Raw genomic sequence first — 288,358 nt, 5'->3', positions numbered from 1 at the left:
AAGGTAAGCTGTTACTACGTTCTAGGGTAGGTAGTAGAGGTATATAGTAATGTAAGGTGGTACTACGAACTAGGGTAGGTAGTAAGGTAAGCTGGGTACTACGTAGTAAGGTAGGGTAGGTACTGGTTGCGTTTTTATATGTTACTCGGGTATGTTAGGAAAGGCTCTGCGTTTTTTGCCCATATGGAAGGCACGCCTCTGTATGTAGGTATACGTATTTTCAGTGCGTCCAAATATTTGGTCACAAATCTGGGTTTTGTCCACATAGGAGTATATTTTTTATTGAAATCTCAACATTAAATCTTGAAATAATGGTAAGAATAAATTTGTATATTTTATACATCCCATTAACGTAAAATACTACCTCAAGGGCGTTTTACTGTGATTGAATTGGGGAAAGGGAGAAAATGGAAATTACGAAGCAAACAAATGCGTTTCAAGTTTTTTTTAAGATCAACTGAGCAAAGGCACGCTTGCCAAATATAGTTGCGACTCGGTAAGATCACTTTACCCATAGCAGGTGTTATAGCCAATCGATGCGTGAGACGTCTATCAACCAATTCGTCTGGAATACACAGCTTTTAAAGAATATCTGGAGCCATATTATGTATTAATATTTATACATGAGTAGACAGAGTCCGCCTCCGTAGTGTAATGGTCAGCAAGCTCAACTACCGTTCTGGAGGTCCCGGGTTCGATTCCCAGGGGGGGTCAAATAAATAAAAGTGTTTCATTTTCACTGTAATATTTATTCAATCTTATCCTGGACTGGTAACTGAAGCGCAGGGCTGATCACCTTTCCTTCATGTGTAAACGATCAAGATAACTCTGCGTTTATATGACGCAGTGCCCTATGCACCATTGGGGTGCGGATAAGGGTTTTATTATTTATTATTATTATTAGACAGAGTTTATGCGCAACCCTTTCGGGAAAGCGTACTACACTAGTTACATATGCGATATACACCATACTCGTATACTTATAGTATTTACAATTTAAATTTGAAATCTCGTCCTCAATTGTGTAAAAAAAAACATTCTCCTAACATCATTTTAAAGGTGGGATTGTATCCCACTTTTAAAATAATATCACAACATATTTAAACGTATCACACACTAGTGTGTGATATGTTTATATATGTTGTGACTTTCATATTCTTGTCCTGACAACTTATGTACAATAATCCCATTAAAAATGTGATAGAACTAATTAACTAACTAACCATCACGCCGCTTCTCCGCAGGGGTAGGCAGAGAGAATCAAACGCCACACCACTCTGTCTTTGCAAATATTCTTCGCCTCTTCTACATTCATGCATCTCCTCATACACACCCGACGATTATTACGACTTCTGACCCGGCCGCTTTCAAATATTTAACATACCTGATTATGCCAAACTGTAATATTAAGTAATTGAACTTAATTAAATGAAATGAAGTATTGTAGTATATATTTTAACAATGCGTCGGCTTTTATAATTTTTGTATGAAGTCTATGCAAATCAATTGCACCCGGTATTCCTGCTATATGTCCTCGCTTTAAATTTACGGATGACATCATTGCTAACGTAATGGCCGATATCTTACTAGTGCTCATATATCATAAGGCCAATCCTCAAAACAAGCTTATCTACTGATTTTTTCAAAATAACGAATTTCGATCTATCTTTCGATGTATCGAGATAATTACCCAAGTGTTTATCTACGTTGAATTTATCTACGTTTATTGAGAATAACAATATTCAATAAACGTAGATAATAATAAACAATATTCATGAGCGAATAGTGAAATAAGGAAGGAATGCAAAGCTGAGATAAGCATAATCGATAAAATTAAGAAAGGTGTGTTGAGATGGTTTGGACATGTAGAACGAATGAGTGAGGAAAGAACGGTAAAACAAATTTATGAGGCGAATGTTAGTGGGAAAAGAAGCAGAGGAAGACCGAGAAAAACATGGCACGATCAGGTGTGCCAAATACTTGAAAGTGGTCAGGTTAGGAGTCGTAACAATCGGCGGGTATGTATGAGGAGATGCATGAACGTGGAAGAGGCGAAGAATGTTTGCAAGGACAGAGTGGTGTGGCGCTCTATTCTCTCTGCCTACCCCTGCGGGGAAGCGGCGTGATGGTTAGTTAGTTAGTAAGTTAGTTATATTCATGTGTTCCAAATCAGCTCTGTCGTGGAGTTACACCACGTCTCTTGTGAATTACTAAGGCTCCATTTAGGAGAGACTACCCTTTTATAGCTGCTGACAAGCAAAACGAGTATGTTCATGGGACCAATGTCTGGAATTTGGCCACGACCGAACTTGATAAAGTATTGTGAAAAGCAGATGGCAGGGTCATTGCAGTTTTTTGTATGGGGTTTTAAGTCAAACTTTAAAGGCAATTGCCAATGCGTGCATATTGGTCTCGAAATCAGCCATTTGATGCAATACATCGTTGTTCTGTGGTACGTTTCGAAATTCTAAAGTTGCAATATTAGAAACTGGATCAGTTGCTTTAAGAAAATCTTTAAAAATTCTGTCAAACAAAAATGTAGAAGATATGTACTCTTATTGAGTAGATATATCCAATATATTTTATTATCGGTATAGAAGAAATAAAAAAAAAGGATCGGCAGGTACGAGATATTTCATCATTATCGCGACGCCATAGCGCTGCGAGGAACTCGCTTAAATATTAAAAAACACAATAACATTCTTGTTCCCACTTTATTTGAGCTAGGTCGATGACTCCTCCTTATATAGAATCGGCGGAGACCATGATTAATTTTAACATAAACCAAGTGTTTTAATTTTAATTTCACGCTTATGAAAAACTAATATGCCTAGCATCAAAACATACCAAGTATTTTTAAACATAAATATTGTACGAAATAATCAGTCGATTATATTATATAACAAGTGTTCTTACTGTATACGAATAATATACAATACATTTTTTTCCGGAATGACCAATTGCGTTAAGTCGATAGGTTTTGATTTCTTAGTAAACATGCTTTATAGATTTCCATATTTTACACGTCGTACAATTTCGCGGTAACTTGAACAACTTGTGTGGGTTTGCAACATTGTTGATATTCTCCTTTTCATCTTTCCTATTTTCTTATGATTTCCTTTCCCTTGTAGAAGCACTGTCCCTCATCCTGAATCTTGTGGACCCCATATAAATATTACGCATTTTCCTTTCTAGCTGACCCCTTGCAAGTCGAAATCGACCCTAGGGGTCCATAAAGACCACTTTGGGGAACTATGACTTACGTTATCTGCATCCCGTCGAACATACGTTATTTCACTCCTTAAATCATGTATATTGATGGCAATGCAATACACATAAATTGTAAGCTTTCTTCAAAAGCACCCGAGAATTTAGAAGAGTAATGACGTCACAATTTGTTTGTATTTGTGCCATTTGAAATGTAGACAGTTTAATCCTTGATTTTTTGGAGACATCCGGATATAGTTGATTTGTGATATTTTAAACTGTTTTTTTTTTAAATAATAGTTTTAAAAAACCTGATAGTACCCCATTGAAGCGTTCAGTAAAAATTCCAGATTTATATTGAAATATTTGCACTTTTTCACCTACCACAAGGGATATAAAATAAATTATTACTATGAGAGTATTGTGTTTTTTCATAATTCATTTGCCAATTGAACCATATTCCTGACTATTTAAACTAAAAGTGTCTTTGTCGTGATTATATAACGAGATTTCTCTGCATGTAAGGCATGTCATTATACCGCGAGAAGTTCCTGCATATTTTAAAATTGGAGTAAAATATTCATACGCGTATGTGCGGATTTTTGTATGGCGGGCACACGGCGTCGCGGGCACGGAAGCATAAGACGTGTTAATACGTTTATGGCAGTTAAAAATTAAAAGAGATGATACGTATAAATATAATAAGGTCAGATGCATTCATATTTTTCGCTAGTCAGAGTGTAAATCCAACTGCTACCTTTTATTTTAAGGAACTTATTAACGATGCCATTTTGCTGAGTAAGCTATCAAAATACGCAATAATCTTATATCATGAACTCTTTTTCTTCTTCTACTAACCCTTATCCACACCTAATGGTGCATGGGGCACTGCATCGTATTGGCGCAGTGTCTTGATCGTTACTTCCGTGAAGGCAAGGTACTCCTGCGCTTCAGGTAATATTAAATAAATATTAGAATGTAAAATCACTAATATTTATTTTCACCCCCTCCCCCTGGGAATCGAACCCGAGACCTCCAGCACGGTAGCTAAACACGCCAACTATTACACCACGGAGCCGGTGAAATAATGAATAAGCACCTTTAATTACTATAGTAGGTTTTATTGCTCATGATATGCAAGGTATGCAAGGCATAAGTAATATCAGTAATCAATCAGCTATAATTTTGTCAGGAGTTCAGCGCATGCCATGCGTAGGATAGGTCGAGTGGGAGCGTAACCTCGAAAGGCCTGAAAACAGGTTGATTATTATTATTATTTATAGGAAACAATGGCATACCAAGAATAATGCAAAAACAAGAATAATGTAAAAAAGGCCCCTAAAAAACCTTAAAAATTTCATGAATATATTTTAAAACGAATAATGTAAAATGTAGAAAAGAAATATATGTTTTTTGACGTGTCAACATAATTGAAGAAGAATATGGAAGTCTGAGAATTTACACGGAGTACCAGCTACTCAATTGGGTTTTATATAGAAATATGGGGAAAAATTACAATATTTTTAGTGTTTATACGAGTGTTTTTATATGAGGAAAAATTACGATATTTTTAGTGTTTATAGTAACTTTAAACATAAAGAGTAAATCCACTCACGAGTAGGCATAGGCTATGAAACTTATAAAGTTGAAGCCTGAGTAGGGTCATGATAACCGGTTTAGATAATTTGAAAAAAAAATGATAATTTTAGAAAATTAGGAATACATATATTTTTGGTAAGGCAGTATGTAAAATGTTGTAGTATGTTATTTATTGTTTCGACATTCACTTTGTGGTAAGACACGATTAAATTATAAATTAAACACTTGTTTTTTTTTACCACTAATACTCAAGTGGTAGAAAAGTGTATTAATCACAATTAAACGTTGTAGTTATGTCAATATATTTATATTAATTGAAATATAAGATTTTGATGGAAAAAATATTTGCATATTTTACACTAACTAACTAAACTGCCATCAAGCCGCTTCTATAAGTCTGACCCCTGATGTAGTGGAAGCAGGTGATCTACTCCGAGGATTTATTTACGTCTCACCCACTGTCAAATTGTAATAATTTTCAAATGGCTCAATGATTTTTGGTTGCTATTTTTTTTTAATATATTTTTTTACAATGTATGAGGTAATAGAACATATCGAAGTCATACAGGAGAAAGTTACCAAGTGTATATTTTACAAAATCGTGATTATTGACTATTTTATATCTTACTAGCTAAATCCCAAAAAGATTTTAAACTTGAAAGTATATATATAATATATTGTTAAAAATGACTAACTGCATTGATGTTTATCTTCTTGCCAAGCAAAAGTGACTTAAATGGCCCTCCTGAACATTTTACGTTTTGTTAGTTGGTCACTTTCTCCTGTACGACTATGATATTTCCATCCCCCCAAAACAAAGTCTACGCCAACATTTCAGCGATTATCTTGATGAATGTATCCTTATTGTTTATATCGCCGCTGCGACCTCATCGGAGTTGTTAGACAGTTTTCCATGTAGCCGTGACGACTACGGAGTACAAAAGGTTAACATTAGATTTGATTTAAAAAATTAATTAAAATTTTGAGTATTAATGCGCGTGCGTTCAAAACATTTTTTTGACGACATTTTTATTAAAATCATTCCCACTGTATTGCGTGCATGAATATCATCTAATGTTTAAAAACAGTATGTTGCATGACTTGTCAAGGACGAGGATTTTTTTGCATACATCTTTGTTATTTATTTACTATATAGTTAAACATGTTACTAAACCTCAAGGATAAAGTTTAAAAAAAACCAAAACGTAGTAAGGCCCAAAATTCGTTAAGTCGCATCCATTTCACCGGAGACCACCGGAGAGGTCATTTGACTGCTCATGCCCGATTTTTTTTAAATAATGTATGTTGGACATTTTTGGTTGAATTTATATCCAAAAAATATTTTTCTTAACTCCTTACACTTTAATAAATCTTTTCTTCTCAAAACCATATAATTATTTCCAAGAAAAACTTATTTTTTCAATGCAATAACGGTATTGTAAGCAAAAATTCAATTATATCGAAAGCCAGGTAGGGTTTAAAGAAAATTTAGTTAGATTTATCGTAAGGTGGAGACTGACCGGAGCATTTCGTCGTAACGTAACACGTTACGATGCGAGCATTCGGGCAGTCAGTCCACCGAATTGAGCGCTCCATCCATAGTTTTGGATGCTCGGTGATGCTCGGCGCGAGCGATGTTACGACGAAATGCTCCGGTCAGTCTCCACCTGTATATTGGGCTTTAACAAGCAAGAAACTTATAAATAACTTGCATTCTGAAACCCGATTCAGAAAAATATACCCCATACATTATTTCTATTAAGCAATTCATTGAATTATGACAGTGTAAGCATCCATTACATTGTATAATCAAAATTTATCCACAAAAAACAAATAGTTTAATTCCAGAAAGTCTGGTTTCAATATAAAATGCAAGGATGGGGAAACACACGTGTGAGTAGATAGACGGCGTTATTGATTCGGTTGTAATATAATTTTCTGCATGTACATGTGCGGATGTGTCACGCATGTACGTGACGTATACTAAGTGCGAAAATAAAGCATTTTGGCTAAAGGAGGTAAGAAATGTTTGGTAAAAATATGCGCCCTCTTAAATTCCTCATTTGCACAATTATTGGTGTAATAAAATATAATTTGAAAATAATTATTCTTCACATAAATACAATTTTGTTTAATATAATTTAATACTAAATTTCATACTTGAATGATTTTTTCTCGTTAGTTTTTGTGATCACCTGTCGATGAAAACATCTGTAGTATTATAAACTAGTCGTGTGAAATGAAATAAAACTTAATTATTGGTGTAATACAAGTGTTTAATTTTTTTATTATCAATATGTCCATCAATAAGATCTCTTTTCGAGGTAGCCCGTTTTTACTTTTTTCTTCTTCTTCTACGTATATCATATCACGTCCCCATATATAAATAAAACTTTTTTACCACTTGAGTATTAGTGGCAAAAAAAACAAGTATTTAATTTATAATTTAATCATATCTTAACACAAAGTGAATGCCGAAACAATAAATAAAATACTACAACATTTTATATACTGCCTTACCAAAAATATATTTTTTCCAAATTTTCTAAAAATATCGTAATTTTTCCACATATTTTTACATAAAAGCCCATTGAGTAGCTGGCATTCCGTGTAAAAAAATAGTGTACAAAGGATTAAAATAAATACATCCATTACAGCTGTAGTAAAACAAATGACCGGCATTTAAATTTATTGTAAGCGGACAACATTAAAGCTTAATTTTCATCGTTTTGTGTTAATTTCCTTATTTGTTGAATAAATTTCAACTGTAGATTATAAAAAAAATCGCGAATATTTGAAAGATCTCCCTCATGTTAGCTCGTTAGACGTTGTCAGGAGTACGCCGCTTGCCAGCTGTTATGCGCTATTTTCATGTTATTTTTTTAACATCTCAACAAATATGAAGAATAATATGGAAGTCTGACCATTTACGGGGCTTAGACTAGTTTAAGTAATCACTTAACACACGTGTAACATTCACCAAATCTACCCATGATTGACAACCACACTGCTCAAATTCTCGGAATTTCTATATATATGTATATATGATCAAATTTTGAAACATAGTACTTGAATCACTAGAATTTCACTAGAGACATCTATTGGTGAGATGAAATGAAAAATAACTCTTATAAGTGGAGATAATCCATATTTGTGATCACCAAATCTACCCATGATTGAAAACCACACTACTCAAATTCTTGGAAGTTCTATATATGTATATGATCCGATTTCGATACGTTGTTCTTGAATCACTAGAATTTCACTAGAGACATCTATTGGTGAGATGAAAAGAAGCTTTTCATTGAGCAGAGACTCTTTCATTTGTATATCAGGTACAAATCCTGGATTGTAATCACATACATGAGAAACGCCAAATAATATAATTTTGATTTTTTTTCTATATTTCGAAATTTTGTCCGCAGATACCCTGTGCCCATGGCCAGCAGTGGCCGCCAACAGCGTGGCCCGGCTGTCCGCAGAGCCTCCGACGCCCGGCAGCACCGTATCCTACACGTGCGATCAGGGCTACGAGCTATTCGGGCCCACCAATCTCACTTGCACCCCGAGAGGCACGTGGAGCGGTGAACCCCCATTCTGTGGTGAGCAAGTACAATCATTACCATGCCAATGATTATTATTAATTATTAAACACTTATGTGCATAAGAGTATGGCGTTCCATCCTCTCTGCCTACCTCTGAGGAAACGGCGAGATGGTAGTAGAAGTTATCAGGAATTCTAGCTTGTAAAATTGTTACATTTTGGTCACGTTTTGTGGCAAACTTTAATTAAGATTTCGATAGAACACAGTAAACAGAACAGATTTGCATTCAAAGGATTTTTTGTGTCATTACTTTTTTGTTTAGTTTTTTTGATTACCTGTAGACGAAAACATCTGTAGTTTTCAAAACTAGTCGTAAAATTAAATAAAACTCAATAAATGATCTAATATAAGTGTTTAATTTTTAATTATCGAGATGTCATTCCACCAAGTTAGTCCCAAATCGATAAATAAGATACATTTTCTTTTTGAGGAAGCCCGTTTTTACTATTTTTTCTTCTTCTGTGTGTATCATATCACGCCCCCTGACGTCGACCATCACTTGAGAGTAGTTGCCTCTATGGTGCTGATCCCCGTCCAATCCCGTATACTCCGGAGCCAGAAGATCTGTCTTCTGTCCACACCCCGTCGACCCTCTATTTTGCCTTTTTATGGTTCAAGTAAAACAAATTTTAGTAGTTGAATATATCATAGTCGTACAGGAGAAAGTGACCAACTGACAAAACGTAAAATGTTCATTAGGACCATTTAAGTCACTTTTGCTTGGCAATAAAATAAACATCAATGCCGTTAGTCATTTTTAACAAGTCAATATATTATACTTTCAAGTTCAAAATCCTTTGGGATTTTTTCAGGGCAATATTAAGCTAGTAAGATATCAAATGGTCAACGATCACGTTTTTGTAAAAAATGCACTTGGTCACTTTCTCCTGTATGACTACGATATTATGCTTAGTTGTCAAATTTATTCGTTTCGAATAAGTTATTTGTCAACTAATCATTAGATTATTAAAATCATTCGATCAACCTTATCATTGGTTATAATAATACAGACCTCGTATTATGCGTATCGAATTACGAAACGGTTTTTTATTATTATTAAGATCTACTAAAAGAATATGTATGCGTACATATTTGAGCGTATAACTTAAAAAGTTTTTAAAAATGTAATTCAAATAAAAATATCCGCTGACAATGAATCAAGAATAATTTGAATGATTAACGATTACACTAATTCTCATACGGAACTAGAATATCATTCGTTAGTTAAACCTCGCCTGTCCAGGTATAATATAAATAATAAATTAGTAACTTATAAAGAAGGCGCTATCCATTATCGATGGAAGTATATTATCATTTAATGAGCAACCATGACACGCAATCAAAAGTAATATATTTAAAATGTTATTTTTATTACGATATATAATAAGCTTCCGTTTTCATAATGACTACGTTTTTGGATTCAGTACACAATACAGGCATCTAATCTGATCAATTAGAAACGGTATCAAGTTTGGTGAGTAAAAAATACAGTTGCATCGAAAAGTATTTAAGAAATATATTCGCTTGTACATATTGCCAACGCATTTATAATATTTTAATCGGAAATAACACATTCTCAGTTATCCAATTTGAGACGGAACGGGCGCGCCCTCGGCTTATCCCTATAAATACATATATAAATTAGCTCTTCGTGGTCTGAACCAAGGAGTGTAGGTTATTTCATAGATCCTTGAATTTTAACGAAAATGTGCATACTCATAATTCAAATTTGTAGTAATATTTTTACGTTCTATGGATATCAGAGAAATATAAAATATTACGGATATCAGTTCTATGCATATAGTAAGATTTGATGACGTACAGCGGTGTCCGTTTTTCGTTTGATTAAAATATGTAAAGTTTAAACTTTCATATCTCCCTTACTCCTCGACATATTTCAATAAGAATGTTACCGATATTCTTGTGATTTTTAATAATAATTTTTACGGCCAATAATAACACATGATGAGAATGATCCATCGACGCACGCTGTTTCAGGGACGAACGTGGCGTTCATGAAGCTTACCGATAGTCTTGTGATTTTTTCATATTAATTTATTAGCCAATAATAACACATGATGAGAATGATCCATCGATGCACGCTATTTCAGGGACGAACGTGGCGTTCATGAAGCTTACCGATAGTCTTGTGATTTTTTCATATTAATTTATTAGCCAATAATGAGAATGATCCATCGATGCACGCTGTTTCAGGGACGAACGTGGCGTTCATGAAGCCAGCCAACCAGTCGACGACGGTGCGCGGCGGCGGCGCCTCCAACGGGAACGACGGCGCGCGCTCCGGCGGCGGCGCCGAGGACGGCCCGCGCTGCACGGAGACGCAACGCGAGGCCTCGCCCTGGTGGCAGGTCAACCTGCTGCGCCACTACCCCGTCAGGGTGGTGAGGATCACCACCAGGGGCTGCTGCGGTGAGTGGAAAACCGACTGATGACCATTCACTTTATTTTTTTTTATTTTTTTTTTATTTTTATTTATTTATTGGCAAAGCACCCAAAATTAGGTGATACATGCCATACTAGTGATTTTACTTATACAATTTTTTAATGATTTTACTTGGGGTTACACGTTTTTGCCATACTTTTTTGACCATTCACTTGGTGGCATCGCAAGTTTCAAATTCATTATTTTTACAATTTACTTTTTTTTCTTCTATATTTTAAATTCTTTTGCATTACATGACATGAATTCAAATACAAAAAATATTAATAAAATATAAATATAAATACAAAAAAAGATCCCTCAAAGGCATGGCCTGTGTGTGGGTATACAATATAATTTAGTCATAGTAAAGGGTATAAGGGTATAGGTATTATAAGTAGAACTAGAATAATAGTGTTGATATAAAATACAAAAAAATATTGACCATCAGAAAACATTTTTTTTTTGTTTTTAAATAAAATTAAAAACATAAAAAAGGTGAAAAAGTAAAAACCAAAAAGTAGCAAACGTGTACTACAAGAAAAAGGAGCTTAAATCTGTCTCTTCAATAAATGATCTGAGTAAATTTTTAAATTTACCCAAACATAGGGAATTAACATCTAACAAATAGTATTTGTGGAATAAGTTGAACAGTTTTGGAGCTATGAAAAATGAGTGTCTTGGCGCAAGTCTGGATTTACAAAAAGGGATTTCTAATAAATTATTCATTCTTTGGCGAGATCTATTATTAAATAAAGTGAATGAATTGGATTGTTAAATTAAAACAAATACAGTGGAGCCTCTTATAATAAAAAGCATAATTCGTTACAGTACATATCTTACTCGTTATGCGAAACATTTTTTCCCATAGAAATCAATGTAAAATACGACAATGGTGCCTATGCCTATGCCTAAAGAATATTCATTAAAAAAAAAAACATACTTATAAATGTTTATTCAAATTAAATTACTTTTAAATTTATCTTATTGTGCTAGAAGATTGTTGCTCTGCTACTTCCTCCTCTTCCATTAACAAACTCTCCTCCATAATTTCTTGCTGTGAAACACGATGCAACTCCATAAACTCTTCCGTGGTCAGCTCTTGGCTGAGCTTTTTCACGAGCTCTTCAATACCCAATGACACAATTTCGTTGACCGTAGACTCCACAGATACTATTTCAAAATCACATTAGACAACACTCTCCAGCCAAAGTTTTTTCCAAGCAGAAGTGAGGGTCATCTTGGTAACTCCTTCCCATGCCGCGGAAGTTTCGGGACTTAAGTGAATGTCGTGAAAAAGGGACTTGCCCATTCTTTGTAACTCGTTATGCGAAATATCGCTTGTTAAAGGAGCAACTTTTTCATTTTTTTCTCGCTCGTTATGCGAATTACTCGTTATGGGAGGTTCAACTGTACCTTTTCAGCGAAGCCTGTTTTTTTTCAAGAATAACTGTTATGTTACTATGAGCTAGAACACCCTTTTTTTAAGTACTTTGATTGCTGCTTATTAATTAATTTACAAAATTAAAAAGTTGATTTTAGTACATGTTTTTATATTATAGTTAATAAATGGATGACTGGTGCCCGAATTCAAACAAAAATAATATAAATGAATTAAGAAAGACAAAATCTGATTTCAGGACATCAACCCCTTCAAGATTTGGAAATACGGGTGGGAAACAGCAGTTCGGATCTTCAAAGGGATCCTCTATGTGCATGGTTTCCTGGTACAATTGGTATGTAATCACACAATTATTAGCCTATTTTGATGTCCACTTATTTTTCCCTTTTAATATCTTATACTTAAAAATATTTATATGGAATTGAAACCTTTTGCATTCTTTTTAATTAAGGTTTTATATTACTTTTAATGTTAAATGTAGATATTAAAATAAATAAATATAACATATCACTTGGTGTTTATTTTGATCATCTGTTATATTTAAATTTAAATTGTACTTTTTATAAACATTAACATGAGGAATAATTATATTACAAGAAATTAATATATATATATATATATATATATATATATATATATATATATATATATATATATATATATATATATATATATATATATATATATATATATATATATATGACGTTACACTGCTGCAGTATTGATTTGAAATATAGAAAGATTTTCCTATTATATTCTCCCATTATATATCGATTTTCTTTTGTTAATAAATTATTCTGTGAAGAAAGTGACATAAGACATCTTCCCGACAAATGAATGAAATTAAGAACGAATTGATACATTTAAAAATTATTAATGAAAAAAATTGTTTTGAATTTACAGATGAAGGAGTCACCAAAACCTTTACATGTGCTAGACCCTTAGTAGGTCAACATGTATTTTTGCAATTAGTTGGTGTGGAAGGCTCACTTTCTTTATGCGAGGTTGAAGTCTTTACAACAGAAGGTATTTTAAATTCTAAAATTCAAAAAATATTTGTGTTTTAACATTTTTTTAAATAAAAACATGTAACTAAGGGAATATAGAATATAGAATCCATTTATAAAAAAAAAACCGCAGTTTTTCAAATACTAAAGGGTGACAACTATTTAAATTTAACAAAAAATTTATCATCGAGATTCTCAAACGATTTTTCTACTCCAAAATGCAACACCAAGCAATTTCAGCAAAACTTCAAATATTTGGCAATCAAACATTTCAATAAACTCCCTAAAGAAATAAAAAAAATTGATGATATAAAAATCCTGAAGAAAAAAATTAAAGCTCAATACATTTAAATCTTTAAAAAATATATAAAAAACTATTATATCTTTTATTATATAACATTAAACCACGAGTGTAAGTCCCTTTCCAAGCACAAGAGCACAGACTCTTTTATGGAGAGGCACAGCGAATCGAAATATAAAAGTTCTCCATATGTATAAATGATTAAAATGTTATTATGTTATAAATAAAAATGTAAATATATTAAATGAATAAAAAAAAAGGCAATTTATAAAATAATAAGTTAAAATGAACATAATTAGGAATGTTAAATAATTTTAAAGATCATTATTTGAGATGTAGGGCATTTCAATGCATGCCCGAATTTCTCTAAAATATAATACAATAATAAATGTCACACACATGATATTCATAATTGTATTATACATGAACCTCCGAGGGGTGGAGTTTTGAGTGACGGGTCCTGAAGAACACTTATGCCAAAAATGAAATCTATTAATTTTGTTCTGATATTTGACCTGTAGTATGCTTAATTGACTTGGATTAAAATAAATTAAAATAAATAAATAAAATAAACAAATTCATTATACTATTACAATTACGGACAGGCCATAAAATTACAATTTCTAAGTAATTTACACATATTGTAAATTGAACATTTTAGAGTTCTCAAATGACCGCTGCGCTCCTCCGAGTGCTTCTGATGACATCCAACTGGCAGCCTATGACCGAACTTGCTACGAGTTTGGAGTAAATAAGGGAGGTTCATTTGACGAAGCGCGGAAGTACTGCATCAAGCAAGGGGGTGATTTAGCCCATGGTTTCCAGGTAAAGTGCATAAATTCTAAACTCTCCATAGGATAAGTTTCTCCTTCTTATGCTTCTAACCCTTATCCGCATCCAATGGTGCATAGGGCACTGCATCGTATTGACGCATTGTTATCTTGATTGTTACTTACATGAAGGCAAGGTGATCACTCCTGCGCTGCAGGGACCAGTCCGGGGTACTATTAAATTAATATTATGGTATAAAATCACTAAAAATTATTTTCACCCCTCTGGGATTCGAACCCCGGATAGTAGCTAAACACACTAACCATAACACTACGGAGGCGGAGAAATATCAGATTTAAAATACTGTACTAAAAAATTTTAATTTTTAAACTCTTTGTTTCTATATGAAAACCCAAAAATCAGTAATTATTGGTGTATTGGAAAGTTTCGCAATGCTATTAATATAAATGCGAAATAGATTTCATTCCTTTCAGTTCCTACTCAAAATACTACACAGTTGGATCAGGAATTACCATACAAGATCCGCAATAACATATAGTACAGTGTATATAAATTCTAAGGAAGTTTAAGAAAGGAGCAATTTTTTTTTTTAATATACCCTCTCAGTCATTGAATATTTTAATTTCAGGGTGCTACGTCGAGTTTTCTTCTTCAAGGCCTGGAAAGGCGGAGGCCATCTCTGAAAACTCAGTTAGTTTGGGTTGGTGCTCAGAAAGAACCAGGTCTTACATCTAGAACTTGGAAGTGGGTAGATGGTAAGAAAATTACATTATGATCATCAAACTACTTATTGGAAAATGCATATTAACTTTATTTTGACAAACACATATTTTCAATATTGTGTCTACACTGTGAATTACCATGCCAATTACACATTTTACAGTAAATAAATCAATATTATTTTGAGAAATAAAAAGACTTTGTTTTTTGATCCACTCACATTTAAATTAACCAACTAGTTTCGGCAACAACCTGTTGCCCTCTTCAGGGTTTAATTTATGACTAATTAGTCATAAATTGACAAATTAGTCATAAATTAAACCCTGAAGAGGGCAACAGGTTGTTGCCGAAACTAGTTGGTTAATTAAAATGTAAGTCTTTTTATTTCTCAAAATAATATATCAATATGATCCACAAAGTTAATGCTTTCAATATTCAAAACAGTGAATAAATCGTTTACATATACCATTTAAATTTTAGGCAGTGTTGTTCAGAAGCCGTCCTGGGGTAAGGATCAGCCGAATAATTACAATGGTGAACAGAACTGTGCAGTGCTTGACGGAGGAAGGTTATGGCTTTGGAACGATGTTGGCTGCAACCTAGATTACTTGCATTGGATATGCCAATATAGTGAGTTTATTGGAATTCTCTATTATTAATAAAAGGCATTTACATAATGTTACTAAATGTTTATTAAAATTAATGTATGTAGCGCATATCGCTCATTCCTTTCCAGAACGTCATATATCAAAAATTGTCAATTTTCAGTTGCGCATGTTTTCGGAATGCCCAGAAAATATGCCCAGAGGTAGTGTTTAATTTTTTTTTTTAAATATGCTAAATATTGTTCAAATGGAGAAAAAACCTTCAGGTTTTACCTAAAAAGATCTGTTGCACAGTAAAAAGTTCAGTAAGTGGCTTGATATTTATTTTCAATACAGTATTATATTTTTAAACTTTAAAAACGTTCTCCTGGAAAATCGAGTTTTTTGATTTATGACGTTCTTGAAAGGAGTGAGCGATATATTATTTCAAATATGAAACCATGCATTATGTTGCGTTTTTTTGATGATTTCATTGGCAAATTGCAAACCACAAGTCAGTATTTTTTTGTCATCGTTACATTTGAATGTATACATGTAGTTTCTGATCCCTTTAATATAAGCGTAAATTTAGATTATTTTAAAACTGCAAATCAATACTTAGAATCATTGAATTACATTACGGAGATTACAATCAATACCAAATCCTCAAAAATAACTGTATGGTAAATGTTTTGCGGTAGGAGAGTAGTTGGGAGTAGGGGAGCAGAAGCAGGATTTAATATTGTTTTGATCAATCCTAGTAATTGTCCTAAGCACACATTGTCAGACAATACAGTTGGAGACTCTGAGCTCTATAGCGCCTGATCTTACATCCTGATTAGAACCACGCATTTATAATAATGATAAAAAAGACTGTTTTCATATCATATCACCTCAAAACATAATAAGTTATTATTTTGAAATTTATAGTGTTTTACGTAATTTAAAGTTATTTGCTATGCGATGTATTGATTTTACATTTGCAAACATAACAATGTTATTGAATGTAAAATCTGCGAATATTTAACACTACCCGAATGCGAAATGAATAGCGATCATTTAATTGTTTTCCAACATGGAGCATACAAGAGACTGAATGCACGGATTGGGTGTTAAGGTAATAAATTTAATATTTCAGCTCCCGCTAGTTGTGGAAGTCCCGACAAACAGCTAAATACGACACTCGAAGGCAAAAATCATTCTATAGGATCACATATTTCATATTCATGTCCATTGGGCAGTATGCTCATTGGTGAAAAAACTAGGACCTGCGAAAGTCACGCCTTCTGGAGTGGAAGAGCTCCGTCTTGCAAGTGTAAGTTCAAAATAAATTATTACCACTGATTATTATACTATTTTATGACACGTCTTTGGATGCACTCAGTATCAAACATCGCAATGTGAGATTTATGAATTTAACCCTTACTGGCCCAATGTCGAATCTCATGCAACATCGATTTTTTCCTCTTAGGTCCCATGTCGGATGTTATTCGACATTTTTTTCATCATTAGTATTATTTATTTCAATTCCAAGCTTACATTTTTGTCACTCGTATCTATTACAACAGTATGTGGAGCAGAGAACAAAAGATTTTTTTCCAATAGATTTATATTATCCACTGACACTTCGTGATGGAATTGCATTTTAAATTTATTATTAGATTAAAACCAATATTTTTAGCTTTTCCACTTTTTTATTTGACCAGCGACCGGGTTTCGTCGTTACCGACATCATCAGACTGGACATCACCAGTTAACACAAAACACGTTAAACACACATAATAGTGTAGAACAATTTCATAATCAAATATTTCTTTCAGATGTTAATTGCGGAGAATTATCATCCTTGGATCACGGATCAGTGACACTGATTGAAGGCCGCACGACTCACGGAGCGGTGGCATCATACAGCTGTGAACAGAACTATACCCTCATCGGGGAGGCAGAAAGACAATGCGGGGACAACGGGAAGTGGACTAAAGAGGTTCCCAAATGCCTGTTTGACTGGTGTCCTGACCCGCCCCCAGTCTCTGGAGCTACAGTTAACGTAAATGGGCACAAAGCGGGTTCTGTCGCCACCTACGAATGTTACTCTGGATTCATTCTCTTTGGACAACCAGTAAGAAATTTATTTTTTTTAAACTCTTTTTTTGCTTTTTGGCTGGGAAGCTCACAATTTTTTTTTAAATATTACAAGATAAGTATTATTAGAAGATAACTGTCATGGAGTTTAAAACACGTGTATGACTGGACAGGGATTGGAAGACTTCAAGAACTATTCCAAACAGCATTTCTCATAGTGTTTGTACCCTGTTATGAATGATTTATCCATGTTGATAATCTAAGTCATTAAAATTACCTTTTGAACTTTTACTCAAGGATATAAGGATTCAAGGTTTTGTAGACCTGGTTTTCGATCAGTATTGTCAAGGAAACATTACCAAAAATACCATAAATAATATAAGTATTTTATTATTCCTCACTAGAAATAAGGTCAAATTAATCAACACTACCATTTCTTCGAGAAATTACTTTTGATACAAATATTTAAAAATGAGTTATTTTATTTTAGAATGTGGTGTGCAATCTTGGTGGTAACTGGTCTAACACTCCCCCATCATGCAAGTATGTTGACTGTGGAACTCCAGCCCAGATAGACCACGGATCGTTTCGCCTTGTTAACGGTACCACAACTTACGGAAGTCTGGCTCAGTACACCTGTGACCTGGACCATTGGCTGGACGGGATGGAGACACTCACATGCACCAGAGAAGGAAAGTGGTCTCACGATACGCCGTCCTGTGATTGTGAGTAAATGCATTTAAAATCTTATCTTATTTGGAGGTATTACAAGCTCAGCTACAAATATCTTAATAAGCTAAAATATCCACTGTTGCTTAAAATCAAGAACTTTTCCTCAAGCAGATCACCAAAGGAAACATTTGAATCAAATAATAATAACTCTCTTTATATTATTTTTTGACATCATAGATGAAGAAGAATTTGGAATTCTGAAGAATATGGTACTTACGACTGTTATAGGCTGGTTTAAGTGAGCTGTAGCTTGATTTCAGAGCCACTTGACGTTAAGTAATTCAAAAAGACTTAGCTTATTTGAACTAATAGTGTGTACCTACCATTAGCATTCATAATACAACCCCTAAATACATAAAGTCATAGGAGTGAATGGTGCACTAAAATCAGTTTTAGCAAATAAAAATCTATCAAAGCTAAACTGGCAGTACACAACAGAGTTCTGGTTCCAACCCTTATGTATGGAAGCGAAGCATAGAGTTGGCAAAAGAAGGATGAAAGCAGACTGAATGCAGTTGAAATGCGATCTCTCAGACGAATGTTTGGCAAAACAATGTTTGATAGATGTTCGAATGATGAAATAAGGAAAGAATGCAAGGCTGAAAAAAGTATTATCGATAAAATTAAGAAAGGTGTGTTGAGATGGTTTGGACATGTGGAACGTATGAGTGAGGAAAGAACGGTTAAACAAATTAATGAGGCGAATGTAGTTGGAAAAAGAAGCAGAGGAAGACCGAGGAAAACCTGGCACAATCAGGTATGTCAAATACTTAAAACCGGCCGGGTCAGGAGTCGTAATAATCGTCGGGTATGTATGAGGAGATGCATGAATGTAGAAGAGGCGAATAATGTTTGCAAAGACAGAGTGGTGTGGCGTTCGATTCTCTCTGCCTACCCCTGAGGGGAAGCGGCGAGATGGTTAGTTAGTTACCCCTGCGTCCCAGTCCAAAATTAATGGTATGACGATGACAATGTAATTAAAACATTTGAAACAATTTCAGTGATCACCTGCAACGAGCCAGATGCACCTCAGGGAGGTTTTGTGGTTGGTTACGACTTGAATGTGCATTCTTCCATAGAATATCACTGCGAAATTGGTCACAAACTTGTTGGAGAAAACACTTTTACATGTAATAGTAACGGAGAATGGTCTGGAGAAGCTCCTATCTGTGAATGTAAGTATTCAACTTTAGTAGAACCATAATCTGTCCGCCTTCGTAATGGTCAGCACACTCGGCTACCGTTCTGGAGATCCGGGGTTTGATTCCCAAGGGGGAAAAATAAATATAAGTGATTTTTTCACTGTAATATTTATTCAATATTAACATGGACTGGTACCTGAAGCGGATGGCTTATCACCTTTCCTTCATGTGTAAACGATCAAGATAACACTGCGTTTATATGACACAGTGCCCTATGCACCATTGGGGTGCGAATAAGGGTTTTATTATTTAGAACCATAATCTTTTGTATATTACTGTGCTAATGAATAAGTGCATCACATACACGGAAACTTATTCGACAGAAGATAAAATAAATTAGGTCAACGTAACAAGATCTACAAATGAAACGCCAAATCAATAAATAAGTAACCTAATGGATACTTTTATATGCTATATTTTTTAAGGCTTTGTCAAACTGCAAACAAAACGCTGTAGTACAATGAAATCTTGGTTTTCTATTTAAACAAACAGAATTTAAGGTTACAAAAATATTGTACATATTGAGAACTCGCCACAGAAGAACTATAAGCTAGTTTCACCAACCGCAAAAAAAAATATATTACTGTTATAAATCTTTATAAAACTAAAACGTAATGTCTTAGTTCCGCGTCATAATAAAATCTGGAAACACAATTCATCTCATTAGACAGTGAGACAAAAATGTAAGACATAAGGAATTTAAAAAATGTTTTAATTTTTAAAATTAAACAGAAATACCTTTTTTCAGATGTTGATTGTGGTAAAATCCCTCCCATGTTGTATGGAGTAGCTGAATACGTAAATGGAACAACCCATCTTGGAAGTCTTATCCGATATTCATGCACACATAACTACAGACTTGTCGGTCCACCAGTAAGAGAATGTTTAGACAATCATCAATGGAGTGATAATTCCCCCAAGTGTGAAGGTAAAATTATCAATGTTTATAACAACAATATATTTGGTGAAGACAAGATGTAGTAGTAAAGAGAAGACATGAAAAGTGAACTAGTGTAAGGTACCAAAATCTTTTAGTCTAGCAAACCGGAATACTCCTCTGATTCGTGGGATTCTAGTATTATACTTCCAATTTGTGAGATCCTCACAAATTTAACTCTGGGTATTTGAGACATCTCCGTCCACCCAAGACTGTAGAAAACTGAACAGGTATTGGTCTCTTGGCAGTACGGGAAGGGCAAGTCCTAATGGTATTGATGTGGCTTGATTCGGCGAAGGTCGAGATCGAAGCGTAGAACAGGTGTAGAGAAGTAAATTAAACTCTCAGTTTATTTGGTTATGCTCGCCACCAGAAACTAGTATTTGGCATTAATGTTCTCTGGATTTACTCCTCAGAGACCGGTACTATGCTAGTTCCTTAGTGCTTACTTACTTGCTTTATTATGAACACTGTTCCCATATGTAATCGGTCCTTCAAGAGAGACCCGTGTACCTCTGTCTGAGAGCCGTTCCCCTTCCATACCCCTTCTCTACTACCTGCTGCCACGTTAATACAAAAGGCAACGGTAGCAGTCAGTCGGGGAACATCTCTCATGTTGGAGCATACTTCTCGGTGACGCTCTAGGCGGACATTTCATCTTCTTCTTCTGTACGAATCATGTCAGTTCTCCTCACGTCGACTTTCTTTTTAGAGTAATCGTCCTTATCTTGAGTAGCTATAAACAGTGCCTGACAGTCCTGATCCCCATCCAATCTGGTATATTCAGGACATTTCATAACATTATTAATTACATTATTTTATCTTATTATCTTTGGTAGTTACCTTTGGAAGTGTTTTTTATTATTGGGGCAGCATACCGTTCCAAATTACATCATAAATTTAATCCAAAAGGTCTTTTTGAGACCCACATTTTAAAAAAAACATAAGAACATAATGACCCCTCTTTATTAAGATGGTATCTGACAACATGTTACCCTATTTTCTTACAGAAATCCGGTGCCCCGAACCAATTGTCGCTGAACACAGTATTCTGTCAGTCACTGGAAATGACAGAATGTATGGTCGTACGTTGATACGAACAGTAGAGTCAAGTAACAGTGGATCGACAACCTATAAAATTGGTGCGCTCGTTAAGTATCGCTGTGAAAGAGGCTACAAAGTCATGGGCGAGAGTATATCTACCTGTGAGGATACTGGACTATGGAGTGGTGACACACCGCATTGTCAATGTATGTACACATTTACATTATTTAGGCTTTTACTATAGTTCGCAAAACGGTAACAAGTTTCTGAGATATTTATTATAATCAATCAATATATTTTTTAACCCATCAAACTGTAATGATTATACCCAGTAATGGGTTAGCATATAATGTACTGTAAGTGAAAAATAAGTATAAAAGCTTAAAAAGCATAATTAAGAGAGAGATATCTGTAGCAATTAGAAACTCATAAGATTTTATTTCTCGAAATAATATAGATAAAATTAGAATCGATTATTTAATGTAAAAATAAATATTAAACCCAGTGCAGGTTAAACAACAAGACAAACATCTTCACTGGGTTTTTCTATACCAAAGGTACATTTTACTATACTTGTTTACTTAATTATTTGTCCACCATGAGTTATGCATTCATGGATGGCATGGTCAGAGGGACACAATCGTAGCTTTTATAAATAGTTACTTATTTAATGATTTTAGGAGTACATAGATGCAAAACATTCAATGTTCCTTTGACCAAATGTGGTATATGTTTGATTTTGTTGCATGTTGATATGTTTCTTTGTTCTTGATCTTGTGGTTCTATTAACGTTTTCATGCATTTATGTCAGTTTTAAGTAGTAAATAGGTAATATAACATATTAAATTAACAAATATGGTCAATTTGTTTTGTGAAAAATCATCTTAAGGGCGCTTAACTATTTATGTATTTTAAAAGTTTCATAATTTGATAAATGATTTTATGATTGCTTGTACTGCCTACCAAAAGCCCAAAAAATATAAAAAAAAATATTATTACATTCATTTGATATCAACAATGATTATTATTACATTTTTGTTTACGTCATGTGTTCTTTAAGTTAATAACAATAGTAGCTTGTACAAAATAATGTACAGTAGAGTCTCGATTATCCGTCGGATAAGCGAATAGGTCGGATAACACGGAAAGTGATAAAAATGACATTGAAAAAGTGTTATTTTATTTGAGCATTACAACTTGACAATTATGTACATGTTACATAACTGCACTGAGCACTAAAGACTGAGGACTGTCGCTTATGCAGTCGGGTAAAGGAAAGGGGTCCCTGTTATCCGAGTTATCCGACGTAGGTCGGATAACTCGGAAGGTCGGATAACCGAAGGTCCGATAACTGAGACCTACTGTATCTTGTAAAAAATACATGAACAAATTTTAATAACCCTTTGTTCAAATAATGAAAAAAATACTGATATTCCTGTCAAATAATTTACAGTTTTGTTTTGTTAAAACATATGGTTTCTAGATGTTGACTGTGGAAATGCTGGGGACATTGTCCATGGAAAAGTTACTCTAGCAACAAACGCCACATATTATGGTGCTGCCGTGCTCTATGAATGTGATAAGCACTACCAACTGGATGGTGTGTCAAGAAGGTTGTGTCAAGACAATGGAACATGGAGTTCTGAAGAACCAAAATGCATAGGTAAGTTAAAATTCCCATTATCAATCCGGGTAAAATTAACCTGTATAGCCTGATTTCCCAATTTTTGTTAGACTCCCCATATTTTGAGCTATAATAGATTAATAAATGTATAGAACCGCACTTTAGAGATATTTTTTAAATTGAGTATTTGCCTATGAATTACGGGAATAATATTGTTTAATTTGTTACATTGATATGTAAATAATTTTTAAAATTGTTGTTTTTTATTTTATTTTTAGAAATAACATGTAAACATCCTTCGGAAAATCAACAGCTAGGACCTGGACTAAATGTCGCAATCAATTCGTTTAGTGTGGGAGGAAAAGCACACTATTCGTGCGAAAAGGGCTTTTCTATCAGTGGAAATACTACTAGAACCTGTTCAACCAAGGGGACGTGGAATGGTGTACCACCATCCTGCATTCGTAAGTATAAAGCATCTTAGTTGTTGCATCTTGCAGCTTACATTATGGTAAACACAAAGCATTTATGTATGTGAATGTCATTTATTTTTAGCCATAAACTGCAAGCATCCAGGAACAATTGAAAATGGGCGAGTGATCATAGCAAATGGGTCGACACTCTACGGAAGCGGTGTAGAGTATCATTGTATCCCGCACTTCCAACGCGTAGGCCAATACCTCAGGAAATGCATGGACGACGGAACTTGGTCGGGGGAAGAACCAACTTGCCAACTTATATCAAACGAAACTCAAGATTCCAGTAATTTGGCATTAAGTATTGGAATTGGCTGTGGCTTAGTTTTATTCTTGTTAATTTTATTGGGAATCATCTACTTGAGATTGTAAGTAACAAAAGACACATTTGATCACCTTGCCTGTATATGTAATGAACATGTAAATGAGAATTAAATTAACTCACCATCTATCCGATATGATGCCTTATGCATCACTCAGTATAAAATTTAAAATGAAAGGTTGTAAAAATTTGTTTTTACTCATTCAAATCTTTAGAGGCCTGATTTAAAATATTTGTATTTTTTTTAACTAATGGTATCGAAATTAACATTGTAACATTTCATAATCACTTATCATAAATTTAATTAACCTGTTAAAAAGTATTGGTAAATTTTGATTTTACATGGGAGGACTGCTCTCCCAAAACACTAGTTTTGGTAGAGCATTCCTCCCATTAACAGTTTCAAATTACCAAATTTAATGATACTTGTTTAATATAATAAGCTATTTTGATTTTATTTTAATTGTTTTTTTTTACCTTTTAGACGAAAAGCCACACCTGTCAAAAATACTGAAAATATTGAAGGCGCTGAACGAAAAGAAGATCAAAATGCAGCTGTTATGAGTTATGCATCTCTTCATGATGGAATAAATGGATTCCGAGGAAATCACCTGTATGATCATGTGCAAGACAATGTGTACGACGCGCCGTACGGAGACCATCTGACTGACAACAACGCATATAACCACAGCCAGAGTGGAGATTCAGACACAACTTACGAGCCCGAACCAGGAGTACACGCGGCTGGAGCCATGGTTACTATCAATGGAGTCGCTGTGCGTTGAAGAACACACTATTTAAAGTTCCAAAGTTAATGTATTTATGTTGATAGAAAGATTTGTGCTTTAAAATAAAATTCTTTTCTCACTGAAGCATGTTAATATTATGAAATATTAGTGATATTTAGTGGTCAGATTACAAATCCACTAATGGTATTTATTTCAAACAAGCAAATAGCAAACATTTAAATTTTTAAGAACTTGAAAAATATCAAAACATTATTACTGATTACTTCTTTGTACCAAAAAAGTAGGTCTATATATTTTCACAATCTTGACTTCACAATCCCAACCATTTCCGCTTGCACGTAAAAAATTAAATAAAAATCTTTCACTAAGAATATTTTCATAGAGATTAGCTTTATATAAATAAATACTATACTGAGTTACCCAGGTGTAGAAATTATACCATACCGCTTGCCAATCATGGAACAAAGTATAGTGTTGTATGCTAATTCTAACAAGTATTGCAAGCGCCAAATATACTATAAATGTGTCGCCAACCTTCAAAATCCGCCAGATTCAATTTTATAACATTTTAAAATAAATACAACATCGGAATGCCAATTGTGGGTTTTATTGTTTAAAATATTTATGTACTAGAAAATCCTGCTAAAAAATACTTAAAAACAGCATTGTATTTCAAATTCCGCTATATTCATGAAACTTGCGTTCTGACCCATATCGGAATCAGAGAGCGGGAATAGGTAAAAAATTAATAAGACATCATTAGAATATTGGTTTTAATCTAATAATAAATTAAAAAAAAAAAAAAAAAAAAAAAAAAACATCATTATCGGTTTGTGTCTAGTGTTTTATTTTAAATACTGAAAAAATTTCCCAAAAAAATGGGAAAATTCTCTATTTCATAATATTTTATCTAAAGATATACAAATCTTTGAAACATAAATGTTACCCGGAGAATTTTGCATTTTTTGTAAAATCGACTTACATGGATCTGGCGGATTTTGAAAGTAGGCAACACAAATAATAAATTGGTTTGCAGTCCCGGCGGCTAGCAGTCAGAGTCATAGGTTCTGGGTTGCTACCACAACTTGGTTTCTATAATAGTGTTGAATTTAAGTATTTGATTATCACAAATAACAACACCAATATTTATTCCTAAATTAATATCCAACACCATGTTACGAACATACCTACAAAATTAATATTATTATTCAAATAATTGTATGTGTTATTTTATGGGTTCGAGACTTAAATTACTGGGAATAATGAATTAAAGTTTAAATACACATTTTATTCATCTTTAACATGGAGAAAGCAAATTAAAATACATCTGTGTACGGTGTAATGAATTGCAAAAATAAAATACCAAAATTTTCATTTGAATGAAAGACCATTTTAGAATATAGTATTTTTATAGTGATAAGTATATTATATTCCTCTTTATTTTCATAAAATATAATTAGAAATCATATATTTTATACTGACTATTTTTTTTAATTAATTTGAAAACAATTTTTTCAAATATTTTTCTATTGCAAATACTTTTTACTTTTTTGTTTCTGATATACAAAAAACTAAATTTTGTAAATATATCATTTCATATTATTTTTTATTTTATAAATAAAAGAAAGTCTGTACATCGAGGTTTTTAGTAATATTTTTAAGGCATTTTATTGTTTCAACTCTGATAGACCAAAGTGTGTTAAATGCGTTTTTATAACATTGTGAAAAGATTTATATTTGTCACTGTACAAAATTAATGAAAGTTACCAATATTTTTCGGAACTATATATCTCTCAGGCACTTTTAAGTCTGAGTGAGACATTGGGTTGCAGCAAAAGTTCATCTTATTCAATGTTTTCAACTTGTGAAAAAAATTACAGAGTAGCCTTTTTTTCATTTATAAATATTATGAAAAACTATTGACTTATAAAAGTGGAAGTGAAACAAATAAAGTGATTACCTACCTATAAGATTTCGTCTGATTTACAAATTTAAACTTTATTTTTCAATTAAATTATGAATAAAATTGTAATAATTTCTCCGCACATTTTTATATATCCAGTGATACTTTGCTGTTTATAGGAAAAAAATCAATAAATGTTTTTATATGTATTATTTTTTATATTTAATTATTTAAACACGTAGGTATATATAAAGTAAGTTTATAAACTCATGTTTTAAATTTTACGATGAGAGCTGAATAGTAAGATTTTGTGCCTATTTAATTAAGGAATACTCACATTTATTAAAGAAAAATACATTTTTAATTAACTGTAAGCTTAAATTTGATTTGCATGGTGTTTAGAATATCGAAAAGAAATGTTTTTGTATTTAAATAACTCAAGAAATTCAAGAACAATGAGATAATTTATACAAATGTAAACAGTGTTCAGAACTCTTAATGCTTTCTTCTTAACTGAAATTTATTTAATTATTCAAGGTACAAACCAAAGCACGTGGAAATGTCCATAAATATTATTATATCATATACTTCTTACATTTATAACCTAATAAAGATTTGTAAATATATTTGTTGTAAAAACTGTGCAGAAAATAAATTTATAAAAATAAAAATTGATTTTATTTATTTGAATTGTAAAAAAAAACAATCCGTCTTGAACAATACTGAAAAACATCAGGGGCATAAAATGAATTTACAGAATTAATCGGACTCTTTGTCAACATCTTTAGTGTATGATTTTTAAAATACTTGCCAATAATAGATCTTCAGTCATCTAAAATTTAGTAATCAATTGAATATCACCCATAATTCGAATACAGGGTAATCATACATTCATTAATAGATTTGACATTCACTTTGTGGTAATATCTATGATTTTTAATTTAAGTTTTACTTGGTAAATATCACTATCTCTTAAAATATGTTGAAACTCATGTTTCAATGTATTCTTCATCATTTTACGGTGTTTGAAAATGATGCAGAATGGATCGAAACACGTATCATAATAGATTTTAAGAAATAGTGGTGTTTACCAAGTAAAACTTAAATTATTATATTTTCCCGAGAACTTGTCGGAAAATGTTGCTATATGTGACTTTTTACAAAGCATTTATTTATTACATAAAACCCAAGATTTCATCCATGGAAATCCAATTCGAGAATCACTGACTTAAAGAAATAGTGTGTGGGTAACATCAATATTGGATAGACTAAAACAAAATGGTGAATTTAATACATTTATTGGTGATAAACATACATCAAGATTATAATGGTTCACAAACACTAATACATGTAGATTACTTACTCACATATTTTTTTTTTAAATGTTATTAAGAAAGTTACAATATTTCAAGAATGAACAAAAATGCTTTCATGTTTTCATACAATTACAAAGGAATGGATATTTCATATAAAATATAAATAGAAAAAAAATATTTTGACAGTATTTGAAAAAAAAAGACAAATATTAAAGCTAAAATGTGTGAGGGACTTAAATATTGGTTAATATAATAAAAAATATACTATTTGAGCACATAAGACAAGCAAAAACCATAATGATTGTAACCTCTTAAAAAGTAATACACAAACGCTTCCTTTTAGGTGAAATTATTGTAACTATAGTAATAATTTACTGGCTTTATGCAAAAGGCACCAGTCCACATTCCCAACTAGAACTGATATGAGCCTAGCCAGGAATACAATGTTAACTTATTCAATTAACTGGTTCAATTAACTGGTACTTAACTGGTTTTTTGCTTGTGGACTGGTTACTTTCCGCATAACGTGCCAGACAGTTAAAGGGTCTAAATGATAGCCAAGTAATAATCATTTAGTCAAATATTCTTGCTCTCAAAATAACCAATTTCATATAGACTAGTGAGTCTATATATTGTGAAGTGTCATAGGAGAGTAAAAATGTAAACATTTAACCATCAAGCGGAATACACCAATTCCAAATACAAAATATGCTTTATTTTGGTATTATGCACTTACATATGAATTGCAACAAAGTGGAATTTGGAATTGGTAAATTGCGCTTGATGGGTAGGAAAAACCCAGGTGGAATGGATTAAGCCGACAATGTGTATTAAATTATTGTCTATAATTGATTGCGAGCCCCATGTAGTAATGAATTCAATTTACATACTATATAATATTGAATCGATTACTAACATTACAAGGCAATTAACAAGTTATATGCACAGGTGGTATGGCCAATATCATCAAACCTTTCACGTAATGGACACTAGCAATTTATTTCAGGGAGCTCTTCTGAATTGTGTAACTGCACAAATTGTTTCTATCGTCCAGTCAAAAGTCTCACTACACATAATGTGAACTAAGTTTACTTAAAAATAATTTGATCTAGAACAGTCTTTAAAATAATTTACATTAGATATGTATATTGTAACAAAAATTAGATGATTTCTTTTTTAATATTTAAAGATTAAATTTGTACTACTTAAAAAAAACAACAATGGAAAAACATCATAAGAAAAACTTCTACATCAGCAAAAAATAGCAGTTTTTAAAGAGATACATTTCATTTGGTACAAATGTAGAATTTTATATGTTTATATTTTATTTAAATACTGGCTTATTTCAGAAGTCAATATTCTTGTATGTATTACGATTACCAATTTTAAGGTTTAAAATAGCATAATTTGTTTATGATCAACATCATCATTATTGAACTTTGTAAATAACTGTAGGATGTATGTATAGAACACATTATAATCATATTAATTTAAAATATTCTATTTTTATGTAAAACCATATTATAAAATCCCTTGTTTTAATGATAAAGATTTATTGTTATTATATTTCCAAACACTTTTTTTGCCAATAAAATAGGTATGCATTCTGACACTGCAGTTTCATAATTTTAAACAACATAACGTACTAAAAGTAATTCATAAATGAAAAATAAAATATTGAACTGAATTTGTACAAAAAAATATCACTTCAATTTTAGTTAAATAAGGTAGACTTTGGAATAGGTTATCATCAAATACCTGAATATGTTAAATACACTCCCTTAACTGCTTTTGAAAGAAGCGACAGCCTAGTATACTGGCATCTGTCAGAAAGGTATTATAATATTTTAGTATAAAATTGATGGTAAAAAAAGTGTTTTAACTGACAAGATTAAGCTCAAAAATATTAAATGAATGTGAAAAAACATTAAAAGTATGTCATGCTAACAACACAATGGCTTGACATGACGCAAGGTCAAGAAACACGGTTGTAATGAGTGTGTATTCACAGAAGTACCGATAAAGTTGTTACCCCTGCATTGTGGCAAAATTTTGAGTATTAACATATTGATGTATTTGGTATTATAACTAATTAGAAATATTGTATGTAACATACTCCTTAATTTAAAAAGAGTTTTTCAAAGATTATCTGTATTTACATAATTTAAAAAGTATCTCGAAGTTTTTGGTCTTAATTTATTTGCTAATAAGGATGGTAGTTGAGCTTCATTTGAAACACATATAAATATAAAATATATATGATATCCGTAAATTGAAAATAATAATATAACAGATGTATAGTTAGACTACTTCACGTAGGATATGTCTATATGCGGCATATAAACTATTAGAATAACAATCAATATAAATGCAAAATATACAGGATTACATATTTTAAATTGAAATTAATGCAATAACAGATCTATAGTAAGACTACTTCCCATAGGACATGTCTTATATATTTATGCAGCATGTATATAATATACCATTACAATAACAATCAATATAAATGCAACAGAAAATAAAGTTTTATTTTCCAGACTAATTATTTCAATGTTGATTTTTTTAAAGTGTATAATGGTCACAATTAAATCATAATATACAAAAAAAATCATGTTGAATTAATGTTTCATTGAAAAAAAACATGATAAACACCAATTTTAAAATATCGAGAGCTATACCAATTTTTCTAAACAAAGGATAAAAATAGAAAAATATAAAGAAAAGAAAACTATAAGCACTACAAGAAAAGTATAAATTCCTATTTATAAGAAAAACTTTTTCAAACATAAAAAGTGTGATATATGTAAACAACAGGTAGTTAAATTACCATATTGTAAATATATCGACTGTTATCAGCCGAAAGGGCATAGCGACAAATGGCTACTTATTCAGGAGTCATATAGTGCTGCAACTGCATTGGTATCATTTACATTAACATATTGCCAATACTTAAGCATCTAATTATTATAAAATGGTGTAACAACATGACTAAGGTATGCTGTATGTTCAATACGTCTCCTGCAAAATAGACTGAATAATGTGATATAATCAAAGTATCGAATTAAAAAGCTTTCCACAAAATGTGCTGTAATAAAAGCTTTTTAATTCAATGGAAATGACAAATCCAATATACATTTATTGCATATCCATACTAATTATAAAGTTTCTTAAATATATTACATACGTCTATAATTTATATTTAAGTAAAATGGATAATGGTAACAAACCAGTGACGAACCATTAATATAAATCAATTATTCAAATATCACCTCTTTTTTTGATTTGCAAAAATAAATCTTATTCAAATAATAAATTCGAGTCAAACCAGTTCTAAATTTTCAGTAAAATAATCAGATTATAGTATTCAAATTTACTTTCTAGTCAATATATAATTGATAAAAAAAAAAACTAGTCTAGTAACACAGCACATAAAAAAATACACTAATTTAATCTGTCTATTATTTCAATCCGTTTTAGTCATGTCAAAAGGAATATGTAGTTTTAATATACATATTCAACGTAAAAGAGCTTACATCAAGATGGTCAAACTTACTATTGAGATGTCAGTCCTGGGTAACATGTTGATTCAAATATGTCATTTTCTATGTTTGTTACCAAAATACCTCAATTAATATAGCTTAAAAATTGCCCAAAAAAAGAAAAACAAAAAAGTAGTATAACAAATAATATTAGGAAAAAATTATGAAGAATAGTCATAAAATTATTTCATAATTTAGCACTTCAATGTAAAACATACATTTCATAAAAAATATAAAATATTTCTCTCATTTTCTAAATGAAGAAATGCTTAAATTTTTCTTGTATATATTGTGTGTGCTCGAATTATATGCATATTTAAATATATTTGTAGACTTTAAGATATAAAATATAAATTTGTGTCTGTGGATGCTTTATATGTATCATTTAAAAATATATTTTTATTCTTTTAGATAAAAATATTATGTTATTTTGACAAAATAGAATTCCATATAAGTAACAGTATATAAAGGTATGAAAATATTTATGTTTCTTGTATGGAGGAATTGAAATATAAAATATCTTAATGGTTATCATTATATTATTATTATATTAAAATGTAAAGTACTTAGAGATATACGTATATATGTGTGTGTGTGTGTGTTATAAATGTATATATAAATATTTGTATACTTTTAGATAGAAAATATAATATATTCTTTTAAAAAAATGGGAGAATGCATTAATTCATGCGGTTTTCTAAGAGAGGGTGTTATTAGTATTATTTCATGTCGTGTTCATCTGTGACTATATTCATTTGAAAGCTACTGTCATTGCGCGTCTTTTTCAATATATGTCATTTGGTTGAAGCGTAAACAACAATTTTTTCTATTTGTACGAAAATGTCGAACTTTGTGCCAGATAAAGTGTTTTTGCGGGGAGTTCTTCATCATTACTTTAACATGAAGAAAAGTTCTACCGAAAGTCATCGTATTTTAGTGGAGGTTAATGGTGACCATGCTCTAGCTGATCGAACGTGCCAGAAGTGGTTTGCACCATTTGGTAGCAATTTTGACTTGGAAGACGAAGAACGACCCGGAAAGCTAAAAAAGTTTGAAGATGAAGAATTAGAGGCATTGCGCAATTGCGATAAGATCTTGCAATATCATTAGGAGTGGATCAAGCAACCATTACCAGAAGTTTAAAAGCATTGGGATTCATCAAAAAGCTTGGAAATTGGGTGCCGTATGAATTGAAGCCAATAATCCATAATTCTCCATCATGACAACGCTCGGCCACATTGCAAGACCAGTTAAAAACTATTTGGAAAACAGTGGGTGGGAAGTTTTACCTCATCTGCCTTATAGCCCAGAGATGGCCCCTTCTGATTACTTGTGCAGATCAATGCCGAATGCCCTCACCGGAATACACTTCACTTCAGAACAGGTTATCAAAAATCAGCTCGATTCATTCAATCCACAAACTGCCAGAAAGATGGGCAAATGTCGTAGCTTCCCATGGACAATACTTTGAACATTGAATGTATAACCAGTTTTTCAAAATAAAGCCTTAATTTTCGAAATAAAAACCGGACAAATTAATGCATACTCCCTATACAGTTCTAATTCTAAGCATCAGTATATACAGAACATATTTATGCTTCTTGTGTGGAGAAATTTTTATAAAAAATATTTAATGGTTTAAAATGTTTCAATATTATGATACATTAATTTATAAAAATATTGCACTCTTTTTTTACAAAAAAAAATAAGGTTATAGTGAAATAAACCATCATTATCTATCTCCGGTAATGCATCATGGAAACATATTTTTTCAATTTTATTTGAAAAAACTTGGGCATTTAATTCAATTTGGAATGTGCCAAAAAGCATAACGTTGGATATGAGCAAATGGAACCTCATTTGACAGTTAATTCTCTATTAATTACATTTTCTCATTTTAATACAGGCTCTACTTCAAAACAAAAATAGCTGGATTAGTATCACCACATACCTCACCCAACCACACCCCAACTTAGATCGATTCTCAAAGCCGATAAATGTTCCACAATACAACATCATCATTGTATGTAAAAGTGGAGTTTTTAAAAGAGGCAAAGGGTTTTTTCTTTATATCTGGACCGCTTCACATAGTTAATATTCGAAAATTACTTGAACAAGAGTTCTGAAAATATTTCTGAACTATGTCAAGAACTCTCCCGCAAACATTGTAACTATCAGCAGACGGATGATCCCGTCAGAATGTTTGAACTCTGTCGGTACTGCGACAATATCATTAAAAACCTTGGAATTATGGCAAATTATCAACAGGTATCAAAACCATTAGATTATAGGAAGAAAAATATTTAAAAGCAAATAAATAGCATACTGGTACAGGCATACAGGTAAAAATCCATGAGAAATTTAAAGTGTTTCAGAAAAGAAAAAGTGGGGTGCGGTATTTGGGAACTCTACTTTATAGTGTAACCAGAAAAAAAATGGAAAGATTTATATATTTATAAAAATAGACAATAAGTTTTGTTTTCATAAAATATTTTTATAAAGTTTATATAAAACAATGCTTTAATATTCAATACATTCTGTTTTTTTTAATATTTCCCATAAAATATTTAACTTCCCGTAGGTATATAAATGTGCATTAAAGAATAGGTAAATATAATTTACTTAATATTACATATAGTGCTTATTTAAGCACTACAAAAAAGATCTTTTCAAAAATTGAGACAAAATCGGTTATACTTAAGCTTATGGTCTAAAATATAGGTATAGTAGGTCTAGATGGTAAAATCTCATAATCTTAATGGTTAATTACATTTCAACAAACCACAGAGTAAATAATATAACACAAAATGCCATGAGCAGAAAAAAATTACGAGATATTTTAATTGATCAGATCTGAGAGGAATATTTCAAGAGCCTCAACTCACAATCACAAAGATAATATGTGTAGCATATAGCCACTTAGAAATGAGAGGTTCTCAAAGGTAGAGGGTTTTCTATATTATAGCAAAAAAGTGAAGTATCTTATATTATTAATATTATATTTATGTATATTGACATGGAACTACAAACAAGATTGTTGAACTTTCCAACATGAGTGGCTAACTCTAGAAGTATATCCTAATACATAAATAATTTTGGTAAGCATATTTTTACTACATATATATTTTTTTCTAACATCAAATATTCTATTTTTTTAAATAGCATAGGTATATTTTAAACATTTAAGATATTGTATTTTAAAGACATTCAAGAATAAAAAGGATTCAACTATTTACTTCACAATAGTCTCCAGAGATGGCGCTCCAACTCACATGTAAATATATAGTTGCTTCCATACTACAATTTTGAGAATCAAGGTGAAATGGAAGTTCATTCATGGGCAGATGGTAAATACTAGTGATAAAGTGATCACTAAAACCAGTCGCTAATATATCGTAAGACCCATAAATGCCCAGATCTCTACATATATTTATAATAAAAATTACTTTAAAATATGATTAATATAAATCAGAGTACAATTATCTGGAATTTTTCTAACGGAAAAAATACAAGTGCGTGAATTATAACATTTTCAAAATAGAGCTCTGAAATTATATTGGTAAAAAAAAATTATAAATGAAAAAAATATTGCACCTAATCCATATATGGCATTCATATGCGACTTTACTCTATGGTTTTCATAATAAACACATAAACTGAAGGTATCAATGGTATAGTATGGTTATAATATAAGAATAATAAAAAAAAACAAAATCATCAGTAATGCTTTAACTAATTATCCAGTATTTTTAGTTATACTGATGTGAACCAAAAGGGTTGATAGTTTCAATTCTTCAGAAAATGTGTTAGCGAGATGTACGCTTCTGTATCCAGTGCGAAGACATTTGATCGGATAAGTTACTTGAGCAATGAAATTGTTGTCGCCAAACATGTCTTCATCTTGTGCAATAAACCTCAGCAGTGCAAAATCAGGGTTCAATACCTCAAACTCGCACGTATCATTCCAAATTGGGTTTAATCCGTTGTCGGCTGCGTTTTGGAAAAAAGAAAAATACCCATTATGTAATAGTTATTTTATATATTTTTATAAAAAATACAGGTGTACACTTCAAAACTTCTATAGGGGGGCAATATATCGCTCACTCCTTTCAAGAACGTCATAAATCAAAATACTTGATTTTTCAGGAGAACGTTTTTAAAGTTCAAAAATATAATACAATGTATTAGAAAAAAATAACAAGCCACTTATTGAACTTTTTACTGCGCAACGGATCTTTTTAGGTAAAACCTGAAGGTTTTTTCTCCATTTGAAAAATATTTAGTATATTTAAAAAAATAATTAAACAATACCTTTTCTTTTAATTGCAAAAATAACACTTTCTGCCCTGTAGCTGGTAAATATTGAGTTTATTATTTTATTAGTTTATTAGTTTATTATTTTATACCCACTTTTGATGGGATATAGTACATTTTCTGGGCATTCTGAAAACATGCACAACTGAAAATCGTCGATTTTTTATTGATGACGTTCTTGAAAGGAGTGAGCGATATATTCAATTCCTGCCAGTTAAAATAAATTTTAAAGAGATTTTCAATATGCAAAAATTTTTTTTTTAAAGATAACGGATCAATGGATACGATATCTATGCTATAAATTTGTCCAGCTTAACTGTGTATTTTTATTCGCGGCCTCAATTCCCTAATGTGCAAAAATAGATTATCCTGACTCGGATGACTTTTTTTATATCACAATAATCTTGATGGAGAAGGGAATGGGAGTAAATAATAAATACATACATTGTGTACTTACATACGGTTTTGGTGACTAGTTTTGTGCCGGAATCGTAATCTGCTCCGATAATTTCCACTTCCACAAAAGGACTGGCTGTCCCACGACCAGCTTTGAGAATATTTCTGCCTCCGATCATTCTCAGGAGAATAGTCCAGCTCGGCACTCCCACCAGAGTTGTCTTGTCGTAGGGATTGAACCCGTCCACGAACATGGACTCGGGACGCAGAACATACCCGCATCCTCCGTTCTCCCTGAACTTTGCAGTATTAATCTGCATCGGTTTGTCCGCTGTTTGATAATTGAGCGCGACCATTTGCGAGCCACAATTCCACATGGGAATGGGATTATAATTAGAGGAATCGATTCTTTGGCCTTTGGGGTATATCCTGCTGAACTGAACTTGATGGTATTTCAAGAAGAAGGAGTTTTCTTGTTGGCAGATGAGTTTTTCAGCTTTAGTTTCGGGGAAGGAAGACATTTCGTAGAAGGTGAATCCTTTGGTCTTGATGCGGTCAATGTTGAAGGCGACGGAGCGACAGTAGATGATGAGGTCGGACATTTCCTTGGCGATGCGCCAGGTGCGCTCCATCTCGCGGTGGTGCTGCGAGCGCGCGCTGGCCGAGTGGGCGGCGTCCTTCAGGGCGGAGAGCCACTCGAGCGCCACCTGGCTCGTGGGCGCAGCCATCTCGAAGGGCACATACATGGCCGGGTTCTGGATGCGCACCACCCACTGCGCCGTGGCCCCGCCCTCGCCGCCCACCACCAGCTCCACCGTGGCGTTGCTCACGTCCACGCTGCCCTTCTGCAGAGGACCCAGCGGCATGCTGTCTCGGTCCCCTTCCTGAAACGTAATTCCGCCTGTATTTTTCATATTACTGCACATATTACTGCGCACAAATCATTATTACAACAATCACTTCTCAACTCAACACTGTGATGAAATCGCAATACCAAAATCATGTCGCATAAACGCTAAGCCAAATATTAACTAATAATAAAATAACATAAAACAGAAATATACAGTGCCCCGCAGTCTGCTGCATTAAGTAAAAAGCATTTATTGCGAAAATGGTTTTAAAAAAATACATATTTTACTTATTATTGTTTACTATTACTGCGCGTAGTGATAATTTACAGAAATAGAAAAAAGTGCATATATTTATATTTTTATATATATTTTTAAATTAATTCAAAACAAATGACCAGGTCATAATAAGGTCTTTCCAAAAATTGAGGATAACATTTTAAATGAACTGAATATTTCAAATGAATTTTACAACATACTATACTAACTCATTCATTCATATTCAGATTTAGTGGATAAAAATATCAATTGTACTGGGTCTTTTTTCAATATAAAAGATGAAGAAAAAAAAAATCCTCGTAATTTTTTTGAGTTCCACGTATACATGTATAAATATGCAGTCTAAAACAATAACTCAAGCAATAAAATATATTAACATTTTATTTGCATTGTCCTTAATACAAAACGTAATATCAAGTTACTAACTTCAATTAGTAACTAAAACTAACATTTTTTATTTGTGTATCTTTTGCATTTTTTATGATAAAATTGTCATACAATTTTTCTTTTAAAATGGAAAATAATGAATTTTGAATTTTTCAACTATTCAACTAAATATGGCAGAAAGAAAAGAAAAACAAATAAAGGTTACGTACACTAGCATCACCGTCTGTAGACTCAATTTCTTGGACATAATTGGCGGGAAACCACTGGTGACGCTTTCCACCGTAATCGCCTCTCCACCATCCAGCATCCGGTTTGTGCACATTTGTAATAATGGCATGTTTGCAGAAAGACAATTCGTCGTCTTGTCGAGCCTTGTAATCGTACAATGCTTTTACCATAATCTTTTAAAACAAAAATAAAATAAAATAATTAAAGAAAACAAACAAAACAAAACAAAATAAAAACATAAGTGTAAAAAAATGTGTCCACTTCGTTAGTCATATTGACCCTTTGGTTACCAGGACTTTTGGGGTTAGTATACTAGAAATACCGCAATTTAAACATAAATAATTCAAAAGTAAAATATGTTTGATAATTTATAAACACTGTGTGCCATTTTCTCATGACAAAGTCAACTAAATGCAGGGTTTTTTTAAAAACAAAAATGGTCCAGCAACTTACTTCATGTCAAACTTTTTACTAAAAAAATTCATATTTAATGCCATATTTTATCATCTTGACAATTTATATAAATATAGATTGTAATTACGTAAGCGCAAACATTGTTTTGTCTAATTATTTATGAAACTTGAAAAAATATATACCCGTTAAAAAAGGTGCCGGAACACCGTTCCACTGTGTTATGTTAAGTAAAAAGCCGTGACTAAATGTATGCAACATTGTAAAAAATTTACAATTTAGTAAATGCTGCTCGCTTAATGTCCACCTTCTTCTTACGCCGTGCGCATAACACTGTGAATCAAACGACTCCTGACCTAATTGACAACATCCGGTGTTAAAATAAATAGAGTAGGGATGCGGTAATCAACTAAAAATTCTTTTTTTTTTAGGTATGCAATAATGTATTCTATTTTTGCATCAATTTATTGCATATTGTTTACACATAAAAATGTATCTTTTTGAAAAACAAAACAGTGTTACACAACTTACTTTTCACGGGGACAAAATTGGTGATATGAACTTTGTTTTTCTCTTTTCTCTTTAAGTATTTTTGTAATTTCAAGTATTATAATATTACAACTAATTGTAAGATATAAATGATCATTTAATCCTAAATACCAATGTAAAAATTATTATAAAAAAAAAACAATGTGAATTTTTAAAAATGCACAACCCTGAAGCAATCCTCACATACTGTCCAAAACGTATCTAATGCTTTTATTAATCATGGTGTCAGATCCTACGGATTCTGTATTTCTTGCTAGAACACCGAAAGCCGATATATCGGATTTTGGTAACCAAAGGGTTCATGTATGTGATCTTCCAACTTAGTTTTATGTGTCATGTGTCAAACAAAAATAAAATATTAATAAAATGATAAAATTATTTTCCCAACCAAAATTTATGTGTAGATTTAATACTTATTTACAAATACTGTTTGCATTTGATCTAGTAACAAAAACTCATTTTAAAATTGAGATAGAGAAAAAGAAATTAGGCCCGTCCTCATTCCCCATGTCCTCTCCTCAACCAGTTAAAATCATTTTAGTCTATAGTAAAGTACCATCGCTCTAGACCAGTGGTAGGGAATGTTGTAAAACAGCACTATTTGTGTTTTTTTTTTAAGTAGGGAGAGTTATTGAATTTTGAGGTATGGTTTTATATGTTTCATAAACTTTGCCTCAATCAGTTGTCAAATCAAAGACCGAGCATCCTTATTGAAAGACGTATGGAAATCTAAATAATATAGCTTCTGTGATCCACTACGAGGTTACCTTTGAAGTAAATGAACTGGGATCCATGTATCCAGCTGCTCCGTGCACAGAATTGTCATCAGGCTCCTATAGATTTTAAAGAATATTTATAAATAACATTTAACAAATACATATGCATATATATAAAGAATAATCTATTTTAAGAGTTACAGGTAGCATGAATATATTCCAAATTAATTTTTGACCAATACACCAAGTTACAGTAATCTGATAATACATATCTAAAAAGTTGAAGAAAATTTAATAAGATAGTACTTACCACTCCGATGCGTTTTATTATATCCTCATTCACAGGATACCACAGCTTTATTTTACGATACAGGGGATGTTTTTCATAATAAGCAACAAGTTCGACAAGGCTTTCAAATTTCACTGTTCCAATTGTATACAGCCGTCCATCAAGTTTAATCCGACAATGCTTTATTTCTTTGTCGGCCCTAAAAAATAAAAGAATTAGTATAAAATATACTCCATTTACATAACAGGGGCTTCAAATAATTTCAAAGTCACATATCACACGTCATTTCTTTGAAAATGTAAAAAAGGGGTGTTGCTGTACCATCAGGTATTTAAACAAACAAATAAATATATAAAAATATAAGTAACCTATTTATGCACATTAATTTGAAGGAAAAGGAAAAACAGAAAATAATAACCTACCGAAAAGAGATGGCAAATGACCCAATGTCCTTCTCACTAGGTCTGACGAGAAAAGCTCCATCTGAAGGTACACGTTTCAGTAACTCTTCAGCTTGTGTACGAGTTGCATGAGGAAGGTACCACACCTTGCCTTCATGTTTTTTAGGCTGAGGCACCGGTTCTTGTAGTGTTATGAAAAATTCCTATGAACAAGATATAATATAAAAAACAATAATATACTATAAATATCGTGTGAAGTTGAACACAATATGTACAATAAACAAAATTAATAACATGAAAAAAGTACCTGGCTTCGTAATGGGTTTTGTTTGTAATACATAATCAAGGCGTAGAGGTTATCAAAGCAGATGGAATCAATCAAATAATATTTCGTAACACCTCTTTCTTGTTTCAACTTTATGCGGCAGTGATTAGCTCTATCTTGGCGCCAAAACGACAGGCAGTAATCACCTACGAAGGTGACGCTTTCTCTCACAAGGAATGTACCTTCCCCTAAGTAGGAGTATTTCCGTAGCAGCTCTTCAGCTTCCTGGCGGTTTCCGGTCAGTTTGCCGTGGAACCAGCTCTCACTGAAGTGCAACTCATCTTGAGAGATATCTATCTCTCCGTCAGGAAATTCCATTTCTCCTTCCCCATCACTGTCGGGCTCAGTTTCTGCTTGAGTGCAGTAGTTGTCAGTGTAGAAAAGTTTGTTTTTGGTCAGAACAAACAGGTGTGGATTCCACTCTTTATCAACCGGATCTTCCAAGAACAATATACCATTTTTAACGGAAGTTCTAAGATCCAAGTCCCTTCCCTCTTCTGCATACATTGAAAATGAATTCTCATCAGCACCTTCCGGAAGTTTCTTATGCTTGAGGATGATTTTACGTTTCATTTGTTCCGGCGATGGAAGGCAAACTTCATTCTTCTCATACGGTTGGAATAACAGAAGATCTCCAAATACTTCCTTCAAAGTGGCTGCCATTTTACGTTGCTGAAGCAGTGAACAGTTATCTTCTATGGAAAGGATGAGAGGATATTCCGAGGTAACAAACGCGTAGTCCTTGATTGTACGCAAAACATCCATCAGCTTTATTTTTGTAGTTAGTGTATGTCCGTGGTATATGAAAGGTGTACCGTCTGGACCATCCCAGCAATCCAGTTCGATACAACGACAACCTGCACGAAGGCAGCGGATATAAGCTTCTATAGATGATTCACTCGAAAATTGATCACCAGTAAGATACCTATACAAGTCAAACAGAAAAAATCATTATATACACAGTGTCGTGATTTCTAATTTATAACAAATACATAATTGGATAGAAAATGAAAAAAAAACAAGATTATTGAAATATTTCATCATAAAAAATAACAATACATAATGCAATATGATCAGAATACAAACAATTGAGTCGTTGAATATTTAATATTGAATACATTCTTCTTTTTTCACCTACTATATATCGTGGGTATACTGGCAAAATATGTTAACTCGAAAATATTAAATTTTGACTTAATTACGCATATTATAAAGTATCTATTCACAACTTACGTATTATGGCTTGAAGCGATCCAATAATGGCTTAGTGGTTTTGTCATGTCTTGAGTGACATTGTTATGCTTATCATCCCAAATGCTGTTTTGCTTGGAAAACAACATTTGTACAAACTGAAAAAAAAAACATCATGCTTTATCGTTTTGTTATAATTACAAAATATATTTAAAATGAACAGCGTTAAACTCACTTCAGCCAAAGTAAAATATGGATTCGGAACGTCTCTTTGGGGATCACGCAGATAATTCCTAATGTAAGAGGCAACATCTGCATCTGTGTTCCCGATCGATTCATTTTGCTCGAAAAACAAGAACTTTTGAAACTCTTGCAAAGTGACTATCTTCCCATCGGAACAATACTGAGCGTGCTTGTCAAATACGTCGTAAACATTCTAAAATTATAATAATATTAAGCAAAATTACAATAATATTAACAAAACAATAATTTTAACAAAACAATAATTTATTATATTATTTCACCACTCTACTTACTTTTTCATCAAATATTAATTTTTGATAAAAAGTAGCGAAATCGTCAAATCCAATTTCTCCTCTCTTAGCAATGTCTACTTCTTGAAACAAGTCCCTCAATTTACTTGTAGAAATTTTGCAGTTGATTTTTGGCAAAAAGCTTTTTAGATCCTTCAGAGTAATCCTAGAATTAAACAAGTGTTGATTGAAATATTTTTACAAATATATTTTTATAATAATAATTTTTAACATATTAGAAATGCACATATCACCTCCAAGCAACAAAAATTAAATAACAAGAAAAATGTTTTTCATACTAGGTTTGTATTATATATTTATTCTGAAAATACAACATTATTTCCCTATTAATATAGTTGGTATTTAATTAAAGTTAAAAAGGCGATGATATGGAGAAATAAGTTATTTATTATCTTGTTTCTTACGCTTCTCGAACATTTTCCATGGTATAAAATTCACGTCTCAGCCATCTTTCTATTCGTAGAGGATAGGGTGTGGACGCAGTACTTTGTACTAGATGTCTCAACCCTCGAATCCAGATATCGCATTCTTTTTCTGACAAGGCTTGAAATAAAATAAACAATTCTAAATTATCCTGAATTTTGCACAAAATTAATATAAGTGTTTGAAGTTCGTAAGAATCATGAACGTTTGAAAATTATCACTTAAAATATTCTCAACATAGCCCATTTATCATATGCTTTAATAACACCTCCATTACTTTTAACTCCTTTGCCAAACAGTTTATCACTAACAAATCAAAGGCAAGGTCCATACAACTAATGTTATTAACCCTTCCCTTACGGTGCTAAAAACTTCCGCGTGCAACGGTGATATATATTTTGTACACTATATGAAAATGTGATTTAAAAACGGGAAAAATGTAAATATTCCTTAATGTAGCTTTTATTGAGCATAATTGAAGTTGAAATGCATCAATTTTGTAATGTTAGCTCTGGTAAATACCTAAATAAGAGAAAAAAATACATGGCAATTGCCACCGAAGCTGGCGCAGCGACATGACCAACCCGAACGACGAGGAGAAATGTTTGTGTATTGGTGATTTTATCCCCGATTTATTACAATTTATTTATTTCTGTCGCTGGCAATAAATAACTTTATATTAAAATACTTTTATGTAAGACGTAAAAGTATTACTGAGGAATACAAAAATTCTGAGCCCGTATCCATTATAATTTATATTGATATTCTCATTTTTAAAGTCAAGTTGTAGTAAATACATATCACCGGGAGGGGAAGGTTAAAATCTATTTCTGCATTTTTACTGGCATTTTTTTAATATTTAAAATAGAGCCTTGTACAAATACAGGGTGCAGCAGGTAACTTTGCTGATTTGTATTTGGAGCCAAGCGTTGAGGGGGGGGAGGGTCATAGAAGGGTGAAATTAGTTTTATTTGAAAAAGGAGGTCTTAAAAATTTTGTTTGCAACCTCGTCAGTAACTGCCATGCAGTGGCCTGGTGGGCAGAGTGCATTTGCCGTCAAAGGTTTTTTTCGAACAGCCGCTCCATTATCGAGACTTATGTGCCATCCGCAATCAGTTCAATATTAGACCTGTTGGACGGGGTCCCTAAATCTGTCCACCCATGAAACGATCGATTGTTGACCACTTCAATATTCAACCCGGCTACTAGGTCGAATATTGAGTAGGGTGCGAAGGCACGTTGAGTGGTGCGGTCATTTGAAAAAAGAACGCTTCGAAGGCAAACGCGTGCTGCCCACTGATCCACTGCATGGCAATTACTGACAGGGTGGCAAACAAAAATTTAAGACCTCCGAATAAGATCTAAGACTTTCGAATGAGACCAAAACCACCCCTCTATGACACCCTTTCAACGCTTGGCGCCAAATATAAATCAGCAAAGTTAGCTGCCGTACCCTGTATTACAAATTTGTCACATTGTGGTTACAAAACATCTAAACAAAACTTCCCTGATGTCAGCAAATCAATAAAAGTTAAGAATATTTTTTATTTAGAGACATTAGAATGTAAATTCCATAAAAAAAGTGAAATGTAATAATTTTTTTAAAAAGAAAATGTAGGTTTATTTCAGTAGTTACTTTTATTGCGACGAGTTAAAACTATTTTACTATTATTAATTAAATTATATGGTTATGAATCAAATGGAATACTTACCAGCAATCGACAGAGTGCGTAACTTAAATTCAGTTCCATAAAAAATCACAAAACAGCGGGCATTCTCTATTTTTTTGGCTTCCTCCGGCCATCGATCAAAGTCCTTTGAATACTTCCCAAATCTTACTTCCTTAACGTCTCCGAGATCGAGGTTTCCTTCTCGGAACTGCCTCTGCGACGTACAGTTTCTGGACCACAATAATTGATGTGTTTCTCGCCGGAGCGTCAATGTCTTTCTCTCGGGCCGTTTCCTCGAAAAGAACTTGGTCACCAAAGTGCCCCCTTCCAGCTGGGAAATAATCTGCTCCATCTCATTGATCAACCCCACGCACATTGCACTCGCTGCGTCCATGATGGTATCACCTGCCCACCTACAACAACCGATATTATCTCATTGAATATTGCGCATTACAACTCAGCAGTGGCGGTACTTCCGTAGAACCCCATAAGCCTGGCGTGCCCAACATAAATAAATAAATGTGCCGAAAAAAAATTCCAAATCTGGACCAAATGATTGAAAATACATAATTGATGAATGGTAGTTTTAAATTATCGTGCGCTTGTTCGCAGTATTGGAAGCATCTAGCCGACATGAGCAGAGGATGGCCGACAAGATCTGAACCTTTTGCAGTATCTGTTAGGTGCGAGCAATACAAATGTAGCCATCTCGCTCACTCATGTTGGCTTCAGTAGAGGTTTCTGGTTCCAGCAAAATGTACTTTAAACCATAAAGTGTCTAGGGCTCGCATTTCGAGGAAACCCTAGGCACGCCACTACAACTCAACATCTCAATTTTTTTTGTTAGATAGTAACTATGGGCCAATGAATATACACTTAATACATTGTAACTAAATTATCAAAACGTTATCGCATATTCTATACTCGTTTTACACTCATTTACATACAGGTATGTATATGTATATGTGTGTGTGTGTGTGTGTGTGTGTGTGTGTGTGTGTGTGTGTGTTTGTGTGATATCTTCACCTGACTGACCTGAACGAGTAATAATCAATTTATATCAGAGAAGTTCATAATAAGACAAATTGACAAAATTAATCAAAGTAATAAAATAAGAAAAAAAACATAATTGTAAAAATTAATATAATCGCTGTTAAATTTCACCAATGTCCTTATCAAATAACAGAATTATCATTAAAAAATATATTTCAATGATAATTCTGTTATTCCAATTGCAATGTCCACAATAAATTAAATTAATTACCTAGGTATGATAATATTATCAGTAAAAAAAAAACGGCTGTGGTCATTAAGTATATATCAATTTTATACAAGACCCCTTTTCCGACCCACGTACACATATCTACATTTACATAATGCAAGAGAGAAATGAAAATGGGGCCCAGTAAAACAAGACAAAATAGTTTATGTATCAATTTAAAATCAAACACAGATTTTTTGAGTCTACTAAAAAAATTAATATTGTTAGTAAAATACAACTTAGTAGACTTAAAAATCTGTGATTGATTTTAAACTAATACATAAATTAAAATGGAGTTCTAAAAATTGAACGCCAAATCAATAAATAAGACAATATTTATGAATAGAAAATATTGTGCTATGTTGTGTTCCATTTCCACCACTTTTGATTGCTGATTTACAAAATACATTGAATTGCGACATACAAAAAAAAACATATGAACGGAGACTATAATTTTCCTAATCTGCAAGGTACAAACTGTGGCAGTGATTTCACAGTAAGTAGTTGAGAGAGTTTGCATGAAGTTTTTGAACCTTTCAGATAAATTTTACACAAATAAAATAAAAAATTTAATTCCCTTATTTACCATTAGGTAAATATTGTTGTTTTTTTCATGTAACTCTCATACTAAATAAATAAAAAAAATTAAATTGTATTTAAAAACTGTTCTATCAACTGCGAAAACCAACGTCGCTGGTTCGACTACCGCCACTTATTTATTTTTCATTCTATCCTACCTGCTGAAAAGCCTATGAACAAAGAGGTTAAACATTTCTAGTATTTAGAGTAAAAAATATTTTAGGGAACGGTTTTTGTAGCAATAGCTTATTGGCATCTGAAGTTTATTTTTATATAGCAACTGTTTTTTTATGAAAAAATATATTGAACAAATCTAATAATCTTTTAAGTCCGCCTCCGTAGTGTAATGGTCAGCACGCTCGGCTACCGTTCTGGAGGTCCCGGGTTCGATTCCAAGGGGGGTAAAATAAAATATAAATAAAACAAGGGGGGTAAGTGATTTTTTCACTGTCATATTTATTCAATATTACCCTGGACTGGTACCTGAAGCGGAGGGCTGATCACCTTTCCTTCAAGTGTAAACCATCAAGATAACACTGCGTTTATATGATGCAGTGCCCTATGCACCATTGGGGTGCGGATAAGGGTTTTATATATATAATAATCTTTGAAATTATACTAACAAAATTAATATAATTGCCAATCATCTAAAGGATGCATGGAATGAGAAGAACAAAATTAGTACCTAGGAGTTTATAGCCCTTGGATGAATTACTTCCAGACATACTTTTTATTTGAATTTCACAAATAATTAATCAATTTTTTTTTAGAATAAATGATTTTCTAATTTCCTTCAAATTATTTAAGTATTTATTTGGGGAATTTAATTTATTATATTCTTACTCCAATAATAAAAATATATATATATAAAAAAAATAACAATTACCTTTTATTTCTTCGATGGTTTATTTCACACTGAAACTAAATCACTGTATCTATTCATTATATATTACCAAAAGGAGAGACATAAAGATATGTTTATATAACGCTTTTTAAAGATTACTGTTAGTAGCAGAATTAAAATGCATAAAAAAAACAGATAAGAATAATGACCATAAGATAAGAAATGATGTCTTAATTATCATACATTCAAATGTATTATCCTATACACACAAAATGTTGGTACTTAGTTCTGATAACTTCATACAATCTCGGTAATAAAAATGTAACATGATATATTATACTGCCCATTGCTACTTTATTTTTTGTGTTGTTTACATTACAAAGTAATGTTTAGGCATCCGCCTCTGTAGTGTAATGGTGAGCACGCTCAGCTACCGTACTGGAGATTTTGGGTTCAATTCCCAGGAGGGGGGCAAATAAATATAAGGGAATGATGCAGTGCCCTGTACTTCGGGTGCGTATGAGGGTTTGAAGAAATGAATGAAGAATGTTTCGACATGGTATTAATTATGACTCCATCAAATCTTTAATTAAAAATAAGAAAATAAAATCTGTAAATAGAAAAAATATATAGATTTTTTTTTGTTAATTTAAGGTATATTATCAGATTTGAATGCTTTTGTTTAGAGGTGCACTGGTAATTTAACTATAGAACTTTTTTATGTTGTCTTTTAAAAAAGGCTCTTGTATGAAATAAGAAATATTTACATAGCAAAAAGAAATGGCCTTCTACCAGTCGAGTGTCAAGCCGACTGACTGACTGCTAACTAGTCAACATTGATAGCAAAGAGGCTGATCAGCCGACAAATATTACTACCTGGAATGTGGTTGTGAATCTAGGCAAAAAGCAAAGGCAATTAGTTAAGCAAAAAGCATGAAAATCTGACCATTTGTGCATTCTTCTAATGCATAAATATATGTATCTGTCTCTTCAGCGACCCATTTGGGAATAACGACAAAAGGCAATAACGACAACCTCCTCAAAGGAATGTATCGAATCACCAATAAGGTCGGTATATTATATTTGTAATATTCAATATGTTAATGTACTTAAATAAATAAAATATTAGAAACTAGTGTTACACAGAAAAACATTAAAAAATGTAATGAATGGGCATGTTCCGATAAATTGTAACGTGAAATATGCAGGAATGATGAATGGGCCCATTCATCATCCATACATATTTTACGTCTCAATTTATCAGAACACGCATACATTTATAACAAAGCCCAAATGTCAATGAATGAGCCCATTTATAAGCAATGTTTTGCAAATTTGACATACGCTTTTTTTTTATTAACAGGATGTATTTACAAATGTGATAATCATTTAATACTAAATTCCGCACGATTCTAATAAGCAAAATAAAAATCACCAAATGTTTCAGTTACATACGATGGTAATAGAATTATTATTTCGTGCGTTTGTACATAAAATTGTATATAAAATCTAGTCTGCATAATACACGGTCGATCTTGAATGTGGATGTTTACCAAATGTATGAAAAGATGCGATGTTGAAGTTATGGCAAGCATATTTCTATCTTACAGCGGAAATGCTGGCATCGATTTTCGCCGCGAGTAGTGAATAATAAATTAACTTAACTTACGAATATCCGATTTCACACGTTTTTCGTAACAATTAGAATGCAAGAAATACTACATGAAAATAGATGATTCAATGCAACAGGTCTTCGTATCCCGGTAGTAATTGTTTCGTATTAGTTTCATTTCAGTTGACGGTTAATGCAGGTGAAACCACAAGACTCGGCGAGAACGCTCAATAAGGAGTACAGAAGGTTCGAAAGATAAGATAAATAATTATTATTATCCCATAGAAGTTATCAAATGTCGGTAACATATGCTCGCCGGTTACAACATGGCATTGATGCGCTGGATGGGTGAATCGATTCGGCGACAGTTGTAACGCGAAATAGGTCAGCATTTACATTAGCAGTGATAAAAGGCAATCAAATAAATGAGAAAATGGGGATAGGAGTTTTTAAACCTTGTAACGAAAGCATATATACATACGTACCTAGTTTTATGAATGAATTCTCTGCGGCGAGATTTTTTTCCGAAAGATTGACTAACAATCACTCATAATTTGATAATGCATCAATTATTAATTACATTTCGACCACCGGAAAAATATTTTTACATTAACATATTTCCGCGCACATTCCCGATGCCCGACGACCGCTGATACTCGACAAGGTTTCCCCCTCCACTGCACCTAGCCGCGCCTACCCCGCATGCCCGGGACAAGACAATAATGCGGCCGGCCACGGCCATCCCACGATACTCGGTATGGTTGTGAGCAGTGTTGCAATCCTCAAAGTCACATTTTCCTCGAACTTCCAAACATTTTAGAAACCTGAGCGATTCGTAATTACGAACTTGTCCCAATAGTTATCTGACAATTTAAAATGCAAGATGCCCATTTAAATAGCGAAAATGCAATGCTTGGCGATTGCAACTAATAAATACGTCGAAGCGCTCCGATCTTGCAACTGTTCGCATTCCGTCTTCCGAATTTAAACATTTGACGTAAAAATATGCGCGTGTTCAAAGCAAGCGTAACGTTTTATTGAAGATGCTTTAGTTACGTGGGGATGGTTTATGCCCCCTATTCCCTCAGATTTACTGGTATACTGATAATAGATATGCATTGACTTTCACGAATGAGCGCACAATCAATATACGAAATGAGAATATAACTGTGAAGTAAAAGAAGAACAAAATTAACTACCAATATCAAAAAATACTAAAAACATTGTATAAATTTTACTTTCACGAAAAATCATTCATATTTCAGCATCATGTTCAATGTAATTATGAATTTTAAAAATGATAGCATATAAGAAAGAAGTTAATGAAAGTGTATGCAATTTCTTGCAGAATAACTAATTAAACTTGTGAGACTAGTAAAATGATAAATATTTCTACTTCACGCGTTTTGCGTTAGGTACTCTTGGTGAATTTAGAGATTCTATTAATAAGTGTTTGAGAGAACAGAAAATTGATGGCTGAAAATAGATTGATTTAAACCCGTTCAAAACAGCTCGATTCTTGGTAGCCACACCAAATGACAGAATTTAATTAACGATACGACACTACCTGATACGAGTACTTTACCAACTGTCAAATAAATTGGCGTATTATTATATTTCGATCCCTTTTTTAGGCTTAAATTAGCAAAACAAAGACATGTTTTTATTAGCTATGTGAAATTAAGAACATTCGTAAGAAGTTATAAGTTGATGCTCATCAATTGATAAATGCATAACTCGACTTTAATCAGTATTGAACGTTACCATACTGGTTTTAAAATTCAGTAACATCAATGCATTACTTCACTAACTGCTTGCACTGGTTACGCTTTCTTAAAAGGACAGATTGTAAACTACATCTGCTTATGTTTATATCAATGTATAACATCAGGGGGCTCGGAGGGGCTCACGCGAGCTGCGAGCCCCTTGTTAAATTAAGAGAAATCAATATTATACACTATTTTTGTTTGCAATGAAATAAATTAATGTTTATTAAGAAATACCTTCTTTTTAATATTGATGTTATAATCATGTAAATATGTGATGCGACAAATTTCAATATTAATACCATTTGACCTGAAAGATTAATGAAAATAATTTCAGCGGGTGGATTCGACTTCCGGATAATAAAAAATAACCACCATGACCATAAAAAAATAAGTCATCTTTATTTTGTCGTTTGATTTGTATATTAAGTTTTTTTTATTATTTTTAATTATTATGTATTTCGGATAGTTTAAACAAAATCATACACTCCCCCTTCACCCAGCACCCCCGAGTCCCTTGTCAAAAAAATTGTCTGTTAAAATTTTTTCGAAAACTGCTGTGCATTCCAGATAATGGCGTTTCTTTTTTCACAGAAATATTTTTTAAATATTCAAAATCAATTAGACGAAACAATGTTTGCGCTTACGTAATTACAACCTACATTTATATAATTCGTTAAAATGATAGAAAAAGTTACTTTAAATGATATTTAATATTTGAATTTAATTTATTTTAGTATATATATATATATATATATATATATATATATATATATATATATATATATATATATTTATATATATATATGTATATATATATATATATATATATATATATATATATGTATATATATATATATATATATATATATATATATATATATATATATATATATATATATATATATCTATCTATATATAAATATATATATATATATATATATATATATATATATATATATATATATATATATATATATATATATATATATATATATATATATATATATATATATATATAATATATATATATATATATATATATATATATATATATATATATATATATATATATATATATATATATATATATTATATAAATATATATACGTTCGTATAGTCAGTACAGCAAGCCGATCTGCTCGCCGCTCGTTCCGAGTACTCCATCCGATTCGGATGCTCGCCGCGAATGTTACGTTGCGACGAAATGCTCCGGTCAGTCCCCACCTATAAATTCCTCAGTGTTCTTCGGCTTCTTCAGCTAAGCTGATGGCTATTTAGAAACCACAGCTTCACAAAGTAAAATTTTTGAAACTGGCATCAACTACTCTTTTATGAAATTAAATAAGGTTTCTTTTTACAGTTTATTATTTTCAAAAATAATTTGGCCGTACAAATTTAAATCCTCAACGAAATAATGATAGACAGATAGTGATTTTTGCCTAAATACCGGGAATTGCCTTGAAATATTGCAACATTATTTGTGATTTTAAACTGAATATTGTGGCATTTGTTTTTTTTTTTTTTTTAAATTATATTTTTGCATATTATTTTTTTAATACATAAATAATTCTTACAGCTATTTGTTTTCTGTCTAGATATATAATTTTGCGTATTTCATTCTAAAATTACGAACAATCTAAAAATGTGCCGAAATTGAAATATGCGACATCGCTTCCAGGGATTCGTCAAAAAAGTTTGTCGATGTGAACTCCTATACTATTTTAAACCAGTATTAAAGGAGGGCCTACTATCGATATCCAAAAGCTGAAGGCATAATAAGTTATACATACTTTGTGAGAAAAAAAAAACATTCGGGCAACTTTTGTTTTATACCAACATAAATTAGTTAGTCTGTGATACCAACCATGGATTTTTCCTACAAGTATGATCAATCAGCCAGGTTTGTTACAAAATAAGTAAAATAAAGAAATTTATTTTAAGCGGTCTGTGTTTTTATTTTATTAACCTTTTTATTGTTTTACTTAACCTTGTAGTACACACACAATAAAACTACATAACCTCACAAAAATAGACTCATTATGAAGAATAATGAGTAGAGATACTGCGGAACTTCTCATAACGAGCAAAAAACTGTGGAAAAGTTGAAATATCGCTTGTAAGGTATTACAAGCGATATTTCGCATGAGTTACAGAGAAAGGGCGAGTCGCTGATTCACGACATTCACTTCTGGGCCAGGACTTCCGCGGCTTGGGAAGTAGTTACCAAGGGTTTCACTTCTGCTTGTAAAAACTTTGGCCAGAGAGTGTTGTCAAATGTGATTTTGAAAGATCACAGCCAAGAGCTAACCACCAAAGAGCTTATGGAGTTGCATCGAGTTTCACGGCAATAATCTATGGAGGAGGAGGAACTAGAAGAGCAACAATCTCCTAGCACAATAAGAGAAATACATCACCCTAAGGTGATGCATTTCAAATCACGAATAGCCGTTCGTGATTTATTCAAATTTATAAAAAAAAAATTGTGACACATTTTTGCCAAATTTTGAAGCATCGGCAAAAACAAATGTCTTTAGAAAGTTCTCTAGTTAAATAGGATTAATTATTCCTCGTAAATTCATATTTTTATTCAAGTTTTTTTTTCAAATATAAATTGTATTCTAAGTTGTTACAAACCTCAACAATTTACAAGTAATTTTTATTTATCATTTTTAAATAATCTTTAAATTTTTTTTATTTTGTATACTTTCGGCATGGAATGCATTGTCATATTTTAAATTGATTTCTATGGGAAAGAATGTTTCACTTAATGAGTAAGATGCTGGAACGAATTACGGTCGTTATAAGAGGTTCCACTGTATTAATATTATGTTAATAAAGAAATTACCAAAGCAAAAGACTACCATGTAACATTTGTAACCGTAATTTAATAAAGTACTAAAATTAAAATAAAGGTTTACAAGAGCTGCAAACAGATTTACTCTAAATATTTTTTAAAATCATAATGTGCATATTTCGCCAATAAGTTTGTCGACCACTGCCTTAGTGCGACGACAAAGTCGGGTCATATATCGGCCAAAAACTATAATGTATTTCCATCTCGTTATTTATTATTCTACTTTTAGAGCACAATAGCTCGTATGCAAATATCTTTATGCCACCTAGATTTGTATTTTTACTATTACTATACTCATACATAGTAAAATAGAATATTGTAGTTTCTCACTATTCGCAGATGTTTGATGATTCACATTGTGGATAGTACGATTTTTTAACACAGGTTTATACGTCACCTGAATTTGTATTCTTACTATTACAATAGTAAAATAGAGTATCGGTTATTACGTATATCCTAGCACTCATCTGGTGTCATGATTACCGCCGATGGTAGATGATGTTTAACTTCATATGAAATTTGTTATCACAGGTAACATACTCTCATATTGGTATTTATTAAAATGAGAGTGGCTACTGAAGAGAGGCAGTAAGATCCCCATCCCTAGAAAAGTTAGTAGGCTTGCCCCATTTTTAAGTAAAAATGGGTGTAAATTAATAAAAGGATATATATATGATCCGCCTTTCTAGGGATAGTGATGCGTTTAAGAAAAAGACAAGTAATTATGAATGTACATTTATTAAACATTTTCTTGCTACGACACAAATTTTCAAGATGTACAAAACCAATTACAAAGTAACATTGAGCCTTCCATAGTATAGGAGTACACAGCTATTTCCAAATGAATAAAGACTACTTTCCCTTCTAAGTGTAATTTAATGTCCATTTGTTCATATCTCGTACACATTAGATTACTCATTGGAGCTAGTACAATGTCCCACGGCTTACGATACTTTTAGTTTTTTACACAAATTTGAGTCAATAATTTTGAAAAGACTAGAGCCTTGAACATAAAAAGCTATAATGGCAGAGTACATATTTATCATTATAATAGATGGATAAAAAATTAAAAGTAAATAATGAAAGATAAAATATGCTTAACTTATTGCACATATGTAGTTTGCTTTGTGCAATACAACAATAAATAAAATAAGTATACAGTATGTATAAATTAGAATATTTGTAGGATAAATTATATCGATGAGAAGGTCCGGACATAAATAAGTTATGCAAGTTCCAAATGAGTACACCTATATTCAGTAAAAATCACCAAGTAAGTGGACTCATCCACTTTTTCCTGCAACTCTCCCATAGTACAATAAGTAATTATAAATATTAAATATCTGGTGATTATATTAATATATTGTTATTCGTATCCAAAAATGTGCTGCATTCATTTCCCTAAAGTTACAAAACTAAAAATAACGGTTCTAAATATTATATAATGAAGCTCATCCAATATTCATAGGCCGATTACATATATCAAATTCTTAGAGTGTGCATCTCAAGTTAACTTGCACGATTTAAAAAAATAGCCAATTGCCCAGAGAATCCTTTCACAGAGAAGATAAAAACTTGGTTCTTGAATCTTTTAGGACCACTAATGAACAGAGCCAAAAGTTGTAAAAGGGGAATGTTAAAAACAACTCGGTTTTTGCAATATAAATATAGCTCACATTTGAGTTACAGTTTTGCTTTATGCTGACAAAAAATTTAAAATAATAAATGCTTATTTAGAATTTAGAGAACCAGTAACCCATCGAATGCTTCACATAAGCTCCCAGATCTTATACATAACTAATCAATAAAATAACTAAATTAAATGACAAAGTAAAATAAAACATCTTTTTAAAAAATTTACATATCACGAAATTAATTTTAATACTTAATTTTAAAGTATAGTTCGTTAATTGTCCTATCGCTATGAATAAAAATATTTGTAATACTTAAGTAAGAATATATAAAATGCAGGGAACAGGGAAAACAGGCCATTCGTATATTGCGTAGGGTTTGAGCTAATACGTAATACATTTTTGATGAAAGCAACTGTGCGAAAAAAGTACTCCAGCGTCAATTATTGTGCGATGAAGGGTTGAAAAGAAACATAATCTTGGCTGCTTGTATTTGCACAACCTCTAATAACCTGTTTCCATAAATGCAAAACTTAAAGGATCATACCACTATTTCAGATTGTTTATCACCTACTAATATATTATATGTATATTGAAATCTTAGCTTAATTATTGTATCCATTATACAAACTTAGAGCATAGAGAAGAATGTATAACACACACTACAGTAAAGAAATCTTAAAACATTACCATTTTAAACACGAATCATTGCCATTCCAGTGCAGAATGAATGGTAAGTTACTCGTTTTGAGCAATATCATGCATTTTCCTTTTAAAGTCCAGTAAAGTGTACCCTGGTGTCGAGAGAACACCAGGCTTACGGCGCAAGAGCATGCATTGAAGCGCATAAATTTGTGTGATATTTGTGTAATATAAAAATATTGCTTAAAATAAAAGCTTCTTTTTATACTGACGAACTAGAGAAGTAATGTTTATAATAAAATACATTAGGTAAATTTAGTGTTCCCATAACTATTGTATATTTTAAACTTGATATGAAATGTTTATATTCAAATAAATCTTTGAGCAGTATATCAAACTAGAGAACATTATTTGACAAACAGAATTTATTTTTGAATTTTTAACAATAACAAAACTTTTCATTATATTGAAATGCGGAAAACTTGTGTACATGAATACTTGTGCAAATGAATAATAACTACGCAGGACAGTCTTTTTTTTATAAAACTGAGCACTGACTAAATGATTTGAAAAGGTTTTCCATTAAATCGTTAAATTAACACCCTATGATCGGTTTAGCCCTGGCATGGAAATTTAATCCAGTCCTTAAGGGTGGGTCCTGCGATAGCTATGACATAAACCCTTTTAAGTGGGATGCATTTATTTCAAATAAATAAATGTTTTGCTTTACACAATAGATGCTTTAAAAACTTGTTAATCTGTGATACAAGGGACTACACCGACCTTAAGGTGTTAGCTTGGAAGATTATTTAAAGAAATAAAACAGGTCTGATTAAATGGTGTAATAACCCGTTTCATTATGATTATCCTAGTGCAATTACATAAAATATATCGCCATTAAAAAAACCAGTATCTTTAAATTACACAATGATAAACAATTTTTAAGAAATTCAGCTTGTCGGTCCAGATCCTATCTGAAAGAAAAACAACAAAAAAACAAATTATCATAAACATATTTCAGTAAGAACAGAATGAATTATTGAACTAATGGATTTGAGGTCATAAAATTGACTGCTTTGAGTCATTGAAATGTGGTTTATATGAATTTAAACCCATTAATCTGTGAACAAATTAAACTGACAGTTATGTAGGGCATTATTTTTTGTACAAGGCAATAACACTCACTTTACATAGTTTGTTTGAGATGGATGGACTGAGGATTACTCAAGTGATGTAATGAATGTAAATAAACGATCCACTAAAATTTTATTGCACCACAACTACCTAGTACTATATAGTGGGTAACATGAGAACAAAGTATTATTTAAAAGCAAACATTATCATTTTAGAATGGTTATAAAAAAAAAAGAATTGTGATGAAAATTTAGGGAGCACTCATTTTAGTATAATGAATATTTAAAAAAAAAAGGTCAAAAGAGGAAAATAAACAACATACGCATGATTTTGGATGCACAGTACTTGTATTTATATGTAATCTGAGATTCTCACATCTTTTTAGTACTTTTCACAAGCTTTTATGTGTATGGATATGCAACCCGAGTGCCTAGTCATTGCTGCTATTATCTTTTTCATCTCATAAATATTCCTCAGCTTTTTTGTTTCCAATTGATTAATATATATTTTTTCTTATTTCTAATTTTACAAAATTAGAATTGTCAATGTTAATATGAAAGAGCTTTCATTGTTAATATGTATATTTAGCAGATAAAGATAGATAGGTGAAAAGACCACCCACCTTGTTCACATATTGTAAGCAATGTAAATAGCATCTATCTGATCTGAGAGGAAGCCATCGCGCAGGTGCATCCGCTGCTTTTCTCCCCTGGAGTTGATAGGAACCACTCCGGGGTCCACCACCACCACCACTCCGACTATCAAGTGGTGCTCCTCTAGAATGGCGTTAGTCACCAGCGGCACCAGGTTCAAGGCTTCACTGTCCACACCGTCCAGTTCCGCCACTACCACCAGCAGATTCGTCCAAGTGAAAACAGCGCTGAAAATAAAATGCAACGTGGAATTACAAGCATGTCCCACTGCCTGTAGCTGATTGAGACAACAAATCTAATGCCCCTTACCATTCTGCAATCTTCTTATGACAGCGCATCACCGAGTTCTCAAAGTCGATGGGGTGGTATCTCATGCCACGCATTATGACTGTTTCATCGAGTGCTCCTACAACAAATACTGCGTCGTGTTGATCCCCACTGTCCCCCTCCACATCGCTGCCGCCTTCTTCCCCTCCTCTCGGAGCCCCTTCAGTTCGACGCAGGAAGCCTAGATACCCTGTTCTGGCATACACTTCCCCTGTATTTCCCGTTACTAGTTTGGCATTAAAATGATCAGCATAATCGCTTTCATCTCCGTATATTGTAAAGTACCCGCTCGCATTGTGCGGCGACTGGACCCAAATTTCTCCTAAATGCGAATCTCCACACTGTCCTTTGGTCTCAGGATTAGCTATGATGACTTTGACTCCTGGCAATAGCTTTCCGGATTCCATCAAGCATAGAGAATGTGGACTTCCTCTTTCGACCAAAGATACTCTGTCGTTCCTGAGAGCACGCAGATCAACATATACAGTTGACGGCTCGGGGCTCGATGCTCCTTGTAAACATACAGCTATATTTACTCTGCATCCGAAAGAGGTAGACACGGCTCTAGGACTTAAACCGAGGGCAGAGAAAAGTTTAGAAAAGGAAGCTGTTAAATTAATTCTTGGTCTCTCTTCGGCGACAACAACGCATGTTCTGACACAGCCCAAGTTTACATTCCTGGCTTTGAGTTGATCTACTGAGCTTCCTAATCCTTTGGTGCACAATTCCATCACCCCGTAAGAGCAGAAAGTATCTCTCACTCTATATTGGGATACGGCACTCAGCCATAATGCCGGGTTGACTTCTACTTCCGAAGGAGGGATGAGAATAGAGTGATGACCAGAATAGATGCTGCTCAAGCACCACAAAGCAAAGCCGAGTCCACAATAGGGATCCAAACAGAGGGCTATATGCCGAGAAGGATACAATTCGCAGGCTAACTTCATGGAACGGCATAGGGATGTGACAGCAGCGTGAGACATTTTAATGCCAGCCAACATGCCAGTAGTTGAAACGCTAAAATCTAGATAGGCTAACATTTCTGCGGTAGGGGCACGGTATGAAATGGGCAATTTTTTCTTTGGCATATCATCCGTATCTAGAATCATCGGCCACGATTTGATGTCCACGACATTACTGGCTTCCTTGGACTTAAGCAATTTGATAACATTCTGGTTGGACAAAACGAGCGCAGATTTACTGACATCCACTATCATTCTCACAGTAGGTAATGTAGTTTGAAGGTTTTGGGGATGTGGTGGTCGAATAGTGACCGGAACAGCCCCTACATAAAGGCATCCGTAGAATGCACAAATCAACTCGAGCCCAGGAGGGAAGATTAAAGCGACATGTTCGCCAGTATTGACACGACCTTTTTCCGACAAAAGATTGCCAATACGTTCAGCCTTTTTGTGGAGTTCTGAGCAGGAGAGTACTTTTGCTACTGTACCCTTGGAATTGAGCAGTGTGAAGATGATGTGGTCAGAAGCGTACTGGGCGCGCCATCTTAGGATTTCTGATATAAATTGGAACTGAAAATAAGATAAAAATATTAATCAAACGTACCGGATTACAGGCTCATCACACTAAAAGTTCAATAAAGAAGACAGTAAAATACTACAAAGGTCGGGAGGAGTTAAAAAAGAAAAATAGCATTTGCATTAAAACATTAAAACATCCTTTTATATGATGTGTAAACGGGTAGTTATTACAACAAATTAATTATGGTTCTCACTATTAGTAGCACTCACCGTTCGAGTGGCGTCGGAGTCATCTGTGTGTCCCATGTCGCGGCCCTGCGCAGAGGCCAGTCGGTTGCCCTGCACCAGGTTGCCCACGATAACCGACGCCGGCCCCACGTCTGCAACACATTCTCCTGTTGTCGGTGTCACACCACACAACACACAGGTAAACATTGCCACAACAGAGGTAACTGAAAATCTCCACCCACCGAGCTAATTGCCTACTCGACCCTATTTCCAAACATCTTCACAATCCAATGTCAACTGGATAATACATTATTTTTAGTCATCTTTATTCTAAAAGCATCACTTTCATTAGTATACAATTACTATATTGCAAATTCTGCGCGACAGTACATTTTTGATCATCATTGATTCATTGAGTACAATTTTACTTGATTATTTTACATTAGGCCTTTACTCATTGATGTGTATCTTAAAAATATCAACGAAAAGGTTAGATACCTTAGAGTATGTCAACAATTAATTTGATTTAAACAACAATTTAAAAAATCTGCAGTATTTACATTTGCTCATTAACTGTACTATTAGTTAATAAAACCAGTAGTAAGTTCAGTGTACATCTATCAAATGTATTAAAAAGGTATATATTTGGTTCTATAATACGACTCCAGTAAGTACCAGTGATTATTCATTCTACTTTTGATTAAACATCACCCAGGACTGGTACCTGAAGCACAATACTGATCGCCCTGCCTCCATGTAATAAATCATCAAGATAACACTACTTCAATATGATGAAGTGTTGCGGTTAAAGGAGGATAGCGGTTGATCTTGTACTTATCTTTTTAAAAATACACATTTCCTTTGATGCTATGGGAAAAAAAATATTTTTCATGTTTATTTGAAATAACTTGCATAATAATATCTGTATACTGTATGCGTTTGGTCAGAACGAATGGAAAATGAAGTGACAAAAAAATATAAATAATAAGATATGTCTTGAATGGGACAAAAATAGGCCAGAAGGCATGTAATTTTGAGTATTTTGTATTAGTTTAATGTTTGTATGAATAAACAAATCCAAAATTTAGTTTAATATAAAAATATAATAATTTTATATGCTATTCAGTTACCTCTTTAATTACTGTTGTGGCGCAATGTTGATATGGAAAAGGAAATTCATAGAAACTAAAAGACGAACTTCAAACTGCACAAGATCATGACTGCATGTTTCTTATAGTTGTATAAGTATGTATTTCGAAAACCAGAGTACCGAACATAAATTTGTAAATACAGATAGTTTTCTAATTTACGAGTATATCTCCAAACGGACAGTTTTGTAGGGCCCAAGTATGTACTAATAATAATTATTAGTAGTAATATATGAGATTTGTAAGCGACATGGATTTTTTGTTTTGTAATTCCTTATTAAATTAGAAATTAAGTAAATGAAATGGATTCGGATTCAGCTACCTTAAGAAACAGGCATCATTAAAATAAATATGCATGTTAGCATGAAGTGTATGAAATAATACAAACGATAAGTTTTTATAATCATTTGTCACTTTGAAATTCCCATGGAAGGTAAAAAATTTCCATAATGAATAAGTTAGTCGAATACGCGGACTCAAAATGTGTCTTTTATGACTCATAAGTTTTTTACAATTTTCATAAACACGAACACCAAAATTCATTAACATCTTTCGAGAAAACTAGATCCAAAGTGATCTTGTGCAGAATGTTGATCATCTGACTAATGAATGATACAATGACGTTATTAAAATGATGAAAATAAAACTATGCATTTACATTTCATTTTATGAAAGAAAGCAAAGTACATACATATTCAAAGTGTATGTAAAGACAAATAGAAAAAAATAAAGATAGTTCATAACTTTAAACGGTTTATTCAAGGTTTGAATAAATAAGTGCATCTTTTCAAGTTTAAAGTGTTTTTTATATGAACTAATTAAAATAGCGTATTTCATGCACTTTCTATAATAATTCAAAATAAAACAAAAACTAAGGTACCTAATCATCAGCCACATAGTAAAATGAGAAGTAACAGTTGTGAAGGAAATTATGTAGTAGACAAATAATAAAAGGTACAATTTGTACTGTGATTAGAGATGGAATAAAAAAATGTTTATGGATATATTAAATAAAGTATTAAGTGAAGAAATGTGTTTACAAAACTAGCGAGAGAAAAATAAAAACCATCTATAACATAAGGATGAAAAAATAATATTACCATAAAATTAGATTTTCGTTTTGAAGGAATGAAGAAAGATGCAAGCAAAATTATAAATACCCTTAATAAAATAATGTATATTTATTTATATTGGTTATGATCCAGGACTACTTAAGGGGGTTTCCTCAATCAGAATGTAATAAAACAGCACTTTTTTAAAAGGGAAAGGAAGAAATGTAGTTGAATTATTAGGTATGGTTTTATATTTAATGAATTAAAAAAAAAAAAAAATATATATATATATATACATTTATACATTTATATATATATATATATATATATATATATATATATATATATATATATATATATATATATATATATATATATATATATATATATACATATATATATACATATATATATATACATATATATATATATATATATATATATATATATATATATATATATATATATATATATATATATATATATATATATATATATATATATATATATATATATATATATATATATATATATATATATATATATATATATATATATATATATATATATATATATATATATATATATATATATATATATATATATATATATATATACATATAACAGATTTCTAAGCCTACTTCACGGGCGTCTTGTCACTGTAGTCTTCAAATCCCCCTAATAATTTTTGACAGAAAAAAAAAACAAAAAACTTTATAGTGCTATAACAATTATTTAAACAAACTTTTTGTCATTTTTTTTTAGTTCAATTTAATACTGGAGTAAAAACTTAATATCTTGCAGATACTTTGAGGCACATTTAAACTTATAAAATAAAACAACATTGTTTTTAACCACTTTTTTACTGATACATTTTTTCTCCAACTGGTTTTGACAAGAACCTTGTCATCATCAGGGTGAAACATGTACTAATTCTAAAACATTGAAATATTCATAGTTAGGTGAATGGACGTGCAAAGTTTGTTCAGCATTCTATTAACTTTAATATTAGAATAAAATAACACATGAGATGCCTAAATAATAAAAAAAAAATTCACTGAACATGTATTAAATACTAATCAATCTTTGAATTACGAAAATGGCATTGAAATATTACATTCCAATAAAAAAGTAAATTCATTTCATAATATAGAGATTTTAGAAATTGAAAAAGTGATAAAACAAAATTTAAATGTTATAAATAATCAATTGAATTTACTTAATAGCCCTATTTTTAATATTTCTATTCCTATTCCTAGAAATAACAGTAATAAAAACTCCACACCCCTATCCCTCTCACTCTAAACCTAACTAATTTCCCATTCCTTAAACCCGCCCACTCACCTAACTTTGCACATTTCAACATTTTAGAATTCATATATCGTTGTCATACAGGAGAAAGTGACCAAGTGCATTGTTTTACAAAAACATGATCATTCACTTTTTATATCTTACTAGCTTAAAATTGCCTTGAAAAAATCCCAAAGGATTTTAAACTTGGAAGTATAATATATTGGCTAGTTAAAAATGACTAACTGCATTGACGTTTATTTTCTTGCCAAGCAAAAGTGACTTAAATGGCCCTCCTGAACATTTTACGTATTGGTAGTTGGTCACTTTCTCCTGTACGACTACGCTATGATTAACCCTGATGATGACAAAGTTCTTGTCGAAACCGACTGGAGAAAAAATGAACCGATAAAAAGTGGTTAAAAACGATGTTGTTTTACTTTTTAAAGTTTAAAAAATAAAATTAGAAAAATTGTCAAAATAAAAACTGTAGAAAATGCGTTTCAAAGTTTTCAGTGACAAAGTGAGCGTTCATATCTGGCTCGACGCTCCTCTGCTTTTGGATTTATATTTATAATCGGCCTCAGGCACATTGTATACATATTAGATACTTTATGTATTGATTCAAGCAATAATAAACAAAAAGGTTTTTTTCTGACATACTGATTCGGGGCACCCCCTTAGGTCTTATTTTTAGATAACTTCAATAATAACAGTAAAATAAAATTACGGGAAAGATGTGATATTTTAGGATTCTAAAGAAAGATAACTATAAAAAACTATATAAATTTTCATTTATTTTATAACCCTTTCATAGCATAACATAACATTAGGAAGAGAAAAATAAAATAAAAAGTGATCTCAATACTCTGCAAGAATTTTTTTTGTATCTTATCATGCCAAATTTGAATATGAAAAATTGTGATCTATAATATATAAATACATAATGTAATGACAAATAATATATAACATATATTAGGTTAGAAACTAAGTCATTACGGATTTTTTAAGGAAAAAAAAAACTCATTCCCATTCATAGAAAAACTTTAATCTCGTATATAATGTGCATTATTTATTATCTATTATAACCTTTTGTTGTTTTTCTGGTAGTAAGTATAATTATCATTTTTTTTCATTAAACTCTTGTTTTTACAAGCAAAAAACTGTTCTAACTAAATTTTTACTTTATTGCCATAATACGATCAGAATAAATGGTTAGCTGCTAGTGCTATGTTGAGCTATAGGATTGACGAGGTAACACATCTTAAAAAAGCTCTAGCAATTTTGCCAAATGACCAAAGATATGTGGGGCCTGGCGTTGTCAAGGTTAAAGATGAAAAAACCATTGGTCACTATTGTCCAGCTACGGTCGCTTTGATTGCATCGTTTTATTTAGTCAGCCGTTCAATATAAACCTCTGAATTAATTGTCTGGTTACAAGTTAACAGCTCCAAATCCCACCAAATGGATGGCATGATTTTTTTCTGATAAATGTATCGGCTTTGGAAGTTATTTGTGCAAGTTTCTATTGCTTAGTCCAGGATCTTTTTTGGACAATATTATCATATATAGCCCATTTTTTATCTCGAGTCATCATTTGTTTAAAAAAACGTGTCATTTGCATTTAAGAATCATATCACGAGGCTAATGTGCCTCGTCAAGTCTTGTTTTTTTAGTTTACAAGGTAATCATATATCCAGCATTATTTGGTTATTGAGATGTTTTAGGTGGTTCTGAATGCAAGTATGTATGCGATAAATACAGATTCTCTGCTATCTCCAGTGTTGAACTATGGCATTGGTATCACTTATGTCCTTTGTTTGGTCATCATCAACTTCAACTGGAAGTCTGGAGTGCTCCACGTTTTTTAATGAAAAATCATCCTTATAAAATTTGGTGAACAATTCACGACACTGCCGTTCTTTTGAGGCTTCGTCACTATACACAGCACATAACTTTTTGTAAGCTTGTGATGCATGACCTTTACGTAAAAAAAAAACAAAATGTGACGAAAAGAGTCGCTTTGGTTCTCCATCTTTTAGCTTATTACACACACTATTTAGCAGATCAATGCAAATGAATGATTCATAAAGGACCAAGTAATTACATATAAACATACATTAAAATACAAGTGAACACCTGTTAGTGAAAATCCGCAATAACTCAGTTACCAACTCAATATTTAAAAGATGTATTAATATACCTCGCAACAGCTATAATTTTATATGTTATACATACTTTGAGTAAATTGGACACTTCAATATTACAATAACTCCGTGAGGAAAATTATTGAAAAAAAAACTACCCAACAAGATGTGCAAATGATAGATACATAAGTATGGAGCAAAGAAATAATCTAATATGAAATTTCATATTTGAGACTATTTTTTTAAGGAGAGATTTAAGTTATAAATTTTATTTTTATTTTAGAACCAATATTAAACAATCTGCTTATTAAACAGAATAAAGACTATATCAAAAAGAAACAAAGAAATATATTTACTAAAATATGATAACTTAAAAAAGGAATCAATCTCTGTGAAGTGAGATTTTTTACAGATAATTTGAAAGAATTCAAAATATAAGCCACTGCGTGGTCCTGGCAGAAGGGAAACATCTTGGCTGAACAATATAAGGGATTGGACTGGGATGAGACATGTGGGAGAGCTGTTCCGGTTCGCGTAAGACAGAGAAGCCTTCGCCAGAGTGCCAACGTCGGGAGGACCTGACACGGCACAGGAAGAAGAAGTTGCTGCCGGTTGTAGCAAGGCCTTTTTTAGCATTATTTCTTGCTCCAAGATGGAACGGAGTAAACATTGGCAGATTAAGGATTTGGCAATGTTCAGTTGCGCAATGAAAGGGTTATATTTAGGAAGGCAAGAACATGAGCGCATGATACTGCGTTGAAGAAAGTAGACAAACCTGAATGTATCTCTCTGGGCTTGGGCAGGTTAGTGACGCAAGTATGCGGGCAGAGCAGGACGTTGGCGGGGTGAAGGGTCCCCTCCAGGAAGCGCCTCTTGGTCTCTGACAGGTGGATGCCCCCCAGCGGGGTCTTGGGCAGGTAGTTGGGCAGCACCAGCACGATGCAGTAGGTGCCCACTTGGTGGATGGACTCTATGGCTAGGATCACCTGAGATATCCACTTGAACGACTGCAATAAAGGGTTCAACATATACTTTAGGTTAATGAAATCCACCGAGGAGCCAGCATCGCTGCAATTAATTATCGCTAGTTACATTCATAAATTTGTATTCAAGTTTAAAACGCAAATAAGTAATCAATCTAAATATAAAGATATAAAATAGACAATCATATCCTTCCATTTATCCCATGAGAAAATAAGTTTCTTGGATTACCCGATTGAAGGTTACCCATCTATGCATTGTATTTATTTATCATGTCAAGAGGTTTTCTTTAAAAAATATGAATTAATTACAAATCATTTACAGTAGAAAGTACATACTATCAACATGGTAAGTTTCATAGGTTGAACACCACTGTGCCCCCCAAAGGAGAGACTCTTAAAGCTCTTGTGATTAAAGTTTTTATAGTGTAACTTGTATCAATTATATTATATTTTGATTACATATTGCACGCTTAATAGGAAACTGACTGAATTCCAAATCCATCAGTTAACTATATATATTACTTAAGTATCTTGTTGTTGTCATTGCTGCAAGCAATATTGTCAGTTTGTTATTCTTTCATCATAGATATGCATGTACATGGAAGGCTACATGACATGTTGCAGGATTAATACAAAATCAATCATTAAATTTAAAAGAAGGCCGCACTAGACATTTTGCAATTATTTCAAATATATATATGCCTACCAGTTAACAAAGTATAATTTGTCAATAAAATAGGCAAATTCGCATTGTTTTATAAAATCAATACGCTTAAAATACATATTAAAAGGGTATCGAAGTATCACGCTTGGTTAAAAAGGCAACATTTAAAGTGATAAATTTAAGAAAACTCTCCTAAGATATGTTTGCTATTGATTAACAGAGTTTACAAAAATAGAAATATCTTAAATTATATTAATTACTTAAGAATGTTATTTTATAAATTAAAAAAAACAACAAATTTATAGAAATCATAAAACATTAAAAATGACAAAGAGATTAGATCAGAAATAAGATAAGGAGTAGACATATCTTAGGAGAGAGAAGCCATGGAACATATATTTCACCTCTTCCTCGCTGCAATCGGGTCTCTGTTCCGCAATGACACAAATCCGCTCATCTCGGAGAACCTTGATGCTGAACACAGCAATGCGACCACGGTAGATGAACTTCATGGGTTCCACGGCAAGGACTGTCGCAATTATATCATCCATGTTGTGCTTGCGGCCCGTGACTGTCATGAGCCCATCGCGTGATCCGCATATGAATACAAGACCTGTGAAAACATAATAAAAATTATTGGCTAACGATATCAGACAAGCCTATACTGTGTTTTTCTTACCATTATCGGTAACAAAAACTCAGTAAAATATACAGTACAAACACATCTGAACAAAACCAACAATTTATATTGTACACATAAAAAATGGCAATTTGAGATAAAGATGAAGAAGTATTATCGGTAGATGCCTGTTATATAAATCGAACAATGAATTTTTTCCCTGATTTGAAAAATAATACAAAACTCTGTTCGATTCAGTAATTTTTCTGCACAAAATGTTTATATATTGGGATTGTAATTTTGCTTGAATTTGAAAGAAATCTAACTAACCATCATGCCGCTTATCCGCAGGGGTAGGCAGAGAGGATAGAAAGCCACACCAATCTGTCCTTGCAAACAATCTTCGCCTTTTCCACATATAAGCATCTCTCTATACGTACCCACCAATTATTCCGACTCCTGACGTGACCACTTTAAAGTATTTGAAATACTTGATCATGCCAAGTTTTCCTCAGTCTTCCTCTGCTTTTATTTCCAACAACATTTACCTCATAAATTTGTTCTAGTGTTCTTTCTTAACTCATTTGATTCAATGCCCAAACCATTTCAACACACCTTAATTTTATGGATAATACTTATCTTAGCCTTGCATTCTTCCTTATATTGTAATTCGAACATCTATCATACATCGTTTCGCCGGACATTTGTCTGAGAGATCACATTTCGACTGCACTCAGTGACACGACATTCGATTTGTTAAATATCTTTGATAGATCAAAATTACCAATTTGATAAACTGGTTTTGTTATTTCGTCTAGAGTTCTTACTTACTTATTACTTATAACCCTTATCCACACCTAATGGTGCATAGGGCACTGCGTCAAATTGACGCAGAGTTATCTTGATCATTACTAACATGAAGGCAAGGTGATCACTCTTGCGCTTCAGGAACCAGTCCAGGGTAATATTAAATAAATATTACAGTGTTAAATCACTAATATTTATTTTCACCCCCCCCCTAGGAATCGAACCCGGGACCTCCAGCACGGTAGCTAAACACGCTGACCATTACACCACGGAGGCGGACAAAAGAGTTCTATTGAAGAGTTCTAGAGTTCTATTGCCCTCATAAATGCATGTTTGGAGTTAGCAGGATGCACTATAGAAATTAAAAATATTCAAATGAGCACAGCTTACCTCCAGGTCCCAGGAAGCCCAGTAATCCTGATCTAGTGTAGGTCTGATCTCCGATGGGGTTGCCCTCGGGAGTGAGGGGTTTGAGTTGGAAGACGTTGGCGGTGAGGCCGGGCAGCCCCCAGTACCCGGTTCCCGTGCTTCCAGTCAGGACACAAATCTCACCCACTTCGTCGGTACGGCACAGCTGCGGAGGACCATCCATGCGGACAACGGTAATGGCAGCTGAAAAGTTCATCAATTAGAAAATGGTCCAACTCGCATATTTTGTACCATTTGCAATAATAATAATAATAATAATTTGGATAATTTGTATAGTGCCATTTTCTTAAAATACTACCTCAAGGGCGCTTTAAAAGACATGGATAATAATAATAATAGGATGATGATGATAATGATACACATTTTTATTGCAGTCATTTATTCCCGAGAAGTTAAGGGTTTCGGATGAGTACACTATGATCGTAACGTACCCTTAAGGGACGAACACAAAGCACTTTTTAACGTCCGAATGCCACATGAGTTTATTCGGCACAGATTCTTAGAAATACACTACACCGTTTAGAACCCGCATTGCTACATTGAACGACACTATGATATTCTTGATGCACTTTCATCAGTTAAACGCTAACCTTTGTAAAATTATAACTTTTAACCATTTCAAGTTAACACCAATCACAATATTTATAGATGAGCAAAAAATTGTATACTTGAAATGTAAATGTCCGGAGAAAATTAAATAAATGATGGAGCGTGGTTCACTCAGCAGCCGCATGGGGCGCTCGAGGAACCACACGCAATATCGGAAAGTATGAGGAAAATAAAAATTAATTCAAAACGTCAAATGTTCAGGAGAGATTTGTGCATTTCTTTTTTATTCCTTTCAATGCCGGAAGGTATTAATATGGCCGTACCCAGGAGGCTGTGATTTTTTTCAATAAAAATGTGAAGCTTTTAGAAAGATGACTGTAACTTTGATAATATCAGTTAATGTAATATTTTAGTATTTCTTGATCGCCCTAATAGATATCTTTATATATTTTAATAATTTTTTTTTATTGCAATTGGATTTGATATTGACATAGAATCTAATTGTCCATCAAACCTCCTCCTTTAGTTATTCCCTCTACCTTCTTTCCTAAACTCCCTTTTTCCTTTGTCTTCTTTATTATCATCAATTTGTAATTTATGTTTTTTTAAATGTTCCAAGTACTATCTACCCTCTGATTGCAAACAGTTATATATATCGCTCACTCCTTTCAAGAACGTCATTAATAAAAAAATTGACAATTTTCAGTTGTGCATTTTCGAAATGCCCAGAAAATGTACTATATCCCAGCAAAAGCAGCATATTTTAAACTTAATATTTACCCGCTTTAGTGTTGTTTTTGCATTTTGAAGAAAGGGTATTGTTTAATTATTCTTTTGAATTTACTAAATATTTTTTAAATGGAGAAAAAACCTTCAGGTTTCACCTAAAAAGATCTGTTGCACAGTAAAAAGTTGGCTTGATATTTATTTTTAATACATTGTACTATATTTTTAAACTTTAAAAACGTTCTCCTGAAAAATCAAGTTTTTTGATTTATGACGTTCTTGAAAGGAGTGAGCGATATACGGTATCAAACATTGTGATCACTAGTCTGTTTTTGGTTGGTTGGCCGATATTGTTTTTAGCAATAATCCTGCCAATGCACTTATTTGTTTTCTGTACATGAAGTTAAAATAAATAAAATATAATCATTGGTTGGAAGTGCGGTCTCAACAATGGCGGTCTCCATTACATTGAAAGAGTAAACAACTCACATCCTGGCATGACCTGCCCGCAGTCCTGCAGCGTGAGCGAGGTGAGGGAGTTCTCTTGGTCCACGCGCACCACGCCGTGAGAGAGGCCTGCCATGGACAGCACCCCGCGCCCCGTGGAGCCACCCGGTCTGCCTGCGCGCCTCACACACACCGTCAGGGCCTCGCTAGAGCACGCGCATGGACACACCACCTCCGGCTTCAGACCTGAATATCAACCAACATCCGCTACAGTTAGTAATATCTTCAGAATATTTCCTTTCTTTTTTAAAATGTCTATATATTTATCCAAAAAACAAACAAAATGTCAGTTCCAAATGTCATCTGTTAGAATTTTTGTAAAATAGCAGTGCTAAAACTATTACTAATATAGCCGAGAATTCTCTCTGAATGATTTCGGCTTCAAGAAAATCTCAGTTTATGTACAAACCCTAGTATACAGTGCAATGCCAACTTTATTAATTTAATCAAATTTCAACCCTCATATGTAATACAGTATTAGGATTGTTATTTACTAGAGTAAATTCACAAAGGAGATTGGGAATCACATTTGACAGATGGTAAAACATTTTCTGGACAATCCCATCTTAACATTCTCTATATCTGACTTCATGATACTGTGTGATGTGACACAAGGAGTGGCAGAATGCATAATGAGCCTTGTTAGTTTAGCATGTATATAACAAAGACATTATTAGATGGGGGTAGGATTGAGTGCGAAAGTAAGACTGACCTTTGGATTGGAATACCGATAGGAACTGATCACAAGACGACAATGACCACGGGTTTGCACCATCAGCTACCAACAACAACCGCAGGGACACCAGGGAGATATCTTTATGATCTTTTGTGGCTAGCAGGCCCCAATGAAGATCACGTGATTTGACAACTGCTATACTCGCTCTGAAACAAATCAAAATAAAATCAAAACTATTGTATCAATATATTTTATTTATTTCAAGAAACAAGTATAGCCAATTCATTTTTTAAAATATATTCTTAAATGCTTTGTTTAAATAAAAATTGATGTCGACCAGACTTTTAGTTAACCTTTCAGCAGTACTAGTAAAAAGAAGTTGAAGTTATACCTATATTTGGTGATCATGTGCATCCACGACGCAGGATTGACTTTCATGAGAGCATACGGGATGAAAATGACGTGCATCCCGTTGAGAACACTGGTCAGTACCCCGTGCCACAGGCCAACCTCCCGCTTGAAGTCCAGCACGCACACCATGACCTCCCCCTCTGTGTATGCACATGCGGCCGTGAGCGCACGGCAGTGTGCCAGCATCGCAACTCGAGACACTGTCACTCCCATCACTAAAAAGAGGTTAAAAAAAATTATCATGAAAATTTAACTTCTTGCAACAGATTCAGTTAACCTTCCCCTCCTGGTGATATGTATTTACTACAACTCGACTTTTCAAATGAGAATACAATATAAAATATAGTATATACAGCCTCACAATTTTTCTATTTCTTCGCAATATTATGTATTATAAGAAAGCATTTTAATATAAATTTATTCATTTGTAGCGACGGAAATAAATAATTTGTGAAAAAATTGAGAAAAAAATCACCAATACACAAACGTTTATGTGTGTGCGCGTGTAGCATGCTTTGAAAGTATACGCGTGTGTTGTAACGTGTTTACTCTGCCAGTAGTGTGCAGACCGTCTTATGCGGCGGTCGTGTTGCTGCGCCAGCTATTGCGGCTACTTACGTATGTCTTTTTTTCTCGTTTTCAGATTGACATCAGGGCTGACATCACAAAATTTTTATATTTCAACTTCAACTATGGTCAATAAAAGCAACATTTAGGAATATTCACATTTTTCCCGTTTTTACCACATTTTCATATGGTGTACAAAATACATATCACCGGTGCACGTGGAAGTTTTTAGCATCATAAGGGAAGGGTTAAAGTAATGAAAGCCTTGAGCCATATTCACAAAGAAACTCTAGAATTGTAAAATGTTTTATTTGGAATTATTGAGAATTGCTAACAATATAGACAAAGAGGGTTCCACCTACCTGACCCATCACCATCAGACGTGTACTCGATGTAGGCGGGGGTGTCATCAGACAGGAGGGTAGGTGGCAGCCAGTCGCGGGGGGCCCTCGCCAGGTGCTCTGTCACTGTCCAAGTCAACTTGGGCCACCCCTTGAAGCCCACCACGTCCCCGGTTGAGGACTTGGGCAAACCTAAAATGGACCAAACAGAAGTGGTAAGCATCACTTTGTGCCGACCAGTGTGGATACACAAGTCATGGAGAGTAAAACATAAGAGAACGCCATCTAAGTACAATTAGATTTGTACCTTTGTAACACGCTTCAGATGTGAGTGCAACGTGTATTCCGGTGGAGCCCAGCAGGAAGCCAATCTGCTGCGAACCCGCGTCCCTCCTCGTGAGGGGCACCTCCACGGCCACGGGCACCACGCCGGCCTGCAGGCACCCGTACCAGGCACACATGAAGTTGATGGGGTCGTTGTTGGGGTAGACGAGTGCGATGCGCTCTCCGGCCTTCAGAGGGCACTCATTGCCCTTCCAGAATGTTTTGTTCAGCAGGGCGTAAGCTATTTTCTGGGAACGGCTCAGTAATTTACCTGGAAAAATAAAATATCTCTATACCTTACGCACTTCATGACCACTACTGGAAAAAGGTGTATGTAGATGTGGAAGCAAGAACTTTAGACTTCATGTATCACCAGGTTAAACCATAAAGCTTTGTTTAAATTTGTGGTGTTGGACTTGTTTGGAATGGTTGTAGAAATGGGTACGTTTTAAAGAAATTTTACTTCATATTATGAACAGTGTATTATTATGTAATATGATATAAAAAAATATTAACAATTGCAAATTTAAACACAGTAAGACCCTGCTTAACGCTGGGGATTCGTTTTAATAACTTCCAGTGCTAAACAAAAAGTAAAGTACGGAGTATATTTTTCCCAAAATATTTCCACTCGCAATTAAATACTATGTCCATCTCTCTCATACAGCTCTCATCGTCACTACTCTCAAACTTATCTGTTTATGATTTCTTTCAAATGTGTTTAAAAAAAGTCGAGTAAAAGTATTCATATTTGTAAATTGTCTGCAAAAAGACATATTTCACCATGCTGAGTGCCACTCAACTTCAGGCGTAGTGGAACTAAATAAATATCGAGTTACATTTGGCTTGGATCGGAAAGGCTGAAGGTATTTTGTACATTATTTATTGACAAGACAATGAATGGAAAGTTACCATAAGTCAAGGAGTTGCTCATTTTCCCGTTAGGGTCCAGAACGGTAGCGACGGGTGCTTTGAACGAAGCGGATCCGTATCTCTGTATGGCGGCCTCCAAGTTGCGAGGGAGCCCCGAAGGGACCACCAGCTGCTCTCCAATGGCCGGAGTCATGATGCCGCCCTCTGGCTTGGGCGCATTCGGGTCCTTGGGATTAGCAGCGATCTCCAACTCTATATCGTCATCTTCGTAGAACTCGGGCAGCGGACGTCTCTTGGGTCTCTTGAGAGTGTTGAGGAGTTGCTGTATTTTGGCGGAGACCTTCCAGCGGGCTGTTCCGTTGTCGTTTTCCGAACCCGATCGAGAGCACCGGTTCACACGGTCGGTGTGTGTATGTGTGTGGGTCACGTCTGGCCCTTGACCCCCTGTAACAAGTTTAACTCATTCAAATTTAATAAGACCGAATTCACATGATTCACAATTTCACTACATTATTCTATCAAGCCGAGGACTAAAATTCTAGTAAATTTTGCAAAACAATTTATAACAGCATTTTTTAAATAATTGCTAACAAAAAATGGTCCCCACAGTACGTATTTGTTTTAATCTTACGTTAGAATATTTGTCTCTTTCTAAAATAATATTTATACAAAAAAAATGTAATTTAGACATCAATGTTGTGAAATAAGTACACCAAGAGTCTTCCACTTAAAAAATAAGGTCATATGATACACTAATAACTGTCCGAGGTTAGTAAAACACCTAGAGAAGAATCTAGACACAAGTAAACCATCAATATCAATTCCTCGAAACGCAAGGCAACCAACAACAGAACATTTATTATAAATGTCCCAAAAGTTTTATTATTTTAACATGTTAATAAAAATACCTAAGGCGGTTATTTTATATTTTGACATTAACAAAGGATATGTGGAAGATATCCCGTATAAAACGTAAAATCCGCATTCATATGACATGATTAGTTAAAAGAAATTGGTATATAATATTTATATGAAAATATTGGAGAATTGCTTCTCTTCTGTCTTTGAAACCCGCGCAGAATATAAAAATACCTTTCCCATCCTTAAGCATTAATAGACTGAACGGGTAGCAACGTAAGCAACCTTTCCCATCTGAAATGTCTTAACACCTAGAGTTAAATTCCAAATTTTGGTATTTCCTGTGACAATTTTTCCTCAATCTATTTAGTGACTATGTAATAGAAACACGTCAGTGTGGAATATAATTTTTGTATACTTACACGGTCGCATACTGTTCATGACGTCTGCTAGGTCCGAGATTTCCCGGTGCTTGGAGCGGGGCGGCGGGGGGCGGCGGGGTGCAGGGGCCGGGATGGGAAGGGCGAGGGGCGGGGGAGGAGAGCCCGACGAGTCCGAGGGAGGGGGCAGAGGCCCCCGGCCGGCACATTCCGCTACCACACTGTCGTCATCAGAACTGGAAGCTGCAATAATCCAACAAGCGCAAATTCTTAAAAGTGACTTGCAGTTTACTATAAAGAGGTTGGGACAATGTTTTTAATTCCATTAATTTATTTTTAATTAATGCTTTACTTAGTAAATACCACTATTTCTTAAAATCTACTGTGACACGTGTTTCGATGCATTCTGCATCATTTTCAAACACCGTATAAATGATGTGGAATGCATCGAAACACGTGTCCCAGTAGATTTTAAGAAATAGTGGTAAGTAAAGCATTAATTAAAAATGGATAGATTTTACCACAAAGTGACTACCGAATCAATTAATGAAATCCATTAATTTATTTGACAGTCACTTTGTGGTAAAATCTATCCATTTTAATCAAAGTTTTCGAATTAGCTTCACATATATTGTTTGAAAATGGTGCGGGGAATGCATTGAAACACATTTTAAAATAGATTTAAAGAAATAGCGGTATTTAGTAAGCAAAACTTAAATGATTTTTTCTTATTTTGTCAAGCTACAACTGAAACTGTTGTATAAAATTGGTTGTTTACTTATATATAAAAAATTAGATAATAAGAAATACATGAAATAAAAAAAATTAACCAATTCCAATATTATGTAAATGTGTGAATTGCGTCATTCAGATCAAATTTAGCAAAGAAAAGATTACAAAACTCAAGTTCCTATATTCAATGATGTATTTAACTTATGCGATTGATTTTGCGAATGCTTTGAACAATGCCTCCATTAGAAGCATTTTTCAAACAAAGGCATGACAACGATGTATAATAATTAATTATATGAACTACATTTAAACATTCTTTCAATGAAGCTAACTTTTTTCACTTAATTTATCGTTAGAATTAATCATAATTGATGACATTGAGAGCATTGAAAAAACATAAAAATATTGAATTTTTTTAAATGTTTTTTACTACGATAATATCCCATAAGTCATTAATGGTTGATTTGGTTATTTTTTATTGTTATCGATGTGTTATTTTTGTTTCATTACTGTAATAACATAGGCCCCATGACAGGAATTGATCAATTTACTTTTTATATTGATTTTAATCCAACTTTGTAATATATTTTAATGTAATTAATGTATATTGATTGAGGCTAAAGTTTGTAGAACTTTATGCTGGATTTAATTAAGTAAACAGTAAAGGATAAAAGCATTCATTCCTAAAAACAGATTTAAAAAAAGTTACAATATTTTGAATGTGTCCAAATACTTGTTCACAAAATCTGGATTATCTCCAATTACAGGAGTTATTTTCATATTATTTTTTGACATCTCATCATGAATCAAAGTTTGTTACCCAGACTTCCATATTCTTCTTCATCTTTGGTGAGATATCAAAAAATAATATAAAAAAAAGTTGTTACAAATAAAACTCCAAAACTGAAGTCGTCTATACTATGTAGTCAATACATTACCTTTCTTTCCTTTAGAGAATGCACAGGCAAGTTGTTTTGAATCTTCCCACTACTAGGGAAATAATTTGAATAAACTAAAAACCTCAGTCAGCCTCCGTAGTGTAATGGTCAGCACGCTGGGCTAACGTACTGGAGGTCCCGGGTTCGATTCCCAGGGGGAATAAATAAATATAAGTGTAATATATATATATATATATATATATATATATATATATATATATATATATATATATATATATATATATATACACATATATATATATATATAAATATATAAAATAAATAAAAGTGATTTTTTCACTCTAGTATTTATTAAATATTACCCTGGACTGCTTCCTGAAGCGGAGGGCTGATCACCTTTCCTATGTGTGTTCGATCAAGATAACACTGGGTTTATATGATGCAGTGCCTTATGCACCTATGTCCTATGGATAAGGGTTTGAAGAAGAAGAAAAACCACAAGCAAAGTACGATACCTGTGTCATGACGTGGGCTGTCTGCCATCACAGAAGTTCTCTTGGAAGGCATCGGAAGGGAGGGTTTAGGTCTGCTCTGCATGGCTGCCAGTGCCTGCTGAACAGCTTCTTGGCGGACCTCTGTAATATATGCGCAGTCAAAATTATACATGGATTCACCACAAACTAATCAAGTACTCATCTAGAAAACTGTTAATACTTTAATATCCTTAAACTCTGTGACGACAGTCTGTGACCTGCCACGTGTTGGAAACAACTACAGCACCTGTGAGATCATAATGTTCCGATGATGCGCTTCGTTATTCATAATATTTGTCATAACGAAACTGTTAAGATACTGTAACCGTCGTAGATACTCTGAGCAAATTCTATCACGCTAAGGCTGTGAAAAAAGGTTTAAATTCTTCATGGGAATCTGGCAGTCTGTTAAAAAATGATGCAAGCAAGTGGTTTGCAACACTGTAACATCAGTAACCACATGATACAATTACAGTTTTCTAGAAGAGTATAATACGAACATCTTAAGAAATAAATAAATAAAAATAAATAAAAAATACAAAAAAAAATAAAATGCATAAAACACAAATTTTAAAAATTAACCACTTTTATGAAATAAATAGCTTTCAAAACCGTTGTTCTTTAAAAATGACACCATTTTATTGACGTAAAATTAACTAACTTCACACGCATTTTATATATATATGTGTATATATATATATATATATATATATATATATATATATATATATATATGTATATACATATATATATATATATATATATATATATATTTATATATATATATAAATATATATATATATATATATATATATATATATATATATATATATATATATATATATATATATATATATATATACATATATATATATATATATATATATATATATATATATATATATATATATATATATATATTTATATATATAAATATATAAATATATATATATACACATATATAATTTGTGAATTTACAAATAAAACATTGCATCCCTAAGGAGAGATTTACATTGAAAAGGAAATATTAGTTCCACGTGTTTAGAATTCATATATAGAATAGAAAATTCGAGTATATTTATCGACAGGTATTAATTTTACATAAAAAAAATCCTAAACTATATAGGATGGTACACGAAAAAGAGAAAAAAAAACCTTTTTAATTTTACAAAAAAAGTAAGCACGATCCTTTGACGTTCACACAATGCATGACAGAGGACGGCAGGCAACGTTTGACGTGTTTACTAAGAAAAATTGCAGAAAGAGGAAGAGAAAAAAAAAACACAAGAGTTGCCAGGTAAGGTAATTTTTTTTCCGAAAATAGAAAAACATATATAAATTAGGCGAGTTCGTAAAATCGTAAAATTTGTGTCAATTTAAAGGACATTGGATGAGAAAGTGAAATTAAAGAAATATGGTTATTTAATAAATAAATAAAAAAACAAAAAATATAAGATGAATAAACTATATAAACATTAATTATATAATTATGTCATGATAGTAAATATTGTAACTTTACCTTATTCCATGTTTATTATAAGGGCTTTTCATTTTTAACAATGCAATTCGTTTTACATTTATTCATTGCAGATTAAAATTAATAATAAATAAAATGTGTGTGTGTTTATTTCAAGTGTGAAAAATACTTACATCAAGTGTGTCCAAAAAACTGTTTGTGTTCATTATTGAGTAAGTAAGAATAAATACTGGCTAAATTAGCGTAAAAAGGCGTTGTGGTCGTTATCATTTTAATTTTAAATATGTTACATAAACAGGTACCCTGTTATAATATCCAAGATCCGGTTTGGGCGCGCATCGCGCGTGCCGCCATCTTGCAAAAACCCAACCGAAACACGGGAAAATCTAGTTTTTCAAACGCAAATTAAACGTAACAATTTTTTTAGAGCATAAAATTTCTTACAACTAAAGAAAAAAGTTATATTTTAGGTCTACAAAAAAAATTCAAGCAACTTCTCGTCTCCAATGAAATTTATGAAGCGAGATATTTGGTAAAAATGGATTAAGATTTTGGGCCCCTTTTACGGGTGGTTTTTTCAAGGTGGCTGTGTACGCACATGCGCGGCAAAGTCGCGAATTCACATTTTACAACGAGGGACCGGTCAAAAAAATACGATCACAGATCACTAATTACTCTGATTGCACATGTATTTATTTTGTTTATATTTATTAAGTCAGTTAAAATATGCAAATTACTATGGTCAAAATAAATATAAATGTAATAAACAAACAATATACAGTATAAATTTTAAAAAAAGAGAAGAAAAAAAAACAGGCACGAGTAATTGGATATAGTTTTAAAGTTTGCCCCGATTAACATGCACATAGTACAACTATTAGAAAGAAAAATAAGAAGACAAGCATGCTGGAATAATGTCGAGCATAATATAAAGAACCTCTAATGAACCCAATATTATTTATTAGAATATCCTAAAATAAAGGAAAAAGCCTTACCTGTGTTGCTAGTTTTACGAGTGCCATAATTCCCATTACATTGGAACACATAATAACAATTGTCTTTAATTATACTCCGACCTAGCCGGGAATGTCTATCTCACCGCAAAGGAAAGTGAATCTGCGAGCTTATTACATTCGGCGTACTCGAATGTCGAGTAGCCGCAGAAAGAAGGCACTTTACTTCGGAGGGTTCGCCCCATCAGCCCCTGTTTCTCAAGGTGCGCATCAGCTGCGGCTGAGGAGTGAAATAGAGTACCTCTAATTTGGAGATATAGCGCCTGGACTGCACGAATTCAAATCGCTCGTCGAATTCCGAATGGGTGACATAAGTAACAAAAAGGTATAGGTCACTATTTTCACAAGTAAAAACCGATTCGGAAAATGTCACTTGTACAAACGTTTTCCCCCCGGATCGGTAAAAAATCGACATTTTTGCGCAATCTGAACGAATTCTTATTATCAAATAATGCGAGAACGCAACAAGCGGTGCGCAATCGAGAAATACTCTGGCGTCTAAGGCGACCCGACTACGAAGACTGACCGTTCTGAAATGAATTCTCCTTCGAGAGACCGCTACGTAAATACTAAAGTGGATGAAAAAAAGAGCATTTGTTTATAAACATGATACAGCCAGGTCTGAATACAAAGTAGATACCGAATCTGGGATCAAGCTTAAATATTCTAAAACATCGAAAGTATATCCTTGTTTACCAGGGACGTGCGATATATATTTTTTCATTGTCAAAGGGATAGTGGCAAACATTAAAGGACATAAGACATTTGAACGACATAAATGCGTACCTTCTGTATTGCTTACGGTGTTACAATATGTATTTAATGTATGTACAGTCGCAGTACAACACCATTACCTTTTGTAAACTTACGAGGGTTCAATTTGAATCCCGTTTCATCAATACGATTATTATAGCACCTGACGAAGGAATACAAGAGTTATTAACGGAATAAATGACCTTACATTTATTCTTTGTTTCATCTAAAGTTCGATTCGACTTTCTTCGAAAAACCCACAGTGACACGGTCGCAAATGTCTTTCAACATTAAGAAATTTGCAGACTTCTCACAGCTCACATACATAAATCCTTTAAAAAATCATTGATATTTCTAAGGTAACTAAATACAATCGACGTGTGATATTTTTGAGATATACCTGTTGGTATGTCGACATTTACAGAAACATATTTACAATGTCGTATTTCGAGCGAATTTCTACTAAAGTTATATTGGATATTTGAGTCATTCGTAATGAGGTTCGATGTTTTTTTTTTTTTTTATTCATTTAATATATTTACATTTTTATTTATAACATAATAACATTTGAATCATTTATACATATGTAGAACTTTTATATTTCGATTCGCTGTGCCTCTCCATAAAAGAGTCTGTGTGTGTGTCCATAAAAGAGTGTGCTCTTGTGCTTGGAAAGGGACTTACACTCGTGGTTTAATGTTATATAATAAAAGATATAATAGTTTTTTTAATATATTTTTTTAAAGATTTAAATGTATAGAGCTTTAATTTTTTTCTTGAGGATTTTTATATCATCTATTTTTTTATTTCTTTAGGGAGTTTATTGAAATGTTTGATTGCCAAATATTTGAAGTTTTGCTGAAATTGCTTGGTGTTGCATTTTGGAATAGAAAAATCGTTTGAGAATCTCGATGATAAATTCTTTGTTAAATTTAAATAGTTGTCACCCTTTAGTATTTGAAAAACTGCGGTTTTTTTATAAATGGATTCTATATTTGGGACTTGAAATTTTTTAAATAATAATTTTGTTGATGTGTTTATCATTTTTCCATAAATGTTTTCAAAGCTCGTCTAAATTACTACTATTTTTTTCTATTACTTTCTCAATATTCTTTAAAAGAAAGCTCTCATTAAAAAAAAATAACGTCAATTATTTTTGATAAAATATATCAAATAGCTTTATTTAACACTTTTGTCATAATGGTAAATAATGGTTTTATACTAAGCGCAAAAATGGTTTTCTGCACGATTTTGTTTCGATGAGTCGATATGATTTTGGAAGCTTCACGTGATTCGGATGAAGAAAAATTATTTAGTAATAACATCCATTTTTATTGAAAATACTGTTTTCACTCACATTACAAATAATAAAAATGGCCAACAAAATAATTTGAATATCGAGTATTAGTACATGCGCGACTATTTTCGACAATCTCTGTACAAGACGGATTACTTTTTATCATTTTTAAGACTTTATACGAAAAACAACATTAAAAAATAACGGTCTTAGGAACAAAGTGACCGAACATAACTACAAATATGTGTTTGATAAAAGATGATTAGCTATTTTGGGCTTCAAGAAAAGCGTTATTATGGTTATTTTTACAATGCGTTTTCGAGAGTCGAGTCTGTATGCCTTCTAGATGTCAAATTATTACGACTATACCCCCAGTTACAATGGTAACGGATACGAGGGGTTCTTTTAAGCATCTATGCACGGTACCCCGTTGTTGTTTACCTATTAAAAACTAATATAAACTTAACTTTGTACCGGAGTAATATATCACTCAACACTACCCTAAAAACATCTTTGATGTAAGCCGTAAAGTGCGTAGATGATTTGACGGTGGTATATGTGGTGTCCCATTATTCACATTCATAAATCCTGTCAACATTTACCTCTTTACGTAAAGTCCATACTACAAAACCTACCCTCATTAAACTATATCTGCTTTCGCTATCGTTTATTGACACATGGGTCCAAGAGCGTCAGTAATTTAGTATAAGATGATTTGAAAAAAGACGAGGGAAGTATACAAGGGTAGGGATCGGCCTATACATTTTTTCAGTATGGAGTTTTCCCTATGATTCAGTTTCCAAAATAAGCAGTCGCTTGCGATGCATTCCTTAAATTGTATGCAACACAATGCTGTATAAAACGCAAACTTATAACGGATAGCCGAGGGGTGTATCCTACTGCTTGACATCAGTACGCCCTGGACTCATTTTGGAGAGGCACCCAGTACTTACTCGAATATAGAATATAGGAATACTCGACTTTTATACGCCCATGATTTTCGGCAGACAGGGGGGTAATTTTGCCGCCCAATTAAAATTTTATTTTGGAAGTCAATGCACGTCTTCAGAATAACACTGCGCAATTCGCGGATACAAAGACAAAAACAATTATTGCGAATTCCAAACACGATACGCGCATGAAATCAGAATAACCCGCCATTTGTCTACATCCTTTAAGTGGTTTCCGAGTATAATATATTCTTGGGCCAATTAATAAAATAACAACATGTCACCTCTTCAGGATCGCTATGTGATATCAGTATATTTCGTTAAACGTGACTGGAGTGATAGAAATGAAAATAAAGGATGATCTCTCAGCCAATTTTTTAGTCTTCTACCTGTGATGAATTCTCAATTTATAATTTAATATTATTTTTCGGATGCTTTGATTTAACATATTAAATACAGGTAACTCGCGAGAGTGAAACTGCAACCTACCCGGAGGTAGCATCCCCTAGAGCGAAGGGCGCCTTTTTTGCGCTGGGAGTTACTTTTCAATCTCGTTTTCTCACAGGTGATTGCCTAAATCATATTTTTTACGATAGTTATCGGAATATATTAAATTTTGCGGATTGAACGATCGGGCATTTTGGGTCCATTATGTATGGACGCGTAAAATGTATGGAACCCAATGCGATCTGCGCGATGTAGCGCAGCCTGGTGAGATGCTGTACAGGTATGTCAGGAGATCGGATCCTGGCTAATATGCCTTTACGATGTTTGTACAATAACAGAGGTACCCGACTGCGCGTGTGTTCATTTAGATGAAACTAGAATATTAATAGTTCATCAATAAGTAAGTTAAATCTAAACACGATCTGACCTTGCATAGCTAGTAAAGCAACTTTGAGATAGGTTAATAATCTCTATATGTTAATAATGTGACCAGTCTCGACTCCCGACGCTAGTCAAGGTTATAAATGAAACTTTTGTTTACAATAAAACATAAAAAATACTCGTTTTAAATGTTCAGCACGGTTAAAAGAATTTGTTATTCTACGACTTGTTTTTTTGTTGCTTTTCGGCCCCCGAAAGCAGTGAGAAATATTTGTATTCGCCCCTCAAGTGACATTGTGATATAATTAATAATTAGTAATATTTAATTTCATCGATTGATTCGGCAGTCACTTTGTGCTAATGTCTATTGTGACACATGTTTCGATGTATTCCGCATCATTTCCAAACACCGTATGTGTAGACTTGTATCCTTGGGGCTTTAGTTATTGTCATATTGTTAATTATGGGTTTATCATTATTTTTATATGAATTTCTACGTTATTGTCGTAAATGTGTGATTGTTATCTATTGAATGATTAGCAAACTCTTTTTTATTTCTTCGTGTTTCCTGATTCTTGTTTAGACACAACTCTAAAATTGAGACTTAGCTTCACATACAGCGTTTGAAAATGACGCAGAAAGCGTCGAAATACGTGTCACAATGGATTTTATGAAGTAGTGGAAAAAATGGATATATCGCTCACTCCTTTCAAGAACGTCATAAATCAAAAATCGTCAATTTTCAGATGTGCATGTTTTCGGAATGTCCAGAAAATGTACTATATCCCAACAAAAAAGGCATATTTTTAACATAATATTCACCCGCTACAGGTCAGAAAGTGTTGTTTTTGCATTTTGAAGAAAAGGTTTTGTTTAATGAATTTTTTTAAATATACTAAATATTTTCAAATGGAGAAAAAACCTTCAGGTTTAACCTAAAAAGATCTGTTGCACAGTAAAAAGTTTAATAAGTGGCTTGATATTTATTTTTAATACATTGTATTATATTTTTAAACTTCAAAAATGTTCTCCTGAAAAATCAAGTATTATGATTTATGACGTTCTTGAAAGGAGTGAGCGATATGTTACCACAAAGTGACTGCTGAAACAATCAAAGAACTATAATAGTTTGAATTCGTTTAGCATTTTGCAACGCGGCTGTGGTATATGTTACGTGCGTGAACCACGCCAAAGTATGATATTATATTTAAAATTAATACATATTCAGTGGACATCTCCAATGAAAATGATCAAATGTAGATTGTTCCAAAGGTAAAACAAAGCAAACAAAGACAAGTCACTGATGGACGAAGAAGGGTCTTTATTTCGAGATGTAATAAAATTGATAGAGATAATCTCTAGGATCAGAAGATGGCGGTGGTGATAAAGGGAGTGAAGAGGAGGGGAGTGGACCGGTCGCAGGCTCCCAAGCGGATAGACCGGTTCCTTTACAGAGGCAGGGCAATTTCAGACTTCCATATGCCCAGTGATGGCCCAGTGGACAAATAACAGACTAACAACAATAAAATAAAAACTAACTAACCATCACGCCGCTTCCCCGCAGAGGTAGGCAGAGAGAATCGAATGCCACACCACTCTGTCTTTGCAAACATTCTTCGCCTCTACTACATGCATCTCCTCGTACATACCTGACGATTATTACGACTCCTGACCCGGCCGCTTTCAAGTATTTGACATACCTGATTGTGCCAAGTTTTCCTCGGTCTTCCTCTGCTTCATAAATTTGTTTAACCGTTCTTTCTTCACTCATACGTTTCACATGTCCAAACCATCTCAACACACCAATATAATTTTTATAACACACATGATAGTATTTATAGATAGTTTTTATAGTTACTGGATTAAGAAAAAGTTTTTAAATAAAAAATAAGTCTCCGATTATTTATAAAGTAAGAAACTGACTAACCGTCATGCTGCTTCCCCGCCGGGGTAGGCAGAGAGAATATAACGACTTTCCGATCTATCTTTGAACAAAATCTTCGCCTCTTCCACATTCGTACATCTTATCATACATACAAGCCGATTATTCCGACTCCTGACCTGACCAAGCCCAAGTACTTGAAATACTTGATCACGATCAAGTTTTCCTCGGACGACTGGAAAAAACTTGATAGAATTAACAACCACGTTCGCCTTATAAAAATTTTACTATCCTTTCTTCATTCATTCGATTCACATACGCAAATCATCTCAACACACCTTTCTAAATTTTATCTCAGCCTTGCATTCTTTGCAACTCCATGCTTCACTTCCATTCTGCCTTTATTAATTATTCGATAGTAATTTTATTAATTTAGAAAGCCAATTAGTTTTATTGAATATGTAGTCCGCCTTCGTGGTGTAATGGTCAGCGTGTTTAGCTACCGAGCTGGAGGTCCCGGGTTCGATTCCCAGGGGGGTGAAAATACATATTAGTAATTTTTACACTGTAATATTTTTTTAATATTACCCTGGACTGGTTCAGAAGCGCAAGAGTGATCACCTTGCTTTCATGTAAGTAATGATCAAGAAAACACTGCGTCAATTCGATGCAGTGCCCTGTGCACCATTGGGTGCGGATAAGGGTTATAAGTAAGTAAAGTAAATATGTAGTTGAAAATTTTAATTGTGTTATATCAACCAGTCCGACATTATAAGTCGAACGCGAAGAACTAACCAAAAAGGATCTTGTAAATCCTTGTAAATAAAAAAAAATACAGAGACACATATCCTTGAAAAATAAAGTATATTTAAGTATGGTAACAATATACGAGTATAACACTGTCAGAAAAAAACAGTTATCAGTCTTATGTTTTATCTCATAAGTCTTGGAATAAAATAAAGCATAAAAATAATCTTCCTTTAACGAAACAAAAGCAATATATCAAGCGTCTTCAAGTTCAAGACAAACACCTGATAATATGCATTACACAAACATTTGTATCGTGGATAATTGTAATTTAATAAGTTTTCGACATTGCCAATGTCATATTTTTCATACTATCTTTTCAATAGTTCAAAAGGCCATTTTAAATAATATTAATTGCGTATTGTTTTAAACGATTTGATATTATAATAACAATTTAAATATAACTAACTAACTAACCATGACGCCGCTTCCCCGCAGGGTTAGGCAGAGAGAATAGAGCGCCACACCACTCTGTCCTTGCAAACATTCTTCGCCTCTTCCACGTTCATGCATCTCCTCATACATACCCGCCGATTGTTACGACTCCTAACCTGACTTTCAAGTATTTGGCATACCTGATCGTGCCATGTTTTTCTCGGTCTTCGTCTGCTTCTTTTCCCGCTAACATTCGCCTCATAAATTTGTTTTACCGTTCTTTCCTCACTCATTCGTTCTACATGTCCAAACCATCTCAACACACCTTTCTTAATTTTATCGATAATGCTTATCTCAGCTTAAATATGTAGCACTGAAATACATTAGATTGATAACTTTATTTTTTGACATATCATCAAAGATGTCAAAAAATAATATGAAAATAACTCCTGTAATTGGAGATAATCCAGATTTTGTGAACAAGTATTTAGACATACTCAAAATGTTGTTGATAACTTTCGTTCAATAGTTAAGTTAGCTATTCCATTTTTTGTGTTTACGAGTTATTAGTCCACTGGGTTATTGTCAAACGCCGCGCCCGCAATATTTTTCTCAAATAATTGTGGTTTGGAATTCTAGCCACATTTCACGTCCGTACTTCTTCCAAAGCCCATTAATTGTTCGGAACATCGTTAGAAGGACCTATTCATCAGCTACATTTTCCTTACAGCGGTTACGCAACGTTTAAGTACCTTTTTGCGATGAGCGCTCGCATCTCTCGACTCCCAAATTGGAATACACAGCCCCAGGACGGGAAATTTTGTTACCTAACTTCAAAATTGTAAGATGTTCGAATGATTGATATACGGCACTATTTCGTGCAGGTAATAGTAATCATAATGTAGGCATCAGTCGCTTAATATATTTATGTATCTCAAATAAACTTAATTTATAGGCTGTATTGGCGAAATCATTAGTGGTAATCAGCATTAAGGGAAGACCGAAAGCGGTACAAGCAAACGTTTCTAGGCGATATTACAAGCCAACATATAACTATGTAACTATGTAATTATAATTAGTAACACAGAATGTCAATATGATATGATTGATAAATTAGAAAAATATTGTAACGGCGCAATATTTCTCTCAACTTCAACTATGACCCTAAACGCTGTTATAGGGCAGAGTAGGGGTGTACGCGGGAACCCAACCCTTTTGAGATTGATACAAAGGAGACTGAATACACTTGTTCTTGTACTGTCATAGCGACTTGAAACTGACTGATTTTTAATTGAGTTATAATTACCGATCCATAAGCTGTAATAATACTATAAACGTATTGATTTTTGAACTAAAGGTTAGTTTAAACAGACACCTTAGCGCTTCCCACGAGTAGAACAAACTCTAAACAAAGTTTCTATATTCATCGTTCATCAAAATTGGTCAACGATGAATATGGGAATTTTCTACTCGACATGCCAGCACTAAGATCGCTTACATAGTAAGTCGATATAAGTCGATATTCATATCGTGGTGTGTCCCTATTTTCACATAATTTGTCTTTGACTTGAGTATTTGATCTTTCCCTTTTCCCCTTTTCCCCTTTTCCCCTTTTACTCCCGTCCCTCTTCCAGGTATTTATTTTAAATAACAAATGTGAAATTTTGTAACTGGAATGGTGCAAATACCTGTTTCGTGTTACTCGTTAATGTAAGTGGATTTATGTAACAGTTCTGTTGGATTTCCAAATAAAATAAAATAAAATTAAAATTAAAATTAGTGGGGAATGTTTGGTGACTTCATATGGAGGCGAAACTAACTACAACATTCATGAACAGTTTTAACATTCAATACATAAAACTAAAACAGTGAACAATTATTATATTTAGAATTTCCAAATTAAGTTTGTAATCAAAAGCCCGTTAGTGTAATTAATCAGCAAACAACAAAAGCGTGTTTTATTGAGTGAACTGAACACTTTTTAGCCAACAATTTTTTTAAAGAATTTCAATTTTAAGAGTTCATAAAAACATCTCTTTTGAAAACATCAAGTTATGAAATGAGTTCTGTACCATAAGAACCGCTTTTAAATTTCATAATTTACAAGAAAAATACAAAAATTCATACTCGCTACATTCTTGGAGAAATAACCCGAGTACAAAAAAGGGAAAACAACAAACTTTTCCTCAGGAATTATTAGTTAACAGCTTTTTTCAAAATATGAAGATTAATAGCGATTTAACTAACCAACTAACTAACTAACTAACCATCACGCCGCTTCCCCCTGAAGGGTAGGCAGAGATAATAAAACGCCACGCCAGTCTGTCTAGGCAAACTTTCTTCGCCTCTTCCATATTCATGCATCTCCTCATACATACCCGCCGCTTATTTCGACTCCTGACCTGACCACTTTCAGGTATTAGACATACATGACCATGTCAAGTTTTTCTCGGTCATCGTCTGCTCCTTTTTCCAACTACATTTGCTTCATAAATTCGTATTACCGTTCTTTCCTCACTCATTCATTCCACACGTCTAAACCATCTCAACAAACCTTTCTCAATTTTATCCATAATCTCAGCCATGAACTGTTTCCTTATTTCACCATTCTAACATCTGTCATACATTTGCCGCACATTATAACGATTTAATACATTTATTCCTTTAATCGCCGCTAGTGGATTCTTCATCTCAAGAGGCTGTCACATCATCCGATGTATGTATCTACAATAGTTTAATTGGACACGCGATTACTTAATAATTCGCTCACTCCTTTCAAGAACGTCATAAATCAAAAATCGTCAATTTTAAGTTGTGCATGTTTTCGGAATGTCCAGAAAATGTACTATATCCCAGCAAAAGAGGCATATTTTAAACTTAATATTTACCCGCTACAGGTCAGAAAGTGTTGTTTTTGCATTTTGAAGAAAAGGTATAGTTTAATTATTTTTTTGAATAAACTAAATATTTTTCAAATGGAGAAAAAACCTTCAGGTTTTACCTAAAAAGATCTGTTGCACAGTAAAAAGTTCAATAATTGGCTTGATATTTATTTTTAATACTTTGTATTATATTTTTAAACATAAAAAAAGTTCTCCTGAAAAATCAAGTTTTTTTTATTTATGACGTTCTTGAAAGGAGTGAGCGAATTGTTGTGTTGTGGATAAGACAAAGCCGGAGAAAAAAAATTGTAGTAAAAAAATGTAACAAATGTAAAATATCCAGTAACACAGCTAGTTACCTCCGAACGAGATAAAATATTTCGTATCTGTATTAAACTGATTTGACCCTGAGAAGAAAGAACGATAATGCCACCATGGGCATGAGGTCGTAGGCCAATTGTTCCAAGTAGCCTTGGCCAATCTAGACACTATTTCGTGTAATGTGTGTCTATGTGTAAAATAATATACATTGTATGGTGTCAAATTTTATCCTTTATTACCTACATTATTTTTGACATCTCAACATAGACGAAGAAGAATATGGAAGTCTGGGCATTTGCAGGGATTACGACCGTCATAGGCTGGTTTCATGCTTGACAACCACACTACTAAAAAAATTGTAACTTCAAGATTTATTGATCAAACCAGAAAAACAGTATGCGAAAGTTCATTAGAGATATCTATGGCGGATTTTTTAAGGAAAGCTTCTATAAAGCAAAAACTTTTTCATTTGTATGCGAGTTCCGAATTTCGGATTATATTCACATATTTGAGAAACATCATTTTCAGTTTTTACTTACGCTTACCATATAATATGACCACTTAATTTAATTAAAGTCTTGTAAATGCCCAGACTTCCATATTCTTCTTTATCTATGTTGAGATGTTAAAAATAACTCCTAATTGGAGATGATACAATTTTTTTTATTAAGATTAAACCTAATTGTTGATAAATTCTAGTATATTGTATACGTGTGGCATAAAAAAGAATATATATTTATATATATATATATATATATACATATATATATATATATATATATATATATATATATATATATATACATATATATATATATATATATATATATATATATATATATATATATATATATATATATATATACATATATATATATATTTTATATATATATATATATATATATATATATATATATATATATATATATATATATATATATATATATATATATATATATATATATATACAGTGAAACCTCTATCTATCGTTTTTAAAGGGACCTATTAAAATAAACTATGAATGCGGGAAAACAATGAATGCGGGATTAAGAGGTCAATACGCAAATAGATACGACCGAGTAAAGATACCGTCCTCCCAATCTGCATAACCTTTCGTAGGCTGAAATTGTAAGAAGAATACATGTTTCAGATGCAAATGTATTTATTTAAAAAAAATACAAACCTGAATAGAATTTTGAAAAATACTTTAGTTTTTTAAATGTTTTATTTTCGTAAGTCAATAGTATATTTTCGGCTTCTGGTATCGGTTACACAAGCTTTCGATAGTTTCTATCCCATACGTTGCCGTTGAATGTAAGAAAATAGGAAATAATGTAAAAAAAACAGACAAAATGTATCAAATATACAGCTTAATTCGAACGATAAATGCGGTAAATGGTGATAGAGAAACGATCGATGCCGATTAGTTTAGTATGAAATTAAGTCGGTATAGAAGAAATAAACGACACATCCGGGAAAACGATTATTCGAGGAACGATAGATAGAGGTTTGACTGTATATATATTTATATTCTTCTCAACACCATATGTTTTTTTTGGATTTTTTTTTGCATTACAAAAACGGTACTTTCAGCAAAAAATCAATTACCTCAAATGTTACCTGAATTTAAAGAAAATTAAGTTGTGAGCATCATTATCGACACATTGTACAATTCTTCATTGAACGATCTCATAATTGCAAAGTATAATATCTATACTTTGGGGTTTCTCGTGTCTCAGCCCCCTCTAAGAAAATTTACCCGATAAATCGTCGCGTATTCATTACACAAAGTGATGAATATAATAAATGAACAATACTTAAAAAAAATACACTAAGAGCAGTGAGAAACTTTGTAGATAGGCGGTGTTATTTATTGTAGGTAATATATACAACCATGACAAGTGCTCCGCAGACGGAATGAGAGTCTGTGTGATGTAGCCGAGCTAGAACTCCAAACTAAATACTTTTAAAAAAGTTGCCTAATTTAGATTTACAGGAATTATTCAAACAGAGACAGGGGTCAGACACGATCAGAGATTAAAAATATATTAAAGATATGTAAAAGTAATGATTTTTTCACTCTAATATTTATTTAATATTACCCTGGACTGGTACCTGAAGTGGATGGCTGATCACCTTTCCTTCATGTGTTAACGATCAAGATAACACTGCGTTCATATGATGCAGTGCCCTATGTACCATTGGGGTGCGAATAAGGGTTTTGAAGAAACTTAATGAAATTGCTATTGTTTGCAGTAAAATGAATGCTTGTAACTAGTTGAATGGTAACTCGATAACCGACACCTAATAATAGCACGGGTATCTCATTTAACAGCTGTAGACACATAAATTGAATAATTTGTTCATTATTATATGGATTTTTAAACTCGACCAATTTAACGTCAATTATATCAGTTTTAAGAATAATGAATAAAAATAAACGAATATATTTTAATAAAATAAGCACCATTAGTTGGCGAGAAATCACTACGTGTATAATAATATAATGACTTTTACCTAAAGTGGACCACACATTCATACATTTTCTTAGTACACACAATACCCAGAGGCGTGCATTCTATATAGACAAAAAAGCAGTGCCTACCTTAGATTACTCACGTTCCATATAGAAACACGACCAGTGCCTACTATGCCTTATCCTTACCCAACCCCTGATTAAAAACTCTGCACGCCACTGACAATACCCATCCACTTAGTCTGAGGAACAAACATTTCGCTAACCGTCACGCCGCTTTTTGCAGGAGTAGGCAGAGAGAATAGAACGCGACACCAATCTGTTTTTGCACATAATCTTTGCCTCGTCCACATTTATATATCTTCTCATACATACACGCCGATTATTCCAACTCCTGGCTTGACCACATCAGAGTATTCGAAATACTTGACCACGCCAGGCTTTCCTCGATCTTCCTGTTTCTATTACCAACCACATTCGCCTAATAGATTTGTTTATCTATTCATTCTTCACTAATTACATTTACATGCCCAAACCATCTAAACACACCTTTCTTAATTTGATCGATAATGCTTATCTCAGCCTTGCATTCTTTCCTTATATCACCATTCGAACGTCTATCATATAACGTTTTGCCGCATACGTGGTTCTCTTGACTAACTGTCGTAACTGACATATTTTCGAAATTAAAAAATAATGTTTTCTTTTCAATAATTAAGACGACCCTAAAACCGTAATTATAGGTATTACGTGTTACAAATAAAGTGTATTATGGGAAATTACGAGTAGGCGCCTGAAAAACGAATTTATGGAATCCCTTATTACTCTGTACGTACGCAGTTTGTGCAGTATTGTATAAAAAAATGAGCATTAAGGATTGTTTAGGGATTTTTTAAATTTAAGTATTGCGCGCAAAGCAGCGACTGAAACAAAGAACCTACGAAAGCCAATTGCCGCGAGTAAATCTGATGTTTAACTGCCATCAATCATTCAAACGTGAAAATAAAGTTCAATAAACATGACGCGGTAAGCGCGTACTTAAGCTGATGTTTGAGTTATTACAACGCAATACAGAGATACGTAGCTTGACAATTCACATTACGTGTGTGTATGTATGTACGTACTCGTAATTTATTGCATGTTTGTCGTCTGACCAGAAAACGAGTGGAAATTCCGCATATTTTGAATGACCGAGTTGTCGGTTCAAATACAAACTATATCGACATTTATCGCCTTCCCCAGTTGTCCCCAACTCTCGGTCTGTGGATCAAATGATACCGGACTGTCTGAGGCCCAGCTAGGTGCACGATCTTTGCTTTTAAAAGAGTTCGAGCGGTAATCCCAACCACAAAAGACCCACAAACTGGTAAGAAATGGACCTGCTGTCCATTTATCAACAAACCAGACGAAACTAGCATGTCTGTGCAAGAAGATGATCAAATGCTGGAGATTTTAAATGACGGCAGCCTTTAAACTACGTTCGCGACAATAATTCTGCCGGTGTTCTGGATTATAGTCATGGCGGTTTACCTTGAGATTGCCACCACAGCACTCAAATCTTTATTGCTATTTCCGACATCTTATCAATAAGAAGCAAACTCTATGCAGTGATAGCGACCAAAACAAAATATCGGAATAAACTGGACATAAGCAATAAACTTCGAGTCTCATTGTCTACTATTATCCCCCAGATGAAACCGTCTCGTTGCAAAGAAACGAGCTCGGGGTTCTTATTCATTAAGCGTTTTAGTGTTCAAATGTTAAATCACTTTATATTAATTTATGGTGAAACCAAATGAAATTTTTAAGGCATCTTTAAATCAAACATTTTTTTAATTATTCGATCAAAAGAATATGAACTATGAACAACCAACGCCCCCTTTAGCGGGCCGCGGTAAAATTATCAAACGTTGGTAAAAATGTTAGGGACCTCTGGCCAACGCAACGGCGCGGCGGAGCGGGGAAAGAAAAGCGGAGAATTCCACGGCACCATGGCGGCATCGCCACCCTGGGCGGGTGAGAGTGCACCGGGTAGCTTTTACGGGCCGGTGGAGTTGTCATTTACAGTCGACGTCGCAGTCTGTACCTTACAGTAATTTTAACCATGCACAACACGGTTGTCCAAACTTAAAACACAGCAAGGGATATTTTTTTGCAGTACGTTTTTTTGCATTTTTGGACTAAATAGAATCTACTTCGTCCAAAAAAGCTAAAAAACGTACTACAAAAAAATGTCCCTTACTGTGTTTTGAGTTTCGACAGCCGATACACCCCGAGTAACAAAACACAAAATGTAAATAAGATTACGTAGAAGTGTTAGATGAAAATATTATTCATTATTTCGCATACTTTAAATATACCACCACCACCACAAACGTTATGAAATAAATAACATCTAATGTTTAAAAATAGCTACGAAGAAATAAGAACAAGATGGAAGTATTCGTCAACGATTGACTCGTTACAATTTGAATACTGATAATAAAACACGGAAAAATAGTAAACAACGTTAACTAGTTAAGAGGTCCGTATTGTACATAAAGGGATATTTGAAAGAGAAGTGCCAACTTTCACGAGAAGAATGAGAATAAATGGGTGGCGTTTGGGAGAAGCCATGAAGGGGCAGATGTTGCGTGAGTTGCTGCAAAGCGAGAAGAGTCTAGGAGAAGTATAGCGGAGTATATGTATATAGGGAGTCGGGCTCCCGGGGGTGAGACTAGGTGAGGAGGTAGACTAGAGACCGAAGCCGCCACCATGCTCTCGTCCGCAGGGCGTGATAGCGTACCTGAGTGGTAGCGCGTCTCGTTCCTCGTCAGGCGCCTGTTCCCGCGGCTGCGCAGCGCGGAGCCTGCTCCGCCGGGACTCGCCGCGCCGCCCTTGCCGGACCGCGAACCTGCTCCCGACACGTGCAACACAAACATACACAACTCAACACACGACTCGACCGCTGGCCGCCTACCCCGCGCAAACACGCGCGCCGCGTCAACTCGTCGTCACAAACAATAATACAATACAACTGAAAGACAAAAACAAGTACATCTGGCAAATCAAAGATACAACACAAAAAATACTGCATATTTACTCATTGCGTTGGGAGGTAGGTAAGTACCAAAATGTGATAATTACTGTCAAAGGGATTTATCGCCACTCCAAAACCGAGAGGTGAAAATTGTTTCAAGTATACGAAGGGTGGAGTGCATCCACTTCACGACATTTGGTACGCGTTAAATAATAGTCTTAAAATAAGAGATGTGACGTATTCACACGATCGAGCACCAGAGCTTAGTATAATTGTACTATTAATTTATTCGTGAACATGTCAAGCATCGAGGTAAGTATTGGACTAATATGAATATAATTTGAATATAATCCCATGATATATCAAAATGAAAATCCCATTAAAATGTACTCGTAGGTATATACGGCAATTAAGAAAGTAATGAATAAAGACGGTACTTAATTCGTCAGAGTAAGATATTTTACGTGTGTTATAATACTACCGAGATGTGTGAAATGTTACACGTATCTATCAATCTACCACACATTGCTCGTTACTTTTAAAGGTTTGTTTGATTTACGTAACATATTTACTACAAATATTTCAAGCGTCAAAAATACTGGACTGATGAATATTTTTTAAAGTATGTTCGGTGAATAGAAATAATTGAAAGGATTATAATTTATGTTAGCTGTATTATAATTCAGCTTTATAAGACAGTGACGAACTTCGCAATGAGGTTCGGATGACTTGTTTTTTTTCTACTTCCTGTGTAAATTAAAATAAAAAACAAGATAAATAAATAATTTAAAAAAAATCAGCACAAAATAAAACTAAAATTTCAAGTTAATAATATTTTTTATGTGTGGTATAACAGTTTTCCAATTTATCTAAATGTAATGTAGATGGTAAATTATATTATTCTTATTAATTATTAAGACAAATAAAATAATGAATTGATAAGGACGAATAAAATGTGAAACCAACGTTGGATTATAACGGTCATGAAAACCAAATACAATTCACTACATGGAAATATACGATGAATAAACTTTTTATTGCATATTTCACTAGAGAAACATGAAAAATATTCAAAGGTATATTTGATTACTCGTTTTACGGAGTAAAAATACGTCTAACAATGAGAAAATAATAATACAAGAGAAGCCGACGAAGTTTAAAGGTATATGCAATTTCGATTTCAGTGTATATACACATGATTTTTTGATTAGGTTAAAATTTTAATCAATCATTACCCTTAATTAAGGGTGATGGTTGACGACGAAAATTTTAGCATATACGGCATATTATTAGTAAATTTATTACAATTAATACATTATTAAAGCAACAAGAGGGGAAAAATATTCTGAAATATAACTATCCGAAACTGTAAACATTGTCTCAGTGGGATTATATTTATTAGTTGACGCAATGCTTATTTAAAAAAAAGACTCACGTATGGGGTTTGTCCATAGCGCTGATTTACAAGAGCCCACACTTGACAAAATTATGTGTTCAATAAAGCTTACGGATTTAAAACAAATTTGGATAGTAAAATATGAACAAACTCACGAATATTTATGAAACAAAAATAGGATGAACTCTCAAGTGCTTCCAGACGTGGATTCCCTATTATATCAAGTAGTTAACTCGAAGAGAATCGCGTCTCTAGCAGTAAGGCAACTAGTGTTCTGCAGCAAGTAACGTGTGAGGCGGTACTTACTACACGTTAGCCAGGTGCCAACAGCATTACCCTAAGGTACAGTAATTAGTGAGTCGCGAGAAGCTTTTTGAAGACACGCTAATGTCGACAACGCCAGCGTACACTTTCGTCGATAGTAAGGAACCGAATTTACTTAAGAGTAATGAAAAACCTTAGATGCGAATGACGATTTAGTATGATTTCAATCTACTTATAACGAAGAACAAGAACAAGACTAGGAGAATTACGAGTATGCAACTATCTAGCGTGTTGGCTAACACAGCAGTAAATGACAAAATACTCGATACAGGTACGTGTGTTGAAAGGATTGTACGGGTTATGATACATCATATGAATTAGCATACATCTGAATTGATTAACGATTAAAAGCCACGGCGAAATGGGTGCGGAATATTAGGTAACCATGTTGATTTGCTTTGCATGAAAGGTCCGCATTCGGTATTCAGTTCCGTTTTATAATAATTGTTGCGTTTTAATGGCAAGCCGAGTAAAACAAATTTTACCCTGGGACTGTTCATCGTGTTCGTTTATTGAATACATATTTATACAAGATTCTTTAGTGTGCATGGTACCACGAATCATCGCGGAACAGGACACAAAACGTGTCGTATCTACTACTTGAGTATGAATAATGATGTGACAAAAAGCGTTTGTTGGAATGGAATAATAACAAATGATAAAAACGTGATGTAGAAGGTTTTGAGCGACAAAAAAGCTTTTAGGATAACGAGCAGTTTATTTATTATGTGTGGAAAGAACTTGTAGTGTCGTAATAATGTTTGCTTTGTGGATGATACTAACAAATATAATATCACAGTATGTATTTTAGAAATGGTGATAGGCTCATTGGATTCCTCCAAATACATTTTTTGCGATATCGCGGATCCGTTACCTATTTGTGGGAATGTCAAAACATCTCCTTTGAACGGCAACAAATATTTCCATCCAACTCACTGACACATCTCTAGGAATCACATTACTAGCATGATCCTAAGCGTGCACTATGATTGAATACATTTCAATTAATGCCTTCGCTATTGTGCGCATTGATTACTTTGTTTTGTGAGCGGAAAAGTAGAGAGTGGGTTCGTTAATACTGCAAACTGGTGACCTCACTCTACGTCTCTAAATACAAACGAGACAAAATCCGGTACCTACACGAAGTACTATAGGTATATGTTTAGCCGCGCTATACACAGCTGGAGACCCGCTGATAAAATAAAGTATTTGTTTAAGAAAAGATTTAACGAAAAAATAGCAAGGATTACACGATGAGAAGCGTGCAAATGTGTCAAGAAAGCATGCGCAGGTATGTGTCGCGCACTAAGGAATACTCACCACACTAGTCGCATCTATCAACATTGGGTGTTACTAGTTATTACCTACACGTGCTTTAAAATGGTCTTAAATAATAAAATCATAAGTAATAACTTCAATCAGGGACTTGTAGTCTACTGGCATGCGTACAAAGAAGGACACGATGCTTTGCAAAACGTCGATAATTTTACTAAGGTACAAACATGATATTGAGACGGCTAGTGTTCTCGTGCTTCATCAGTTGCACAAACGATGTTCAGATTGAGCGGGTCGAATAGTCGACCCTGTCAAGTGGCTCGAGCTGCGTCCACTGATGATTGCATCAGAAGAGTGCATCGAGGAAGAAGCTCGTTTCTAATAATTTGCCCACCGCGTGAGATTTAGAATCGAATTGATTGGAAGCATCGCGGGCGTAGGAATATTCTGAATATCGTTTGAGTGCAGCTGACGCTGAGTGCAAGATCGCCGCGACGCCGGGTACCTGAGTGGTATCTCTTCTCGTTGTGCGTGACGCGGTGCTGAGCGCGACGCGCGCGCGCCTGCAGGCGGGCCCCGGCCGCGCCGCCGGTCGCCTCGCCGCCCGCGCCGCCCGACGCGCCGCCGCCCGCTGCAGACAGGACACGACACGACACTTATCGACACTGTGCAGGGCCTCGTTATCCGCGCGGTACTCTACCGCCACTGAGGGATGTACTCTACGCCCTTTGTTTGTGTCGACGCCGGCTAATCCTCAAAACCTTCGCTCTTTCTTCTTTATTTTTTAAAATGTCGTTTGAAACTTTACAAATGCAAAGCGAAAATTTACCGGATATACAAAACATTTGTAAAAACCTCGTGAAGTCGAATCCCCCGAATCACATGCAGCTTTATTATCACATACTTGAACTTTCCATGCGGCGCAATAGAATTAGTACCTAAAGTTTACTATCTACCGACATAGTTATAACAATAATTATAAACCTCAAATATTATATACAATAGTATTTAGTGTGTTAAAAGTCTCTAAAAACATAATAATTCAGACTAATTAATTAGTTATCATCAGCGTTCGCCTCAAAATACAATGCGAAAACGTGTTTTCGTTTAATCTCTTATCAAATCTTATCTTTAAATAAATGCGCGGTAATAGACTCGAATGCAGATACATAATTGGTAATAAATATGTATTTGCAGAAACTCCTGATTCGTATCGATACATGAGCGAAGATGATTCGACACAGATTAGGAACATAACTTCGGTTTTAAATAATCACACATTTAATACAGGGTTTTAAATATGATATCTATGCGTGTAGATACAACAATTCATTTGGGTACCATTTTTATGTAAAATCATAGCATATTATTTAATATTAAATCATCAAATACTCGTTATAAGTAAAAAAAATATCATGGACATTGTAAATGGTAGGTTACAATAAACACTTCCGAATAAATTAATAACAGCTGAGAAAGTTCTGCGGGTTTGTTTTTAAATTAGTTTCTGCGAAACCTAGTCCAAATATCGTATTACGAAATAAAGCTCAGCAATGTTACCTTTAAATAAGCCTTACCACGAACCAGTCGGATGAATTTCCGTTATTTTGTGCATGTAGTGGGGGTAAAAGCTCATGTAGTCAATTATTTTCCAGTGGTAATATAAATATTTCAATGGGAGATGATTGGTGATGTTAGGTGAATTTTGCTAATAGCAACGACTAAACCCTCTCGGACAGGTCATATGTGAGATAAATCAATAAAAAACTAAGCGTATATATATATATATATATATATATATATATATATATATATATATATATATATATATATATATATATATATATATATATATATATATATATATATATATATATATATATATATATAGTGTTTAAATATTCATGTTCGACAGAACAGATACAGACAATAGTTGAAAGAGTGAAATTGCCCAATTACTGAGTAATAACAATTCATTTAGAGGGCAATTATCAACCAATTGTTTCATAATTAGCTTGACGCATTACTTTGAGCGGCGCGGTATTCATCTCTTTAGCTTGCAACAGACTATAAATTTAGACCAGCGATGCGTCAAATTATTAAAGCATAATTCAAAGATTTTATAGAAAAAACGTTACACTGGAACATGTAATAAAGCATTTGACTTTATATCTGATTTGGCCGGTAACTCACTAACTGTAACGAACGGTAACTGTCGATTAAGACAGCTGAAACGCCAGTGTCCGCAGAAAAAGACATTTTGTATCGAAACTGCTGAATGCCCTACTACGGCGGCTTGAAACAGTGGACCTAGACTGCTTGTTTCTAGCTTTAAAGGAGAATCTCTTTTTTTTCTAAGCATGATAAAAATGTTCTTGTTTTGTGCAACAATTTACACTATACCGCAGCGGAAACTGAATCCGCGGTTCCATGGGCAGAATTTGACAACATTAAATTTTCAGCTGTCGGCCGACGCCATTGATTTTTCTTCCTGCGCGGAGGACAGCGAATGCAAATAATGTCTGTTATTTTTTGACATTTCATCAAAGATGAAGAAGAATATGGAAGTCTGGGCATTTACGGGGCTTACGACCGTCATAGGCTGGTTTAAGTGATCACTTTACACACGTGTAACATTCACCAATTCTACCCATTATTGACAGCCACACTACTCGAATTCTCGGAAGATCTATATATATGAACCAATTTAGAAACTTTGTTCTTGAATCACTAGAACTTCACTAGAGACATCTATTGGTGAGATGTAAAGAAGCTTTTTTATTAAGCAGAAACTCTTATATTAGTATGTGAGATCCGAATCCCGGATTATAATCACACACATGAGAAACGCCAGAAAATACCATTTTCATTTTTATTATTAAGCTTATAATTTGACCAGATAATTTATTTACAACATTTTGAGTGTGTCCAAATACTTGTTCACAAAATCTGGATTATCTCCAATTACAGGAGATAATCATATTATTATATTGTTATTTTCATATTATTAATTTTCAATTAATAATATGAAAATAACTCCTGTAATTGGAGATAATCCAGATTTTGTGAACAAGTATTTGGACACACTCAAAATGTTGCAAATAATGTCTGTTGTGACCGAAGTCAGCTTTACGCTGACATTGTCACATTGTGCAAAAGATTTTAAAAATTTAGATTGTATCTAATGGTTAAGAAATTATAATATATTGTATACGTGAGGCATAAAAATTAATATATAAATATAAGAATAATATTTTAACAAGGAAGCCTCAGCCTCCGTTGTGTAATGGTCAGCACGCTTGGCTACCGTTCTGGAGGTCCCGGGTTCGATTCCCAGGGAGGGTCAAATAAATATTAGTGATTTTTTCACTCTAATATTTTTTCAATATTACCATGGACTGGTACCTGAAGCGGAGGGCTGATCACCTTTCCTTCGTGTGTTAACGATCAAGATAACACTGTGTTTGTATAATGCAGTGCCCTATGCACCATTGGGGTGCGGATAAGGGTTTGAATTAAAAAAATATATTTTCCTTCATAAAAAAAATATTTTATAATAGCTTTTGCTATTTTTACATTATTTTGAATTTCTAATGACGGGCACATATGAAAATGTATTAACACATATTTGATAATTTTCTACAGTTAAATGATAAAGGGGGGTGGGGGTGAAATGTGGACTGTTTTCAAGACACCCTATATATAATAAACCGAACATGTTAGTATTTGGATTGGATAATACAAACTAACAAATAATTATTTTACATTTTTACAAAAATTCAGGTTAGATGTCGAATTTTATTTCGATATCTGAAACTCAAAAAAGGTATGCTTCCTTAAAATAAATCACTTAAGAGTAAGAGCGAACTTCAGACGCTCATATCTTAATAACTGAAGACTTTATTGAAGTGTAATTTGTAAATAGATAGCTATTCAAAAATAAGTAAATATGAGTTTTCCAAATTCATCTTTTTGTGATTAAATTAAAGATAAAGGGCGCGTATAGCTTTTTTGTTAATACAATGTGACAATTCATTGAAATATTTCAATTACCAGAAAAATTGTAAAAATGGACTAATTAAAAAAAAAGATCGCCCGGCACTTATTTTTTGTCGGGAAAGTAAAATCCATTTTTAATTATTAATATTTCCTGTTATGCGATTCAAGGATTTAGAGAGTTATCTCTTTATTATGTATATGTACAAAAACAATATTGACACGTTAATGCAATACGATTAGCACACGTATTTTACGTCATAGTTTTCATTGATTTGCCAGGGATAAGAAGGCTAAAGCAGGATTGGGAGGATGAACCGAGAATATACCTGGATGTTGGTGTTTCGGAACATAAGGGCTGAGCAGTCTCGTCCTTTTCTTTTCATAACCCTTCTGTGTGATGTCACCTAAAACAAAACAAAAATGTACCATTAATACACATGTACATTAACAAAATATATCAAGGAATAGAAAAGAAAATTTGTAATGGTAACAAGTACGAATCATAAGTAAACGACGTAAGAGTAAAAATAGATTATCTAGAGCAGAGGTGTCAAACTCAAAGGCACCAAGGGCCTCATAAGGTATTTTGGGTACGCCGGCAGGCCGCATCAAAGTTTCATTTTCATTTTTATCTAGGTTGAATTGAATTATTTATTATCAAAGGTAGTCACACGAGGTACAGTCAACTTAATGATTTTGTAAAAGAATATCATATGTTCCCATACAAAAAATTATTTCAATGAAGAATTAAAATAAATGAAAAATATAACCGCGGGTATCCGCGGGCCGCAAAAAAATTCTCGCGGGCCACATGCGGCCCGCAGGCCGCGAGTTGACATGCTTGATCTGGAGCATAAAATTTGTATACTTGTATGGCTTTAAATGATAAACTATAGGCGAACTTAATTTAATAGCGTTCACTGTTAAAAAATATTTATAAATATACCGCTAAATATCAACAAGTATACATATATAAGTATGTACGTATATATTCGTACCAATAGCGTATTAGAATCAAGTGAAACCATTTACAAAACCTACGACCTATTATTATCCGGTTTAAGTGATCATAATGTGTAACATTCCCTAACTGAAAACCAAATTACTCAAATTCCTTATGTTATAATCTTCAAGTATCTATGAGGAAATGTATATATATATTATATAAATATATATATATATATATATATATATATATATATATATATATATATATATATATATATATATATATATATATATATATATATATATATATATATATATATATATATATATATATATATATATATATATATATATATATATATATATATATATATATATATATATATATATATATATATATATATATATATATATATATATATATATATATATATATATATATATATATATATATATATATATATATATTTACTAATGCATATGTTTTGTAGTTATTATCAGACTCGGTAGATGAAATAAACAACACGATATGACAGATTTAATACCGGGGAATAATCTCGGCTCAAGAGACATGTGGTTTGTGACATTTTTTTTAAATTTAAGGTTTGCTTGGTGAATACAACTGTTTCTTGAAATGTGACACGAACCGCATCATTTTCAAGCACTGTAGGTTCTAATAAATAGTTGTATTTACCTAGTAAAACTTATTTAATAAAGATAGATATTATACCACAGTGACTGCCGAATAAATAAATGATATATTTTCAATACCAATTTCAGTGCCACCATCGTTTGTAATATTTCAAGTTGAGTAATTAGAGTTGTAAACTTTATTCGATATATTTGACATTCCTTTCATATTTGTTTCATGTAAAATGTCTAGATATCAGTAAAATATTAATAAAATAATAATTTTGGATTGTTAACAAAGCGACATTTTCGTAAAATAGTACCAGAAGGGCGCTCGATAAACAACTCCTTCCTGGGTTTATCGAAACTGGATTTTTGTACAAAATTTGGAAACATTTAAAACATGGTTGATAAAATTACACTTATGAAAATTACACAATATTTATAATAATTAGTAACTTTACTTTACAAATATTGAGGACAAGATATGTATATGATTTATTTGTGCTGATGTTCATCAGATCGTAATCGCGATCCGCTTTCGTAGATCACATTAATCGTATGTTTATTTTTAAAGATTTTTTAATTATACATTTAGATGTTTTCCACAAATGGCAAGAAGCACACATGTGGTTGCGGAGTCAGCTTATTTATCGATAGTTAAATCTAAATGAGATCCCGATTAGCTTTTAATTCTAGTTAACTACATATAATACGTTACAGCAAACATGTGACAGTGTTGATTTATTTGTAAATAAAATGCACCGATAATAATGTAACTAAGGTAACAATGTAACTTACTATTTGTAAGGTAAAATTTGTTTTAATTTGCTAACGCAAAATCATACTCGGTACCAGTTTTATTGTATATCTAGTTAGACAAGTCGGTACTGCATACACGACTGTTTCTGTTTGCCCACGGATGATGAATGATACCCAAAATCATACGATTCTTATGAACGAAATGGTGTAAGAGAAATGATGTACCCCCGTAAACGGATAGATACCGTGACTCCGTTTTGTGCGAGAACTCACTCTAAGGCAGGGGTCGGCAACCTTTTGGACCAAAATAGCCAAAATGAGTGGCAAGACGGCTTGAAAACTTTTGGGGAGCCAATTTTTAATTTAAAATAATTTAATTGATTTTATTATAGTATTTTTGTAAGTAACAATTTTTTATAAGTGATATTTATGCGGAGATTTTATACATCTATCATAAATGTATAAATCAGCCAAAAAACCTTTTGATAACGCCCTTCACTATTGAAATAAACAATTTTGGTATGTATATTAACTTTCTGAGAAATGGTTGTCTGTAGTATAAATAGGTATGTTTGCTATCAAACGAGCTTTTTATTGGCATATTGAACATGAAAGTGGTTTGAAACTAATGTGGTTTTTCAAAGATTGTTTTCTTTTCAATGTTTATATTTTTAACAAGAGAAAGGTTTTATGAGGGCTCTATGTGCTTAAACGGCACCATCCCTACTTACCAATCCGAACTTAAAATGAATATGAACAGAATAATCAAAAAATAATAATAATCACAAATTGTTTACAGAGCCACATGTGGCTCGTAAGCCTCACGTTGCCGACTCCTGCTCTAAGGTATACTACACAAATTGTGCCGAATAGGCTTATGTGGATGTATTGTTACTCTACAAGGAACGAGGTAATGTTATTTTTTCATTTATTTTGGGGAAATATCTATACATATTTAATTAAAATTTTACATGGTAAATACAACTGTTTCTTATACGATGAATCTATTATAAGTAAAATCTTTCATAATTTAAATGTATCTATCACATTGTGATACGTGTTTCGACACATTCTGCATCATCTTCAAACACCGTATATATAAACACGTGTCATAATATATTTTATGAAATAATGGCATGTCACGAGTAAAAAAAATTCGCAAGCAACACCTGAAAAAATCGTTTAAAAATGGTTGTTTATTTATATAAAAAAAATAGATACTCGTAGATAAACATGAGCTAAAAACGACCCCGTTACGAAAGTCTAGTTACGTATATGTATGTAATTTAAAAAAAAATAATGTAAAAGATTAGTAAGTTCATGAATAATTTTGGAATACGCCGAGAGATTTTACATAATTGTACAACGTTTTCCTTGCGTTCGTGGTGACATCTTTGTTGCGTCGATATATTTCCACAGCGTGCAATATAAATATTATTTACATATCTGATGTATGGTAGTAAAAATATATTCAACGTTTGATTAGTGTTTCACGCGTTATAAAATTTATATTTCCAAATTCTTAGCATACATATGTGAAAAACGTTGTGCCTTTATAATTCGTGCGGTATAAGAGTTTACATATGTATGAAAATGTGTACCTACATATGTATGATATATTATATCATATAAGAATGGCATGTAACATAATACATGAGATATTCACATTACATTCTTTATTTGACAAAATAAACACATTTTCATACATTTTGACATCTCAACATAGATGAAGAAGAATATGAAATATTGGGTATTTACAGGGCTTATAATCTGTCATAGGCTGGTAAAGTGATAACTTTATACACGTGTAACATTCATCATTCTACCCATGATTGACAATTACAGTATAATAATTTTTGTAACTAGTATCATAAATCTCATGTCGATTTATGTTTGAGTTCACGGCAGTATCTATGGTTGGATTGAGAATGCTTTTATTTAGCAGATTACATTTTATTTAGGTGTATGCAAGATCGTAACTGGATTATTTTACATACTGGGAGACGCCTGAAAACATGATTTTCAATTTGAATGCATCTCATAATCTGACAAGTTATGATTTAATTTATGACATTTTATAGAGTGGATAACTTTGGTGACTAGCATATAACATCTGTTACATATATGTAAGTCTCTATTCTGTAATCCGTTCGTGAATACAATCCCCCGCAGTGTACAGTAAAATTTTCACAGCAATTATTTTTAACTTGCACACATTGTGAAAACGTCACAACACCCTGCTGGTAAATTTCTGCGACAGCACATGACGTGAAAGAATAATAATATGGGATATTTTATTATATAATTTGCGGGTTTTATGTATTCGTGTAAAATAATACTTTATAAAAAAAATATTACTTACTTGATGTAATAGAACTTACACGATAATTACTCCAGCCAACAAAAGAGACAACATTTTATCCTCCCCTTACGAATATTGTAAGTTCTGACATAAAACGGGTAAAGAAATTCGAATTTTACCAGTATTAAAATAAAAACACATTGTTTCTGTAATGATTTTGTTGTAATATAAGAGTGTATACTTGGTGCTGGCGACCTAAATATTGAACTTTTTTAAATGACCATTTTACACTATTTCATATCTGTTTTTAAATCTGTTTTTAAAAACAAAAAATGAGAGCTAGCTAAATTTCAAGACGTCATATTTGATTAATTTAAATCAAAATAATAGGAAATTACTATTTTTATGGCGGACACATGTTAGCTATTTACCAGTCTTACTAGGCATAATTAGTAAAGCAGTAGGTATAACATAATGTATACAAGAAACTGAAAATATCTTAACTTCTTTAGGGCTCTCGTTTACCTCTTATTTAAATTAAAACATATAGTAGATTTAGGGTTGTCACTTATTTTAATTACGAATTAAGGTACGAACTCTATCCAATCGGATTATTGATGCCATAACACATTGAAATGTGTTATACTGGGGTTGCTATTACACCTGCTAAATAGTCGACACAAAATCATGTACAAAGGAGATACCAATACAATATGTACAAGAATCATATTGAGGATAATATTGGCTTAGCCATACATCCATTGTTCATTGTTCTGAAACAGTTACGATTTATTATTTAACCTCGAGGTCCAAAAGAATACACCTTAAACCGACTAAATCCTTAAGCAATGACATCCTTGTATTTAACATGATTTTTTAAAGGGAAAAATAAGAGCTACGTTTTATTAGAAAACAAGCTAATTATTTTAGAAATGCCAGTTTATTCTGATTTTTTTTCAAAAGGGAAAATGAAATAGCAGAGAGTAAACTTTAATATTTTATTTATTGTTTCGGCATTAACTTTGTGGTAAGACATGTTACAATGATTAAAGAAAACACTTGTTTTTTACCACTTGAGTTTTGGAAAATGGAAAGCATAGTTTTTTTTGGATTTCTAAATTTTCAAGATAATTCATAAAAATTCATAAATTCTAATAATAATTTATTAAATAATATATTGTTTCAAAATTCTTCACCTTTGCTTTCCATTTTTCCTTTGTTTTCAAACTCCGCCCCTTGACTAACCCCTTCCCCTTACTTTCCCCTCTCCTTATTTATAGAACAATTTTATATTTTATATTTTAGTTACTATACAGACCTGAATTATGGAAGTTTAACTTCTGAAACATGTAGTCAATAATAAAACTCAAGTGGTAAAAAACAAGTGTTTTCTTTAATCATAGTAAACTTTAACATTTAACGACACCAATGGAAACAAACTTTTACTTGCTAGGAAAGAAAAGTAGAAAATGAACAGTAATATTAAAGGCGAACAATAACTAATTATTACATAAAATATATGCCGTGTTATGATCAATCCAATACTAACAAGTCATTTTAAATTTACATAAGCATATTTCAATCTAAAGATAAGGAAAAACTTTTTAATCATTATTCAACATTCCATTGAGAATCCTGCATGCGCAAAGGTAAGCAATAATCACAAATACAAAGCTACCCCACATTCAACATAAAACTCTTTTGTATTCCAGATCTATTCGGTTTACAAATCATTCGAGGTAACGTTGTCAATAAAAAAATATGTAACAGCTACAGGAACACGGGCATATAGCACTCGAAATACGAAGAAAGAAAATGAACATCGTTTTGAAGCGAGACGATTTCCACAAACTCGAAAATGTTATGTTTCACGAATAAGTTCGACGAGTAATTTTTGCAGTACATGCTAACCTCTTTTTAGCAATATCTCTTTATTATATTTTACATGTACTGCTTCGTGAAACATTCCCCCGTGATTAATGCAAAAACAATATAATTAAATCTTATTACAGCACACAAGACAGGATATCGTAATTACCAATGTAAGATTTTTTTTGTGTTTCGTGTTGCCTTATCAACACTTGATGTGGGACATTCTTAATGGAACGATGATACCATGGATGATATTGGTTAATTCTACAAGGTAATGAAACAAAAATATAAACTTTAGATATAATCAGGTAAATAAGGATACAATATCTAACCGAACAACTTGAAATAATAAATTTATTACATTATAAAAACTAACATTACCTTAATAACTATTATATTAGCTAAAAAAAACACCTGACCGCAGAAATAATAGTGATGAAGCCCGACAGCCAACAACGTGTCGGTAGCGTGTCAATTTTAAAATTGACGACATGAAAAGATTTTCCGGTTGACACGCGATTACAAATTTACAATGACTAAATTGAAGGGGGACATCGGATCACTGAACATTTTTTTGTCTACCCATCCGATATTTATCATATTACAAACGGAGTGTTGAAAACTTTTGGAAATCTACGAATAACAAAGTATAAATATTATTTATAATTTCTTGAATGTTTTTCGCAAATACTTTGTGGCACATTTTATAAACTTTATAAAATAAAATATAAAAAAAACTTTGTTTTTAACCACATTTTTTTATCAATCAAACAACTATCATGTTCCTGGTATGTTCAAAATATTAAGTGCGTAGTTATGCCAGTATCAATTTCTCCATTGAACAGTCGAATAGCATTATCCCATCGAAGTTATAAGGCTTTAATATTATTTACTTGTTTATGCTTACTTACTTTTTTACATTCCATCGTCTGTAAATCACTAATTTATAATGAGAACATTGAATATACATTTCTTTAATATTATAAGATAAACAGTGAAGAAACACGTATTTTATAGTACTATAAAAAATCGGACTTAGGACCGCTTTAAAAGAGGTAGCTATGTAAATTTATCGACATCGTTAATATAATCAACGCAACATAAATGGTGTTTCACAAGAACCGATGGAAATTTTAATTTAACGAAATATTCGCCGTGTGAAAATGGCGTTAGATAACGTAATGCAATAGGGAAGATAAGTCTGAACAAACTAAAATGACAATAGAATGTATGTATGTAGAGAACATGTACAATGGAAGTATTCTGCTTGTTTTTTAATATGCTTTTAAAACATCTACTAAGACATGCGAATCACTTGAAAACTTGTATGTAAACCTAATGACTTCATACTCTTATGTAACATACGCGTATACACAACATAAAATAAGATTAACAACGATCCTCCATTATCAATGTAGTTCTACTTATTTATTTTTAAAATGAATTATCAATCGTTGGTTATAATAGTTTTTATCGTCTGGGAAGCGAAAGTGGCAATATGAATGACCAAATTACCTTCTCCGTAACGTTATACATAATGCATATTTTAAAATCCGCCAAGATACTGAACACTTGCATTAATTACTAGGAAGATCTTTCCTGAGCGAAGTTATCAAAATGGAGCCTCATGCCACTACATTTGTCAGTAATAAAATGATATTTTTTATACAAGTATTTAATAATAATAAATAAACACTTCAGAGACGTTCACCTTTATTAATAACTTTGTAATTTTAATAAAAATATATTCAAGTCTCTAAAGATAAAATCACAGAAAATAATAGAACAATACGATTACATACATTTTATTATATAACAAAATTTCACTTAACTCACTTATAAAATAAATACACAAAAAGAGTCATGGAAAATTTAATGAATTCTCACACAATGAAAATAATAAATACGGTAGAATTGCTCAACTTTGATAAAGTAAAGAAAAAAATAGACAAGCACGACCCAAGAAGAAGGGTTAACTCAATCACTAGAAGCGTTTCCCTCAGCGTGGGCGTTCCAAAAATAACTGATTTGAATAACGACTTCTTTAGAAGGAATTGTTACTTAATTCGGTTTTTGGATTCGATCATTTAGAGCCAATCGCGTCAATCAAAACACAAATTTGGTTCAACATCTATAACTTAAGCTGGTGATATATATATATATTTATGTGTGTGTGTGTGTGTGTGTGTGTGTGTGTGTGTGTGTGTGTGTGTGTGTGTGTGTGTGTGTGTTTATAGTGTCGCGGACTCTTAAGCCAGAGTTTCTTGCTTCAAACCCACTCTACCACAATTTGATACCTATTTCTAATTATGAGCCCCTTAGACTTACAGAAATAGTATGAAATTGAAGTATTTTTGTAAGTTATAAATATTTCTCTTAAAAAAAAATATAATAAAAAATGCTCATAAAATTTCGAGAAACATTTTTCTATTGACTATCGCGTATCTAAGAACTAAATGGTAGCGAAAGGGTTATGCAAAACTGGATTGCGCTCAAGTTTTTATTAATTTATAATACGATGAAAATGTAAAACCACTTCTGATTATGGAGTTGATGGGAGCTAGAAGTTCCCATCAATGGCCTGTGCGGCTGTTACATGTGACAGCACGAATCCACAGCCTTACGTAATATTTAAGGAAATAACACTCTTCTGCGCATTTGCGAGCACAAAGAAAAGTTGTGTTCAAATGGCGCAAAAAAAATATTTTCGGCAAAAGCGATTTGCATTTTAACATAAGATTTAATGATTATTCTATTTTGTTTATTAAAAACATTGATAACTTTGTGGAATAGTAATATAACACTCTCTTTATTATTCATCGTTCACTTTGTGTAATACCACTTTAAAAAACACTACTTCATAACTATCGGTTTCGGAATAATCATTCCATCGTCAGGTCAGATTATCCCGTAACCGGTAGTCACGAAGTTGTCTTCTTTGAAGTGGTATTACACAAAGTAAACTATGAATGATAAGGAGAGTGTAAAATAGCACTTTTGTACCTTGAACCTTCTAGAATTATAACTTATTCGACAAGAGATTTCTATACATATTTTCAAAAAGCGTTCAATGAAATCAACTAGTCTTTTTTATAAGTTAGAGTTGAATAAATAGGTATGTAAACCATGAATGATAAGGAGAGAGTAAAATAGAACTTCTGTACCTTAAACCTTCTAGAAATTTTTATAACTTATTCGACAAGAGATTTCTATACATATTTTCAAAAAGCGTTCAATGAAATCAACTAGTCTTTTTTATAAGTTAGAGTTGAATAAATAGATATACACGCGATACATTATGTTAGTTAAATCGTATGTACGAGCTACTGCACCTAATCATAAAAGACAAAATAGTAGGTCGACGAGGTGTGGGCAGAAGGTAGATCTCCTGGCTCCGGAATATACGAGATTGGACGGGGATCAGCACCGTCGACGGGCTGTTTAGAGCTGCCCACTATAAGGACAATTACTCTCAAGTGATAGTCGACGTCAGGGGCACGTGACATGACACGCGCAGAAGAAGAAGAAGTTAAAATAATATCGGGATAACATAATTATTAATTTCATTAATAGAACATAGCCAGTAATACGCACAAGCTATCTCATATTATTGTATTTCATTAATAGAACAGTAATACGCACAAGCTATCTCATATTATTGTATCTTCGGAGTTCCACAAATATCATATTTTGGTCGTTTCTAATGTTTATTAGCGAATTCGGCTAAAAATTAAGTAGTTACTAAGTTTTTTCCCATGGTCTTAAAAGTTTTTGTAAAATAAGATCTAATTCATACCATTTCAAAAGGGTAGATAAGCTTTATATATTTTTATAGATACACTACAGTTAATGGATACATACTTTTAAAACGGTATGTTTATAAATAAATTATTCATCTCAAAAAAAAAAATCTCAAAAATACGTTTCATATTTTACAGAAAATTTAAAATTCAAACGCTGCCAAATTTAAAAGCTTTAAAAACTAGTAAAGAAATGTTTACATAAAGAGTTTGCGTTAAGATGTCGTAAGAATAATAGAGAACAACAAAAATGGTGTATTGTATGCAAAACCATAAAAATGATTTTTGAATTTAAGGTAAACGTAAACACGTCGCGGTTAGGTAGCTCTCGTCAGGCCTAGGTAAAGGCTGAACGATGATTTGACGCCGTTAGCGAATAATCTGATGGGTTGTGGATGGTAATCAATATACAGCAAGCGGTTATTCTACCGTAAAACACGCAAGTAGGTATATTGTTCTGAGCGGTGGGGTGCCGTGAAGTACAAACGCGTTTTAACGAAAGTCATGTATTGCGTAAACGTCTCAATAAAACACGAACTTATACTTAGAAACTTACCACTTTTGGATGATTTGCGACGGGCCAAGCGCGAAGGGCGGCGGCGGGCGGGTCGACGCGCGGGCACCGGGGACACTCCGGCGGGCACGTAGGGAAGCCGCTCCTCGGAGCGGGAAGAGTCCGACGCGTCGGCAGCCCGGTCGCCTCGGCGAACTTTCTTGCTGAAAGCCTTGTCCCTGGCGACCGTCTCTCGCGGAGTGCTACCTTCCTCGGAACTGCTGAATCGCAAGGTATCCGTCGTGATATCCGTCATTATGTATTCGTACAAATCTTCGTCAGTTTCCACTTCCGTTTCGTAATAGGACGCGGAAGGGTCAGGAATGGGTCGAATTCTGATTTCTTCGCTGTACTTGCGCGACTTATTTCTGCGAATGGACGCGCTTCTCTTCTCGGGAGGAACGAATATCAACGGGTCGAACAGTTTGGAAGAAGTCGTAGCGCGGGGAGGACGCCGTATGACTACTGTGTAGATATTGTTCTTGGATTTTTTCCCCTTTTTTCTTTTCGAAGAATTCCGGAAACCTTTTTTGCACTTAAAGCTGATCCTCCGATAAGAACCGCGACCCTTCTCTACCGATACATCCGGTTCCACGGCGTTCGACTTTTTGCTTCTGAAAAACCCTCCGGCGAAATTCGGTCGATCATATTCGGGAGATAATTCCGTCAGCTTGTGCGAGGACAGCGAAAGAGAAAAACCGGAATCCTTACTAGAAAACATATCGGGAATTCCGGTTTTGGTCGCTTTGGTTTTATGGAGTCCTCCGACGACTACCTCTTCTTTGTTCGCCTTCAGGGCGCTGTCCAGAGAGTTGTGCGCCCCGGCGGCGGTGGGGGCGCCGGCCGGCGCGGGCGGCGCGCCCACCGCCGCCGCCACGGGCGCGTCCATCCACACGCGGCCCAGGCTGACGGACAGAGAGCGCATCTCCTCGTTCCGACAGTCGTACGGCGTCTCCGGGATCAGCGAACACGGAGGAGAACTCAAGTGGAAGTTTTGTCGAGGCGAAAATACGGGAGACCGGTCAAATTTCAGAATTTCCACACAATTTTTAGCGGAAAATACTTCAACTGCCGAATCGTCACTATCGTCGGGTTTTGACAATTCATCTTTTTCGGGTATTATTAAAAATGAGTGCGTCTCATCATCAGATACAAATGTAGACAGATTTTTGTTCTTGGGAATTTCGGCGATTGACGATATTCTTTTACTGGATGTACATTTCGGAACATCTTCCGATGCCGGCACGTGGATGATAATTTTTTCGGGTGTTTTATTTGACTTAAAATTGAAATACTTTTTATAAGATATAAAATTATCACAGGATCCATTTTTGCCGGACACAGACTTTGTCGAAATCGCAGTTTGACTTTTACCGACAGATTCGTCGAGATCTATCAGTCTACCTACATGTAAATCGTCGATGTTATTATTTGTACGCGATGATGAAACATTTGGATTTTCATCTTCTACGAGTTTAACGACCTCGGAGGGTATATCGTCTGTCTGGGTGCATACTTCCCGCGACCGAGTATTTTTAGCCAGAGAACTTCGCTCGGAAAACTCTTCCTTCAACTTCTCGTAATCATTAACAGGCCTTAACATAAATTGGGGGGCCTTCATGTAAATATTCTCCACCTTCGGCTCTTTATTAGACTTCTTCTTGCTGGAGTTCGAAGGAGTGATGTTGTATTCCTCCAGCTTGCTTTCCTCGTTGAATAACTGAGCGTTGGCGAGTTCATTTTTTTGTTTTTTCTTCGCTCCGCGATCAAGGTAGTTTTTGCGAATAGAGATCCGTTTAAAGGAATCACTTCTCTTGAATGATGTTTCCTTTTCTGCATTCTTGCGTCCACCGCCCATAAGCCTCCTAATGTTCTCGAACGATAGTGGCTTCATCTTACTAAGGCCACAGATTCACTTTGTTGGACCACTCCATTGCACGTAATTCAATCGTCAAAACTTTCCAATAATAAATAAATACATAAACTTATTAAGTACATTTTTGATCAATTTGTTTCGGCTGATAAAACACACATTTTGTACTAATTGCCAGTCTTTACAAAAAACGGTAAGCATAAATAGAAAACGATGGAAGTCTGAAGTTGAACAGAATGTGAAACTGAGTCGATTGTCAATAATTCGTAAGGTTTAAAACACCAACAACATTGCGCAACGCGATCTGTGGATCCGGCGAGTAAAATGCAGACCTATGTTTGACAAACTGTTGAGATGAGATAAAAATACCATTTTGGTATGTTTCATTTTCCTTTTACATTTCGATATTATGTCTCAAAAACTTATTTAGGACATTGAAATATGCTATCGATCCATTAACAACACATATTTTATTTAAAAAAAACTTATGTTCAATGTACATAAAAGCATATTAAGTCGTTAATATAAATATTGAAAATTTATAGAAAATCCAATAACATAGTGAAAATTCTATTGGATTTAAGTGTATGATTTGAAAAGAAAGCTGTTGTTTGACGTTATAAACCTATTTGTGGCCGTACGAACGATACAGTTTATCTGTTTTACAATAATAATAAAAAACTATTTAAACATTATTTTTGGCGTAGACTTTAAAAAAATAAGCCATCATGCATAAAAATGGTTGAGAGTTTCTGTTCTACGACGAACTGCGAAGAGTCTATAGGCTGGAGGCAATAATCAGATGATGCAGTGAAATTTCTTCCGCTCGGCGATTCCGCCGGGTATAATAGAAAGCCAATAACGGTTCACAAACAAGTCGGGGCTCGGGGCACAAAAATACGGGCCGGCCCATGCGGCCGAAAGAGACCGGCGACGGATCGTTCTTCTTGCCGGAACGCCGATCTCCGAATATCACGCAGGTACAGGGTGGTACCTACTGCACACTGTACACGTACAGGTGACCACAGAGACCCGGAACACGCGCGACGGACGAGGGTTTTCTGCACACAATCGTATGGACGTGACGAAAAGTAAGAAAAACTACAGTCATTCAAAATGTATATTTGTATTTCAGTAACTTTTCTACGACTTTCACTTATTTAAATGCCAAATTTACTAAGAAATTAAGGCCTAGAATAGTAAACTTTCACAATAAAAGCATATTTTGTCATAATCACTTTTGAAACGTGTGATTATATGTGTCAATTGAGTCGTATACCAAAATCATTTTACTACGCTTACACGTAGTATTTATATCACGATTTTATTGTATCCTCAACAATGATACAGAAGTTTTTTTTTATTGAGATGAGAGACCTAAACCGGATCGAAAAAATCCTATCTGAATAATTCGAGTTCTACGGTCGAATAAAGGTCTTTCAATGTTCGTAAAACATTTCTTGCCGAAAACGAATCATTTCCATCTCCGTTTGAAAGAAAATCAATACATCTTAAATGTATCTAACGTTAAACTGATATATCGTATGTCACGGCTTTAGAAAATACAATATGCCAACGACAAAAGAACACAACCACCATCGACACCATGGTGAGAACCACCATCGCCACCACCGATGAAAATCGGACATGAACTAATGCAATCATCATGTTGCTATTTCTGGAACGAAGACAATAATAACATGCGCTGTATAACATACGTACCTGTTTTTATAAAGTACCATAGTAATTTTGTAATATCCATTACGATTGATTGAAAATTGCGGTGTGTATTCCGATCAAGCTTGCGGTCTGTATGCGGTAACGTGTTAAAAACAAAACCCATGCAATATGAAATACACGTACTATAACTAATTTCTGTTATTTGCGTATCACAAAATTATTCACACGAGGGGAATTTTAAGCTACCTAGCATTAAAGTAAGTTTATACAAATACATAATTTAATAAAAATGCAAATCAAGACAGACAGGCGCTGTGGCAAGTCGGGTAGACGCTCGACTGCGAATCTGGCGTCGCAGGTTCGATTTCCGCCAATTGTAAAATGAATTCAAGAAAGATTTATTTTCAATTGGTCTGGGTGTTTGTGATGTATTTTTCACATTTACCTTCCCTATCCTACCTGCAGACAAGCATCTAAAATAGACGCTTTGCGGGTTATTCCTTTAAAAATAAACTCGGGACTAGACTGTATGTGAGAAAAGTGTCACTCTTGATCTCAACCCTTACAACACAACTAGGGGTGTTTCTTCTTTTGAAATAAACCTACCTACTTGCATAGAAATAATGCTTGGATATCATGAATACAGAAGGAAAAAATCTTGCAAGAATTTATAGAAAATTACTCAATTTTAAATTTATGACGTGACAATAATTGTCATGGTGTTAATACTAGACAATACAATTTTAAAAATCAAAATGCGTATACATATCGCTCACTCCTTTCAAGAACGTCATAAATCAAAAAACTTGATTTTTCAGGAGAACGTTTTTAAAGTTTGAAAATATAATACAATGTATTGAAAACAAATATCAAGCCACTTACTGAACTTTTTACTGTGCAACAGATCTTTTTAGGTAAAACCTGAAGGTTTTTTCTCCATTTGAAAAATATTTAGTTTATTTAAAAAAATAATTAAACAATACCTTTTGTTCAAAATGCAAAAACAACACTTTCTGCCCTGTAGCGGGTAAATATTAAGTTAAAAATATGCCTCTTTTGCTGGGATATAGTACATTTTTTGGGCATTCCGAAAACATGCACAACTGAAAATTGACGATTTTTGTTTTATGACGTTCTTGAAAGGAGTGAGCGATATATCAATTTGTAGATATTTTTCTGGTAGTATTTTTCATATGGGATTGTACTCGAATATATCGCAAGGTTTTTTTTCGATAAACATGACCCAGGACCAATAAAAAACGAATGACGGGGAACGAACCCGCGTTTCAAGTTTTAAAGTCAGCTTATTGTTTTGTTTTATTTTTCCAGCCATTCGAGTGTGTAATTGCTTTTTGAAGGAATTTGTACTTTCAGCATTTTTTCTAACCGATCAATCTGAATCACATGTAATATGTAAATAGTAAGGAAATCGATTAAATTCATAGATGGTAAAATAATACATGTTAATCTTATCTCGTAAAACTCGGATTTACACAAAACTAGAAATAAGTTAAAACTAACAGGTAACAAATACTCTAATTATGGAGTATTTTTTTAATTATTGGAGTAATTTTTCATCATTAAACTTGATTTACAAAAGGACTGAATTCGGGAAAAGGCTGTTTATGTATGTACAATATCTATATCGGAACCAACATGGTATGGTAACGTCAGTTTAGAGAGAAACTTAATAATAATTAAAATATCGTTTTTTTGTTATTTGCAAAGCAACACAAGTTCATATATTGAATTTAATATTAATATTACATAAGTATTTTCATTATTTTTAACTTATAATAGTAACTTGAGCATAAAAGTATATATTATAAATGTGTGACTAAGTTAATGAACATGAAGTTTACAAAGAGATATTTCTACTTCCAATTCACAACTATTCCCTGTGAATATGTTTTTTTAAAAAATAATTAAGTAAATTGATGTGAATCGTAAATAATGAATTCTTATAACTTATTAATACGAGTGAATATCTAGTAAACAAGTAACTATTACTATTATTAACTATTTCAGGGGATCATTTTTTTGATACCTGAACATAGATGAAGAAGAATATGGAAGTCTAAGGATTTACTGGGCTTACAACCGTCATAGGCTGGTTTAAGTGATCACTTTACACACGTGTAACATTCACCAATTCTACCCACGGTTGACAACCACACTACTTAAATTCTCGGAAGTTCTATATATATGAACAAATTTTGAAACATCGTACTAGAATCACTAGAATTTCACTAGGGACATCTATTGGTGAGATGAAAAAAAAATAATAAGAAAAATAACTCCTATAGTTGGAGATAATCTAGATTTGTGAACAAGTATTTGGACACATTCAAAATGATGTTATTTCAAATTTTCAGTCTCTAAGAGTTAAAAAATAGAAGCCACGACCCGTCTACTATGATTAATTAATATTAAAAGATCAAGTATTACGTATGTGCCTGGCGACCAGTTCTATACTACTACTGGATGCCTATTACCTACTCGCACACACGCTAGTAATAGTGAGGAGGTGAAACCAGTTTTACCTGTGCCCAACTACATTATATTATATCATCAACTAGGGGTGTGACCTTGGAAAGAAATATTTAAAGAAACAAAAAAAAAGAGTTCGACATCGGCATCCATACACGCGGTCATCCGGATAGCCAATGAGGTATTTCTAATAGAAGAATTATAAATTAATACAAAATTTATTTTCAAATATACAATAATAAAACACTCTTTCAATACAAATTAGTATTAATATGATAAATATATGAAATTCGTACAAAAATACTTTGTTAAAAAAAGTGACAGCTATTCCGCGTGAAATTAATCTCGAAAGACAAAGAAAACCAATGCTAACACCATACGTCGAGTTTTTTTTTATACTTTTACTTCTTTCGATTAGAAAATTCTCTTAAATTATAGATTTATTAGAAAAAAAAACATACTTTAATTCAAGTATAAATATTTCATTTCATCAATAAGGTTATGACTCATTTTAACGTACTATATTCTTAGTACTGTGTACTATTTACGTAAATAGAGAACACTATTCATAACAAGCCCACATAGTATAATACATAAATACTGGTACACAAAATATACAACGTTTATTTATATACATCGCCAAGTTATCAAGATATTTAAAAAAAATGTTTTCGGTTTCCCTAAGTTCGGGTAACTTTTATTTAGTCGAAAGTTAATTGAATGAAATTTAGCAAGGTTTTTAGAAAGAAAAAACGATGCCAGATCTATACAGATTTTTGGCACGATTACGTCTCACTCCCAGGATTGCCCCTCAGTTACGTAAATTTGTTCGAATTTTTAATTTAGGTTCCGCAGGAATTATTCCTTAAACATAAAGAGTACGGGAAATGCAAACATATGAAATACATAGGACGATTCTTAAGCTTTAAATGCCATTTATTTGCAATAACGTTATCATCGCATCATTCCTCTAATGACCATAGACGTAGTCACGCTATAACATCTATGGCCGTATAGACTACAACCCACCAAGTTTTTATTTAATTTTTAATCAGATAAATCATCTTTAAATCAGTGGTAACATAACATGGGATTTCATTAATTTTATTTTCTGACATCTCATAAAATATGAAGAATATAATAAGTTTCTTTACATCTCACCAATAGATATCTCTAGTGAAGTTCTAGTGATTCATGAAGAAAGTTTCTAAATTGGATTTTATTAAGATTATTTTCCCATGTAAAAAAGAAAATTAGGCCATACCTTTCGGGCCGCTAAAAACATACGCTCTTACTAGTATGCAAAAAAAGACTTTATAGCTAAACATATGAGTTTTAATTTGTTTCAGATTAATTTTCTTTCTGCCCTGAATATCGTTGAAAATGACAGATGGTCTGTTCTGCCACGTATATATCAAAATAATCATTCCTGATCGGAAATTCGTGTATTCGTATTGATAATCGATTGTAAACATTATTTATTTGCAAGTACACATAGTTTATTTTACTGTGCAAAGATTCGTTATTTTTAATGGTGTTGCTTATCGTGGAACAGTTTTCCTAAAAAGGGATTAGATAAATACCTCGTCTTTAAACGAAACATGTCAATCTCGGTATTTGAATTCATATTAATTTGCTCAGATAAGCAAGCTATAGAATATTTGCTCAGCGTAGATATGATTTTGGTGAGTTGTCAGGCAATGTTGTGCCCATTGAACTAAAACGCGAGAGAAAACTTATTATAAAAACCAAATTATATCTGAAGAATAACAAGAATTCTTTAGCATAACAAAAAAAAGGAATAAAAAACAGAATATATTAATACGATTATACACAAACAAGGACTATTGAGATACGCAAAGGTATTAAAATAATTACACAAAAATATATCGATCCGAGATGATATTTTTGATAGTTAAAAATCTTGATGGAGATGAATAACTTTTCAAAAAATTTTTTTTTAATATTGCATGTATTATGAACCGTTTGGCAAAAAAATAATAAAAAAAGTGATCGCTTATGGAATGGTAAGCATATTCGCGATACTTACGATGCGATAATAATTAAACTCAATTAAAATAGACTCGTATTCACGACAACGAACAATAGATTACCATACATTTTACCTTACAATACGACAAGGACATAAGTGGGTAGCGTGATACGGTCGTGCGTGCAAGTTGCGAACCTTCGAGTGGAGTACTGGACATCTGTTCGTATAGATGAAATAAGTTACCAAGCAAATTACAAACATGTTCGTTGCACCATAAGAGCGTTTGTGCACTACACGGAATATTACCGTCCGGTGTTTAAAAACTTATTATAAAAGCAACTACGATAGTTTAGCGTGATCGAATTTACGCGCACCGTGATCACGCACCGATCTGAAGAAAGACGGCCAAATGCACAAGCCAATCCAAGCCAATCCTCCGTTTAATCATACTAACCGGACTGCCGGACAGTAAAATTCCATTTAGTGCACAAGCGCCCCAAGGGCGCTTGCAAAATTCACCTGGAATTCCGTGTAATTTTACCGTCCGGCACGTCAGTTAGCGTTTTAAAACGACGATTGGTTACGATTGGCTCGTGCTTTTGTCCATCTTTCTTCAGATCGGAGCTCTTGACGGTGCGTGAACACGTTGCGCGTAAATTCGATCACGCTAAACAGTCGTAGTCGTTTTCATTTTTCAAAACCGGACTACCGGACGGTGAAACCCGTGTAGTGGACAAGTGTCCTAAGAGTAGCCCTCAGAGTAGGTAATGAAATTCGGCATTGGTAATACACGTTTATTTGCGCACTCTCGCAATTGAGGAAGAGAGACACTTTCCTCCTGGGTCGGCTACGCGCTGTTAGCATTCACGAAACCCGTATTGGTGAACCGAGATGGCCGACAATCGTGTCGGACATAATACGCCCTCCAATTTCCCTGCCATTGTACTCCCGACGAAAGATTTTCTTGCGGAATATCTGCCAATAAATAAGGATAACGATGTAAACATTTCAATTTTACGTCGACACATCATTGTGTACCGATTAACCGGCTACGTAGATTCGTAACATGAAGATATTAGACTTATACTTGCGTCCCGGCCATAGTTGATCGCTGTTTGAGTTGATCATTTTGCCAGAAATATCTCCCAATTTAATGGTGCTACGTTTATCAAACGTTGTTTGGTGATTTTCATGAATATTACTATTTTTTATCAATAGCTAGAAGTACATGTAACATGTAACAAATATTATTTAATGTAAATTAAAAGAATTGATTTGCTCTTCTTTCTCTGTGTCAAAATTTAATTTTTTTATAAATGTCAGACCGCAATAAATTTATTGAAATGACCTAATGATGGAATGATTATTCCGAAACCGGTAGTCACGAATTCGTGTTTATTAAAGTGGTAAGTGAACAATAAATGATAAGGGGATTGTTGAATATTATTTGATTAAATTATATTTCGTTGTCATACAGGAGAACGTGACCAAGTGCATTGTTTTACAAAAACGTGATCATTGACAATTTTATATCTTACTAGCTTAATATTGCCATAAAAAAACCAAAGGATTTTAAACTTGGAAGTATAATAAGTAAATATTGACTTGTTAAAAATGACTAACTGCATTATTGTTTATTTTCTTGCCAATCAAAAGTGACTTAAATGGCCCTCCTGAACATTTTACGTTTTTGTAGTTGGTCACTTTCTCGTGTACGACTACGATTAATATAAATTTTTCACTTATAAACTTTTATACAATCTCACTATTAACTATTTTCCATTATTTTTTTGAAGAATAAATATGAAAATATTCATTGTGTGATTCCCGGGGTAGGGAAATAGCTTGCCAGATACAGATCACTCGCAGGCTCCTGCTGCGCAAAATGATAGCATTCTGCGAGATTACATCGGCAAGAACATAACGGCTCATGCAACCCCAGGGTGTGCGCTTTTGATAATATTATTATAGTATGTGGTAAATATTCCTATTGCGTATGGATATATCCCACGATCCTTTCATTTAATTTAAAATAAAATCAACACATCTCTACAATTATCATATCGATGGCCCCTACGTAAAGTACTCTATCTGCAAATCTGTTACTTTACAGGAGAGAGCTTAGAAGATTTTTTACAACGAATTATCTTTTATTAATTAACGGTTTTATCTGAAATTCTAAACTAGTATTATTCATTTAAAAACACGATAAAATAATGTATTAAGTAGTTTTAAAACTTTATGCTTTGTCAAAATTAAGTAGTTAGCGTTTTAGGAAGGAGTTCAGTTCTTTTCGAAAATTCCATGTAGATAGCGTCTTATACGCCTGAAAACCAGGCGTAATTTATTTTATATTTTTTGTTTGTTTGTTTGTTTGTTTGTTTGTTTATATTTGTAGATAACGGTCAGTTGATATTATATTACTTCCAATTATTACTTTAATTTTGGTTATCTCTAAAAATTTTAAAAATTAATAAATGAGTGTTTGTATATTTGTCTGTTTATCCTCTATAGACTGCTATACTATTCAACCGATTGCGATGAAACTTGCAAGAGTTATTGTGTACATGCTCGCGGTGGTTTATGTAAACGGGAGCAAAAACGTGAACGGGAACTGAAATATGCGTACAACTATTTTCACATCATGAGAGATTTCTTTTATTATTTATTGATTCGGCATTAACTTCGTGAAATGACATGATTTAAAAAAAATTGAACACTTGTATAATACCTACTACTTAATGAGTTTTATTTCACAACACACGACTAGTTTGGAAAACTAACATATGTTGTCATCTACAGGTGAAAAGTGAAAACTGTTTGCTTTTAACCTGTAGATGAAAACATCTGTTAGTTTTCGAAACTAGTCGTGTGTAATGAAATAAAACTCATTAAGTGGTATTATACAAGTGTTTAATTTTTTTTGGAGTTTTCGTTTTGACATTTGGTAACACAGAAGAATTAACGTTTAACTTCATTAAACGTTTATTTCTCAGGTTTTTAGTTCCAAATTCAATTTTTTTTAAATGTGTCCCGTTCGATACATTTGATTATGCATACCTATAACGTTTAACCTAGGTAGGCATAATTTATTAATACGTTTAACTAGTAGACCGTTTTTTTTAATTGAATTTGGAACCAAATATATCTAAAGCAAACGAAGCGAGATTCTTCTGTTAATCAACAGTCAAAATACCTTAAGTAAGGTGAGAAGGTTCTAGGGCAAACAAATAATAATGTGTGCAAAATACTTCTAGGAAAAGGTGAGTGATTCTTCGGTAACTGAGAAATATAATTTTTTTGTTTTATATATTTTTCTTTTCCACATAACCAGACTGAGCCGCAGCAACGCGTGCCCGCGTACAGCTAGTATTAAAATAAAAGAATGGCATTACTAAACACGAGCGCTTTACGTGAACATTTACTTCCAGTAGTGATTTTATTAAAGCTTTCGTTAGATGTCCACACGCATTTCATCCAACATTTTGACGCATATTCATATAAATATGTATTAATGTGTAATTGAGATACGCATATTCTTTAGATATATTTAAATTAATAATTACGATATTACAAATACTTAATAGGGATACGATAATAAATTAAAGTTATCCTGAATCCTGAAGTATATAATTAGTCCGGTACTGAATAGGCACTCGTAGGTACGCTGGGAATACTTAATGAAACCGTTAAGAAATATCTTCGTAAAAAAATATCAAGTCATTATGAATGGAGAGATTGGATATCATAATTAAAACTTTATATGTCATGGCTAAATAAATTTTTAAAATACTTCATTGAATCGTTTAATAAAACGAAAATGTCTTAGGAGTGCAAATGAATAACGATTATATTTATTTTATTTTTTGGGACCACATACAAGTGCTTGTGTACTTCAGCCGGTGATGGAAGCTCGTTAGTTTACATCATAATTGCAGTAAAAAATAAGCCCCAACAAGAAACTCGTAATCATAAGAAACTATTAGGATGTTTGATTGGACCGCCAACTAAACATAATCTCTGAATATCTCTCTAAACAAAGTTAAGTACACTAATATGTTTGTAAATATGCGAGTATATCTAATATTTTCGAAAGACTCGTACGGTTCATAATATTACTTTGTGTGACATCACATCCATTAATCTCTTGTCACATTAGAAAACGTTCTGTACTGTTGACATAGAGCTTTACACTATCAATGTTGAGTATGTTTTATGTGTTTACACTTGTTAGTGCGGTAAGGATTAAGATGCCCATATTTCCATATATCAGGTTGTTGCACCTCATATGCCGGGTTGTGTATAAGTTGAATCTTTTTGATTACTTATTCTACAAAGCGGTCGCTATTTGCGTTAACAACACTCTGACGGCTTCAAATTATTGTTTTTTTTTTTAATCCATATTTTTATCCATATTTTTTTTGTTGACTTGATGTCAAGAAATAATACGTTATATCTTTGATCGACGGAGTTTATTGGAATCGTTTAATTTGTATAGTACCCATGTATATATTTTTTTTCAGCTCACCGATTTCAGCCGGGTCAGTATTTATAGTGACAGGGTTTACACGAAACTTGTATGCATCATACACCCGTATATCCTACCGCTGCTGTCGAGGTACGCTCAACTTCCACTGGTGCAAGGCGTTTGTCCACGTGGTTTATATCGCTCATTCATTTCAACAACGTCATAAATCAAAAATCGTCAATATTCAATTGTGCATGTTTTCGGAATGCCCAGAAAATGTATTATATCCCAGCAAAAGCGGCATATTTTTAACTTAATATTTACCCTTTACAGGGCAGAAAGTTTTGTTTTTGCATTTTAAAGAAAAGGTATTGTTTTTTTAATATACTAAATATTTTTCATATGGAGAAAAAACATTCAGGTTTTACATAAAAATATAAGTTTCATAGTAAAAAGTTCAATTAGTGGCATGATATTTATTTTTAATACATTTTATTATATATTTAAACTTTAAAAACGATCTCCTGAAAAATCAACGATTTTGATTTATGACGCTGTTGAAAGGAGTGAGCGATATGTGGAAATCGAAATTCCTCTGCACTTGCCGTTCGTCCGATGTCCCGTTAATTTCTCGGGTAGCTACTGCTGAATTCGTATCTTTTAATTGAAATGAGGTGACCCGAGTATCCCTTGTCGAAAGGGTTTCTGCGAAAGACAGAGGCATAGATATATTGACCTTCCAGGAAATAAGACAGGAACTTATCCAATCTTTCAAATACAAAGTCATTAGGGCGACATGTAAACGTGTTTTTCACAAATAACTAACTTTTAACGACTGACCGAAAATACGGCATTTGATGTGCAGCACTTGGATTTTAACCGCAGATGCAGGCACAGTTATCTGCCGAAACACGGATACTGTACATGTGTATACATATCGCTCACTCCTTTCAAGAACGTCATAAATAAAAAAACCTGATTTTTTCAGAAAAACGTTTTTAAAGTTTAAAAATATAATACAATTTTTTAAAAGTAAATATCAAGCCACTTATTGAAGTTTTTACTGTGCAACAGATCTTTTTAGGTTAAACCTGAAGGTTTTTTCTACATTTGAAAAATAACTTGTTTATTTAAAAAAAAATTAAACAATACCTTTTCTTGAAAATGCAAAAACAACACTTTTTGCCCTGTAGCGGGTAAATATTATGTTAAAAATATGCTTCTTTCACTGGGATATAGTACATTTTCAGAGCATTCCGAAAACATGCACAACTGAAAATTGACGATTTTTGATTTATGACGTTCTTGAAAGGAGTGAGCGATATAATGCCTATAAACCTATAAACAAAGGATTAATAATAAATTGTTGCCCCAGATTACTTAATTACAACTAAATGTTAACCTAGTGATTAATTGGCTCATTATAACGGCTCTCACTCACCAACCAACCGAAAAAACTTAAACTTAAAGATTATCGTACGAATTTAAAATTGTACGAGTTGATATTTATTGAATCGCAAGGTTCGGCAAACCGGTGTTATAAAGTTTATAGCGAGACCGAGTTTATTTACTCTCGATGTAAGTCCTGACGACAAGAAATCAGTGAGATATAAAATGTTGCAATAAAGGCTATGGTTGACTTGCCGTGTCCGGTATCGTGATTTACTTTAAATTTCAACTATTGTGAATTCAACTCTCGCAATACTTTAGAGCGGCGATTGTTTTTGCGACTGAAGAAAACGTCAATTCTTCAATCATTATCAACGCGTTACTGGTAACAAAACATAGTACCATATTCAATAAATATTATTATTGTTACCATGAAGCATATAAATATCGCGAGATATCGGTGATCATACGGTATGGAAAAAGGTAAAACTTTACCATATACACGTGTATTAATGCTGGACGCACATTTTCATGATGTTGTCGACATTAAAATCAGGATAATTCGAATGCGAATGTAAACAAATATATAGATTTGAATAAATAAAGAAAATAATATGACGCTATCCATACAAGACACATATAATACCCTTTACCCGTTTACACAATATAAACTATTGTTAGTTTTAGCAGAAAGTTAATTGCCATATACTAAATTTCATAGTGAAAATGCAAGGGTTGAACATGTGTAGTACGTATATATAAAGTGGTTAGTTGCAATGTTTAACGTAATTGTAAAAAAAACTCCATCCCAATGAAAGAAAACCGTTTTTTTTTAAAATCGTGAATCTATTATAGAATGGAAAGGGGATGAATGGTGTAGGAGTCTATAAAATATGGTAACACGTTAAATGAAGTGGTAAAAATGTGTAAGAATGAAGATGCTAACTGAAAAAACAATGTTCGAATTGTCAAAATTAAAATGTGGGTGTAACCCTGAAATGAATATACGAAGTAAGATGAACTCGTGAGGCAACAGTTGAAGAGCCCTGGTACAGTTACCGAGCGCGAACCAACTGGTCTGGCGCAATGTCTTTAGTCAAATGTCAACAGAACAATTCGGCAAGGAAGCGCAGTAAACTGGAGTCGGTAACTCTCTCATCGATCGACCCTCTACCTGTCACGACGGTTTAACTTCAGACTTGCATACAGCGAGTGAAATGGGCGAGAAATAGTCACAAGATGCGAGGGGCGGGCCTTAGGGGCAACTGATCACTCGCGGTCCCGCCGTATCGCGGCCGGGAATCACTGGACCCGGGCTCATTGTCCATGCACACGTAGCAGTTCCGCATCGGAACCGATCATCCCGCGGTATTGTGGTTTGGACGCGGAATCCCGGCAAAGGTGTTCTGATAGGTGTGCGCAGAGCGCTGTGCGCAGGCCGACTGCCAGACCGGTCCTCGGGAAGTCGGCATCTCGGACCATTTCGTTTTCCCATACCTCGGTACCTACTACTACTGCCTACCTCTCCGTTACCGAGCATCCCACCTGATCTGGCTTTATACGGCGCGAGATTGGAAAAGTACTTTAGAAGAGAAGTGGACGCCATTCCACGCCAGGTACGAGCGGATGAAAGCGACAGTTGAGCCTTCAATCGGAATATTGCAGCAGAATTTATCGTTTACAAGCTAAATAAACAGATGCGCCAACCCCACGTGACTTCTAAACTGCGCTTAGTAGATAACAAATTTGAAAAATCGCGCAAAAATCAAATGTTGATTCCCGACACATTGCGAATTTTCTGGTAAAACCAAAGGTCAGTTTACGTGAAAAGAAAAAAAACTAACCGACCATCACGCCGCTTCATCACAGGGGCAGAGAGAATAGAACGCCACATCAATCTGTATTTGCAGACAATCTTCGCCTTTTCCACATTCATGTATCTCTTCATACGTACCCGACGATTTTTCCAACTCCTGACCTGACTACGCCTAAGTACATATTTGAAATACTAAGCCTTCCCATGACGATGCTGCGCTTCTTGCCGATAGTAGAGAAGATCCACAGGAGCTGGTGTCAAATGAGTATATAATGTGTTTAAGGAAAGCGATTTGTAGGTGAATGTTGCCGAATCCAAAGCCTTTTGGATTTGTCAAAATTCATCAACAAATTTTCAAATGACTTTTGACAGAGATGAATGTAGAACGAATGAAAAACAGAAGTAAATAAAGAAATTTTGAAAAACATATGATTTCATGAATTTGGAAAATATGTTTTCTAGGGATGGAAAGATTGATAATGATATAGAAAGGATAGTGAATCTGGAAACACGATTTAATGGTGTACTGAATTCAGTTATAGCAAATAAAATCCCCATCAACAAAAGCTAAACTAGCAGTGCACAATGGAGTTGGTAAAAGAAGGAGTAAAGTAAACGAATGCAGTCGGAATGCGTTCTCTCAAACGAATGTGTGGTAAAACGTTGTATGATTGATGTTCGGATTGTGATATAAGGAAAGAATGCATGGCTGAGATAAGCATTATCGATAAAATTAATAAAGGTATGTTGAGATGGTTTAGGCATGTGATTCGAATAAGTGAATAAAGAAAAGTAAAACAAATTTATGAGGCGGACGTGGTTGGTAATAAAAGCAGTGGACGACCGAAGAAAACGTGGCATACATTCATCAAAATTATTAATAGACTTAGGTGCACAAAAAATATCGAAATAATACAAAATTAATGATATAAAGACGAATTATAATGACAAAGACGAAACGAAATAAGGGAGGGGGTTAAAAATGGCAGTGTACATGGTTAAATGAATATTGGAACAATTCGTTTTGTTTAAATGAAGATTTTTTATTGATTTATTTCATAGACACATACATTTTTTTAACTATTTGTATTACGGCTCTTTAGGCATGGCCCGTGTTGAGTTGAAATACTTATGCTAATACAATTTTTTTATTTATTATTATTTGTTTTTTTTCCTTATTAGATACAAAATAGATTTATATTATCCACTGACACTTCGTGATGGAATTGCATTTTTAATATATTATTAGATTAAAACCAATATTTTTAGCTTTTCCACTTTATTTTTATTTGACCAGCGACCGGGTTTCGTCGTTACGACGTCGTTATGTCGGTAACGACGAAACCCGGTCGCTGGTCAAATAAAAATAAAGTGGAAAAGCTAAAAATATTGGTTTTAATCTAATAATATATTACATACAAAAGGTACAATAAAAATTCACAGTATGAAGGTTTTACAATAAAATAATTACACTTGGACTTTAATTAATTCACTTTCTGCCTTGTCCCTTCCAACGAGAAGCAACCATCGACAGACACTCTTTTCTTAAAGACATGATCACTACTGGAATTATTAATTCTCAATTTTTACTTAAGGTATTGAGTTTTTATTTTATAACACGTTTTAACATCGCTTTATTATATTTGGCGTGCTAAATAAGTATTATGTATGAAATATTTCAATCCGTTAGATGGAAATTGTATTACAAGATAGTCTTCTGAAAGGTTTCTTTCAAAAACGGCTTAAACCAAACAGTTGGATGTTTAACACGACTTGTTTACAAAATGTATTTTTCGTCTAAAGTCAAGAGTAGATAAATATGATTGACGTTGTGTACAGAAATTGTAATCTACAAATGGTATAGACAGTAATTAAGCGAGAAAAATAACATAAATACGACTCGCGGGGAGCTTTTAACCATGGACATATACAGTTCAAAGGAAATATTTTTCTTTATAAAATAAAAACAACTTTATTTTAACCACTTTTTATTGGTACACTTTTTCCAACCGGTTTCGACAAGAACCTTGTCATCATAAACCAGACTTCCATATTCTTCTTCATATTTGATGTGATGTCAAAAAATAATATTTATGTACTAATTCTAAAACATTGAAATACTCATAGTTAGGTAGTAGTTAATTATTGAAGGGTAATTAACTATAACCTAACTATGAGTATTTTAATGTTTTTGAATTAGTACATAAACGCTGATGATGAGAAGGTTCTTGTCGAAACCGGTCGGATAAAGTGTACCAATAAAAAGTGGTTAAAACAAAGTTGTTTTATTTTATAAAGTTTATAAAATGTGCCACAGAGTATCTGCGAAAAACATTCAAGAAATAATTTTCGATTAACTAGACCACACATACCATCCTCGCGCCATTTCTGAATATTATTATAGATTATAATCATGATAATTCCAGCAGACTCGTTACAAACGAAGTTATAAAAGAAAACTGGATATGTTGTGTAAAAAAGGAGTCACATTTCAGATAACCGAAGTATAACTAATATGCAATTTTATTATCATTTTAAGGTAAGTAATAAATTGTGCTGAATATACATTAAAGGGTACAATTATATAACTACTCACTAATCCACGGAAATAAGATGAAAATACAATTAAAGAAAAGGTCGCGATAATTATTGTTAGTAAAAATAGAACAAACGCACCACGAATTCAACAAGATATTCCGTATTGCTTTGCAGTAGAATTATTCGTATTAATAAAGCGACAGAATGTTAAAAAGTAATTATCAATTGTGAACACGTATTCAGAATGTACGTGATACCCTTTTTCATAAACTTTTGCAAAAACGCTTCACGAATGTGGTAATTTTATCGATCGCGGTATGAACGAGAAACTCATCCTGACGGTATTATATTTGTCCCGTATAACAATGTGTGTAGATAACATTGTCAGTTCGATAAGATTCAAAGGAATAATGTAGTCTAAAGATTGACCTATGCGACCTTGAATTACCACGAAACGTAGTATTTTTTTTTATAGATATTTATTATTGGGGCACGAGATCCCAAAATTAGAAGTTCGCAGCGTTGCTCCCACTGACTGAACGTACGCAATGCCGAAACGAGAACACGTCTATGTCATCCATATGTTATCACTTCAACAACAAGTATATAGTAATAATAAAAATTCAAACATAGATATAAAAATAATTACATGTATCTTTGAAATTTTCAACAAAGAATCCATTCTTATTGAAACCAGCTGTTTCTCTGTAACATAATTTTCAAAAGGGATTACCAGATTTACAGCATGTTACGTTCAAAATCGCTAATTGATACTTTACGGTAGTAATGGTATTTTAAAATATATTGTAATTTATATACCAACTTGCAGATAAATAATAAAAATATACACATGTAGGTACATATTATGTACGACTTTGGCAAAAAAGGTAAGTAAATATTTGCATATGATATAACGATATGTACTTAATAACGATAGTAAAGTTATTTCCACATTATTAGAGAACGCGCCCTTTTGTAAGATTCAAGTAGATAGCAGTTTTAACAAAATAAATATTGGATAGTAAAATGTATACTAGTTAAGGTATAAAAACGCAAAGCTAACATGGATCGTAGGTGTTCGATAGATTGTCTACCTTCCTAAAAAGGTGACTAATCCAAAAAAGTCGTAGTTGTCCGTTTTTCCTACCTACCATTTATTTTCTATTTCCTTTTCCATATTTATGTAATGTCCTTCACATTCGTCATCAGCGCAGAACTTGCCTTCATATATTCAATTACCAAGTTAACACCGCGTCGATTGAAAACGATGACCTATGCACCAACTTGGTGGGAATAGGAAATGAAGAAGACCACTTATTGATGTGCCGTTCCCGGAAATACTTTCTTCAAGTTCCTGGAAACATTTCCGATTCGACGGTAGACACATTATTATGACGATCTGTGGATACCGAGAATACAGAAATGGGCGATCGTAGTACTTAATAGACGGTCAATTTTTATCCCGCCCGGTACTAATTTCACTAAAAGTGTTACGCAACATAATCGTGCCTTCAACTGAGTTATGTCTAACTTGCACTATGTCCAAATTGACAGTACATCGATGTGATGTGCCCAGTGTCCGTTACTAACAAGGAAATCGGAAGAAATAACGAGCGATCAGCACTTCGGGCTTGTATGGATAAATTAATTCACTAGCGGTAGACCCGATCGGAATTATTTAACCTCAACAATAAGTATGTAGTCGGACGCACCTACTGCTTTTCAACAATGACGAGTGGGCGAAAATTGAAAACCCTCCGGCGAGTTCGCCCACCGAGAGATTCAAAAATCTGACGCTAAAATGTTCGCGCCCAGAGCGAAATCACTTGACCGAACTGAAAAATTCAACCTTGTTAACATTATCAAGAAAGACATAATCTTACTGGTTGCCGTGTCCAAATTATTCGAGTCGAGTGTTTGCTTGTGCGTAAAAAAATAATGATTCCAGTCTATTTTCAGGCAATCATTCAATTTAAATACTCAATACGTTATATTTTATATAACGATAAATATTTTAAAAGATTATTTGTATTAGACAAAGGCACGCAGATAAAATATACCACGATACACTTATTTGTACGAACAAAACATGCGCTGAACGCTAAAAAAATCAAAATGTTGAAATTCTGAAAGGCGATTGGGTGTCGGCGATGCGGAAGTCTCAATGAATGCTGCAGGAAAGCTGCGAAAACAAAAGATTTTTTACATAATGCAAAATGATTGTCAGATTGAATAATATTTTAATTAATTTCGAGCAAATTCATTACTCAATAATGTGGCAGATATAAAAGAGATTAAAACAATTTACTTTTAAATGGGTCTTGTTAGTTAGCGATATATATGATATGAAGCAGTTTATGTTTTTTTTAAAACCCGTAAAGGAAATTTAACAATTTTGATTACGTGAGACAGTATATAATAGTACCCAAAGTTAAAACGTTAATAATAATAAGCCAATAATATTTTTGAACGAAATTGAGCCCCAAAGCGGACGAAGCAGTAATTTAAATTTAGCAAAACCAAAACACAACCATTTCCTTGATCAATAGTACCTATATAAAATTCGAGTGAATAAATTTTGAAGTGTGTTTAGATTTAAAAATATTTTGAATATTGAAAGCATTAACTTTGTGGATCATATTGATATATCATTTTGAGAAATAAAATGTGAGTGGATCAAAAAGCAAAGTATTTTTATTTTTCAAAATAAGATTTAAAAATGTTTATACTTAGTGGTTATTTTCCAGACGAATTGGTTGATAGTCTTATGCTTTGATCGGCTACAACTGTTAGTGATCTTGCCGGCTCGCAACCAGCGCACTAAATTTTGCGAGCGTGCCTTTGCTGTTGCGGACCGATGGCGTGAAATGCTCTTCCAACAGTAATTGGAAACAGCGAGAGTGCGATGATGAAAACGCATTTATTTGCTAAAATTATTTAAACAATCTCCTATAACCCTATTAAATTACAGTGAAGCGCCCTTGAGGTAGTATTTTAAGGAAATAAATAAAATAAAAAAATTAAATTATTATTATTAAAGATAATTACAATCAATCTTTTTTTATATACTAGAATTTCATTCATTCAATGATTGGTCATTTCAAATGTCTGAAAAACACAAATCACAAACAGGATACAGAAAAAAACATGTCTTTGATTTGTCAGGTCTTTTATTCTGTAATAGAAAAAGTCTACTCGATTATTTCGTTTCGTTGGTCAACTAACATAATAGCCGGAAACTGTAGGCTATACCGACGTGAGTAATATGATCGTCATTCAAATATTCCAAGTTTATAGCTACGATTGCCAAATCCACACTATTTACTTTACAAATACGACTTTTAACATTGAAAAGTAAAAATAATATGCACCTAGAAATTATACTCATTCCCTAAACCTACATTATATACTCGTATAAACTTAGAAATTTATGTATATTACAATAAAGTTTTTTTTTTCTTGAAAATATAATAAACATCTAAGTATATTTAGAAACGATTTTTGAGTTTTGATCGAGAGAAGTTATTCCCTAATAATCGAAACTATGAATTTTCACGTTAATACAAAGAAACAAGTTTTACTAAATAAATATAACGTGAAATATTCTATCCAAATGTATTATTATTATTATAACTAATTCGATTTACGGACAGTTTCATGGAGCGAAATAAGTTCGTAATACGAAGTCATACTCTAATGGATAATAAAGCGGACGACAGGAAAGAAATAATTATTTTTTTATTGAAATTCGGTGCGCAAATTGTGTTTGAAGGTTATCAAATGAGATGACACAAAATGCAGATATCATGTAGTCCGTGTCTGTGCCGTATCAACATTTGAGGTGTTGTTGATGCAACGTATTGTATTAATAATATATTTATCTACGAAGGCCAAGATGAAAGTTTATCATACCACTTTTAAAAACAACAAAGAATATTCGAATATATACGTATTATATATTTGGTATATACAAATATATATATATATATATATATATATATATATATATATATATATATATATATATATATATATATATATATATATATATATATATATATATATATATATATATATATATATATATATATATAGGTAAAATGTGTCTATCTATCTATCTATCTAGAGGATGTTCCATATTCCTTTTAAGGGGTGTTAGGTCACCTCATGACTCACAAAAAATGAAAATATGACCTCAGTAAAAGTGCCTTAGTTTTCGAGATATTTCCACATTTATACATTTTCCGAAAATCCACCCCTTAGATCAGTTTTTTTTATTTCACAATTCGAACATCATCGTCTAGCCGCCCGCACATTCAGTCTATTACTATAACTAGTAATATTAAAAATACGTTATATATAAAGACCACAAAACTGGCACTTTTAACAATGCATTGTTTCCATTAAAAAAACACGTTGGACGGATCTTCAGAACCAAATAGGAGAAAAACGTTTTTGGCCAAATATGTAACATAATACCCCGTAAAAAATAGCATAATCAATTGTGAAATGTGTTTCAAACCTAAATCAGTCGGCGTGTATCTAAAATACAAAAGATATAAGTACATAAGAGAAGAGGTGGCCGGTGACTGAAATTGCCAGCAGTAAATTTCGTGTGTGTGTGTGTGTGTGTGTGTGTGTGTATATATATATATATATACATATATATATACATATATATATATATATATATATATATATATATATATATATATATATATATATATATATATATATATATATATATATATATATATATATATATATATATATATATATATATATTGTAGTTATTATCAGACTCGGTTGATGGAATGAAAAACACGATATGACAGATTTAATACCGGGGAATAATCTCGGCTCAAGAGACATTTACGTTTGAAAGGAAACCGCAGCGCCATCTGCCGATGCCGAATGATACTTGACGGGCTAAACGAGAAAGAGCTTGATGCTGCATTTTTTTGAAATGAGGTTTGAGTACGCGCTTAAAAGAAGTCTGTCTGGCTGAGATTGGAAAAAGCCCAATAACGGTGTTTTATTTATTTAAAAATTAACAAACAGCGATACAAACCAGGAAAAATGCATTGGCATTGATAGTGCAAGGTCAGATACTGTGATAATACACGAAGCATTACATTTATGTGGTTTGTTGATGTAATCATTTATAATTTATTCACGGAAAGCAAAATAATGTTAGAATTGCTGTAAAAATGTTAAACATGTAGTAAATAATAACATATTAAATTTCATAACAATTTAATGTTGATATTACATTTATGAATTAAATTATAGACATAGGACTCTTTTCATTATGAGAGCACGGAATTTCCGTATTATCTTTTATGTGGTGCTGAATTGCAATCTCAATTAAATTAAAAAATTAATCCATAGTATTCCTCTTTGAAAAAACAATTATTCATTTGTCTTTTCTTAGTGTGATACTGCTTAATTTTTTTTCAGATTTCATGAATCTTGAACCTTGAATGAACGAATTTGAATACTTATTTTTGCATTCATAGTGCGGTGGTAAGCTTGGACGACTACCGTGCTATGATAGTCATTCAAAGCTAACCTCCGCATATATATACGGTTGTTATTATATTCATACAAATATATAAACAAACCAAGATAACACGGCGCCACTCAAACGCACTATCTTATAGATAATTGCGTGTAAGTGAGGGTTATAAAAATGTTCAAAAATATTTAAAATCGGAAACATTGAATTTATATTTTGAGTGTGTCAAAATACTAGTTCACAAATCTGGATTTTCTCCACATGGGAGTTATTTTTGCATTTTGACATCTCAACATAGATGAAGAAGAATATGGAAGTCTGGGTATTTACGGGGCATATGACTGGTTATGCTGGTTAAGTGATTACTTTACACAGGTGAAATATTCACCAATTCTACCCATAATTGACAAGCACACTACTAAAATTTTTGGAACTACATATATTGATCAATCTCGTGACACAGTACATAGTATGATTTCGCAACAGCCATAGATGCCATCTTGGTTCAACTATGTTGAGATGTCAAAATGATTCAATTTATAAATTACATACATCGATAAAAAATTAATTAATTTTTTGTTCAGGAGATGAGTACTTATTATGCGCTTTTCAGGTTTTCAGGCGATCAGCAAATGTCAAGTGTTTTGTCAACACAAGATATAGGTTACACTCTCTTTGCACAACAAAAATATGCGTAACGTAAATAGAAGTTTTCCACCGTTTTACGAGATTATACAAACGCGTCTGAGAGCTGCAATATATTCAGAACATATTATCACGTTGGCAGTCCGTTCGCTGCACTTGCCTAACTTATTTATAAATCGCGGAAACTTTTGAAACTATCATAAATACGTCTGTTAACCTATAAACTTAAGCGAGAGGTACAAACTCAACGAGGCATCTGAAAATATGTACTAACTTTCGTGACATCGTTTTGGAGGTGTCAATAAATTATAAAGGTTTAAAACAGTGGTTCTTAACAGTGTTGAAGGTACCGAACCCCACCAGTTTCAAATTCGCGTTCACCGAACCCTTAATCTTGATATATTCCTTTCAAATAATAAACTAGATCTTTTGGTTAAAGTATACATCGTTCTTCTTATACTTTTTCATAATATTTTATATATTCGATTCAAATAATATACTAGATCTATTGGATAAATTATTACATCGTTCTTCGTATAATTTTTAATAATATTTTATAAATTCCTTTCAAATAATATAATATAAAGGATGAAAGTAGACTGAATGCAGTCGAAATGCGATCTCTCAGAAGAATGTTCGACAAAACGATGTATGATAGGTGTGCGAATAGTGAAATACGGAAGGAATACAAAGCTGAGATAAGCATTATCGATAAAATTAAGAAAGGTGTGTTGAGATGGTTTCAACATGTAGAACGAATGAGTCAGGAAAGAACGGTAAAACAAATTTATGAGGCGAATGTAATTGGGAAAAGAAGCAGAGGAAGACCGAGAAAAACATGGAACGATCAGGTATGCCAAATACTTGAAAGTGGTCAAGTTAGGAGTCGTAACAATCGGCGGGTATGTATGAGGAGATGCATGAACGTGGAAGAGGCGAATAATGTTTGCAAGGACAGAGTGGTGTAGCGTTCTATTCTCTCTGCCTACCCCTACGGGGAAGCGGCGTGATGGTTAGTTAGTTAAATAATATACTAGAACTATTGGATAAATGAATACATCTTCGTATAATTTTCATAATATTGTATGCTTATATTCCTTTCAAATAATATACTAGATCTATTGGATAAATGAATAAATCTTCTTCGTATAATTTTTCATAATATTTTATACATTCCTATTAAATAATCAAACATCTTTCATCCTTTAATCCTTTCAAACATCTATTGGATAAATGAATGTATTATACGTCGTATCTTTTTTCATAATATCGTACAATAAGTCGGGTGCTTGTTTTGACCTCCGCCGAAACCGGGAGACTGACTCACCGAACCACTGAGGTTCGATCGAACCCAGGTTAGGAACCACTGGTTTAAAAGTTATAAAATAAATTTATTGAGAGGGTTGCCATTTGCACCGATACTTAGGTGCATCGACGGTATTGATGATAGTGCCCGGGCGAACTACGACTCACAAAATGTTTTGATATTTAGTAGGAAAAATAATAAATTTTTTTTTAAATGAGCCGTAAATATTTGAAGTTTCGATCCTAAAGAGATCCCGGGAAAATATGGTAACTTATCCATAGTCGTAATTACTAAACATGTATTTTTCATGCAAATTTTTGAGAGCTCTTCTCGGCTTTATTAATAAAGAAACTCCCACAGAGATTTATTTGAGACACACATAAGTTCACACTCAGAGCATTGTAATAATGTGGGATACAACATATTTTACAGCATTTTTGCTATTTCTATAATCTCACTAGCATAATTCTATGCGCACAAGTTTAATAACCAACACAATTCATAAGACATTCGAATAAAATTGTCAAAGTATACTCTATGAGGATTTATTTACTAGAAAAGACAGTTACTAATTTATTTATCCACTTAAGTAAATGATAAGTTGCGGTGAATATTAGGAAGACTACAGAATATAGTCGCGAAAGAATACCGCCAGAAATTGTGGAAACAATTTTTTTTAATATCGTGTAGCTACTGCCTGTAATTTAGATTATTATTAAAACAAAATAAAACGTTACAATTTGTGCATTTTTTGTAAAAAATTTTATTTATTTATTTAACATTTTATACATTTTGAATGAACATTAACGAGCTTATAGATATGGAAAAAATATTTTCCAATGAACCACAGACTAGTAAAAGTGGTCAAAGTTTGTGGTGTACCGTATACAAAAAGCATTCAGTACACGCCACGTATATAAATATAAGTTAAAACTAAAATAGCATGGTTTATGGGGAACGCCACGTCTTCTTCGTTGTTCTTTATTAGTGCCCAAATGGTGCATAGGGCACCGCATCGGATCGCCACAGTATTACCTCGATAATTAAATACGCCAAGGCAGTTAGTTCAGCGCTTCAGATTTGTGTATAAAAGAGTGGAATTTATTTCGTGAAATGACGAGAAGAAATAGTAGGTATGAAAAGGAGAACAGGAGTGAAGGTTAAGCTCCCCGGAGTTACATGCTCGCACTAGTATTAGCTTGTCTGACTTGGGCAGTGCCAATTTGTATTTGTCCCTTGAAGAAGAATAAAACTTGGTATTATCATACAACATGACAGGCGCCGTAGTTTGATGGACGGTCGACTTCGAAACTGGCGTCGCACGTTCGATTCTCACCGATATAAATTCATAAAACATTTATTTTCAGGGTGTTTGTGATGTGTTTTCCGCATTTACCTTCCCTATCCTTACTATCCTACCGGCAGACGGTATTTAATATATCATCCGTAAGCCAAAGAGTTTATGGTTAAAGAAATGTATTATGCATGAAAATACTTCGTTGCGATATGCTTAACCTGGCAGGTACATAAGATAATGGGATTCTAAACAGTTTGAACAAAAAACGGAATCATGTTATATTCAGTGACTCATCTTCTGAGAGATATGTGAGATAAAAACGTAATTTTAGTTTTTAAACCTATTTACAAAGAATGTACTACACAAATAAATCATCGAGTGTATACACAGATGTTGCAAAAGAGAAATTCCTCAATGAAATCAACTATGTAGTAAATCATGTCAACTTACATTGAATTTTGAAACGCTAAACTGGTCGAATTCGTTTAACATAAACCTTTAAAAAATGCATCAGAATGCAATTCCAACACACGAGTATATACAAGAGCATTGAGCATAATTGTGTATAAAATTCAGAAGTGAGACGCAACTTAAAGACTTGTTTAAAAAATTAGGTGTTCATTTCAGTATACAATACATTCGTAATTTTACTCATCGACACATGTGATATCTATTAAATAAGAGCTAACTTAAAGAACATGCTGATTTTTTTTATATATAGAATTATTTAATTGAAATTCGGTGTATGCACTATGGATCAGTTTTTTAATTGTAGCGAAAATGGTAAAGTGAATCGCGATGTTCGATATATGTTGAGTAAAATACGATTTTTTGATGATTCTGAAATATGGGGGCGAAAAATGAACCTCGTTTTAATATTAAAATCTTCCATAACAGTAGACTTATTCTGTAATACAGTGCGATAGGAGTATTCTATTAAGTAACAATATTTATGTGGTCGAGGAACTCAGTCCGCGTACAATTGAACGCAATTTTGTCCCTAATCTAATCGAGCCGTTTGGTTATTCTCAGTACAACCCACACATTATTTATAACGCGAGTGGAGAATCAGTCACCAAGGTGTGTTATGAGTCGATACAGTTGTTCACAAAAAAAACACACGCACACAATGAAGATATTAATTGTACATTAACGAATACAAATACAGTATAGCGTTAAATAATTATTAACATTTTTGTAAAAAAATAAATAAGTAAAAATGGCTAGCCACAAAGTAATGCTTTAAATATTAATAATATTGAGAAAATTATACTCGTATATTTTATGTTTATATCGTAATGACTGAATCTGTGTGATGTTTTATTGGGAACTGTGATGGATTTTGCCCGTCCAAGAACCAATGAAGTAGAGACGCGAGAATAATAAAAGGTTAAGATACAAAACCATACGTTTGATTGAAGAGTTGTAAATTTTTCTTGAAATGACTTCCCAAGATTCTCCGAGATATCGCCTCTGACTTATATGCGAATGGGTGTGACTTTTGTCATTTAATCCACAACCAAAGACGAATCGTCAGATCAGTAAATGCCCAGGCTGGCATATTCTGTCCTCAGTTCTATAATTTTCGTGCGAAATGTTGTTCTGGTGCGAAATTGATTGAAATCTTTAATTTAAAATGTACATACTAAATTCTAAAAAAAAATTAGGTGTGAACCTTTCTCCCAGGTGCATAACATCTAGTCCACGTTAAGAAATAATTGTATTATGAAAAAAAATTATAGTGTGTTTCAACGTGAGGTGAAACATCCATTGTTTTTAAACGAAAGAAAAATGGAAGTGTGAGCATACCTGGCATTTGGCCAGCTTTAATGATAACTTTATACACTTGTGTAACGTTCACCACTCTTAAACATCTATATTGCACTTTTGAAAATTGTATGTAAGCAATGATCTTGGATTCCTTATGTGTGCGAATAGTTATTTAATAGATTTGGAAGAATTGCTGATGGTGAATCCATCAGTTGAGAAATTTGTGTAGCACAACATATACAGCTTACTTTAATTGGAGTAAGCTCTATTCACACCCACCCAGCTATAAGTATAGGTCACCCTCTTACTTCTCGAGTGATTCCTATCCCGGGCGGTTGGTATCCATTCCAACCCAATTAAAATACATTGAAAATAAATTTAATGGTACTTCACTGTAATAGGGTTGTTTAAAATAGGGGATAACGTTTTAAATGTATTGGATATTTAAAACATTTTTTATAAATTTAATGCCGTTTCTATTTATTTATTTATTGAACGGCTGAAGCCTTTAAGATAATACATATAATAATGTAAATATTATATACATACATTCTATGAATGTATGTATATAATATGTTACATAAAAAACTTTTATAATTGTGTTTTGAAGATGAGAAAAAAATAAATGCAGCGTCTCGTTGGTAAAAAGTAAAATGGCGTCTTAACTTATTGATCAACTGCATTTCATTTTCAACCACTATTATAAATATCCCAAAACCCAGGATTGTTCTCGCGAATCGCAAATAATTTTGATAGATAATATGACGTTAGCGTATAGGAATCTGTTTCGTGTGATTGCCAAAACGCGTTATTTGAAATTGAAATCATGAATTTTTTATACTTGTGTACATAGTTACCCTAAGTGTGAATGTTGCATCGAAGACGTCGGCAATGTTGTATATTTTAGTAACCTCACGCACGAATTTCTTACAAACGAAAGCATTCTTTAACGCCATTCGGATACATGTAATGAATATACAAAGCTGTAGGCGATGTTTGTAGTTGCAAATAAAGAGCAATTTAACACGTTATTTCAGTGATGTGTTCAAAGCAGAGGCTGGTTAGAGAAACCCATATTTGTACACAATTTTATCCTCTCATTTATCTAATGTCTCGTTAAAGGTACACGTGGAAGTTGGAGTCTAAGTAGGAAAATAATAAGCGGAGTTTCATAGGCCGTAACTCTAGAATTCGGTACAATAAAATACCTAGGTACCTACCTATACATTTTATTAAGTACTTACAAATAGTACCTACATAAAACGGTTCTACCACCAGATGTCGCATGCGTCGCACAGAATAAAACAAAAGACATCCGATAGAAAAAATATAATATTCTGAACTGTCAGAATCAGATAGATAGATAGAAAAAAATATTATAAAGATAAATTAAGAATAAACTTTAATTATAAACTTTAATTACAAAGCAACACATTGTTTATTTTATTATTATACACCCACTTTACATATTATTTACAAACAATTTACAAAGAAAAATATTACCACGTTTTATATATATATATATATATATATATATATATATATATATATATATATATATATATATATATATATATATATATATATATATATATATATATATATATATATATATATATATATATATATATATATATATATTTATACATGGTTTTTATGGTAAATTCTTTTAAATGCTTGATAATATTGATGTATAAAAAACTGAATACCTGTAGGAAGTGATCTTATAAAAAAAAGCAATTTATTTGGAGAGGCTCAGCGCAACTATAATTATAAGATTGTATTAAGTACAAATGTATAGAAATTGTATAAAAAATTCAACTATATTAAATAAAATACTAAAAATATTATAAAAAAATAGTTCGCGATACATTGCAACATTACGGGCATGCATGATTTTAGAAAATTGCTACCACTGCATCTGAAACTGGCGTACATAGTGTTGACTTCACCCATGTCGGATCCCGATCTGAGTGGAAAATACTCGGAACTAGGACCCCAAATTCTGCGAAGAATGGTTGCAAAGACAGGTTGGTGTTGCGTTCTATAATCTCTGCCTACCCCTGCGGTGAAGCGGCGTGATGGTTGGTTAGCTAACTTTAAATTCGTAAAACATTTGATAATACCCTATTGATGGTCGCCTAAAACATCTACTGGGAAGCCAAGGGAAAGGATATTCAATTCGTGTACAAACAAAAATATTTATAGTGAAATTTTAATAATATTGGAAAAAATTTTCAGTTCGTGGGTCATAGGTTAAGCGTATACCTAATGGGAGTTTTGTAAGTATGTTTAGTAGCTTTTTGCATGCGAACAGTCATAGGTACTGTGCGCAACTATGTGTGCTAAAATCGCAAAGCGTAAAAAACATCTTTGCTAGTTACTGTTTCGAAATGAGTAAGGAGAAACCGAATAAAATGCCTACATCAATAATCGTTCTCACTGATTTTAAAACTTGCTTAGTTTACTAACCAACCCATCACGATTTACAATCTGATTCACGAACAAAACGAAAAGGGGATACGTCGAGATTTTCATTTTTTTCAAATTTAATATTAACATTTTGAGAGTGTCTAAATACTTATTAGCTTATCACTTTACACACGAGTAAGATTTTCCATAGATGTCTCTAGTGAATTCAAGCACTTTGTTTCGAATTTGAACAATACATTTAGAAGTTCCGTTCCAAAAATTTGATTAATGTGGTTGTCAATCACGGTAGAATTGGTAAATATCGCAGTGTGTAAAGTGATCACTTAATCAGCAGGTATATGACAGGTCATAAGCCCTGTAAATACCCAAATTTCCATAATTTTCTTCATCTATGTCGAGATGTCAAAATGTAAGACCAGACTTAAATCATAAGCTCATTTGTCTCGATTCAACATTTTCTTAACTTTTACAAACTTTCTTTGTTGTTTGTTGTGAAACTTCTTTCTAACTGAATGAATTACTTACTGGAGACAAAAAATATGTAGATACCATTATTTACTTCTTTCAGGCCAAGAAATATATGAAACGTTAAAGGATTACCAATCAATGGCACGAAAATGATATCAGCGGAAATTACTTACATACAGTTATAAAATTAATGTATGAATGTAACTAAGCGCCATATAACATTTGCTTTGAAAACTGTTCATGGCCGAATAATAAATCATAAAAGGATAGAAGCCTTACACACATTTAAAGAAAAAAGAACACTTTAAGAAACATCCTTCCAGATAATTAATTGTCTCAACAAAATTGACTATTTAACACATTTTTATGACGGCTATTAAGGAAATATTTTTTCATATATGAACTATCATTCTAGATATTTTCCGAGTCGTTCGACTGAATATTGAAATATTGAGCCAGTTCAAGGTATAAAATTCTCAATAGTGATTAATGTTACCGAAATCCACACTGAAATAACGTATGAAAGTAATATTTTTTACTTAACTAATTAATTATTACATTTTCAAATGATTATTTATCATACAATATATATATATATATATATATATATATATATATATATATATATATATATATATATATATATATATATATATATATATATATATATATATATATATATATATATATATATATATATATATATATATATATATATATATATATATATATATATATATATATATATATATATATATATATATATATATATATATATATATATTAGTATCTACTCAATGAATTAGGGCCACCCATTATTTTTTTGAATACTCTGAAATCTTTTGGATTATTATATTTATTTTACATAAATACTTTAAGTTTTCTATTGACATCTAATATCATGTATATTACCTTCAATAATATGTAAAATATACCTGGATTATTTAACCCTTTACAAAATTTCAAACCCTTTTTCTGAGAAAGGTCCCTAATTAGCACAGGTAGACAGATAGTTGAAAGTTCAAAAAATAGTCCTATCTCATTTATTAGTGAAGTTTCTTGAGTTCTGGTTGTTGTTTTGTTCAGAGAGGTTATATAGGTATCGTGTCTTGTGAAAAAAACTTAATTTATAATTTTAGTTCATAGAGTATATTTTTTTTTTTGTAAACACAAGTGTTTTTTTTGAAAAGGACGAAATGGGAAAAAGTAAAGACATTTCTGAGGAAAAAAAGTCTAGTGTTATAGTGCTACTGAAATTAGGAATACTATCTAATAGAGAAATTTCAAAAAAAGAAAACGTTTCTCGTCAAACAGTGGACAGAATTTCAAAATCAATAAAAAATCAGTCACCCGCCACCAGCAATCGGCGAAAGAACTGTCGTAGGATTAGAAAAACAACACCGAGGACTGATCGAAAAATCGTTCAAAGTGCCTTAGAAAACCGTAGTGCATCAGCAAAAACATTAAAAATAAAATTGGAAGAAGAGGGTATAAATATATCGGTATCAACACTGAGGCGACGTTTTTACGAAGTAAATCTGAAATGCAGGCGCCCTGTAAAAGTACCAAAATTGACACCACGAATGAAAGCAGATCGATTAAAATGGGCCAGGCTACATCGAAATTACTCGGTAGATGATTGGAAAAAGGTATTTATTTAAACTGAATTTTCAACATATCATTTTAGTAAATAAACTTATATATTTGAATTAAACTTAAATTTTCATTATTTTTCAGGTCATCTTTAGTGATGAGTGCCGGTTAGAAGCCGTGACAGAGAGCCGTCGATTCATCAGGAGAACACCAATGGAACGTTACAATGAGGCCTGTGTGGTAAAAGTTATCAAACACCCCCCTGCAACAATGATTTGGTCATGTATTATTAACAATTTACCTGGGCCGTTGTTTTTCGTGGAAGGAACAATGAACCAAAATTCCTATAAGCAGGTCCTCGAACGAATTTTATTGCCCTTCTACCACACTCGACCCAACAGAAGGTCCATACACCTTCATGCAGGATGGGGCACCTTGCCACCGGGCTAAATCAATAATAAAATTTTTGTCTAACAAAAATCTGCCTTTGCTCCCCTGGCCTGGAAATTCTCCGGACCTTAATCCTATAGAAAACGTATGGATCATGTTAAAAAATAAGGTATACTCATTTCCAAATCCGACAGTAGACTGTCTAAAAAAAAATATTCAAAAAATTTGGTCAGAAGACGAAGAAATAAAAAACATGATAAAACAGTGCATTTTAAGTATGCCAAAAAGAATTGAGGCAGTTATTTCTGCCAAAGGTGGAAATACTAAATACCAACTATATTTATATGAAAATATATGCATAATTTAAGCGTAATAAAGTGTTCATGTGTAAATAAAATTCAATGTTGTTTTATTCAAGGTTTTCTCTGAGTTATTCCTGTTTGAATTGAGAAATTGCGCGAAATTCTGCGTGGCCCTAATTCATTGAGTAGATACTGTATATATATATATATATATATATATATATATATATATATATATATATATATATATATATATATATATATATATATATATATATATATATATATATATATATATATATATATATATATATATATATATATATATATATATATATATATATATATATATATTGGGTTGATGCAAAAGTAATGACCGTTTTTTATGATCCCAGGTAATTTTTTTTTTTTTCATAAATTATGAATAGTATCTTCTTTTTTTATGATTTCATTGTATAAAGGATGCTTTCCCTCTACTTTTTATTCAGTTTTGGCCTGGCCAGAGTACAGTAATAACCCCTTGTATTTTTTCAAAATGTCGTTCGATAAAGTGCATTTACGTCATTGTTTACTTTATGAATTCCGTAAAGACAATACCGCGAGTGTGGCAACCAAAAACATTTGTGAAGTGTACGGAGCAGATGTCATCAAAGTTCGACAGGTACGAAGATGGTTTGCAAAATTCCGATCTGGAGATTTTTCACTCATTGATAAACCACGTACCGGGCGGCCATTGAAGTCTGATGAAGACGAATTAAAAGTCATAATTGACACCAATCCACGTCTAACAATCAGAGAGATTGTGTCAATGATGGGAGTCAACCAAACAATCGCATTAAGACATTTGAAGCGTATGGAAATGGTTTCGCGGTGCGACGTTTGGATACCTCATCAATTGTCGGCTGCCAATTTATTGGATCGTGTTTCAACGCGCGTTGCTTTGAGTGCGAGACAAAAACATGAACCTTTTTTGCATCGTTTGGTGACGGGAGATGAGAAATGGGTCGTGTACAACAACGTGACAAGAAAAAGACATTGGACTATACCTGGACAAGCCCCATAAACAACTTCGAAGGCCGAAATCCATAAAAAAAGTTATACTTTGTGTTTGGTGGAATAATAAGGGTATTATGTAATTTGAACTCTTGGAACACGATAAGACAAGTACAGCAGAACGATATTGTCAGCATTTATCCAAATTGAACATGGTCCTTCAAAAGGATAGACCAGAATTGGTAAACAGAAAAGGGGCAGTGTTTCATCACGACAACGCGCGACCACATGTGGCTATGATGACCCAACACAAGCTAAATGAGTTAAATTGGGATGTTATCAAGCATCCACTGTATTTTCCAGATCTTGCTCTTTCTGAATTTTATTTATTCCGATCACTGCAAAAAAATTTAAATGATGAAAAAAATTATTCAATAGAGCAGGTAAAAACATCCCTTACTTCATTTTTCGCATCAAAATCCACGGAATTTTATACTACTGTTATTAATAAGCTGATAGAAAGATGGGAGAATGTTATAAGAACTGATGGAAATTATATAATTTATTAAATAAATAATACACAAGAAAAAAAAAATTAAAAAAATATATGTAAAAAACGGTCAAAACTTTTGCATCAACCCAATATATATATATATATATATATATATATATATATATATATATATATATATATATATATATATATATATATATATATATATTCGTATAATTTTTTAAAAATTATTAAGTTATATATCCACATGTCACACAAACAAAAATGGCTTCATTTTAATGTACATACTTCATAGAATAAGCCGTAAAACCTGTTCAAAGAAGTGACATCATTCAATTAGAGAATTCGCTGTCTTTAGGTATTGTCATCGTGTAGCCTCATCAACTCCCAACTAGAGTTCAATTAATGCTCCGAGCGAAATCAAAATTACGCATCCAACACGCACTATGCATATAATGTACTCACTATATACTACTCGTTTGGCCCGATATGGCACAGAACGAATAGCAAATTGTACAAGCGTCGATGCTCCATCAAACGGAAAATGTAAACATTGGTCGTTAAGAAAATCCCGCGGGAATATCGACCAGAGTGGAAGTAGTAACTGGATAATTGGGCCAAGGAACTAATATAGAATTCTACTATACCGTCAGTAGTAGTAGTACCTCTCCATTGATCACCATATACCCCATGTCTAAGAATACTCTCTGTAATTCGGTTTCGTTAGCGAGGCGCGGACCAACGCGAATCCGCTAAGCGGACAAAATAAACCCATCTGACTTCTGCAATCGCCACTGAAAACCTACAAGAACTCGATCTGTTAGATAAAAATGTAGAAATAAAAAAAAAACTAAAAATGGCGTGTTAAAAACGGAAAGAAAACAACGAAAATAGTGTATTTTACACGAAACTCGGCTAAGAGAAATATCGACGACAGAGTTAGCACTGCGAGAATTATTTGTACAAACAAATTATTTTAAAATATAAATGCAAATAACATCAGGTGAGCAATATTATTCTGACACTAAAACTGAGTACAAATCTGTATGTAAACTGTGTGTAAATATGAATTGAAACATGTTCTTAGCTAGAAAAAACAAAAGACCACTTTATGATGTATAAACCTTATACATAATTATCAAGGTAAAAAATTTATGCAACTTCCATCTAAAATAATAAAAAAACTCACCGATATTTTAGTCTACCGGCTTCGAGACATACTAGTCTTTTCGTCATGACAATCGCTATACCAGCATCCAATCAATACTACACTACCATATCACTATTCACGCACTTACAACTTTACACAAAATATAAATAGAATAATTGTCAGTTCTCTGATTGACAATAAAAAAGAAAACCTTTTTTCATAAATATTCGAAGCTTCAATTATATGCCTTTGACAAAATATTAAAAATTCAACTTTTTATTTGCAAATGTGTATAAAGTATTTAAATGAGAAATCGTGGACGTAATGATCTGGCTAACAAAGCGAGGTTACAACGCGTTCGAGGCATACAATACTGCAGTTGTGGCTGAAATAAAAGGATCGTATTAAATAATGCACCATATTATACGTATACATGACCCGGTCTCGTGGAAATGTATAATATGTTGCTGAAAGCACGAAGACTAACCTGTCAAGCGAGTATTGAAGGGGCAAAGAAGCCCACAGAAGGACACATCCGGAATTACAAAACCGATATTGCTCTTGTTAATATTCGGACGACGACTGCCGTTAAACAATATGTACTTTAGTCAATACGCTTTTAGTGTGCGTGCGATTTATACTTCGTTAATATAACGCTAGTATACCGTTAAATATTCGACTGATCGAACAAAGTTCTGGTTTGTAATTACATTTAAAAAAAAACAATGCATTTCATGAACAAAAAAAGGACTTGTATCAAAAATACTTAGTATTCCATATATTTCGTATTATAAACAGATAGAAAGTAACATTTTAATGTCTTCTTGTTTTCATTATCCCGTTCTCTACTTGCGCCTTGCTTTGCACAATAAAGCGGTACACGAGACATAAAAAAAAGACAATTAACTTGCAGCCGTCGACCTTCGATAGAAATGAATGCAATCTAGTCAATAGCCAAACACTGTCAATGTATCACATCACTGTTGTAGGTACACACTTTACAGTGTAGCCGTTTCAGTTTTCAATGGCCTAATGTGATTGGTCGTACTAATGCGACGGTATACTTCATGTAAGATCTCGCTAGCTGGGTGTTTGTGATCAGTGAACTGCGCTATCCACCGGCGTCCGTGACGTCATTGACCCGGTGCAATGTCCTTTACAATGTGCCTGGATTGTCTGGATTCAATCCGAGACGTTTTCACAAATTAGTTTATCTTGATAAGTGAAACAATCATTATTATTATAAATTAATCACAACAGGCCACATCTCAATAAAATCGGATTTCCGAGGTTCCAATGTGAATGTTCCATGTTCGCCTCCGTAGTGTAATGGTCAGCACGCTCGGCTACCGTCTTGGAGGTCCTGGGTTCGATTCCCAGGGGGGGTCAAATAAATATAACTGATTTTTCACTCTGTTGTTTATTCAATATTACCCTGGACTGGTACCCGAAGCGGAGGGCTGATCACCTTTCCTTCGTGTGTTAACGATCATGATAACACTGCATTTATAAGATGCAGTGCCCTATGCACCATTGGGTGCAGATAAGGGTTGAAGAAGTCCACTGTGAACAACGTGCCGATTAAAGGACATAAGGTCGATTAAAGGTCGATGCAAGTTCCGAAATTTGAGTGCTTAAAAATATTAATGTTACTCGTGTACAAAGTGATCAATTAAACCAGCCTATGACAGGTAGTAGATCCTGCGAATCCGTGGACTTCTATACTCTTCTTCATCTGTGTCGAGATGTAAACAAAATAAGAACAAAAAATAGGAAGTTATCGCGTATCCCACGCGAAAAATGGCAGTTACGCCGTTCCGCTTAAGGGTTATTATCTAGTTCATCGTTATATTGAATCACTTAGGTCCCGCTTGCACCATCGTGATTTGATGGAACATGTGGTAGGTTACTAGCCCGGCTGGTCTATTTAAAAAACGATGTTTTTCTTTCTTTACTTTAAATTAAATTGAATTATACAACATAATATTTTTTATTTGTTCGGGAATTGTACAGCTTTAAATTTAAAAAAGTATACAATAAACGAAAGTTACATTAACAACAATAAACATTACATTACATGAACAAAAATACATAGTTACATTAATAAAAACAAAGTCAATTAAACAACTTATATACTAATAATAATGATACCACATTTATGTACTAATAATAATAATAATAAAACCCTTATCCGCACCCCAATGGTGCATAGGGCACTGTGTCATATAAACGCAGTGTTATCTTGATCGTTTACACATAAAGGAAAGGTGATCAGCCCTCCGCTTCAGGTACCAGTCCAGGGTAATAATGAATTAATATTACAGCGAAAAAATCACTTATATTTACTTTACCCCACCCCTGGGAATCGAACCCGGGACCTCCAGAACGGTAGCCGAGCGTGCTGACCATTACACTACGGAGGCGGACAATTTACGCTATGGATTATGCTATAATATGCTATGCCTGGATTATGTTATAATAACTATTAAAAACATTCAGAGACAAAAAAAAGGTATGGTATAAAAAAAAATTGATTTTGCATGAAGAAGGAAAGGAGAGGAATTAATGAGGGTGGTTTAAGGATTTTTTTTCTAGGTAAGAAGATTACAAATAAGAATATATTTATTAATATAAAATACAAATAAAAAAAATATATATCTACATAATTTTGATGCTTCATCATCGGTGTTTGAAAATGATGCGGAATGCATCGAAACGTTTAAGAAATAGTGGTATTTACTAAGTAAAGTTTTAATTAAAAAACAAAATTTAAAAAGTGCTTCAAAGTTTATAAAAACGATATCCATAATACAATATAATAAATAAACACATATAAGTATATCATACGATTACCAGCATATGAATTATACATTGTACTAACCATCACGCCAAAATTATATATTGTACTAACTAACATCACGCCGCTTTCTCGCAGGGGTAGGCAGCGAACAAAGAAAAGAGAGAGAGAGAAGGAAATAAGCACGATATGAGTTTACCAATGCTGTTTCAATTGCCGCGAAAAAGTAAATTAGTTGACTTTATGTATTGTATGTTACGCGTAATGTTTAATAATGTACTCTGGTATATATATTTATATATACTACTACTACTACTACCATCACGCCGTTTCCCCGCAGGGGTAGGCAGAGAGGATGGAACGCCACACTCTTCTGTCCTGACATACACTTTATATATATATATATATATATATATATATATATATTTACATATATATATATATATATATAACGTGGTAATATTTTTCATTATAAATTGGGTGTAAATAATATGTAAAGTGGGTGTATAATAGTAAAATAAACAATGTGTTGCTTTGTAATTAAAGAAACGACAGTAAAAGTTTATTCTTAATTAATCTTTACAATATTTTTCTATCTATCTGATTCTGACAGTTAACAATATTATATTTTTTCTATCTGATGTCTTTTGTTTTATTCAGTGCGACGCATGCGACATCTGGTGGTAGATCTGTTTTATATGTAGGTACTATATGTAAGTACTTAATAAAATGTATAGGTAGGTACCTAGGTATTTTATTACATATATACATACACATTTATATAATCTGTACAGAATTCTCACATTTTTCTAAAATTTTAGCATTTCAAACGAATAGTAATAAATCATATTGAATATACGTTTGACTATTGTATATTTCGGTGTTAGATTTTACCTTGAATTAATTTGAATATTAAGTGTACTCATTTTTAACGATTATAATTTATGCGAACGTATTGATTATTTGTATTGCCATAGTTGCCAAAATTACGTTCAAAGAAATTTCTCACTGCGTTCATTCATGTCATTAATCTTGTTTACATTATTAATTGTTTTATCAATTGCATTTCCAACATCTCGTCACGGGGTTCGTTTATTAAGGCGTTCACTAAAAGAGCAGTCTAATAATAACATAACAAACTAACCATAACGCCGAATATGGAAGTCTGGGCATTTACGGGGCTTACGACCGTCATAGGCTGGTATAAGTGATCACTTTACACACGTGAAACATTCACCTATTCTACCCATGATTGAATACCACACTACTCAAATTCTTGGAACTTCTATATATATATATATTGTTCACACTCGAAACGTAGTGCTTGAACCACACGAATTTCACTAGAGACATCTATGGTAAGATAAGATCAAAAAAGCTATTTATTGAGCAGACATTCTTTCATTTGCATGTAAGGTCCGAAACCTGGATTATAACCTGGATGAGAAACGTTAGAAAATATTCAGTTCATTTTATTGTTTTATATTATAGTATGACCGGTTAATTTATTTACAACATGTTGAGTGTGAACAAGTACTTGGACACACTCAAAATGTGTAAATTATTAAATGCATTTTTAGTATCTAGAGTCAATAATTGTAACAGTTTATATACGGGTCTACCAAACAAAAAAAATACTCGAATAGAATTATGTAGTGTTAAACGCTGAAGAGAGACTAATTTTTAGCATTTCCAATTGCAGTAACATCACCCTACTACTTCACGGACTGCACTGATTACTCTTTTTCGAAAGGGAAGAGCATAAAATCTGTATTAATCATTACAAAATATGGGTCCAGAGGTATCTAAATGAGCTGTGCATTCTAGACGAATTGGTTGCTAGACGTCTCACGCTTCTATTGGTTACAGCAACTGCTATGGGTAAAGTGATATTATCAGTTCGCAACCAACTCAATAAATTTCGCGAGCATGCCTTCACTGTTGCGAGACCGATGGAATGGAATGCTATTCCACCAACAGTTAGATCCAGTGAAGGTAAGATGATCTTTAGAAAAAAAACGTTTTTTTTTGCTTAATCATATCCACAATCTTTTTTTCCCCTAATTTAATCACAGTGAAGCACCCTTGAGGTTGCATTAAAAAAAACGGCTCTGTATAAATTATCAAAAAAATAATATTATAAAAATTATTAATTATCCATGATAAGGGCACATGGAGATAATCATACAGTATTCAAGGTAATTCGGATATAAAGTAATGATATTATGCAATCGGTGTTGCATTACACAATTCATACATTATATTCTTTTCCAATACGAAACTAATGAAGGTATAAGTTTACAAGGAATACTACCGTGACCCAACTGGTTCTACTAGGCATATCTCATGGGGGCTATTCACGAACGTATCGAGCCACCAATTGCTCTCGCACATCTATCTAACTTACAATATCGCGTGTTTCTTATTTCATACGGCATATTCATATTCCTAACACTGTTTTTATTTTATTTTAAATAAGTGGCCTACGTCCAGCAGTGGAGGGACGACTGACAAAGCACCGCACCATACATATTCCAGTGCTGCGACGTATGACTGATCACTTTGCCTTCATTAGTTAAAGATCGAATTATCATGGCATTGTTTCCACTTAAGTGCGGATCGAGGATATATATATATATATATATATATATATATATATATATATATATATATATATATATATATATATATATATATATATATATAACACACACACACACACACGAGTGTGTGTGTGTGTGTGTGTGTGTGTGTGTGTGTGTGTGTGTGTGTGGCGTGTGTGTGTGCGCGCGCGCGTGTTAATGTTTATTATGACGTAAGAACGTTTAGAATGCTAAAATACTTCATTTATAATAAAAATACGTCAAAAAATCGAGAAGTGAAGGATTGCCCCCGCGAGGAGTAGGTAGGCAGTCCGATGTTTAGAGTAGGTACGTTATATTGTTTGTTGAGCGTGCGGGCAAACCATTCTAAGCCTAACGCATTCAACATCCTGTCCGTAATAAATTATTTAAATAAAATATATACTTTGCCTAAATAAAAATATAACTGTACATTCCATTGCAACAAAATACAGAGTGCTGCAGGAAAAATGTCATGCGTTCAGTGTGTCACCTTCGAGATATTTTATTGGTAGTGATGTTTTGTAGTATTGGAGTGGTGAAAGAAAATGATTGCTACCCTTCCCCTTGTAATTTGAGTACTATTAACATACTATTGACCGACGACAGGGAGAGTTTGATATTGATGTTGATACTACTGAAAACAAAAGTTAGATCCTCCATATTCGACCAAGAGGCCAGAGGTTTGGACTCGGTCTACATGTTGTCATTTGTGGATACGTAGGAGCACCGGGTTTATCGATCAGACAAATTGAAAGAAAGATGTGCAAATGAAATTTAAAATCAATCACTAGCGGACGCCTAACATGAAAATGAACGCGAGGGTGTTTTACTAATAATAATATATTAAGAATCTTTTTGCGCACACGCTAGATTTAGCCTTCAAGGTATTGTTGTCTCTTTGCTAATACGTCTATAGTGTAGTATTGAATAAAGACTTTGTTTAAGAAACTGAAACTTGTGTTAAATTAGTTAGATCTTAAGGTTGTTCTCTCAAATACACAAAATCAGTTCACCGCGCGAGAAGCCACACGTGTTGTCCGCGCATAATTCTTGTACAATATATATTAAATTGGCGAATAAATATTTATTATAATTTTTTTACTACTTACCTTTAAATAACTGTTTTCTTTTCAAAACTGTATATTGATTTGAACGAAAGACTTATTTTTTCAATCCAAAAACCTTGTTTTAATCAACAGTGAAAAATGCAATTACAATCAATGTTACGTAGGATTAAAGAAAATCAAGTTGTAGGCTATTTTTTTTAAAGAGAAATACATATAACATAGAAATATTTGTGTTTTTATTATTTACACAAATATTTCCATTTCATACAATTTCTGTGAGACTAAGCGGCTTATTATGAGAAATAGGTGTCAAATTGTGGTAGTGGGTTAGAACCGAGAAACTCTGACAAAAGAGTCCGCGACACTAACCACGGGACCACAACCCGGCACTTGATTTTCCACACCCGACACATGATTTGATTATCCCGTTTTAACATTATTTTTGAGGTACAACTCACAAAGCTTGTATGTATTTTTCTTGTTTGCAGATAAGAGAGGGAGAGAGCGGATGGGGAAGGCTAAGCCTCAGATAAAAACTGTTGCATTTTTTACGCGGGGGAGTCAAAACTCTATCATCCAGAATTTAAAAAATAAAACATGTAAAATACCTTTTTCCACAATGGCTATTTTCTGTATAAGACAGTAAATACCATTATCATTATCATCGCATCCCAATAGTAAGAATGTTTTCTATCTCCCCACCCAGCACTAATGTTATTTCCCAAATACATAAATAAATGATGCCGAATAGTTACCGTAAATCTTATTACCACCAAAAAATGTTTTTAAATAAAAATGTTATTTAAGAAATAATTCAAATGCCGTTTTTATAATATTTTTTATAATATTGTACGATTTACTTACAATACAATGTGGGTCAATAGAATGTCACGATTTTTGCTACACCGAGTACAAAATAATGAACACACACTTACATGACAATGTTAACAGTAAATTAAATAAGAATTGAAAACTACTTCATAATTAGTAGATTGTTAACGTCTGAAATTGTTTCAACATCCTATAAAACACAATCTGTATTTTAGTGATATGATGTTTCCTAACCTTCAGTCTTTAGCCTGGAGTCAAAAATTATAATATATAATTGTAATTGTAGAGTATAACAAATTTTAAGAAAAATATTTTGTTAAATGACTTTGAACAAAGTAGTGAATAGTAATATTTTTGACGACAAAATATTTGTGTTGGTGTTTTAACTTACACAATAATTGCCATTCCACTCATCAAAAGCAGAAAAATATGCGATAAACAAGAAAAAATAAAGTGAAATAGTGAATCAAGCATCGTCATAATGAAAAGGTTTACAAAAAATTACGACAACGTATTGGCTTAACGTAAACATGAGAATATTGAGAACCTTTGTACCATACACAGCATGTAAAAGCACACACGTGTATATATTAAATACATACAAGATGTAGAAAATAATACATTAAAAAATACATCTTAACTGCGTATTACGCCTTTGGAAAATTACAAACGTTTAACTTATTTAGTTTATTGCAATTTGTTAGAAAATTATTTGTTTTTTTTTGTTTGTTAAGTATTTGTCGCGAAGATCGTACGGTGCCGCGAGTCTAGAAGTCTAGACTCTCGGCATTTAGCTAAGGTAAAGATATGGAAACATAATAATAAGGGGGGTTAAGCAGAAACGACAAGTAATGCATTCCTTATCTCATAAAACTTTACTCATTTAAGCGTACCTCAAATACATAGGAGAAAAAAACATGCGCGAGACTCTCCGGCGTTACAAGTGAAACTTTATAGGTTCTATATAGATACACATGATTTTACACACTGCTCTCTTTGCATTTGTCGGCGATTTTATTATTTCAAGATTAGAAAATGTTTACGTGGAATATTATTCAAGAAAATCTCTCCCAATTTTTTTTAATTCATAAAATTACAATAATTCATATGCTATTTTTTTGTCTGATAAAAAATATGATATAAAAAAAGTTTATGGCAGCCAATGTATGATACAAAAAAATTATATCGCAAATTTTGTAAATAACGGGAGAATACTGCTTCGATGATAGTGCCTGGTCTGGTTGTAGACTGACCCTTTCGTCAGTTTCGATTTTTTCATACAAAAATCTTAACAATGGTTGAGCTTCGTCTACATAAACCGAAGTTGGAATGACCACTCTAATGATTGGGATTTTTTCCAGTTCTTTTCTCACTACTGCTGCACCTTCAATAGTGTAGGCCAATAAGATTTCATGAATCAGATCAATGATGTCATTAACTCTTGTATTGTTTGATATGTAGATGGTCGCCATCATCACAATTATATGACCATTTTCAAATTGACATTTCGCTGCTCAAACGTCACCAATTTCCGTACTCAAAAGCCAGGTGCATTGGCTTGATGTACATTTATATTCATATTAATTGATGACCTAATTTTTTTGTTCGCATTTTGCACCTTCGTTTATAAATACATCATTCAAATTCAAATGTGTTTCAAACTACTTCAAATAGTGTACATTTTTTGTTTTCTTTGAAAAAATGGATTAAAAATAATGAACTCATTTCAATAACAGTTGATTTATTAAAGAAATATATTAGTGACATCTGATAAGATTTACAGAAAACATGTTAATGTGAAATAAGTTATCACTGTTTTAAATTTGAATATTACAAGCGTACATTTAAGCGTTTCCCTTTTTCATCTGATTCAGGCTAATTCGCCCTACCGCGCCTAAAAAAAATCGATTCAAAACAAAGGAAAAAAGCGATATTAATAAAAGTTTTTAAGACCTCACCCGTATTATGGTCAATTATAGTTTATTTTCTCAGGAACATAATTTAAAAATATTTTATATTTCGTGTCTATAAAGGTATGTCGTGCCTATGTAGAAACGTTGGTCATGTTATAGGCTTGAACCAATGAGCGGAGTATTCTGACCGCAAACTTCGAAGGAAGCGTGAATCATCGCACGAGTCAAGTATGACTCGAAGTTTTCAGTTTTAGACCGGTCTGCGCACCTCTCGCTATCTCGCGATACCCCATGCGCCGGGTAAAAAGATGCACACTATAAAGCAGAGAAGAAAAGTGGAATCATTGCTGTAGTGATGTTTTGTTTATAAAGTGCCTTGTCAGCAAACAACTCCCCATTCCATCACAAATCACTGGATAGTGGATAATGGCTGACAAAAAAACGATCAGTGTCGATGGGTCCCGCAAGTGCGTGGATATCCATCTGGCCTGGCAGGTGGGTAATTCAAGGCTCAGGTTGATGTGGAGAGATGGCGCACGGTACACGGGCGGGGAATGATATCATTGTACGTACATCATTATCACCACATCAGAGGTACCCATCATTATTGTTAGTGTTAGAAAATATTAACGGTCGAATGCGCTTACACGGGAGTATATGTCACGGTTGCAAAACACATTTTTTACCTCAAATTTGTCCACCTTAATAAGAGTTTTTAATTAGAGTTTCGAGTATTTAAAAAGTCAAGTTGATATATGATATATATATATATATATATATATACATATATATATATATATATATATATATATATATATATATATATATATATATATATATATATATATATATATATATATATGTATATATATATATATATATATATATATATATATATATATATATATATATATATATATATATATATATATATATATATATATATATATAAACTTCAAATATCTCGATTACAAAAGTAGATTATTACATGGCATATTAAATAACTTGGAAATTTTGCGTTCTTTGTCATTCATATTATGAATACCTACTTTCAAAATAAACTAAAGTAATTATGAGCATTTAAATAAGTACGACATTTACTGGGAAACTACTAAACACATGTTACATTATGATTACTGGAAAATTTGCACAAAATTGTCATTCCAATTTAAAATAGCAAGGTATACGCTACATGTTCCAAAAAATAGTCCGAGATAACTAAAAATCAAAATTAAATTATTCGTCTACTTTCAACCCTTATCCGCACACAATGGTGCTTAGGGCACTACACCTTATCAGCGCAGTACTATCTTGATCGTTTGTTGCTTGAAGACTAGGTGATCAGCCCTGCGCTTCTTGTCTAGGGTAATTTTGGATAAAATTTTATCTTCAAAAAAATAATCACAATACACAATCATAAATATTACACAACGCGTGGTACCTCAGCTCTGACATATTAAGAGCACTGTTTTCATATTAAGGTGATATTCGCAAACACAGAATTCAATTCACTGGAGACCACCGGAGAGGACACATATTTGTTCAAGCACGATTTTTTTTAAAGAATGTTTATTGGGTTTTTTGTTTTTTAGAATATATAATACATAGATTTTTTTTAAATTTCTTTTAACTTTTAACCTTACCTTTCAATTTTTTATTAGTTTTTTGGAATACCCAGAAAAAAAATGTTATATATTTTTTAAACTCCTTACCTTTCAATAACTCTTTTATTTTCAAAACCATTTAATTATTACGAAGAAAACTTATTTTTTAATGCAAAAACGGCGTTTAAAGAAAAAAAATCCTTAAAATGTTACCTGGATTTAGAGAAAATTTAAATTAATTTGCGACTTAACGAATACTGGGCCTTAATACTCATGATTAGGTATGTTACTGTGGTGTAAAATTTCGAAAATGGGTCTTAGAGCCTTTTCGCTAACAAACTTTTAAATTATATATAACGAAACACAAATACGGATTTAATGTACCTATTATCATGTGACGAGCATTTTAGTCGTCAAAAACGTAAGGTCGAACATAATGTAGTGTGTCAGTCATTTTAACATGGAGTGCGGCATCGTTGCAAAGCACGAATCTGAAACAGATTTAGTGGTTTTTCACACATGTTATTCAACGGTTACCCTGGAATGGTATCCGAAGCGTAAGGCTGGTTCACTGTGGCTTCGTGTAATTTACGATCAAGATAATGGCAATGAATCATCCAGAAAAAGTAACGACGTTTTAGCGCTGCGTTCGCGCTTCATGATATCCCGAAGTAGTCATTTTTTGTTCAGTTTTATAGACCATAAACAAAATAATCTACTCGGCTGTCCAAACTCACAGTAAGGGACATTTTTTGAAGTACGTTTTTTTTGCATTTTTGGACTAAGTAGATTCTACTTAGTCCAAAAATGTACTACATAAAATGTTCCTTACTGTGTTTTAAGTTTGGACAGCCGTACTACTACTACCATCACGCCGTTTCCCTGCAGGGGTAGGCAGAGAGGATGGAACGCCAAACTCTTCTGTCCTGACATACACTCCTCGCATCATTCACATCCATACATGTAGTCATGCATGCTCTCCAATTACGCAGATTTTTGACACAACCAGATTTCAGGTTCAGGTTGGTCTGATCGTGCCAAGTCTTTTTCGGCCGTCCTCGTTCTGATCTTCCACTCTCATTCGTCACATATAATTTCTTAGTCATCTTCTCATTATCCATTCGCTCCACATGTCCATACCACTTATGTAATACCCACGTGAAATGACTGAAGTTGGTTTAGATTTTATCGTTTCTTAACCACGCCACGCCCCAATCACTATAATGGAATTTGGTTATATTTACAAACCTTCATCATCATAATATTTGCCAATCTTTTAACGTGCATTCTTTTCCTTTTTGCTCTACAAACGCGCCGTGTTCTTCATATATACGGCCGTAGGAGTATGATTAATATCAGAGAAGGTTCCTGACCATTAGCGAATTGGATGGAGGGGTGAAAACCAAAAGCGAATAACAAAATGAGCAGATAATTATTTTTTTAAACAAATAACTGCATTTACAACATTTTGAGTGTGTCCAAATACTTGTTCACAAAATATGGATTATCTCCAATTACATGAGTTATTTTCATATTATATTTTGACATCTCATCAATGATGAAGAATAATATGGAAGTCTGGGCATTTACGGGGCTGACGACCGACATAGGCTGGTTTAAGTAATCACTTTACACACGTGTAACATTCACCAATTCTACCCATTATTGACAACCACACTACTCAAATTCTTAGAAGTTCTATATATATGAACCAATTTAGAAACCTTGTTCTTGAATCACTAGAACTTCACTAGAGACATCTATTGGTGAGATGTAAAGAAGCTTTTTTTATTAAGCAGAAACTCTTTTATTAGTATGTGAGGATTACAGGATTGGGACCTCACATACTAATTTAAGAGTTTCTGCTTAGTAAAGAATTACAGATTACATTTTTGATTCGTTGGGTTTGTTAAATGAATGTCTGAAATAACAACGTACACTTTATTATTCATTATTTTATGTGATTTTCTCATTTTATGTAAAATATGAGCTCATGAGTAAACATGTATTAAATTGGAACAATCATTACCTTTGTAGAAAGCATTGTTTTTTCAGCCAACCAGGGCGTGATAATTACCATTAATAAGATAGTAACTTTACCGACGCATAGTGTGCATGCACATCAGTACATATCGATAGGCAAACATTGTAAAATATTTTTTCACTCTCGAAATTTTGAAGTAACAGTCACTAATGCATGCGCAGCAAATGTGTTGCATATAATTAGTGTGCATGAAGATTCGATCCATGGCGGGAGTCCTTTGTGACCCAAAAAATGCCAGCCAAGCTAAGGGAAAAGTCTACCAAACAATTGTCAGACCCGCGGTCTTCCTTTGCCGAATGCCGGACGATGTATAGCACCTACTCTAGGCAACTAGAAACTGCTGAAATGCGAATGCTTAGATGGTCAGCTGCAGTGTCCTTTAAAGACAAAATGAATATAATTTATATTTGAAGCACTAACTTTGTGATTTTCCACTTTATAATTAAAATGCAACTTTGTTTTAAAATCACTATAAATATTTTATTATAACTTAATTAATAATGTCTACCGGTTTCGAAGCTAACCGCTTCTTTATCAAGACTGATTAATACTAAAACACTATCTACTACACAATATTCAAAACATTTTGACGAGTAGGGAAAGAAGCTTAGGTAGATCTCAAGTGGCTTTTTTTTGTTGATTGGCAGTCACAGTCAAAAGGGATCAGGGATGATGAGTGATTGGAAACATATTTAATAACGGACTTTTAGCAAAATCATTTACTTGTGTATTTATTAGTTGTGAATTATTATTAATTGCCTTTTTAATTTTTAATATTTCTAAGTAATCTAATTTAAGTCCTCTATTGCATGTGTTTAATATGTTTAGACCTTTATTTTTATCAAATGAGTGATTATTTTCTATTTAATTACAAAATAAATAGTTCACGCATTCGTGGAAGCCTGGCTGTAACAGGTATCGATAGTAAGGTAGAGGAAAGGCAATTAAGATGGCATGGGCACATAGGACGCAGAGAACTTGATCACAAACCAGGAAAACGCCATGGATCTTCCTCGAAAGACATCTAGAGGAACACCAAAAAAATCACGATGCTACAGATAGATAACAAGATGCAAAGGCACGGCCTGGGTGACGTTTTCCATGATAGAAGGACCTACAACCCGAGGATGAGGAGAGTTGACCCCGACAGTCTACAGAGACGATAAGTATTGAATGATTTCGATTTTTTTACGTTTCTCCGTCCTTTATCCGAAACTAACGAATGATATGCAGAGGACTGAATGAGATAGCGCTTATCTTAATCCGTAAATCAAACGAAGACGAGACGATCTGGGTAGAGTAGGTACCTATCTACTACATATAATAGGTACCTATCTACATATAACACTTGGCGTATATCCTTTCGTTTGCTCGAGTATGGTGCTATGCACAGGTATAATAACACAAGGGGCTCGTGAGACAAATCCACCAATACAAACAAAGTATGTGGCGTACTCATATTAGAGCAAATGAAATTTTATAAATCAGATATTCAACATAGCCCTAATCTGCACCCGGTTATCATAGGTAATACATCAAATCAATATTGTTTTGATCAAAAAAATCATTAACCTCACAATAAGGTGATCCGTCCCACGCTTTATGTAGATCCAGTAATGTGTAATATGAGATAAATTTAAGGGCGAAAAGTCTCCAATGTTTATGTAACCCCTTCCCGGAAATCGGGAATCGGGAGTTTCAACAAGCGAAACGATCTAACCGAAGGCGGGTAACGTAAATTTGTATCAGAAGACTGCAAAAAGTCAAAGGTATATTACTAGTTAATAATATAAATATTTTTAAATATGATCGACAAATAATAATTATTTTCAAATATGATCGACAAATAATAATTATTCAGTAAAGAACCCCTTCACGCCATGTTAACGCCGAAGTGAAAAACACGACTTATTATATCAAAAAATTTTCATCAAAATTGGCTATGGGGATTTTAATGTTTAACTCGGCATTGTCAGCGCTGGGATTATTTAACATTGTCCGTCGACATCGATATCGTGGTGTGTTCCTCGTTTCATACAATTTGTCTTCGACTTGAGCTTTGATCTTTCCCCATTCCCCTTTTCCCCCTTCCCGTCCCACTTCCAGATAATTTTACAAATGAGGATTTTTGTAAGTGGAACAGTACAAGTACATGTTTTTTTTTAATACTCGTCTTTCTTCTTCTTCTTTATGAGCTCTCTGACCTCCACTGCTGGATATAGGTCTCTTCCCCTTCTTTCCATTTCCTCCGGTTGGTTGCTGTTTGCAGCCAGTTTTTACCCCCCACAGCGAACATGTCGTCAGATCATCTCTTTTGGGGTCTTCCGACACCTCTTTTGTTCCCAAGGTCTCCATCGTAGAATTCCTGTCCTGTATGCCCTGCCCACTGCCTTTTGAGTTTCGCCACGCAATCCATGATGTCCTCTACTTGTTTTTTTTTCCTGGTATATTCATTTTTATTTATATCCCTCAGGCTAAAACCAAGCATAGATCTATCCATGGATCGCTGTGTGCACTTGATCTTCTCTACATTTCTCTTTGTCGGAGCCATAGTCTCTAGTGCATATGTGCCCACGGTCAGTATGCAGGATTCATAAACTTTTCTTTTTAAACAGGTCGGAATCTCCTTATTTTGTAGAATCTGTTTGGGTCAACTCAGTCCTATTCCTCTTGGCAGCTCCGCCGTTTGATTCTCCTCGACTAGTTTTATCTTCTGTCCAAGATATATGTACTCGTATATGTATATAACTTGATGAAACTGATCAGTTATATTCCTAAATAAAATAAAACCATCTAAAATATAAGCAATCAACGGCTCCCTTTCAGCGGTCCGCGGTAAGATTATCAAACATCGATCGGTCCGCGGACCTTAAAATGTTGGGGACCACTGCTCTACATGATGGAGCGCAGCAATATCATTTGTATTTTTTCTTCGCAAGGCACAAACCTGATAATTTGTTGTTTATATTTCGTGTCACATTTGTTAGCATTTAGATAGTGTAAAAAATATATGAAGGACGCAATTGCGCTTATATGGCGCATTGTCGCTGTTTATTATTTGACTCTGAATCACTGCTTTATTTGGAATGATGGTGGAATACTTGATAAAAAAAATTGTGGGTAGGTATACCGCAAATATCATATCACCGTAGGTATTTGCTAACAAAAGCCGTTTCCGATTATTATGAAGACAGATACTTAGATATCATATCTACCATCCATAATACAATTTGTTATTATTGTTGGCGTGATATACGGTGATGGCGCGCAATAAAACCCGCAATTGTAAATCAACGAAAATTGGAATATTTATTGGTATCAAGTGCAATTAGCACACATGGAAATTATGCGTGGAAAATGATATCGGCCATTTCGCTGCCTTGTCTCATGCCACCTATGGTTTTTGGATACTTTATTGAGTACATAACCCGAACATTAAGAAAACCAGAAATATGGCCGATCTTGAGACTTAGTGTATTTCTCTAAGCGGTTAAATCAAGTCAACTGGCCAAATTAGAAAAATACATCTTCTTCTTCTAACCCTTATCCACACCCTATGGTGCATAGGGCACTGCATCGTATTGATACAGTGTTATCTTGATCGTTACTTACAATGAAGGCAATGTGATTACTCCTGCGTCACAGGGGCCAGTCCAGTGTAAGATTAAATAAATATTAGAGTGTAAAAATCTTTAGATTATACAAGTTGAAATAATATTTCAAGTGTTTCCTAGTATGTAGGTGAAAATTGATTCGTAAAAATTCTCACTAAAGGTCGGAAGAGTAAAGCTGTTTATTTCGCTAAGTTCTTAACAGATCTCCATATATCAGTACCAAGTGAGATATGAAAGCAGTTGCTCAAAAAACTACATATACTTATACAGAATTCAGGCAATATGAATGTTCAATAATGAGCAGAATGATGAACTTACTAAGTGTATATAAAGAGATCCAGCGAGCCAGCTAATGACCGATCGCAAGCCTCGTAAATGCATTTCGTTTAAGAAAAACGTTCTTTGTTGAGATATAAGTTTTGTACTGACATTTTTTGATCGAACTGCTTTCTATGTAATAAAATAACAACTAAGTATATAGTTTTTTCCACAAAAAATTATTTGACCACTGACCGGGTTTCGTCGTAATCGACATCATGAGACTGGTGTCTGATGATGTTGGTGGTTACGACGAAACCCGGTAACTGGTCAAATAAAATTTATCTGGAAAAAACTATTTGTAATTGTAATTTTAATATATTTGTTGGGATACATAACATATGTTACGTTGAATTGACCCTTTTAAAGATTATTCTCAAACGACGTTTCACATCAACCCATCGCGTTATGAACATTACGAGTATATAACATACTTGTAAAAATCCTTCTCTTGTCACCGTCTCGCAGAAATGTATAATATAATTGATGAAATTGAACGCCCGATGAGTTTCCGATTATACGCTAAATGTATATAACCACCCGCCTGATTGTCAACAAATCAATGAATCCATGAACATGCCACGGGGTTGGAAATCCGTCCTAAATGTAATTAGCGAAAACACGGTATCAATTTCACGTACGCTTTCATCAGTTACTGACATTTTAAATGCTAAGGTTTAACGATCGCCAACTGACACTATACAGGTTCTCAATTTCATACTATTGCCGGATAAACTTGTCTGATTATTTACGGAGTGTGTGGAATTTTTTGGTAAGGGAATGCAACTAATTATGAGTATTTTAATGTTTTAGAATTGAATAAACCCTGATGATGACAAGGTTCTTATCGAAACCGGTAGGTAAAAGTGTACTAATAATAAAAAAAGTGGTTAAAACAAAGTTATTCAATTTTATAAAGTTGTCAGCTAGCATTCAAACTCGATTATTCAACAAATAACAAAAACAGATCCGACCGACAAGTGTTATATGCAAATACTGTAATCTGATATATGCATATCCATATTGTATTATACTTCGAATGCCCGAATTTTTTTAATATTTTTTTTTCAAACCCTAATCCGCACCCCAATGGTGCATAGGGCACTGCAACATACAAACGCAGTGTTATTTTGATCGTTAACACATGAAGGAAAGGTGATCAGCCCTCCACTTTAGGTACCAGTCCAGGGTAATATGGAATAAATATTAGAGTGAAAAAATCACTTAAATTTATTTGACCCCCCTGGGAATCGAACCCGGGACCTCCAGAACGGTAGCCGAGCGTACTGACCATTACACTACGGAGGCGGACAAAATGTATTATATATATACCATATATAATATGTACGTTCTCAGATTAAGGATTTTTCAAAATCGGGGATTGATTGCGACAGCAATACATTATGTATGATGTTTGTATAAGGCTGGCGCCACTGGAACCAATGGTTGTGTTGGAGAGGTCTCATTGCTTTTAACTGCGGCTATTTTAGTACCCATAAAACCGGATTCAAATTCACAGTAAGTTGAAACGAACTCGGTCATTCTTAAAAAAATGAGACAGATCTTTCGTCTTTTTATTTTAGACGATTTTTGCTCTTCGTGTTATGGAATTAACAATAAAAAAATTATAACGTTAAAAAATTACGAAATCAAATAACAATAAAAAATAAGAATAGGAGTATATCCATTATTACTAACTTTCCAAAAAGTACTGTGCAATTGAAAAAAGACGTTTTTATTTACCCAGGACAAGTATTGCAGGAAAAGTGTCAAAAATCGATTAATGTTCAGCTTCAATATAAAACAATAAATTAATGTACGCATTGAAGTATTACTTGCGTAATATAATTAAAGATGAATTGATATTGAGTCACTTAATTGTGGAACTCGATATCGTAACATATCAGATTTTATTATTAGACCGAGAGAGAGGGAGAGCCCTTCCTGCATGCTAGATCTTCTTAGATCGTAATTTCAGATTTGTATGACATAAGTAAGAAAAATTCAAGGATACCGTAATTGCCTCTTAGATGTTTTATTGTCTGTTATAGAGACATTTATTTTTCATATTATTTTTCAAAAAATAATATGAAAAATAACTCATATAAAATAAGTAATATAATTTGACCAGCTAATTTATTTAAAAGATTATTAGTGTATTTGAACACACTAATATGTTGCAAATAAATGAATCATCCATGAATCTTAAAATTACTCGTAAGTATATATGTCAAGAAGTTTATTAATGAACATGTCGCTCACTCCTTTCAAGAACGTCATAAATCAAAAAACTTGATTTTTCAGGACAACGTTTTTAAAGTTTGAAAATATAACACAATGTATTAAAAATAAATATCAAGCCACTTATTATTAGTTTTTACTGTGCAACAGATCTTTTAAGGTAAAATCTGAAGGATGTTCTCCATTTGAAAAATATTTAATATATTCAAAAAATAATTAAACAATACCTTTTCTTCAAAATGCAAAAACAACACTTTCTGGTAAATATTCAGTTAAAAATATGCCTCTTTTACTGGGATAAAGTGCACAACTGAAAATTGACGATTTTTGATTTATGAAGTTCTTGAAAGGAGTGAGCGATGTATAATATTTCTTTTCGGCGAAAGCGGTGAGTAGTCAAATATTTCACGATAAACTCCAATAAACGTGTGAACGAAGACCATGAATAAAAATATACGTATATTTATACATACTTAAGTATATAATATGTAACAACATAAAGACACACGTGGCAACACCCATAATCGACATAATATTCGCTGACTAATACAAACATTTGTCGATTGGATTATGTTTTTGAAACATGAGAACACGATTCACGATAGTAAAAAAAAGTGTCAACAGTAGTTGCAATTTGTAAAACATCGCTTGGGCGACATATTTTTATTTATGAATGAAACTAATAAACGTACGAGGCAAACGTAAACAATGCAAAATCAGCTGGTAGTCGAATCAAGTTACTAAATAAATTATTATGTATTAAGTACTTGCTTTCATACGTAAAATAATACTGTTTGAATATGTATTTTTGTTATTAAACCAAATCACGCCACTTACCGCAGGGGTAGGCAGAGTGAATAGAACGCCACACCAATCTGTCTTTGCACACAATTCTCGCCTCTTTCTAATCATGCATCACTTCATACATACCCGCCATTAATATGACTCCTGACATGACCGGTTTCAAGTGTTTTAAATACTAAATAATGCCAAGTTCTCCTTATTCTTCCTCTGCTTTTATTACCATTTTATTACCCTTTACTACATTCGTCTCATAAATTCTCGATTCACATGCCCAAAAACCATCTTAACACACCTTTTTTAAATTTTATCGATAATGCCTAGCATCTATTCCTTATATCACCATACGAAAATCTTTCAATTGATTTGTTTGAAAGATCTACTACTCGATTTACTTTCATCCTTCGTTTGCCAACTCCATGGTTCAATCCCATACATTAGGGTTGGAACCAGAATTTTGTTATGTACGGCCAGTTTAGCTTTTGCATCATCAGTTAAGTAACCATTTTAGTTTATTATGTAAACGGTTAATAAACCATTGACATAATAAACACAAATATTTTTCTCTTATTAATTGATTCAGAAGTGAATGTGATGTTTCATATTTAGGAGTACTTGTGGTATGTGCTTGCACCATCGTAGTCAAACAACGCGTGCAAACATAACGTAAATTCAGGGATAATGGTATTTAGTTAAGTTCAAGTTTATTGATATGAGTCGCTAAACGTTGGTATATGGGGGTACTTTTGTAACGAATATGTAAAATATATAGGTACGAATTAGCAGGAAACATAAAAATTTAATTCAGTTTAATTAAACTTGAAAAAATCTAAATATTACAAATACATTATTGTATAAAAATTATTTCATTGCCAGTGGAACTGCATACCTTTTTGCTTTGTTTTGAATTTTCCTGACACAATTCCAATGGAGATGAGTAACGAATATTAAATAATAATGCCGTGCCTTTGTGACATAAAAACTCAATCTCATTGATATGATTTGAATTTTTTATCTCTTATTATATCAGTACTAAGTTATAAAGTCTTATATGATTTTTTTGCGATGATTCATTAATTTTCCGTGTTCTGCACTTGATACTGTGGCAATTGATTCTTTATTGAACAAAACAATATACGTAACACGTTTTTTCAAATGAATATGTAAAATTGAAATAACAGGGCAACATATACATTGTACGCTGTGTTGGTGTGTTTATAAGAGAATCCAAAGCAATTCGAGCTATGAAATAGTCTGTATGAATAAAGGCCCCATCGGTAATGCAGTATTTATATTGAACATAACTTCTTTCACCTCTCCGTTCCCCGTGTGGATATAGTGGTACAATAGAGTCCCGAAAACTCGGCCTAATGTGCACCGAAGGGTGGGCGAGTTTGTGAAATGCCGGGTTATCGGGAATGTGGTTAAAAAAGAAAAAAGAGTGTTTCCAAAGAAAAATACAATACTATGTGTGTACAGTATGCTTAAGAATTCAACAGAGAACAAAATGTTTAAATACCCTTGAAATGTACGTACGAGTATTTCTACATTAATATGAAAACTAACGAATGCAAAGTGTAGGTACAGTAATTTAGCTGATAAGACAGAACTGAGAAAAATACTTTATAAAGACATAAAGTTGTCTATAATCAAGTCAACCTTGGGCGGGTCTGCGCACGGAGTTTTTTTTAGCCCTGCCAGGATGTGGCAGAGTTATCCGGACTATAGGGTTATCGAGTGCCGAGTTTTCGGGATTCTACAGTATAAATGTAAACATACTGTATCCACAAACTGCTGCAGACTTTTCTGTCCTATGATAAGTACTTTTCGTGATCTCAAATTTAAAAGCTGCTAGCGAAAAGCATACGAAGTACACAGAAATTGAATAGGCTTTTCTTGGCTATGGGACCTGACATCGAGGAGCTAGGATACCCTGATACGCGTTGCTTGGATATATTTGCCGTGGACTGGCATCGTCTACACATGGCAGGTTCCAATGCGGAAAGTAGAGTAATCGGATGAAAACCGTTTTCTTTTCGTAAACCTGTTAACCCATCGGCATACGAGCCGTTAAATCTTGGCGGCTAAGAATATTTTTCATTCGCATATCTGCCGCGGTTAATGCTACACCTCCGTCCGTGGGTAGTTCATATTATAATGATACTTTCGTGTGATATCAACAAATCAGTAAAGAAAACTTTTCGTAACGCATTTTTTCTTATTATTTGTATACAAATTTACTAACGGCAGATGACCATAGATGTCCCTGTAAGAATATAATTATCCTTTTGATTACAATATCAACTGAAATCAGTTAAAATTCAAATCTTTGCATCCCAAGCGTGATTTTTAACAGAGTTATTTTTTTAAGTTTTCTTGACAATTTATAACGTTTCTGATCTAGACACTCGATAAAATACGTGTGTACGAGTTATATGTACCTACCATATTTATTTGTAAAACAGTAATGCTTAGTTATAATTTTATGAGTTAAATTTGAACGTCTTTGACCCTTCAAAAGTATGATTCACACGTCAGCGTTATGATTTGTTAGTCTGATTTATACCACAAAAATCAATCTGTTTTTCTACATTTAAAGATTATTCTTATGATTTTTCTCGTTTTATCAGATGCAAAATATTAGCGCCTCATTGTTTGACAAACCATGTCACCTCCCCTCCGGGCGGGGCAACTTATTTTACTTTCGGGGATACACTCAATTGGTGTATATTTGTATAAGTACATATGTATTTAAAAAAAACTGATATGCGGATGGGTTAGCATAGTCGGGTCGGGGAGTTGCTGACAAGGAAGTTGTGTCTGAGGCACGGGTTGCGTGAATTTTGCGGAGATAATTGTGCTATTTATATATTTTTATATATATATTTTTTGTATATATTTTTTACGGTAACATTCCAAAAGCAGAGAAATTCAAAACATTTTTAAAAAGGGTTTGTCTAAACTCACGGGGTTTAATGCGTTTTGTCAAAACAGTCAATGTATGCGGAAAATCCCATAAGTATTTACCTAAAACTAGAATATGAAAATTTGTCTGCCTCCGTAGTGTAATGGTCAGCACGCTGGGCTACCGTACCGGAGGTCCCGGGTTCGATTCCCAGGGGGGTCAAATAAATATAAGTTATTTTTTCACTATAATATTTATTCAATATTACCCTGGACCTGTGGCACCTTTCCTTCTTGTGGTGACGATCAAGAAAACACTGCGTTTACATGATGCAGTGCCCTATGCACCATCGGGTGCAGATAAGGGTTTTTAAAAAAAAGTGCTATTTAATAAGGTAAGACGGTTATTGCTACGCTCTCGATCTCTCAAGTCCTAGGATCTTCTAGTTCTCGCTCGACCCCTTTTCATCTAGCATCTTATCACCAACCTGTTTAGAAATTAATAAAGGAAACACGCCCCCCCCCCTCTACCGTGGCAAGATAGGGGATCGACAGCGGTTTACCACTTAACAGTCGAATTTTGGCGAGAAAATTCGTCGGTGCAGGAAATCATCACCAAACAACTCGAAACAAGACTACCCGAACACTGCTCGAGTTCGTCAATAAAAACAAATAATACCATTTGGCTGAGCACCACTCGGGACTTATCAACGCGATACAGACTCCTTGCCCGAGTCACGCTCGGGATAAACTGGCAACTGGTTAAAAGCGTAAAAAATAATGTAAATGCATTCATTTTAAAACCTAATCAATAACCAAGAACTTTTTATGGAAATCTACTATCCTAACCATTATAGTGAAGCAAAACAACGATAAAATAATTATTTTAATGAATAGTTACAGAAAAAAATGGATTTTAGCATAATTTTTCTCTACTTGAACCTCTCTTCTAAAATACTAACTAATTATCTCGCCGCTTCACCGCAGGGGTAGGCAGAGAGAAAAGAACGCCACACCAATCTGTTTTTGTAAAAAATCTTCGCCTTTTCCACGTTCATGGTTCTCCTCATACTTGTACATACCCGCTCTTCCTCTGAATCTATTACCAACTACATTCACCTCGTAAATTCTCGATTCACATACCCAAAAATCATCTCAACACACCTCTCATAATTTTATCGATAATGCTTATCTAAGCCTTGCATTCATTTCTTATATCACCATTCGAACATCTATGACACATCGTTTTGTTTGCATTCAGTCTACTTTCATCCTTCTTTTGCCAACTCTATGCTTCACTTTCATGCATTAGGGTTGGAACCATGACTCATTGCGCACTACAAATTTAGCTTTGGCTGAAAGGTTTCCTGTATCAATTTGAATACCCTACTGGGTATCCAGTATTTATTTTTCTTTACGTATAACCAGGATGAATGATGTGAAAATGAATAAGCAACATGCATAATCAAATCAAAATAATTCAAATCCAAAAATTGACTCGATAGAAAATACGCACACACAATACCGTTATACGGGGTTTAAAAAAATCGATGAAAAATGCAATTTTAGTATTAGATTTAGTAATACTCAATAAAATTATTTTTTAAATAACAATAACTCATAATAAACAGCTATCCAATATCAGTAAAAATGTGTTAATTCGATTCAGGTGCTTCGTTTTTATTAAAAGGTATTTAAATTTCGATCGGTTTCCAAAATTCATTTTAATAATAATACCCCTTTTAAAAAGTGAGTACTTATTTTTCTTTTAAAGTCAGGTGATATCAAATTGACAAACATAATTGATTGGTAATCTTATCACTAAATTTACGGAATGTAATTTTTAATCAAATGCACCAGATACCCCTAGCACAACAAATGAAAAAGCGAAGATGTAGAGTATTACTTCAAGAAAAGATGAAGTGTACATACATTTTTATTTTATTTATTATTTATTATAGAGGTACCCAGCTAAAATAAATAGTCGGTGAAATAAGTCTTACGAGACATAATGAACACTGGATATAATACCATCAATGAAACAACAATAAAAAATGCCGTATTTGTACTGAAATAGAGATAAAAATAACATTTTTAATCCGCTTACACGAGTTATCGATTAATTTAGAGAGTATCCTAAGTAATATTTAAGAAGACGAGCTTACCTTCTGATAATTCGAGTTCCAATTCGGCCAATTTGTCTTTGATGTCATCTGGCAACTTAGTTAAGTCTATACTTAGTTCTGCCATACTTATAGTAAAATCACAGCCCTATACACAAGTCAATCTGTCACTAAATTCTCGATGCAAGAACACAACAAGCAGCCATCTTGAATCACGAACATACCCGTTCGACTACTGAACGTCTATGAGAGATAGCGACTATTGCGCATGCTTCGGATATATATTGCAAGAAGTAATCCCATTGGTTATTTTATTCATACCTACCAACAACGTCATTGTGCTGTTTGTTCTCAATATTTTTAAGGTTTTAAGATAATTTGCTTGAAATTTATTAAATGCAAAGTATTATAAAAATATAAATATAATTTTTCTAACTCATGAAAACTTATGCAGAGGCTGAAAACGAATGCACTTTTTGCAATAATGAAGCAAACCGGGGTATATTGTTTTTTTGGTACTTACTCAAAATCGTTGAGTTTTTCAATTAGATGGCATTCCATTATACGTATACAACATATAATAAATTTACGGTGGCACCTGACGTGTGGCATGTTGCGCCATATTATTGATATCACATCTCTGTCACATCAATGCCATTCAATTGTGGTAGGAAGATGTCAGTTATCATGATTCTGTAGCGCTCTCCATTAACCGTAACATTCTGGCCGGCATCGTTTTCAAGAAAATATGGGCCAATGATTCCACCTGCCCATAAAGCACACCAAACAGTGACTTTCAATGGATGTATGGGCGTCTCGACAAAGGATTATGGGTTTTCTCCACCTAAAATTCTGCAATTGTGCTTATTGACATTGCCATTTAACCAAAAATATGCCTCATCGGTGAACAAAATTTTATTTTGAAAAACAAGGGATCAAGCTATATATTGTTTTCGACTGATTCACCGAACCTACGACGCGCATAATGGTCATTCAGCCTATTCACGGTGAAATGGCAAAACGTACTGACTTCATATCAACAATGTTGCCAGTTTAAAAACCAAGCCTTAAAAAACATCTTATACCTGTGACAGGTATAAATATATTTTACCGCAATGGCAGCACCATCCGTTCAACGAAACAGCTACACACGCTATACAAAATATTTCTCCTTTTTGACAGTTGCTGTCACTTTTTAGAATGTTTATGTATAACTATAAATAAATATATATATATATATATATATATATATATATATATATATATATATATATATATATAAATGTATATATATATATATATATAGATATATATATATATATATATATATATATATATATATATATATATATATATATATATATATATGTATATGCACTGAAACACTTTGATGTTTACCAATAAACTTGCTTCAAATTTCTTTAAATATATATACAAGGCTGCGTCCGCGCGCCATTTCTTTTTATCATCCTCATGGATTTCACTCTTTGAAAGTCATTACCATCTATCCGAGGTATAACCATCTCCCCTCCCGGAAAGTCTGTGACTTAGAGTATGCAGATGATGCTATTAAAATTGATGACTCCGTCGAGGGTCTCCAATTAATCGTCGACAGGGTATTCTACGCACATGGGGGTTACAATAAATGTTGCATAAACCCATGTGTTGTGCAACAACTCAGGCCTAGATGCAACAACTCTTGACGTTGAGTAACCAGCTCATCAAAAGGGTTGAGAGTTTCAATTACGTCACTGAAAATAGCAGCCTTCAAAAGGAATTGGAAATTCGGGGACTCGCGGGGTCCGTATTTAACAGTATGAAGGCAGTCTGGAGATCGGATTAATACTCGGTTTAGACCAAATGCCACCTATAAAAAGCCTGCATTGCTCCTGTTCTCTTATCATTAAAATAATAATAATACCCTTATCTGCACCTCAATGGTGCATAGGGCACTGTGTCATATAAACGGAGTGTTATCTTGATCGTTTACACACGAAGGAAAGGTGATCAGCCCTCCACTTCAGGTACCAGTCCGGGGTAATATTGAATAAATAATACAGTGAAAAAATCACTTATATTTATTTTACCCTCCCTGGGAATCGAACCCGGGACCTCCAGTACGGTAGCCGAGCGTGCTGACCATTACACTACAGAGGCGGAGGCGGGTTCTCTTATACGGCTGTGAAACATGGCACCTTACAAGGGCCCAGAGTAGACGTGTACTGAGCATTGAGAATAGGTGTCTGCGGAGGAATGTCTTGTCTTGTGAGGAATGAAGAGATAAGGCATAGCACGCATCAAATCTTGGTCACAACTGTCGTCAAGAAAAGGTGATTCAGTTGGCTTGACCATGTTCTCTGCACGCCTCCTGAGAGCCTAAATCAAGCTTGCCTCTTTTACAAGACATCAGGTTCGCCCCACCTAGGACGACCACTGCTGACAATTCGTCCGCAATTCGTCAGAACTTTCGGATGCGGATTTGACTTGGGAGGGTGCAAAGGAGCCGACAAAAAACCCTGAAGACAGTTTGTGGACTCCATATGCTCCACTTAGGAAGCAGATATGGTTTAAATAAATAAATAAAAATATATCCACACGTTCTGTAAGAATTCCTACCAGCTGATTTTTGAAGAAAACACATGCTGAAAACATGGGTAAGAAAAATACATCACAGACATTCAGCTCAAAGAAAACCTATCTTGAATTCATTTTCTAATAAGTGTACATCAAACCTACGTCTACCCAACTATGCCACAGTGCCTAATATTTAAGGAAGTATAGGGTGTTTTTTTTGAGATATACAAATTCAAATTTCCTATTACAAATTCAATTTACTGCGGGAAATTTTAATTTGTATACCTCGATAAAAAAACACCCTATACATCGAAATAGCATTTAAAAGAGGTGGGTTCGTTCTGAACATTCATAAGATTAGTTGTTTATATTCACTGTTTAAATTTATCAGCCCTCAAGGTGGCCATTTCTGTGCCGCCGCATGAATCATTTAATGAAACCTATACAACTCCTGAACTTGATTATAAACAGAAGTTATGTACCACAGTAATAAATGAGAGTGTGGTATTGTTTCAAAAGATGTCTCTCCACAAAAACAGTTACTAATATGTGACCACAAAGTGTTAAGTTATTCAATCGTCCTTTCCAGGTTGAACGCAATTGAAAAATAGATCACTTTTCTCTTTGACCAATGCTACTGATTTCTCGTCATAATAATGATCAAGAACTACTGATTTCTAGCCACATTGTTTGAAATTCAAGTAATTTTTCTTTTAAAATAAGACATAAATAATTTCCTCTGAACTGCATGTAATGTAACAAGTTATTCTTATTTGAAAATAATGAATAAAAAAAAAACAGTATTTATGAATTAATAACATTTATTAACTATAAATAATAAAATCACACCATGAACTGAACATGGAACACATACACACACACACACACACATATATATATATATATATATATATATATATATATATATATATATATATATATATATATATATCTATATATATATATATATATATATATATATATATATATACATATATATATATATTTATATATTTGCACAGGTTCCTGGAAAATTACTATGTGCTGAGCAAAAATATATTTACATGTTTGGCACTCCATTATTTTAAAAAAAAACAAAAATGGGTTATTTTATACATTATTTAACACTTTTACAATGCGAGAAGCAGCCATTTATATTACATAATATAATCTGCTGGACATTAGGAAAAAATAACATAAAAAACTACTGAATTGTAAAAAACAACACATATATATTGTATATATATATATATATATATATATATATATATATATATATATATATATATATATATATATATATATATCCTATGACTATACATTTAACGTATTTAATGAGTATATATTAAAATATATCATTTATTAAAATAAGGATTGTTTTTTTTATGACGAAATATTTTTGATAAAAAACTGATGTTAAGTGAAGATTAGTGAGCTTTTTCCATCAATGATTGTTTATATTTCGTAGGCACAGAAGTCATGCACTTCTTTAATTAATTTAATTTTTGATTATCAACCACATATTTTCAATGAACACATTGTCCACTCATTAACCTAATTTCTTAAACAACAAGCTCATAATGCTTAGTAAATAAAATTGCCCGCTTAGTAACCTTATTTCTTAAACATCTAGTGCATAATACTCAATAAACAAAATCGTCTGCTTACTAACCGTTCTTCCTTGATATCAAGTGTTTAATGCTCAATAAACAAAATCGTCCACTTACTAACCTTACTTCTTAAACATCAAGCTTATAATGCTCAATAAACAATTCATTCACTTACTAACCTTACTTCTTAAATATCAAGCTTATAATGCTCAATAAACAAATTCGTTCACTTACTAACCTTACTTCTTAAACATTAAGAGCATAATAAACAAAATACATAGAATAAATGAACTATATAGAGTAACATAATAATTATAAAGCGCAATTTAATCCAATATTGCCCAATGAAAGATCTTAATAAAATCTGGTGAAATAAATGTCCATGCTATACCAAAAATCCTTCTCATAGATTTTGTGTAATGATATTACATTCATCCACAATTTGACGGAGAGATAAGCGATTATTAGTATCACATATTTATTTCAATTGTTAAGGGAAATATTATTTAATATATCACAATAAGAACAAATCACAATCCTCGTCAAGAAAAATAGCAAGAAGTGTTTTATTTTTAGTAAGGTAAATATCTAGTCACATTTTCTGACATACTCATACATTTCTCGTCATAGCTTTTTATCCTCGCATATATGCTAAAAATTATTATTAAAATTACAGTTGTTTTGAATGCTGAATGTTTATCAACAATTTTAATAGTCCCCATTGTTTGACACTGTAATCAGGATGATGAATTAACAAATTTAATGTTAAACTTACACTTGGTCAGGTGGCATTGCATTGGTCAAAAAAGTCAGATTTCATACTATAAAAAAAGTAGAAAAAAAAATCAGAATATTTTTAACTAACTAAATAAATATCTATTGCGAGATCTAATGAACCACTACACTACAAAACAACAGTAATATTAATAATATTACATATTACAGTTAAGATTTTTTAATCTCCCAATAGCAGAAGTGATTTCTGCTTGGTTTACAAGGTGATTGTCAAATAAGGGATATAATTCAAAATAAATAATACAATGAATTATCCCTTTATACAAAAGCCAAACCATTTCAATTCTACATTTTTAAAGAAATGATTATAACATTTTTTCAATAATATAGAAGATCTAACACATATGTCTTAGTATATACATGTATTTCGAACAGGAGAAATGTTATTCTATCAATAAAAATGATTGATTAAAATTGTCATTGTTATGATTGAATGTGTTTACCCTAAAGTTATTTGTTTGAGCCCCAAAGGGTTAGTAAAAAGGGTCTTCATCCCCATTTAAAAAATTACTAAAATTAGTGATTTCTTTCCCAAGGTTAAGTGAATTATGCAAAGTGCTTTACCTAAATTGAAATATCCAGCCATTAGGAGTGTTTTCTTGGCAAATATTGTGTTTTCAACCTGAAAAAACAGATTGCAAAACTATTAAACTCAGAGAAATGTTTTATAATGTATAACATAACCAGAAACATAGAAGACCTCATTTGTACAAATTCAATCAGAGAATGGGTGCTTCATGTTCCTGGTTGGTGATTAATTTTATTTGGATAGTATTTAAAGCGACTTACAAAAAATCATGGTGTGCATTAAAATGTACCGAGATGGTAATTATAATGCATAAAAAATACACACATCATTTCATTCTTATATACAAAATTTATACGAATTGGATAGTATTAAAAGCAATGACTGTTGTATTGAACATTAAATTATGTTTTATTTGTGATTTTATTTATAAACAAGGGGATGGAAAATGGTAACTCCATGAAAACAGTGTAATTATAAAAATAAGCTGAGAGCATGCGAGTAGTAGAATATATATTTGAATAATTGAAAAATTATACTATAAAGCAATGGAATTAAAAACCTATTCAAAGCACAAATCAAAGACGCTTCTGATTATCTGAATATGCGTACTATATAACAATGGAAATCAATTTCAGCAGAGTAGGAATGTTCAATTGCGCAAATAGTATAGGTCCATGCGTACTTCATTTTCTGAACTACAAAAATTTATGATTAAGATAAAAAAAAATTAGATGTAATTTTTTTCATAACATTCTTCTGTGTAGATTTTCAAGTAAGTCTATTTTACAACATGTGAGATAAATCCCACATTTTATAATTATTTATTTAAACTTTATGTACAGAATAGATATAAGCACAATTGCGGGCTTATTGCTAAAAAGCAATATCTTCCACCCAACCAAAAACAGACTAGTGATATTGATCAAAACGTTTGATACCATATATAGCTGTTTGCAATCAGAGGGTAAAAAAACATAATTTACAAATCGATGATAATAAGGAAGGCAAAGGAAAAAGGGAGTTATGGGAAGGAGGTAGATGGAAAAACTAAGGGAAGAGGTTTGATGGACAGTTATGATACTAATGATAAATATTAATGTCTCAGATGTTTCTTAAAAGTTATTAAAAAAATGTTAATTTTTTACAAGGAGAGGTAATTCACTCCATAGTCTGGCCGCTTGGACAGAGAAGGAATTACTGAAGAATGATGTGTTATGGCGACGAATGGAAAGTGTTTTCTTGGGAAAAACTAAGTGATAGACCATGATTTGGACCTGTGTGGTCAAACGGATCTGCGATGCGAAGTGATGGGGTAAGTAAACAAGGCTGCAGCCATCTCCGGATGCCTGAAAAATTCAATATGGAAAAATCCTGAGATGAAGATCGGCAGCAAAATCAAGATTTATAAAACTTGTGTCAGACCCATCATGATGTATGGGATCGAAAGTAGAGCAGACACCGTAGCCACAAAAAACACGCTTAGAGTGCCAGAAATGAAGACTCTAAGAAGCATATCAGGCAGGAGTCTGCGAGATAGAATAAGAAACGCCAGGATCAGGGAAATATGCGAGATCGAAGATGTCGTTAGTTGGGGAAGGCATAGAAGGAGACAATGGTATACGCATGGGAGGATGTGAGAATGGAACCATCCAGACTCCCCCTCATCGCACTGTAAGGCCAACCCTATGGTAGTGAATTTGTATTCCAGCAGTGGGAGATTCTTTGCTCCGGACGTCTGCTCGGCGTGGCGGTGGAACTACTACTGAAAAAACTGCCACTACCACTGCTCAGTCTGTGGAACGCGTACTGAGATCTTGCCCAATGTTTGAGCGAAACAGGTGGATTCTCCCACTGGAGTGTGATGCTCACAACATCGACTCCCTGAACCCGCAGGAGATGCTAAGAAGCGGAGTCGTCACAAAGTTGTACATGGACTACCTGGAAAGTATAGTAGTGGAGATGAAAAACTACAATGAAGGAGGATAAACGTCGGAGCCGGGAATTGTACAACAACTATGACCAATATTTGCGGAGCTGAAATAGTCCGAAAACTTAATGCAAAAAAATATTTATCAAAAAAAAGTCCCTTACTGTGTTTTAAGTTTGGACAGCCGATATGTACATTTAATTGATCCAACTTAAAAAAAAAATTAAATTGTTAATAATTATTGTAGCATGAACAACTACTGATTAATCATTCAAATACTCAATATTATAGTACAGTATAGTATAACCCTAAGACCCAATAACCTGGATCAATGGGGATAAAGATAATCTGGATACTATAAAACTTGGATACTTAATAGGTGGAAAAAAGGTGCACAATACCTATAATATGAGGTATTCTAAGAACTATATAAAATTTCTAAGGAAGCAATATCTATATTTCCTATTCATATATAATGATGTATAGGGCACCATAATAGATGGATAAAGGGTAAACTCGATTGTAAATTGCATGAAGGCAAGGTATCAGTCTTGACCATTTTTCAGAAATTCACCTTTTTTTAAATTCAAAACATGGGATGAAAAATTCCAGGTTCTATTTCAAATTGAAAAGATTAATTCAATTGATTGTGATCGGAGAATAACTGAATATTATTTATAATTGGTATGAAATTCAAAATAAGGTTAACTAAATGGAATAATGAGCTATGTTAGGTATATCATTGAGATTAAAAATACAATCCATAATATTATAAGATGAAACAGAGGATTAATGTTAAGACACCGCACAATTCCAATATGGGATTTCATCACCATTCCAATATGGGATTATGTCGGCCAGGCAGCAAGGCTTCCTGATGGAAGGTGGAGTTGGAGTCCTACAATGGCTGCCAACTGAGAGCACGGAGCAGAAGGCGTCTGCGGAAGAGCTGGACTAATGACCTTTAAAATAATGCTGGATTGGGATGAACGAAGACCACCCAAGAGAGGAATTACTGGTGGAGTGCAGTGCAAGGCCTATACACAAAACAACTCGACAAAGTATTTAAGTATTAATGACTGACAAAATTTTAACTTTACCAAGATTAGATGTGTCACCAATGATAAAACATTAAATTTGGTAGCACACCATCCATGTGGCCTTTATCGGCAATGCAAACAAATTAGTGAGCAATATTGTCAGACATGAATTAACCACCCTACCTTCGGGTTATTTTCTGAGTTAATTATGTAGAATTAAAAAAAAATCTGCAGAATTAAGAAAAAAAAAATTGTTGTTGCCATAATAGGTGCTTTTAGGATGGAACTGATGTACTTTTTCGTTAGTGTGTTCCCTCTCTGTCTCGCATTAAATATTTTTGAAACAGGGTAAGCGCAATAGTGCGGAAAAAACGATGTGTATCACGTACGTTCGTATGTGTAGGGCGGTTAAACATTAATAAGAGGTTTAAAGAAATACTATTGCCAGCGTTTATTTCCAAACTAAAACAAAATCGCATTCCACATTCCATTTATAAACTACAAAGTTTTACAACGTAAAATAATAATATTGCCTTTTTATTTTTATACACATGGTCACAACTGTCTTCAAGAAAAGGCGAATAAATTGGCTAGGCCATGTATTTCTCATGCTTCCCGAGAGCCTTAATCAAGCTTGCCTCTTTTACAAAGTTCCCACTGTTGAAAATCCGTCGGCAGTTCTTGTCTAAACTTCAGGATGAAATCCTAACTTCAGAGAATGCAAGGAGCTGGTAGCCGACAGTTTGGAGTGTGGAGGCAGTTTGTAGACTCTATATGCTCCACATATAGATAAATTAATGAATGAGCATGCTTGAAACGTACTATATTTTTTGTATAAGATTAGGTTAAATGTTTGGGTTAAGTTTTCTTTTTGTAATTTTGTAACCACCCTGAATTCTTGAAATGCAGCGTTACTGGCATTCTTGGCCTTTAACACCAGTGTGTGGGAAGAAGAGCGATGGTCAAGAGACTGGGTGATGGGAAGATTAACGTAAGAAACGTGACCCATTTAACTGTGACAACTACCGCGGCATTACATTACTCAGCGTACCGTGGCAGGTACTAGGCCACATAATTTGTAAGAGAATTAGAGCCCCCATCATGCAAGTGCTCAGAGAAAACCAGGCGGGATTTCTGCCTAGTAGGTCGTGTGCGGATCAAATCCATAATATTTGCCACATTTTACAGCAGAACCAGGAATTGAACAGTTCTCTGGCGATGTGTTCAGTAGACTATGAGAAGGCGTTTCATAGTTCGCACAGGCCTACTCTCTGAAAGGTACTGGAAGCTTATGAGGTGCCCATGAAACTAGTGGAGCTAATTAAGTCCCTTTACTTTAGTATTGAGTGCCGTATGAGAGTTGACGATGTTGTCACAGATTGGTTTGGGGTCTCTACCAATCAGACAAGGCTGCGTCCTTGCGCTATTTCTCTTTATCTCGTTGTAAGAGGTTACATTTATATATATATATATGCATAAAGCATAAGGCAGTATCCATATTGGGAATTAATGTGGCCTAATAATAGACCGTACTGTTTCTACAATGAAATGTGAGTTTTGATCATCGTTTGCTGCAGAAAAGACAAAAAAAAAGTTTAATTAAGATTCACGACTTGAAATCAAATAGAAACCTATTATATGTAGGTGTTTTTGGAATTAATGTTAACATCACATGAATGAATCATAGAAATAAGAAATTGCAAACTCAGGAAAAGCGATACAACTCAATTATCTTAATTTTTTAGTAACAGCTGTATGTATTGTTATTGCATATATGTATTTGTTGATAATTTTAAAATGTGTGCGATAAAAATACACATGAATTTCGATGTGATATTTTTCTTGCAGGTTGTGAAGCAAGGTGGCAAATAGTTGGGGCAACATAATGCAAACAACAGTTAACATGCAAAAAATTTTAATGTGCTTAAAAAAAAATCAAATAATGTATAAAATAATTCTCACAGAAAGAATAACAAGAGATCTATTCAATATAATACAAATTGAAACTTACATAAATAAATATGAAAGTAGCAACAGTTGTAAGCGTTGTTATGTGGAATACAGGTACCACAACAAAATGAGAAAAGCAAAGAGAAAAATAATTACTTTTAAATATATGTAGGTGCGAGGTAAACAATAATTAATTCAAAATGTCAAATGTTCAGAAGTTTCTTCACGAGATTTTCCATTATTGATAGCATTATTGTAGCTAGGATATTATACCCTGTGTCATTTTTAATCTGTCTCAATTTAAATTTTTTAGACCATATGTATTGCGGTATTGATGCAGTAAAAATGACATACACTTAGTAAGAAAAGCGCTAACAGATGTAAAATGGATTTAATAATTTTATTGTAAGGCTCGAAAAGCTGTCTTTTGACGTTGATTAATTATTGTTGAATATAACTTTTAGTGTTGCATCAATATTAATAACATTTAATGATGAATTACTAACACCAAACAATAACAATATAATATAAATGGATAGATCTGTGATGATAATTTCACACATATATGATTATCATAGTAAGATACATTGATAATAATATAATATACATAATATGTATACCATAGTATCACTAGTGGTTATTTAAATTGTATAAAACTATGTAGAATTTCCATATGAATAGGTCATGTAGAAGTCATGTTATTATTATCCTAAATTTATAAACACCCAAAATACATTGTATATTCACTACGAGAATAATAAATTTAGTCTTTTAGTTACTTTTTCCACAAACATTAGATATACTTGCAAAACCGTATAAAAATAATATGAAAAAAAATGTACTGATTGATATTTACATTATGTACACAAAGTAATGCATTACCCGCTATCCAATTATGAAATTTTAGCAAATTTAAATTTTATTTACATAAATTTTAATTTCATTCATATGGTATGTGCGATAGCAAACAATAAATGATTTACACATATTTATAAATTGAGTAAGACTGAAACCTTTTTTCAAACCTGTTTTAATTTATAGTATATAATAAGAACTATTTAGTTTTTCCCAGATGAATTTTATTTGACCGGCTGGTCAAATAAAATTTATGTGGAAAAAACTACACAGTTCTTATTTTATTCTAAAAAATCCAGTTCTACCAAGAAATGTCAGTAAAAAAACTTGAATATTCTAATTTGTTTCTTCTCTTTTACAGTTGTTTTTTCTTTATACGTTATTTTTGATTATTTTTTTGTCACCCACTACAATTTGACCCTAAAAATAATTTTTTCAGAGATATGGAGTACAGTTTTTCTTCTTCTTTTGAGTCACCTCACAGTTTTGGAAATGAATTTTACATGAAAAAATTATCAATTTCATCAATTATCAGAGTCGTCGATTTAAATTGATTATTTAATTTCTTATTCCCACTTCTCTTACCCCCTTTTGCACTTTACGTAAGATATAGATAGGATGGAATGGAATCAAATTTTATTTTAAGGAATGTACAAATTTAATATAACTATCAAACGACATCTAAATTTTCAAGTCGTTCATTGAACGTTTACTTATTTCGTACTTAATAATGCCGAAAATAACTCAGAGCCATAAAAGAAAAGTGATTCGCAACATCATGAAATATTTTGTTTTAAAGTAGGAAAAATTGTGCTTTCTTCTGCAAGAATAAACATATATCTAACCTTAATTAGGCAACGCATTGTGTTATCAATTGTAAAACATTAAGATGCCACCGTTTCAAAATGTTAGATATTCCTGGTTGAGTGATAAAATGTTTTTTTTCATCGATAAGATTACAATAATGTAATTTCACTAAATAAAATATAAAGCTTCATAGTTTGTATTATAGATGTGAATAGTTTCAATTTTTCATTTGTTTGGGTAGCAAAGAATCAGTATTACTCTGCGATGTATTATTTATAACACAATTTTACATTTGACTGATGACATTTTTAATGTTAATGTAGTGCATTAATTTAGTTGAGGCTCAGAAGACATGGGGCGAAGCAGTAAGTCACCGAACCCCGCCCTTCCACAAGTGGAGATGCGAGGTATGCAGTAGTCCCCTATGGGACTCTACATCCTTCAGAGGAGTTGACACATCACATAAATCTCACCTAGTGTAACATACTGTGTACTAATTCAAACCTCTTACTAAACAAGGGATTTCAGTGAAACATTAAATTAATAGAAAGTGTTTAAGTATAAAATTGATTTTAATGATTTGTTTAAATGTTGGCACTAAATTTTGTGTATGAAAATTTATTACATACATATAAAAAATAAAAACATTAATAACTATACGAACTAAGCTTTACTTTGTGTTATTAATTACCATAACATTTGCAGACTAACTTATGACATGATGATAGGGCACAGAGTATGTCATTTGAGCACTTGGTTATACTAAAGTTATAAATAATCACAGTATTTATATTTATTTTGGGTTAGTTCAAAATATTTCATGTAGAGAGAGTATAATAAATGAGCTCATTCACAGTACTGTTAAAATTGTATACTGTGGGTATTTAAAAATAAAAAGATTAATATATAAAACAAAATGAATAACCAAAACGTAAATCCTAGCTATAATATTATTAAACACTAGTTGGTTTTAAATGTCAAATTTAATTTTTACCACTAACCCAATCACCAGAGTGCTCAGGTACGTTTGCGAGGATCTAATGCAACAGCAGAATGCAGTACTCGTGGCACTCATGAGCAACCAAAAACTAAAATATATAAAAAGTTTTTCAGAACAGAGAAATGAGATTATTTTTACAATGTTACTTGTCTAAATAATCCAAACAAAAATAACCTTTCGTACGGTTAAATGCTGAAATCGAGCCATGGGTTTCGTGGTAGCAGTCAATTAACTGATAAATGTGTATGCTTGTGATAACTGTTTTTATAAAATTTACGCTTGTTTGAGAATCGGGAGACAATATCAACGTTTTCTTGAAAGCGTTACTGGATAATTTATTATCAAAAAGGTTTGTGACTTACTTATGTATGTTATTGCAGCAAAAATGAATGGTCCTGAATTTTGTTTATTTTAATAGTAATAAAATGTTGTTAATTTTGTGCTGAACTGGGTGGATGTCAGACGGGGAATTGAGTTTAGTGCAAAACTACTTCATAATTTTAGTAAAAAAAGTTTCACTTTATAATGCAACTGAAGGCCTGAAAATACAAGAGGATTGCGCTAATTGTTGGCTATTGTAATGGAAATGGTATTGCGCCTTTATGAAAATGGTGTTGCGAACGTGGGATTGGGTTAAGTGTAAAACTAACTCATATATTGTTTTGCTTTTGTAAATCAATTTAATACTGTCAAAAAAGTAAAGTAAGGTTTCGCTTAGTAATGCAACCGAAGACCTGAAAATACAAGGAGATTGCGCTAAGTGTTGGCTATTGGAGTGGAAATGGTAATGCACCTTTTATAAATGACAGATTCGTTTAGAATGTGGTCAATAGTTTGTGGTTAATAAATGCACTTAATCACTTAAAAGTGATGAACTTGTCATAATAAATTTATCATATTCAAATTTAAACATAAGTTAAATCATACATATAGTTATAAAAATTAGTTGATTAAAATATTTGTAAAAAAAAATATTTTAAATTTATTGTTAACAATAAAAAAAATCCCAAAAAGAGATTTCATCTTTGTAAAAACTGCCAGAGCCCTTGTTGTCGAAACAAGGTTGTCATTAATAATAAAAATCACTGAATTTAATCAATGAATTACTTATTGGAATGAAATAAGTGTCATCCGGAATAATAATAAAAAAATATTGAATGGCCAAAAACACGAATCACATAGTTTGAATGGCGTATTAGTTTTTGATATAAATGTAGGCAAGGGCACCACATATGATGATGCCAAAAGTGACCGCCACAGGCTTGTACAGAGACCTCTTGAAGTTGGTCCAGCGCTCCGCCTCGAGCTGCTTCCTCTTCATCTGTCGAATGCGCTCGCACAGCACGGGTTGGTTGGCAGCACGCTTCCTTAACCCGCTGGGCAACAACACCTTCTCCTCCACTGTATCCTCTGTCTCCGAGCTCCTGTTATCACAAAAACTCAATTACTAATTCTGTACATAAGCTCCAAATTTACACTCATTTCAGCCTTGCGAATATCAGCTAGGCAATCAGAGACATTTGCTATTTATTATCTTTAATGTGACATAATGTTTTGCAAAACTCTTGCGTTGTTCTCTTCTTTGCGCCCCCGCGGGAAGAGCGGCTGACTGGATTGCGAGTCTCAGCGCGGCCATTGAAAAGCATCTTCCCGCTACTCACTGTTCTATACTACATACATATTTTAGTTAAACTAGTACAGACTACAAAACGATTCTCTCTGCCTACCCCTGCGGGGAAGCGGCGTGATGGTTAGTTAGTTAGTTAATGTTTTGCATCTTCATATAAGTTTGAACGGTTAACCCTAAATTTTCTCCCCAAATAATCCCATTTTATTTAACTTTTTCTCCAAATTTATGCTGCCGTACAAAGTCCGTTCGTAGTGAGCATGCCGACATTGTGAGTTTTTAACTACACATAAAGTCAATATTAAAAAAAAATATTAATACACTTGGTTAAATACAAATTTTAAAGAGTTTTCTAAGAGAACATAAAAATTATCTCACAAACATTGATCATAAAGAATCATATCTTGGGTCGACTAGATTACAAAACTGAGTAAAACCATTTCCATGATTTTTTTTCCTAAATTTATTTTATGTAATTTTATTAAATTATTGTATATTTAATATAAACATAATATTTTGCAGCAAAAATGTCACATTCTGATGCCGAAAATCTTGTTCAAAATGGGCCTCCGCAATTGAAAAATGGAAGTTTTCACAAAATTAAATGAAAAAAGCTGTTAATGATTTTACCATTTTTATGTTTATTTTATGTTGAATGCAATAATAAAACAAGCTTACGTTTCACAATCCTCATCGCCAGAATCTGAAGATGGAGCTTCAGGCAAATCCTTGGTGGGTGGTGCAGGAAGAAGTTTCTTCTCGGGGAAATTAGCGCCGGGGTCACACTCGTTGATACTCTTATTGCAACCATTGGTGCCCAAATCCAGATTGTCCGACACAGAGGTGTGGTCATAAGGGGTCGGTTGAAAACGATCAAGGGATTCACTGGTAGGGATTTTAGGAAGGGGTCGAGTTGGTGTCTTTCTCAAGCTTTCACCACGTTTTGGTAGAGGGGGTGGTGGGACATCTTCCTCTGCAGGAATATCTTCCTCTTGGGAGTCCCAAGATATATCCTGAAAAATTTACAAATCAATATTTCAAATTATTTTGTAACTTGACTAGTGTTAATTTATCTTCACAGTCGCTGCTGAGGAATCATCTATAAATATTACTAAACGTATGCACGTTAGAGAAAACAAGAATAAAGAAACATGAGGTAACAAGACTTTGTCTTCATCTTCTTCACACCCTTATCCGCACCCCAATGATGCATAGGTTATCTTGATCATTAACACACGAAGGAAATTTGATCAGCCCTCCACTTCAGGTACCAGTCCAGGGTAATATTGAATAAATATTAGAGTGAAAAAAATCACTGATATTTATTTGACTTCCCCCCTGGGAATCGAACCCGGGACCTCCAGAACGGTAGCCAAGCGTGCTGACCATTACACTACAGAAGCGGACAACAAACTTTAATTATAATATGCAACTTTAATTAAAGTACATATTTATATTTTCTGTTCATCTGTTAATATATTTTGTGTTCATGCAAGCCAGCATTGATTTTTTGATCTTTTCCCATATTTGATTTCAAACTTTGTAGTCAGTTATATTAATAGTCGCTGGTGATCTACTGCTGGAGATAAGTCTCGACCCAGGCAAACCATTGGATCCTGCCTCGGACACATAGGATATTGTCCCCTCAGCGATTCAGTGTTTTCCCACTTTCCGTCTAGCTGCTCCACTAGGTTTGCCTTGCTGCTTGAACTTAGTTTACTTTTGTGAAAGGCCACTCCGATTTGCCTTTTATCTTTTCATTTTTGATGAGGCGGATACATGCTGAGCCAATATTAATACCCAGCACAATAAGTGAGAACAGGATGTAAATAAAACATGTACCAGTTAGTCGGATAGGACCAAATGTGATTCTTCACTCTGCCACAATTTGATATGCATAAATAAAACAAACTATGCTATTTATTGTTAAAAAAATTTACAATATTTTTTTAATAATACCTAAATAATAATAACAAAAAAAAACATATGCAAGTAGAAATTACCACATTATCTGGATCTAGCCGCTTAGCCCCTTCAATAATGGCCTGGTATGAAAATCTTAGCTGATCTGGAGTTTGTACCAGTCCCATGCGATATTCTCTCATATTCAAAAGAATATCTGAAACTTTGACACTATCAACTCCGTTCTTCTCAATCTAAAAAGCAAGTTCAACAAATTCTAACAAATTCAAAACAAAATGATTACGACTTGTGTAAATTCGTACTTACACGATTTAAAAAAAAAAGAAGCTTTTTTCCACAAGGCTTGTCAGCAGGTAGGATACTTAGGATATGGAAGGTTAAGGGCAAAGACTGACCAAAGCATTTCGTCGTAACGTAACATGTTACGATGCGAGCATTCAGGCAGTCAGTACACCGAGCCGAGCGCTCCAGTTTTGGATGCTCGCTGATGATCGCTGCGAGCGATGTTACGACGAAATGCTTCGGTCAGTCTCCACCTTAATGTGAAAAACACATAACAAACATCCAGACCAATTGAAAATACTTTTTTCTTGAATTTATTTTACAATTGCCGGGAATCAAAATATGATAAAATGTGATATGCAAGATATGATAAATGTTGCGGACATTTGTGGAATTAATTGTATGATAATAATAATGAGAGAATTGTAAGCGAAGGTCTGTTCCTTTAATAAAGGATCTGTTTGCCACAGCAAAGGAACAGCCCTCACATTTCATTGTTAGAATATAGAATGTTCATGTAAGATAGCGTCTAGAAATAAGTCTGTAATATTAAGCGTCTATATTGTATGTATTTTGATGTAGACCGTACGGTGCGGGGGCACCGACCGAGCTCCGCTCGCTCGGAGGGGAAGGCGGGAGGCGCGGTCACCCGCAGAAGGGGCCCGCACTACAGAAAGGTATCGGCTAACGGTACTTTACCGTTAGACAGCGACTTAAAGCGCCGACATGGTATAAAACCGTGCCGGCTATGCGACCTCATTTTTGCAATAAAACAGTGTGAAAAGCAACTCGGTGTTCTTATTCTACTCGTTCCTGATGCACCTTCTCCTCGAGAATTCACCGCTGGACTTCGCCTGACTCACCGTCTCACTGCACCAACAACGGGCCGTTGGAAAGCCCTTTTCAGGGCTAGTGAGTACGTTACAACACACGAGTCAGTGCGAGCTCCCTGTGATCCTGCTCTCCGTACCTCAGTCTGGTATCCATTAGACCGACACAAAGTCGGAGGCCCTTTTCAGGGCCAGTGGATATTGTTTGGCTCCTTGCGACCGACCGGACTGGGCTGCGGCGAGTGGTTTGCCGCTTACAACGGCTGTTGTTAGACGACGGGCCCCTATCAGCGAAACAACACGGGTAACGTCGGTCACAATAAAATTATAAATAAAACACTTGTTTTTTACCACTAATTACTGAAAGGTAAAAAAAACAAGTGTTTTATTCACAATTAAAAGTCGTAGCTATGTTAAGAAATATATATTTATCAAAATTTAAGATTAATTAAAGAAAATTTTTACTAAAAACTAACTAACTAACCTACCATCATACCGCATTCATGAGCCTGATCCCTGAGGAAGTTGAAGTAGGTGGTTTACTCGGAGGTTTTATGTACTTACTTTTTATAATTTTCAAATGGCTCAATGATTTTTCGTTGTTATTTTTGTTAAATAAATTTATATACAATGTATGAGTTAATTTACGCCGTAATTTAAGCGATTTTCTTGATGAATGTATCATCCCTATTGTTTATGTCGCCGGGACGGCGACAACGGAGTACAAAGGGTTAAATGTATATTATACAAAGGAATATCTATAACGAAAAATCAAAATGAGCAAAACTTTGATAATAGTTAAAATAATAATAAAGTATTCTTAGTTACCAGTACGAGGCAAGAATCTACGAGGCAAAAGGTTCCAGAGCGACCAATCCCGGCACTGCAATGCACCACGGGAGGCCCATAGGAGGGGTCCAGGGTTCCAGAGGCACGCACTTTGAAAAGAAACTCCAGGAAGGCGTTAGGGGAACTTGGGACGCCGAAATCTGGCCAAGTAGTGTAGTGAAACTGTGTTATCTCCCTGGATGTGTTACTCTGTAAATCTGTGAGCCTTGCAAAACAAAAGTAAATAAATGTTAAATATGTGATAAATGATCGGTTTTCTACTATTCAAAGTATACGTAAGTTCCCAATGTGGTCCGTGTGGACCCCAAGGGTGTAGACAAAAAAATAAAAATGGGGATCCATTGAAGTAAATGGGTGTTCACGGATCGGACTTCATATATACTGCACGCATAGTTATAGAGAGCAGTAAAGTTCGCTTACTAAGCCTACTGCAAACTTATAGGGAATCGCGTCCACGTAGGTTTATTCCTGTGCAGGTTTTTATACCAGTAGGAATACTACTGGTATAAAATATACTATATACGATATGCGGACGACACAACACTTCTGGCCAAAGACCCAAAAGAGATGGTAGATCTCCTTAAATGAGTAGAGATTGAGAGCAAGGCACTGGGACTAGAGATTAACCAAAGCAAGACCAAGATCATGATCATAGATCGATCTAAGAAGTTTGGTGATCTCGGGAACTCACTGGAAGGTTTAGAGATAGTAAACGAGTTCCAGTTCCTTGGATCTCAAATCAGCAATGAAGGAACTTGTGAAGGAGAGATTAGACGTCGTATCGCCATCGCCAAAAGTGCCATGTCTAAGCTAGACAAAATTTGGAAAGACCGGGGTGTGAGTAACAACACCAAGATGAAGCTTGTCAGGAGCTTGGTCCACTCCATTTTTCTCTATGCTGCTGAAACATGGACTATAAAAGCAGCAGAAAGGAGAAAAATTGATGCCTTCGAAATGTGGTGTTGGAGGCGCATGCTCCGAATTCCATGGACAGCTAGACGCACCAATGAGTCCATTCGCCAGGAACTACGCTTGGATGGCTTGTCTCTGGCCAATATTTGTACCCGACGGATTCTCCAGTTCTTTGGACACGTTGCGCTTGGCAACGAGGATAGCCTGGAACGACTAGTTGTGATCGGTAGCCTGGAGGGAAAGAGAGGGAGAGGAAGATCCCCCACACGATGGACCGATCAAATTAAGGCAGCAGCAGGCACCTCAGTGGTTGGAGCGCTACGTACAGCGCAGTCAAGGGATAACTGGAGAAGAGTCATTGCTTCTGCAAGGGTCACAACCCTCAGCAATGAGGATTAAGACGGAGAAGAAGAAGAAGGGATACTTTGCATAGTGAATAACACTTGTACAGCCTTCTACCAAAGCTTAGCCAAGTATGAAATGAAGAAAAGTGTTGGGTTGCACAAATTTTTCTAGTTTTCCAACTTGTCATATAATACTCGTCCAAAAACTATACACTGACTTAGGAATACATTACATAAACAATGTGATAAATACAATTTTACGCATTCAATTTAGATGTCAACTGTGTTAATTACTGATCAGCAAAATTAGACTTTTTATCGCTTGAATTAATTACAATAGCTGTTTCTTTTATAAAACATTTTCCTCCCTCTCTGTCTCTCACAATAAATCTCGCCGATTCCTTATTTTTAAAGAAAACTTCTTCATTCAATTCCATCATTTTGATTGTCATTTTTGTTGAAGCGTAAAAATATATTTTATTTTAAGATTATGTATCCTTTTCTACGGTACTACAGAAATGTATACCTTATAACTCTTATAGAAAAATGGGGATGGTCCTCGTTAGACAGCTGCTCTACATACAAGTTGACATCGCTTAGTTTCATAGCATATTGGGTGCCGTTCTCGTACGGCCAATACCAGTGGCACTTGATCTGATCTTTTTCTATAACTTTGTTCAACATAAGTATAGCCCTGCAATTCTGCTCCCAGATCATCAACCAAAAATGGCCAGCAGTAGTGGGTAGAGGGCCTTGGGTGAGAATGTACTTCCTCTTTGCCGCTTTCATCTGTATCAGAAAATAAACATTACATAAAACAATATGCATATTCAACGGAAACCTCTCTTCAATAGCAACAACACAAAATAAAACAGCTTCAGGAGTCATGAATATCGCTCAGTGAATGCCCTGCGAAGTTGACTGAATATTTTAATTGTCAACATCTAATTTATGTACAACATTTTGAGTGTGTCCAAGTAGTTGTTCACAAAATCTGGATTATCTCCAAGTACAGGGGTTATTTTCATATTATTTTTTGACATCTCGTCAAAGATGAAAAAGAATATGGAAGTCTGGGCATTTACGGGATGGTCAGCCACTTCTTCATCTTTGATGAGATGTCAAAAAAGAATATCTAATTTATGATTTACTCCGCTTAAGGGTTAGATCTCAACAATTCAACTCAGAATGAGGTCGGCGCACTTAGGGCTGAATGTGTCTTCAGGCTGAATTTTTTTAAAATGCATATTGGATTTTTGGTTTGTTTTTTAAAACATATTGCACCCCTAGATCAAAAGAGTATCAACTCAAAAAAAAAAATTTTTCAGGAGAGACAAAAAACGGATAGTGATGTCGCCTTATGTAATAGAAGTTTCCTGTTTTCTTTTATGAATGGACTATGCATATTAAAGAATATTTACACTAAAACATTTCATACTAACTAACTAACTAACCATCACGCCACTTCGCCAAAGGGGTAGGCAGAGAGAATCAAACTCTTGAATTCGCCAAAAGGAACATAGTGCTATATTTTGAAGAATATTTAAGATATTGACAAATCAGATAAATTGATACATGCGTCTTCGTTCTGTAGAATACGAATAAGTGATTATCTAAAATTCATAATTTTTGAGTTGAAACTAAAAAAACGGCGAAATGCCGCCGCGGGCGTCTCTCAGGAACAAAGTTGACGCGGTTGAAAGGTTAAATATTAGGCTAAATAAATAATACACATATTTAAGTTACTGAGATGCATCATATTGTATGTTTCTATAGATGCAATACAATATAACATAATGAATAAAATATTGCATAGTTTAGCCTCAGAGGGCTAAGGTTCTTACTAAAAACTATGGTTGTTAATATATCAAACGAAAAATCTCTGCCGATGCGAAACTAAGCGAAATGCTAGAATCGCAAATGTCAAAATGGCAGATTTAGGCAAGTGTGTAGACTCCTTAAAGAAGACTGGAGAATCCATTACATGTGATAAAAAGAAAGGAGTTTGAAAAAAAAACAGTACCTATGATACATTTCAATTTAAAAAAAATTATATTTAAATATACACTCAAGTTTTGAAACTGTTTGGCAGTCTTTTTCGACATACAGCTCTGCATGAATTATGCATATGATATCTGGGAACAAATCTGTTAGTTTGGAAATTATTATAATGTATTTATGTATACTCAGCGTATCTATCTGAAAAGTCTAACCGCCATTACAGGACATACAAATGGCATATAAGGATGAAAATAATGATTACATTATATATTTCACTAGCTCTAAGAGTCATTGCAAATTTTACCAGGGAAAAAATATGGTTTTGCCCAAAGAGAAGCACAATGAGTTTTTGTCCAATTTTATAAAATGTATTAATTTAATTGATAATACATCCCATTAATATGTCATATTACCGGAACCTCTCATTGTGTTACAGAAATGTACCCAGAGAAAAAGGGTTCAAGCGTTCCTGCTTTGTGTCAACGCCACTGATCTTGCCACCTTTTTAATAATAAAATTCTTGTAGTTATATGCAGTGCAAGTAAAAAAGGAATAAATCTTAACTACAATTCTGACATTTAAGGTATGATTCGATTTTTTTTTACTAATTTCAAAATTGTTCCATATATTTGATTGATTAGTAATTGTATATTAAGAAAATAGCGAATAATGTTGACAATGCAACAGCGGAACATATTTATGAGTGGATAATCAGGGTTAAGGATCATATAACAATGTGCATGTAATCAGAAGTACACGAATATAAACTGAATTGTATCATCTTTTCTCTTGGAGCATTATCATATTTGTATTTATTCAATTATCAGCAAATAAAATAATTTACTAGTCCATCGGTAAGAAGATGGTAAATAATATTATTGGACAAAATACTGAGGTGTGTAAAAACTAACTTCCTTTACTTGTGTCCTTGTGGCTTATTAAGCAATTATATTGTGACACCCTAACTAAATATTATTTTTTTTCATTTATCATGTACAAAAAAAAAAACAAAAAATAAATATACAAATCCCACCAAGGAGATCGTTTTCAATAAAAATTGAAATTCCAAAAGGAAATATTGCAATGAAGCAAACTGAAATGCAGTTTTTAATAAAAAGTCAATAATAGCTTTTTGAATAGCAAAATTACTTTTTTGTTTGCTGTCATTTTTTTTCTTTGACCTGGCAGCATTAATTTTGACAGAACCCCACCGCATACCGGTGGACGCCGGTGGCACTCGATTAGAAAAAGGTATATATTTTTTCCTAATACATATCTAATCTATCAATCGGATGAGTCAGTAGTTACAGAAAGGTAGATTATACAAGAAGAAACCAATTTTACAGGCGCCATGTTTATTTCAAAGAGGTTTGTATTCCGGAATGACAATATAGCTAACAATAAGCATAGAGTAAGTACACAACATCGCCAGTTAATAAAGTTCAGAAGAAAACATTGAACAAAATTTATGTTTACGCAGTTTTTTCCCGGCATTGAAAGATATTTGAAAATGTAAATTGAATTGTGCACACCGCAAGATGGCGCAGCTCCGCATGCGATAAATCGCGTCAAAAAATACGTCCTTTGTTCAAATCAGATTGGGAATAATGATGCATAGGAAATCAAAACAATGAATGACAGGCAAATGATTTTATAGCCAATTTTTATACACGAATATAGTTGACACTTTTAAAGGACGCAACAAGGTATACAACAACAAAGCTCTATTTCGCTTAATCGATTACTGTCTTTAGTAATTAATATAATTTGACAATTATGCACAAAATACGAACCTCGACGATGTTAGCATTGATGTAATTCACAAGACCTCTTTTTAAAATGACCCTGCTGTGATCGAAAGGCTTCACATCCATATACCGATTTAATGAAGCATTTTGAGGTTTTTTTGCTTCATTAACGGTGAAATCATATTTGTCGCATGTATCCCGAATTTTCTGAAAAGAAAGCAGGTTTATGAGTGTAAACTCTTAAAATAAATCATTCATAAACATGCAAGTGTCAGACAAGGTGTTTTATTATTTTACCTGCAAAACTCCAAACCACCCGTTTGCTTCACAAATCCTCTTAAACTCACTTTCTATTGAGTTAGCCATGTTCACTAACTTTGAGAATAAACGACCACAAAATACAGATTGTTTTTTTTTTGTCAAAATACAACAATATAAATAAAGTAAAAAAAAAATTAAGAAAGAGCGCGCACGAGAATGCGAACCGAGCCGCGCGGCTATCAACCGAAAAGTAATAGCCTCAAAGATAAAACAGATGAAAGGTTTACGGCAAAAACATAGACAAACGCCAGTGAAGGCCAAGACGCGTGTGTCATGTATTTATTTTTTGGGTCTAGTTTCTGCTGGGTAGGTACTGTTTTACTTGTTTCTTGTTGTTGTTCTGGCGTCTATCAAAAATGTAACAATTGGTAACTTATTTTTTGTTTACCAGATTTTGACCGTATAATTAACCACTATTCGGTTCAAATTTAACTAAAAAAATTGTTTAAAATTCATTAGGAGACGAAAAATGCGAGAAATATTTACACTGATTACGCACTATGTAGGTACTATACACGTAATAAGCTCTAAATGATCGAATCGAAAAGCCGAGCTATTATTAAGTTATTTTAAGGCCCGGTATTCGTTAAGTCGCAACATATTTTTCTCTAAATTTAGGTTACATTTTATGTTATTGATTTTTTTCTCATAACACCTTTTTGCATTGAAAAAATACGTTTTTCTTCGAAATAATGGATTTTTCTCACGATGTTGGTGTATTTGCTAATAAATTAAAATTAAAAATCACAAGACTATCAATAACATTCTTATTGAATATAGAGATAAGATACTATCTTATAGAGAAGTAAGGGAGACATAAAGGTTTAAACTTAAAATGTTTTAATAAAACCAAAAACGGACACCGCTACATGTAATCAAATTTTACGTCATCGGGTGTGTTATGAGGCGTATCCCTTTATGTATCTGCTTTAGAGAGCTGTAATAGTAATAGTTTGGATACGTTTTTGTGACGTCATTCGAAGGCGAATTTTGAAAAAGAAAATGATGAATGAAAACATTGATTAAATTGCCTGTTATAAATACAAAACGAGTCTTACACAATCCTTTTTAGGTTGAGTATGTTAAATTCTTTTGACGTGCACAGGCATGTGACCTCTCCGGTGGTCTTCGGTGGAATGAATTCTGTGTTTGCGAATAAAAGCTTTAAAGATGACGTTATTGAATTCTATTTTTTATTCGATCTCCCACACATAAAGCTTTAAAATATAACTGTTAATCGAAAAATAATGAAATCAATCTTGCCATATTGCACAGTTAGAGCGCTTGTATACTACACGGAATTTTACCGTCCGGCAGACCAGCTTTAAAAAAAGCTTTACATATACTATACTATAACAGTTATTTACCGTGATCGAATTTACGTGCATCGTGATCAGGCACCCATCGAGTGCACCGATCCGAAGAAAGAAAGCCAAAGGGCGTTTGTCCACTACACGGAATTACATGGAATTTTAACGTCCGGCACGTCAGTCAGCGTTTTAAAACGATGATTGGCTTGTGCTTTTGTCCATCTTTCTTCGGATCGTAGCTCTTGATCGGTGCGTGAACACGTTGCGCGTAAATTAGATCACGCTAAATTGTCGTAGTCGCTTTCATTTTTCAAAACCGGACTGCTGGACGGTAAAATTCCGGGTAGTGGACAAGCGCCTAAAAGCACAAGTCAATCCAAGCCAATCATCCGTTTTATTAAGCTAACTTAAGTGCCGGACTGTAAAATTCCGTGTAGTGCACAAACGCCCTTACGGTTGCCATGCTTTTTAATATTTTTTTAAAAAGAATTTTGCCAGACAAACATAAATGAAAATCTATCGGCAATCTGGAAGAATCGGCTCTCCAAAATTGATTGTACTACGGTGGAAAAGCTCATTTTGTCCAAAAGTCAGGTACGGTTTCGAGACGAAAAAATTGCATCCACGTGCCAAAACCTTAGATGCCAAGAAGAGTAAAATCTTTGATTAAGCCCAAATGAGATCATATAAAATATTAATTTGTGATATAACTAATAAACAAAAGATTTTACAAAACTTTTTACGAATATACAACAACAAAAAGTTACATAGAGCATTAAACGCATTCTATCTTTAAATTTTAATAAAACAAAGTGTGTGTGAGACATTATCATTTTTTTTATTACATACGACTTAAGGAAACCCCACAAGAAAAAGTTTAACGGGTTCAAATCGCACGATCTCGATGGCCAGTTCACATCACCTCCATGTGAGATAGCAGTGCCTTCAAATCGCTCGTGCAAAATGTCGAATGTGGTATGAGCTGTGTGGCACGCAGAGCCATCCTGTTGAAACCACATGTCGTTGCTGTCCATATCATCCAATTCAGGCAAAGAAGTTGGTAATTCGCCAAGTTGTGGTCTCCGAAAGGCCGAGTTCTTGTGAGCGACGCGAAATCGATTGCTTCTGATTTTCCAGCATACTCTCACGGACAGCGACGATGTTTTCTTCTTGCAGATCTTGCGTTCGTTGACGTACAAGTATTGGTTGATTGATTACTAAACCAGTGGACTCAAATTTATCCACCACACCGCGAATAGTCCTCTCGGTAGGACACTTATGGCGACCGTAAAATAGGCGAAGCGTGCGGAACATTGCCCAAACAAAATATTTATTTTGATAAAAATCATTTACACGTGTTGTTGAACACTATATCCATTCATGATAATTCGCCATAACAGATTGAATAAATGACAATAAATTTTACAGATCAAGCATCGACAATATGGCTGCTTTCCACTGTGAATGTTTAAAAGTCCTTATTCAAAGACCTTATGCATAATATATACTTATTTATTTATAATGAGCCCAAGCGGCGGAAATAGGTATCAAATTGTGGTAGAGTGGGTTCGAAGTGAGAAAGTATGACTCAAGAGTCCACGACACTAACCACGGGACCACAACCCGACACAAGTTAACAACGCACTGCTTATTACTCTTACATTTCAGCTGTCAAATGCATAACAAGTCGTTCGTTTGCAGCTTCAATAAGTATTTTTTTCATTGACTTGAAAATTTCTAATTTCGCCCCAAAAAGAGCAATTGCGGGAAATTTAGGTTTTTGCTTTTCACTGAAAGAAAACTGCTGCTAAGCGCATAGAATGCTTCATGAGGTTTATCCTGAACATGATCTATAAGAAGAAAAAAACGATAAAGAAAAAAAAACATTACAATAAAGAGCGTGGCAAATCCGAAAAGAAGTTCGAAGACAAAGAATTACAATTATTATTGGATGAAAATTCGAGTCGTTTCTAGACGTCTAATACGAATAATACGAAAGATAAAAAAGGAAGGAATATGGTGCCATATAAATTGAGGAACAAGGACATGGAAAGAAGAAAAACTATTTGAAAAATCTTGCTTGCCAGATAGAAAAGAAAAAAACTTCCTGCATTGAATTAACTCAGTAGATTTCCTCAAAAAACCAAGATTTCTTCCAGCACGAATTCCGTGTTTTGCCAGAAAAATGGGCGAGAGTAGTGGTTAGCGACGGCAATTATTTCGATCAATGTATTCTCTCCTTTTAAGATCCCATTTTTTTTTTAATTCAGCAAAAAACGGCTGTTTAATATGCATACACCATTATATAATATATATATTTAATCTTTTATTTTGATGCTCCCAATTGAAATATATTAATATGTGATGTGGGAACGTACAATACTTTATGTTTATGTACATACATACTCGGGTAAAAACTTACGCTTCAAGATATTAGTAAATTCGTAAATAGCACTGTCAGTTATTATCTGTACGGTAAGCAATAAATTAAAAATAAACTACTTGGTATGTTGAAAATACGTAGAACTTTTAAACTTTTGAAAATATTAATTGAAGGCTTTAATTTTTTAAAATTAATTGATACCACACTTCTAGAGTCGTCGGAAGCTTGATACGAACTGTCGTCAGTCATCAGATAGCGAATCGTTGGTTTAGGATGAGTAGGAGGATGATGAGGATTGGTGGCAGTAGGGGATGGGCGGTTTTGTGGTGGAGTAGGAGATGGGTGAGCTAAGGGGGGTGTAAGAAGCATGAATGTGGGTGGATGAAAGACGGGGGTTGGATTGGAGCAGGCATGAGTAACGGGATAAGTAAGGGGATGGACGGGTAGAGGGAAAACGGATAATCTTGGGCAAATATTTTATTAACATAATTTTTCTTAAATATCAAGTATTAGGGAAAGAATTAAGAAGGGATCGGGAAAATTTTTCATATTCAAAATTCAGTTCTAAAGTATTTTGGCGGTATTAAGCCTCGAGGGGATCTCAGCGTAGTCTTTCTGTAGATAAACATTCTAATGAAATTTGATCCAAGTACAAAAAAGGCCACCGAAAAAAGAACTTGCTCTTATTTTCAAAGAAAAATAATTGAGTTTCAATGTTAGGATTAGTAAGCTTGACTATCGAATTTAATGAAAAAAAATAAAAGGTCATAAGCCCTGTAAATACCCAGACTTCCATATTCTTCTATATATATATATATATATATATATATATATATATATATATATATATATATATATATATATATATATATATATATATATATATATATATATATATAATATATATATATATATATATATGTATATATATATATATATATATATATATATATATATATATATATATATATATATACATATATATATATATATATATATATATATATATATATATATATATATATGTATATATATATATATATATATATATATATATATATATATATATATATATATATTTTTTTTTTTTTTTTTTTTAAATTTTTTTATAGAATAATCACAAAAAAATGACCACAGTTTAATCCTTCGCGTCTGTCTTATTTTTTTACTGATTTCACTAAGATCGATTGTCTTGCGATTTTTTTTAAATAATACCGTAATTTCGCTCATTATTTCCTGATTTTCGTTTTCCATACAATATCTCTCCGCCTTAGTAGATAATTCGTTCGTAATATATGCGTTATTGGTGACACAGTATAGAATCTAATATCAAACTTGGACTCATCATCTCTGTCTGGATTATATGATCGTAATTTTAACCCGCTTATTATTCAATTGGATCTCAATTGTTTAACCAAAAAGTTTATTAACTCAACGATCTCTAATATGACAACGTGTGTGAATAAATTGCCGACACAATGTATGACAGCCAGTGGGGCATGCATTACCGGTATTGGTGAATCGGTTTACCGGCAAACGTGTATAAATTCCATTACAGAATTACTAGTAAAAAATCCAATGCTTTTAATTAAAAAAAAATGTTTTTTTCCTTCAATTTGACAATTGTTTTTTCGTGGTAGTGGCATTTTTATTTTTTAGTCGTAGCGAAATCTGTTGAACATGTTGATTTGATTAGAAAATGCTTATAAAAAATTGCACTTGCAGCACCGTTTCAATGATAGAAGTGAAATTAAAAAATAATCTAAAAAACAAGAGATTTCGTAAATGTGAGAGACGTAAGAAATACAGCGATACAAAGTAAACATAAAAATATTATATTCATTCAATATTTACACTGTTATAGATTGGTGCTTCAATTGGTAATACTGATATTAATTTAATTAATTTTTTAATTTTTTTTATTTATTTAATATAGTTACATTTTTAAGTACAATATTATACATTTTCTAAACATTTATACATTTGGCAAACTTTTAGTTATAGATTCACTGCCTCTCCAAAAAAGAGACTGAGCTCTTGTGCTTGGAGAGGGACTAACACTCATGGTTTAATATTTTATATAATTAAGGGTATAATAATATTTTTTTATATCTTGATATGTGTGAGATCTTCGTTTGCCCAAAGACATTCAAATTTTATAGGCCCTCGAATTTATAATATGCTCCCACAAGAAATATTATGTTCAGTTGGAAATAAATTCAAAATGCACACAAAAGAATGGCTCCTAAAAATTGGAAGATCCCAGCTGGAGCAGCAAATAAGTTTGTGTGTGATTAATCTATGTGTCAGTTTTTTATAATCATATAATCCTATTTTCTAATTTTATAATATTACTCCAAAGATTTTACTTTTCTTTTAGTTTCTCTATTTGCTTTCATTTTATAATTATTATTTCATATTATTTCGTATTATATTATCATTTAAAATATATAAAGCTGTATTATAAAAAGAATAAGCATACCCTGCCTACCTCAGAACAGGTATCTCCAAATACCTAGTGAGGATAGACAGTGTCCAATAAAAAAAAATAAATAAAAAAAAAATATATACATATATATATATATATATATATATATATATATGTATATATATATATATATATATATATATATATATATATATATATATATATATATATATATATATATATATATATATATATATATATATATATATATATATATATATATATATATATATATATATATATATATATATATATATATATATATATATAAATATGTATAACTTATGTAAAGAATTATATTAAATAATAAACGCTGTTCTGCAGCACTGAACCTGAAGAAAAAAAATTTTTTTTTTCAAGATTTATATGTAATGGGCATAATTTTTTTTCTTAAGAATGGTTTTAAATAAGTAAAATATGATAGAGAATTAACGGGTGTCCGTTAAATGAAAGCTTTCTTAACCAACCATAGGTGGCTCCCGTGAACTCAAACATAATGTTTCATGAGATTTATTATATATTTATGTATTAATTTTAAATCAAACGCAGATTTTTTGAGTCTACTAAGTTATATTTTACTAACAAAAACACATAAAAAATTATATTTGGACAATTGTTTCGCCTTGTTAGGGCATTATCAAACGAATGTCATTCGTTTGATAATGCCCTAACAAGGCGAAACAATTGTCACAATTTTTTTTTATGTGTTTTAGGTAGTAAAATACAACTTAGAAGACTCAAAAAATCTGTGTTTCATTTAGAATTAGTACATAAATTAAAATGGAGTTCTACAAATTATACGCCAAATCAATAAATAAAAAAGTATTAGGTATTTATGTTTAAGTTTAAGTAGTGTGGTTGTCAATCACGGGTAGAATGGTGATTGTTGCAGGTGTGTAAAGTGATCGCTTAACCAGCCTATGACAGGTCATAAGCCCTGTAAATACTCGATATTTTTCTTGACCTGTGTTGAGATGTCGAAATGTAAAAATAACTAAGTGGAGGAACCGAGGTTTGTGAACAAGGATTTGGACTCACTCAAAAATGTTGCGTATAATTTATTTTCTTGCTCATCAATTAGTCGAGTAAAGATGTACGTCACGAATAGACCTTTATCATATCGCTCACTCCTTTCAACAACGTCATATATAAAAAATCATCAATTTTCAGTTGTGCATGTTTTCGGAATGCCCAGAAAACGTACTTTATCCCAGCAAAAGCAGCATATTTTTAACTTAATATTTACCCGCTACAGGGCAGAAAGTGTTGTTCTTGCATTTTGAAGAAATGGTATTGTTTAGTAATTTTTTTAAATGTACTAAATATTTTTCAAATGGAGAAAAAACCTTCAGGTTTTACCTAAAAAGATCTGTTGCACAGTAAAAATTTCTTATTTATTTTATTATTGCTATTTTTAATATAATTTATTATATTTTTAAACTTTAAAAACGATCTCCTGAAAAATCAAGTTTTTTGATATTTTTTTTTGTTAAATGTTAAATATTATTAAAAGAAGACTTGATATATCTTAAAATGTACCCATTGACTTTTCTATTATTTTTATAGTAGTGTTAAAATTATTTACTTGTAAATAATCTTATTTTGATAACTAACCAGTATTCGATAAAATAATGTATTTTACCCATTCGATACATCAAACCTCGAGAGTCATCACACAACACACGAAAAAAATTTTGTTTTCAGTTGACTATCGACTGTCGGGAGGAGGTTAAGTTTAAAGGATTTCTCCATTATCAAAATTCTTTTAGCGTGATGCCAGAATCAACCATTAGACTAGCAACTAACTTACTAAACTAACTAAATTAACAAGCCGCTTCCCTGCAGGGGTTGGTAGAGAGAATAGTATGCCACACTTCTCTGTCTTGTCAAACATTCTTCGCCTCTTCCGCATTCATGCATGTCTTCATATATACCCGCTAATTATTCCGATTCTTGACCTGAAGTCTACTTAAAGTATACTTTTTTCCTCTGCTCATACTTCCAACGACATTCGCCTCATAAATTTATTTTACCGTTATTTTCTCATTTATTCCTTCCACATATCCAAACTATCTTAACACACATTTTTTAATTTTATCGATAATGCTTATCACAACCTTGCATTATTTACTTATTTCACCATTCGAACACACATCTATTACGTATACATCGTTTTTGCACACATTCGTCCGATCGCATTTCGACTGCATTCAGTATAAATATATATGTAGGTACATATGAATTGCGTACCTAAACATTACATTTTAAAAATCTATAATGGTTCAACTCTTTCATAATTTTGGATTTATTTTAAAAGAGCACACAATTGTATACGTTGGATTTATCTTCCTTTATTATGTAACACAATGTCTCAGTTTTTGTTATCAGTGGTCGAAATGGAATTATAGATAAAAAAAAATAATACGTTTGGTTGAATATAAATTTCTACTAGAATGGCGTTTAATTAAAATTATTTTTGGGTTAGTATTGATTCAAGCTCTCTGATTGCTTGAATCATGCTTGAATCATCAACGATGTCGAATAATTTGTGAGACAGGATGGAATGGCATAGAATTTTATCGGACCCGGTAGGAATTCCCAAATACACTCTTTATAGGATGGTGAAGCGAGCGTTTCCATCAATAAAAAGATTTTCAGGTCCGATCAATATTTGTACTAATTAACTAATTTTGGAAAAACACTAGTCTTGTTTTTACTTGCGCTAACGTAAACATCACATAAAAATCATAGGAAGATAATAAGCAAATTAATGCTGCGATCAAATGGAATATTATCACAATGTGGAAGGAAAACCTTTTAAAATGTGAATTTTCTCATCTCGTTGAGTGCTCGGAATATACTGTGAGGACGTTAATAAAAAAAGTTTCATGAAACTGGATCTGTAGACCGGAAAAAAGGAAGCGGCGTGAATTCTTCTAGAGAGGACCGTTTTATGGAAAAAACTGTTATGGAAAATCGGTTTTTAACGGCACCCAAAATACACAGCAAGGTGCAATTTGCTAGCACCTTAACATTTTCCGTGAAAACCGTAATAGAAGACGAGAGTCCGGCGAAAAAAAACGTTTTTAACATATAAAATGAAAAAAAAATCGTTTAAATTGGGTAAAAGAACACGAAAATTGGATATTGAACTGCCGTTCTATATAATATGCCAATCCTATATTCTAAGACAATTTCACACCTTGCCATTGAGCCCGTACTGTGCGTAACTATCTGTTTTTTTTTTAATAATATATTTATACGTGTGAAGTATAATTTATTATTATTCTTACAGATAAATGAGCTCAATAATTTTTCTATATTGAAGTAAAATATGCAACAAAAGAAGCAAATGATGTCGATAAAATCTTGTTTATACCAAATAGTATAAAGTTTTCATCACATAAGAAAAATAACGATTAGCACAAAAAAGTTAAATTAATTATAGCCAATTTTGTAATGTTTAGCGAGTGGGGTGGTTCATGTCCACCGGTGTATGTTTGATTAAGAATTGATCACAATAAAAAACCATATTTAAAGAGCAATTTTCATAGTTTAAATATCGTTTTTTCCGTTTAATTCCGTAATGTCTGGTGTAGGAGCTGCCTTTTTGTGAGAAAAAAATCCTGGGCATCGATTCTATACGGAAGTTAACATTTTAACTACGTAGTTTTGTTAACTTTGACATTAGTTATATATTTAAATTTACATTTTCAATGTATGTAAAGCTTTTTTTACGGAATAAACGTTAAGTGAGTTATCATCCCCACGTATTTTAAGCATTAACTTCAAAATCTCAAACTTCAATAAAAATCTTATGCTTATGCTCGAATTTATCAATTCGACTGACGACAAAAAAAGTCGTCCAAAAATAGTTGCTGTAAACAACTCTATTTGATATTGACACGAATCGTAAATTAACGTGCGGTGATTGAGATAATTATACCTTTACGCTATTTCTAAGTATATATATACATATAAATATATAAATATATAATATATATATATATATATATATATATATATATATATATATATATATATATATATATATATATATATATATATATATATATATATGTATATACATATATATATATATATAAATATATATATATATATATATATATATATATATATATATATATATATATATATATATATATATATATATATATATATATATATATATATATATATATATATATACACATCTGTATAGATAAATACATTTGGATAATTATCGACCGGTTCAAAGCTATCACCCCACCTCCAGGATACTTGTGTTTCGGGATTTGCTGGGTAGGGCACTTAATATTTTACGCAATATTGAAATTCAGCTACTTGCCGAGAAAAAAATCTTCAACGTATTTTCTCTAGACTGTTTCAAGTCCTCTACGAAAGTGGGTATAAAAATTAGGATCAGCTTTTTTCCTCGAAGACCTTAAATCCCTGCCAAGTTTTTGAAATAATCCTCCTCTGTTAAAAATATTCTCTCTGCAATTTAATAAGTGCTCTTCAAAAGAATTCGATCTTAATTTTAATTGCGATAGAATTTCTAAGAAGGTTGAATAATACGATAGAAAAAGAATGTTGCTTGGTTTTCATCGTAAAGAAAAATTATGTAATGAGTTGGAAGTTTGTTGAAACCTGGGGGTTTAGTCCAAACGTCAGACATAGGGGTTAGCATTAGTTCTGAACATTATTAATAACAATTTGATATTTGGAAACAGGTGGTCGATCCGTATTATTAGGTAGTTTATGCAACCGAAAATAAGAATATGTGTTATATTTTTGCAAACGCCATTTCTTAAAATGGATTCGAAACTGACAAACATTGCTATTCTTTTAAATGTTCTCTCACAAAAAAAAACACATGATGATTTCTTACGCAACGTATTTTTCTATCGTCGCGTCGTTTCCATCGCAAATTTGAATTTGAATTTCCGAATCTCTGCATTTTACATTTGTTGAGATTTTTACATAATTCAAACCATTTTTACGCTCCTTCCATTTTGAATAGTAATAGCACGTCTCTTCGATAAAACGCAATAAACACAAGGAGTGTTTTATTACGTATCATTTTAGGTTATTTAATTTTGTAAAATGTAAAATTATTCTGCACGTGTTCTTTTCGTTCGGATGCTATGTTAAATAGTTGTGTTCCAACTCCTGAAAAAAAAAGATTTTTGCAATAGATAAAGCGATATTTTAACTTTTAGATTTTCATTCGTTTTGATTATCCTGAAATATATATAGGAAAAGTTACCCAACACCTTGTTTACCATATTGGATAAACAACTTAAACATTATAATATGTATATATTCCATTACGTTATGTGTTAAATTATTTATTGAGCTTAAAAACTTTAAAGTTATAGATTTATATTATCCACTGACACTTCGTGACGGAATTGCATTTAAAAATATTATTAGATTAAAACCAATATTTTTAGCTTTTCCACTTTATTTTTATTTGACTAGCGACCGGGTTTCGTCGTTATCGACATCATCAGACTGGTCTGATGATATCGGTAACGACGAAACCCAGTCGTTGGTCAAATAAAAATAAAGTGGAAAAGCTAAAAATATTGGTTTTAATCTAATAATATGTTTAAAGTTATGTTCTAAATACCGAAAAATAACTCGCTTATAAATCCTCAACACTAAAATAATATTAAATTAAATATTGCCAATTTTTTTTGTCTCTGTGATAATATTAAATTAAATATTGTCACGTTTTTTTGTCGTTAAACACATAATAAAATTAAGTAAGTATTTCAAAAAAAACTTATTGAATATTGAAAACTTCAGTCCTTAGATGTTTTGTGATTAAATAATTATCAGTATAATACATCAATGTCAAAATTTCGGTACCTTAAATTCTTTGCACAACGATATAAATACTAAATGCTTTTGTATTACGTAGGCAGGTACATGCATTTTGTTAGTATCCCGAGATAATACTCGTGGAAAGAATAATTAATTACCAAATAGCTTATGATTAGTAAACAACATACATACAAGTAGGACCACTTGTGTTTTTCGCATAATTTTACAATGAAAATAGTTCTTTGTAGTCATGGCGTTTTCTCATAGAATTCAAGGAAATATATAAAAAAGTTCCTTCAATTTAACTATTCTTATCTCTTATTATTGTGTCATTTCCTTCCTTAAAATAGATTGATAATATCATAGATATTGAATAAAAGTGTATAAAAACGTATACATCAATAATCCAGCTAGAGAAGCTTCGCTTGGTATAAGGACTATACGAACAGTTCATATTTATTGTCTCAAAACACTTATTTTATGTACCAGAGTTAGAAAGAAAATAAACTCAATCAAGTTCGAGAGGTGGAATAACGAGAATGACTCTTTGGAGTACTAATTTTATGCATGTGTAATAATTATAGGTACAAGGTTTAACTGAATGCCTACACAGCGAGTTATGTTTTTGCGAGTCAGTTGGTCGTGTCATGCCTTCGACGTGCCTTCTTTCAATGCAATGCAACTCAATAAACTATAAAATTTCCGAAGCGTGAACCCCCGTTGCATACATACGATCGGTAACAAGATAAAACAATATTTGATTTTTTAAAGTGTTTGCTTTTAAAAAGTGCGATTAGTTCTTACAAAACAAAACAGTCATTCGGTTGAAATAAAAGAGTAAAACCTGTTTTAACGAATCCGAAATTATTTAATTCATTTAAGTGATTTGATCTGCTGTATACGGTAGTGTTCATACATATGACTTTTACAGTGCGAGTTTAAAACGTAAAATTATTCCGTCGATGTCTATAAAGTATTTGATAAGTTGACGTCCGTTGCCCAAAGATAAACTATTGGTAAACAATTTTATTCCATATTGTGTCATGTATGTAAGTGCATGGTTTATAACATGACGAAACTACACTTGTAGCTGAACTGTTACTTACTGAAGGCTGCATTGTAAACTATCCTTTTCATAATTTATTATCGAATTATACTTTATTGTACTTAACGTAAACTTAGTAAATATTGTAATGTTTTATGTGTTAATGAAAAACAATGATAAATGTTTGCTTCAAAAAAATAAAATATTGTTTATGGTAAAACAAAAGAATGATTAATTCAAATTTACTGAAACAAAAAATTTACAATAGATTCTATTTGGAAAATAAAAAACAAATAATTTTTTTAAAACTAGTTTAAAGAAGAGCATAAGACCGCAAAAAGAAAATAAAGTAACAAAAACTCAAAAAGTGGTGTTCTGGAATATTACAAGGCTTATTTTCAAAACACTCAACCACTTTTGGGACCTCCTTGGTTGCTGAATTCCTAAGTTTACAAAGATGACAAAAGTTCGCTACCTTGACTTTTCTGCTGTAACGACAGTAAAATAATAAGTGCCTTTATATTGTGTGGGTAGGTACTTTAAATAATGTGTCGAGATAATACTCGTGGAAAGAATAATTTATTTCTAAATTACACACGATTAGTAAACAACATGCATACGAGCAGGTCATCTTTCAGTTTGGCTATTGTAACTATACATACTCATCCCATTGTTTATCTTTATAAATGAAGTTTTAAATCAAACATAAAACACGCATGTTGCAATGCAAAATGCATCATAAAATATTACAATATTATTTAAATATTCGTCGGAGTTTGACAGTTTCTCAGGTGCTTACCAATTTCCTTTCGACTCACAAAAATGTGGTCCACAAGTGGCCAAAAATTATTCAAACAAGTTGTTAGCGTTTTACATTGCTGTTAATAATCTTGTTGAAATAGCGCTGTCCGTCGGCCGCATGTCGCATACTTTTCCCCGCGCTATCGCAAATTCAGATTAATATTCGCTATAAGGTAAATTAACATTGCTTTAGGAATAAAATGGAAAGTAAAATTACTATCTTTAAATGAACTATTTTTCATTTTTCAGATATTCGATCATATTTCGAAGCGATTTGTGGTTGGGAGATCACAACCATGGTCGCAGAAAAACATGTTTACACCATAAGTGGAGCCAATAATTCCAGGTAAAATATTTTCTTTTATTCTCTCCCGAGGTTATGAGTTTATTCTAAAAGATAAATTTCAAAATGTAATCAATTTTAACAACGCATATGAACCTACTTGTTTATTTAATCACCGTTATAGCTAATACGAATAACTATGTAAATATCAATGTGCAAAACTATTTTTTTTTTCAAAATTAGCAATAAACTTATTTCTTTTAGTCTGCTTCAAAAAACAGTAAAAAAATATATTATCGTTCCATTGGAATCGACGCCTTTGTTAATCAATTATTTACAAAATGTATTTCTGTAAGGTCTAAAATATAAAATGTAGAAATTTTAATGAACTTGTGAGAAATTTGATCAAAAGTAAAAGATGTTGAATAGGTATTAACGTTTAAAAATAACATTAAGGACATTCGTTGTTTAGAGGCAAGTTACGACATCTGTTAATAAATTAACACGTTTAATTTAAGCATAAGTTTTTGAAAGTTATAAGTCCTTATTGGTTACTGCCTTTTGCTATACCGAGCCTTGTGTTTGTATTTGTTTATGTGTGTGTGCGTTTGTGTGTTTGTATATATGTATTTATATATATATATATATATATATATATATATATATATATATATATATATATATATATATATATATATATATATATATATATATATATATATATATATATATATATATATATATATATATATATATATATATATATATATATATATATATATATATATATATATATATATATATATATATATATATATATATATATATATATATATATATATATATATAAATCCTGACGTTTTTTCTCCATTTGAAAAATGATTTGCTGGGATATAGTACATTTTCTGGGCATTCCGAAAACATGCACGACTGAAAATTGACGATTTTTGATTTATGACGTTGTCTAATGGAGTGAGCGATATATAAAACAATGGAATGCGCTATGTACTTTTGAAATAATATATTAAAGTCACGAATGTAATTATTGTCTTCATTTGTATGTATTGCAGTATCAGTATCTATTACGTACAAATTAAAAGGAAACTAAACAAGGATTGGATAGAACATTATATTACTTGCTGAAAATCATATATTTTTAAAAACTTTGTGGAAAAAAAATTTTGTTTGGTTTTGATATTATTATTGAATTTTTAGAAATTTAATGTAAGTTAGGCAGGACAGATCACCTTACATAAAATTATATAAAATAAAAAAATAGGGTTAGTTTATTTTTTATTGCATTGCAAAAATTATTCGATGAAACAAATAGATACCAATCAGCGATGTGAAAATGAAAGAATGCATAACGATTTGTTAAAATGTGAATTGCCTCAAGTTCAGTTAGTCAAAAAATGTAATTCAAATATGATTACATAATACAATTTAAAAGTAAAGAAAATTTAGATACAATATTCTGGCTTGAAAAGATACAAATTAATTAATAAGAAAAGGGTAAAAATGAATGATAATTAATTCATAATACCTACCCACATTTACAGTGTAGTAATCTTAAATTTTCCTTTTAAAAGGCCATGTTTATAACGTTTATATTAATTCCCCCTCCAGCTTAACCCTGAGTGATTTAATAATCTGAGTGAAATAAATCACTTTCATGAATTTTTTGGTTATCCATTTTTAATTTAATTTTTACTTGGAAAATCACAAAATCTATTGAGACACGTGTTTAGATACATTCCGCATCATCCTCAAACACCGTAGAAGGTTTTAGAAAAGCATTCAGAATGCAAAGAAACACGTGTCACACAATAGATTTTAAGAAATAGTGGTATTTACAAAGTTTTTTGTAAAGTAAATCTAATATTAAAAATTAAACAGTAGCTTTGATTTCAAAACAATATAAAATAAGTCTTCAATTTTAAGTCGATTTTTTAAATAAGTAATCCCTTATTTTATTAAGAACTTGTTGTTTCAGTTCGGTTCGTTACTATGGCTTATTCCGGTTAAATGGAAAAGAAAGAAAAAAACAAATAAAACATGCAACGTTATATCAAAATTAAATTATATAATATTGTATTACACTTATATATAATATTAGTACGATAATAGTTATATCTCAGAATCAAAAGTTGATTTCATTTGTACAAAAAAAAACATAAAAATAAGCTTCGTGTAGCTTTAAGCATTTTTTATTGTCTTGTTTCAATATTTATGAAATACTATGTGGTATGTTTTTGAGATCAAATATAATCACGAGGTTATATTATACAATATGCCAAATTCAATTGTTGATTGTGAAAATTTCATAATTTAATTAATTTATTTATTGCATCACTTTTGTCAAAAGTAGTTGAGATATTTGAATCTTTCATATTTGAATACATTGATAAATTCCCTTTGCAAATAACTTTTCAATATCTGGCTAAGACGTGTTGGAGTGTAAATGCAGTGTTTTATGTAGTTGGGTGTGTTTGAGGGTCATGAGAATAATAATAATAATACTTTACATTGCACAGAATATACTTTTTGCAACATTGAGGAAATTGGATTTTTCGCATTCCCTACTCATCCAGATAAATAAATAAAAGTTATCAAATATTCCAAATATTAAATCATTCGACTACCGTAATTGACGGACTATATGACGCACGCTTTTCTTTAAAAATTGCCTCCATTAGTTTTTATTTCTGTATAAGTTTCAATTATAAAATGTTTTGTTCGATCATTCAATTCATGAAAATATAATTTGCTTTTGAAAAATTCACCAATTTCAAAACAATTAAGTAATTGGCGTCATGGCGATCTTGCACCTTCTTAGGTGAGTTTGACATATAATAAAATGGTTTTCAAAAAAAGGAAACATCCATTTCTTGGAAACATAATTAATTATGAAAAATTACCAATTCTATAAGAATCGAGCAATTGACGTCATGACGATCTTACACTATTCTCTTTGAATTCGAAATGTAATAATAAGGTATTATTTTTTTAAATCTCATCAAAGATGAAGAAGAATATGGAAGTCTGGGCATTTACGGGGCTGACGACCGTCATAGGCTGGTTTAAGTGATCACTTTACACACGTGTAACATTCACCAATTCTACCCACTATTGACAACCACACTACTCAAATTCTTGGAAGTTCTATTGTATATAAGTATATGAACCAATTTAGAAACCTTGTTCTTTGATGAGATGTCAAAAAAATAATATGAAAATCACTCCTGTAATTGGAGATAATTCAGATTTTGTGAACAAGTATTTGGACACACTCAAAATATTGTTAATAATAAGGTAATTACAGGGATATTTATTAACAAAAGCTTCAAGTAACTTTTCATTGACTAGACAAATTATGAATGTAAAAAATAATTATTTCCGAAAACGCAATTTTTTCCAGAATCCTGATAGTTTTATTGTCTTCGTGTTAAGGCTAGTCCCAATGGACATGCAATACATCTTTAACCGGGGGCGATTTTACGAATATAAAAACGATTCATTAAACTATGTTCACAGAAAACTCTATGAAAAGTAATACATATAGGGTGGGGCGTGGTCACTTCTTTATTTGAAAAAATCATAACACAAAAAGTATTGTGAGTATGGATTTAATTGTTTTTTCTGTATGCAAGGGCACATTTTAAGTTTTATTTTATTTAGTTTAAAAACTACATCTCCAAGGCGGCTACTGTTCTCGTCAATGCGCTAAGATGGGCGAATTTTGATATTTTTGTCAAGTTTTTCCAGCATAACTGTGCCTATGTCCAAATTAATAATAATAAAACCCTTATCCGCACCCCAATGGTGCATAGGGCACTGCGTCATATAAACGCAGTGTTATCTTGATCGTTTACACATGAAGGAAAGGTGATCAGCCCTCCGCTTCAGGTACCAGTCCAGGGTAATATTGAATAAATATTACAGTGAAAAAATCACTAATATTTATTTGACCCCTCTGGAAATCGAACCCGGGACCTCCAGAACGGTAGCTGACCATTACACTACGGAGCCAGACAGGAAATGTCGAAATTAGCAGCAAGAATATTGTCCTTCAGCTTACCGAGTTTTTGAACGATTGGTGTAAATCAATATTTTATGTTAGCCGCGCAGAAAATAGTCACAGGGAGCTAAATCTGGGTATCGCGCTCGCCACTGAAGATCGCCCATAAGAGAGATGCACCATTCGGGAAGGTGTTCCGGCAAAAAAAATAATGAAATTTCATGTCGCGTGAGCCGTTGAGTAATTCAGTTGGAACAACACATCCCCTACATCTCTTTTTTCGAGTTTGATTATAAAAAAAAAACTGGATATGACGACGACGTTTTTGACTCTCGACGGTTTCAGGCATCCCGATGGCTCTGGAAGGTCCATCTTGTTTCTTATTCACATTACTAGTATCCCTGAACGTGTTCACTTACATCGTAATGTATACCTGATGTATAAATCAATTTACGATAAGTCACACGACCTGCAGGCGCGATATTAGATTATTTTCTGAATGCACGCTGAGGTGCGATGACGGAATAGTCGAAGGAAAAGTAGACATTCACTTGATTGTGGATGGCATGATTGACACTAAACTAACATAAAAAAATAGGATCCTGTGCTTTCAAACACGCTATAGGAACGCGATCTAGGAGTTATTGTCGTTGTGGAGCCTGATTTTCAAAAAAGGTAGTGACCGCGCCCCACTCTGTATAATAGAAATGATTATATGTTTTTTAAACCTTTATCCGCACCCGATGGTGCATACGGCACTGCATCATATAAACGCAGTGTTATTTTGATCGTTAACACACGAAGGAAAGGTGATTAGTCCGCCGCTTCAGGTACCAGTCCAGGGTTATATTGAATAAATATTAGACTGAAAAAATCACTTGTATTTATTTGACCTGGGAACCAAATTCGGGACTTCAAGTACCGTAGCCGAGCGTGCTGACCATTACACTACGGAGGCGGACGATTTTGTTGTATTTTTATTAGAATTACGACTAGAGTTACGACTAAATGCTCCGGTCAGTCTTCACCTTAAGGTCCAGTGTACGTTAAATAGCAACTTAATTTTCTTTTCTCTAAACCCAAGTAACATTTGACGTATTTGAATTTTTCTTAAAACAACGGTTTGTGATACTAAAATTAGTTTTTTTCGAAATAAATATACGGTTTTGAAAATAAAAGACTTATTGAAAGGTAAGGAGCATGAAAATATGCAAGTTGCGCCACACGAAACTTATACGAATACGGGTATGCAACCGCGAGAGCTCTAGTCATTACTGTCATTCTCATTTCTTGTTTTTGATGTTACTTGGAGGTAGTCAAGAACATGAAAATGACAATAACAATAATAGCTACGGCACTCGGGGCTTCACACCCATACTCGTTCAATAATTGTGATAATAATTTTCTAACAATTTTAATGACGTAATTGTGATGACAATAACAATTTTCAGTCACAAGTAAGTACTTGCAGTGTTTGTTTGGTAAGCCAAATAATAATAAAAGTTCGTTTTTATTTGAACAGTAAGTAATTCCGTGCTACCTGCTCACTACATTAAAATGCGACGCAGCCTTCTTCGATAGAACTTCGCCGTTCAAGGGCATAAAACATGCACTCGTACAAACAATCGTACGTGATCGTAAGAGTAAAATTAGCACTCCAAATATTTTGGTAAAATGTTTTCAATATGAGACTTTCTTTGTGTATTATGTTTTTATCAAATATAAGTATCGTTCTTTCTATAAGTTCATGGTGATAGTATGTTTTCTTATGTTTAAAGGCGCAAAGATGGAAATGTTGATAACTTTAATAAATATGGTTTGGGTTCATTAAATTTGGCAAGGCGTTAATTTAATGTAATCAACCAATCGGTTTATCTTATTATAAGCCCTTATCAACCGGCAGTTTGATTTTTTGAGCTTAATTAAGTTACAGTTGATTTTTAAAGATGAATAGATAATTTTAATTAACTTGTCATTTCGAGTTCATTCAAGGCAGATTATCTTATATTTAATTGAAGTAGATTCTTCTTTACGTAGCTTTTTCACGTAAAGTATTGGTTCCCGTTTAGTTTTTCCTGCGTACCACTTCAGGGATGACCTCAAACTCTCTATTGTGGGAATGATAAATACATTTCGCCATTTGTTGTTTGAGTGATTGCTTTTTATTGATTACATTTTCTTGGTGATGAGATTGCTACGCACCCCTTAATGCAACGTTCATATTTCTGGGGGAACGAATCGGGGTAGAGAATAAATGGAGGATAACACAAATGAATCATTACCTTTAATGGCCATATTTCGCTTTAAGGGTTTCATATTAAATCAAATCTAGGTTGGAATAATGAACGCCGTATCGATATCAATACGTATCGTATCAATTACATTAATCTTCGCTTATATATTAACTCCTAAAAACGCATATCAACATCTAGTTTCAAAGTTCCGAATCGATTTCGCTACAGCCTTGATCTTTAAAGAAAAAAACGTTAAAGGTGTATTTTATGTATGCGTTCAAACAAATGTGTTTTGAAAATCATTTTTCAAAATCATAAATTGACGTTCAAATATATAAAAATCCTTGATAAATAATTAATTACACGTATTTTTTGTATACCAAGTTCGTCAAGATTTGAAACAACTTTCTTTCTAGTTCATAGCTCAGTAACTGTAATGAATGTCGCAATACATTCCATTGGACAAGCAACATTTATATTGCAAAAATGTAAAAACTTTAAAGGTACGTACTTATATGTTCCTTCAATAGATGTATTTAATTTAGTTTGAAATCTCGATTAGATGGTTGTTGTCTTTGTAGTATAAATCAGAATAACGACCGTTTACCATTCAGAGTAAACTATACAAGATTAAGCCATACGCTCAATAAGAGAATCGTGCATTCATATTCTTATTTTACTTCAAATAATGCATTACTACTATTTGGAGATGAAAAAGATGAAGAATATAAGAAAATGATAGAGAAGGAACAATGTGTGGAGTACTCGAAGTTAAATTTGTGTAAGATAGCGTGCATGTAATCCGCTGAGAGTATGTACTCTTAAAATTTGTGATCAAATTGAAATATTATGAATGCATTGTTTATATTTTAAAATTAATATTGAAATTTATAAATTGGATATTGCTATGTTTGCTTCGTATAGTCTGAGATTATTATTATATCAATGATGTCACTCTTTGTATCCATGGTTACGTGCCGTTCCCCCACATCCCAATGGCTGGACGATTCCATGGAAAAGGTCACCCTTCATCAGAGTAACCAACCGTCACAAATTGAGTGGGACATCCCCATTCCAAAACGTCACAAATGTGTCTCCACATAATGAAAAATCTCTTTGTCCTACATATAAAATGATTATTATCTCGCTCTATCGTTCGTTTGAATATTTCTTTCACTACAACCAAATGACATATAAAAAAACATTTTTGCATAATACAGAATGTTATATGAATAAAGTGTCATCCCATTTAAAAAAAAACATGAAATAAAATGAGCTGACATCAATGAATAAACCCTGGTCATTCAATTTCTGAAGTAAAACCTTATCTAGCGATTGCAGCTAGTATATGGTAGGTATACTAAATGAAAGGACAATAAAAATCACATCTATTTTTAATGGTTAAAGTTAAACAAACTATCAAATGAGGTTGAACTTTTTCAAGAAATATATCTCTTTGTACCTTTTTTATGCTTCTATGTATATCTTCCTGATCATAATCGATAAATTGAAATAACCGAAAATTGATAATCACTACAAAATACGAAGACCTGCATTTACGATTTAATACAAAGGTTAATTAATTAATAACCCTTATCCGCACCCAGTGGTGCATAGGGCACTGCATCGAATCGACGCAGTGTTATCTTGATCATTACTTACGTGAAGGCAAAGTGATCACTCTTGCGCTTCAGGAACCAGTCCAGGGTAATATTAAATAAATATTACAGTGTAAAATCACTAATATTTATTTTCGCCCCCCCCCCTGGGAATCGAACCCGGGACCTCCGGCACGGTAGCTAAACACGCTGACCATTACACCACGGAGGCGGACATATACAAAGTTAATAGGCGGACATATACATAATACAAAGGTTAGTGAATGCCAAAAGGTCACAGTACAAAATTATTATATGGGATGGAAAGATTTGTGGTTAGTAGAAAAATATTGCCAATGTGTTAAAGTTGATAATTTTCGAAGGCAAGCTTTTTTAGGCGAGGTAGGGCAAATTGGCCAGAATCAGAGGAAAAAAGTAAAACTCTTCTTCTTTTCCGAATTTACATGTAGTTGAAAGGAAAGAGTGGGAGAATAGCTTTTACTCTCTCCGTCGCATACTTCATAGACAGTCTACGTGCATGCGCCGCGTGTACTGTGTTACTACGTAGCATGGAGAACTAATAGACGCTTGTTTATTATACTGTAAATAAGCTGAATACGCTTTGATATTTATTACTTAACAATTTTAACTATTGAAGGTGTAGCATTGTTGGGAATAGAACTGGACAAAATATTAATGATTGTGAGTTACGATTTCAACATTCAATTCAACTCAGATGAAGCTCAAACCATTGATAAGATTTTTTTAATGAAAAGTTCAAGAAAAAATTTAACGCCAACAAAAGTTAGTCTCACTACTATTGATGAAGTATTCTCCTTTATTTAGATTTTTTCGGTGTAAATCATTTGCGGCATAATTCAGCTATTATAAACCCGCAATTTATTTATTGAATCATGATTGATGATGTAATGAAATATTTCATGTTTAATTTCTTCAATAAAGTTCTAGTAAAATAATGGAATAGCCAACAAATGCAACCAAATCAATTCATAAAATCAACCTAAAAAGATTAACTTCTTAGGATTATGTTTCAAAAGAATGGGGTTTGTGGAGGGAAATTAATGAATTTTTAATGAATATTTTGCAAAAAGTCAAATAATTTTTTTGAATACAAAATGTCTTCAACGTTGCATCTTAATGAATAAAAAATGTGGATGCAATATATTTATGGGATTGTCAGGCTATGTATGAGGAGATGCATGAACGTAGAATATTGCAAACACAGGGTTGTGTGGCGTTCTATTCTCTCTGCCTACCCCTGCGGGGATGCGGCGTGATGGTTAGATAGTTAGTTAGTTAGTCAGGCTGGTGGTTTGATATTCATAATACGGAAATTCCTTCACATCAATTAGTTTATAGAGAGAAAAACCACTTTTTAAATATGGAAATATATTAAGTTAGAGTATATATATAGGGCTTCTCTATAGGGTACAGGGTATGTGGTAATCATCATAATACTGAGAAACACCCGAAGCACTATTTTATTTATATAAACAAAAAATATTTTTAACAACCACCAAAAAATTAACATCTCAACATACATGAAGAAGAATGTGGAAGTCTAGGCATTTACAGGGCTTACAACCGTCATATGCTTGGTTAAGTGATCACTTTGACCAATCACATTCCCCAATTCTGCCCATAATTGACAATCCAAATCCTTTTCTTTAAACTTCTAGATATATTGATCAAACTCATAAGACAGTATGCGCGAGGTCACAATAACCATCTATGGTCGGATGAGGAAAGCTTTTATTGAGTAGAGACTCTTTACATTGAGACATTCACACACTTGAGAAACGCTTGGAAACATGATTTTCAATTTATTTTACCTTATAATTTGACCAGTTAATCAGTTAGATTATCCAGATTTGTGAACAAGTCTTTGGACACACTTAAAATGTTGTAAAGTACATTTTGGTCACTAAGCAAAAGTTTATCATCTTCAAATAAAATCGTACTAATCTTAAGTGTATGTATTTTTGTAAATATAAATATATTTACATGGATATCTATATGTATATATAATAATATAATATAACCATATCCGCTCCCTAGGTGGAGCATATGGAGTCCACAAACTGTCTCCAGGCTTTTCTGTCGGCTGCCAGCTCCCTTGCATCCTCCCAAGTCAGATCCGCGTCCCGAAGTTCTGACGAGAACTGCCGACGAATTGTCAGCAGTGGTCGTCCTGGGCGGCGCGAACCTGATGCCTTGTAAAAGAGGCAAGCTTGATTAAGGCTCTCAGGAGGCATGCGGAGTACATGGCCAAGCCAACTGAATCGCCTTTTCTTGACGACAGTTGTGACTAAGATTTGCTGCGTCCTACGCCTTATCTCTTCTCTCTCCTTATATATATATATATGTATATACTATGTGTGTATGTGTGTGTATGATGCTCATTTCATAGTTACAGTTAAGGTAACAATAATTTCTACACTATCCACATTTTAATATGATTTAATCAATGTAGATAGAATAGTTTATTTTAATGATTTAAAAAAAAATTAAACACTCAATATACCACTTTAATGAATTTTATTTATATAAACGACTAGTTTCGAAAACTTACAGATGTTTTCATCTTCTGGTAAAAATTAAAATTAAATAAGTTTGAATTTTTACCAGAAGATGAAAAGATCTGTAAGTTTTCGAAACGAGTCGTATACTTATAAAAATCAAATTCATTAATTAACACATTATCTGCGGGTGGATTCACACTCATAATAGAGATAAACATCTCTGAAAAGAAGTGATAACATTTAACCATACTGTATACATCGATATGAGATCAAAAAATGCCGCAAAAGTCTTGGGTAAAAATAACTTACACGCAATTTACGATGAGTCAAGTGAAAAGGTAAAATTACCCTTCCCGCCGAACACCACTAGTCGAGTGAAACGGTAAAATTACCTTTCCCGCAGATAGTGTAATGCCGAACCAATAAATGATATATTTTATTTTTTATATTTTAATATTGTTATTTTTATCTCCTCTTATATTCTTTACATATTGTTATTACAATGTATTCCGTTTGTCAAGTGGATTTTTTTGTAAACACACACTTGATTAATATTATCCGGGCATCTACACTGTTAGAATGTAAATGTGGCGATAAGTCTTCTTCGGAAAAACATTGCAATTAACATTTTTTCATAGGAAGTTACGTGCTCCGCGGGTCTCAAAAATAGTTGGTCAGGATCAGTGTATATTATTCCATTTGCATAACTCACAGTAAGGACATGCGTCTTCTGAATATCAACACCTCGCGTGTCGCGCCACGCCAGGGTCGCGTGGAGAGCCGTCCTAGCCTAGTAAGCGAGTTAGAAATCAAATCAAAATATTCTTGATATTCAGGCCCACCGAACGTTAAATCACGTTTAATTGTTAAACACACACATACACCCTCTTTTTTATAATATCTTAATGTTCAACTAATTGTAACATATATTTAATGTTTTTCGCTTATACTTTGTGGCACATTTTATAAACATTTTTTTACTACTATTTTTTTATTATTAGTACACTTTAACCAACCGCTTTCGACAAGAACCTTGTCATCATCAGGGTTTATTCACTGCTAAAACATTAAAATACTCAATTAATTACATTCCCTTACCAAAAACTTCCATTTGAGTGTGTGGAACATTGGTCGTCAGCCCCGTAAATGCCCAGACTTCCATATTCTTCTTCATCTTTGATGAGATGTCAAAAAATAAAATGAAAATAACTCCTGTAATTGGAGATAATCCAGATTTCGTGAACAAGTATTTGGACACACTCAAAATGTTGTAAATAAATTATCTGGTCAAATTATAAGCTTAAATAATAAAAATGAAAATGGTATTTTCTGGCGTTTCTCATGTGTGTGATTATAATCCAGGATTTGGACCTCACATACCAATATAAGAGTTTCTGCTAAGTAAAAAGCTTCTTTACATCTCACCAATAGATGTCTCTAGTGAAGTTGTAGTGATTCAAGAACAAGGTTTCTAAATTGGTTCATACATAAAGAACTTCCAAGAATTTGAGTAGTGTGGTTGTCAATAATGGGTAGAATTGGTGAATGTTACACGTGTGTAAAGTGATCACTTAAACCAGCCGATGACGGTCGTCAGCCCCGTAAATGCCCAGACTTCCATATTCTTCTTCATCTTTGATGAGATGTCAAAAAATAATTGGTAAGGGAATGTAATTAATTATGAATTCAACTAATCATAACATATCTTGAATGTTTTTCGCATATACTTTGTGGCACATTTTATAAACTTATAAAATTAAACAACTTTGTTTTAACCACTTTTTTATTATAAGTACACTTAACCTACCTGTTTCGACAATAACCTTGTCATCGTTAGGGTTTATTAAATTCTAAAACATTAAACATTAAAATACTCAATATTGATTACATTCCCTTACCAAAAACTCCCACACACTGAAATGGAGTGGAGAATTAAGTTATAATATAATATATATGGTAATTTTAAAAGAAAGTTTTATTTTATTTTTAAAATGGAAAAACAAAAAGTTATTGAAAGGTAAGGCGTAAAAAAATGCATTTAAAAATATTTTTTTATAAATATTCGATAAAGACAAAAAATATCCAATATACATTCTTTAAAACAATCTGTAGTGAACAGACATGTGACCTCTGAAATATGTGAAATATGTATGTACATATTTCTTGATATTTTCAATTGGCGGAAATCGAACCCGCGATACCAGTTTCGCAGTTGAGCGTTTACTCCAATACGCCATGGAGTCTGTCATGCAAACTGAAAAATGTGAGAATAAATTAAAGTGGGAAAATTGGATGTTCAGGAAACTTAGAAAGGATGCTTCTAGGTTTCTAAGGAACACTATAAGTATCCTCTCCTTGCCATAAAACAAAATCATGTTTTTGAAGTTGATGCATACATTGTTCGTTCTATCGTATTATAGCTATGTAAGATATTATTATATTTTTCATATTATTTTATGATGTATCACCAAAGATGAAGATCATTATATTTTGTAGGATTTAACTTTGTTGATTCACCATGTCCGAATTATTTGGCATCATACAGGCATGTGTTTACATACATTTGACCAAATTGTCTTATTTTAGTAGTATCAATCGACAGATCCCAGTATTTTTAATTGTTATTAGCCGGGTTCATTTTGCCGGGGTTTTTCTACTATTTTTGAGTTGACACTGAAATAATTTTAAAATTGATTAAAAGCGCAATTTAAGTATTTGTTTTATTTTCAAAAGTACTTTTCTGTAAGCCTAAACCGCTCATTATTAGAAATAGGTATACCAAATTGTTGTAGAGTGTGTTCGAACCCAGAAACTCTGACTCAACTGAGTCCGCGACACTAACCACGGGACCACGACCCGACACATCACGACAACTTCCATTGCTTCCTGCCGCAACCATAAACGCTACACTTGTAATTCAAAGATCCAATTTCTCGGATTATGTCACCATTAATCATTGCGTAATATACATATTCGTATCTAGTCATTGGCACAAAATAAATATAAGGTGTCCCAAAACTCATATCACTAATAAAGTGAACATAATATAAATAATAACATGTATATAATACATATGTATATATATATATAAATATTTTTTTATATACACATGTATATATGTGTGTGTGTGTGTTTATAGGGTATATTAAGATAAAAATGTTTTTTTTTTAAGTCATGATAACGAATTGCACATGCGAAAGATCATTCAGACGACTAAAGAGAGTGAAAAATGAATGTTGACCTACATTACGGCAACAGAAGATTTTTAACAGATTTAGCGGTACGGTGCATTGAAGCTGTCAAAATGAGACAATTACACTGGCCAACAATGATTTTGTAACTGATTTTGATGACTGATTTGGACTAAGTCAATCGTTCTTACTCATAGTCTATATTGTGACAAGCTTGAATCACGTCAAGTTTTGATGTTAAAGTCATATTATTGTTTGTATGGACCCCATACGTTGAAACCTTAATAGTGGTTAGTATCTAGACCTGTTTTAGTCTAAGGTCTAAGGGATTCAAAAAAAGTATTAATAATTATGGATTAACAGTGGAAATATATTAACTTATTAATATTGAATACGATAGTATTATATGTTTATATAAAAAAATGTGGAAAAGCTAAAAATATTGGTTTTAATCTAATAATAAATTTAAAAAAATGTTTATATACTTATATATTTATACATAAATAATAAGATAAGCTTTTGTCAATATCAGAAATAAAAATATTCACAACTAAAAAATCTGACGTCCCACATTTTTTTTGCTCTCATTTTTTAATTTACCTATACAAAGTGCATAAAGATCAGGTATTTTCATGCCAGTTACAAAAAAAGTTTTAAATTGTTGGCCAGTGTTATCATTTGAAGACGTAATTGAGAATTTTTAAATTTCGTAAGCGAGAAAAGTGCAATAAATTTAATTTAGAGTTTGTTGTATAGTTATGTTTATTAAAATGTATACTAATATTTCTATTCGATAATTTGAATTCGAATATTCATTAAGGATTTTTTTAATAAAATAAAAATAATAAGCTGCATTTATATTTTAGCTTAAAGCCACTTGCCTCTTATTCCGGCACTGATTAATTGAACGAAATATGAATAGGGTTCGATAAGGCTAGTACTTAAACGATGACTCGGTTACCCTGTTCCATTCTGGAGTAAAACGAGTACTACGATGATATTGACGACTTTACGCAGCAGCGGACCAATGGATGACGGATGCTTTGAGAGAGATTTGTTTTTGCTTCACGATGATATTTAAAAAATAAATAAAATGTTTTACGCATCACCGTGTATACACTATGACTGACATAGTGTGTATTATTATAATGTACATGCAGTAAAACCTCGATATAGTGGACGTCTATTTAACGAAAATCGGATATAATGGACAAAAAATCCGGTCAAATGTAAAAAAATAAAACCGTCCTGTTAATGCTCATGCTTGGGGGAATTTTCAATTTTTTTTAAAGAAATTACATAATTTTTTTTTTAAATTCCTTGCCTTTTCTATTCGAATTCGTACATTTGTTTCGAGGAAAAACTGTGAAATTTGTAGTTTAAATTTCGTCTAAAATCAATTTAAAAAATCGTGATTTGCATAACCTTTTTACTTTTGAAAACAGGATTACTGAAAGCAAGCGCGTCGATATTAAACAGCAACATCACTTCACGACGAGTGTCCTTAAACAATATTTTTTTGTGTATTGTTTATTCATATCTTAAAACAGTGTTTATATATTTTGTATATTAAAAGTATTAGTAAGTTTGTGGTATGGTAATATAACACTCTCCTTAGCGTTCATCGTTAACTTTGTGCAATACCACTACTTAATGTACTGTATTCTATTGATCTGATGGATTATTTCGAAATAGGTTGTCATGAAGTAGTGTTTTTAAAGTGGTATTACACAAAGTGAACGATGAATGATGAGGAGAGTGTTACAGTGTTCATAGTTTCAAAAAAAGTTGTTTGGTTTATTTTTAAAATTATTTTTATATAATGGACTTTCGGCTTTAGCAGACACCATTCCTTCCGATTAGTCCGTTATAACGAGGTTTTACTGTACTTCGGTTAAGATTTCGCATATCGCATAGGTACCTATCATCCTACGCTCCCGCGTGTTACGACATAATGTCGAGTGGGTTGACTTGTTCCACTTTACAATTCAACCGAAAACAAGAAGGCACCACGAAAGACATTTTTTTTTGTTGTTTCTAATAAAACGAAAAGTTTTATTTTTATTTAAATATTTTGGTTTTATTATTTTTTAGGGATTGACTACAAAATGACTTTGAGCCAAAGTCATAAAGATGGGAATATGCAAGTTAAGTTACGACATATCATTGACTGATGTAAGTGATCACTTTGTGATACAGCATTATTCATTTCACCCATTGGATTTATATGACTACCGCGATATTCAGAGCTTGGTTGAGATTGCAAATGTATTATTCACTATTTATAAGGTATTGTTAAATCGGAAATATCTTTTAGATATCTACAATGAAAGTAATTCTGATTAATTGGAACGGCATTTAAAATTGTTGAATTATATTCCGTGGCAATAATTTATTATCAAAGCGAAACAGCTAGCCTCACAGATAAATCACCAGTTGTATCATAAATCATTTTTAAATTTATATAAATGATTTTTTCTTGTTGAATTTGTAATTTCCTGTTTTGCTTTTGTAAGTCGATGCTTTTTACACTGGACCTACGTGGCGTATAGGTAGGTACGCGAACTTGTGAAATGGAACCAACTACATATCTGGTTGCAGGATACTGATCTTGCGTAATGTAATACATAATATATAATATTTAGCAAATAATACTTTCTCTATGGGGTTTTGTAAATAATGAACAAAACGTTTTGCGTTCAGTTCGCTCCAAGACATTCCCATTGACAGGACTCGTCTCATAGATAACCAAGTAACCATGGACCTAATAGTAAGTACTTTTTTGGTAAGACTGTGGAGTGTGAGCAATATTGCCGTATGAATATTTAATATATTTTAAGTTTGTCATTACGATTTATTATTATTCATATCAATGTGTTTTGTGTATATTTCTGTATACTGACTCTCATCTGCATCTAATGATGCTATAATGGCACTGTATCAAAATGACAGAGTTTTAACTTGATCATTTAACTCACGCGTCAGGTGATCAAGCGTGCACTTTACTTTATATACTTTACAACAAAAAATCAACAATGTCAACCACGATAACATCAAACATCGACAGTTTTAATTTGTTTATATTCAATTTAACACAATGGACGTAATTATATAAATAATAAACAATGAAATAATCGAGCATTTTTTTTATCATTAACGTTTAACTAAGCGAGTGTCAATAAAAATTTACAAAATCTGTAGAGTAAGCCTTACCTTAAAATAAGAGACATTTTCGTGTAAAGAAACATTTATAAATATATAATATAAATTATAAATATAAATATATGTATATATATATATATATATACATATATATATACATATATATATATATATATATATATATATATATATATATATATATATATATGTGTATATATATATATCCGTCAAAAAAGGTGTCGAAACTCCATTCCACCGCGTTACTACTACTATTATTTTGGATCAATGTGGTATTTATTTAGTACAACTATTGAACAACACAGAGGTGAATGATTTATTTGCTGAATAATTTATTAACTATTAAATATATTCAAATTGCATTTATTATCTTTTATTCATACCATTTTAATCCGTTTTGTTTAGGTATTAATTATATCCGGTCAATGGCCTTTGTTCCTTTCAAAATATTAAAGAATATTAGCTTTGAGATCGCAAGAGACGGAACGTAAGGTGGTGACCTTGCTTCACAGATAGCCCTACAAAGAAAAAGTGATGATTTAAATCACCAAATTTCGATATGTAACCTGCCGCGAATCATGTGGCTTAGAATGTCACAACAGTTTCAGCATTGTGCTCTCATATTAGCGTTTATCAATGCGGAATAACTTATCTGCTCTTCTTTTAAAAAAATTTAAAAATCAAACCGGATCAAAATATAATTTTTTTTATCGGACACGCAAGTAAGGCTTACCCTACAGATTTTGTAATTATTTATTGATACTCGCTTAGTTAAACGTTAATGATTGCTCGATTATTTCATTGTTAATTATTTATATAATTACGTCCATTGTGTTAAATTGAATACATACAAATTAAAACTGTCGACGTTTGATATTATCGTGGTTGACGTGTTTGGCTCCCGTGCATGAGTTGATTATCGAAAGGGTAAAGTTTTTTTTTTACTTGAAACATTTATTTAAATTACAACATTTTGAGTGTGTCCAAATACTTGTTCACAAAATCTGGATTATCTCCAATTACAGGAATTATTTTCACATCTCATCAATAGATGTCTCTAGTGAAGTTCTAGTGATTCAAGAACAAGGTTTCTAAATTGGTTCATATATATAGAACTTTCAAGAATTTGTGTAGTGTGGTTGTCAATAGAGGGTGGAATGGTGAATATTATACATGTGTAAAGTGATAACTTGAAACAGCCTATGACGGTCGTCAGCCCTGTAAATACTCAGACTTTCATATTCTTCTTCATCTTTAATGAGATGTCAAAAAAGAATATTTATTTAATTCCCCCTTTGACAAGCATCTGAAATGTACGCCTGATCACCTGACGCTTGACTTTGATGATCAAGTTAAAACTCTGTCATTTTGATACCGTGCCATTATAGCTAAATTTTTTCTGTTAACTAAATTTTTTCAATTCAATCACAATTTGCATAGTAAATTACTATCTATGAAATCAATCCTGAATTTATATTAAGTATGTGAATTTGTGCGGTAGCTTGTTTCAAATGTTTCACTATTATAGCAGAATGCATTTAACATTGTGGATTTGGTTGTTGTGTTTAAAAAAAATATATTATTTATACTATTGCGAATGGGAAAAACAATATTTTTATTTATATTATTGCGTTTGTTTAAAAAAAAATAAACAATAAAAAAGTAAATACTATTGTATAAATCGGAATACGAGGGAATATAGTATAATATATATATATACATATAATATACGTATGTACAATAAAGTACATACGTAAAAAAAGTAAAATATATTTTCTTTTGGGAAAAAACAACATGTGTTCTTTGACTTCATCCCATTTTATTTAATTATTTTTTTCTTTAATCCACCTGATGCTGGAATATGTATGTTTTTAATTTAAAAAGGTATATGGTACCTTGTGATTTTTTTTTGCTTATAGGAACATAAGTTAAATTAGACCTTTTGTATTTGAGCAGCAATATAAACGTAAATGAGTTCTGTAAAACTGATGGTTGATTTGTTTTTAAAATCTACTCTATTACTTTCTTACTTAATTATATATGTGTTACTTCTGCATGTTTTAGTATATTCATCTACTAAATTTAAATACATATTTACGTGCTGAAAACTGTTAATCAATTAGCGCGTTTAGTGGTATTTGAATATTGAGGTATTTCATTGCTATTTTTAAATACTTAACCTAAAATTTATACTGTTAATGAAAAAAAAACCTCATTTAAAAATGATATTTTAATGCTTGGTATATTCCGAGTTAGATACATATTTTTTAAATGTAGCTTAAAGATATTTAATGGCAATTTAAACATACACGAATTTCAAACCGTCACATTGTTAAAAAAATAAATTCGCAAACAGCTTTCCAAATATTAGAAATAACGTTTGAAATATTAAGTCCATTTTGGCGATTTTACCATAAATGTATTATATTGAAAGCTGTCCTACCGCACTCCCAGATCTATACAGAAGCATTTAGGCTTCCAGACAGACCTTCTCATGCAAAGCATTTTTTTAGACATAAATTTATTGTAAACCATTTTTTTCCATTTTTAATATTCTGTTGAAAAATAATATTTATATCTAAATTATCATAGTCCGCCCCTCTAAGCTACACCCTCGCAGCTCTCATTGAGGCATCCTCACGATAGGGAAATTCCAGGATCATTTTATTATACAGAAGAGCCCTTGAGATAATAAGATTTGAAGTTTCGAAAGCTTTATTAAAATTGGACTTAGCCTATTTCCAATACAGTAAGGATTAATTTTTTTTCTTCTTTCTGACTGTTTTTTAAGAATTTTCAATCATGGGATGAAATAATAGTAACAGTACGTTAAGCCAATTTACCGTGAATAGACTGAATGACCATTATGTACGTCTAGGTTCAGTGAATGGGCCGAAAACAATATTCGGCTTGATCCTTTTCCTTAACGCAAAATTTTGTTCACCGATGGGACACACTTTTGGTTGAATGGCTGTGTCAATTAGCTAAATTGCCAAATTTTGACTGAAAAAACCCAGAAGTCTATGTTGAGACGTCCTTATATCCATTTAAAATCACTGTTTGGTGTGCTTCATAGGCAGGTAGAATCATATATATATATATATATATATATATATATATATATATATATATATATATATATATATATATATATATATATATATATATATATGTATGTATATATACATATATATATATATATATATATATATATATATATATATATATATATATATATATATATATAAATATATATATATATATAAATATATATATATATATATATTTATACACATATTCCAATTAAATTAACACTGGTTGGGAGATAGATGTAAAATAAAGCTATTTAAATTCAATGGTTATAAACCCCTATCTAACACGACTATTGGAAATATGTTTGCTGTTTATTTGTTCCATTATATTTGGCACCAAGCGGTATATTCGATTAATGCAATGCAGTGTAATACTTATAGGCACGTAGATGACAGCGAGGTGATATGTTTTGTGCTTCAGTTGCCAGCCTTAAGGCATCACGTTAAACATTCGCATTGCACGTCTGTCCAAACTCAAAACTCAGTAAGGGATATTTTTTGCATTTTTGGACTAAGTAGATTGTACTTAGTCCAAAAATGCAAAAAATAAAGGGACTACAAAAAAATGTCCCTTACAGTGTTTTAAGTTTGGACAGCCGTGCGTATGTCGCATTCAACCGTTTACAATCACCAAAAGTGATTTGAAAATGTTGATATAAGTATATGTATATGCGATTATATACATATGCATATTTACGTATATATTTTTGTAATAGATAAAAGTTCTGATACTTATATGTTTAGTATTTATTACCATACACAATTGATTTTGTTACGTTTAGTGAAATTTTGAACGACAGTAAGTAATAATTTGAAAACTCTTTAATTTTCTGGACTTTCTTTTTGCTTTTGTTGATTTAAGAAACATCAGTTTACCTGACAAACTCTTACGAGTCCTGTTCAATAAAAAATGACATTTAATGACTTGGATACGTTTTTGAGCCGCTTTTTGTTATTTTCAATACCATATTAATCGTTATTAACATTAGTCAAATCGAATGACAAACTTGAAAAAAAACATTTTTGTCATGTGAGATTGCAATGCTTATTTATTTATAACATACACATTTAGATGATTCGTGTTCAGTTTGTTTTAGCATACGCCGCCTTTGCGTGCTGTGTTTCGGGCGTCATTATAGAGGATGACAGAAGAGGTATTGCTCTTAGTACTGCCCGTCCGTACTACCAGGCTCAGTACGGACTAGAGACGAGCGACGACTACGAGGACGAGTTGGCTCGCCGTCGCCACAAGCGGCGCCGACGTCCCTGCGCTTCCAGCAAGGTAGAGCCGTTGGAGTCAGACAAGACCTTGATCAACGTGTACTACTCGGACGTGGACTACGCGGGGGCCACTCACCACAACTACCTGTCGGCCGGCTCGTCCGGCTGCGGGGCTGCCTTCTCAGACGACGACTACCAAGGTGGCAACCGGCCTCACGGCAACCGTCCCGGGAGACCCGGATTCGGGACGCTGCTCTCGAACGTCCTGTTCGGGGCAAACAAGCCGGCCGCCGAGCCTGTCGTGGCGGTGGGGGTGGGCCCTCTAGGGGGATCCGTTCCGGAGGAAATCAAGTTCACGAGATATAGCGAATTCAACGCCAGAAGAGCGTATCGACAGTTCAACAAAGAGTTAGATAGGTTATTTCGACCATTGTATCGACTGTTTTAAACATATATAGTTTTAAATACATAAAGCTCACATAGAAGTACAAATATAAATATTCAAAAACGTATTTTTTTAACGTTTTTCTTAATTGCTATCTAAAAATATCATATCGATAAGATTGTAATGTATTTGCTTATGTATGTTTGTATGTATATAAGTTACGTATTTTTTATAATTAATATATTAACTATATATATTCGTCTACGTTTTATATTTGCTATGTATATATTATTATCATAAGATTTATGCCATTTTTTCATCGGAATCAATGTTTCAAATACGATATTGTTACTAAAATAATATATACATTTTAACATACCTACGTATTATCACTGTAAATAGTCATTGATCGTGTAACATTTTATTAATTAAGCCTTAATAAAAAAGAAAACAATAAGAAGTGTGTATTATTTTTAATATAAATTAATTATTGTTTTGAGTATTACCTGATTATTAAAAATTATGACCTTTTTATTACTTTATATACAGGGATAGTCCAGTTTGTGGATTCTTGCAAACATATAGTACCTTCGGCATATTGGATTGTGAACACTATGTCGATAAGTTGATGGAGCGGACCGGAAGTGGCTCGGAGGGTTTAATTAACCCTAGCTGGCGAGCCCTACTTTAAATTAAGAAAAATAAATAAAACAAAATATTTTGTTCACATTATTTTTCTGAATTTTTCATAAATATTTGATTTTATTCGTCTACAATATGTGCATAATATAAACTAGTGATGAAAAGGATAGTGATATATCGCTCACTCCTTTCAAGAACGTCATAAATAAAAAAAAACTTGATTTTTCAGGAGAACGTTTTTTAAATTTAAAAATATAAAACAATATTTTAAAAATAAACATCAAGCCACTTATTGAACTTTTTACTGTGCAACAGATCTTTTTAGGTAAAACCTAAGGTTTTTACTCCATTTAAAAAATATTAAGTATTTAAAAAAAATAATTATACAATACCTTTTCTTCAAAATGCAAAAACAACACTTTCTGCCCTGTGGCCTTATATGCCTTTTTTACAGGGACAAAGTATATTTTCGGAGCATTTCGAAAACATGCACAACTGAAAATTGACGATTTTTAAATTAATGACGTTCTTGAAAGAAGTGAGCGATATTACCGAGGGACCCCGACATATCCGATTCCCGGCTTTGATTTGGATGGCCGGATATGCAGTAGGACATCCGGTATATCACATTTTCCCGTGTTCAAGTCGTAACAAATTTGATCAGGCTGGATCGACTATAACTCGTCAAGCTCGTGACACCTTTAGGGATTTTAATGAAGTTGTAAATGTAAATATCGGACAGAGTCAAGATGTAGAAAAAATCTAATAGTCAATAAAATTTAATTTTGTAAATTTAGTTTTTTACCACTTGAGTAAAACTCAAGTGGTAAAAAACAAGTGTTCTCATTTACACCTTCGTCATGTGTTACCACAAAGTGAATTCCAAAACTATTAATAAAATTTAATATTTTTTGAATATCGTTTCCGACCCTTACCTTTGGTGGGCAGTCAATGCGAAACAATATCCAAACTTGCCAGCGGCGTTTATAGTGCGAGGTTGTTTTCTGAACCAGCCGTGTCTATGAGAACAACCACAATAACATTTCATATTATTTTTTGACATCTCATCAAATATGAAGAAGAATATGGAAGTCTGGGCATTTACGGGGCTGACGAGCTTCATAGGCTGGTTTAAGTGTTTACTTTACACACGTGTTACGTTCACCAATTTTACCCATTGTTGACAACCACACTATTTAAATTCTTGGAAGTTCTATATATATTTTATATATAAATATATATATATATATATATATATATATATATATATATATATATATATATATATATATGTATATATATATATATGTTTATATATATATATATATATATATATATATATATATATATATATATATATATATATATATATATATATATATATATATATATATATATATATATATATATATATATATATATATATATATATATATATATATATATATATATATATATATATATATATATATATATTTATTTCATTATTATTATTTTTTTTAAACCATTTTCGAAACGTTGTTCTTGAATCATTAGAACTTCACTAGAGACATTTATTGGTGAGATGAAAAGAAGCTTTTTATTGAGCAGAAACTCTTTTATTAGTATGTAAGGTCCGAATCCTGGATTATAATCACACACTAATTGGAGAATCACATCATTAATTGGAGATAATCCAGATTTTGTGAACAAGTATTTGGACACACTAAAAATGTTGTACAATAACATTTTGCCCACTAACGCATAACACACTGTGTTTATTCGTCATAATGTACTAAATTGTAAACTCTATAATATTAATGAAATGTTTTGTACATTCGTATCCGTGTTCCAATAAATAATAAGTTCTTCGTTCGTTTAGTAAGTATTTATTATTGATTTTTTATTTCGTTCCCTTATCCGCACCTCAATGGTGCATAGGGCACTGCATTATATAAACGCAGTGTTATCTTGATCGTTAACACACAAAGGAAAGGTGATCAGCCCTCCGCTCTAGGTACCAGTCCAGGGTGATATTAAATAAATATTAAAGTGAAAAAATCACCTATACTTATTTGACCCCCCCTGGGAATCGAACCCAGGACCTCCAGAACGGTAGCCGAGCGTGCTGACCATCACACTACGGAGGCGAACAAATTATTAATTAAACAATACGTAATATGGAGAGCAGTATTATTGATTATGCAATACGTAATATGGAGAGCAGAATTAATTTCTTAAATTGAATAAAAAATTGAAAATTTTCAACTATTAGGTATCCGGCCGGATAGTTAAACTAGGCCGGATAGTATAGTTACCTCATATCCATTTCATTAGTGCACCTAGAATATTTTGAATAAGGGACAAGGTGGAAAGTGAATTAATTAAAGTCCAGGTGTAATTATCACACTGAAAAACCTTAAAACATAAATAATTTTTGTATCTCCTGTATCTTATGTTTATAATCTAATCATTAAAAAAAATATATGTATATTAAAAATTTAAAAAATATATATATAAACTTTGTATTACCATGTTAGTATTCGGCTCAACACAGGCCATGCCTAAAGAGCCGTAATACGTATAATAAATGTGTATATGAAATGAATATGTATATTGAATGTATCTATATATTATGAAAATAAATAAATAAATAAATTAAATTAATTTTACGTAAGTGTGAATAAGCAATATTTTTTTCATCTGTTTGGTTTATTGAATTAAAGAATCTATATGTGTAATGAATCAATGATCTTTTTATTAGTATTTTAAATTTAAATATAGTAATTATTCTGCCAATTCCATCAAATTAGTGTGTTGTGTTGGAGTGTGAGAAAAAACCTCCCCCGACCACCATGTTGAGCCTCACGATAAAATAAAGGGAATTGTATTTTTAACGATTAAAGCATTTATAAACCGGTTGTCGATTCTTATAGGTTGCCAGCAAAAGTTATTGAGTGTATGAAATACCAAAACGAACTATTTTACATAAAAGAAAAGAAAATAAATAAATGAAATGAGTAAAAAATAAATAAATAAAGTAAATTTTTATAAATATTTATTTTTAAGGGAATAGTTTTCTTACGAATCATAAAGTAATCAAAAATCTTATTCAATAATTGTTGGATGAGTTATATCATTGCTCGCAAGGATTAGTTGGTGTGTCGCGGAGAAAACGTCTAGTTTTGTGAAGATATGAAATAAACAATGTTATTATATTATATGTTTTCGCATTGTATTTTGATAATATTTTGATGATTAAATAAATTTTGCTTTTTTTTTTCTTTGGGCGTACCTCTGAAATTTCTTAATTTGGCAGGTGTACCTTAGAAAAAGTTTGCGAAACACTGAGTTAGATAACCATCATGCTAAATCGCACAAACGTACTTAAATTAGAAACCTATAATTTTAAGCTTATATATTGCTATTTCAACGAAATTAAATATGCATGCTTAAAAAAAACTTGAAATTTGTTGAGCTACAAACGCCTTTCAAAACGAGGAAGCATGTGTGTACTTCATACCAACTACTGTAAGAGTGAAAGAGAAAATGAGTTATTTGACAAAATAGTAATAATATGGTATACACGACTAAAGGGTTATATTAAAAATATTATGTCAAGATATTTTGTAGACCTATTAAGAAACCTTTTTACTTTTTATATAAAAGAAATAAGCTTCGATTTTTGTTTGTCTCAGCACGTGTTTTATGTCCTTGAGCAGCGAAGTTCTGTTGACGGCTGTGTTGCATTTTAAAATGAGCAGGTAGTTAGTGAGGAATGTTTAAATTCAAATTAAAAACACGTTTTGATTATTATTTACATTTCAACTATGGAGAAAAAAACAACTTGTACTCAGGGTTGCATACAGCTACTTGTAAAACTTTGTGCACGAATACCAAGAACAAAGACTACCATCGATTAGGCTTGCCAGACGTCACGGTTTGACCGAGAATGTCCCGGTTTTCAGACAAAATCCCTGTGTCCCGGCCGGCTTACTTCACGTCCCGGTAAAAATTCAATTTGATTGTAGATTACAAAAAATTCTTAATAAGAATTAATGTGATTATTTAGGATAAAAAATTTGTGATTTATTTCACTGTACTGTATGTACGCTGCGGGCATTCCGGAGTACCGATTGAACATTTTAGAAATCTGGCAAGTCTACAACTGTATTAATAAATTATATGTACATTTTGGTTTGCATACCGGTACTCTCAAAGGTTTTTGGTGTAACTTGCATATTTTGTGTGTGTGTGTGTGTTATTTTTTTATCCTCGTTATCAAATAATAAAAAAAAATGTTGCATATGTACAGAATAAACAATTGCTAAGGAAAGATAAATAAGTGATAATTTAGAAGCAGTTTTTAATATGAAAACGTAGAATTATCGAACAGAATTTATTATTATATTAAATGCATAATGTTATATACATAGGAAATTTAACTTTATATGTATAAATTTTCTTGACAATGTTTTATTGAAATATGCACGTAACAATATATATCGCTCACTCCTTTCAAGAACGTCATAAATCAAAAAACTTGATTTTTTAGGAGAACGTTTTTGAAGTTTAAATATGTAATACAATGTGTAAAAAATAAATATCAAGCTACTTATTGAACTTTTTTACTGTGCAACAGTTCTTTTTAGGTAAAACCTGAAGATTTTTTCTCCATTTGAAATTTTTTTGCATATTTAAAAAAAAATTAAACACTACCTTTTCTTCGAAATGCAAACGAAACCATTTTTGCCCTGTAGCGGGTAAATATTAAGTTGAAAATATGCCTCTTTCGCTGGGATTTAGTACATTTTCTGGGCATTTCGAAAACATGCACAACAGAGAATTGACGATTTTTGATTTATGACGTTTTAAAAGGAGTAAGCGATATGACATCAATGCCAATATTTATTTCACACGAAAACAACATTATCTCGATTAAGCGATAAATATTTTTTAAAACAATATAAAGAGCAACGAAAGAAATATGTTTCAGAAACATCGATGGCATATGGAAATGATGCTTGTTGCTCGTGTGGACATGAATCTTATATGGTGACCTTCAATGCGACTGATATGTATGTTAATACGCGCGAATTGGGTGCGCCACAAATGCTGTATGTGTATGCGTAAGTATTTAAAGAAACGAATTGTTTATAACCACGAACTCAATTAAATTATCCGAATAATACTTTAAAGATACTTTATTTATTTCATTAATTGATTCAGTAGACACAACTCTAAATTTAGACTAAGCTTCACATACGGTGTTTTGTTGTGTGTTTGTGTGTAAAAAACACGTGTCACAATAGATTTTAAGAAATAATGGTATTTACCAAGTACTATTTTTATTGGTGTCAGGTTGTGGTCCCGCGGTTAGTGTCGCGGATTCTTAAGTCTAAGATTTTCTCGGTTCGAACCCACTCTACCACTATATCTGTTAATTTGACACCTGTTTCCAACAATGAGCCGCTTAGGGTCACAAAAATAGTATGAAATTGAAATATTTGTGTAAATAATAAAAACTTAAATATTTCTCTTTAAAAAAACAAGTATTTTATAAAGTACTCGTCACTATTGTTTTTTTTTTTTAAATCGATTATAGAATACTAGTAGAATAATACTAACTAACCAACCATCTCGCCATTTTCCGCAGGAGTATTCAGAGATAATAGAACGCTACACCAATCTGCCTTTGTGAACAATCTTCGCCTCTTCCACATTCATGCAATTCCTCATATATCCGCAGATTATTCCGAATCTTGTCCTGACCACCAAGTGTTTAAATTACATGATCATTGTTGGGTAATATATCCAAAATAAAACACGGTTTTTGTTGGATTGAATTCTACATTTATTTATGTATATTTTAATACGTGACGCGTTTCGTCTTCTTAGGACATTATCAAACACTAATTTGGAGTGTTTAATAATGTCCTAAGAAGACGAAACGCGTCACGTATTAAAATATACAAAAATAAATGTAGAATTCAATCCAACAAAAACCGTATTTTATTTTGGATATATTACCCAACAATTCAATATGGAATTCTACCAACTGTCTGCAGTTACAATAAATCAATAATTACATGTTTTTACATGATCATGCCAATTTTTCCTCAGTCTTTCTCTGCTTCTGTCACCAACCACTTACGCCTCATGAATATACGTACGCATCATTTATTTTTCTATTCTTTCTACTCATTCGATTTACATGCCCAAACCATCTCAACATATGTATCTTCTTTAATTTGATCAATAATGTTTATCAGCTTTGCATTCATTTCTTACATTCCCCATCTTTCTGAGAGATTGCATTTATGCCGCATTCAGTCTACTTTCATCCTTCTTTTGTTAACTCCATGCCTTGTTAATTTCATACACAAGGGTTGGAACCATTACTCCATTGTGCACTGCCAGTAAAGGTTTCGCGAAAAGATTTTATTTCACTATTCGCTCTGCTCTCGGCATTCACTTTCCTTTCTATATCATTATCAATCATTCCATCCCAAGAAAACGTCCTTCCCAAATATTTATTTATTTACTCATTTATTTTTTTTCTTTTATGTGTATAAAATTAACTGGATTTTGGATTGCACAAAACTTAAAAAATATGTAAAAAAATATTCCATACAACTTTTGGCCCTTAATCAGAGCTCAAAGTTTACGGAAAAGCATTTTTTTTGCTTATGACCTTATGTGCTTATTAAGTAAAGTGTATTGCATATCTTAATATTAACTAAGACTATCTATTGAAATGTCTAATCTGTCAAAATGACTTTTTTAAAAAAGCTCTGGTTGAGGGCCAAAAGTAGTATGGAATATTTTATCAAATGTTTTTTACGTTATGTGCAATCCAAAATGCAAAAATCAGTTATCGGCCCACCCTACTATGTATGGACAGGTAGATAAATAATAATATAATAATGTTTATTAAATTAAATATCCTAGTTTTAACCACTTTGTGAAAAAATATAAAAATAAAAAAAAAAAAAAAAAAAAGTGGTTAAAACTAAGTTATTTAATTTTATAAAGTTTATAAAATGTGCCACAAAGTATCTGCGGAAAACATTCAAGAAATATAATAATCATTTCGAAAATAGCAAGTGGACGTAACCGAGAATTACGTTTACACAGAAGTAATATTTTCCTCTTAAAGGCAACCTTGCCGATGTGAAAAGGGTCAATATGCAAGGAGATACGGTTGAACAGGGATGCTGCCCTCCCAATTGGCATTTCCATTGGCTCGTTTTACCGATTGGGTGATAGAACAACATAACCTCCTGAAGCCTGAGATAATTATCGGGAACATAGAGATCGATTTTTTCGAGTATAACCGAGTTTACCGTCACACCGCGCTTCCCTTCTTTTCCCCAAACTATTAAATCCAAGCATCCCGAGAATAAAGTCTGAAATGAACCACCTCGGATGGAATATATAGAATTTTACTTGATCATATCGTAGTCATACAGGAGAAAGTGACCAAGTGCATTGTTTTACAAAAACGTGATCATTGACTATTTGATAACTTACTAGCTTAATATTGCCCTAAAGAAATCCCAAAGGATTTTAAACTTTGAAGTATAATATATTAATTTTTTTATTGACATCTCATCAAAGATGAAGAAGAATATGAAAGTCTGGGTATTTACGGGGCTGACGAGCGTCATAGGCTGGTTTAAGTGATCACTTTACACACGTGTAACATTCACCAATTCTACCCATTATTGACAACCACACTACTCGAATTCTTGGAAGTTCTATATATATGAACCAATTTAGAAGCCTAGTTCTTAAATCACTAGAAATTCACTAGAGACATCTATTGGTGAAATGTAAAAGAGCTTTTTATTAAGCAGAAACTCTTATATCTGGTCAAATTATAATATATTGACTAGTTAAAAATGACTAACTGCATTGGTGTTTATTTTCTTGCCAAGCAATAGTGACTTAAATGGCCCTCCTGAACATTTTACTTTTTGGTAGTTGGTCACTTTCTCCTGTACGACTACGATATATGGCTTTAATTTGTATTAGGCAGATTTATTATAAAGTGTGTATAGGAAAGCTTATGGCATGAAGGTAGGATATTTGATAATACATGTATTGCTAATGGTGGTAATGGGATATTTCAATAATAAACATCAACTGTTTATTCAATCTCCTATTACAGTTTTGGATAAAGCTCTAATAAATAAACAAGTAGCTATTAGGTATACATAAGTAAGTACCTACTTACGTTCGACTGATTGGCGTGGGTTATCCCTAAACTTTCAATTACCAGTTGATGCTTCATAAGTCCGTCCAAGATATACGAAACGTATTGAGCGAGTGTTCTTGCCTAGAATTTTCACTCATGTATTACATGAAATTATAGTAACTTTAAACATAAAGAGTAAATCCACTCACAAGTAGGCATAGGCTATGAAACTTATAAAGTTGAAGCCTGAGTAGGGACATGATAAACGGTGTTGCATAAGCCGTAGCTAGATTTCAGAGTCACTTGGACGTTAGGTAATTAAAAAAAAAAAAAAAACGAAATGTATTGCGATAGAGTCGCATTTTCTTGACCCTTTTATACCTTTCTTAGAGGGTCCAGACTAAACAGCATATATTATGTTATATTAATTCTTGGCTCCATGTGTATAATAACAATTTTCTTTTAATATACCGATTGGTCACTGAATCAGTATTGGTCTGATTTAGTGAAAACTGTTGTATTTGGTATATTTGGCACATAAAAACAATGATTGGTATAGCATGCGTAATGCTATAAGTAAAATACCCATTCGATGTATGAGTAACATTTTATTCCATAAACTTTATTGAAAATACAAAGTTTATTATACATACTAGAATTACCTAACTAACTATCCCCCCATTTCTTCGCAGGGGTAGGCAGAGAGAGAAGAACGCCACAACAATCTGTCTTTGCAAACAATCTTAGCCTCTTCCACATTCATACATCTCCGTATACATTCGCGTAGATTATTCCGACTCCTAACCTGACCATGCCCAAGTATTTGAAATATTTGATCATGCCAATCTTTCCTCAGTCTTTCTCTTTAGCAACCACATTTCGCTCACTCCTTTCAAGAACGTCATAAATCAAAAATCGACAATTTTCAGTTGTGCATTTTTTCGGAATGCCCAGAAAATGTACTATATCCTAGCAAAAGCGGCAAATTTTTGACTTAATATTTACCCGTTACAGGGCATAAAGTGTTGTTTTTGCATTTTGAAGGAAAGGTATTGTTTAATTAATTTTTTAAATATACTAAATATTTTTTAAATGGAGAAAAAACCTTCGAGTTTTACCTAAAAAGATCTGTTGCACAGTAAAAAGTTCAATAAGTTGCTTGGTATTAATTTTTAATAAATTGTATTATATTTTTTAACTTTAAAAACGTTCTCCTGATAAATCAAGTAATTTTTTATTTATGACGTTCTTGAAAGGAGTGAGAGATTTGTTTCATAAATTTCTTCCGCTGTTATTTCTTCATTCATTCGTTCCACATACCCAAACCATCTCATCACACCTTTCTTAATTTGATTGATAAAGCTTTTCTCAGCCTTGCATTCTTTCTTTATATAACCATTCGAATATATATCACTTATTAATTTACCGCACTTTCGTCCCAAAGATCTATAAAACACAATAATTATTTTTGTTCTCTTTTCTCTGCTCGATTTTTATTTTTATACAAACATATAAAACAAAAAATAACCCTTTTGGTACCGCCGATTATTATCATTCAAGTAATGCTTTCAAGCTCGTCTCTAATTGTGTTACATGAACCGAGCTTCTGTGTAAACAAATAATTATGATGTTTCGAAAAGGTTGCAAGTCTATTCACTGCTTTATTACAGGAGATTGAAAAATGTTCATCTTTTTTGACGGAAAGATTTTATCTTTTAAAATGGACTTTCAAGGTTTTTTGTAGTAGGTACACGATTTGAACGTTACATAAAAATACAATAGTTCTAAGACGAGTAGAAAAATATATGTTTTTTTCTATATCCAATAATAATCAAATATTTTTTTTCTCCATAAATCAATATATATGTCGCTTCTCTTGCTACTGACACGGAATACTGAGAACGGATTTCAAGAGAGTGTCCGACGTGACGGGGTCTACATTGAGACGAAATAATTATATATATATATATATATATATATATATATATATATATATATATATATATATATATATATATATATATATATATATATATATATATATATATATGTTTAAATATATATGTATATATATATATATATACATATATATATATATATATATATATATATATATATATATATATATATATATATATATATATATATATATATATATATATATATATATATATATATATATATATATATATATATATATATATATATATATATATATATATATATATATATATATATATATATATATATATATATATATATATATATATATATATATATATATATATATATATATATATATATATATATATATATATATATATATCTACTTATTTACATATGTGGATGTTATCTATTACTTGTATGGATTTGGTTTAGAAAAAAACATAAAATGTGACTTACATTATTTTCTACATACAGAGTTCTGCTTGAAACCGAATCTGTTACATTTGTAGGGCACGTGTTTATTATTTGATCTCCCTTCGTCCACCCGTCTTTGTAAAGCGCGGGGTGGCAGGTGGTGCGTTGTATTATGTACCTGTCATGTTGAAAGTAATGTATATGTAACAATAGGCTTACCACACGTCCCGGGAGTATTTCGCTTAACGAGTAGGATGCTGGAACGATTTCGACTACTGTCGATTTATTTATTCAGATTGCAGAAAAAATGTTTCGCTTAACGAGTAAGATTTTGGAACGAATTATGCTCAATATAAGAGGTTCGACTGTAATTGTTTTTTTCCCTACCTGCCCCTCCTGTCCCGGTTTAGAGTTTCATATTTTTGGTAAGCCTATGTTACAAGTACATTCCTATTGATAATTTACCCAGGTTTTTTTTTACCCAACCACTAGTTTCAATGCTTTTATTCAATGATAAATATATAAATATGAGTGTCAACATAGATGAATAATAATATTGGTATTTACAGAGCTTACAACTTGTCAGAGGCTGGTTAAGTAATCACTGTACCCACGTGTAACATTCACCATTCTACCGATGATTGTTTAATACTAAAATTAAACACTTGAATATACCACTTTATCGAGTTTTATTTTTATTTACGACTGGTTTATGAAAACATCTGTCGTTTTCGAAACTAGTCGTAAATAAAAATAACACTTGATAAAGTGGTATATTCAAGTGTTTAATTTTAATAAAATAATCATATTATTCCACAAAGTAATGCCAAATCAATAAATAATACATATAGTCTAATACTAATACTAAGTGCAGTCACTACTAAATTTATTGTCAGTCATACGTGATCAATCTCATAAAGTTCCACGACTGAATTCACAACAGCCATCTTTGATTGAATTTGAGAAAGCTTTCGTTTGGCTGAGAACCTTTTATTTTTATTATTTATTATTTGTGAACAAGTATTTGTACACGCTGAAATGTGAGTGTGTTTACTGAAACTCTCGAATAACATTGATGAAAAGGTTTTATCCTGCAGAGTTAGTTTCTTTTTTATACGAATTTGTCAGTTCAAAACTGTTTTAAAAATAAATTAATTATCAACATTTTAAACATATACCACCCACAAATCAAACAATATTGTCAATTTGAAATAATCACTATCTGCATACGGGGACATACGCTATCTGACTTGTTATTTTATGGCCCCACGCTTGGGTTAGATTAGGTTAGGTTAGCCCCATACGTGGAGTCACACGCTATCTGACCTGCTGTTTTACGGCCCCACGCTTGGGTTAGGTTAGGTTATCCCTATACGTGGGGCCACACGCTATCTGACCTGCTGTTTTACGGCCCCACGCTTGGGTTAGGTTAGGTTAGATTAGCCCCACACGTGGGGCCACACGCTATATGACCTGCTTTTTTACGGCCCCACGCTTGGGTTAGGTTAGGTTAGGTTAGCCCCATACGTGGGGCCACACGATATCTGACCTGCTGTTTTACGGCCCCACGCTTGGGTTAGGTTAGGTTAGCCCTATACGTGGGGCCACACGCTATCTGACCTGCTGTTTTACGGCCCCACGCTTGGGTTAGGTTAGGTTAGATTAGCCCCACACGTGGGGCCACACTCTATCTGACCTGCTGTTTTACGGCCCCACGCTTGGGTTAGGTTAGGTTAGATTAGCCCCACACGTGGGGCCACACGCTATCTGACCTGCTGTTTTACGGCCCCACGCTTGGGTTAGGTTAGGTTAGGTTAGGTTAGCCCCAAACGTGGAGGCAATCTGACGTGGTATTTTATGGCCTCGTGGTTGGGTCGCGTCTAGTGTAAACATCGCTGGATGGAAATGTTAATGCATGTAAACAATGATATATCAGACCATAATCACTGTATTATGAAAGAGAGACAGAGCATAGTGGATGTGACAAGGGGCCGCTGTGGCGGATTAGCGAATAATTTGTATGTAAATTCAGTAAAATGGACTGTCTGTAAACGTGCTCTTTTTACGAATCCGTTGCTTTGTCGAAATCTAACAGGATACTGTATTAATCGCGGTATGCGAGATCGGTACAATATTAAATCCTACTTATGACTACTTAATCCTACTTGTAATATGTTTTACTTTATTTTTATATTAATAAAAATAATAACTCACTATCTTGCCGTTTCCACGTAGGGGTAGGCAAAGAGAATAGAACGCTACACCAGTCTGTCTTTGCAAGCATTTTTCTCCTCTTTCACATTCATGCATATCTTTATATTATTATTAAACCATATCCGCCTATACCGCCTCCGAGCATACGGAGTCCACAAACTGTCTCCAGGCATTTCTGTCGGCTGCCAGCTCCCTTGCATCCTCCCAAGTCATATCCGCGTCCCGAAGTTCTGACGAGAACTGCCGACGAACTGTCAGCAGTGGTCGTCCTGGGCGGCGCGAACCTGATGCCTTGTAAAAGAGGCAAGCTTGATTAATGCTCTCAGGAGACATGCGGAGTACATGGCCAAGCCAACTGAATCGCCTTTTCTTGACGACAGTTGTAACCAAGATTTGCTGCGTCCTAAGCCTTATCTCTTCATTCCTCACAAAGTCAAACCACCGCGCGCCTAAAATTCTCCGCAGACACCTATTCTCAAAGCTTGCAAGACACGGCTGCTCTGGACCCTTGTAAGGTGCCATGTTTAACAGCCGTATAAGAGAACAGGAGCAATGCAGGCATTGTATAGGCGGCATTTGGTCCTCACCGAGTATAAATCCGATATCTTTATATATATTCGTTAATTATTCCGACTCAAGACTTGACCACGATCAAGCTTTTGCAATACTGTTTTCATGTTAAGTTTTATATTACATTATTTTTTATTATATTACCAACTCTGCTTATATTACCAACCAAATTCGTCTCATAAATTTGTTCTGTATTTGTATTTTTTCTTCTTTCATTCGATTCATATGCCAAATCATCTTAACACACCTTCCTTTTATCGATAGTGCTTATCTCAGCCTGGCATTTTATCCTTATATCATATATTATATGGAAATATTAAAATAAACGAGGCTTGGGTTTGAAATTTTCAGAGTAAAACAATTTTATTTCGTTATATCAAGAACAAAATCGATAAAATAATTAACGTATGTAAAATACTTTACTATGTTGGCCAATAATCAAAATAGGTTATAGATAGCCATTTAACAAAAACCACTGTTAAACTAACATTACTTGAAGGCAATTAATCATAGAGAAAGTTCAAAAATAATTTTCCAAATTTCGCACCCTGTCGCTATAAGTTGTCGAATCGAAAAGAACGTCGGATTGGGTTTGAACTCGTGTGGTTTTTGAAGTGCATGGATCAAATCCGCAGGTACTTTACTACCATGATATGAAAATGATGGTTTAAAAGGTAGGTGTGGAATGTAAAAAACGAATGATTTGCTTGTACACTTGTCCGTCTTTCTCCGGATCGGTGAGCGCAGTTTCACTTGTCCGTCTTTACCACGTGCACCCCCCTTCCCTGCGCCCGCCCTGCTCGCTCATGAATGATAAAAAACGGGTGCCATATCCGACCGTAAAAAACCAGACTGCCGGACAGTAAAATCCCGTGTCACTATAAGTGCATCGCTTGTGCACTCACAAGCGCCCATAGTAGGTGAATCTATTTTGTTAAACTCTTAACGTTACTCTTAACGTTAAACAAACTGACACCTAGAAGTTAGTCAACAGGTTTTTATTAGAAATTATAAAATACTGCAAAATAATATATATTTTACACATGAAGAGTGAAAAAAACAAAAACAGTTCAATTATATATGAACGTGAATGATAAAATTACATAAAGTTTGTTCTTTTTAAGTTTTCAGTTATTCAAATACGACTAGTCCTCAAGAATATTAAAAAATCTTTGTATTTTATATTTTAAACATAATGCGATAATATGTGATTTTAAAGTATGACTTTAAAATATTCCTAGTACTCATAGTTTCATATTATCCTACTTTTGTATATCTACTTTATAAAGATAAGTTAAAGTAAATTTTTTAATTTTAATAGAATTTAGCAAATTAATATAAAAAGAAATTTTTGGCAAGGATATTACCAGGATTTTTAAAATTCTGTATTTTAAATAGACTTTTTTTCTGATTTTACTGAAAAATTTAATGTTTTTTAAGGTTATATAATTTAAGTTAAAGCAAAGACTTTAATACCACAGACTTATAGACTAAGAAAATACCACATTATTTCTTTGAAGAAAAGACCAAAGGAGAAAATGAAATGAATATGAAGGTGTTGTTTTAATATTCTTAAAGAATTTTTTATCTACCTAAAATAAATACGAGATTTTAAAAGCGTTGAAAAATAAAACTTATCTCTGTTGGGATAAATCAAAATAATGATTTATTAAAAATCTTCTTCTTCTTCTTCTTCTTGGTGTAGGCCTTGTGGCCTGTTTTTAAGAGGGATTAGCCTCCTGCGATGTCGATTCTCAGCTGTCAATCCATCTCTTTGGTATCGTAGTCCTCCACCTAACGACGTTAAAATCTATTCCATTACAATAACGTAATATGGAATTGAAACATGGATGATAAGTAAAACCTATACAAAATAGTACTTGTAATACTGATATTTTGATTTGATTTTCAGTATTTCAGAGTCCAAGGATCCCATCGTTGATAATATTCAACTGCGTGAAGTTGAATATGGAGACAAAGAAACAAAAGGACCAAATGATTCTTTCATAGTACATCCGACTACGTAAGTCCACACATTATTTTTTTTATTTTAAACTAAGTAGAATAAAAAAAATTATAAAAAAATAATATTGTCTGTTGAAAAATATAATGATGGAATCCATTGCGTTAGGGGTGTGAATTTACAGTTGTACGAACACTTGAAGAAATACGAAGAGCAGTATATACAGCATTTTGAGTGTGTCAATATAGATGAAGAAGAATATGGAAGTCAGGGCATTTACGGGCAAAAGATTTCTCTAATGAAGTTCTAGTAATTCAAGCAAAATGTTTCGAAATTGTCTCGAAACAATAATATATACATATATATATATATATATATATATATATATATATATATATATATATATATATATATATATATATATATATATATATATATATATATATATATATATATATATATATATATATATATATATATATATATATATATATATATATATATATATATATATATATATATATATATAATATATAAGTGTGTCCAAATACTTGTTCACCAAATACTTGGTCGTCAGCCCCGTAAATGCCCAGACTTCCATATTCTTCTTCATCTTTGATGAGATGTCAAAAAATAATACCTTATGTATCACTAACCTTCATTTTTAGTTCAAGACAAGTCACATACACCGATGTCAAAAATATATTTGAAGAAATATATTTCACAAAGGAAAATAAGTTTTCCGAAATGTTTAATTGCAAGAATTAACTACCTTCTTTAGAGTGAAATAATCATGATTTGAAAAACTCCCTAGGAGACGGAATCAGATCAATTAGTAATCATTAATAATAACATGGTAAGAGAGGGAAGGTCACCAAGAAATGCAAATTTATTCCAGAAAATCATTCGTACACCGGACTTCTTATAGGACAAATGTCAATAACCTCCCCCTGCAAACCCTTCAATGGTAAATCAATACTTGTTTGCAACGTGCTACTTTGAAAGTAATTCAAAATGCTGAACTGCTCACTGGGCGGAATAAACTTGTACAATTTTTGTAAGATTCTACTCTACATGGGTATAAAAAAATACAGCACATTTATTGTATTACATGACTATTAATATTGTTTCAGATATTTTGAAACCCTAACTCATTTATTTAGGGGAAATGTCGGATCGGGAATGTATGCGATGGGGGACGCATTTAAAAATTCTGGACTTATTTTCGGATCTGTTTGTACACTATTTTTGGGAATTATTAGTGTACACAGTCAACATTTATTGGTGAGTAGTATAATCAGCATAAAACCGCTTATAGGCAAACGAGTCGTTATTTTGCAGACCCGTAGCGATTTATCTTTCTCTAGAGAATTATGTCAGCTTCTCCAAGAAAACTCCCCTAAACATATACTGACTTACTCATACATATTGCATAAAATAGTTTCCTTTGATAATGTTCACGAGCAAGATGGCAAAACTTATAATAATATACCTACTTAAGCTTTTACAGTATTCTTCTGAAAACATCATAACTTTTACCATTTTTTTATCTATGCCTTTTTTGAGACGTGCCATTGATTTAGATAGTAGCTTAACTCTTAAGTATTTTTTTACTGCATTTACTTTGTATATAAGGTAAGTAGGTGAGTATCAATGTAGTTAACATTTTATGATTTATTAATTTATTCGTTTTGAAATTTTACATTTAAACATAATTCATATCTATATCTTACCGAAATACTTGTAACATATCGCCCACTCCTTTCAAGAACGTCATAAATCAAAAATCGTCAATTTTTAGTTGTGCATGTTTTCGGAATGCCCAGAAAATGTACTATATCCCATCAAAAGAGGCATAATTTAAACTTAATATCTACCATTTTTTATTCATGTTTTACTAAGTAAATACCACTATTGTAGTATTTACTAAGTAAAACAATAATTAAAAATTGATTGATTTTACCGCAAAGTGACTGCCGAATAAATTAATGAAATTTATATTTACCCGCTACAGAGCAGAAAGTGTTGTTTTTGCATTTTGAAGAAAAGGTATTGTTTAATTTTTTTTTTAATAAACTAAATATTTTTTCAAATGGAGAAAAACCTTCAGGTTTTACATAAAAAGATCTTTAGCACAGTAAAAAGTTCAGTAAGTGGCTAGATATTAATTTTTAATACATTGTTTTGTTAAATCTAAAAACTTTCTAAACTAAACAAAAAATTATAGTTGAAAAAAATTTAAGTTCTCCTGAAAAATCAAGTTTTTTGATTTATGGCGTTCTTGAAAGAAGTGAGCGATATGTATAAAATATAAAATATACCTTTGAATTATTTCGGTTTTGTGCTTTTTACATACCATCATACGTATAAAAAAATATACCATACGAGTCTGCAGTCATTTTTCGTTGTTTTGATTTCAGCTAACTTGTTCCGATGAAATGCAAAAAAGGACGAGTCTAAATCACCCACCGGACTTTGCTCAAACAGTTGAGCTAGCTTTTTCTACGGGTCCCGAAAAATATAGAAAACTGGCTGTTACAATGAGGCGTTTAGTGAACATTTTCCTGTGTGTAACTCAACTTGGGTTTTGTTGCGTTTATTTCGTTTTCATATCTACGAATATTAAAAAGGCAAGTTCAGTAAAAAATGATAATAAATAGGATATCACTTTATTATTTAAGTTGTACTGAATACATAGATATACATATGCTGTACATTTGAACTATTATCGGTTTGAACGTTAGCTTGAAAATGCCATAACAAGACGAAACAATTGTCGAAAAAAATATTTTTATGTTCATATTTTAGTAGACTCTTAAAATCAGTGTTTGATTTCAACATTCAACATATAAATTAAAATAGAGTTCTAGAAATCAAACACCAAATCTATAAATTAATAAAATACTTTTAAAATTTCTAAGCCATATTTGAAAAAAGATGAATTATTCGATAGCGTTTTGTTGATTGTATCCTTAATATAACCGATACATGTATTTAAGGGGATAAAACGCTAACACATAATTCAATGACCGGCCGACCACCGGAGAGGTCACACGTCTTTTCTCGGATAATTTTTTTAATGAAAATTTTATTGGATATTTTTAGAAAGTAAACAGATTTTTTTTCATCATTTTTAACCCCTATCCTTTCAATAACTCTTTCAATAAACTTATTTTTTCAATGCAAAAACGGTTTTTTAAGAAAAAATCAGTTACGTAAAATGTTACCTGGATTTAGAGAAAATTAAATTACGACTTAACAATTACTGGAGCCTTAAGCGAAAGTATGGAATATCGATATAAATAAATAACTATTTTTCTAAAAATGTTACCATAGTGCCACTTTCAACTTGTATGGTTTAAGACTTATCATTTGTGTTTAAAGCCATTTTATATATAATGCTCAATTTATTTGCAGATTTTCGACCATTATCACTTGTATATGGACATCCATATATACATGGCTATAGTGCTAATACCTATCGTATGCTCTTGCCTAGTTAGAAATCTGAAATACTTGGCACCGCTGTCAGCTCTAGCCAATATTCTCATGATAGCTGGAATTTCAATAACCATCTACTTCGCGTCCCTCGAACTTCCGTCCATCAACACAAGGAAGTTCATAGGCGAATGGAACACCCTTCCACTTTTCTTTGGAACGACAATTTATGCGTTTGAAGGCATTGGATTGGTGAGTATCTATTCTTTATAATCATGCTAATTTTATTTGTATTTTTTTAGCAGTATGCGTTGGAATATTGGTTACTCGAGCGTCCATTTTTGGCTGACATTGTAGATTGACTTATGTACGATGCTGGAAACGGTTTCATGCAGAACCACATATGTCTAGTCTAGTGTTGTAAATTCAAGTTAAAAGAATTGTGTATTATAAGTTTGTTTTGTTATTCTAAATTGTACTGTTCATAAATTATATATTGAAAAGGAGTTATCGATTTCCAGTCTCGCAGGCAACTTTCAACTGGACCTTGTACTATCGTTATCGTCTAGGATCCAAAATATAAGGCACTTTCCAAGTTTCTAAAGTCCTTTTTTTATTTCTTTTTGTTGGTCATGTTAGTATTTTTCTCTGGATTTCTTGAGGGTTTGAAACCTGTTCCTCTAACAAATTGGATATCGAAAATCACATATAAATGTTATCATAAGTCATCGAGACATCGCTGTCATGAAAATATGGAATTAAGAACAGATTATATAACAATCACCTCCGATTCGTACAGAAACACAGAGCTAGCTAACGGTTTTCATTTCCGCTACCCTTATGCGTCTGGCCTCACTGCCAAATTAATATATATACTAATAATATCTGAAGCGGAAAAATGAAAAATGATACAATTTGTTTGTGCACTATACTTTACAAAAGGTACACCTTTATAATGTATAGTCCCTTCATTCATATACGGAAATATGTTACGTTTTTGGGAGTAAATTCAAGTGGTAAAATTTCTAATTTTATTCAAACAGTAATATTTTGATATTTATTATCAGATTAACAGTGATATACAAGTAGTGCTGACAGCATCCCACGCTGTATAAGCATCACAGTTTCCGAACAAAAATATCAATGGTAGTAAAAATTATGATTCATAAAAAGTTTAAAAGTTTAAGGGTATATGCTTAAAACTTGTAACTTAATAAGTCTTTTATTGAAGGAAATACGTTGGAAAGATGGTAACAATCCAATTACGAACACTTATAAGGAAAAGTAAGGAAGATTTCCAGAACTAAAGTGACGCACGTTTCAGTAATTATTGGATTTAATGCGTCAATTTTGCCTCCATTGTCACTACGGACATAACGCCCAGACACAAAAATTTACGCAGGTACACGAGTACGAAGTCCTACGTCAATCTACTGAATATAAAAAAAAACATGATTCTATGCCGTCACAAATATTGGTTTATTACAATTGTAACATATGTACGAATAAAAAATAATATACATATATTATATTATGTATATATATATATATATATATATATATATATATATATATATATATATATATATATATTATATATATATATATATATATATATATATATATATTTACATATAAATGTATATTTATATATTTTCTTAAATATTATGTATTAATCAATATTATGAATTGATTCCACAAAATTTTTAATAACGCTTTTATTTAAAATCTACATTTTTAATATTTTCATTTGCTTCTGCTACTAGAGAGGATAGAACACAACTTTCGTCTGTCCTAACATAGACTTCTAGCTTCCTGCGCATCCATATATCTAGTCACTGTTGCCAGATTTTTGGTTCTGATTTATTTGGTCGTGCTAAGTCTTTCTGAGACATCATTCACTCATTTTCACATCATCCATTCACCCCACGTGTAAAAACCACGTCAAAGAATCGTTCTTAATTTTTCGTAGTCGTCCGCCTCCGTAGTGTAATGGTCAATACGCTCGGCTACCGTACTGGAGGTCCCAGATTCGATTCCCGGGGTCAAATAAATATAAGTGATTTCTTTACGCTAATATTTTTTCAATATTACCCTGGACTGGTACGTGAAGCGGAGAGCTGATCATCTTTCCTATATGTGTTAAAAATGATCGAGATAACATTGCGTTTATATGATGCAATGCCCTATGAACCATAGGGTGCGGATGAGGGTTTTAAGATCCCTTACTCAGCATACATTCCTTGTGAATATATTTATTTTTAATTCTGTCATAAATATATATTTTTACACATTCGTTTTGCATTGCGATTACATTTCAATAGCGTTTACTTTGCTTTCAACCTTCTTTGGCCAGTTCCTCGCTTCTTTTTCAAACAACAGTATTGGAATACAATGAATTGGCCATTTGATATATTCATAATAACAATAATAATAATCAAAATACATTGTTTTGATTGTTTTACCGAATAGAAAAAAGTGTTATCTTCATTGAGTTGTTTTAACGTTAACTTCTGTACTTTCCGATGCCATGATCGAAGCAATTTATCTGTTATTATTTATTTATTGTTAAATACAATATTTAAAACATGTATGAGTTGAAGCAATTAATTCATCATTCATACCGTAATACTTCGAGCTTTAAGGCTTATAATCTCAATTGTACGTACATAGATACACCATTTGACCACTAATTTCAAATAGTTTCATTATGTACAAACCTTATTTACCATTACTAGTCTAGTTTTGGTCAGTTAAATCGCGTTGCTTCACAGGTAATCAGCTCGCTAATGCACAACATAAAACATATCTATGGTTTTTGTTTTCAACATATTATGCAGTTATGTGTAAAATTTATAGCCATCGTTTCAGCCTCTTTTTCAGTGGTTATAAACAGGACGATTTTAATAATAATTCCAAAGGAATTCACAGTGTTATCTTAACACGTCGCCTTGATAAAATGCCGTGCAATGGAGGCTAAAAAGCCGGCCATAAGTATCAACACGATGATATTTATCGATACGTAAATGTTTACTGTGGGGTGTAAAATGGTGTATAAATGGTGTATAGAATGTAACTTTCGAAGTTTATGGGACATTCTGCAGCCCATAATTAAAAGCTTCAAAGCATAGTTTCTATCAACCTTTCGTAATAACCGGTTAAAGAAAAAATAGTATATATTTTATTTTTTGACATCTCATCAAAGATGAAGAAGAATATGGAAGTCTGGGCATTTACGGGGCTTACGACCGTCATAGGCTGGTTTAAGTGATCACTTTACACACGTGTAACATTCACCAATTCTACCCATTATTGACAACCACACTACTCAAATTCTTGGAAAAAAAAAATAATAATAATAAATAAATAAAAAAAATAATAAAAAATAATAATATGAAAATAACTCCTGTAATTGGAGATAATCCAGATTTTGTGAACAAGTATTTGGACACACTAAAAATGTTGTAGTACATATTTCATACAGAAATTACAGAATTAATATCAGCAACGAAATAAATGTTGAAACCAATAATTTATTCATGTTTAAAAGAGAAAAAAAAATTCAAGTACGATGTCTTTGTCAACTTAATTTTTTAATTTTTTACAGGTATTGCCATTGAAAAATGAAATGAAAGAGCCCAGAAAGTTCCAGACCCCTTTAGGCGTTCTTAACGTCGGAATGACAGTGGTAGCCGCACTATTGATCACGGTTGGGTTTTTGGGATACTTGAAATGGGGAGATGATGTATTGGGAAGTCTAGCACTGAACTTAAAGGAAGGCAACACGTATGTATTTTTCAGTCAAATCATAATTATATATAATTGCTGGTTGAACCATATAAACACCTAATGCGATTTTATTACTAGGGTAATATGTTCTTAATGAAACGTAGTTTAAAATTATGTATCATGACTTGTCATTTTACCCATGATTGATAACCACACTACTTCAATTTTTGGAACTCCTAGATATATGATCAATCTCATGACAGACACTTCCATATTCTTCTTCATCTATGTTGAGATATCAACAAAAAAAACTCCTAAATTGAGAACACTCAGATATCTCAACAAGTATTTGAACACACTGAAAATGTTATGAATAAAATATCTGGTCAAATAACATAAAAGCTGCTTTAAAAATTGAAAATCATGTTTTAGGCGTTTCTCGGTATATTTTCAGGCGATTCTCGGTAAAAAATGAAAGCCCCCTTCAAATTGATATTACACAAAGAAACCAATTTGTATATATGTGTATGATACTTACAACCCACGATATCATCGTAACAGACTGTTTTCAGGGCTTTATTGCGAGTTAATATTTGATTGATCGCAATTAACTTCGGGAAAAAACCCAAGCAACTTTATATGTAATCAAATAATTGTTAAAAACTTGAGATTATTACATTTCACACGATTAGTGTCGAAAACTGCAGATATTTTAATCGATTGGTTATCACAAAACTGTAATTTTCGAAACATTTCGTGTGAAATGAAATAAAATTCACAACATTTTGAGTGTGTCCAAATACTTGTTCACAAATGTGGATTATCTCCGATTATAGGAGTAATTTTTTTTAAATGCCAAGAATTCCATAATCTTCTTCATCAAAGATGAAGAAGATTATGGAATTCTTGGCATTTACGGGGCTGACGACCGTCATAGGCTGGTTTAAGTGATCACTTTACACACGCGTAACATTCAACAATTCATTGAAGGGGTACAATTGGTGAATGTTACACGTGCGTAAAGTGGTCACTTAAACTAGCCTATGACGGTCGTCAGCCCCGCAAATGCCCAGACTTCCATATCATCTTTGATGAAATGTCAAAAAAATAATAAGAAAAATAAAATTCGATTAGTGGTTTAGTACAAACGGTTAATTTTTAATAATCAACATGTCATTTCACAAAGTTAATACCAAATGAATAAACAATATAATCAAAATATCTTCTGCTCCGATCCGTGGTCAGTTGTGCTTAGGGCACAGTGTTAACTTTATAGCATGTTAAATCAAGGCTTGGTGATCAGTCTCGCGCTCTAGATTCTTGGATAAGGGAGAGGAAAATAATTTGATAGGATAACGCAACTCAAAGAGCTTATAGTGAAGGGTATATTTGAGAATTGGAATGGAAAGGTAATAAAAGGAATTATTAGTTAGCAATTGCAAAAACAGAATAGCAGCAATATGCGCTCGGAGTTGCATACCCATAAGGAACGATATATATATATATATATAAATATATATATATATATATATATATATATATATATATATATATATATATATATATATATATATATATATATATATATATATATATATATATATATATATATATATATATATAAATATATTTATATATATATATATATATATATATATATATATATATATATATATATATATATATATATATATATATATATATATATATATATATATATATATATATATATATATATATATATATATATATATATATATATATATATATGTAGATAATTTTTTATGTTTTGATATTGATCCATGGTTATGCGATCTTAGTGAATTTCAGTGAATTTAGTTAAATTTTCATTGTTCTAAAACTGAAGATATTATGGAATTATTCATTATAGTATTAGGGAAAATTGTTTTTCATGCTGTAAGATATTCATAAAACGGATTTTAACGCGCTTAACCTTAACGCCCAGTCGGGCCGACGCGCGATGGCGACGCTCAGTCGAGGGTGGCGCCGGTTTTTGATGTGATGGTAAAATTGGATTTTAATTTATACAATATTAATATGTAAATTAATTGAATTTTTATGCAAAACAGTCTTATTCGTAATTATTATTTAGGTAATGGTTTTTCCTAAATGTATTTACGGATTTACGTATTTCCATTAAATGCTATTACGAATTCACATTTTAAAATCTCAACAAATATGGAGAAGAATATGGAAGTCTGGGTATTTACAGGGCTTATGACCTAATCATAGTATGGTTAAATAATCACTTTATACGTATGATTGACAACCACACTACTTCAATTTATGGAACTCATACATATATCTTCAATCTCATGATGCTTCATCAGAGTTCACAACAGAAATGTATGGTTGGATTGAGAAAACTTTTATTAAGCTCTTTAGACCCTTTCATTAAGACGTATGCACTCCATCTATGTTAAGATGTCAACAATTTGAAAATAACGCTTAAATGTAAAAAATTAGATTTGTGAACAATTATTATATTTGGACACACTCAAAATGTTGTAAATATTTAGAAATATTCACATCTAAATTTTTCTTTCATTTTTATTTTTCAGAATGAGCATTGTAGTTCAAGGAATTCTAGCTGTCGGAATAATTTTTACTTACCCTATACAAATGTATGTACCCGTGGATATTATTTGGCCAGAAGTAAATACAAAATATGGGCCATTCAAATCTCCCAAAATCATTGAATTACTTCTTCGAGTGAGCTTGGTTCTCCTAACTTGTGAGTATAGACAAATTAAGTGTATGACATATCATTATGAAACGAGATTTCATTCATTTTACTTGGTTTAAATGCTACTTCCATAAATGGGTTCTGATTATGTGATTTTCATGGACTGAAATAAGAACATAAAAGAAAGATATTTGCTTATATCGCTCACTCCTTTCAACAACGTCATATATAAAAAAAACTTGATTTTTCAGGAGAGCGTTTTTAAAGTTTAAATAAATAATGAAATGTTTTAATAATAAATATAAAGCCACTTATTAAACTTATTCCTATTCAGAAGATCTTTTTCAGTAAAACCTGAATGTTTTTATCTATTTTCTGGGCATTTCAAAAACATGCACAACTCAAAATTGGCAATTCTTGATATTTGAAGTTCTTGAAAGGAGTGAGCGATATTTGTTATTTTTCAATATAATTAAAGAAACCTTTAAACGAAATCACAAATTAAAATTGTTTTCCCAAAAACCACGATAACAATAGGTACAATTTGACAAATGGAAGTCAACACGAGCATTATGAAAGTATTTTCAGTGTTGAAATGTGATTGAGAAAAAAACATTTCTTGAATACGGTAAAAGCTAATAATATAAAAGTAGAAGTTATTTTTATACTTTTTTAAATTAAGTTTTACTTAGTAAATATCACTATTTCTTAAAATCTATTGTGACACGTGTGACATGCATTCCGCGTCATTTTCAAAAACCGTACGTGAAAATAAAAAATTATGCGGAAAGCATCGAAATACATATCACAATAGGTTTCTAGAAATAGTGGTAGTTATTAAGTGAAACTCATATTTTTTGACATCTCATCAAAGATGAACAAGAATATGGAAGTCTGGGCATTTACGGGGCTGACGACCGTCATAGGCTGATTTAAATGATCACTTTACACACGTGTAACATTCAGCCCCGTAAATGCCCAGACTTCCATATTCTTCTTCATCTTTGATGAGATGTCAAAAAATAATATGAAAATAACTCCTGTAATTGGACATAATCCTGATTTGTGAACAAGTATTTGGACATAAGTACTCAAAATGTTGCAAGTGAAACTCAAATTAAAAATGGATAGATTTTTACCATAAAGTGACTGGCGAAACAATTAATGAAATAGTTTTTATTACAGTTATTTATTATTAATTATAGAGTTTTATTAGCTTTTATTTAGGTTGCAAAAGGGATTTTGTAACACTGATGAATAAATAAATTTGTCAATTTTGAGTATACTATCATAAGCGGTTCAGCGGAAAAATAAATAGCTAACAAAAATGGGTATACCTCACTCCGTTATTTGAAAATTATGGGAATAATAATGTTTTCAAACAAAAATAACAGGCACTTTATATTATTACTCTTTGTTTTGCCTGTACAATTCAATGCATTATAAATTGTCATTTTTTAAAATAAAATATCACAGTCTGTAGTACAGTAATTAAAGCGTTTAGGTACCGTGCATGAGGTGCAAGGTTCGATTCCCAGTGGTGTCAAAATAAACTCAAATGATTTTTCACGGCAATATTTATTTAATGTTACCCTGGAATATTATCTTAAACCTAGGAGTTATTACCTTGCCTTGAAATAAATACATATTTCGCAAAACACAAACTGCATCAATGTCCTGTGCGCCGTTAGATGCGGATCCCTATCCAGAAAGGATTATTTCCCCTAACAACGTACTAGCTTTCAGCCGGGTAAGCTTGCATCGGTTATATTGATCCATTTGTCCCGATATTATCTGTCCGGCGTATTGCGGGAATTCATCGAGTGCAGCCTGCATCCAATGTGCCTGGATCTCTGGGTCGAGAGACGTAACGAGTAGTGTATTGAAAATCTGCGCATTTCCGCCTTTTCCGAGAAAGGGTGTCGTTCATACTCCGGAACTAGGTAAATTAGATTGAACTTAGGATTTTGAGAATAACTTTCAAACGGTTGTTTAGTGAAAAAGACAGATCCTACATTGAATACTTTATTTTGGTTGACAATATAACATGTTCTTTAAAGACCATATTAGTATTTGCAAAACAAATTGACGAAAATATTCAGCTTCTTTGGATGTTTACATTGTACATTTTTTTCATATTCTTTCGTCATAATATCACTGTAGAAGGTCCTTTTTCATACTGCTTTTTTTGGAAGTTAAATTTCTTCAGAATTCGTTAAAATAGTCTTTACTTAATTCGGTTTTTGATCCAAAAATTTGCAGCAATTCTAGAAGAGAGGAGTTGCTGGTTATTCATATAAAAACATCCTTCATGATTGCAAGATTAACCTACATAATTGCATTAAACCAATGCAAAATGTGAGTGCTTCAGGTTTATACCTTTAGTAGACGGTCAAATCAGTAGACAGGTAGTGCTTGTACAAATTTAACATTAAAAATGAGAATGTACAGTAAATGAAAACTAAAAATTAATATTCCCATAATTTGATGATAGAATAAGGAGGGTATGGATAACTTTATCAGGTTAGTAATTGGGGAGAGAAGGAGAAGATCCCAAAAAGACGGGGTTATACGATGTGCAATAAGGATAGAATGTCGCCATCAATTAATTATATAAATTATAACGAATAAAGAAAATTACATAAGGAATCTATTTAAAATATCGCTCACTCCTTTCAAGAACGTCATAAATCAAAAATCGTCAAATTTCAGTTGTGCATGTTTTCGGAATGCCCAGAAAATGTACTATATCCTAGCAAAAGAGGCATATTTTTAACTTAATATTTACCAGCTACAAGACAGAAAGTTTTTGCATTTTGAAGAAAAGGTATTGTTTAATTATTTTTTGAAATATACTAAATATTTTTCAAATGGAGAAAGAACCTTCAGTTTTTGCCTAAAAAGATCTGTTGCACAGTAAAAAGTTCAATAAATGGCTTGATATTTATTTTTAATACATTGTATTATATTTTTAAACTTTAAAAACGTTCTCCTGAAAAATCAAGTTTTTTTTTTATTTATGACGTTCTTGAAAGGAGTGAGCGATATGTCATGTCGGATAAATATTTATGTATATACGATATACTTGATCAATATGTTTGTTTTTGTTCTAGTTGCTTGTGCTGAAGCGATTCCTAATTTGGGTCTTTTTATTTCACTGGTTGGGGCAGTAAGCAGTACTGCATTAGCCCTGATTTTCCCTCCAATTCTAGAGCTGATCTCGAGAGCACAAGACGCAGCTGGCGTTCCGGTAATCGTTATTACCAAGAATTGTCTAATTCTTCTGATAGGGTTTATCGGATTTGCCACGGGCACTTATGAAAGTGTTCGTGCCATAATCGATGAATACCTCATAACTCATAACCGATAAAAAAAATCATACGATACAAGCCATGTTGATTATTCTACTTATTTTTCTTTTAAAAAATCTGTTTAATATTATATACCTATATTCCTCTCCATCGTAGATAGTGGTGTTTGACCAATTCACGCTGACAAAATTGTTTATTTAGTAATTACGAGTATTTATTGTAAATGGGTTTATCTCTCTTGAAGTTGTTCGGTAAACCCAGTAATTTAGAATTGTGTTATTAAATGAAAATAAAAAGAATCTTATGATTTCATTAATTTATTCGGAAGTTCTTCTGCAATATCTAGTGACGAAATTGTACTAATATTGAGTAAATTTGGAGATACAGATATTCATTTCTTTTTAATTTACGTTTTATTTAGTACATTTGAATACGGTGTTTGAAAATGATGCGGAATGCATCGAAATTTGTCAAGAAATACATTTTAAGAAATAGTGGTATTTACTAAGTAAAACCTAAATTGAAAATGGATAGAATTTACCACAAAGTGACTGCCGAATCAATTAATGGGACTCATTTACTTACCATACTGAACAAAAAGTTTTCGCAAATTACAGGATAAGATTTTTTTCGGAAAAAAAGAATTGTATTTGTATTAAAGAGTATTTTCTATCTAGATGTACTCAATACATCACAACAGAGCAATAAAGATCTTCAAATAGATATTCATATACCTACATGTATAGATTAAACCTCAATACATGTCATATTATTCATGAATTTAGTTTAACCAACCGATTTTAATACTAGGAATAAATGAAACATGGAAATCAAATGGAGTTTCATAGACAAGGTCAACAGCTCGGACGACTATTTGACACTATTTTCTAACAATGATTTATTTTATTTTATTGTACGTAATATTTGTTTTATTGATTGTAAATAAAATAAAATTCATTTTGGCATTTTATACTACATCTTAAATCTGGACTATGGCGATGGGTTGAAGAGCAATTTAAATGTTCCAGCAATAATCATAATGGCATTTGAAATTCTATGCACCTATTACTTACATTCATTCAGAGTACATCTGATGAAATGGGTGTTAACGCGGTAGACATAATCATAACTTAACTAAAGTTATCGAACTTCGACACTGGTCGTTTAAAATCAATTTGAAGATTTTTTAAATCATGTACATAGTCATTACCTAATTAGAATTCCATTTTAAGATTTTTATATAATGTACATAGTCATAACCTAATTGGAATTCCATTATAAGATTTTTATATCATGTACATGGTCATTACCTATTATAATTGGAATTCCAGTAGAAGATTTTTTAAATCAAGTACGTAGTCGTTACCTTATTGAAATTACATTAGAAGATTTTTTATATCATGTACATAGTCATTACCTAATTGGATTCCGTTAAAGATTTTTTATATCATTTACATAGTCATTACCTTATTGGGATTCCATTAGAAGATTATTATATAGTGTGTATAGTCATTATCTACTTGGAATTATATTAAGAAGATGTTATTTCATGTACATAGTCATTACCTAATCTGAATTATCACTCAATACGATATGCACCATAACATATCGCTCACTCCTTTCAAGAACATCATAAATCAAATGTCGTCAATTTTCAGTTGTGCATGTTTTCAGAATGCCCAGAAAATGTACTTTATCCCAGCAAAACAGGCAGATTTTTAACTTAATATTTACCCGCTACAGGGCAGAAAATGTTGTATTAGCATTTTGAAGAAAAGGTAGTGTTTAATTTTTTTTTAAATATACTAAATATTTTTGAAATGGAAAAAAAACCTTCGGATTTTACCTACAAAGGCCTGTTGCACAATAAAAAGTTCAATAAGTGGCTTGATATTTATTTTTAATACATTGTGTTATATTTTTAAACTTTGAAAATGTTCTCCTGAAAAATCAAGTTTTTTTATTTATGACGTACTTGAAAGAACCGAGCGATATGGGTTCAACCAAGTTAACATTATTTATCCGAGTGAAATGTAAGATATAGTGTCCTCCAAAACACATTTTTATTCTCACGAGCATATTATTTTCCTTTTCCAAAAATTTGCGCATCCTTTTTTAATATTTCAGGTAAAACCTAAATATTTACCATATTTAATATATGACTCAAAAACACGGCATGCTGTGATGATCCAATATTTTGTATTATGAATACATACATCTGAAGGATGAAACTTGACAAAGAAAAAATAATTTAATTGTGATGGCGGAAATTCACCGGAACAGGAATTAATAAATTTCTTTTGTTTTATTGTTGAAACTGAAACTAGATTTTAGCTCCAACAACAGAAAGCCAATCATGGTTACTATAGCTATGGTATTATAAATGTTGTTTCACGTGACATTAAATATTCAAGCGGGGATTTAAAAAAAAGGTCTCTTTGAGTGACTTTTCTGGAAAATATGAGCATGAATATGTTTTTTTAAATATAAATACTGATCAAATGTGGAAGAGACGAATAATATTTGCCAAGAAAGGGTGGTATGGCGCTCTATTTTCACTGCTTCTCCTACGGGAAGCGGCGTGATGGTTTGTTTGTTAGTTAGCAACAGTTCGAGCGAGGTTATTCGTTATCTGTCCCACCACCATATGGAAGTAAGACGCACAAAAATAAATTCCCAGGCACACACAGTCTCAGAAAAGTCATCTGTATTTTTTTGTATCTGTATATCTTCATATCCGTATATCTCTGGTAGTGTGCGTGGTTACCATGGCACTATATGGGGCGGGCTAGAGGTCCAATCAGGAAGAGGCTAATATCCGAGAAGTTTAGCATAGCAACAGTGAAACCCACCCCTTTACAGACGCGGATTCGAACAAGTCTACAAGCTTTTTTCGTAAATTTTAATGATGGCAACACCTACGTTTATTCGATGGAAATGATGGGAACAATTATTCACTGGAATATCAAGACTTTCCTATATGAGACTGCATAAAAAATCAAATCTATTCACACAAGCACACAGACATACACACACACACACACACTCACACATTTATATATATGAAAAAAAATATATATATATATTTATATATATATATATATATATATATATATATATATATATATATATATATATATATATATATATATATATAAATATATATATATATATATATATATATATATATATATATATATATATATAAATATATATATATATATATATATATATATATATATATAAATATATATATATATATATATAAATATATATATATATACATATATATATATATATATATATATATATATTAGATTAAAAAAAAAAAAACAATATTTTTAGCTTTTCCACTTTTTTATTTGACCAGCGACCGGGTTTCGTCGTTACCGACATCATCAGACTGGTCTGATGATGTCGGTAACGACGAAACCAGGTCGCTGGTCAAATAAATATATATATATATAAATATATATATATATATATATATATATATATATATATATATATATATATATATATATATATATATATATATATATATATATATATATATATATATATATATATATATATATATATATATATATATATATATATATATATATATATATATATATATATATATATATATATATATATATATATATATATATTAGATTAAAAAAAAAAAAACAATATTTTTAGCTTTTCCACTTTTTTATTTGACCATCGACCGGGTTTCGTCGTTACCGACATCATCTGACCAGTCTGATGATGTCGGTAACGACGAAACCCGGTCGCTGGTCAAATAAAAAAGTGGAAAAGCTAAAAATATTGGTTTTAATCTAATAATAAATTAAAAATGCAATTCCATCACGAAGTGTCAGTGGATAATATAAATATATATATATATATATATATATATATATATATATATATATATATATATATATATATATATATATATATATATATATATATATATATATATATATATATATATATATATATATATATATATATATATATATATATATATATATATATATATTTCAGTCCTCTACGTGATTTTTGGTTTTAATGCATTTTTATAAAATAAAAAGCATTGATGATATAATTACATTTTGTAAATAAGAATGGCCGCATGGAGAGAGTCGTTGAAGGAATCCTTTGTTTGAGCATCTGCAATTCCGGTAGGCGCGTAGGAATGTAGGACAGTGACAGAACTATCAGCCGTTTGAAGGGTGATGCGTATAAGACGTTCAGAAATCGGTTCCCAATTGACCATGCATTTTGCTACTCTTTCTGAAAGGAGAATTGCCACCCCTTGACGGTGATGTCATTCTTTTCCGGAGTGCAGACATACCTATATGGTTATCCAACAACCTCTTTCCAGATCCTTTCCATTGCAACTTGCACAATCCTAGAATGTCTAACTTGTAGTTTTTCATGATACGAGTCGCGTGAATATCCTTGCCGTGGACCTGCATTGTCCGCACATTGTATGTGCCGATCGGAAAGATTAGTTGTTGGATAGGAGCCGTTTTCGTAAAGCAGCCCTAACATAGTCGGGTCCAGGGGTGCCAGAGAAGCTGGTGTCTGAGGCTTTAATGGACTTGACCTTATCCAAATATTTAAGTAAGTAGAGTGATTGGCCCTGCGTTCCTGAGACCTGAGGTCCGAGGACGCCTCAACAGGTCGGCTCAACCTTATTTCCTGCTTCGCCTGGCCTCTCATCACCAATCTGTTTGGCATGGGAGACCCTTCTGGTAGTTGCACTACCGCCAACATAGACTGGTGAATTATTGAGGCACGCAAGATTCACCAGGCAAATATAATAAATTAATACTAGCAGTTATTTCTCTCTACAAGGACAGCACAGCTAGAATACGAATTAATGGGAGAATTACATTGTGGTTTGCGATAGCAAAAGGCTTAAACAGGGTTGTGTAATGTCACCAAAGTTGTTTAATCTGTAAATATACGATCATACAAAAGATATTGAAAGTATTAGAATCGTAGCGAGAATGACAAATGTAAGTTGCTTGTTGTATGCGGATGACACAGTATTGCTAGCAAACAATGCGGAGGATTTGCACCGAATAGCTTCCAGAACGTATGATGTATGTATGGAAAATAAGCTTGCAATGAATAAAAGTAAGCCATAGGGCACGGTATTTGAAAGAGAGAAAGATGCAACATCATGAGAAATTAACGTATATGATAAATGCTAACAACAAGTGCAATAATGTTTATATCTAGTAACCATGTTCTCAATGGATGAAAAAATGGATAAAGATTTTTAAAGAAGGGTGAATCTAGGGAAAAAAAATAATATTTGTTTTTCAATAGAGTGATTTTATTAGAGTGAAAATATGTCCATGTTAGATAAACGCCAGTTCACAACGGAGTGCTAGAAACGACACTGATGTATGGAAGCGTAACATGGAATTGGCAAAAGAAAGATGAAAGTGGAATGAACGCCGTTAAAATGTATAACCTCAGACAAATGCTTGAAAAAATCAATGTATGATAGAATTAAAAATGAAAGTAATAGAAAGGAATGAGTTAGAAAGAAGGTATTAGATAGGAAGGCTGAACCAGACTGATATTTAAAAAAAAAACAGAGAGTTCATTAAGGTAGTATGGATATGTAGAGCTAATGGATAACGATAGCATAACAAAGAAAGTATTTTTTGCAAATATGAACAAGAGAACAGAACGAGGACGGCCAAAACGTCCAGATGGCACGACCAGATCAACAGAACCTAAAATCTACATAATCGGGGGGCATGTATGACTATATGTATGGATGTAAAGGAAGCTAGAAAAGTATGTCAGGACAGACGTGTGTGTCCTTTCATGCTCTTTGACCCCTGTAGTGAAACAACGTAATACGATTATATTTTTCTACAGAAGAAAATAAAATTATTTGAAAACTTGTTGAAAAAACGTGTATTTAAACTAATTCGTCAAATTACGTTTACAAATATCAAATGATTATTTAACCCTTTACCAGCCAAGCATAGAAAATGTTTTCTGTCTATCAAAGTATTAGCCTGTAAAGTCGAAAATGTCCAAAGACAGTTTCCGCGAATGGGGCTTAATTTTTCAAACTTTTTAAAGATAGTTTTTGTTGGGATTTGGTTAATAATTCATCAAGTATTAATCGGTCAAAGTTTAACACAACTCGTTCGTATTATTGGATCTAAATCCGGTACTGTCCATATTATTTTGCAGAGGGGTGTTAACGGAGTTAGCACTGTCCTATTCAGAACATCAATACCCAACCATTTCCCGGAAGAGAGGTGGGGACGCTACAAATACATAAACGCATAGCCGAAGGGATGCTAGCTCCACGGCGCAGCGCGTACAAAGGTGACAGCATGAACTTAAAGAGAGACAGAGATAATATTCATAAACAAAAATCTAGAGGCGTTCACTAAAAGACAATAATGTTGTTCAGTACTTACTTAAAAGTTTCATATACGCATATTTATTAAATATTTTTGTCTGTTTTGCAGGAATATATTAAAGACACACAGTTTATTTTAACAATGCAAACTATTCTTTTGATAACCTTTTAATTTTTTTTTACCATAATAAATCTTTTCTTTAGTCCAATCAGACCCTTTCAAAACAACTTATTATTTTTGATTCATTGTAAATATTTTAAGAATTTTAAAAATGTATCTGGCTAAAGATAGATCATCTGGTATGTATTGAATAAGCCATTTATTATAAAATGGGATTATAAATTCATACTAGAATTTAAGAGAAGAATAAAGGAATACGAAATATTTGAATAGGCAAAAAAGGAAATATTTGTGACAGAGGAAGGTCCAGCCTAGAAACCATTATTAAAAGGATCAACCTCATAAATTTTGTTATCATTTATCCTGCGTTCGGGGCTGTGTACTAAGGTTTTCAAAATTTAGTGAGTAAATGAAATAATGATCCAGGGATAGGTGAAAACACATTTATATTGTAAGGTTGAATTTTTTAAATAATATCCAAATAAAATAGAAAACTATAACAAAAAATATGGTACGAAAAGTTAATAGTTTCCTAGCCGTTGCCGCGCAGGCGGACTCGACGTCTGTATACAGTTTCTATTCTTTTGTTTGTGGTGGTATCTATAGGGTGGGTGGCTTCTGTAGTGTTTGTTGCTTATGATAGTATTTGTGTCTAAGGGTATATAAACCCCCCAGCAGCCCTTCCCGGCCATTTTATTTCATTCTTCCTGCGTTTCCGGTTCTCTTGAGTTTGCCCTATTCAGTTGATTCTTGGCTCCCTCATTAATTATATTTTTGGAATGGACGGTGATTGGGATTTAGAGTTTGAAGCTGTCAGCAGACTGGTGGAGAGATGCGGAGAGGTGAGTGCCGTCATTCCCCTTTTCAAAACATTATTTTACAGGATATTTCTGGAAGCCATCTCCCAGGAGTCAAATCTCATGGAAAGAGCAACCCGCAGTTACGATGAACCTGTCAATATAATTTTGACGTTTAAAAAACAAAATCTTAGCGTTTCCTGCAATTATTTATTTATTTCCGGGTAAACGAAGAAAATATTTTTTCAGGGATGTTATTTGCGGTCATTTATACCATGTTGGCGTATTATATTGCGACCTGTTAATTTAATTAACCTGCGTTAGCCGATGAACTCAAAATATATCATGTTTGGATTTTTCTGCGTATTGTCTCGTTTTAAGAAGCATCTCAAAGTCGAAATTTGGAAAAATAATTGGCTCTTGTATTGGATATAAAATTTATACATACAAATCTTAATTGTGATATAATCATTTTTGAGGTTAGAATTGACAAGTTCGTTAATTATTATAAAATTGAGTGAACTTGAGGATTAAATACAACGGAACTAAGAAATGCACTGGTGGAACAATGGCTCGTTTTATTTTTAGAGCAAACATTTTTAAATCAGAGTAAAATTGACATTAATTTTCGGGTAAAGATATTTTTTTGTTTCTGATAATTTTCTTTTAAAAGATGAAATATTTAATGCGATTTTGCTTTGTAACATTTCAACCATTTCCAAAATGTGCGTCTTATTATACTTGGATATGTTTTTCAAATGTGTGTAATCGAAATTATTAAGGAGAATAAAAAAGAATATTTTTTTTATAGAAGATTCTTATTTGCGTATTTTTATAATGCTTCGATTTCTTTGTCCTTCCTTAAGTCTTATTTGTGTAATTTGAATTGTTCACAGATAATACTACAAGCAGTGAGTACGACCAAGAACGTGGAAACTAAGTCCTGCGAAGTAGACTTGGTAACAGCTACAGACAAGGAGGTGGAGAGTGTGCTCGTGGGGGGATTGTCCGACATTTTCCCCAGCCACTTGTAAGTCATCCTTAAAATAAATAGGCATTTTCTATATATCTGAATAGACGTAAAGAATAGTTAAAATGAATATTTTTATGTTTTTGAAGGTTCATAGGAGAAGAAGCCGTATCTGACGGGGGTAAATGTGAACTTACCAACGAACCAACATGGATTATAGACCCTGTCGACGGTACGATGAACTTCGTTCATGGTTTTCCTCACTGCTGTATATCCATCGCCCTATTCGTGAACAAGGTAAATTTAACATCCACAAATTAAATGACAATTTTGTTTTAAATATTAATAAATGAATAACTGATTTTTTATATCAACCAAATTAATTTTGGTGTTTTAATTTTTGGCAGGAACCCCAAATTGCTGTTATCTACAACCCGATATTGAACCAACTATTTACTGCACGCAGAGGAAAGGGAGCATACTTGAACGGCAACCCTATCCACGTTTCTGCCGAGACCGAAGTTTGCAAGGCGCTAGTGATGGCTGAAGCCGGAACTAGCCGGGATCCTGAAAAGATGTCGGTTGTTCTGGAAAACCTTAACAAGCTAACTCCGATCGTTCATGGGTCAGTATCTATTATTTTATTGCAAAATAATACATATAAGAGCGATCAATTATTTAAATAGTGTTGTTTGCGTTTTAATTAGCAGAATATGAAATTGTCGTTTTTTTACAGAGTGCGTACTTTGGGGTCGGCTGCGTTGAATATGGCGATGGTAGCCTGCGGAGGAGCTGACATCAACTACGAGTTTGGAATCCACGCGTGGGACATTGCGGCTGGTCAACTGCTAGTAGAAGAAGCGGGAGGCGTGTGCATCGATCCAGCCGGTGAGCCATTTACCTTATACAGATTTTCTTTATTTTTTCTGAAAATCAGCCAAGTTTGTACATTTTAATACAAAAAATAGATAAAAAATAGAAAATTTGCTAAAAAATAGATATTTGAGAGGACAGACCAAGATAAAAAAATTGTTAAACTGTAAAAGAAAAAAAGACTTGAAATTTATTATTAAAAAAAATTGTGCTTCTCATTGCCAAGAATTATTTTTATGTAAATAAATCATCTAGCGACAAAAATCGACCAATTTTTTTTTGTGTTGCATTAGTCGGATTTAAATGACATCTCTTGAATTTTAGCGCGTAGAAGAAAAAAACAGCTAATATTAGGGTACAGAATAGAAAACAAAAAATACATCTTCACAAGTCAGATAGTACTCAGACCCTTTTTTTATACAAAGTATTGTTGGAGAAAGACCAAAAATAATAAGTAATGTCATATTAAATACTGCATTGAAAATAAAAATTTCAAGTCTTTAAAATATTTGAAGTGATTTATTTTTTAACTTTGTAATTAATAATTATAATTCAGAGCAAAATTGGGTGATTTTCATAAAAGTGTAATTTGGTGTGCAATACAGAAATGTAAAAAATGAGAATAAATCGTAGTAATATTTGATTGAGAAAAAAGCAACACAAGTAATATCTTGAACATCTTATTTTTTTGTAAAATCTTTTGTGATACTGTTAAGTCAATTAAGAAATTCGCGTTGAATAATTGAAGTATTTTCTCGAAAACCTAATGTTTTATCTAATTTTTTGAGTATTTTATTTCAAATTTCATTGAAGTATTCCATGCCAAATAAATTCCTCCTACAAATTTGTTTGATTATTTTATGAACAGATATTTACACATTGAAGACACACAAGTTCACATATTTGAGAAATGGAAAGGTAGGTATTGTACCAGAGCGTCAAATCAATTCATCAATTCTGTACTGTTAGCGCCATCTACACGTATAAAATTTTACTGAAATGAATCGTTAAAATCCCAGCGGAAAACGGGTACTATGAAAATGATTCTCGTAATAACAGAGGGCGCTGTGCGATTTTTTTAAACCAACAATGATAATTTAGTATTTACGAGGGTAGGCTCACCCAGTAATCGCAGCCGTGATAATGAAAAATGTAGGTACTCATCACACCCATCGTTTGGAAGTTATCGTTATTACTTCAAAAGTTGAGAGTTCGAAAAAGTTGTGAGCTGAAAGTATCTAAGTTACTTAAAAATAGGCAGAATAGGTGTGTAAATTTCATGACTCTGCAGCTGACCGTTCAGGAGCAGTCGTTTGAATTTCGAAAGTGGATATATCGAGGTAGCTGAGAGTTGAGAATAACTCGATTACTAAGAAATCACTGGCAGGATAAGCTGTGCAAATTTCACGACTCTACTTCGGGAGTTTTAATTAAAAATTCGAAAGTTGATATCTCGAGATAACCGAGATGAAAATATCTCGGTTCCTCAGAAATCAGTCAGAAAAAGCGCTGAGGATTTTACGGCCGCTAGAGCTCAGTTCGGGAGTTGTTAAAAAATTCAAAAGTCGGTTTTAAAGATTTTTTTTGAAAGTGGTTTCAAATCACAGATGTAACGATTTGTAGTTGTCGGTAAAAAGTCGAAAATCGATACCTCGAGATAACTGAGTTGAAAATATTTCGGTTCCTCAGAAATCAGTCGGAAAAAAGCTCATCGAATTTTCGACTATTGCTGCTCAATATTTTTGTGTTGTCCTTAAAATTTCGAAAGTTGATATATTAAGATTTTTAACTCGTTACATAGACGAAAAATTAACTGGGTTACCAAAAAAATATAGGCGCAAGAATTGTTGCAATTTTCGCGACGCCTGCATCAAACTGTTATGGAGAAATTAAAAAAATTTAAAGTTGATACTCGAGATAGAACTGAGTTGAAAACGTCTCGGTTCTTCAGAAATTAGTCGAAAAAAGCACTGCGAATTTTACGAATGCTCACTATTCGGGAGTTGTTAAAATTTCTAAAGTTGATATCTTACAATTTTTAACCACCCTACCTTCGGGTTATTTTCAGGCATTTTTTTATAAACAAGCAAAAATATCACAACGTTTGTTGTAACAAAATATTTTCAGGTATGAAACCTGACAAAAATTTGACAGTGTATCCGGTACGCATTAAATATTTTTGGAACAAATACCTTTTCTCGTGCGCGTAGGTCATACGGGTTAGCGCGGAACGGTGAAGAAAAACCGCGCGTATCTAGTACGTTCGTATCTGTAGGGTGGTAACTCGTTACTACGAAATCACAGACATAAAATTGACTGAGTGATCAATAAATTAAAGTCGGTTACGAAGAAATCACACACGCCAGAATTTGTGTAACGCGAAATGACGCCTGCATCTCACCGTTTTGTACCTAACCTCATAATTTAATTATTTTGATTAAACGCCGCAGTTCATACGATATTTGTATTAACATGGCCGCAGTACATAGGAATTGAATTGAAAATATTATGTAGGATAATTTTTTTTTTATTGCTCATGAATATTTAGAGGGCAAGATAAAGAATTGTGTTTATCTTTAGGTGGAAAGTTTGATGTATTATCGCGAAGGGTGCTGTGCGCCAGCACCATGAAACTTGCACAAAGCGTGTCCAAGTTGCTCTCGCAGTATTATCCTCCCAGGGATTGAAGCGCCATTCACCGAGATAGCTTACTTATTACCCTCTTTTTATGTTATCTTTTACAAGTTTACTTTTCCAAAATCTACACATCAACACATTAGTCATAATGAAATACGAAAATATTATATGAATTGCAAATTTTACGCGTATCTAATTTTGCGTCACAAATTTTGATTTATTTTAATACTGACTTATTTAAAACAACAATCTGACTTTTAGTTATTGTTATTTATTTTATTCAGTTAAGATTTTAATCTCATTCTCAACGATGTGTTATGTGTAGATTCTAACCAATTTTCTGGGGAAATTCACAGCGGAAGGCATGTTTTTAACTCTTATTTCATTTATCGTTGTAGTTCAAATTTCATTTATATTTATGACACATTTCAAATATCCATAAAAAAAACAGTTTTGCCCATTCAGTAAATAAATCAGTTCGCTTATTTCTAGAAGGTTTCACATCAGTTATAAATGCATCTCATTCGCTGTGAGATTTCCCGTTCTTTAATTTATAAGTATATTGTTTTTTTAAATGTTAGCTAAGGTTTCTTCTTGTGTCTAGGTGTACTCGTATTTATGTCGTGTGTTATTAGATACGTAAGAGTTTTCACAATTTTCCTGTATGTTATAGTCTATCATAATTTTTTTGGCAAAAAAATTATATTATACGTTTATATACGTATTCAGGATGTATATAAATGTAAAACATAATTTTTATATATATTTCCTCTTATATTTATCAGTAACTAATTCGAACTATTATAATATAAGATTGTCATTTATCATATCGACTCGTCTAACACTGAGCGCCAGTATGGTGAAATATATTTTCGTTTTAATAAATGTGCTCAAGGTAAATATACGCATTATCTAAAAAAAAATGTATACTTTGGAGTGATCTTATGATAGTCCAAGGATCGCTGCGAAGTGTATGATTTTTTTTTACCGCAAGTTATGTGTCATATTTTAGTTGAGTAGATTTACAAAAAAAAATCTTCACTTAACTGGCGTTTATTATAATCATGAATTAATATATAAGAATTAGTTAAAGTTAAATTAAGGTAGCTTTGAAATTGTACTTAAGTTAGTAGCTGATGACGAATAGCATATAAAAAGAAGTTATAGTTATTAAGGTAGCTTTGAAATTGTCCTTAAGTTAGTACTAGTTAGTAACTAATGACGAATACCGCATAAGAATTAGTTATAGTTAAATTAAGCTAGCTTTGAAATTGTCCTTAAGTTAGTATTAGTTAGTAACTAATGACGAATAGCACATAAGAATTAGTTAAATTAAGGTAACTCTAAAAGTTAGTATTCGTACATTTAGTTACCTTCCGCCAGTATTTAGTTCCTGTAACGCTGTAATTTAACGCCTTTATCTTCTCTCAGAATAATTTGTTAAATTTTTGGTAAGGTTTGTTACATGAAACATCTTGGGGGACCAAAACGTAGTATTTTTATAGATATTTATTTTACCATAAATCAACGAATCACACATTAATAAGATACAAACAATTTGATAATCGCGAATCGAATTTTAATAACCTCAATCTATTAAAAACATGTCATTTACGTTACGAAGAACTTTGAACGGAAAATGATGGGTTTTTAATGTTAGTAGACCGATGAAATTTTATTCATGGTAATCAGGTTTTATTTATCCTATTATTGAACTAATTTTTTAAAAATATCATTCGTTATAGTAAAAAAATATCCATGATAATAGTACGTTACGTTCCCCTTAAAGAGCATGTTTATTTAATGGTTTCTGATACGATAAACATTGTTTGCCCTTTTCTCGTACCGTAAGAATTTAATAACACATTTTCCGATTATTTGTTTTACATAAGAGTATGTTGCGGTCGCTAGAACAAAATAAGTTACACACACCATCTACATATACTTAGCGACTACTGCAGACTGACTCTCTTCTTCATATATTTCGCCTTCCAGATTTATACAAACACAATTTTCGATAATCTGTTCTATACAAATTTTACTAATCTGATTTACCTATGTATATATTGTGTATTATTATTATTATTTTTTTTGCTATAAAATTACGTAAATTGAGTCTTCCATTGTCCTACACGAACGAAATATATCTGCGTCTATTTCCATTTTCACTGAAAGTATTTGCGTTTTTTTTAGTCAGGTTAGTTTTTTTTAGGTTATGTTAGTTATTAAAGAAATTTAGTATTAGAATATTAGTAAGCTTCGTTGTAAGAGCCGTTGTGTTCAAGTTGCTTATATTCCCAGTATTGCATATGCGTGTCGTGCTTAGACTAGGTACTTGGGAATCCAATTAATTCTTTACACCGCTGTGCTCATGCTAAGAGCAAAAGCAGTGGCGGTAGAGAACTCGAAATATTGAGCTCTAATGTTTCTATGAATGTCTTCGAACGGGATGTGATTTTTTGCATTTGTTTTCTCTAACGCCCGTTGAAAGCAAATTCAATATCGCGTACTGTATTCGAACAAATCTGTACAAACGCTGGGTAGTATAATTGGAGTTCGCTATCGCCACCGCCTCGCTTGAAGTATGAACTCCGACTGATATCTGGAGGACCGTCATGACGCCTGTACGGTTTTTAGCAGGTGAAAAATTTATTGGATAGCCGAGTGTAGGTTAATTAATTATGATTTGATTTTTGGTTTTTCTTCCATTGCACCCCAGTGCGATGGCAAACGTGTAACAATGGCAAATATTAAGATAAGTACTGCTAGTTTAATTAATCTATAAATAGGTACTAAAATAGGCTGTAAAGTATGCTAAGAATATTTCATCCTTTTAATATTAGTGCTTCAAAAGCTGTATTTAAAATACGTCACTTGTAAATAGGCTAGAAAATGTGATTTGAGAATAATTGTAGGTTTTAATACCGTTACCCAATTGCCTTCATTATTTATAAGTGTATATATAAATAAACCTTAGTCGCTAGAGTAAATGTAAAGTAGAAAACAGTGATAAAATAGATAATATTTCAAAGAAACGAAAATTTTTAATAAAATTACATAGAACAGTTGTAGTGTTTCTAATATAAGACGAATAATCTTTTGATGTAGTTACGATTATTTCAAAATATTTTATCATTATTATTATTTAATTTTTCTTCAATATTCGAACTCATAACGTAAAACTGAAAAGGTTTTTGATTTTCATTTTCATATCTTTTTTCAGTTATTACTTACAATCGTTGTTTGGGGTCAAAACAACGATTATAAGTAAAAACTAAAAACTGCTCCTTTGTAAGGAGCGTCGCAACGTAGTATTTTTATGCTTATTTATTTCAACCGCGAACTCTATACTTTAAAATAATGTCAAACAAATTTCATTCCGCACAACTCATTCAAAATGTTTATATTCTTTTTCAACTAAAACTACCCTTAAAACACGATACCTTGATTTTAACAATTCATTCCGTACCGTGACTTTGTCAAAAGATTCTCGTATGTAATTAGTAAGTCGACTTACGTGGCAATTGGCTTTAGATTTACAGACTGGACCGAGATTCACATATTTGGCCATAGTGCGGAAATAAGTACATATTAAATAGCGCTTTAAACGTTCTTACGAATATCCAACAGCTTTACTCCTTTAAGGTCGCTATTCAATTTGTATCCTTAACACCCTTTAGTAGAGTGCCACGTGGTCGACGTCCACGGCTCTTCCTTATTGCTAAAAATAGAATATTAATCTAGCTTAAGTCAGAACGATGCAATAAATCACGGGTCTTCATAGTTGTAAGTAATACTAATAGTAGTCACTTTAGCGTATAATTAATTATCGAGTTCTTATTTTTTTTTTCAATTGTGTCCCTAAAATTTCCCCAAGTCGCGTTTTGACTAGATAAACTAGCTAGTTCATTTGGTATTGTTTTTATTTGTATCTTCCCACCGGTTATTATTTCCTCCCTCCAGTCCGCTTAAAAGCCTCCATAAAAGTGGTGTAGCGGGATATCGGTTTTTTATCCACCGTTATGTGTTGCGTATAATATTAAGTATTTAAGTAATAACACTGAGCAATATATGTATGAGCAATATGACGCATATCCATAGGCATAATCTTAGAATTAAACGTTTTCAAGAGTCGTAAATATTACCTGCAATCCCCTGGTGGTTCGGGGAAAGAATTGGCCACCCTCTTTTTTGTCATTTTTCGAGTGGGTCGTAAAAGGCGACTGATCAAACAAATGGCACAGACCGCGTTTTTTGTTGTAATTACATTAGTTTTGTTCTTTATTTTCCTATCTCATTCGGTTTTCAATATTTATTTCCTGTTTATTAATAATTTTTTCATCTCATTTCCCCCCCCCCAAGTTTTAAATAGATTTTTTTCCATACTCGTGTTTTTTCCGCAACTTTCACTCTTTTTTATTTTACCCCGTTTTCCCCCTTTCCAAACAATAATTTGAATTTAACCATTTTTTATTAGTTTCTACCGTTTTAATTTAATTTCAGTTTTATGTATGTTTTTATTTTTTTCGTTTAATTTATATGTATTTTTCCCCATTTTCCTAAAACTTATTAATTACGTTATATTTCATTCCATTTATTTATAATTAATTCAGTTTAATTGAATTATATTTGCATCCCGTTTTTCCCAGTTTAATTAGATTATTTAAAAATATCATTATGCGTCTTTTTCTTATCTTATTCACACTGTTATTTTTATATATTTTTTATTATTTGGAACTAGTTTACTATTTCCCGGCATTATTATTTAACCAAACGCGGTTTGTATGGTAACGATAAGTAATAATCGTGTTCATTAATATTATAATTTATAGATTATTAATTAATAATTAATATAAATTAGAGCAATATTAGGTACTAAGATTATTAATTATTAATTAATATTACTTTGATATTAATTAATAACTAATAATAATAGGTAGATTAGAATGAAAGGACACGTTTGAGTTGATGTCCAGTATTTTGCAAACCTGCGAATTATTGCGCATGATAGGTCAAACGTACTCCCTTGTTCTAGCCTATCTAACATAAAAATAGTTATCATAGCAATATTGAGAGTAATAATATTTTTTAGGCTTATTAATTGTTAATTAATAATCGTAGATAGATCAGAACAGATAAGGGGGTGTATTAACTTTACATGCGTAGGAATAAATTTGGTAGATGGGGCGATCAAATTGTGTCTTCGCACATGGAAGGTTAATCGCGCTTTCTTGTTCGTACTAGTCTATTTATTAGACAATAAAGCAATAATTTACGAAATCTAGAATTGAGCGTGCTTACCCTGTGAAGTATCTTAACACCGCCCGGGCTTAGTTTTCGGGAGAAAGAGAAAACCTTGTGATTTATTGATGAAACTGAATTCAAGATGTACACTTTATTGTATTCTACCTGTAAAAATGCAACCAAGTGTTTTATCTGTATAATTCCGCTTGGTCGTTAAATGAAAATGTTTTACATTTCTGCAGAATTTACCCGGATTGAGTAACATACTTTACGGACTAAGCGCGGACTGCATTTAAGAGCAATATAGCGAGCAATATTTTCAGCCAATTTTCGGTAGTTCATTTAAGTAATTTAATAAAGCAGTATCGACGAGCAACTTCATTAATGCGATTTTCAAGATAGCAATATTTTAGAGCAATAATTTTTAATAAAAGTAGTTCATTCAAGCCGTTCAAATAGCAATAGTAGAGAGCAATGTATTTTAATAGTTAGTCAGTTAGAAAACAGTTCGTTTTAGGCAGTTCATTAAAGTAGTTTTTATAGTAATAATTCATAGCAATAATTATTGATAGCACTTTAATTTTAGCAATTCATGTAAATATTTTGAAATGGCATTCTTGAGAGCAATATTATGATTATAAGCTAGGATTAGATATTATAGCAATAATTAAGTTATACTATTTCGTGTTTATTCGTTAACCCCGTGTTTGCTTCTCTTATTGTTTGCTAAAAGGAGGAGGGCCACACGTGCAGAATTATTACATTTATTTCATCATTGACTTCTGCGTTTTTTTATCAATCTCAGCTGTTTACTTATTTTTTTTTCTATCATTTTGCGTTCGCAAGCAAATGATTTCCATTTCTTCTTATCCTCGTAATATCCCGATTTACTCAGATACACACTGTATATTCAACATACCTTTGTTCATGTCTCTGCACATGTGGCCCTCTTGCGAAAAATATTTCGCTTATAAATTTCACTGTCAACAAGGCCACATTTGCAATATGTACTAAAATGCATATTTGGACATGAATGGGTATTTTTTTTACAGATGTGTACTTAATAAAAACTCGCGCAAGTGGTCTTCCTCTATCCAATGTAAATGTATTATTTTTAATAAGTATTTCAATGTAGTTTTAGATATGAAAATGTTAAAAACCCACGCGTATTTGAAAAGTAAAAGTATTGAAATATTTTTATTCGTTCATATACTGTACAACTTATGTATAAGCAATAAAACAAGTGATATACTAGCACTCCCAGACGTATACGTCACACTCGTAGCAATAAGTTTAATTAATAACGTAAAGCCCTACAATTGCATATTTATCCTACAGTTCCGGATTGAGATGATTGGTACCAACGGTTCTAAAAACTTGTCCGTTGTTTGATTGTGTCGTAACATCCCTAACTAGGATAACACCTTCTCGGTTAGTTGTGGGCCAGAAGATAGGCTTTGCGGAGACACGATGATGGAAATTCATCTCTGATGAATCGGTAGGATTCAGATGATTGGTTCCAACGGCTCTAAAACTTTGGTCCGTTCTTTGATTGCGTTTGAGATAGGCTTTCTAAGTAATTACCTCCCATCTCAATAAAAACATCTCCCATAAATGTCCCGCGTTTGAGCATGTGCAGTATGTGATTTTAGCGAAAATCTTTTGTTCGAATCACCTTTTTACGTTCTATGGCAATTCTCTACTTACATTTGTATCGCCTAGAAGTTTTCGCTTCAATATACATACTGCACGATTTCCCTTGTTTTAAATATAGTCATATTTTAAAACGATTAAACCGATAGTATAATGATAATGATAAGTAGTAAGTTACTAGGTTACAATAAGTTATAGGATTGTTTCATGCAATATTAGTACAGTGTACATAGATCTCTACATATTCGCATTTATAAATCAACTGTAAAACACCAATACTGTAGATTAATAACCACAAAGTAGTAGAAACACTTAGAAATCGTAAACGATATGTTAATCGGATCATTCTATTTTTAGTACTCGATGAGCATATCTTATGTTTCCCCTTTATTGATTTAATATGTACCAAACATCTGTACGTCGTTCATTGCAATGTTAAAACTTATTCCATAGTTGGTTCTCATCAGTTACTTTTATTTCACGTTTTAGTATTTGTTTATAAATTAACTCTGGGAAATTGTGAAAACTCGAACAATATAAAAATGTAAAAAAAATGTTGTGATTATAATTAGTAGAATATTGGATATTACATATTAATTTACGCTTTTAAGTCACCTTAATATCTTAGATCACAAAACAATCTGTGGTATAAAATAAAAGTGGAACCGCTTCTTGCTGAATTCTTTACAGGGGTTCCCTAGTAGATATTGTTTGTTAGATTTCGCAAATTTTGTGAGTAGGACGTAGGAGTTTTTTGGATATCTTTCAACTTATTATCTAAGAAACTACACATAAACTAATTCAATTGATAAACAAACATTTTAGAATTCATATGTAAAATGAACTCATATTTCTAATAGTTATTACAATTATGTAACTTCTACAATTTCTTTTCAAATACTGTCTGGCTGATTTAGATTCTTCGTAAATACTATTTTATCTCTTCCACAACTATTTCAAATGTTTTCTTGATATATGACGTATAAGTAATTTTCCTTTCATTATAAAACATTGTTTTTTTGTTGAATTGACTTATTATTTGTACCTAGTTTCTGTGTCGTTTACTGTATGCGATTATTTTTTTCAACCGATGAATCTTTATACATCGGTAAAATGCTTTTATTTAAATCATGACAATATCAAGATTTTATTTCAACCATGGTTTCTGCAACCAACGAATGTGATGATGATAAATAATCGTTGAAAAACTATAATTTCAATGGAAATTTTCACAAAAAATTATGAAACATTTGATTCAATAAAAAATATAAATACGCAAATTGTTTTATAATTATTATTATTTTAAATATTATCTTTCATTTAGACGTGTGACGTTGGATTAAGTCTGTTTACGAGTGCTTTGGTGTTCAACCGAGTATCGCAATACAATATTTTCAAACATCTTTCCTTTGCCATAAATTATTTATTTGCGAATGATATATTTATAACATTATATTTAAAGTTTTCTACGAACTGTAAAATCACAGTGATTCAAATTTTATTGAAGTACTACCGTTCAAAAAATTATTTTCAAGTTATTGATATTTACAGTAATAGAACATTGAAAATAAGAATAATTGGTTTTAAAAGTAGTTTGTTAATTAAATTTCAAAAGTTTTCTACAATTTTTTGGATCTTATGTTTTATTTGATTTTATCGTGAGTATATATTTTATATTTTATATGATACAATAAATATACATGAAAACACTTAGTCGCGATGCCCCTTAGCGGTTGATCAATAGTTTACGCCGGTTTAACGCGATCCAGTGTCTTCATCGTCGGCGACTGAATGAAGGATAATATCTACAAACTTTTTGATGTTGTAACGTAATATACTCGATGTAACTGGTTTGAAATCTAACTGTGTGTATTCAATGTAACTAAGAGTTTTCGATGTAACCAATAATTTCGATGTAACTAAGAATTTCAGATGTAACTAAGTGTTTTAGATGTCACCAAGAATTTTGATTTCACTTAAAGTTTTCGATCTAACCAAGAATTTCTATGTAACTTAGAGTTTTCAATGTAACCAAAAATTTCGATGTAATACTTATATAGTTTTCGGTGTAATAAAAAAGTTTTATGTTACCATAAGTTATACTCAATGTAACTGGTTGTTTGAAATCTAACTGTGTGTATTCAATGTAACTAAGAGTTTTCGATGTAACCAATAATTTCGATGTAACCAATAATTTCGATGTAACTAAGAATTTTGGATGTAACTATGTGTTTTAGATGTCACCAAGAATTTTGATTTCACTTAATGTTTTCTATATAACCAAGAATTTCTATGTAACTTAGAGTTTTCAATGTAACCAAAAATTTCGATGTTATACTTATATAGTTTTCGGTGTAGTCAAAAAATTCTATGTTACTATAAGTTATACTCAATGCAACTGGTTGTTTGAAATCTAACTGTGTGTATTCAATGTAACTAAGAGTTTTCGATGTAATCAAAAAGTTTTATGTTACTTTAAGTTTTAGATGTAATCAAGAATTTTGATGTAACTTATAGTTTTCGATGTAACTAAGCGTTTTTGATGTTACTTAGAGTTTTTGATGTAACTAAGCTTTTTTGATGTTACTTAAAGTTTTTGATGTAACTGGAAATTTTCTATGTAACTGGGAGTTTATGATGTAACTATGTATTCCATGTAACGAGGTGGAATATCTGTGAATGTATTAAAAAATATAAATACAAATATTTCTTTTTAAACACAAAAAAACATAGTGTATTTGATGTAACTTGGTGTTCTCGATGTCACTGTGTATTTTCAATGTATGTTTGTAATAGATGTTCTAAATGAAAACAAATTCTCAAACCAAAAAAATGTTTTATCTGTGAATACGAGTACTGTGTATCTCGTATATTAAGAATATGTACAAATACTTCTCTTTAAAGACAAAAACATATATAAAGCGTATTTGATGAAACTTGGTGTTCTCGATGTCATTGTGTATTTTCAATGTATGTTCGTAATCAATGTTCTCAAAAAAAAACACCATATCAAGAAAAATATTTTCATTTGATACGAATTACATGCAGATGCAGTAAACATTGATTATTTCGTTTTCTTTGTACTTAAGTTTTAGTTATTGCATTTATTTATTTGTCTCCTTCAAAAATGCATAACTATTTTTTACATCTTTGGTTCATTATTCTTGATTATGGTTTTGTTAAATATATTATAAAATAACCTACAACTAATTTTATAATTGGTGCGTAAAATGTATTTTCATGATTTTTCTATTTCCCGTGTTAATTAATCAGACAAATAAAATGAATTTGGTGTATTCATGTTTTTTAATCAATTACTTATGTAACCCTTACCCTAAAATAACCTTAAAATACATTCAGTTAAAAATAAAGGAAAAAAAACATCGTATAAATATATATATATATATATATATATATATATATATATATATATATATATATATATATATATATATATATATATATATATATATATATATATATATATATATATATATATATATATATATATATATATATATATATATATATATATACATATATATATATATATATATATATTTATATATATATATATATATATATATATATATATATATATATATATATATATATATATATATATATATATATATATATTTAAGTAAATACAAAAGTAAATACAAAATTTGGTTAAATCCATGCAAAAACGTATTGAAGCAGTCATAAAAAAAGAAGGAATAATAAAGTAGGTACTGTTTTTTTTGGTTTTTGATAATTGTTAGTGTAATGAAACATTTAAAAAAAAAATATTTGAGCATTTTTCATTTTTGTGCAAAAATCTACAAATTAACTGTAAAATTATGAAAAAAAAATAATGGTAAAAAACTCCCACTGGGTAAACAACAACACAAGAAAAAAATAATGCGATTTCTTTAGGTTTTTTATATATTTGATAAAAGAGGTTGGTATACTTAATATATAATAAAAGACAGGGATCCAGGCATTAAATTTATTAAAGTATAGTAATATAAAGAACAAAACGCGAAAATAAATGTAAAAAGAAGGAACGCAATTAACGCAGGTTCATTTGAAGCTGTGAGATGAAAGAGGTTTGTATATTCAATATAATATTTGAGACAGGGACCCAGTCATCAAATTGACTAAAGGAAATCAAAGAAGTACGTTTATTATCAAAGAACAAAACGAGATAATAAAACGTTTCAAGAATACACTTTCTCGAGGATCTTTTGCAGCTGTGTGGTAGTAAGTATTATAAAGGTTTGTATATTAAATAAAATAAATAAACGGGGAAAAGAAGCAGAGGAAGACCGAGAAAAACATGGCACGATCAGGTATTCCAAATACTTGAAAGTGGTCAGGTTAGGAGTCGTAACAATCGGCGGGTATGTATGAGGAGATGCATGAACGTGGAAGAGGCGAATAATGTTTGCAAGGACAGAGTGGTCTGGCGCTCTATTCTCTCTGCCTACCCCTGTGGGGAAGCGGCGTGATGGTTAGTTAGTTTTTTTTAGTTAGTTATATCAAATAAAATTGAGGATAAGAACTGATTCATCAAATTTAATCAGGTAACACATTTAAGTGTATTATTTCAACTGTAGGATAATAATGGTTTGTATAATAAAAGTATTCAAACATGGCAATAGATTTGTAGAAAAAGTCGAAAGAAGGTTTCAGTGTAGTAGTATCGTAGAATGCCATGAACGCTATAATGTTTTGTACGGGACATAACAATTACAAAAAATTCAAACGGAACAACCAACTCAACGAAATGAAATAAAAAAAGAGACTTAGTGGGGTTGGAAAATGCCTGAAGGATAGTGACGGTTTAAATAATAAAAATATTTACAACATTTTGAGTTTGTCCAAATACTTGTTTACAAAATCTGGATTATCTCTTATTACAGGAGTTATTTTCATATTATTTTTTTATATCTCATCGAAGATGAAGAAGAATATGGAAGTCTGGGCATTTACGGGGCTGACGACCGTCATAGGCTGGTTTAAGTGATCATTTTACACACGTGTAACATTCACCAATTCTACCCATTATTGACAACCACACTACTCTAATTCTTGGAATAATTCATGGAATAAAAATATTGTTTTATCCTCAAATAAGGGAATCCTTATGATGAAAAGAAGGCTCTGTATTAAAAGTTTGAATGCATTTTTAAAAGGAATATTTAAATATGGCGTCAGCAGAGAATAAACATCAATTCAACATTACGGGGGTTAATTTTTCATAAAGTAAAATCTACATATAGGATGACAAAATTTAAAATAAAGACATTCGAAAGGAATATAGGGCTGATTTAGGAAAAGTTGAACATATGACGAAAGGTTCCCTTTGAGGTGGTTTGGACGTGTGGAGCGAATGGACGACGATAGTATGACTAAGAGGTAATGGCGAGAGTGTGACTAAGATTTTTTTCGAATGTGAATATGAGAATAGACTGAGGACGGCCAATAAAGAGTTGGCACTGTGATAAAGCAAGGGTTTCGACTGTTTTAAGAAGGGATTTCAATAAAAAAACATATTTTTGATTTAAGAGGTATAAATGATGGCAGTGAAGGTAATAATAATAAAAATTTTGGATAATTTATATAGCGCCATTTTCGTAAAATACTACCTCAATCATTAATCCAAGCGACTATAAACATCAATATTTTGTCATCCAAGCGCAGATAACTTTATAATCTGATAATTTATACATATAGTGCCATTTCCGTAAAAAAAAATATCTCAAGGTCAGAACTTGATTTTTTTTGCACAACTATTTCTAACGACTTTGGCATTTAAAAAAACGATTGTCGATCAGTATTGCCAGGAAGAATAATAAGAATATTGACAAGAAATTTGGAGGAAATATAACTCAATTAATATAAATTCTTGATACATAAAAATATTTTATTATTCTCTTTTTTGTAGTACGAATTATAGGTCAGAATGATTCACTCTTTAGAAAAAGATTTTTTTTGTGCAATTTAAATAAAAATAAGCTTCATTATAGAAATAATAATCTGTATTTAAAATGTCGCATTCATGGGTGTTTCTGTTTTTTACAAAAGTGTTTTAAAAACAAATATATCATTTTTATAAAAAAATAATTGGCACACGTATGTGCGCGATTTTAATTCAAAATATCGTTGTGTTTAAAATTATGTAATAAAAAAAATCTTAAGCTGCATTAAATGAAAAAGTATTTTAAAAAGGAATAAATATTGTTTAGTGTAACAAGATAAATAATGTATATTTCTAATCAAAATGCATTATACGAGGGTTTAAACTTTCACTTGAAATTTCAAACTTTAAAGTGTTATACGTAATTATAGGTGATTAAAACATGTGCATATAATGAAAGTGCAAAACAGTCGAAAATTAATCAAATTATTCTCCAAGATAACCTCTATTAAATCTGAACCAATTTCGAAACAAAAACTATTTCAATTCTACCATATATTTTTGACAAAAATAA

General features: G+C 32.5%; 7 protein-coding genes across 23 annotated transcripts in view; 3 read left to right on the top strand and 4 right to left on the bottom strand.

Moving 5' to 3' along the window:
- Nucleotides 1-25,641, top strand: part of fw (CUB and Sushi multiple domains furrowed) — a 97,665-nt gene extending 72,024 nt beyond the window's left edge. Inside the window, exons 2-18 of the mRNA XM_088272725.1 lie at nucleotides 8,232-8,408; nucleotides 10,626-10,841; nucleotides 12,492-12,587; nucleotides 13,157-13,279; nucleotides 14,223-14,386; nucleotides 14,982-15,108; nucleotides 15,554-15,703; nucleotides 16,796-16,972; nucleotides 17,478-17,776; nucleotides 18,230-18,464; nucleotides 19,473-19,646; nucleotides 20,422-20,601; nucleotides 21,621-21,860; nucleotides 23,138-23,317; nucleotides 23,557-23,742; nucleotides 23,834-24,122; nucleotides 24,561-25,641. Coding sequence (XP_088128851.1) covers nucleotides 8,232-8,408; nucleotides 10,626-10,841; nucleotides 12,492-12,587; nucleotides 13,157-13,279; nucleotides 14,223-14,386; nucleotides 14,982-15,108; nucleotides 15,554-15,703; nucleotides 16,796-16,972; nucleotides 17,478-17,776; nucleotides 18,230-18,464; nucleotides 19,473-19,646; nucleotides 20,422-20,601; nucleotides 21,621-21,860; nucleotides 23,138-23,317; nucleotides 23,557-23,742; nucleotides 23,834-24,122; nucleotides 24,561-24,861 — 3,314 coding nt within the window. The 3' untranslated portion in view covers nucleotides 24,862-25,641. The remainder of the gene's footprint in view (nucleotides 1-8,231; nucleotides 8,409-10,625; nucleotides 10,842-12,491; nucleotides 12,588-13,156; nucleotides 13,280-14,222; nucleotides 14,387-14,981; nucleotides 15,109-15,553; nucleotides 15,704-16,795; nucleotides 16,973-17,477; nucleotides 17,777-18,229; nucleotides 18,465-19,472; nucleotides 19,647-20,421; nucleotides 20,602-21,620; nucleotides 21,861-23,137; nucleotides 23,318-23,556; nucleotides 23,743-23,833; nucleotides 24,123-24,560) is intronic.
- Nucleotides 25,642-34,710: 9,069 nt separating this feature from the next.
- sl (small wing phospholipase C gamma 1) lies at nucleotides 34,711-49,622 on the bottom strand. The gene is made up of 13 exons (XM_088272724.1): nucleotides 49,349-49,622; nucleotides 44,610-44,980; nucleotides 42,879-43,017; nucleotides 42,457-42,619; nucleotides 42,156-42,356; nucleotides 41,963-42,078; nucleotides 40,712-41,654; nucleotides 40,426-40,607; nucleotides 40,025-40,202; nucleotides 39,766-39,831; nucleotides 38,020-38,211; nucleotides 36,358-37,180; nucleotides 34,711-35,576 (listed from the first exon to the last, which is right to left on the bottom strand). The coding sequence occupies exons 2-13, from the start codon at nucleotides 44,959-44,961 to the stop codon at nucleotides 35,323-35,325; spliced, it is 3,609 nt and encodes a 1,202-aa protein (XP_088128850.1). The 5' UTR covers nucleotides 44,962-44,980; nucleotides 49,349-49,622; the 3' UTR covers nucleotides 34,711-35,322.
- A 4,586-nt stretch (nucleotides 49,623-54,208) lies between these two features.
- Nucleotides 54,209-174,805, bottom strand: DIP2 (disco-interacting protein 2). Of its 10 annotated transcripts, none has more exons than XM_088272714.1 (19): nucleotides 128,106-128,375; nucleotides 113,042-115,056; nucleotides 102,498-102,575; nucleotides 94,944-95,051; nucleotides 77,080-77,199; nucleotides 74,976-75,176; nucleotides 73,735-74,139; nucleotides 72,806-73,093; nucleotides 72,520-72,690; nucleotides 71,571-71,805; nucleotides 71,216-71,385; nucleotides 70,486-70,689; nucleotides 68,683-68,904; nucleotides 67,271-67,479; nucleotides 65,995-66,226; nucleotides 59,625-59,749; nucleotides 57,856-59,405; nucleotides 57,516-57,773; nucleotides 54,209-56,733 (listed from the first exon to the last, which is right to left on the bottom strand). In XM_088272714.1, the coding sequence occupies exons 2-18, from the start codon at nucleotides 114,930-114,932 to the stop codon at nucleotides 57,521-57,523; spliced, it is 6,462 nt and encodes a 2,153-aa protein (XP_088128840.1). In that variant the 5' UTR covers nucleotides 114,933-115,056; nucleotides 128,106-128,375; the 3' UTR covers nucleotides 54,209-56,733; nucleotides 57,516-57,520. The 10 variants fall into 10 exon arrangements, with proteins under 10 accessions (XP_088128840.1, XP_088128841.1, XP_088128844.1 ...); XM_088272715.1 differs by having other exon boundaries at nucleotides 113,042-114,995; nucleotides 128,106-128,123; XM_088272718.1 differs by lacking the exons at nucleotides 113,042-115,056; nucleotides 128,106-128,375 and adding an exon at nucleotides 174,588-174,805.
- Nucleotides 174,806-178,621: 3,816 nt separating this feature from the next.
- Ptp61F (Protein tyrosine phosphatase 61F) lies at nucleotides 178,622-198,672 on the bottom strand. Of its 3 annotated transcripts, XM_088272711.1 has the most exons (9): nucleotides 198,446-198,658; nucleotides 198,194-198,355; nucleotides 194,926-195,188; nucleotides 193,123-193,348; nucleotides 191,263-191,415; nucleotides 189,938-190,272; nucleotides 188,907-189,056; nucleotides 180,089-180,146; nucleotides 178,622-179,550 (listed from the first exon to the last, which is right to left on the bottom strand). In XM_088272711.1, the coding sequence occupies exons 1-8, from the start codon at nucleotides 198,512-198,514 to the stop codon at nucleotides 180,110-180,112; spliced, it is 1,395 nt and encodes a 464-aa protein (XP_088128837.1). In that variant the 5' UTR covers nucleotides 198,515-198,658; the 3' UTR covers nucleotides 178,622-179,550; nucleotides 180,089-180,109. The 3 variants fall into 3 exon arrangements, with proteins under 3 accessions (XP_088128837.1, XP_088128836.1, XP_088128838.1); XM_088272710.1 differs by having other exon boundaries at nucleotides 178,622-180,146; nucleotides 198,446-198,670; XM_088272712.1 differs by lacking the exons at nucleotides 178,622-179,550; nucleotides 180,089-180,146 and having other exon boundaries at nucleotides 186,854-189,056; nucleotides 198,446-198,672.
- A 12,444-nt stretch (nucleotides 198,673-211,116) lies between these two features.
- On the top strand, nucleotides 211,117-264,150 carry LOC148301770 (proton-coupled amino acid transporter-like protein acs). 6 transcript variants are annotated; one of them, XM_088272738.1, is made up of 10 exons: nucleotides 211,121-211,498; nucleotides 212,578-212,674; nucleotides 239,691-239,823; nucleotides 249,952-250,062; nucleotides 251,136-251,286; nucleotides 252,423-252,632; nucleotides 253,420-253,692; nucleotides 257,048-257,226; nucleotides 259,752-259,924; nucleotides 262,990-263,486. In XM_088272738.1, the coding sequence occupies exons 3-10, from the start codon at nucleotides 239,699-239,701 to the stop codon at nucleotides 263,244-263,246; spliced, it is 1,479 nt and encodes a 492-aa protein (XP_088128864.1). In that variant the 5' UTR covers nucleotides 211,121-211,498; nucleotides 212,578-212,674; nucleotides 239,691-239,698; the 3' UTR covers nucleotides 263,247-263,486. The 6 variants fall into 6 exon arrangements, with proteins under 6 accessions (XP_088128866.1, XP_088128864.1, XP_088128868.1 ...); XM_088272740.1 differs by lacking the exon at nucleotides 239,691-239,823 and having other exon boundaries at nucleotides 211,117-211,498; nucleotides 262,990-264,150; XM_088272741.1 differs by lacking the exons at nucleotides 211,121-211,498; nucleotides 239,691-239,823 and adding an exon at nucleotides 212,397-212,501 and having other exon boundaries at nucleotides 262,990-263,828.
- Nucleotides 264,151-267,286: 3,136 nt separating this feature from the next.
- Nucleotides 267,287-267,659, bottom strand: LOC148301769 (uncharacterized). The gene is made up of 2 exons (XM_088272744.1): nucleotides 267,536-267,659; nucleotides 267,287-267,474 (listed from the first exon to the last, which is right to left on the bottom strand). Exons 1-2 carry the CDS (start codon nucleotides 267,657-267,659, stop codon nucleotides 267,287-267,289), a joined length of 312 nt encoding a protein of 103 aa, XP_088128870.1.
- Nucleotides 267,660-270,283: 2,624 nt separating this feature from the next.
- LOC148301768 (inositol monophosphatase 1) lies at nucleotides 270,284-276,017 on the top strand. The gene is made up of 6 exons (XM_088272729.1): nucleotides 270,284-270,547; nucleotides 271,399-271,532; nucleotides 271,622-271,769; nucleotides 271,880-272,097; nucleotides 272,209-272,360; nucleotides 274,926-276,017. Exons 1-6 carry the CDS (start codon nucleotides 270,485-270,487, stop codon nucleotides 275,030-275,032), a joined length of 822 nt encoding a protein of 273 aa, XP_088128855.1. The 5' UTR covers nucleotides 270,284-270,484; the 3' UTR covers nucleotides 275,033-276,017.
- Nucleotides 276,018-288,358: the final 12,341 nt, after the last annotated feature.

The sequence above is a fragment of the Brachycentrus maculatus genome, unplaced genomic scaffold (assembly GCF_059751285.1).
Source record: "Brachycentrus maculatus isolate JH-2025_06_01 unplaced genomic scaffold, ASM5975128v1 h1tg000518l, whole genome shotgun sequence".
NCBI classification, from domain to species: Eukaryota; Metazoa; Arthropoda; class Insecta; order Trichoptera; family Brachycentridae; genus Brachycentrus; species Brachycentrus maculatus.
The sequence above is the reverse complement of the archived record's forward strand: the minus strand, read 5'-3'. Positions and strand labels throughout refer to the sequence as shown.

Bases quoted from the DNA above. Each gene is read 5' to 3' on its own strand.
- sl (XM_088272724.1), bottom strand. From the start codon at position 44,961: ATGGACGCAGCGAGTGCAATGTGCGTGGGGTTGATCAATGAGATGGAG. The intron at 42,620-42,878 runs GTAAGAAACAAG...GTTTAATTCTAG, and splicing joins ATGGAAAATGTTCGAGAAGC to GATTACTCTGAAGGATCTAA. The intron at 41,655-41,962 runs GTAAGTTGTGAA...TGACTTGTATAG, and splicing joins ATCGCTTCAAGCCATAATAC to GTATCTTACTGGTGATCAAT.
- DIP2 (XM_088272714.1), bottom strand. From the start codon at position 114,932: ATGAAGCCACTATCGTTCGAGAACATTAGGAGGCTTATGGGCGGTGGA. The intron at 77,200-94,943 runs GTACGCTATCAC...CATATATTACAG, and splicing joins CGAGACGCGCTACCACTCAG to AGGTCCGCCAAGAAGCTGTT. The intron at 75,177-77,079 runs GTATCGTACTTT...GGATTATTGCAG, and splicing joins CAGCCCACGTCATGACACAG to CTTCCAGTTCTGATGACGAC.
- Ptp61F (XM_088272712.1), bottom strand. From the start codon at position 198,514: ATGGCTAACTCAATAGAAAGTGAGTTTAAGAGGATTTGTGAAGCAAAC. The intron at 191,416-193,122 runs GTAACTAAGAAT...CTTGCTTTTTAG, and splicing joins TAGATTCTTGCCTCGTACTG to ATTGAGAAGAACGGAGTTGA. The intron at 190,273-191,262 runs GTAATTTCTACT...TAAATTTTTCAG, and splicing joins GGCTAGATCCAGATAATGTG to GATATATCTTGGGACTCCCA.
- LOC148301770 (XM_088272738.1), top strand. From the start codon at position 239,699: ATGGCATATGGAAATGATGCTTGTTGCTCGTGTGGACATGAATCTTAT. The intron at 252,633-253,419 runs GCAAGTTCAGTA...ATTTATTTGCAG, and splicing joins TATCTACGAATATTAAAAAG to ATTTTCGACCATTATCACTT. The intron at 259,925-262,989 runs GTGAGTATAGAC...TTTTTGTTCTAG, and splicing joins GAGCTTGGTTCTCCTAACTT to TTGCTTGTGCTGAAGCGATT.
- LOC148301769 (XM_088272744.1), bottom strand. From the start codon at position 267,659: ATGCAGGTCCACGGCAAGGATATTCACGCGACTCGTATCATGAAAAAC. The intron at 267,475-267,535 runs GTATGTCTGCAC...TTCTCCTTTCAG, and splicing joins GTTGTTGGATAACCATATAG to AAAGAGTAGCAAAATGCATG.
- LOC148301768 (XM_088272729.1), top strand. From the start codon at position 270,485: ATGGACGGTGATTGGGATTTAGAGTTTGAAGCTGTCAGCAGACTGGTG. The intron at 270,548-271,398 runs GTGAGTGCCGTC...AATTGTTCACAG, and splicing joins TGGTGGAGAGATGCGGAGAG to ATAATACTACAAGCAGTGAG. The intron at 271,533-271,621 runs GTAAGTCATCCT...ATGTTTTTGAAG, and splicing joins GACATTTTCCCCAGCCACTT to GTTCATAGGAGAAGAAGCCG.